The sequence below is a fragment of the Lissotriton helveticus genome, chromosome 8 (genome assembly GCF_964261635.1).
Source record: "Lissotriton helveticus chromosome 8, aLisHel1.1, whole genome shotgun sequence".
NCBI classification, from domain to species: Eukaryota; Metazoa; Chordata; class Amphibia; order Caudata; family Salamandridae; genus Lissotriton; species Lissotriton helveticus.
The window spans coordinates 213,746,735-214,035,092 of NC_136069.1; the positions used below are offsets into that span (position 1 = coordinate 213,746,735).

General features: G+C 44.4%; 1 protein-coding gene across 2 annotated transcripts; it reads right to left on the bottom strand.

Annotated features, from left to right (window-relative positions):
* Positions 1-19,474: 19,474 nt before the first annotated feature.
* On the bottom strand, positions 19,475-207,208 carry IFNAR2 (interferon alpha and beta receptor subunit 2). Of its 2 annotated transcripts, XR_013599798.1 has the most exons (9): positions 207,091-207,191; positions 126,042-126,144; positions 103,883-104,012; positions 89,068-89,249; positions 87,290-87,468; positions 69,637-69,805; positions 35,271-35,392; positions 22,454-23,811; positions 19,475-22,244 (listed from the first exon to the last, which is right to left on the bottom strand). XR_013599798.1 is itself a non-coding variant. In XM_078656955.1 (8 exons), the coding sequence occupies exons 2-8, from the start codon at positions 126,088-126,090 to the stop codon at positions 23,131-23,133; spliced, it is 1,512 nt and encodes a 503-aa protein (XP_078513081.1). In that variant the 5' UTR covers positions 126,091-126,144; positions 207,091-207,208; the 3' UTR covers positions 19,475-23,130. The 2 variants fall into 2 exon arrangements, 1 of the variants encoding a protein (XP_078513081.1); XM_078656955.1 differs by having other exon boundaries at positions 19,475-23,811; positions 207,091-207,208.
* Between the last annotated feature and the right edge of the window lie 81,150 nt (positions 207,209-288,358).

Consider the following 288,358-nt stretch of genomic DNA (forward strand, 5'->3'; position numbering starts at 1 on the left):
TCTGCACTTGGCTGGCTTTCCACCTTCTTAGCCAAACTGTCTTTTCAAGTTTTTTCAGCTAGAGCCACTTCTAAAACTCACTCCTCTTCTTATGGGGTACCCTAGGGCTCCATCTTAAGTCATCTTCTATTCAACCTGTATGTTAAACCTCTGGCGACAATAGCAGAGGAGGCGGGGCTGTGCCTTTTCTCTTATGCTGATGATGCCCAGATAATTTTTTCCCTTTCCACAGAAAAGATGTCTGGATCCTCTGTTCGTCAGACTGGCCTGAAGAACATTGCATCATGGATGCAAGCCAATCTTCTTAAATTAAATGGTGAAAAAACAGAGGTCCCTATTCTGGGTAAAAATAAAAATATTTGGGGTCCCCAGCATTGGCCGTGTGAAATGGGTGATCTTCCTCAACCTTCTGAGTATGCTCGCAATTTGGGAGTTCTTATTGACGACAAACTCTCTATGAAGCAACAGGCAGTAAAGGTGTCAGCCACCTGTTTCACAATCTTAAAATGGCTGAAAGAAATTATTTGGATGCTTTCTGTTTCCACTCAGAAAACTGTAGTCCAGGCACTTGTGGCATCTAGAATGGACTATGGAAACATCCTTTATGTGGGATCAATAAGGATGTCACACGGAAACTTCAGGTGGTGCAAAACTCTGCTGCCAGGCTACTCTGCCAGCTCTCAAAAACCTCAGCCACTTCCAGTGCCTTGCGCAGTCTTCATTGGCTTAAAGTTGAAAACCGTGTAAAGTTGAAGGCCATGAGTTACATGCATAAAATTAAAACCGGCTCTGCTCCTAAATATTTGCAAACTTTAGTTCATTCCTACCAGCCCTCTCGTCTACTTCGTTCAGCCACGCAGCCCAGAACGAAATTGAAAAGAATGGGAGGTCGTTAATTTGCCTGCCTTGGTCCATCAATATGGAATTCTCTTCCCACTGCAATTCGTAATGAACCTTCATATATGAATTTTCGTAAACTTTTAAAAACCTGGTTATTTAACCAATAATTTATCTTAATGTATTTTTTTTTCTTTTTCCTCTACTTTTGTCCTCTGTCAGGTCTAGCGCTGGGAAACCCTTGTTGGGTAGCTGTGCGCTGTATAAAATTAATTGAACATAACTTATGTATTAGGAATCATTGCTTTATTCCTCCTTCTACTCTAAGAGGAAAACTCATTCAAATTGCACATAAATGGCATCTCGGTATCACTGCCACTTGCAAAAAAACTAAGGGAAAATTATTGGTGGCCCTCCATGAATTCGCAACTGTCGTTATTTTTCGAATTGTGTCCACAATGTATTGTTTCCGACAAGCATTGGAGAACCACACAAGATCCCCTTTGTCCAGTTCCCTTACCTGAAAATCCTTGGTCGGAGGTTGCATTGGATTTTTCAGGTCCTTTCAATCTCTTGTCCTCCTGTTTTAGGTTTTTATTGGTTCTTATTGATTATTATTCTAAATGGATTTATTTTTCATTTGTTCAATCTGCCACTACTCAATCTGTTTTACAGTTTCCTAGAAACGTTTTTTCTCTAGAAGGTGCTCCAAAGGACCTTGTGAATGACAATGGCACTCATTTATTTTCTGCTTCCATGAAAAGCTTCCTCCATGATTGTGACATTAAACATATTCAAGTTCCTTTGTATAGTCCTTCAACTAACGGATTAGTGGAAGGAGCTAACCGCTTCTTAAAAGAAGGCGTTCGAACAGCTCTTTCGTCGGGGTTGAATTTTAATCTATACCTCAAAGATAAGGTTAATGCTTACCACAGGTCTCCTCATTCCGCAACTGGTTTCACTCCTTTTGAGATGTTAAGCGGTAAAGAATGTTGATCTAAACTTTTACCATCTTGGCTTGAACAGCAATCTGTTTCTACTGACAACATTGTTAGCTCAGTTTCTCTAATGCTTAGCACTGGGTCTTTGGCACAAAATAAACAGAAACAATATTATGACAATCTTAAACATGTTCATCACAAGGATTTTCTTGTAGGATCATGGGTTCTTATCAGAAAACCTACCATGGTTAAGAAAGGAGAGTCTTCTTTCACTCTTCCCTTTTAAAGTTGAGAAAACTTGTCACAGTGCTCGTTTGTTGCGGGCAGGTCGCGTGCGGGATTCAAACAGAAGGCAGTTGAGGCCTAAAAGAAAGAAAGGCCTTTGAAAGTATGACACGCACCTTGAGGCTTGTGGGTCCCGTCGGAGTTGTTCAGTAGTGTCCTCGAAAGTGTCATATGACACAGCAATATTAAAAATAAAAATTAAACACCAGTAGAAAATTATTGCTTACCCCACTCCTGGTACCAAAAATGTAGCGTAGGGGTAGCGAAGAAATGAGGAGCTGCTGAAATATTTCCTGGAGAGTGTAGCTTTATTTCAGGAGAACAGGATACAAAGTATACAGGACCCACAGCAGGGAGTACTGCATGGCAAAGGGCTCAGGAAAGGAGAGGAACGAAGAGAGGGAAAGAACGCAGGAATATAAGGGGAAGATAAATAGGAAGAAAACGTAAAGAAGCAAAAGAAAAGCAAGGTGAGAATATTAGAACAGGCCAGAGATGGGAATTCACTTACCAGTTCTGTTTTGGCAGTGGGCTCAGGTGAGAGGTCGCTCACTGAAGACTTGGACTGTTATTGCAGACTACTGCCATATACCAAACTATTTTTTTTCAATGCCATGCAGTTGCCTATTCATATTGTTATGAAGGTCAGGTTGTATTTATTGTTTTGCCATGCTACAAAGATTATTTTCTGAGGTTGCCTGCGATTGGTGTACTTGTGCAAGTGTTTCTTATTTTCCCTGGTGTGTCTGTGGATGCAATTGGTCCTCATGTGAGATTCTTATTTTCCATTATGTGTCTATGGATGAGATTGGTCCTCAAGTGAGATCATAATAAAAGAGAATGTTTTTGTGTTGCTGAGTTAATGTGCTCCATCCTTCCTAAGGGGTAAGGATGAAGGGGCAGTGCATTGTGTAAGCCCAAGGTCTTCACCCTTCCTAAGGGGTACAGGGTGTAGGGCAGTGGTTACTCCCATGGTTACCAACCTTCCTAAGGGGTAAAGGGTGTAGGGCAGTGCTTAAGCCCAAGGTTACCACCCTTCTTAAGGGTAGGGCCATTTGTTTAGTACTAGACCCATCCTTAGATTTCTCCCACACTCCCTCCTTGGGATGAGTTGCAGGGCAATGCTAGCAGACACCTAAATGTGTTCTTGGCTGTGTATGTGGTGTAATAAGGAAGTGGGAGCAGACAAATCAAAACAAGAAAAAGCCCCAGCTAAAGGGTCTCCTGCCCATATAGAATCCAATCACTATGGAAAAAGCATGTATAAGTTTATTAAGAACTGGGTAAAATTCACAGTTGAGTATGGACGAAGGTAGCTTCTGATATAGAATGTCTGAATACACTTAGGAGACAACTGAAATAACCTTAAAGTGAACTGACTGATCAAGGGTTGGCTTTCCTAAAATGGTACTAGGAAGCCAATAAACACAAAAACAATAAACATAAATAGAGTTCTCAGATGTGGGGACTGAAAGACATGAAAAGCTGAGATACCGAAGGAGCCACTTTATTTTATTTATTTATTTGATTTATATAGCGCGTAATCACCCCGGGGTCTCTAAGCGCTTTGCCAGGTGTATGCCAAACAAATTCTACAGCCGATTATCACATTACAGCACACCCCATGCTTGCTGAAAAAGCACTGTTTTTAATTTTTTCCGAAAAGGCAGCAAGTTGGATTCCTTGCGCAGTTCGGTTGGTAAACTATTCCAGACCGTTGGTCTTGATGTACAGAGGTATGGCTTCTGCCCCTACAGCTCTGCCTGAGGTTTCTTGAAGAAGGGGAGATGCAGAGGGAGTGCTGTTGCCAGCACCTGGCAGGCAGGTTCCCCAAATGCGAATACAGCGGATAACGGTTCAAGCATCAGAGTGCAAAACAATGGTGCTGCAAGCACCAGATGAGAGGCTCACTCTACAACATCCCTATCCCCTCCCCCTTCTCAAATGCAATCTCATTTAAAACCCAACTGCTCTAAAGCAGGGCACTGCAACAGTATGCCTCGAAGCCTCACTATACCTTGGGAGAGGCAAGCTATAGGGTGAAGAGCAAGGGAGCTTGAAAGAAATCCCTGAAATTTTCAACATAATCTCTCCAAGTCAGTGAAGACTCTCACAATTTCTCAATTCCCTGGTCAGATGCCCTTTCACCCTTGAGAGAGTACCTAGGGCTCAGGACGGGGGCTGGGCCGCCATCATGTCCTCTGGCCTGACAAGATCTCTTAACCATTTCTTGCTTTTTTGCCAAGGTACTAGCAAACCCTTACAATTTGTCAAGAATTTGAAACTATGTTTAATAAACCAAACTGCGTGATTTAAATCAACTGCCACACATAATCATGCCAGAGGATCTAAGAAACTGATTGCTTGAGCAGGTCAACTGGCCATGCCAAGTTCTTGCAGATGAGCCTTTTCTCATTGTTAGTAGAGATGCTTTCGAAAATGCTACTGTTGAGGTACATCCACTTACAACTGATTTTGCCAAAGATTCGTTTTTGTAATCAGAAGAGAGTACAGACTACTGCTAATTGTCATAATTGTGTAAAGGATATGTTTGAGTTGTACTCTGTTATCACTCAGGCTGCAAAAAATGCTAAAGAAGCTGTTGAGTCTGCTTTTGTAAGGTGGCTGCTATAATAAGTAAAAGAGCATCTCCGCACAATCTGCATTGGCTGGCAAACTTAGGGGCATATCAGCAAGGGCTTTGTTTCCGCTTTTTTGGCTTTAAAAGCCAAAAAAGCGGAGATAAAACTATTGCCCTGTCAACAACAGGGTGTTAACATGCAAAATCGCATGCTAGCACCCTTTTTTGGGTCTCGCTGGCAATGCATCCGCAAGGATGCATTTGTCCAGCTGGAGACGTATAGTGATCAGTCTGGGGGGGGAAGGAGGACAAGAGGGTGCACAAGCTTTTCTTCCTGGATTCGTGTGCGCGAACGCGCACGTTCCGTCCTGCGCCGCCCTCCCATACTCCCAGCCTAACGCGCATGCATGCACATAGACAGACACACACACACACACACGCGCGCACACGCACTTACACTTACACAGACACGCAGGCACCCAGACAGGCAACCCCCTCCTCCTCCCCCACAGTCACACACGCATAAACACAGACTCCAAGACGCACGCACGCTCACACACATACACAGCCCGCCGCCGCGCGCGCGCACACACATGGCCCCCCCGCCCATGCAGGCCAGCCACAAAGCGAAGCCCCACTCACCGGCAGCAGGACTCTTCCTCCCTTCTTCGGCACCGGGGCGCAGGGTAGGCTCCTGCCTGCTCCGGTGCTGCAAACAATCGCGGCTCTTCCGGCTCTTCCGTGGGAGGCGGGGTAGGCTCCCGCCCTCCTACTTCCTGTTTCCGGTTGTCCCGCCCGGCCTGCCTGACTTCCTGGTCGCAGGCCGGCGGCGTTGCGCGGTTGCGCTTCTCGGATGCCATGTAAGTTATGTAAATACAAAACATATTGCATTACAAATGCTATAGGTATCACGTTTGCGAAAGTTATAACTATTGGCATTGTAAATGACAAAGCTATTAATTTAGCTATTTAAAAAAAAAAACACATAAATAAAAACGTTGCCATTTACAATACCAATAGCTCAAACTTTCCTAATGCGAGACCCATTGCATTGCAAATGCTTGTCTCTCATGAAATGCAAAGTGGGTGTTCCTTCGGAAAATAACTGGAGAAAGGTTGCTAACCGACATTTCTCCAATTATCAATCGGCATGCTAACAATCACAGCGATAAGAAAAGTAGCGCTAACCGCGGTTATCTCTACTTTTCTTACGCCTGCTTTTAGTTTGACTTAGACATGATATCCAATGGAAGGTGGATATCATGGTTAAGTATGCCATGCCCTATCAACAACGTAGCGCCAAACGTTGTGCGATTATGGCTGGAATCCCAGTGAAAATTGCACATTTGGCAGCTAACTCGGGTATTTTTATCGCTCTGGAGAGAAGCGTGCCTGATAGCGCGCTATCTCCGCGATAAAAACAAGCGATACCCGGCGATAATTATCCTAGCTCTAAGTGCGCTTAGCGATAATTATCGCCGGGTGTTGATGATATGCCCCTAAGAACCTTTCTGAATTAATTACTATTGCAAATCGCTGTATTACCATTCATTACAGGGAAGAGTCTAATGAATCAAAATTTATATTTTTGCGAATTCAATCCAACAAGTTGTGATTCCTGTAGATTAAAGTGGGCTTTTTATGTGCTGTCATTAATGGAAAGCCCACTTCCTGCTTTACAGATACTGCTGCTAGTCAATCTGCTCTCCCTCAAGACTGTTGATGCAGGTGGCATCTCTAATACACGTGCATGGCACTACGATGATGGTCCTGTATCCATTTCTCTATGTTTAATCATTGCCCAATATGTTTCCCTCCTAAGCCCCTCCTCACCCGCTAACCTACTAAGGAGGTATTTATCATACTAATTCAATGTTATCCTCGTCTGCACCAGTGGCAGCGTTTATTCAAATGTTCCAAAAGACAACAACAAAGAATTAGCTGTTTCATGTGAAAATAACAGTTCTAATGAAATTGAACAACTGCAAAATCCTTAACACAATCAGTCTGTCATAAATTTGATCAAGTCTCATGTCTAATCTAGGGTCTGAACATTCTAATGTCCGAAGGACCTGTTAAGAGCAAGAGGAATACAATGAAAATACTTCCTTAGATGCCTCCCTATCCATTACACCCAGAGGAGGAGGCTGGAATTTGAAGTGTTATTGGTGCAAGAAATCTTAGTACCTACATATTTATTTGCTCTCAATGCTGCTGTGGGGCTTCCGCCATGCCTGGCAGCTGCTGTCCAGCTGGATGAAGCCCCAGAGAACATTTCTCTGGACTCAACTTTCGCTGTTGCAGTGCTTTATGTCATTAGCTGCTTCGTTATTGGCTACTAAAACACAACAACTCTATATGTTAAGACTGTGAAACCCTTCTGTTTTCTGCATCTCATGTGATCCGGATGATGTTTCGTGTGAAACCTTGTTTTTTTATTCCCTACTCCTTGTTGTGAGGAATCTTGTGATTGTCTTTTCATTACTGAACACCTAACCAGACCCCGTATTGCCCTCAATGATGCACCTTGGCTCAACTGAGATCTAGTGTAATTTGTTAATACTTCATATTTGATTAACGGAAAGGACAGACTTGGGGTATGCATGTTATATAAAGTCATTGAACGTCAATCAAAGAACATTTATAAAGCGCACAGCTACTTCATCAAGCGTCTTGTCGTTGAAAAGCGGAGACTGATCACTGAAACAAGTAAAATGCAATATGGGCTAATCTTTATCAAAGAGAAAGGATTTCAGATTCTTCTTAAAGGTTGAAACAGAAGTGGCTCTATGGAGCTTAACTGGGAGTGTATTCCATGGTTTAGATATCTAAACTATAAAGAATGTTTCTCCCTGTCTGGCTTTGGATAATTTTGGGACTTGCAAAAATAAAAAAATATTTTTCGACCTAAGTGATTGACATTGCTTGTATGTGTGAAGTCTCTTTCTTAAATAGGCGGGCCCTCCCTTAAAAGGCCCTAAACGCAGGAGTAAAGGTTTTGAATTGGATTCGCTCTCTGACAGGCAGTCAATGAAGTTGTTTCAGATGAGGTAATATAGATGCCGGTACGGAACTATTCGGATCAGTCTACCTGCTGCATTTCGGACCATTTGAAGTCTTTGAATTAGGCAGAAGGAAGACCCAGATATAGACTATTTGCATAGTCCAAATGGGAGGTTACCAGCGAGTGGACCACTGTCTTATGTGTATACTCCGGGATCAAATGCAGAACCTTCTTTAGCGATTTGAGTTTGGCAAAGCCGATTTATGACACTTGTGTAATTTGGGTGGAAAAAAAGAGAGGCTCGAGCCAGATACTATTCCAGGTTTCTAGCTGTGGAAACATGGATTGGGGATAGATTCCTTTCCTCAGGTCACCAAAGACTAGGAGGAGGTGGGCTGTATGAACTAAAGAAAAGAACTTTAGTTTTGTCAGAATTTAAGAAAATTTGCATCCATCCAGCCAGCTACTCCCTTCAAACATTCTTTGACCTTATTGAAGGCAGAGTCTGAGTGTCGCTGGAAGAACAATAGTAGTTGGGTATCGTCTGCATAAGACACCCCCTGGACTCAATCAGCTTGTCCAGCGTTGCAAGATACAGATTGAACAAAGTAGGACTCAGAGCTGAGCCCAGAGGGACTCCAAATAGAAGAAGCATAGAATGGGATGGTAAAGGAAGAAGAAAAAACAGCTGAGATATATTGTCCACAAACTACTTTAGCCAAGAGAAGTTGTGCCCTTTATGCCAGCCACACTAAGTCTATTCAGATGAGTGGAAGTGAGACAGTATCAAATGTTGCTGATAGATCCAACATAATCACCATAGCAGACCGACTACAGTCCAGATGTTCTTTATTATATTCAGTCACTTCCAACACCGCAGTTTCAGTACTCATACCTTGTCGGAGGCTAGATTGTTAATCATGCAACCGGCCATTCAATTCTAGAAAGGAGGAAAGCTGGCCATTTACCAATTTCTCCAAGATTTTGGCTGCTGCTGGTTAAAGGGAAATGAGCCTAAACTTACTCAAAGTAGCTGGATCTGCCATATGCTTCTTAAGTAAAGGCTGGAGAATAGCTTGTTCCAGTCAGAAGGAAAACGGCCAGACTCTAGAAAGGGTTTTCAGTATTGTATTGAACACCGGATTGTTGGTAGAGGCAATTAATTTTAAGATCCGAAGTGGAGAAGGATCTGCTGGGAATCCCGATTTACAATTCTTGAGTCTTTTCAGCGAAGCTACCTCTGCAATTGTAGGATGACTTTGTTCTTCACCCGAGTATGCCAGCACCACCAGCGTTTTTCTGGTAGGAAAGGTAGCATAAATGTTCTGATTTTTATTGACAAAAAGAGATGATAAATCATCACAAAGTTCGCAAAAAAGACTGAGGTTACTCAGTCAGTCAAACAAGCTTTATTCGACGATTGTCATAAAAGCATTTCAGTTAAAAAAATTTTTTTTAAAAATCATTAGATAGAATAAGGATAAAATATATACAGATACATAAAAAACACTAAATTATATCACATGAAATTTCATCAAGTTTAAATACATCAAGTAATTACAAAAGGTAGTCATTCAGTGACTTATCCCTTTACACTCTTATTTCTGATGGCCCACGACCATCCTAAAAATTTCGCCACAGCTATATATATTAAGGGGCTTGGGTTTGTGCAAATAATTCTAACAGCCACTATTCCACTCCTGGTGCCCAGCAGCTTAGTCATGGGTCGCAACCAGACTCTGCGCGGGGCAGAGTATGCAGGGCATCCAAAGAGTAGATGACTAACTGTTTCTTTGGGATCCGGGCAAGATGGACATGAGGCGTTTCCACCAGTAGACCACCTGGATGTAAATGCTCTGACAGGGATACTGCCGAGTCTCAGTTGGAAATAGAGCTTTCTATCCAGTGGCTTAGTTATGTCGTCCCAGAATGGCTCAAATAGGGTCTCATCCTTGAACTCCATAAACACCCCGGTTAGTGAGAGTGGAGGAGTGGTCCTAAACAATTTGGAGGATATCATTCCCCAGTACAAGCCCTTTATTGCCTTCTTTGAAGGAAATATAGCATTGGTGGGATCCTCCCATGCCTCCACCAGACCCAGTTCTCTGAGAATCGCTCCAATTCCAGAGAGCCATTTTACCTGATGAAAAACATCACTTTTAATAACGTCCAGGAATCCCCTGGCGAATATTTTTAGTTCCGGCGTTACCCATAGTCGCCTCCAGTATAATACTGGGCGAAGCTTTGCAATAATCTCGATTGGTTTCATGCCTAGGTCCTGAAAAACTGGGCCCATAGGGGTACTCTGTGGTAGCATGGTAAGGTTACGTAGGAACCTATTTTCAGAACCTGTTAACTTACTTAGGTTTCCATGCCCCCATATTTCTACTCCGTAGAGTGCTGCGCTCACAGCCTTTGTGTTGTAGACCATAATTGCAGGGGCCACTGGTTTTGTCAGGGACTTGGCATGTTTGCTGTTTAGTGCTCCTGCTAATTGCCTATGTTTCAGTGTTGCGAGGTCTATCTGTTCGTTCCATCGCAGATCGTGCTGGATGGTTACGCCCAGATATAAAAATGATTTAACTTGTTCCAGGGGCAAGTCACTCATCAATATTTTTCCTCTAAATGATCTATGTTGATTAAAAGACATAAACTTGGATTTTAAAACGTTAATTTCCAGCACGTTGTTGGTACAGAAGGCTTCAAAGATCCCAAGCGCTTTTTGCAAACCACTTGGGGTCTTGGAAATAATAAGACAGTCGTCGGCGAACATTAAAATTGGTACTTTGGCGCCTGCTAAAATTGGGGCATCAACATTTTCCTTAATCAAGGCCTTTGCCACATTGTTAATAGAGAGAGAGAAAAGGGTCGGGGCTAGCACGCAACCTTGGCGCACTCCCCTCTCTACTGGAAACCGGTTTGTGACACTTCCAGGAGGGCCCCATCTTATCTGGGCATAGTTGTGCTCGTGCAATTTAACAATCAAGGAAAGAAGGGTAGGAGGCATTCCCATGTCTTTCAATACGAGCCACAAATTTGTACGCGGGACAAGATCAAAGGCTGCCCTCAAATCAATGAAGGCAGCATATAAGCTACCCCCCCCCCCCCCAAGTTGAACAACCTTCTAATAGAGCATGGCAACGTGTAGGACTTGATCGACTGTACTTATACAGGCTCTGAATCCTGCTTGGAGGTGGGACAAGATATTCATCTCACACTCCCACTCATGTACTTTATTTAATACCAGTCTTCCGTAGATCTTCTGAATGGTGTCTATTAGACTGATTGAGCGATAATTACCTGGGAGTGACTTGTCACCCTTTTTGAAGACAGGAATTATTTCTGCCCCGTTCCAGGATTCAGGTATTGGTGATCCTTTGGCTATCATATTTGCCAGTAATAGTATACACTTTCCCCAAGGTTCTCTGTCGTTTAGGAAGATATCTGCTGGGACACCATCTATTCCTGGCGCTCTACCAGGTATAATAGAATCCAAAGCATGTTGGATGTCTCGAATAGTAAACACATCTTCCACCCATGGGGTGTATATAATCCCATCTCTTTGTTCTGAGGGCAGTTCCAGCCCTTTGGCATATTGGGGCCTAAAATGAGCCACCCAGTCGTCATGGGCGGCCCAGTTTTGGGGCTTTTCTGGGTGGCCTTCGGATCCCCATTTCAACAAATCCCGGAATTGCTTGGAGTTCTTGGCTGAGCTGGTCTCCTTAAGCTCCCTCCACTTTTTTTGATCCCAAGCGCGCTTGGATTTTTGGATGGCAATTTTATACACACTCCTGGCGAGACGAACACTGGCACTAGATCCATTTCTGATAGCCTGCCCTAGATCCAGTCGTGCCTTTCTACATTCTTTATTATACCAACTAGGAGACTTGTTAGCTAATGTTTTATTTGGGATGTTTATTTTAACAAATAAGCCTTTTATTTGAGAAAACAGGGTTTCGTGCACCTTGTTGGCACTATCTCTCTCTAAGACTGAGGCTCTGGCATTGGCACAGGCGCTCAGTTCCCTGGTAGCTTGTTCTAGATATTTTCAAATAAACTCAATGTTTGACTGGCTTTGGGCAACTTTGGCCCACTTCAAAGGACGCATATCGTTTGCGAGGAGGACAGCTTGATGGCTTTCATCACTCGGTCCCTCTGTTGCCACGGGCACTTCCCAATAAGAAAGAATCATGCATATGGGATTGTGATCACTCTCAAGGCGGTCAACAACCATCATATCCTTTAGATGGTTCCACAACTCAAGATGAACTAGTATGTAATCAATTCTACTTTCTATGTTGCCACTCTTGAATGTGTCAGCACCCACCCTATCTTTAGGGGTTCTGCCATTGGCCGCCCTTAGTCCTTTATTTAGGCAGATAGAGTTGATCTGGATCACCAGATCAGTCCACCTCTTCACTGGGTCCAGTTCAAGCTTAGGAACCCCCCACTGACTGTCCTGCTCCTCAACAAAATAGGAATCATCATTTGACAAGGGTTCAAAATCTACATTAAAATCTCCTGCAACAATCAAACGTGAATGAGAGGCTGAGGTTACTATTTACCACCTCAGGAGTGAGAGAAGAATGGACAATTTTTGGTACCTCATGTGAAGTGTTGGAAGCTGCCTAGAATCAAGAGGGAAAATCCTCTCTCTCCGTTTTGCAGGAAGATTTGCAGACATTTTTTAGAGCTTCTTTATATTGATCCTTAGCCTTCAGACAACAGGATTTCCTCCAATGTCGCTCAAGGTTTTTACACCGGCTCTTCCCTCAACATGGGAAAGAACCAAAAGGCTGACGGATTGGAACTTTTTGTCACCAGACATTTTAATGGAGCCAGAGTCAAGGGCGTTCATAACTGGGTCGCCCATGACGACTGGGTGGTGTTCATTTATTACAATTGGTTACATTTGTGTTAAGGACTCCTGCAAGACAGGGTGTAGAAGATTGTAGCTTTAAGGAGAGGGATACCTCCTCAATCTTATGCCATAGAGAGAGAAGGGGGTTTATCTACATTATACTGATTCAGAGGCCAATGTACTTCATTCAATGTCTTTCAACTGCCCATTCTGCTCAGGTACCTGAATTGATCACTTTTACTTGGGCAGCCTTCTGGCGACAAAGAGAATCATTCAGATATTAACTGAGTATAACTTCGAAGTGTGCACAACCTTACGATTCTCTGGATACAGCGTGAATTCTGCACTTCAGCAGAAGCACAGTTTAAAAATGGTTCAAATGTGGAAGATATGCATGATGTTCTCCAATTAACGTAGAAAAATGCCTTTTTTAAACACATAGCATTCTATGCAAGATGAAGTGTCTGGAGCAAACATGTCAAACTCAAAGGCTAACACGAGCCAAATAAACAAGGTTAAGTTTATGTGGGTCGCAAAAAAAACACCTTACATTTTCATAGAAATATAGGTTTACTTAGAAAAGTACAGAATAAAAAAAGAACAACAATAAATTTAATGTTTTCTTCCTGACACTTGGCATCTCTTTTCTACTACTTTCTTTCCTACTTCGGGGAAAATCTTGTTCGCAGTAATCACTTTCAAAACCGACTCAAGGTAAATGTCAGTAATTCTGGATCTTACAGGAGACCTAATAGCTCGCACTGATAAGTACTTTCAAACATAGAAATAATTTCATTTGCGAATTTTTCAGTATTTTGAAACCTGACTGGCAAATATTTGTAAAATTCAGGCACGCCAACTTCACTGAATTTTGCCTTCAAATCTGAATTGCACTGGAGCTCAATTACCACCATTTGCATATAATTAGGTACTGATCCTATATTTATAGAGAAAAACAAAGAAAACCTGTATTACAAAGATTTACCATCTACAAACCTTGTTTCAAATTCAGTTCTAAGGCTTAAAAACTTTTTTTGCGTAGTTTTGATACTATGCAGTTTCACCTAAACTTGATTTGTTCATGTTGCATGTCGGAAAGTGCGTTAGCTCTTAATTTTTCAACTACTTTTCCCAAAGAACTAGCTTACATTTTAATGATCTAACTGGTCATGCAAGTTTGTAATGATCTGATCTTTTCCTTGCAGTTTTAAATTTAAATCGTATAAGTGTTTGTATCAACCATGAAGGATAAATCCTGCAACCACACTGGATCAGAAAACAAGATTGTCTTGATATTCAGTTATTAAAAACTGACATTTTTCTTCTTTCAAGTCCCAAAATTGTTTAAGAACCGTGGAGCAGGGTAGCAAACGCACCCCGTATAGTAGGACAAACCAGAAAATTAGCTTTCTAATTCACCTAAGAAAGAAGAGAACAGTCGCTGATTAAAGCCTGGAGATCTTATGAAATTGATACGTTTTTTGATGGATGTCGATATATTTTCTATTTGTATTACCTTTGTGCACAATACTTCTTGATGTATAATGCAATGCATATGATGAATCTTGGACCTGTCATAAATTTCACTTTGTTTTTTCGCTGTAATTCCACAAAACCGTTGTTTTTTTTGGTCATTGAAGGAGTTCCATCTGAAGCTACAGAAGTTAAGTTTGACAGAGGTAGATTGTTATTTTGCAGTAGTTCATAAACACAATTAAATATATCTTGTCCTGTTGTAGTGCCACGCATTGGTACTAGTTCCAATAATTCCTTAAAAATATTGAACTTCGTGTTGCAAACACGAAGATACACAGCTAATTGAGCTACTCCCCCCAATGTCCGTTCTCTTGTCACAAGCAATGGAAAAAGCTCAGAAACTGGATGATTTTTCACTTAATTGCCGGCCAAATCAGTAACTCTGCAACTGTATTTGGAGACAAAAAGATTACCAGCAATTTTTGTAGCTTTAATTAAACATTCCTTGGTAAAATCACCATCGGTGAAAGGTTTCCAGTGTTTAGCTACCAACTCCGAGAAGACATAGCTTGGATGCACCACCGCTTCACTTTCTTGTGATACATGAACTGTTGTTGTTTTCAGTCCCAACTTGAGCTCTTTGAACTCTCAACCCTTGTCTTCTTAATCCTTTGTAATGATCATATTTTGATTTATGTTGTTCATAGTGACGTTTAATGTTATATAACTTTGGTACACTAATAGCATTATTACATATCAAGCAGATTATTTTCTTTTACTTCACAGCAAAAATACTCAAATTCCCACTTTTCTTGGAAATTTCGATGTTCGTCAGCAATTTTTCGTTTAGTTTTACTACCACTTGGTTTCGATAAATACATACTGAATAGAAAGGGCTGAAATAAATGAGTAATCCATAACACAAAATAATAAAACATTTTAATAAAATTCTATATTTTTTCTTGAACATTAACTTATCGGACACAGAATAACTGCACACATTAGTAAATGTAACTTAAATAAACCTATTTTTCTTGTTCTACAAAAGCGAAATATTCCCTGTTAGGCGCACCAATCAAATCAGTACAATACTAATGGCGCGGTAGGTATTATTATCGTCTGATAAAATATTCGCAGCTAGTACTAGTGGGGAGTAATGGTGCGCCTGCGCATAAGATCACTACATAGATGCAACACGACAATAGTAATCGGTCAGTGGCGAAAGTTGTGGTTCGTTAATAATAATCATGTATAATTCATTCATCGCTTCCACTCTTTCTTCTCTCCTCCACTCTTTATTTTTCCCCCACTTTCTTTCTTCCTTGAATTAGTTTTATCTGGTAGGTCCCACTTAGGCAGCTCCTATTGCGCCGCTTCTCTTACCTGCTGTCCACTGGCGGGAGAGCTTCTGCTCTCCCGCCTCCTCTGATTTTCAAGTTCAGGCTCCCTCTCCTCCCTCAAGTGCAAAAACAACAGTTGATGGACAGAATGCAGAACAATTTCATACATTCACCCCAGTACAGAGATCTGGGCCTAAATCCATCGTTTTTTTGCTCACCATGCCATTCCAGTTTGAACCCAGCCATATGGAAATCAGTCTTGACCCTGTTCCCCATGGGAACAGTACAGCCTGAACTGCCAATCCAGGTCCTCCCTGGACTGGAAACGAGCATCCTAGGACCGGTTTCGGGCTTTCAGCCCTCATCAGCCAGGATAGCTTGATTCCAGTGGCATGGAGAGCACGGGACTTACGTCTGAGCATACCCGTCCCGCTCGGGGTGACAAATGCAAAAACAACATTTGATGGACAGAATGCAGAACAATGTCATACATTCACCCCAGTACAGAGATCTGGGCCTAACTCCATCGTTTTTTTGCTCACCAGGCCATTCCAGCTTGAACCCAGCCATATGCAAATCAGTCTTGACCATGCCTTGGCAGTTCGGGCTGGACTGTTCCCATGAGGCACAGGGTCAAGACTGATTTGCATATGGCCAGGTCTAAACTGGGGTGGCATGGTGAGCAAAAAAATGATGGATTTAACCCAGGTCTCTTGACTGGGGGTGAATATTTTGATTTGTTCTGCATTCCATCCATCAATTGTGTGTCTTTTGCTTTCTCGCCCTAAGTGCGCCAGGTATGCCCAGACGTGGGTCCTGGGCTCACTGTGCCACTGGAATCAAGCTATCCTGGCTGAAAATATTTGTAATTTCTTTTTTAACAGGCGCAGCAAGCAAGTCAGTACAAGACTAATAGCGTGGTAGGTATTATTGTCTGCCAAAATATTCTCTACTAGTATTAGTGGGGGGAAATGGTCCACCTGCGCGTAAGGTCACTACGTAGATGCAACAGGACTATAGTAATCGGTCATTGGGGAACGTTGCGGTTCGTTATTAATATTTATGTATAATGCATTCATTGCTTCCTCTCTTTCTACTCTACTCCCCTCCTAATTTTTCACCCACTTAATTTCTCTTTCTTGAATTAGTTTTATCTGGTAGGTCCCACTTAGGCGGCTTCTATTGTGCTGCTTCTCTTACCGACTGTCCATTGACAGGTAAGCTTCCACTCTCCCGCCTCCTCTGACATTCAAGTTCAGGCTCCCGCTCCTCTCCCCTCTCCTCCCTCCTCTCCTCCCTAAAGGCAGCAAGGCAAGATCCCGCTCTCCTCAGTGACAACACCAGCAATCTCCCCTCCTCCTTGCATCAGCTCTCTCCTTTCCCACTCCTCCCACTCCCCTCAGTGAAACAGACGCCAGCACAAAATAAAATATATTTTTTTAGCTTGAGTATAATGTGCACCCCCTTTTTTAGCAGGGTAAAAAAATGTGAATTATACGCGAGATTTTACAGTATTTGGAAATTGTAAAAATTAAGCTAAGAAATGTTTATTGAAACATTTGTTACATACCGTTATATTGGCTGGGCCGCAGAGATATTCGTTGTGGGTTGTGAGTTTGACATGCTTGGTCTAGACTAGAGGCTTTCCCTTTGCTGCAAAGCAAGGAGCACTGTCCCCTAATTATGAATCTACTGTTATGTAGCCCAAATTGTTTAATATATCATGGTAATCTTAATTTTTTTTTTGCCAGATCAGAAGATAGCACCCCACGCGTTAAGAACACTTGGCTAAAACAGGATCGTAAACGCAACTCAAATAGCATGTAGAAGGACAAACTAGGGAAAATGTTGGGCCTTGAAAACGCTTCTCCCCAATATTGCCTGACTATACCATGGTATTGCCCACATTTACAGAAATGGCACGATTTGTGTCAAAGGTACTCCCTAGTTTGCACTCTTTTCCCCAAAGTTGCCTAACAGTAGTCCCACTCCTGTGCCACTTGCCAGGACCACAGTATTAGGAAGGGAATCAAAACCAACTATGCTGTCCATTCACCACTGTGGGGCCCCTTTGGCCACATTGAAATTGAGTTCATAAACATGGTTTGATGTTGGACATATATGTATGTTTTGGTTTTAGTATGTATTTTTATAGGATGGATTGAAGCTGAAACAGGTGCGTGAGCTGATGCACTTTCTGTAGTTGAGAAATTGCTTAAGGGTTTCATACGCAGGTTGAGGTGTCCCTTCAGATTGGAAGTGACAAGTGCATCCATTTTGTGTCCTCTTTAGTTTAGGAGCTGTGTGCCAGGCTTTAGGAATTAGCAACAAGTCTATTGTCTACACCTGCCCAAATACTCTGGCAAGGGTGAACGTTTCAATGTAACCCTGAAGAATAAGACAGCTAAGATATGTAGTAAACAGAGCTTAAAGTGACCTGACAAATTACCTTTGGCACTCTGGTCAATTCTGGCTAACCAAAATCAAAAGACTAAACTGAGCACTTATGAAAGTGTCATGGAGAGACCTTTGTTGCTGCAGTCCAACCCCCATGTCTCCAGCTTTACTTAACTAACACCTAAATGTTGATGTGATTCTGCAACACTGGTGATTTCCTGTCTTTACAGCTTCTGTTCTCGGGTATTAGCTGTACTTCCTTCCCTCTTGTCTTGGCGATGATGTCTGTCATAATCTGCATCCGGGAGAATGGGTCTATATTGAAGTTCACTTGCGAATATCAGCACCCCTGCCTCACTTGCGAGGCCCCTTTCAAGTCCAGAGCATCGCAAACACTACTGTACAGTCTCACGGGCTACCCACCGGGATCACCTGAACTGCAAACAGACTGCTGAACCCATCTGTGACCCCGGCAGTGGGGAGTCTCCCTACTACATGATTCCCTGATAAGTCTGAAATATCTCTTTGATGCAAGCCTTGCTTGGCTCTACACAAGGCTGTATGTAAAGGGGCCAAGCTGCAGGTATGGCAGAATTAAAGGCACTGTGCTTGCGGCCCCCCCTCCCAAACCGGCGGTCGCTCTAGCGTGGTAGTACTTTTATATATTTTCTGAAATAATTAATTTTTTTAATGCTCATTTTCAGACTTCGATTGCTGGGTGTATATCATGAAGAAGCTGCTTCTAAAGTGTTTAAAGCCTTTCACTGGGGAAAAATGCAGCAAGTGAAGGAGTTCACCCCCTGGTGGTTGGAGCATCTTGTGTGCTGGTTCTAGAGAGAGTAACACCTTCTGTAGCTTTGTGCACACACTTCCCACTGAGAGCAGTATTTCAAACTTTAAAATGCTGACCTTCTTAAGTGAGCACTTTTGATTCTCCGACGTATTATGGCTGCCATTGTAGATAAGACTCAATACTAACGGCTCCTGTTAAAGTCAAGATCTTTATAAGCTTTGAATGGCATTGCAAGCCTTCTTCCTTTTCATGGTATTTTTGTTGTCACATTGTTTAACAACTGTATGATAGATTTGCTATGCAAAGCATTTTATCTGGGGACTAAGCTGCTACTCACACTTTCTTACCATGTGTGATGAAAGACTCGCAATGAAACACGCTTCTTTCCCAGGAGTTCCTTATGGGAGCTCAGTCCCGTGTAATATCAAAATTATGAATTCTCTCCTCAACCTGCCAGGGACAATTTCTTTAAAATCGGTTGCAAGGATTATTTATCCGCAGGATCTCTATCAGTTACACTTACATTTAACTCTCTCAATTAAGTGTGCGAAAATGAAAGATGGGAGCATCTAAATCAATTAAAATCATACATGCCAACGTTTGCAGTGCAGAAAGAGAGAGATAAAAACATTATTGGGGATATGTTTTTCTTCATTGACTTGCATTGAAGTAGGGACAAATTTAGGAGGTTGGAAGCTAAATTAAAGCAGCTCCAAAATCAGGAATCTCCCGTATGAATTGGGTCTGTTGGCATGTATGGAAAATGGAACTACCACCTTAGGTAACTGCGGTGAATGAGGGACGCAGTACTATCAGAGGATTCTTGCAATCCACATGTCTACAATACTATAAAAGAATACATCTTTATTGTTGTGGGAAAAAGAACATTACAGCAGACAACATTTGAAAACGTCTCTTAAAAGTAGAATCATTATGAATTGAACAAACTGCAAACCAGCCACAACAAAAGAATACATTTTATTTACAATAAAAAAACCATACTTGTTACTATGCAAACAGTAGTATACAAAATGTAATACTTGTTTTTGAGAAATGTAAAAAAAATGACTCGGTTTTTCAGGACTGATACATTAAGAATACTAATTAGCTATGTGGCATTAAAAAACATGTGTGCAAGCAAACCTGGTAAAATAACAGATATTGGCTAAGTAGTGGGCACCATCGAATCTGAAATGAAATGACCTTTTAAAGAAAGATTTGAGAGATTTAAGGAACGCTGCTCCACTAATCTCATTCACAAAACTCTTGCTGATTATTTTTGCATCATTAACATTTTGCTTACCCAAGTATAAATTTGCCACCGCTCTTTACCTGCTTTACTTATGGTCTAATAATGTTACACTTGCCAAACAGTAGAATCTGGCTTTATACCCTAATTTTAGTTGTTACAATGAGTGCTGTAAATGTTCCTACCCACCGTAACACTGATGTATTCTTTTCACCTTTTCATTTGTAACTATACTCCCTTGATCAATTCACTCAAACAAGAAACCAAATTCTTTATAGGCACAACATACAAGGAACTTGTTAACTCAGACCTAACAGATAACTCTAACCTAATGAAAGATGTGCCCTTTCTCAAAAGTTTTTCGATTGAATTTAGTTGCTTCGCAAATGTGTCCTCGGGTGGTTGACTCCTGGACTGATATGGAGGTGATGACTGTATGGATGAGCTTACAATGGTGGGGTGTTAATAAATCACTGTCCAGATCCTTCACCTTGCATAGGGGTACGAGGCAGGGGAACCCACTGTCACCCATGATAATTGCGCTTGTGCTCGGGCCTTGTCAATTTGGGTGCATCAAGACCTACTATTAAGGGTTTTAGTGGGAGGGAGATTGGGAAAAACGCATCTCCCTCTACGTTGATGATATACTACTCTTAGCCACATAACTCCACCACACGGTCGACAGAATACTACATGTCTTCCAGCTGTTCGGCGACTATTCCTGTTACCAGATCAACTTGGATAAGTCCCTTATGTTTCCCCTTACGGGAGGCACCCATATCCTGTCATCGAGGTGCATAGCCCCAATAGTTCATGATGGTTTCCAATACCTAGGCATCAATGTCACACAGGGCGCTGGGCAAATCTCCGAGGAATTTTTTCCCTCAATTGGATGTCTGAAGAGTGATGTTACACACTGGTAGTCGCTCCCGGTGTCCTTGATGGGCAGGGCTGTCCTCTTCAAGATGTGACTCTTCCCCGCCTACTCTATGTTTTCCAGAACGCCACATACAAGATACCTTCTGATTTCTTCAAGAAAGTTGACTGTGAACTGCAACAACTTTTGTGGGATGGAGGTAGTTCTAGAATTGTGCTCAGCAAGCTCCTAGATGGATATATGAGGGGGGCTTTTAGATCCAGATATACAGAAGTACTACTGGGCCGCCCAAGTGATAACAATCAACAACTGGGTATTTGGGGACAATGTGGGTTCAGCATACTGCATGGATCGTGAAGCCATGGGCAGCTGGAGTTACCCATCGCTACACCATAGGAGTGGACAAAAAGGAGCACGCCCGACTCACACTCGGATAATGGTGATGGCATGGCAAGACGCCACTAGATTCCTGGGTTGGGAGGGCAGACTGACAAATAAGACTCCACTGTGGGACAGTGACGTACCGAGGAATTGAGGGCCTGAAAGGGCTCTCTAAATGGGCGATACTAGTGTTGAGCATCTTGGTGATGTGTGGAGAGGGCATGCTATTGTTACCTTTGAGGGAATGAGTATGAGATGGTAGTCAGAGTTTTAGATACCAAAAGTTGGGGCATGCACTGCAGCACCACTGGTGGGTGAACAATTGGCACACCACTAGAGAATTGCTTACTCTTGGATCCCATGCCAGATAAAGCCATCTCTCTGACCTATAGGAAGTTAATGAACAACACCCCTGACCCTTTGAAAGAGCTATGGGAGGCATGGGAGGGGGGCATTAGCCTTATTGAGAATGACGACTGGGTGGAGGCAATACAGAGCCCCAATGAGGTTGGCATATGGGCCAGTTTCCGTTTAATCCAGTTGTGGGTACTGTATAGATCGTATTACTTTAGATAACTCCTGCACTGAATGGGAAGATTTGACATGGCCCTCTGTGCCAGGGGATGCAGTATGGTGGGCTCTTTCTTCCACATATTGTGGGAATGTCCTGGAATCCAGCAATACTGGAGGGGGCTTGGGCAAGTTAGGGCAAGTTATGGCCCGGCTTCACAGGACTCTCAGTACCATTGGAAGCTAGGTGGTTACTTCTGAACATAATGGGTGAGGAAGCGTGGCCCAAATTTTAGAGGCTGTGGCTGGCGCTTCCTTGTCACTAGAGTAGCTAAGCGGAATATAGGGCTGGCTTGGGGAGCGGGTGGAACTCCACATATAACTGATTGGGAACTTGATGTGGACTTGTGTCATAGAGCAGAACATGTGGTGTATCAGAGTTGGGCTGCCAAAGGAAATGGGAGAGAATTTGTGACAATTGACATATAGAGGATAAGAGATAGTATCCGCTATATATGAGTGAAAGTGGGGTTGATTCAATTTTGGAAAAGTGGTGTCACTGTCCATGTGCATTTGAATTTTTTCGTATAATCCTTGTGGACACTGTTGAGACGAGTATCTTTGCAATATTGTTTGTGCAAATGTGCTTTTCAGCCTGTTTGTTGTACAATGAGCTACTATTTAACTTCTTCCATGCTGATGACGAGCTCAGCTCGTCATGCAGCACGGTGGCTCTGTGCTGATGACGAGCTGAGCTCGTCATGGCCTCCGCGGAACGCCCACGCGGGGATAATTCCCCCGCTGTGCTGGGCGTTCCATTGAGCGGGCGGGGCCATGACGAGCAGCACAGCGCCACCGTGCTGTATGACGAGCCGAGCTCGTCATCAGCACCGCGGCGTGCGCGCGGCCCACTGCTCCTGCGGCGATGGGGTTAATAAAAATAAAAAAAATAAGAAACAACAGTACGGTGCAGCCTGTCTGCTTAGATTGTTCACCCTCAGACTCTGCACAACAGCAGCGCGGGACCCACACAAGAGATGCACTGGAGAAACAGAATCAAACTGGGCACAGACAAAGGCAGCAACAGATGTCACAGTGGTGTAATTTTCAGAATCAATATAGCAGTACAATATCCTAGCAGTGTATGTTTAGGAACAAGAGGTTCTTACATTTGTCTGGAGTGGCTTTTAAGGGTGGCCTCATTTTTCACTGGTCATTGAGGAACTCTTTACCATGGCAAGCTTCCAAAGTCTCTTTATATACGTCTTGACTTTTATTCTTAAAAAATTAAAGAAGAATTCTCCTCGAGTCTGCCATATGGGATCACTCTTACCCTGCATTAGCAAGAGACAGTTCTATTACGCTGTGCCTTTGCTTACTGGTGGATCTGTGAAACCTGCAGGCTACGTATGATTGGTCCCAGCAGAGAGATCGGAATGGGTGCTAATGAAAGAGTTAGAGTGGCTCAGAAAGATACAAGCGAGGACAACATCATAATAGACAAATGGAAGACACATTTTAAACCGAGGTACTGAGATAACATATTAAACTGTAAACAGCTGTAACTTTTGTGAAAATTGTTTTTTGAGATCTTCAGCTCAATGCCTCATGTATTCAGAAACCTGGTTTTCTTCTTCTTCAGCATCATCACTTACATCTGTGTCCAGTGCATCATTAGAAAAACAATCCTCAAGAGCCTGAGATAATTCAGCCATTTGTACACCTAAGTTGTCTGCTAAAAAGTCAAAAGCAAGTAGAGGTGCACTAGAATCCTGTGAGCTTCCTGAACACTCCTGGACATCTTGAGAAGATGCTTGACTAGCCAAATTGTCTTTGCTTGGCTTCCCTGAAGTCCCTAGTGACACAGAAGCTAAATTGATATCGAAATTGTTACTGTTGTCCAACCGTGCAAAGGAACATTCCCCGCTCATTAAAGGAGTCGAGAGTTTGCTTGTTCCGCTCTCATCCTTGGCTGTGGATGGAAGCCCTTCAGATGCTCCCGCTTCAGTACATGGAGTTTCCTGGCTACTCATATCGACAACTGAGGAGCCTGTGAATGTCTGTGATGTGGTAATGTCTGAAGTGCTGGTATCAATAGGAAGAGTGTTTATATCAGGTCGGCATGCATAATCTTCATGTACATCTTCTCCATCACTTTCATCTTCATCGATGCTGCATTCTAAGACTTTTTTCTTTTTTGCTATCAACTGAATCTCCACAGGACACACTTGCTCAGGTAACATTTTGAAACATACGTTTTCTTTCTTGGAAATCTTGGTCTAATGAAGAGAAAAGCATAGGGTTAATAAAAACACAATTAACAAATAACAGGCACCCACAAGAGCATATTATGTTTGTGACTCTATAGAGAACAGTAAGTGGACATTTCACCTCGTGACACACAATGACACACTTTATACACAAGTGTGCTACACAACAATATCTTTCTTTTTGTTGTTTAGCCCCCTCCCCATTTTTCTGCATAGCTGTCTTTTATCAGTTTGCAACTCTTTTACGGTGCCTAAGAAAAGAGATGGCTTTTATGGGAGGACCGGGATGTGAGTACAGACTTTAGAGGTCCATGTCTTTCTATCTTTTTGTTTTTCTTGGGGTACCCCTGTCCGCCTGCATTTTTTTCTCTTAACAGCGGTGGCATCCATATCCCTGTATTCTGTCCCCGCTAGCCCATGGCATTTTGCTTCCTGCATCAGCCACGCCATTTACTGACATGGTGCAGTGCATTTAGTGAGAATTGTGCCATTTAGGTTCTGGCTCCAATCCTAAATATGAAAAGAACCGACCTGAATTAATAGGTATACCACCAAAGGCACCAAATACATGTTACTGTGCCCTAAACTGAACTTTTGCAATCATGGCACGATGAAATGTGTGAATAAATTAAGGAAGATGAATACTTTGAGAAGGAATTTCAGCCCAAGTGATACTATAATGTACCAAAAAAACAGATCTCATTTAGGAGTTTAGCCCCACTAGGTAAAGGTTTTTTTCTCCAAATGCGGCTCGTGCATTGCTGTCAGTACACAGTGCATGTAGCCAAGGTTCGTCATTTACAAAAGTTAAACAAATATGGTATTACCTATTTTATAAACTGCAACACAACATTTCCTAGCTACATTATTAATTGTGCTTCTTATAACTAGTAACTAGAGAATTGTTCTCCCCAAATGTGTTTAATGGAGCACAAAAGTACCAATCGGAGTTTAGATTGTAAGTGCATCATTTTGTCGAGACATTGAAGCCTATCAAACTGCGGGGGACACATAATGTCAAGGCGAAAAGGAGGAGGGAACAGAGTAAAAATTCTGTGAAAAAATCAAATCTACTGGAATTATGATCCACATACTGAAAATATTGTTCTCAATAGGGATCAAGACATTTTTGCAGTCTTTCACATCTCACCAACAGATGTAGCAATATCAGAAAAGTTAATACAACCTTATATTATACTTGATGAATGTGAACAGATAGTTTGAAATCCAAATTTGATCTCAAACTTATTACTTGTCAAAATGGCTTTGGTAAGTTTATTGTTTCAATAAATCACACATGCACGCGCACACACACGCGCGCACACACACACACACACACACACACGCACACGCACACACACGACTTAGTCTTTATGTTGTTCTCCATATTTAAAAATAACTCCCATCAACATTTAACCAAATCCCCTATGTTTATGAACATTTTGACCTACAGAGTAGATTTCTCTTTATACTAGGCGGGGATCTCCAGAGTGACACCAGAGATCTCCGGACTCTGCAGAGAATTCCACATACCAGTTATCTTACAATGAAAGCTTGCCTGAAGAGACTGTCGAATAAAAACAAAGTTTTATACAATCAGGATTGCATGGGGAATGAAGGGCACAGACCACCCTATCGGGAGCCAGGTACCGCCCAAAACAGGGACCACCAACTAGACTTTATTAATTTTATGTGTTTGGTTCTCAATTTTAATTTTGTTTAGCCTTTCATTTACCAGTAGTAGCACTCCACAGGTGAGCCTGTGGGTACTACAGGGGTTGCTGGGCCCCAGTTAGAAACCCAATTTAGTTTACCCATTTACTTTTTCTTTTTGCGCTCCGGTGGCGAGGCTGGTCATGTCCCCCTCCCTTAAAGGTGCGCCAAAGGCACACCCATCTGCGCGCATCTGCACCCATCCACGCCGGGAACGGGCCCAGGGCAAGGAACCCTTGATCTTTCCGAGGAGAAAAAGAGGCCTGAATCAAATATTCAGGTAAGAGTGCCCTTCATTCCCCATGAAACCCTGATTGTATAAAACTTTGTTTTTACTCGACAGTCCCTTCTGGCAGGCTTTCTAAGGCCACCGCCCATTGTATCTCCTTCCACTATAGGCTCTTCTCTGCCTCTTAGTAAAAAAGCCTCGTTTGAGATCACCCTTATTAATGCACGATCCTTACCGAAACATAAATATGAAATAGCACACGTTATCGACGATAAACTTGGTGTTCTCTGCATTACGGAAACGTGGGGGGGGGACGTGGTGACCAACCCTGATTTTGCGGTAGCAGTTACCCTGGGTTTCGAGCTGTTCAGACTGGATAGATCCAAAAAAGAGGTGGTGGCCTTGCTGTGATTTATCGCAGCTGAATAAATGCCCACTGCTCTGATATTCCTGCCACTGACTGTGAGGCTTTTCTTTTAAAATTATGATTCCATCATCAGGAGATGTTCACTGGCATGCTTATCTATTGGCCTCCTGGGCCAAAAAATACATTTCTGCTTAATTTTCAATCACTGATGGAATTTGGCCTCTAATCTGATATTTTCACCATACTTTGATACGTTAACTTCCAGCTAGAATCCACCACTGATAAGAATACTCAAGCTCTTCTAGAGATTGCGTTAGAGCTTAGACGTAAAAAACTTGTCAGTAATTCCACTCACTCAGCTGGTCACACCCTTGATGGACTTTTTTCAAATAATCCTGCCATCACTTTTCTTAAAACCTTTCCTCTCAGCTGGTCTGTTCAGCGAGCCATAATCTTCAAATACAAACTGCCTCTCACTGGACAGGCCTTTTCTAAGCCAGCTAAAACTGTCACAGGCAGGGCATGGCGACAATAACCCATCATCTAGCACAGAGTCAACCTGACATCTCTCCTGATGCTAATTCCTCAGCTTTTGCCTGTACTTCCTGGCTGGAATCTGCCTTCTCAAAACTAGCTCCACCAACTATGTCCCATAAACACAGAGGAGAACCTTCGCCCCCCCCCCTGGTTCTCCGGAGCTGTGAGACAGGAAAAACAAGCCTGTAGGAGGCAAGAACGACACTGGCGCAAATATCTCAATGATAATGATAAACAACTTTACAAAGTGGCACTAGCTAAGTATAAAATCCTTCTTATCAATGAAAAAAGTCTCTACTATACTCAAATGATTGAGAATGCATCTAAATCTAACCAAGAACTTTTTCAGGTGATTACGAGGCTTACCTTGGTCCTGAAAAATAACTCGACCATCCATAGTCAACATTTCTGCGACACTCTAGCCTTCACTTTTAAAAATAAGGCCAACCAAATGTTTAACATATTTGACAACTCGAAATCCAAAGATACTATTGAGTGGAGTCATCAGGAAGTGGTTGGCTACCTCCGCTTTTGGAATTTACATCCACCTCTCCTAATCAAGAAGTCACTTTCCTACTCTCAAAGCCAGCAGAGCCATGCTAACGAGACTGCAAGTAAGGAGGTATATATAAGAGGTCACTCTCACGAACTGACACTGCAAAAAACTTTAATGCAGATGGAGACAAAGTGAGAAGGACAGCGACCAGGGCACCTAGAAATCCTCCTTAAGACACTACAATAAGCAAATCAGAAACACGAAACGCTCTACGCTCACCGACCACATCAAAATCATCACCAGCTGTGCCAAGGAAATCTTTGCCATAGTGAAAAACGTCACCACTCCAGCAGCAAGATACACCAGCGTAACCCACTCTCAGTTGGCAGCCTCTAGGGTGAGAAGTAGGCTACGGGGATTGCTTGGTTGTGAAAGTATGCCCAGGGATGTTGTCTTCACATGCTTCAGTGTTGACTTCGCTCAGCAACATACCTTCAGCCAAACAAACTGTCTGTTGGTGAAATTACCTGACATAACTGCGTTGACCACTGACACTACTCTTCAAATTACATGGTATTCATTAACAACCTGGTGGTTTAATCTTTGGTCACATAATTTATTATTATTTATTTATAAAGTTTTATATAGCACGAACAAGATCCCGAAGGATATCAGAGCGCTTTACAATAAGTTGGTGGAGAGGACAAAATGAAATATACACAGCAATTGTGAGGGAAAAAAACACAATGATAAACAGTAAACAATGGTACACATTAAACACTTTGCAGCTGAAGAGTAGAAAGAAAGTACAATACCATTTAAAAAAATTGGTTTTCAAGTGAACACAAGAAACACAGCAAGATTTCCAGGCCACAACCTCAACCTCTTACAGTTGCACTGATGGAGCAAGGTGGCAAAACAACATTTTGTGTACCCCTTGTAAAGTCAATGTTCCATAACGTTAACATTTACTAATGGTGTGTTGTGGTGAAATAATCAACAACAGTATAAGATGCACACAAATGTACACGTGGGAATACTAATTTTGCCTGCATGAAGCAATATAATTAACTAATTTGTATTATAATTGTGATGTGAATTAATGCACAGCTTAAATACAAATAAACGCAGCATGAATGTGCTTATTGTACATGTTATTGTGCTAGAAAGTCGTCGGATGTGTAAGTATGAAACGCATTTATGTGGCTTACTTGCTAGGTAATAACTAATGGGGAAACATTAGTACGGTCGGAGGTAAACAGAAGGGCTTTAGTTCTATATTTAACATGAATTTGTGTTTGTTTCTATGATAGTTCCAAAAGTGGCCTCTGAGGCCTAGTGAAAACATGGCTGCTCTGGTAAACTGCAAGCAAGTGCCGGACTGCGCATGCGCGCCCAAAGCCTGCAAGTGAGAGTGAACTGCCTGTGCTCGGATGGGAAGTTCAAGGCTACTGTGCCCTGGAAGTCAGGACGATTGCCAAAACATGGACATACAAGTGTTCTGAACGTGACAAAGAACAGTAAAGTTGCTAGTCGAGTATGTGAGTAGGCCAAAGACTGTCCTAAACAATACCCTTTTATTAAATCGCTGATTCACCGTGAATATGATGTTGTAATGGTGAAGAGATGCTCACCCATCCCAAATTTGTCCAATCAGAACCAGAGTTGGTGATGTTAGATACTTTTTTAGATAGATTAAGTTAGGAAATTAGTGTATATAAACCCCTGATTTTGCTTAGAGAGGGTCGCTCTTCTGATTTAATCTCAAAGTGCTGTCGGATTGCAGATCGATTCCTGGATGTAAGATACTTTGATTTATTTCTTGTTTGCTTTGCAGGACTGAAGGATAAGATGAGGGCTTCAGTTAGGGATGTTAGGAGAGAATGAATTTGGAACTATCTATTCTTTGCTAAACTTATAACTGATTTATAAAATAAATGACTATTTTTCCGAGCTCTAAATAAAATGATTATTCTGAATTAAAGTACAAGATTTTTCTGAATAAAGAATTAATTAATGCCTAAATGTCAGACATACTAAAAGTTTGCTTTTAATAAAATTAGGAAAATGGAATATGAAAGCTGGTCTTGTAATTTTTCCTACGCCTGATTTTCTTTCTAGCAGATCCATTGCCACTATGGTGGTGTGTCTGAATAAAATTCATTGTTTGTTAAAACCATGGTAAATTGAATAAACTATAGATGTAAATAAATGACTAGTTAAATAGGCTTGGATACTCCGCCAATGTTGCAGCATGACTCCTTTGTGTTTCAACAATCCCTGAAGTCGAATTAAATGAGACAGAGAAAGTGTGCAGTGGTATGGGCCCCACTGGAGAATAAATGTGTGTCCGGAGGTTTCAGGGAAATGGTGAGGCTGATTTAAATTTTATTTTTGGAGTTCTGCTGTAGCAGCACCATGCAGACCACAGTTCAATCAGACACCCAGTGCAATCCATAATATTCCCTCCACTACTCCAGGTCCATTGGTGCTTTTGCAGAAAACCAGGGGCCACATATATAGGCTATTCCTGCTAAGTACACAAGTCTACTCAGACTCACCATTCTGGCAGGACAGGGGGACGTGGGGATGCTGATTTCCGTGATATGTCTCTCTTAGGAACCAACAAAGCCACCCCAATAAACACATGCTTCATTTAAGGGCAACCAAGTTCGTCCATCAATCCCAGTAGGGCAATCAGAGGGGTAAGCAGGAGGGTTTTGTCAAAAAGAAAACAAAGTTCACGTTCTATCCTGCTCCAATAATGGGCCTGGCTAGGGCAACACTACATCAAGTGGGAAAAAAAATCAGCCTCTAAAGCTGTGCAGTGAAAGCAGGTCGAGTGGGGCAACCTACCAGCCTGGTGTAACGGGACAGGAGTCATATTTGTAGTATGCAGATAATTATGTTGAACCAGGCACAAACGTATGGATATAGCTACCTCCCTGGGGGCCGAAAGGGCATTCCTCCAATACACTTCATGACACTCACCCAGCCAACTCCACCATATCTGTTTCAATTTAGAAGAACTGCGAGATGGCACCCCTCCCAAGCCACCCCGTCATCATCCGGACCTAAAGAGGGCAGCACTTGGGATTCAGTGTGTCAGGTGGAATGTTCGCAGCAAGAGAATGTCGCAACTGAAGATACTTGTGGAATTGGGTGTGGAAAAGCTGGAACCGGGAACTTAACTCCTGAAATTACAACAGGCGGGTCCCAGTCCAGACATCCCTCAAGTGGGTAATCCCGATCTTATCCCACTGAGATAATCTCTCCAGGGCCGATGTGTGGTGAAGACAAGTGCCCTGCCAAAGGGGATCCACGCGGTCAGCCTCTGATCACAACTTACAAGACGCACCGAAGTCCTCCAGGCCAAAAATAGCACCCTAGTAACCTATTGTAGGGATGGGGAACGCGGGTCCCCTTTGAGTACATACAGGACCCTACTAAGCCCCAGCACAGACAACTCGGCCCGATACACCGGATCACCCCACCCCCACTTCAGCCAGTCATTCAGGACGATCACATACCAAGCTAAATAGAAATAGAGATCAGCACATCCTAGCCCATCATCATAAGGCAACAGTCTGCAGTTAGAATGGTCAATTCGGGGACATCCACTCTTCCACAGGAAAGCACGGACCGTGGACTCTAAAATATAAAAACAGACCTTAGGGAGGGGAAAGTTCTGAAATACGTAAAGGAACCAAGGTAGCACCATCATTTTGAAGAGGGCAACTTGGCCCATCATGTGAAGCGGGAGATGCTGCCACTTCTGCAGGTCTTGCTTCACAGAAGCAAGGAAGGGGAACAGTTTAAGAGCCCACGCCAACTCTAGAAGATTAGAAACATGAACCCCCAGGTACTGAACGGAAAGGCGACGGACAGCAGTGTTCGTGTTCTATAAATGGGCAGTCGAGTCACTGGTAACAGTTAACAGAAGGGACTTAGAACGATTGACACAGAGCCCCGAGGCCTCCTCATAAAGCGCCGATATCTCCAAACATCTAGGACCGGAGGACTACGGATCCCCAACGAAAAGGAGCACATCATCAGCATACAGAGCTATATGCTCTTCAGGCTCAGAGTCCCATGCCCAGCCTCACATCCGCACGTCTCAACGGATAACACAGGCCAAAGATACCATAGCGAGGGTGAACAGAAAAGGGGAAAGAAGGCAGCCCTGCCGGGTACCCCTCTGGATCGAATAAGGAGTGGAAATTATCCCCTTCACCCGAACCTGTGCCAGTGGGAGGGAGTAAAGAAGGCTGATAAATCTACAGAAGTGAGGCCACAGACTGGCCTTTCCAGAAATGCATTGATAAAGTGCCAACTAACCAAATTAAAGGCCTTCTTAAAGTCAATCAAGAGTAGGACCGATGATGCTGCAGCCTGAGAAAGAGCCACCTTGACCCTTTGCATAAAATGACAGGTGCTATGCCCTGGCATCAAGCTGCATTGATCAGGATGAATCAAGTATGGCAGGTTGCACCGTACCCGGTTAGCCAACACTTTTGTGAATAGTTTAATATCAGTGCTACTGAGAGAAATTGGTCAGTACGCAGCACAAAGGTCAGAGGACTGACCTGGTTTAGGTATCACCACAATCATGGCCAGGTCCAGGGGAAAGGCGACAGCCTGCCAGATGATGAGCAATCAAAAGCTCACTGCACTACCGGTAATAGTCAACCAGAAGTCCATCCGGACTGGATGTTTTGCCCCGGGCCATATCAGACAGTGCCTCCCCAATGTCCTCGGCCGTAATGGCCTAATACAGGTCCTGGTCCAGGAAGTGGGGAATCGAAGGCAATGGAGTATCGGCTAATTGTGGCCGAGCTCGTTCCTGGGGAGTCTGTGGCCAATGGCCAAAGAGGGCCCTTTAGTAGTCCGCAAAAACACACAATATCTGAGGCAGCAGTCTGGATGTGACCCCTGGCATCCAAACTACGCAGCACCACTCTGGAGGCGACCTCCCTGCTTGCCAGCCAGTAAAGCAATTGCCACAACCTATCATCAAACTGGGACACTCTCCGAGTCGAGTCCTCGAGCATTGCCTGGCCTGCCCGAGTGAGAGCTGCCTTGCCGCCTCCCGGAGAGCAGCCAACCACATGAAGGTCGAGTGAGAGGATCGGAGTGTCCAGGGCAGTAGTCTGGGCACGCATATGCTTCTCCTGAACATAGATGAACCGTGGGCTTGCTAGCTGCTGAGAGTGTGCAGAGCGGCTGGACCAAGCCCTGATTGTCTCTGAAATACATTTGGAGTTCATCCTTCATGTGGGCGAGCAACCTTGGTCCATCAAATACAACGTACTAAGGCACCACATAGGACATAGTCCTGATACCGGGGTGCCCAGATGGACCATTAATGGGCAATGGTCGAGATGCCCTGAGGCAGGATTCCAGCAATGGTTCCAGCTGAAGGATGTCTGTGGCGGGCATCCAAAGAAGATCAATACGAGACCTGGTGTGGTGGGCCACCCATGAGTGTAAAAGGAACAAATGATGGACGGAATGCTGAACAACGGAAACATTCACCCCCAGTCATATTAAAGATCTGGGTTTTATCCATTGCTCTTTTGCTCACCATGCCACCCCAGTTTGGACCCAGCCATATGCAAATCGTTCTTTCTGCTACTCATAGGAACACTCCAGCCCGACCTGCCAAGCCAGGTCCTCCCTGGACCAAAAACAAGCATCCTGGGACCGGTTTCAGGGCATCACCCCTCATCAGCTTGAATCTAGTGAGGCAGTGAGCATGGGACCCACGTCTGGGCATACCCTTCCCAATTTGGGCGACAAAAGCAAAAGAACAACACAAATCTTTATGACTGGTGTTGACTGTTTGCATTGGTTAGTATCCCGTCCATCATTTGTTCCTTTTGCCACCCTAAGTGTGAATGGTATGCCCAAAAAACAAGGTTTTAGAATTGACGATTACCTTCAACTTCGCAGGAAAGAGGAGAATATAGGTGTCTTGAAGGGCTCGTAGCTTTTGTTTCAGCATATCAAAAAATCGCCTGTGCTGCTGGATTGCCCAGGCAAAATCATGATACTCAGGTTTTGATAGGAAAGATCTTGCCGGCGTCTGACCTTTAGTAGAACAACATCTCTATCACGAAAGTTGGGGACTCGTTCGGGCATACCGGTGGCCAGGGAGGGCACAGCGTAAGGGACCAATGGGCCATCTCCACCACAAACCTGGGCAGCAGGCACCCCTCTGGAATACAGGGGTGCAACCAGTCCACTAGAAACCACTCAGCATCCGGGGTCTCCACACTCATGAAACGCCACAACCCAGATTATTCCTGCGCCACCAATTTTCAGCATCTTCGGACCGGGTGTCCAGCGCTGTCGGTGAAATAAGGAGTTTCGAAATTTTTCCTCGGACGGGACCCAGTGCTCGTTTCAGTAACACGGTGGGCAATACTACGCAGGTTTTGACGCAGGATTGAGACATCCACGTTGACCTCAGTTTGGTCTCCACCATTTCCTCGACTTCTGGATGGCCTGATAGATAGCAGCACAATCGGGCTGAGCTGGGGGTACTATATTGACAAGGACCAGCTCCCTGCCCACCCGGCTGCCGTGGTGAGCGGGTTGATCTGAGTTTGAGCAGGTGCAGCAGGGGCAGGCTGGTCTTTACCCATATTGAACACAGGCCCCAGAAGTCAGTCAGATGAAGCACGGCCCGCTTGCCTGAGGACAGCACAAGCAGCCACGAATGGGGCCCTTACTGCGTGGAAACCAGGGCATGGGCCCCACCAGCCACTGCCCAAGTCACCAACTAGGGCCAACAATACCACCCTTGGAGGGAGAGGGGGTGAGAGGGGGCTATGCCGCAGTACGTCAGGGCGCAGCCGTCTGCCCCAGCATTCAACCCTGACCCAAACTCAAAAGTCCACAGCTTTTTGAGGGGCCCATGCCCAGTGTACATCTGCAGGTCCCCTTGGTCCAGGCCAGCAGAACTGGCAGAACCCCCTCTGGGCCCAAGTTGTTCTCATAAGGCGCAGCCCTTCGGTTCCTTCAGGGCTTAAAGTTACAACCAGGGGATACTGTCATCCACCCCACCAGGGGCAAGCTGCAGCCAACCACTACAGCAACAGCATCCCCCCCGGTCTCGCATAGCTCCCTGGCACGCATGTGACTCCTGCAGAGGAGGCCACCTGCACCCGGCTGAGCCGGGCCCCCAACAATTGAAGGCAAGTCCAGCAGTCGCCTCAACCGTGGCCCTTGAGGTTTCCCGGACTACAGGGCCCCAGCAGGAAATCCAGGCCTCCAACCCATCAGAGGGTGCACACCGCAGCGAGCATGAATGTCCAGGCTACTCGTGACCCAAGTCCCCGCAAGACATGCACGGGGCAAGTTACCTGCTCTCGGTGAGGGGCCGGCTTCTGCTTGCATGGCCACTCACAGCAGGCAGGGGCTCAACAGCAGAATGCGAGCACAGTGATGCATCCACGGCTTCCTCAATTTCAGTGCGGCCACCACACCCAGCACCACCATTGAGGAAACAATCCGACAGTTGCTGGATTGTCCGCGGATTCCCGAGATGGCCCCCACCTCCACAGGAGCTCTCAGAGCCATGCCACACCGGGCATAAGGAAAAGGATCTAGTTCAGAGGCACGGATTGCAGCAGATGAGCGAGGAGGTTGGGAACGACCCTAGCGTGTGGCCACCATTGTTGCTGTCGTGGCAGCGCCCCTGCCAAACTCGAAAAGGAGTGGTTCTTTTTAGAAACTCCAATATTCTTCTTTGTATAGTGTGGTGGCAATGGTATCAAGGATCTTGGTATTGCGGGTCTGATGTCATCCGATTCGAACCTGATGTATCTGCACAGTCACTTCTACTGTTCAGGATAACATTACATAACAGTAAATCTGTAAAATGTAACTTGAACATTATCCATTAGAGATACCCCAATCACTATGATCCTATATTTATCAACCAACCTAATTCCCCAAAAATAAAGAATGAAAACAAACACTGAGAATCCACTTAAAAGCACGATACAAAGTTAGTTCCAAATTCCATTTGAAATGGAGTAGTAGGGCAATAAAGTCAGATGTTACAAATTATACTTTTCATTAGGTTCCCTTACAAATATGCAGAACAGTGCATTACTCACCAGGGCTTTTGGCAAAGGGTTGTTATTGAGGCAGATAAAACCGGACAGAAACAATCCAGCAAGTAGGAGCAAGACTCCAATGGACAAACTTACTCCAAGTATCACTGCATGTACAGTAGAGCCTACAAATGAGGAGCAGATGGATATTAAATGCAGGAACAAATAACATTTTCTGACACAGAAGAATAGCCATTTTCATCAGAAACCAAATTGCTAAACAGTTTCAAACAGACCTTCCTGAGATGGATTCATGAGGTTGAACACGCAACTATGAAGACTCTACTTTACAAAAAAAAATACAATGGCTAAAGACAATACTTTGCCTCCTCAAACAATCTCAAGAATGTCAGTTCACAGATACTAGTCATGCTCTACTATACATTGATGCACATAGCCGGAGTGGAACGACATGCCAAGGAGTCTCAGTTCTCAAACTAAAGGGCTCACAATAACTGTACACATTTGACCCTAGCCCCATTTCAAACGACGTCTTGTACCATTTTGACACTATCTTTTTGTTGAAGTAGCATTTCACTCGGGTAACAATAATATGGTTTCAGACAATCTATTCACATATATCGGTTGACATTTCACTGTTTTTTAGTTCGCAAACAATACATCACAGTAATTACATCACAATTACCTTCATATCATAGTAGGTGACATCAGGTTTACTTTACTTAGTGTATATATATATAATTTGACAAAGCCCTATGGCGAAACGCGTCGTTGCTGTTAAGTTCCCGAAATAAATCTTTATTGGAACTACCCCCTGTGAGTGCTACATTCTTTATGGAGTAAGGATCCATGGATGTTCAGAAGCTTGGATATATATATATATATATATATATATATATATAACTATATCTATATTAATATAATAAAGAGAGAGCCCAAACCTTTGAGGCGGGTAATCTCAGGAACCACAGCACCAATCACAACACCCAATACAGCGTTGGAAAAGGCATTTGCAGCAGAAGGACATAGGCTATGCAGATGCCCACCATATACATTTAAAAGGTAAAAGAACCGTGCCAGCAAAGTAGTCCCTTGTGGGCGTGTCTGCGTTGTGCTGGGGGCGTGACAAACGCTGGGGGCGTGTGGTACGTTCCGCCCTTCATGCCATGTCTCATATTGTGTGCTAATCCCACCCTGCTCCCTTTACATACCCCTGCACCCCATAATCATAACCCACCCTTACTCCTTAAAATACCCCAACACCCTTAAACACTAACCCATCTTAACACTATAAATATACCCTGTACCCCAAAACCCAAACCTATCCCTAAACCCTAAAAATACCCCTGTACCCCAAAACCCAAACCTAGCCCTGAATCCTATAAATACCCCTGTACCTCAAAACCCAAACATACCCCTGTAGCCCTAAAAATACCCCTGTATCCCAAAACCCAAACCTAGCCCTGAACCCTAAAAATACCACTGTACCCGAAAACCACCCCTGAACCCTAAAATACCCTTGTACCCCAAAACCCAAACCTAGCCCTGAACCCTTAAAATACCCCTGTACCCCAAAACCCAAACCTACCCCTGAACCCTAAAAATACCCCTGTAGCCCAAACCCCAAACCTAGCCCTGAACCCTAAAAATAACTCTGTACCCCAAAACCCAAACCTACCCCTGAACCCTAAAATACCCCTGTACCCCAAAACCCAAACCTAGCCCTGAACCCTAAAAATACCCCTGTACCCCAAAACTCAAACGTAGCCCTGAGCCCTTAAAATACCCCTGTACCCCAAAACCCAAACCTACCCCTGAACCCTAAAAATACCCCTATACCCCAAAACCCCAAACTAGCCCTGAACCCTAAAAATACCCCTGTACCCCAAAACCCATATCTTCCCTAAACCCTACAACTACCCCTGTACCCCATTACCGTTATTTGCACTATTAACTGTTATGATGAATTAAAAAAAAAATGTATTTATATGATTTTAACAATAGGATCCGGCAATGGCTATTTTATTGTTAACATACGGTTTGCACTTTAAATAATGTTTTTCACTATTTTTGCACAGGACTATGAATGCTGCTTTGTTATAAATGTTTGCACTTTAAGGAATAAGCCAACCATTAGATACTGTCTAAAATCGATTGATATGAAAATCATGCAATTGGCAATTCAACCTATATAGGGTTAGCGGCCAAAGTTACGGGATTTATCCCTAACAAGGATTCAAATAAATGTATTTATACAGATAGGTCAATGACCAGAACTCCAGGCAATGCGATTTTAGGCTGCCACTCTAAATTTCACTAAGCTATGTATTTTTTTATAGTTTTTATACATGATATTGAATATTTATGTATTTTAAACTTTCAATTGCATATGTGAACATTTCCATTTTAGAGATTTATCTCTGCATCTTTAAAATGTAAAAACTTTGAGTATTAAATGACAGTATTTCTTCACTTTCGATGGTCACATGACCGGTAATGTGATGGTTGGGAGTGTCCACCTTTGAAAATTTTAAAATTAAACATGGTTACTGTGACCCGTATGTGAACAAGGGCTCGTGGGCCCGAAACGCGTCATTGCTGAAAATACCTGAATAAAACATGATCTTGCCAGATCCTGTGGTCCGTCTCCTTCCTCGCCTGTCTGTGTGGACCAGAGGTTGTTTGGAGAGAGAGATATATATATATATTTTTTTTCCCACCAAATCTTCTGAAAGAAGGACTTGCACTCAGAGTAAATACCAAAAAAGTTTTAATTCGCCGTGACGCGTTTCGTCAGTGAAACTGACTTCATCACACAATGTATTTCGGCATGGAAGGAAGTCTTTACATAGGAACTGTAGTACTGAGCTAGCTTTTACAAATGAAATAGAGAACATGCTACAAAGGTTCAGAGAAAGAGGATACCCAGAATGGGTTCTCCAAAAGGTTCAGAGAAAGAGGATACCCAGAATGGGTTCTCCAAAAGGCAGTTAGCAAATTGAACCTCATTGATCGTGCCAAAATCTTGACCAATGCAGATGAAACCGACACGAAAACTGATAAAACAAGTAGGGTTATTCTTACATATAATGAAAATCCAGGACAAATACAGAAGATACTGGCCAGTAATGAATATGCTACTTACCAGTATGCATCTGTTCTTGGCATGTAGGGCTGCTAACATTCATATCTTAGCATTAGATCGCCGCCTAGTGTTGGGCTCGGATGATCGCACATTGTTGTCCTGGAAGAGTCTTCGAAGTATCCTGAGATAGGTGGCTCCTCCCCTGGACTACAGTGCGCATGGGCATCGGCTCCATCCCCAGATTGTTTTTCGCCATTGTGGCAGAAGATGGAGTGAAAAGTGTAAAGGATGTCCATGCTAATGAATAAATACAATAGTATATCTGCAGCTGCGACAGGCACCGGGGAGGAGGGCGGGCGATATGAATGTTAGCAGCCCTACATGCCAAGAACAGATGCATACTGGTAAGTAGCATATTCAGTTCGAGGCATGTGGGCTGCTAAATTCATATCTTAGCATAGAATACATAGCAGTCCCTCCATCAGCGGCGGTTGCCCGTGCCAGCTGCAGAAACCTGAAAAAGTGTTTTGAGAACAGCCTGTCCTACAGCAGCTTGCTGCTTGGAATGCACATCAACACAGTAGTGTTTTGTAAAGGTATGTGGTGTAACCCACGTGGCTGCTCTGCAAATATCCTCTAAAGGAATGTTCCCTAGGAAAGCCATGGATGCCCCCAGTTTGCGTGTGGAGTGCGCTCTGGGGGGTATTGTTAAAGTGCGCTTGGCTTTTTGATAACATATCTGGATGCACTTAACAATCCATCTGGCTATCCCTGCCTTGGAAATCGGGTTGCCTTTGTGTTGTGGTGCGAAGGCAACAAAGAGTTGTTTTGTTTTTCTAAAGGGTTGTGTTCTGTCTATGTAGTACATCAACGCCCTCCGTACATCTAAGGTATGGAGCATTCTTTCCGCCACCGTTTGCGGGTTTTGAAAGAATGCTGGTAAGTCAATAGTTTGGTTTAGATGAAACTGTGACACCACCTTCGGAAGGAATTTGGGGTTAGTGCGTAGCACCACCCTATTTGGATGAATTTGAATGAATGGCTCTTGGATCGTGAGCGCCTGCAGCTCACTGACACGCCTCAGAGACGTAATAGCTACAAGGAAAGCTACTTTCCACGTAAGGAACTGGAGTTCACACGAGTGCAGTGGCTCAAATGGTGGTCCCATCAGTCTGGTGAGAACGACATTGAGGTTCCACACCGGAGCAGGCGGTGTTCTTGGGGGAATGACTCGTTTCAGACCTTCAAGGAAGGCTTTAATGGCGGGCACTCTGAAGACAGAGAGGTGCTGCCTGTTCTGGAGATAAGCCGCTATGGCGGATAGATGTATCCGAATGGAAGTGTACGCTAGATTGCACTTGTAAAGATGCAGCAGATAGCAGATGATGTTGGGGATAGATGCATCTAGCGGGTTGATGTCATTGGCTGTACAGTAAATGACAAAACGCTTCCACTTTGCAGCATAGCATGCTCTAGTAGTTGGTTTCCTCGCCTCCTTGATGATGTTCATGCATTCCGGAGGTAGGTTAAGGTATCCAAACTCTAGGACTTCAGGAGCCAGATCGCCAGGTTGAGCTGTTGCGGATCTGGATGCTGAATTTCTCCATGGTTCTGCGTCAAAAGACTGGGCGTGAGGCGCAGTCTTTGATGCGGCACCACTGAGAGTTCGAGGAACGTGGTGTACCAGGCCTGGCGCGCCCACGTTGGAGCAACTAGGATGAGAGTCATCTCGTGCTGCCTTAGCTTTCTTGCGACCAGCGGTATTAGAGGGGCTGGCGGAAAAGCGTACGCAAATTTGCCTGACCAGTTCATCCATATCGCATTCCCCTGCGACTGTGGGTGAGGGAACCTGGCGGCAAAGTGTTGGCATTTTGCGTTCTCTTTTGTGGCAAACAGGTCTATCTCCGGATGACCCCACTGCTGGAAGTACGGGTGGAGGACAGATGGGTGTAACTCCCACTCGTGCATTTGATGGCTGTACCTGCTGAGCAGATCCGCCATCTGATTGTCCTTTCCTGGGAGGTGTTCTGCCATGAGGAAAATGTTCCTCTGAATGGCCCACTTCCACATGCTCTGAGCCAGACGAGACAGCTGTGGCGAGTGGGTGCCTCCCTGCTTTTGAATGTAGTACATCGCGGTCATGTTGTCCGTCCGGACTAGCACGACTTTGTTGCACAGATGTACAATGAAGGACTTGAGCGCCATGAAGATTGCCATCAGTTCCAGATAGTTGATGTGCATCTTCTGTTGCTGCGTCGTCCATAGTCCCTGCACTGTGTAAGTGAGCACATGAGCTCCCCATCCCTGGAGAGATGCGTCCGTTGTCAGGACAATCTGCGGCACAGGCTCTTGGAACAGTCGGCCCTTGCAAAGGTTGTGTGGAGTCCACCAATGCAGAGAGTCGTATGCCCGACTGGTAACCAACACTAGGTCTGTCAATTGCCCACGAGCCTGTGTCCACTGATTCGCTAAGCACTCCTGGAGCGGGCGCATATGTAGCCGTGCGTGAGGGACTATGAAGATGCAGGAGGCCATCATGCCTATCAACTGCATGAACACTCTCGCTGGAAGCGAGTGTTGTGGCCTGAACCTTTGGATCAGAGCCTGCATGCTGTCTATCCTGACTTGGTTTGGCTGAGCCATGGCCGTCAGGGTGTTGATCGTAGCACCTAGGAACAGCCGGACATGTGCCGGCTGAAGATGCGATTTTGGGTAGTTCAGGGAGAAACCCAGATCGTGAAGAAGGTGAATTGTAGACGACATGTCTGCGGCGCACTGTTGCTCTGACTTGGCTTGCACGAGCCAGTCGTCTAGGTAGGGGTAGACATGGATGTTCTGCCTCCTGAGGTGCGCCGCTACTGTCGCCAGACACTTGGTGAACACCCTCGGGGCTGTGGTGACTCCGTAGGGTAGGACCTTGAACTGGTAGTGCCTGCCTTGAATAGTGAACCTGAGGTATTTCCTGTGTGACGGGTGTAGTGGAATGTGGAAATAAGCATCCTTGAGATCTAAGGTTGCTAAGAAATCTCCCTGGTTTAGCAATGGAAGAATCTGTTGCAGTGTAAGCATGTGGAAATGTTCTGACAGTATGTACAGGTTGAGGGGACGTAGATCTAGAATGGGTCTGAGAGATCCGTCCTTTTTTGGAATAAGGAAGTACAGGGAATAAACCCCCGTGCCTTCCTCTCCCACCGGCACGAGCTCGATTGCTCCCTTTTGCAGCATCACCACTACTTCCTGCTGCAATAAGAGCAAGTGCTCTGCGGACATAGGCCTTTGCCTTGGCGGGATGTTGGGTGGAGTGGACCTCAACTCTAGGCAATAACCATACTGGACTAGTTGTCGCACCCACCTGTCTGTGGTGATGTTTTTCCAGACTGGCAGGAACTGCTGTAGTCTCCCCCCGACAGGTGTTAGGTGGTCGGGGGGCAGTGACAGAGAGTCACTGTTTGCTTGGAGCAGAGGAGCGGGAGCTGTTGTTTCCTCTGCCGCGACCTCTGTTGCTGTTATTTCTGTAACCTCCCTTGTTCTGTTTCGTGAACGAGGATTGTGCCCCACCTTTAGAGAACTGGGATTGTTGACCCATTTGTCCTCTGGTGACTCCACGTGCACCTGAGCGACGAAAATTGCTGCCACGAAACTGTTGGGACTGCAGGGCCCCCATGGACTTAGCAGTTTCTGTGTCCTTCTTTATTTTCTCTAGGGTGGTGTCAACATCTGGACCAAACAGACTTTCAGGATTGACTGGCTGATTAAGGATTGTTGTCTGAATATCCGGTTTAAACCCTGAGATGCGGAGCCACGCTTGTCGTCTCAGCATAACGCTAGTGTTGATAGCTCTAGCAGCTGTGTCCGCAGCGTCAAGTGCACACTTGATGGCTGCGTTTGAGATTAGCTTTCCTTCCTCAATGAGCAGTTGGGTGGCTTCTTGTAACTGTGGAGGCAGGTGTTGTACAATCTGTTCTAGGGTGTCGTAGTGCGCCCTATCGTAACGCGCCAAGAGTGCCTGTGTATTGGCAATGCGCCAAAAGTTTGATGCCTGTGCAGCTACTCTTTTGCCCCCTGCCTCTAGCACTTTGGACTCCTTATCCGGGGGAGGAGCTTCACCCGTTGTCTGGGAGTTGGCACGTTTCCTGGCATTGGCGACCACAAGAGAGTCCAGTGGCAATTGTCCCCGGATGTATGCGGGGTCCGCAGGTGCAGGTCTGTACTTTTTTTCAATGCGAGGGTTGACCACTCTCGCTCTTGTAGGCTCCTTAAATATGTCCCCAGCATGCTTGAGGACTCCTTTAAGCATAGGCAGTGTCTTTACTGTCCTTTCAGAGACTGAAAAAGTGTCGAAAAGGAAGTCTTCCTCAACCGGGTCGGCATGCATGTCCACATCATGATTGGCTGCCGCCCTTTCGAGTAGTGCATGAAAACCTGCTGAATCCTCAGTCGGGGATGCACGTGCATTAAAAAGCTGCGGGTCCTGCCCCACACCCTGGGTGTTCTGGTCACCAGTGTCAACATATGAATCTGGTTGTGCATCAGGTTCATTGATAGGGAAATTGTACTGCTCGTCTTCATCATACCCCTCACCCGCAGAGTGTTCTGGGGAGGGAGTAGGGCTCCGTCTCGGAGGAGGCTGGATTGGTTCCGTGAGGCCTGAGGCGTCAAGGGGCACCCTCTTCTTCTTTAGTGGGATGACATAGGAGTCCACTGGCTCCGAAGTGATTTTCCTCTTATAGAGGGTCAGTTTGCCTGTGTCAGCGTCGATGAAATGCTCTGAATCGTCCTCTGATTCGAGTACCCGACGTGGAAGCGGGCCAGCCGGTGAAGAAATCACCTGTTTCGGTGCCGACTTGGTTGAAAAAGCTTTCGGCGCCTCCTTCGGCGGCAAAATAAAGAGAAGTTTCCCAGAAGGCTTCGCTGGAGTGTCCTTTTGCGGCTGCGGCGATGGCATCGGAGCCGACGGGGCAAAGGCCTTCTCCCTGATTCTTTGCAGTGATTCGGCTATGAGGGACGGCTCACTCACAGTTTGTTTCGGCGCTGACGAGGATGGTCTGATCTTTCCCTCGGATCCGACGTCCTTGTGGGCCTTGTGCGCTTTGGGCGCGGATCCTGTCTTAACCGCCTCCGATTCCTGTGTTCGGGGCGCAGACTTCTTTCCGTGTGCCTGCGTAGCCTCCTTGGAGCCGACTTTGGCGGGCTTGGACGGCGTCGTAGCCGCTGACCCGTGCCGACTATCTTTTTTGGAGGACCCCTCCTCTGGCGTCGGTTTCGATTTTGTAGCATCGGAATCGACGGACTTCTTCGACTTCTGCGGACCGGAGGTCGACGGAGTCGATGGGGTAGCGGGCACCGTCGTTTTCACCGGCACGGCAGCCATCTTAGGGACACTCGAGTCCTTAAGTTTCGGTTTCGTTTTCGGGTCGGCCATTTTAGGTGTTGTCGATCCCGATGGTTTCGGTTTCGAAACAGTCTGCTCAGCAAGTAAGTCCGTGGCCGGGCCCGAAGGCGGGGCTGTGGCTTGCGGCAACGGGTCTTGGGTAAGGCCGACAGGCGATCCCGTGTCCCGGTCGGTATCCTCGTAACCTTCGGGGCAGAGCTCGTCCCCCGAGCTGTCTGCCGCGGCCCCATAAATCTCATCGTCGTCTCCTACCTCGTCGACGTATTCAAGGCCTTGACCCGCGACTCCGTCGTCGTCTCCCGGATCCGCCTCGACCTCCGTCTCGGGTGGGGAGATTTGGAGATGATGACCCTGGTCGTCTTCGTCCTGGTCGCCGAAGATGTTCTCCGGATCCGGGGCCGCTTGTTTAGCTTCCATGCGCACCGCGCGCCGAAGCTTGAGAGTCTTCTTCGAGCGGAACTGTGCACACAACTTGCACTTGCCGTCGTCGTGGTCAGGCGAAAGGCATTTGTTACACACGGGGTGTAGATCGATGTGTGGGTACTTGGACCCACAGAGCGGGCAGTACTTAAACGGGCTCCGCTCCATGTCTGAAAAGGTTTGCAGTCGTGTCGCGATGAGAAGGCCTCAAAGTTCCGAGAGCGAAGAAAACTCCGCTTATTCCGGCTCCAAGAGACGGAAGACTCGAGACCGTGCGCAGACAATACCGACGCAAGAAAATCGAGGCCTTTTGGCCGCTAAAAGTTAGTTTTTCTTGGTTCCGACAGTAAGACGTCGAGACCACATCCGAACCCAATGGCGGAAAAAAACAATCTGGGGATGGAGCCGATGCCCATGCGCACTGTAGTCCAGGGGAGGAGCCACCTATCTCAGGATACTTCGAAGACTCTTCCAGGACAACAATGTGCGATCATCCGAGCCCAACACTAGGCGGCGATCTAATGCTAAGATATGAATTTAGCAGCCCACATGCCTCGAACGTGGGAAATACTTACCAGTGATCCCATAATTGGTCAGTCTCTTCATCATAGACCTAAAATACCGTACAGAAAAGGACACAATCTTAGGGACATCCTTGTCCGTAACGATATAACATCAAAAGCGACTGCTAATAATTTGAATCTAAAGGGTTTTTATCCTTGCGGCCACTGCAAGGCCTGCCAAAATAGCTGTTCGAGGAAAACAGTAGCTATCCCAGGATATAGTAAATCTAAAAACATTGAACAATTTCTAACATGCAGTACTGTATATTGTGTCTGTCTTGTTTTGCCCTTGTAAAATGTGGTATGTGGGTAGCACAGTATGCATGGCCAAAAAGAGAGTTTTGGAGCACATGTGTGCTATTAACAAGCAAGATCCAAACTACCCCATTGCTAGACATTTTGAGCTTTTTCATTCATCTAACAGTATGCTGTTGGGTTTCTTTGTGGTCGAACAAGTACACATCGGTCCAAGAGGAGGCAATAGAACTTTACTCCTATGGAAACGCGAGTCTAGATGGATCATGGAACTTGAGACAAAATACCCAAAGGGTCATAATTTGGACGAGGAACGAAGTATACATTTGTATAATGAGTAATATTGTGCCTATGAAAGAAATGTAACTGACTTTTAAGTACCTGTACGCTCCAGTATAGTTTCACTTTGGGTTTTTGGTGGGCTTTCAACTCTTACTGAGAACCTACTGCTATAACCGATTTCTAATCTGGCTGTTTGATTAAAGGAATTCAAATGTAATTTTAGATAGAGACTATGAGTAGATATGCTAATGTCACCATACCTTTTTAAATTGTGCAAATTCTTATATTCTTTCTCTTTTCACACAGTAGGATAGGAAAGGTCATCTCATCTATGATGCAGATTTTCTTCCATTCCGTCTACCTTAACCTTTTCTTCTACATGTCTTTGGGTCTCCACGTTAAGATAAGATTTAATCTTTACTATTTTCTTCTTGTATTGCACTTTATTTTTCTACTTTATGCTCTTTTTGGTCACAAGGAAGTCTTGAACTAGGACCAACTGTATCAATCTGGACACTCTGTTATATCAAATACAGTGTTTTACCACCACTATGGTGAAGAATATTTAAAACAAACAAACAGCATTAATGACTACAATGCTTGGGTTAATAGACATGCATCTTAGCACTATTGGCCAAGATATATGATATAATGGTACTACATTGCCTCTGTTTTACCATGTTTTGAATGTCAATTATACGGCACTAAGCCTCTAATACGAACAATAGAAAAATATACAGAGTTAGTGACGCGCCCCTTAGCTGACACTACCATATAGGATGTAGAATGTATACAAACTAGAATGGTAGAATGTTCGGCAATTGTGGCTGAATAAAGTTGATTGAAGTGGCGTAATCGCTTTATCAACGAATACTGAAAACCCTTTCACTACATCGCTTCCATGCACTATAATTACATAGATTATGCGATTTGTTTATTCGTAGTATATATCTGGGTCGTACCATTGTTGCTGAAGTTATTATAGCACATATGCGCGTTGGAGATTACGACAAGCAATGACGATAAAAAAACATGCTTATTTGTGCCTTAAAGCAGTGGTTTTATTTTATGCTATCGTGGGAAATGCAATTAGGTTTGCTGTCAACAAGTTGCAACCGTAATGAATTATATTGCACAAGTTAAGCCAATGACATGTACATTCTAATATGGCTGCCGTTGTAACATACTGTGTATAGACATTAACAGTACATAGTCCATTACCATGAAACTATGTAAAGACTTCCTTCCATGCCGAAATACATTGTGTGATGAAGTCAGTTTCACTGACGAAACGCGTCACGGCGAATTAAAACTTTTTGGGTATTTACTCTGAGTGCAAGTCCTTCTTTCAGAAGATTTGGTGGAATTTTTTTTTTTTACCGGGAGACCTGCCCGGTTTGACTTTGTCCCGCCTCATATATATATGACAACCAAATCCTTGTGAAGCAGCACAGCAGGGCAAAAACTCCACCCAGCGCCTCAAATCAGGAACGGACCGCAACAAAAGGTAGTTACTTAAAGTGCAGTTTTATTCTTCCACCAACAGTCTTATATATATATATATACACACACACACACATAAATATATATATATATTCAAAACCAAAGTCCAATAACGTACGCTCTCGGGAAAACAGGGCAGGACACCAATACTATAGTCCTAGTTTATTTACACAATGCGTTTCGGCAAGAAGCCTTCATCATGTGATCAAGGCTTCGTGCCGAAACGCGTTGTGTAAATAAACTTGGACTATAGTATTGGTGTCCTGCCCTGTTTTCCCGAGAGCGTACGTTATTGGACTTTGGTTTTGAGTATTAATTGAGGGTACGCTCTGCCGGCGTGTACGCCACCCTTCCTGGGTCCCAGCACTATATACACATATATATATATATATATATTATATAATATATATCAAATAGTTTTCTTACCTGTCGGTGTAGTTTTGCAGCTTGAAGATCTTTCTGGATTCACTATGCTGTGCATATTCCGCCATCTTGTGGTTGGAGTCGGAAAGTGCTTTGTATTTTTTTTTTTTTTGCTGTGGGAGGTTGCGAAACCTGATTCCTCCGGTGATGCTACAACCCCCATCGTGTGTGTGCAGGCTCTCAGATTATTTTTTCCCCTTCTGCCTTGCGATTTTGTCTTATTGCTTAATAAGTTTACTATATATATTGCCTAAGGGGCTGAGAGTGCAGGGACACTTGTCGATTTTCAAAAGGTGACTTTTTAATAAATATTATATACATATTGACATGTACACACCTGTTATTTATCTATTTATTTCTTTTTTGCATGTATGTGTCTACCTACGTATGCAAACATCCCTATGGATATATATCCTTGTATTACCACCTACTTCTCCAGCCTCATCTTTCTGGCGGAGGTGGGTGGGTTCGCTAGTGAATCCAGAAAGATCTTCAAGCTGCAAAACTACACCGACAGGTAAGAAAACTATTCGTTTTGCAGCGTGAATCTTTCTGGATTCACTATGCTGTGCATAGACTTTGTAGCAGTTTAGTTACGTTTGCGCCGGCTGGGTGGAAGATGAGCGTTGGTTGTTGAATATATGTTGAAGCACCTTGTATATGACTTGTGCTTCCTTGTTTATTTGTATATCCACACAGTAGTGCTTCGTGAACGTGTGCACTGAAGCCCATTTTGCCGCCAGGCATATGTCTTGAAAGGGTGTGTTAGCCAGGAAGGCTATTGTTGCACCCTTCTTCCTGGTAGAGTGGGCCCGTGCCCCTCCTGCTAGTTACTGGCCTACCGGTTTACCTAGTAGGTTTCCATACGGCTTTCCTTTGAGGAAAAGTACCCATATACGTACTACTTTGCGTATTAATCTGCATTTGTTTAATAATTTTACATGTGACCAGGAACGACCCCCTTGGATGTTTTATTCAAATGGTTAAACGTCCTAGGCCCATTCATCCTTGTGTAGGCTAACACCTGATTTCCTTGTTATATTCTGTGCGTGCTATTTTTAAAATGGTCCTTACCAACCACAAGCTTCCCTTTATTTATTTTTTTTATGCAATGGGCCTGTTTTACTCCCATAAGTAGATAAGGCTTAATGGTTTTTTGGGGTGCCTGGCTGATTTACGGGAGTACGTATTTCTTGTCTGATGCTCACCTTGGTAGCACAGACCACTGCAGGGGTATGCTGATGCCCTGTTGAAATTTGGTACCACCCTTCCATGGTTATGGTATTTTAGAACACGGGCGCTATTACCTGCTTATGCGTCCTGTTAATGTTCTTAGGAGAGAAAGAGGGTAGAGGAAGGAAAGGCCTTACCCTATTATCTGCCTTTGCTTGTACATATAAACGTACCTGATGCTAGATCAGCTATATATCTAATATATATATTTGATGCAGAGGCCCACATGTGTGCGCTTATCGTTTCCTTACGAAGTATACTCCACCCATGTGGTCTATCCAAATATTGATTTGTACAGGAGAAGTTGTCCTGGACTTAGTTTGGCCACTGGGTTCAAGGAAGGTGACGGCTCTTTGAGTGTATCGCGCACAGTGGGCCTTTTGGCTAACTACTTTCGAATGGTCTCGTAATTCTAATTAGGCTATTGCCTGGTGTTATTTGATATTGAGCTGCCTTGTGATTCCGTGCAAGGGAGAAACACTGTGACCTTTCACTGCAGACCATGTGTAGTTTCTATCATGTAGGCAGGAAGCCTGAAAGAACTGCACCCTGCTTGTGTTCATTCTGCCCTTATGGATGGTAATGGTAGTTGTAACGGAAACACGCCGTGGTAGGTGTGTGTTGAGTTTGCCCTTATACCTTGTGATGAGTAGGAGGTCCCCTCCGGTGGGCCACATGTGGGGTACGTGTTCCTACATAATCCCAGTCAACCTACTTTGCTATAGGATAGGCATATGCAATGTTTGAGGTATTGCTTTGATTGTGTTTGTGTTACTGTGTGTATGTGCAGCACGTGGTGGAAGGGTGTGCACCCCCCACTGTAGTTGGCCAATTTTATGGTCGCGGCGAACCGCAGTTGGCCGGCCATATGGGATACCTTTGGAAGTCTCGGTGAACTCCTTTGAAGAGCCCCCGGCTTCTTTATGGTGTTCAGAAAGGCCGCAGTGAACCTCAGTTGCTGGCTTTCTGATTGGAATCGATGGCCAACTCCCCTTGAAGAGCTGCCGGCATCCTTATGGTGTGAAGATCAGTCTCTGTGGTAGGAGAAGACTTCCACCTTTTTGGGCTCGCCACGCCCATGGTGTGTGTGAGGTGAGTGTGGTTGTGGTAAGCCCACCCCTCTGATGGTGATCAGCCCATTTAGTGAAGCTGAATCGGCTTTTGTTATTGAAGCAAAACCATGTTGTGCTGCAAGTACATATACATTGGTGAAATAAATGTTGTGTAGCGTGCGTAGATATGTACCTGTATGTTGGGGTTTGTAGTCTTGCTGAGTGAGACTCAATTGCCCCTTAGAAGTGACAGTGCGTTTAGAGTATGCATGGTGTCATATCTGCAGCACCGTCTGTTATAGGCCTTATGTATGTTGTATATTTTACACCGGCCTCAGTGAACCACCCATAACGTGCATGAGAGGATTGCAGTTGTGGTATGCCCCAGCATCTCGAGGCGATCAGTCCCCTTAGTGAAGGTGATTCTCCATTGATATTCTAGCCAACTTAATGTTGTGTTGCAAGTACATGTTGCGGTGGGGTAATGCTGTGCAGCGTTTGAAAACTATGTACTTGTCTTCTGGGGTTTGTAGTCCTGTTGTGTGAGACTCAATTCCCCATTATAACTATGCCTGTTGTGCTTAGTGACTGTGCATAGTGTTTATGTGACACACGCCAGTTTTAAAACATGGTTGTGCCGTCCCCTAGTGGTGAATAGAGGAGGGAGTAGGTATGTGTTTCAAATGTCTTGTGTGACAGTGTTCCAAAAGACATTGTATGTGCTCCCCCTAGAATAAAATGTTTCTATTTTTCAGCGTATTTGTATTTATGTATTTATCTTTTTCCCCGGTGCATGGTACCGGTAAAAAGGGGGGCGTATATGTATATATTAACACACATACATGGACTGTTTGCATATGTAATACTGTATTTTGCCTAATACGTGTATATATATATATATCCATACACACATATATATATATATATACACACATATATACACAGACGCATAAATACCCATATATACATATGCCTGAAAATTGCATATATAGAACTTCACCTGTACCTTAGTACTTGGTGTATCTTCCTCTTGATTGGCTGTATATTTACATGTATGCACCCCGCAGTAAAACATGTAGCTGTGTATTATATGCAATCATATTCATACACCCATACCTACCAATATAGCAGTATACACCCAATTGTATCCGTTTGATATAATGTACCTGGTCATTGGTATAGGAAGAATTTATCTCCTTTCAGCCTCCTATTTGCCACCTAAGAGTCTTAGGAGGCCTAGTAGGCCAAGTTACCCTACTGTGTTTATATCTCGTAGTAAGGGGTCCCTCCCTTGCATCGCCTGTTACAATACTATGCAGCCGGCTGATAAACATTGTTTGTGTTTGGCGCAGTAACTGACGAAGCATGATCTATGATCCTGCCCGCTTCCTTGTTATACATGTAGTGTATAAACCTTGTGAAGGTACTGCAGTAACCAGTAAAAGCTTAGGTAACAAGTAAAATTTAAAATTACCAGCAATGGAGGGGTCATACCATACATGATAGCGTAATAGCGCATTAGCTATCAATCACTCTTGTGCGATGTAATTTTAAAACCTGTGCATAAATATTGTACTTATATGTTGCACACGTTGTGCCGCAAATATAAGTTATTTTGCCTTTGTGAGCACATATTGCTGTGGATAGCGTCCATAGATCATTAGCTATCAATCACTATTTTGCGATCTAATTTAGAAAACTGTGCATAAATATTGTACCTGTATGTTGCACACGTTGTGCCGCAAAGATAGTTTTCTGCATTTGTGAACACCTAAATATTGTACTTATATGTTGTAAACGTTGTGCCGCAAGATCGTTTCCTGCATTTGTGAACACATATTGCTTTGGCTTATTGGGCCCTTTGTCTATGTGCATATGAGGCTTAAAGTACAAGGCCCCCTACTAATTTAGCTTTGCAGTGGCTCAGTAGGGAACTTAGCCATTGCGGGCATATTAGTACTTAGTGCTATTTTGCCAGCGCCTGCCTGTTTGTGCAAGAATGAGGCTTCCATTTATTGTATGCCCTATGCTTTATCGTAAATAATTGTTTCGTCGTCGCTGTGTTATGTTATCAGCGGCTGTTTGGCAGTGCAATGTTTGAGGCTTATGCACAGCATAGCTGTGAACCCTTGCTTTGTACTGCCTGCACGAAATGCTTTGTCGTGTATTTCTTGCGAAAGCTTTGCAGTGAATTATTATAGCCAGGTGCTTTAGTTACTGCTAAATGTTGCCCTATGGTATGAGGTATGGCATGTTCTTGGCTTTGCAGAGAAAAACACCTTTACCGCAAATTTCCCCTTTTGGAAGGAAATGAAGCGCTTTAATTCATTTAGACTTACTGAGAACCTAAAACCCCCTTCGAGGCCCAGTTAGCCAGGCCGTTCAGGAATGTGTCTTCCCGGAGATAAGGCCCTGATTTATGAGACCTTGGAGGTCGACGAAGGCCTCGTGCAGTCTCCAGGAACGGGCGAGTTTTATGGCCCTTACAGTGGAATGCTGGAAGCCTCCTTGATGCTATGTGTATCAGGGAGGGGGCAGGGGCTGTGCTGAGAATTGGGCTACGTGCATACCAAAAGGTTTGGCTTTGCCGCTAGTTAAACTCTGGGTGCTTTTTAGGTTTCGCCCTGGGCGTTGCAACTGCGTAGCAGTTGCTCCGCCCACGGCGAAATCTCATGATCCTGCATATGGGCTTTGGTTCAGCTTCTGTCTCCCATTGGCTAGCTCCATAAATGGAGGCTAGCCATTGGGAGACAGAGGCTGTCAATCACGCTTTCCCGAGAAAACGCGATTCGGGGGCGTTTCTCTGTCTTTTTTTAAGTCCCGCCCCTTTGTCCTGGGCCGCGCTGTCATTGGCTGCCGGCCCGGGACACCCCTGTGACGTCATTCCCCAGGCCGCGCTGTGATTGGCTGGCCGGCCCGGGACCTGACTTGTTTCTTGTTTTTACTTGTCTCTTCCCCTTTATCCAAATAGATGGATGTCTCGCTCTTTGTTGGGTGTAGTGTGCACTAGAACTCCAACTAGTGAGTAGAGGTGCATTCCATCAAACGAATCCTCTCACTGGTTTGTCAATCTGTCATCGAACACCTGTCATCGAAAACCCGGATGAGGTACCGTGCGAGGCTGGCATCATATACCTTGAGTTACGATTTACACTAAGCATAAATCATCGCATTCAAACATTGCCTATCTCTACTCCTGTATCAGAAGACGTGATGGGCCTGCAACACATTTCACATTTTCAACCTGCTTATCAAATTATTTGTTTGTGCGGCAATGAAAAGAGGTTTATGTACCTTAGGCTAAAAACCACTTAATTCTAGTAAGAGATTCGGGAAATGTTCCCCGTTACTACAAATATGTGACTTCTCTTTTTGCCGAAACGTCTAGGAAGGCCTAAGGGGGATTGAGGGCATTCTTCACAATAAACAAAAAGAATTAGTTCCCACAAATGGCAGGCCTGTAACCTAAATATGCCCCCGTCTACAGTTTCAACTGCAGCCACCGGGTGATCTTCAGTCAGGGAATAATTAAAAGGCTGGGAATTTTTGAATAAGACCTCCGTGTGCTTTATTTTAAGCAACATTTTTGGGTCCCGTTTGTTGTTCAGCGGAGGGCCATGTTAACGTTCCGTAGTGCCGTTTATCGTCTAAGGGAGGACATCGTGTGGTCAATTGGCCAGAGCTGCCTACTTTGGAACGGGGGAAGCAGGTTTGTGTCCCGCGTCGGCTCACAGTCCTGTAATTCACGGCAAGTCACTGAAACGCCCTGTTTACAAATAAAATAAATTTCAACAGCGCTCCAACTCTGTGTTCAGCAGGCTGGACTTTTTAAATACTCGAGCTAATGTAACCTCGTGTCATTTTTGTAAATGCTTAGTTTGCTTTTTTCTGAGCGGAAGCCAAACATACACTGGTTTTGTCGGCCCCAAAAAATCTATACATTAAGCAGAAAAAGTGAAAGCAGTTAATAATGCACTGATTGGAATTCACCGGTAGCTATTGTAAATGACAAACTTTTTATTTATGTGTTGGTTTTGAAAACAGATAAATAAAATGGCATTGTCATTTACAATGGCAATAGCTTAATCTCTCGCAAATGCGAGACCTATTTCATTTTCAATGCAATAGGTCACGTATTTACGCAAGTTTGTGCTATTTACATTGCAAATAATTCCCACTGCGCAGCACGCAGACCCGGTCTGTACCAAGGGTTTTATTTATGTAGCGGATGGAAACAGGTGGGGGGGGGCACGCCAACTATTTTACCCCCTCACACACATTACCAGTAACGACACTATGTGAACCTTTGCAGAGGGGCTGCCAACACAAACACCATGTTGCGTTTTCAGCAACTTTTAATTATGCAGGTGATTGTATGCCAAATCCTAAAGTATGCATAACAAAGCGCGGCCTCAGAATCATAATTCCTGACGAGATGTCAGCAGAGCACCAATACTGGTCTTTAAAAAAAAAAAGGCCATTACTAGTCAAATAGCATTTGTGTCGAGCCAAAATATGAAGGTTTCCAGGTAAAGAATGCAGTAGCTATGAGCAGTACACAATAGGAGTGAGCGTGAAATTTGAGAAACGGAGGCTTGTTGGCCTCATAATAAACTCATTTTGGAGGTCTGGTGGCACATCATTCCTGAAAACTGCTTGCTTTCTGTGCAGCTGCTGCTACCAATGAAACAACATAAAAGATTAACTGGGTAACTTAAGATGTGCCATTGTTCAAAGAGAGACCAATTAAATGGACAAGCATATACTTTTATGATAATACTTACTAGTGGCAAATGACATTACTAACGCGATCCTGCGTAATACTACCTGCATGTGTCTCAAATTGAGACCTATACTATGGGTACTAGGAGTTAAGAGGCTGGATTTAAGTGACACATTTATTTGTGAACATGATTGTTAAGAGGATCTTTGTGTACACATTATGGAGAGTAAGTATTGGTAATAAGCAAAGGTGGATTGTGTCGGGAACTATCGCACACCCCACTGACACAAATACGACAAGAAGCGGGGGGGGGGGGGGGAATCAGTCGTGTCCTAGGTCCTAGCTCTCTTACAGATCCTAAACACTGTCCCAATTATGTAAGCATATTGCACTATTTTATGTAGCGAGAGTTGTCTTTTTAGCCCATTGTAAGATTATCGAACCATTGCCATTAACACGGGTGCCTTCAGGTAAGGTGCTCTTGCAAACAACAACGGGAATTCCACCCCCTTAGAATGACATGGTACAGTGGCACCATTAACAACCCTTTAGGCTCCACCACGGAAATTGTTTTAGGGCTTAGGTCTGCCTCTCTCATCTACCACTTCCTGTCATATTCACAGCAAATATAAGCAACCTTCTATGTATGGCCCCTGCACACACACAGCAAGCACCATGAGAACCCACCGCGTCTTGGCAAAGCACAGCAAATACGTGCGCCAACAGCTTGTGTCGGTTTCTTGGTTACTTCTTATATTCAGAGTAGGGCTACAATAATAATTTCCTTCAGCCTGTGTACACCTCTGAGTGGATACGCCCCCTGCCCACCACCGCCCCCATGGAGAACCCAGATGTTTCCTCGTTGAAGGAGTCAGTGTGCTCGCCTAGACACGTAGAAGAGGTGCTTCTTGTGGTGTTGTCACGAGACTACGAGTCGGTGAGGTTGATAGCTTATCTGAGCAGGCGCAGGCAGCAGCATTCCCTCCTCACTGCCCAAATTGCGCAATATCCGAGGCTGGAAGGGCCTTGCCGGGGCGAAGAGAAGCACGGCAATCCCCTCAAGCCGCCATCAGACTACATGGCCACGGAACCTCGTCGCCCAGCCCTTTACCTCACGATCCCCGCACGTCCTGCTGGCTCCTCCGTTTCTCTTCCGGGAACCTCCAGTTGCTTCTTTCCAACGATCGAAATGGCGCGACTCCAGCGGGGACGAGCGTGAGTCCAAAAGAGCGCGTCACAGTAATGGGCATGCGTGCACTGTGGCGGGCAGCCCCGCCCATTACCGCACTTGTAAGCCAATGTGAGACGCTTCCGGGGAAGTAGAGGCGGAGCGCCAACCCAAGCTGTCCTGTTAACTGTGTGAAAGTTGTACCCCTGTTAAAAGCCGGTCTTAAACACGTTCTACTGGAATAGGAAGAGTGCTTTACGCTAATGGCCTCACAATAAAGGCTCCAATGTAAGCAGGTACGCACACACAGCTGCGCATACGGGCTGATTTTTGACATTTTCGACTGATTTCGGGTTGCACCACAACCCCATTTGTAATAAAAAAAACACAGCCAATACGACTAAAAATGAAATATAACAAGCATTTGCAATGCAATAGGTCTCGTATTAGGAAAGTTTGAGCTATTGGTATTGTAAATGACAAATTTGTTATTTAGGTATTGTTTTTGAAAATCGCAAAATTATTAGCTTTGTCATTTACCATGCCAATAGTTATAACTTTCACAAATGTGACACCTATAGCATTTGTAATGCAATATGTGTTGTATGTACGTGACTTACATGTATTGATATTACAAATAACAATGGTTTTTAATTTTTTTGAATAATTAATACTTAAATAAAAGTTATTGTAATTTATAATGGCAATAGCTTAAACTTTTGTAAATAACATTTGTGAAGATTATGTTCAGTGTATTTTATTGTGACGAAAATCCAAGAACATATGTCAAATATTAACATCTTTTTCTTACATTTGTAATAAAGCTTGAAACATTGAGATAACATATTTGAACCAGTTGTTGTTGAATGGTTGCACAGATTGATGCTGTGGTGGAGCTGAGTGATGTTGTATGCTATGCTATGTTTTGTTTTGCTATGCTATGTTTTGTTATGCTATGCAGTTTTGTTATGCTATGCTATGTTTTGTTATGCTATGCTATGTTTTGTTATGCTATGCTATGTTTTGTTATGCTATGCTATCCTTTGTTATGCTATGCTATGTTTTGCTCTGCTATGCTTTGTTATGTTTTGCTCTGCTATGCTTTGTTATGTTATGCTATGCTATGTTATGCTATGCTATGTTTTGTTGTGTTTTATTATGCTATGCTTTGTTTTGCTATGCTATGTTTTGTTATGCTATGCTATGTTTTGTTGTGTTGGTATGCTATGCTGTGTTTTGCTATGCTATTATGTTTTGTTCAGCCATGCTATGTTTTGTTTTGTTAAGCTATGCTGTTTTGTTGTGTTTTGCTATGCTATGTTTTGTTTTGCTATCCGAAGCTTGGTTTTGTTATGCTATGTTTAGTTTTGCTATCCTATGCTTTGTTACGCTATGCTATGTTTTGTTGTGTTTTGTTATGCTATGCCATGTTTTGTTGTGTTTTGCTAGGCTATGCTTTGTTATGCTATGCTATGTTTTGTTATGCTATGCTATGTTTTGCTCTGCTATGCTTTGTTCTGCTATGCTTTGTTCTGCTATGCTTTGTTATGCTATGTTTTGTTATGCTATGCTTTGTTATGCTATGTTTTGTTATGCTATGCTATGCTTTGTTGTGTTTTATTATGCTATGCTTTGTTTTGCTATGCTATGTTTTGTTATGCTATGCTATGTTTTGCTGTGTTTGGTATGCTATGCTGTGCTGTGTTTTGCTATGCTATTATATGTTTTGTTATGTTTTGTTATGCTATGCTATGTTTTGTTGTGTTTTGCTAGGCTATGCTTTGTTATGAGATGTTTTGTTATGCTATGCTTTGTTATGCTATGCTTTGTTTTGGTATGCTATGTTTTGTTATGCTATGCTTTGTTATGCTATGATATGTTTTGTTGTGTTTTGTTATGCTATGCTTTGTTATGCTATGCTATGTTTTCCTATCCTATGCTTTGTTTTGTTATGCTATGCTATGTTTTGTTATGCTATGCTGGTGAGGGTGAGTGAGGGTGGGTGGGTGAGGGTGAGTGAGTGAGGGTGGGTGAGTGAGTGAGTGAGGGTGGGTGGGTGAGTGAGTGAGGGTGAGTGTGTTAGAGCGAGGGTGAGAGGGTTGTGAGGTTGTGTATCCTATGCTTTTTTTGTTATGCCATGCTATGTTTTGTTATGCTATGCTGATGAGGGTGTATGAGGGTGAGTGAGGGTGAGTGAGGGTGAGTGAGGGTGTGTGAGGGTGAGTGAGGGTGAGTGAGGGTGTGTGAGGGTGTGTGAGGGTGTGTGAGGAGCGGGAGGGTGAGGGTGAGTGAGGGTGTGTGAGGGGGAGGGTGTGTGCCGGTGAGGGGGTGTGCGGGTGAGGGTGTGAGGGTGAGGGGGGTGAGGGTGTGAGGGTAAGGGTGTGTGAGGGTGTGAGAGGGTGTGTGAGCGTGTGAGAGGGGGTGTGAGGGTGAGGGTGTGAGGTTGAGTGAGGGTGTGTGAGGGTGAGGGTGAGCGGGTGTGGGTATGTACACAAAAATCAATAAAAATATGTTGAAATTAAAAAAATAAAAAACTGTGACGGTCTGAAGGCTGCCTAGGGATTCACCGTAACTCAAAAGCCTGCCACCGAGGGTCCCCTGTGGACTTTTACTATATGCCTTCTATAAACCGTTTTATGAATTATAAAGCTTGAAGTTATTAATGCATTATTAGATTGACCAAGTTTTAATACCTTCTCACTTGTGGCCAGGTTGATTTACCGTTCATAATTAAAACACAAATGTGGCTGTGAACCTCCAGCTAATGGGCCCGTCTCAGTGCAAATTACTTATTACTTTGATCAAAGCAGAGTGCTGCAAGTGCTTGGGTTACTGGCCAGTACATGCACAGTATGATCGATCGCGCCGCCATAGGTCTTGGGCTAGTACCGTGGGCCTTAAGCATGGGCAATGTTGTGTGGCTAATGCACGCCCCTCCTCCCAGTCTCCGGCTGGCCCTCTATGCGTTTGTAACGGTTCTAAAAGTGAACTGGATGGCGATTCCGGTGTGCTGGCAGCCCTATGATGTCAGCAGCTTCACGATCGAGTGCGACATCTGCAAGGACTGGTTCCACTGCAGAAGAAGACCTGGGCGAGCTAGGGGTTCGGGGAGGGCGCCGGGGCTCGTGATAAGACCCAGCGTAACTAACCTCCGCTTACCTGCCGGGATCGACGTTTGAGCAGGCCGCTCTGCATGTGCACACATGACACAACAGTGCTGTAGTGAATGTTTTGATTGGTGTTTTCGCTTCAAGGTGTTTCTTGTTCACACTGGTGGCTGATTTAAATTTCACATAACTGGATCTGTGCACCTATTTGCCCTCTCATTCTAACTTCTGAGTGCGAGTTGTACCAAAGAGTGAGTTATACTTGAGAATGTGGTCCTACATTACTCTTCTGTGAGTCATGTGATCCCACGACAGACCCGATCCCACCTGCGCAGGTGAGCTGCTGGCACACACTGGATAAAATGAATATCACATTGATTGGCAGAGCAGCTCGTCCACGCTGCTCGAACGCCTCCCTTAGCGAGCTTTAGTTCAGTGACTTACTGTCTTCTTGGAGTTTCTTGTTGCTCAAATGGGTGTGTTCTGATATCTATTTCCCTATTTGTTTCATTGGGAAAGTGTCACTCATAGTCGTTGAAATGTCACTGATAATTACACGGAAATTATGAAAATGTCACACAGCAATCTGAAACCATGCCAGCTATCCCTGTAGCATGGTTACCGGGGAATGTTACCTCGTCCCCATTAAGCCAGTGAATGGAATGTGAATAAAGCAGTTTTTGGACAGAACTAGCATATAAATATTTAAAAGGAGTGCATGACTGCTCGCCTTTCAAAATGTTTGGAGTGTTGCATTTCAGATTACCCCCTCCCGCGCCCTTTCCTTGTTATCACCACCACAAGTCGTCATCCACTCGAATATCTGGAGTTCGCGCTATCAGAACCCTCACACCACCGGGCATCCAGCGCACACCCACAGTGCTGTTCACCCCCCCTCACAGCGCTATGCTCAATAGCAGCCCTGGACACCCTGGCATCTTTGGAAGAACTGTGTACGCATTGTGTCACTGAACAAACACATGCACACTCAACACTGCACACTTTCAAGGCTGATGCAACGGTGTACACAATGTCACCTCTCCCACTGCACAACTGGACAGTCAGTGTACAGAAACGCCTTTAAATAAAACCCATTTGCACCTCGAAAACAAGTCCATCTCCTCCCGTTTCAGCTGGCTCTTGGAAGAGGCACAAAGGAGAGGGGATAAGGAAGGGGTAGGGCAGGAGGCTTTAGCAAGCGCGGCCACACGAAAGCTAAAAGTGAAAGTTTATTTCACTGCACTTGTGACTCCTCTCCCCCATAGCCACCTAACCTTACATTTAAGACCATACAGTGGAGTAACTGTTATATTTTAATGGCATTTCCCCATGTGCGTACCGGTAACCACCGGCTCAAATTATGCCCCTCTCCAGGTGCCTGCGTTACGCCCCTGGGTTAACAGAACCCCGAATGCCTGGAGTGTGGACACAAAAAACACTCAAATAAGTTGTAAAAGAAGAGACGCACGGTAAACAGCGTAAATTTATAGACCTCCTGCAGAGTAAATTGTGCTTGCTTTCTGGACTGCTCCCATGTGTTTGGATAGTGCAGTTGGAAAAAGCATTTGGTAATTTGTTGCAAAATAATGTTTTAATGCTCTGTGTCCTGTATTTTGATACTAGGCACCTCATAGTTGAATGGTTTTGGCATGGGCCTTTTCAGGATATGAACGTTAATGCATATTAACACACCCAAAACATTTACGCTTTGAGTAGCATATATTTTGTAGAAGAGGGAGTGGGAGGGAGATAGGGGGACCATTAAAAGGAAGCGGGTGAAGAGCAAATGAAGGGAGATAACGTTTACTGCAGAAACGTGTTTTGGGAGTTGGGAGGAGGGCTGTGTCTGCCTGCTGTTACAGTGGCGGCGCTGGTCTGCTTTCCTGTTAAGAGTTGTCACACCATTTTAATTTAAGCGCGGGGAAGTACCCGAGGACGTGATTAAATTCTTCTTAAAGTTGTGCCTTGTTAGAAATGACAAACAGGATGTTCAATGTTTTTAAGAATGTGCTTTTATATATTTCCCATAAAGTATGAGTTTTTTTCTTCATTTACCCATGTGCGTACCGGCAGATACTAGCTTAAATTAACCCCCCTGCAGGGGCCTACATTAGCCCCTGTGTTAAGCTGATGAAAGTTAAGTGTATGCCGGCCTAGAGAGTGTACCTTGGTGACACCATGGGTGTAGAAAAGAGTAAAACACTTGCAGAAATGTGTCCATTCTGAATGGATTCTAAGTACGTACGTGTATGACATTCAGCTCGTCCACAATGCTTCTTGCTATCACATGCCTTTTGTTTGCTACATTTTTAGCCAACCTTCAAATGGTACTGGTTTACACAATGTCTTTATTTTTGGTGCGCAGTGTTCCTTCCTTCGACATCATCCACCCTAAGGGCGTTGGTAAAAAGGAAAGGAGAAAGCGGTTCGTAAAGGCGAGGACGGGGCAGTAAAGGCAGCGTAGGCTGAAAAAAAGAGAGAGATGGGGGGGGGGGGAGACAGAGTGTGAAGGGAGCATGGGGCCGAGAGAAGGAGTGGGTAAGGGAGGAGAAGGTGTTGGAAGGGAAGAAGTAACAGGGAGAGAAGAGCCGATGAAGAGGGGAGAGCATGTGTGTTAGGAGGAGAGGGGGAGTGTAAAAGGTAAAGCATGTGGGAGATACCTTGGAGGGTAGGACATTGTTAAAGGGTGAGGAAGGTGGGAGGAAGCAAGCGAGTACGATGGATGGAAGGCTTGGGCTGTGTGTGAGGGGGTCGTCGAATGACAAGTCAGGGAGATGAGGCAGAGGGAGGAGATGGGAAGGGAAAGCCGGAAAGATGGGACTAAACAGGTAGAAATGTGAGAGGACGAAGAGGAGTCCGGCAGGTGAAGGAGCAGGGAAAGCGAGTGAAAGTGTGGAGAGCCTGCGTGAGAGGGTGTAGTGTTAGAGAGTAGGGAAGAGTAGAAGTGCAGACGTGGAGAGTGGAGGCGTGGGGGGTAGCAGTTTGTGGTACAGAGCAATTTGCGCAGTTAGTTAAGAATTAACAAGCTCTTGGCATTGCTGTGGGGGGGCGTGGCGGGAGCGCATTGCTCCAAATGGTGGGTTGTGACGTGGCTGTTGTTGTGCTGAAACAGTTTCACCGACCAGAGACTTGGAGACCAGAGTTCGAGCCTAGGCGTTGGCTCAACGTTAATCTCCTAAACTACTAATTTAAATACACAAATCACGGGAATCGACTAATTAAAAAAAAAAAAAAAATAGCAGCGATCTCGAAGTGTTGGGGTTAGGGGGAGACGAAGTTAACAAGCATTGGCCGTGAAAGAGACAGGCCTTGAAAGTGCGGCCTTGAGACTTGGTAAAAGCTTGCGAGAATGAGAACAAAACAAGGAGAGCGAGGGATAGAGAGGAGGCGGGGCGGGGAGCAGAGCCGGGGAAGTACATGCGAGTCATGGCCTGCAGCGGTGAATAAGTGACGGCTCAGGATCGGGGCCGGAGTGGTGCCGAAGGGTGTGAAGGATGGGGGTGGGCGGGGAGCGTAGGGATGGCTCAGGCTCGGGGCCGAAGTAATGACAAAGGGTGTGAAGGATGGGGGTGGGTGGGGAGCGTAGGGACGGCTCAGAGGCCTGAGGCAGAGCGCACCATATGGAGAGGGAGGGGGGTGGCAGTGCTGGGGAAGCCTTTGATGGGGCCTGGCGGCCGTGGAGAAATGCTGCTGGCTGTGGGAAGGCTGGGCTGGGCATGCTCGTCCACGAGGAGTCACGTGACTCTCTCGTGCACTGTCCAAAATCCGCTGAATCCGCCTGTTAGGAAAGGAATTTTTTGGATTGACAACAATAGGTTCGAGTAAACTCGACCTAATAAAAACAAGGCCAAGGGAGAGAGGGAGGGCGAGGACAGGGGAATGAATGGACAGGGGTGGGATGGGAGTGCGTGTAGGGATTCGGGGGCGTGTTTTTCGTGCTCTCCCCTTCCCATTGGCTGGAAGGTAAAATTCCAGCCAATGGGAAGAGGAGAGGGCGGGACTTAAAAAAAGACCCAGAAACGCCCCCGAATCGTGTTTTCACGGGGAAAGCGTGATTGACAGCCAATCTCTTCCAATGGCTAGCCTCCATTTATGGAGCTAGCCAATGGGAGACAGAGGCGGGACCAAAGCCCCATATGTAGGACATAAGATTTCGCCCTGGGCGGAGTTGCAACGGCCAGGGCGAAACCTAAAAAATACAAAGCACTTTTCGACTCCAACCACAAGATGGCGGAATATGCACAGCATAGTGAATCCAGAAAGATTCACGCTGCAAAAATATATATATATCATTGAACTTTTACAAATTTTTTAAGCCTTTTTATAAAGTAACACTTGTTTAAAGTCAATTGAAATTGCTTTAAATTAAATTCAATTTTTCTACCTAATATAATCTAAATGTAATTACCCATCCACAATCACAAAAAAGACACTGACGACTCCTAAATACAACCTAAATACAACCCATCCCTTAAACCTAAAGTTCCTGTAGTACCCCACAAACTCCCCATCTCTCACCCCTAAAAATTTCCTACTACCCCTAAACACCACCAAACCGTGAACACTAAAATTCCATTGCGACTCCTATCCACTACCTATCCCCAAGCTATTAAAAGTTAATACTACAACTGTAGCCTACCCATCCCTGATCCCTAACAATTACTTACTCTCTTTATACACTAACTATCCCATTGCCCTAATAACGCCTTACAACCCCTATAACTACCCATCTCTTAACCCTAAAACTCCTTACATTCCCTATACAATACCCATTCCTGAACCACAAAACTCATTACTACCCCTATACATTATCCACCCCTGAACCCTAAAAACTCATTACTGCAAACGACAACCCACCCTGAGTTCTAAAAACTCCCTACTACTTACTACTTAACACAACCCTTCCCTGAACCTAAAACCCTTTTACAATTAATCATATTTTTTACTCCAAGTATTAATTCCCTTAAATGTAAATATTCCAAATGAAATTACTTAAAACTTAAAATCCATTGAATTGAAATTTTAAAATACTATTACAATTGCATAGCCCTCAGAAACCTCCTCCTCACTAAACTGCCTCTCAATGGCACTCTGTTTCCCTTAGCCAGTCCATGGCTGCCGTTGCTGGGAATAGGATCAACGATATCGGTGTCCCGATCGGCAGTAGAAAACTGCTCTCCTCTCTCCCCAGTGCCTACTAAAGTCGTACGGCACAGCTTACTGTAGTCCTGAGGTCTTCCGACACCAGGCAACAGTTGAGCTTTATATATGGGCCGAGAAAAAGGGGTGGGGTAAAAAAAAAAAGTGCATTTCCCATCTTAATTCCCAAAGAGATTTTAGACACAACTACAGCGCAAACCACTGAACAGAATTATGCCAACTTTGGCAGAATGGTAGCTGTTGGTACAGAAAGCACGCTTTTGTTATTTGGTGTAAATCTGATCAGCAGTATTGGACATATTAAAGGAAATCCAATTTTTTATATCTGGAGGCATGCTTGCGAATCCGTGTGCCATCAGCAGTGCTGTGATTGGTTGGCCTCAACCTGTGTAGAAAGTTGAGGCCGCCAGTTTATAAAGCGGGACACTGTCTCGGGGAGGGAAATAAAGCTTAAACAGTGCAAAAGAGGTCAGGGTAGGTTTACCCAGACCCTATGGGTGTATTGTGGAGGTCGATTTCGGTCCCGGAGACCCCATCCCCTGGGGCCTAGCCTTAAACAAATAGGGGAGGGGGGGGTTACGCAGCCCGGGCCACTTTCGGCCCCGGGAACCTCATCCCCTGAGCCCAGGCTAAAAACATATGTGGGAGGGGACCAAGCAGCCCCCTCCTCGGGCTGATTTTGGCCCCGGGTGCCACACTCTCGGGTTGTAAAGGAGTGGGGGCGAGTGGCCCCCCTTAGCTGGGGCGAAGCAATATAACAATGGGGGATGGAGGCCCGGCCATCTCTCCTGGGTGCAATGGGACTGCTTGGGGGGCCTCAAGGCCCCCTGCCTCCTGCAGGAGCAAGCATTGCTCTTACAGACAGGGAGCTGCTGAAAGTCAGCTCCTTGTCAGTCATACCAATCTCTTCATCTGTTTCGCTGCCGCTTCACAGTGGGCAAGTAAACAGACGAAAGCTCTGCTCTCAGCAAGCAAGAGCATTCCTCCGCTCTTGCTTGCGAAGTGTTCGCTGTGACTTGGCGGGACATAGCAGGCCATGTATCCCTTTGTAGTTTATGGGCTGGCCCCGGGAAGGTGGTCCGAGGGGCCCTCCACTGCAAACAATTCAACCCCTGGGAGGTGGAGGACATGGATGGAGGAGGTCCGCAATTCCCCTGACTTATTTAGAATTAGCCCCTGGGAGGTGGCTTTCCCTGGAGCATGGGGGAGGGGTTATTCGCGCGGCTCCCACTTCAAAATATAAGCCCATGGTGGTGGTCCCTGGGGCAAAAAAATGCCCAAGGAGGGGGGTCTCATGTGCCCCCCTCCTTTAAATATAACGGAAGTCCGCTTGCCCCCAGGACCCGGTCCACCCGGGGGCTAAATAGTATAGAAGCGCGGGACCCCGTGCTTCTTTTTTCTTTGGCGACAGCCCCAGATCCAGCGCAACGTCCGCCGAAAAATTTAAAAAAATGCTTTGTATGAGGCAGAGGGGTCCCTGGGGGACCTGTCCAAGAGTCCTTCCCAACCCCCTTCTCTTTTTTTTCAACTTTTTTGGGGGGACTGAGCTGAAGTGGAGTACCAGGATGGCTGCCTACACTTTTCAGCACAGGGACTGTTGGATCCATGGAGGATCTGCGTATATATATATATATATATCTACAAAAAAAATTATTACTCAAAAACTACTGAGCGGATTTACCCCAAATAACAAAAAAAGGCTTCTTTCTGGACTAAGAGCTACCTTTCTGTCAAATATGGTGTAATTCCGTCCAGCGGTTCGTGCTGTAGTCGCGAATAAAATCTCTATGAGAAATAATATGGGAAAGACACTTTGTTTTACCCCCCTTTTTCTCTGCCCCCGCTTGACGGATCTCCCCAAAACTTTCAATGTGCAACCAGAATCACCGGGGCACTTTTTTGGGAACATTTTATGAAGATTCATTAATTGGTAACAGATCTAGAGAAGTAAAAAATGCTTTACCTAGGGAAACTAGGTCCCGACTAATAATACCTACAGACAACAGCCACTAGGATGGATGGATGGAGATTTTCTTTTTTACCAGAGTTTTATATAGCGCTTCACATAGCACCATTTGCATTAAATAGGGACACATTCATTTTTGTTAGGCACAGGGAGATTAAGTGATTTGCCCAGAATTACAGGATCTTCAGCGTCATTGCCCGAGGTCGACCGCCCTAGCTGTTAGGCCAACTCCTCTCTCATACATATATTTTGAAGCACTTTCCCAACTCCTCCCACTTCCCAGCCGGCAAAGAGAGGAGAGAGTCACAAATACCAAATTCTTCGTGGGAAAAATCACGTCTTAATTGATTCTTCACAGCTCTGACGCGTTTCGGATTACAAAGTATCCTTGTTCACATGCGGAAACGCAGTCCGCCTACTGTTTTTATACCCTTATTTTTTGTGTTTGTTTCCTTGGGATATTTCCCTTGGGATGTTTCCTTGGGATACTCTTGTGTCATGTGATCAGTAATAAACATAAAATCATACTGTTGGTGCATATGCTCTTTCTTTGTTTTTATACTAATTATTTTCAAAGTTGCTTAACGTATCAAAATCTGACACGGTTTGACCCGGCAGCACCTTGTTCACGAGTTGGGTTTTGGGGCACCGTCACTGTGTTATGTACACTAGAAAAAGAATGATACAGGATTTGATGTTGTTCCTTTAACAACATAGTTTGAAATACAACCCTGGGAGGCTCTCCTGATGAATCCAGCACCCCCTCACATGAGTGCATCGTTGACATATATATAGATATATGTATATACACACATACACCTACCTACCTACCAGTGATAGTAGGTTTTTATAGCTAGGATCAACTTTTCTCATGGCCGTTTTTGTTTTGCTAATTACTTTGGCCCCATTTGACGAATTTTCACAACTTTTTCAAAATATTGTCCAAGTTAGGCCTGCCTGCTTTTAAAATTAAGGAATGAGGGCCATGCTGCACTCCTCCTCAAGCCACTATGGGCTCTGGGGACTCCAACCCCGGGCCTTCTTTTTATTTATTTTTTAAAAAGGGGAGAGGGGTGCACATTCCCTCCCGGAGCCAATAGTAACCCCAGGGACCCCATTGCCCAGGGCAAAATCATATATTGTAATGGGAGGGGGGATAACCCCTCCCCCTTCCTTAGACACTATGGGTCCCGGGGACACCATCCCCCAGGGCCTTCTTTTTATTGTAAAGGGGAAGTGGATGCGCAGTCCCCCTCTACAAGACTATAGTGGCCCCCGGGACCCCATCCCCACAGGCCTTAGGTGCATCTGGGTGATTGCCCGGATGGACACCCACCAAACAGTATGTTGGGTGCCGCAGGGGGAGCCTTAGGGCCTCCACTGGGTCCCTACATGCACTCAACCTGGGTTCTGTGGGAGCCAGCATTGCTCCTGCCTGCCAGGAGCAGCTGTTTTTGATAGCTCTCACCAGGCAGGAGGAATCACATTTTCCCTGACCGCAAGAACATAGGCAGGGAAACAAAAGACTGCTTCCACCCGGCAGGAGAACATTTTAAGTTCCAGCAGAATGGGAGCAGACATGCCTTCCTTGCCCCGTCCCCTTTGATTTGAAATCAGCCCTGAGGTATGGGGTCCCTGGGGCGTCACAGGGGGAGGGGGGGTAGTGCGTGCTCCCCTTAAATCCCCCCCACCCCTCACCCCCCCATTTTTACAATTTAGGCCCCAAGGGATGGGGTTCCTGGATCCAATTAGAAGCTAGAGGAGGGGGCCACTCTTTAAAGTATTCAGCCCCAGAGGATTATTCCTTAATAATCGCAATTAAGTAATCGCAAAAGCCTACCTTGATGCATGTGCCCCTATGAGCCACATGCATCAAAAGAAAAACGGTTGCGGCCAGTATTTTTGCATTTGGGATGCAAATCATCCCAAATGCAAAAATCGCAATTTAAGTAATCGCTAAAATAGCGATTACTTAAATTGCGATTGCATTTAGGGAATCATAAATTGCAAATTCTCTAAATGCAATGCTTGATGCAATCGCAAATAGCTTGATGGTAATTTGCAAAAACTTTGAAAAATGCGCTAAAGTGCATTTTTCAAAGTTCCATGATACACACACACATGCCCTTGGGGCATGTGGGCGCGCAACATCTGCACACATGCATATTTTAGGGGTGCAACAGGGTGTCCTTTTGGTATCCTTGCACCCTTGAAATTGCATGCGCAATTTGCGGGTACCTATTGAGTACTCGCAATATGTATGAAAATAATGCTCCATATATTCTTAGGAACTAGTCAGCATGTTTCTTTCCTATCTAGTCCAAACCGCCATCAATGGCAATCCATCAGGACTTAGAAACTACCTCATGGAAGGGGAGAAGAGGTTCGGTTGATGCCTGGCCAAGCTGAAGGAATTCAGTAAGGACATTAATTTTTAACTCCATGGTAGGGAGATAGAAGGCCAAGCACGTCAGCAGCTTTACTAGTGACTGTAGCAAATGATGTACTTTCCTCAGTAGTTGGGTGAAGTATTCAATCCACTTGCCTCTTGCAGGTCTACATAAGAGTTATCCTCCTCATACGGTACAGCACACTTGCCCCCCATCACCTCCATGGTTGTCTCCATATGTCTGGCTCTGGACTGAATCAAAAAGTTGATGCAGGGTCTATGTGTGACTATGCAGTAATGATATAGTGTCTGTGCCAGAGGGACTGAGCATTGGCTGCACCTGAGATTGGGGCACAGCCTATGTAAAAACAAATTTGTCCCCGAGTCACATACTACAATATGCTGTGTATTTTCCTCTGACGCCAGATGCGTTGGTGCAAATGTCGGGGTCCAAGGGGCTGGCACAACTTTTGGCACAATACCCGAAGTCAACATGGATGTCAGTTCAAGGTACAAAGAAGAAGATAGGAGAGATCAGCTGGCACTAACTCGATTGGAGGCTCCTGTGGATCCTTGGGGCCTGAAGCTGCACCAGAGGAAGATGGAAGTGTGATTAAGATGCAGAGGAAGGCCGCTTTAATCCTCTGTGACATCAATACCAGACCCAGAAACTTGGGGTGAGTCAGGAGCAAGGTTGCAATTAGCTTCTTAGTGGAATGGGAGTGAGATTTTTGGAAGCACGGTTATGTCCTCAAATCCGTCCCTGGAGATCAAGAGTGGCAGGAAGGGACAGAGTCCTGCAGCTGGAATTTTGGGCACTGTCTTCGGAGCACTCTCAAGTTCAATTGGGAGCAGGGTTTGTATGGACTCTTGTCGTGTTTTGTCACGTAGAGCTTCACTTCACATTCTCAGATGGCTTTTGGATTCATCTGGGCACAGTTGCTGCAGGTCTTGGAGTCGTATGCTGCGCCCAAAACACCATAAGCACACCTTGTGGAGATATGTTACAGACATGTTTGCGACATTCTCTACAAGGTGTAAACCCTGTAGTTTTAGTAGGTAGCATGTTCCCTTTCACACTGGAAGAATTTAGGAGAACATATTTTTAAGTAAAAATTTTGCCACAGTATGAAAAAAACAGCGGAGCTCCAGATCCACATCTGAAGGTGTGGAAAGAAAGGAACGGATGTCAGTGTGCATAGGTGGCACTTATATATGCTGCACTTGCCAGTTCTGGTGTAGAACGGCACCACCTACAGGCGCGCAGGAGTCCTGCTTTTTTAGTTTTCGGATCCAGTCTAGAAGAAGAAGAAGAAGAAGGAGGCAGAGGAGGAGGAGGAGGAGGAGAAGGAGGAAAAGAAGGAGGAGGATGAGGAGGAGGAGGATAAGGAGTAGGAGGAGGAGTTTATCTGCCTTTGTTCAAGTGCTGATGTCTACTGTTATGGATCTCTTGGCTAAACAAGCTTACAGCAAGTCTAGTTTCCGATTGCTTTCAACAACTGTCATTCTGACTAGGGTTTTCAATTCTCTTACTTTATTTCTGTTGGTTTACAACATAATGAAACTCCCCAATGACATATGCCATCAAACCACAGGCCTCCCAAGTCTGTATTGTGATGCTTCAGCTTAGAAAAATAGTACACTTTTTTTAATTGTGTATGTATAATGAATATTAATGTCCACATACCTGTTGTACTGCTGCTGAAGTCTGTAACAATACACTTTAAGGGAGAAGATTTTCTTAATGTGCTGAGATTTGATGTAGCAGATGTTACAACCGATATGCAATAATTTGTATGTGGCAGGAGATTGTCAACAAAAGTTGTGAAATTTTCTTCATGTGCAACTCTTTTGATCTATATAAAAAAAGGAATATTTAACTTATAAAATCACTGTAAACTTCTGTATTGGTTAGTAAGTTCCACACACTGTTAATATATAGTATAACTACGAATTGAGCATTTGTGGAAACCAATGAAATTAAACTTACAAAATATGATATTGACTGCTATGCTCCTTGTACTACTACCATCCTCCAAACTATTGGGACGCTCCGTCTGTTACGGAGAGTGGAGCGGAGCACTTTTTGCCCGGTATGAAATTAAAACCAATCTAAAAGAAATATGCCCACAGTTCTTCCCTAAGGTCCATTCATTTTCTCGTTCTATGCTCATCTTGTTAACTGTGCTGACACCAGAGATTGTAAATTTGCCATCTGGAAGAAGGAGGGTTAAAGAATCAAGAGTAAACCTTGAGTAAAATCTAGGTACTTACTTGCAAATATAGCTCTCGCATTATTGGATTTTTTTTTTAACAGAGTTACCTGTATTTCTGAATCTTTCTCAGTGTTCGACTGGGAATCCTCCATAAATATGGTTAAAATTAACAATATTAATGCACCATTTTGAAAGCCATCTCTCACGCTGGAGCTGAATGTTTAATGTGAGCATAGTCATTTGACTTCTAATAATATGGGATTGATTAAAAGCCTTAAATAGCAAAGGGAAAACCTTGTTTACTTTCTCTAGTAGGGTGTATTTGCAGAACAGGTTTTTCAACTACAAATTAAAACTCCAAAACAAATAATGTTATGCACTACTCTGAATGCATTTCTTACTACCTCACCTATGATGTTAGAGATGACATCATTATTGATAAAATCATTGGTGACATCAAGGCACATCAGCATGTACATAATCAATGACATCATGATGGACTTCCTACTACTGAACAGAGGTAAAATGATGCATCTGCTCAGGGTAATGCCCAATATTGGACAGTGGGATTGGGGCCTGGGTGTAGGATTCGTACATTTTCCATCTGGCCAGACCTGGTGTTCAGCTTCTTCTGGTCAGGCTCTGTTGACAGCCTCCAATTTGCACAGCTGAAAGCTAGGTGCATTGTGCAAGAAGTGTTCTGCAGGGTTAGCTTTGGAGCTATTAAAATAAACTGAATTGAATTCCTGGTTGATCACTAAAAGCTATCTGTGGCAAAGAGGTGTTGTGCATGTCCATCTTTTACCACAAAAAGTATACAAAAAGTAATAGATGGAATGCTTGAATTAATTTCAGGCACTGGAAATTATTTGGGGCTGCATCCCAATGTATTGTTCTTTTGCACAACATGCCACCTCAGTTTGGATCTAGTCACATGCAAACCAGTATTGACCCTGCTCTACTGGGAACAGTCCAGCCCGAACTGCCAGGCCAGGCCCTCCCTGAACCAGAAGACAAGCAACCCAGGCCAGTTTTTGTCCTAGACTGGGCTCATCAGCCAGGTATAGCTTGATTGCAGTGGCATAGTGTGCAGGGGACCCCCATCTGGGCATACAGATTACACTTAGGGCGACACAAAGAAGTATACAAAAAGTTATTGATGGAATGCTTGAATGAATCTCAGCCACTGGTAATTACTTGGGCCATACATCATTCTTTTGCACATCATACCACCTCTTTGGACCCAGCAATAGGCAATTTAGCCGCCTAACGCCCATCCTGGACCGTCTAAGTAAGAGGGTGTCATCACGGACGTAGAGGAGAATGCAGGAGACCGAATCCCACAATACATGAGAAAAGCATCCCAAAACCCAAGCAGCATTAGGAGACTACAAAGCGGAGCAGGTGGCAGAAAAGAGATATGAACCAAGAGCATCTAGACTTTTAGATTCCCTGTCTGGAAGAACGTTAGGCAAAGCACCAATATCGGAGGAGGCTGTAACAGCTTGAACCACAAATCTGCACGGAATAGGCTGTAGGAAAAGGCAGAGAGGGTCTCCGGGTGTAGGATGGTTTCTAAGAACTATAGACCAGTCCACGGAGGACCTTCAAACAGGTTTAGCCTAAGTGCTCAAGAGAATATCAAAGAGGGCTTTACTGTAGAGGAACACAGGTTCAGTCCTCATCTGGCCCTGATGAAGCACCCCAAGTAGGGAATCAGTAGCCACCTCCACAGAAGGAAGCCGCAGCCCCAAAACCATGGCAACTCTCCGCAAAAGCTGAGATAGCCTCTGAAGTGAGCCTTGGAGGAGAAAATAAGCCTGAGGATGGGGGAGAATCAAGTCAACTAGCCTCACCACGGTCAGACACCCAATAAAACTCTGGACGAGGTTGAGGAATGTCAATTATGTTATCAACGACCTCACCAAAATACCAGTGTCCCAAGAGGAAAACAGCAAGGGGCTCCTCTGAAAGCAGAGGAAGGTAGCCCAAAAAGAACTGGTCCCCCAACTCCATTCCTGACGTCAAATAGGTGACACCTCGGCATCAGGGAGGAGAGCGAAAATAGAGGCGATTGGGACGGATCCAACACCGGTGTCACATTTGGGAACCCCGAAAAGCTGTGCACCGGTGCACATAGGGGTTTGATCACGGATTCGGAGGGCTTAACTGACACAAAGGGAGGCCCTGCCGGTTTGGAGTCAGTCACAGCTTCACCAACCTCCTTGAGGCCGAGGCACGCATCAGATGGAGGCTGAGAACCAAAAGTGATAGTATTCCCTCATCTGAACCATACAGATTCTCGCTCCAACCCTGAAATCAGAGGAATAGTAGGCATGTCAATGACACCGCTCGTACGTGGTAAAGTCGGGGAAGGCCGTGGTGCTGACCACCTACAATGTAACTTACCAGCCAACAGCGAGGACGAAGGAATTCGAGAGCTGGCCCTCGAGCGGTCTTCGGAGGGAGAAGAGAACCCTAACTGACGATGGATCTTCGTCCACCGTGCCACTAACAGGGTCAAGTTGGACTCCTGCAATGCTGACGACTGAAACTGAAGCCATGAGCCGTACTGTTCGAAATCAAGGTGCATGCCTAGTGCTACGCAAACAAATGATGGACAGAATGCTGAAAAGATCATATATTCACCTCCAGTCAGGAGGTTCTTTTGCCTACCATGCCACCCCACTTTAGACCCAGCCATATGCAAATCAGTCTTGACCCTGTTCCTTATGGGAACAGTCCAGCCCGAACTACCAAGCAAGGTCCTCCCTGGACAGGAAACAAGCATCCTGGGAACGGTTTCGGGGTATTACCCCTCATCAGCCAGACTAGCTTAAATCCAGTGGCACAGTGAGCAAGGGACCCATGTCTGGACATACCCATCCCACTTAGGTTAAAAACTACTACGCAAACAAACGATGGACGGAATGCTGAATAAATCATACATTCACCCCCATTCAAGAGATCTGGGTTAAATCCATCGGTCTTTTGCTCACAATGCCACCCCAGATAAGACGCAGCCTTATGCAAATTAGTCTTGACCCTGTTCCTATGCCTAGTCACCACATGCAAATATAATGAGGGTGAGCGTTGGACATTGTTGTCCACAGGACCCCGAAAATATCCAGAAAATGCACACAGTTTCGTCGATGTCAAGTTAAAAAAAAATGGCCAGAAGTAGGCTCTGCAGATCTGTGTGGAAGCACAGAAAAGAAGAAACTGACGTCAGCGCATCGGGGAAGGGCTTACGTGGACTCTGGTGGATGATCATCAAAGTAAAGGGAGGTTCCCCAAAGAAATATATATCAGGGAGGGGGAAATTCAGTCAGAAGAAGAGAGTCCCTGTTAGAGTGTGGCAGACTAGGATCGCTGGAGAAAAACTAAGGGGAGGTAAGAAAGTGTATCTTCTATTACAATTGGGTATATCACAAAACACCCTACCTGGCTCTATCAGGTATGCAATACACTACGACTCAGGAAGTAACTGACAATGATACATACAATTTATAAAAATACGAAAATTTTAATATAAACCTCCCAACTGGGTCACATTCTAAAACATAATTCAGACATTTTAAAATAGCATTTAGGATAGCAACAAATATAAAAAGTTACAGTCAAAAAACTTTAAAAAAGGTCGACGCGGCGTTTCGGTGTCACTTTATCTTGGCACCTTCATCAGGACATTAAGTCATTTGACTTCGTATCTATAAGTAAATAACAGTGTTTTAGTATACTGGTGTACTGCATGTTATACATATACTAATTGTTTACCTAATTATTATCTAGATTTTGCTGACACTCTACTCACACCTCCCCCGGTTAAAGAAACCTGTTTTCTCTTTTCTATTAGGATGACAAGATGGTACTACTAGTCATGGTATACTTAGGCTAAGTAGTTAAAGACTAATACTTTTGTAATTATACAGCGGCTATATGTACCTGTATCTTGGATTGAGGAAGCTTTTTCAATTGCTATCCACTTTGAAGCAAGTTTGATCAATGGTTGTGCCTGGTTATTTTATTCGTCCGGTTCTCTGATTCACACAAGGTCACTCTATGAGGAATAAATGAACCAAAATTGACCTATGCTATATCTCAGGTAACCAATTTCCCCGTAAGCAACCATCGAATCAGAACTGTTACCTTAATGATGGAACTTGTTTTTCTAAATATGCACGGAGAAACCACCGTTAGGGATCGAAGTAGATTTTTCGACAGCTTTGGTGATCTAAGTATAAAGAAGGGGATCACATATAATAGGACGCATATCTGTTCTACCCACTGATAGGACCTACAGGTCTCTTGACTTTAAATAATAGCCTATCGGTTGCAACTCACCAGCTATCTTGTAAATATCCTTTGTATATAGTCTTTAAATGTGGTTAGGACGAAATTTTCCCGCTGATCAGGATTGTGTTCAACCGTCAATTAATTGATGGCTGTGGATATAAATGGGAAAAACTGATTATATAGGTATTTTACTATATCCAGGTTAGTAATTAATAGCCCACTTCTTTATGTTAATATTTAGGCAGTATACATGGAGGTTGCATCCAGTCCCCATTTTATAAAAAAACCCACAGGTTCAGAGTTACTGTCAGAGTTACTGACAGACTCCACACTCTCCAGTCTTATATGGGGCTGTAGTTTAATTACCACCCATAGAAAGAGTCCTAGTTCTAGCTACAATTCTAAAGAGCAGACCCTTAAGATGACATACCTTTTCTTCTTTGGTCGGCCTCCCTGTTTCTCCGTGCTGTTTCCTTCATTTCAATGCGAGGTAAAACAGACGAGGAAAGGGACCGCGTTTTTATACTGACGCTTCCTGCCATGACCCGGAAGTCAGTTTTGTTTCGATTTCCGAGATTGGAAAAGATATGCTCAATGCCTTATTATTTATTATTCGGTCCATGTATTTTTGAAGGGCTATATAATACTATCTATCCCTCTTTGTATACCGTAGTATGCACAATCGCGCTCCGGTCGGGTGCTTCGTGCCGAAGACCCGGAAGTGATTGTCACTGTACCGGCAACTTCAATTCGTGATCTTTTCCCCGTTACATTAATACGGAATTGCAGAGAAATGTGTGCCTATTGTTGGCGACTCCTGGTTGTTGGGAATTATTTCCTTATTGTCTAGTTTGCATGCCCCGTTTTCTCAGACTCTGTGTACTATACAAACGTGGCGGCCATCTTGGTTTGGGACGCTACCTTCGTTCGTCATACAATGCAATCTAAGCATTTAGTAGTAATAATTTACTTCTTCCACTGTGTACAATTTATACATGGCATCAAATAGTTTATAAACAAAAAACTGTGAATTAGTAACACATCTACATACTGTCTTTAGAACCAATAGAAAAGCATTATATTCGTTATTATGAACAATTGTCATCAAGATGAACAATTTTACTTTATGCCAATTTAAATCATAAAGACCATTTAACTAAGGAAGAGAGCAAAAAGCAGGTAACAGATACATGTAGTAGGCTATATGTCTGATTATAGTAATAATGGCCGTCTGGCTGTCTGCATAGTCTTATATAAACGAATTTCATCACTACATATAATTTACCATTTGTTGAGGTAGATAACAAAAAGACAGATACATGAAGCTATATGTCTGATTATAGTAATAATGGTCATCAGGCTATCTACATAGTTTCTGCAAAATGAACTTCATCACTGGATATAGTTGTATACATACACCTTCTATTCTCATCCTTAATGTGGCCATTCTGATCTCAGGGCGCAAAATAGAGGGATGGTCTGATAGGGAATTAAGATAATAATCTCATGAAAACAGTCTTTCCCATTCCTCTCTATTGTTAAGACCTGTTCTAAAGGTGTTGAATAAGGACATATAGAACTGCTCCCTTTTCTTTCTTTTAATATTGTCATCACCTCCTCTGATACTATGGGTAATGGCTTCTACGCCTCCCCATTTCAGATCCTCTATTCTGTGATTGTGAGTAATCCAGTGTTCCACTAAGGGAGCTGTAAGTTTTCTAGTTCTAATAGCGGATTTATGCTCTGTAATCCTAGTTTTAACTTCTCTTGCTGTTTCGCCTATATATGCCTTGTCGCATGGGCATTTAATTATGTAGATCAAATTTTTAGTTTTACAATTAATAAAGCTTTTGATTCTATGATTGACTCCATTATAAGTGATTGTGTTGCCCTTCAACTGTGATGTGCAATTACAGCACATATTACATGTAAAATTTCCTGTAGGTAGTGGATTGTTGTCCATGGTACCTTGGGTTATACGACTATTTTCTTTAAAAGGTATGGACTAGGCAGTTTCTTATTGTTCTGTTCCTGCGAAAGCTGAACATTGGTTTTGGTATATTGACATTCTGTCTGTCGTTTAATAGTGACCAGTTGCGGTTGATAATGTTTTTAATTTGATTACTCACTGTACTGAAGTTGGTGACAAAAATTAATTTGTCTTTTGTATTGTCCTTTTTCTGTTTATCTTTTTCAAACAGTGCATTTCTATCATAATATTTGGCACGTTTGTATGCCTTTTTAATCAGGTTTTTGGGATAACCCCGATTCCTCAATTTACCCGATAGGACATCTGCATGTTTGTTAAAGTCATGCATATTAGAACAGTTTCGTCTTAAGACTAAGACGAAACTGTTCTAATATGCAGGAATATGAGGAATCGGGGTTATCCCAAAAACCTGATTTTGTCACCAACTTCAGTACAGTGAGTAATCAAATTAAAAACATTATCAACCGCAACTGGTCACTATTAAACGACAGACAGAATGTCAATATACCAAAACCAATGTTCAGCTTTCGCAGGAACAGAACAATAAGAAACTGCCTAGTCCATACCTTTAAAGAAAATAGTCGTATAACCCAAGGTACCATGGACAACAATCCACTACCTACAGGAAATTTTACATGTAATATGTGCTGTAATTGCACATCACAGTTGAAGGGCAACACAATCACTTATAATGGAGTCAATCATAGAATCAAAAGCTTTATTAATTGTAAAACTAAAAATTTGATCTACATAATTAAATGCCCATGCGACAAGGCATATATAGGCGAAACAGCAAGAGAAGTTAAAACTAGGATTACAGAGCATAAATCCGCTATTAGAACTAGAAAACTTACAGCTCCCTTAGTGGAACACTGGATTACTCACAATCACAGAATAGAGGATCTGAAATGGGGAGGCGTAGAAGCCATTACCCATAGTATCAGAGGAGGTGATGACAATATTAAAAGAAAGAAAAGGGAGCAGTTCTATATGTCCTTATTCAACACCTTTAGAACAGGTCTTAACAATAGAGAGGAATGGGAAAGACTGTTTTCATGAGATTATTATCTTAATTCCCTATCAGACCATCCCTCTATTTTGCGCCCTGAGATCAGAATGGCCACATTAAGGATGAGAATAGAAGGTGTATGTATACAACTATATCCAGTGATGAAGTTCATTTTGCAGAAACTATGTAGATAGCCTGATGACCATTATTACTATAATCAGACATATAGCTTCATGTATCTGTCTTTTTGTTATCTACCTCAACAAATGGTAAATTATATGTAGTGATGAAATTCGTTTATATAAGACTATGCAGACAGCCAGACGGCCATTATCACTATAATCAGACATAAAGCCTACTACATGTATCTGTTACCTGCTTTTTGCTCTCTTCCTTAGTTAAATGGTCTTTATGATTTAAATTGGCATAAAGTAAAATTGTTCATCTTGATGACAATTGTTCATAATAACGAATATAATGCTTTTCTATTGGTTCTAAAGACAGTATGTAGATGTGTTACTAATTCACATTTTTTTGTTTATAAACTATTTGATGCCATGTATAAATTGTACACAGTGGAAGAAGTAAATTATTACTACTAAATGCTTAGATTGCATTGTATGACGAACGAAGGTAGCGTCCCAAACCAAGATGGCCGCCACGTTTGTATAGTACACAGAGTCTGAGAAAACGGGGCATGCAAACTAGACAATAAGGAAATAATTCCCAACAACCAGGAGTCGCCAACAATAGGCACACATTTCTCTGCAATTCCGTATTAATGTAACGGGGAAAAGATCACGAATTGAAGTTGCCGGTACAGTGACAATCACTTCCGGGTCTTCGGCACGAAGCGCCCGACCGGAGCGCGATTGTGCATACTACGGTATACAAAGAGGGATAGATAGTATTATATAGCCCTTCAAAAATACATGGACCGAATAATAAATAATAAGGCATTGAGCATATCTTTTCCAATCTCGGAAATCGAAACAAAACTGACTTCCGGGTCATGGCAGGAAGCGTCAGTATAAAAACGCGGTCCCTTTCCTCGTCTGGTTTACCTCGCATTGAAATGAAGGAAACAGCACGGAGAAACAGGGAGGCCGACCAAAGAAGAAAAGGTATGTCATCTTAAGGGTCTGCTCTTTAGAATTGTAGCTAGAACTAGGACTCTTTCTATGGGTGGTAATTAAACTACAGCCCCATATAAGACTGGAGAGTGTGGAGTCTGTCAGTAACTCTGACAGTAACTCTGAACCTGTGGTTTTTTTTTATAAAATGGGGACTGGATGCAACCTCCATGTATACTGCCTAAATATTAACATAAAGAAGTGGGCTATTAATTACTAACCTGGATATAGTAAAATACCTATATAATCAGTTTTTCCCATTTATATCCACAGCCATCAATTAATTGACGGTTGAACACAATCCTGATCAGCGGGAAAATTTCGTCCTAACCACATTTAAAGACTATATACAAAGGATATTTACAAGATAGCTGGTGAGTTGCAACCGATAGGCTATTATTTAAAGTCAAGAGACCTGTAGGTCCTATCAGTGGGTAGAACAGATATGCGTCCTATTATATGTGATCCCCCTTCTTTATACTTAGATCACCAAAGCTGTCGAAAAATCTACTTCGATCCCTAACGGTGGTTTCTCCGTGCATATTTAGAAAAACAAGTTCCATCATTAAGGTAACAGTTCTGATTCGATGGTTGCTTACGGGGAAATTGGTTACCTGAGATATAGCATAGGTCAATTTTGGTTCATTTATTCCTCATAGAGTGACCTTGTGTGAATCAGAGAACCGGACGAATAAAAGAACCGGGCACAACCATTGATCAAACTTGCTTCAAAGTGGATAGCAATTGAAAAAGCTTCCTCAATCCAAGATACAGGTACATATAGCCGCTGTATAATTACAAAAGTATTAGTCTGTAACTACTTAGCCTAAGTATACCATGACTAGTAGTACCATCTTGTCATCCTAATAGAAAAGAGAAAACAGGTTTCTTTAACCGGGGGAGGTGTGAGTAGAGTGTCAGCAAAATCTAGATAATAATTAAGTAAACAATTAGTATATGTATAACATGCAGTACACCAGTATACTAAAACACTGTTATTTACTTATAGATACGAAGTCAAATGACTTAATGTCCTGATGAAGGTGCCAAGATAAAGTGACACCGAAACGCCGCGTCGACCTTTTTTAAAGTTTTTTGACTGTAACTTTTTATATTTGTTGCTATCCTAAATGCTATTTTAAAATGTCTGAATTATGTTTTAGAATGTGACCCAGTTGGGAGGTTTATATTAAAATTTTCGTATTTTTATAAATTGTATGTATCATTGTCAGTTACTTCCTGAGTCGTAGTGTATTGCATACCTGATAGAGCCAGGTAGGGTGTTTTGTGATATACCCAATTGTAATAGAAGATACACTTTCTTACCTCCCCTTAGTTTTTCTCCAGCGATCCTAGTCTGCCACACTCTAACAGGGACTCTTCCTCTGGTGGATGATGTCATTATGGAGTCGCTCAATGCCCTCGTGACTCTCTCTACTGACACACAGAGGTACCGCTGTGGAAAAGTTTCCAGATCCAGTCTGGCGCCTGGGGAAAACAAGCTATCAGATTGAGCCAGTACTACATACAATTAATCTATTCGTTATTTCAATTTTCCTGAGAATGATTGTTAAAATCACACATATTACATGCAACCAAAAAGCAAGTAGGGTTGGGCAGGATGAAAACGTGTATTACATATGCATCTACTATTCTGCTCTATTTGTGCAATTTCTCTTTAACTATCATAGACATTTTCAGAATCTTGGTAGAGGTTACATAGATTAGCAAGGGGGCCTCCTGAACACAACAGTTGATCATTTATGGAGTGTGTATTTTCAAGATGTTCTGAATACATTGTTCAATAACGTTAGACCAACTTGGTCCCCAGCAGTTAAGGTTCTTCTTCTGGTCACACATCAGATTAGAATTTTATAAAATTGAACAGTTCTTTTGTGAGTGAACTTGGTGCCACCTTTTAAAGACAGTAAAATTATTGGAGTTGGAATGAGTTAAAAAGTGGAAGTTAATTTATAGTCCTGGCGTTAAGATGATTACACGCTGCATTTTACCTGCTTTGTTGTATCACACTCTCGATTCTATTTAGCTGCCTTTATTCCAGCATTTTCTGAATGAAAGCAGGTAGAACTTTGAAACTGTCCAGTATTGCGATGATGTTAGTTATAGCAGGGATTTCACTACCCACATCTTAAAACAAAGCTACAGTCCAATACATCACCTCGGACTGCCTGCATATAATAAACCGGTCATATACAGCTGCCTTCCCTGACTGCCTCAAAATAGGAAAGGTTAACCCTCTTCTCAAAAAGTATCAGAAGATACTCAGTAGGGACTCAATTTCATACTAGTTGGGCAAGAGCATAGACAGCTTATTTAATAACCATCTAAGAGACCATATTGCAGAAACAAGCTACTAGATACTAACCACTCAAGCTTCAGAAAAAAATGCAGTACAGAAACCGCCACCATGGTCGACACCCACCAGGTTCTAGACAAATGAGACTCCTGTTATTATATTGTTTACAGGCCCTAGAGCAGTCTTCTATACTGTAGACCAGTGTTTCCCAAACTGGGTCCGCGGACCCCCAGGGGTCCGTGACACACTCCCAGGGGGTCCGTAGGCAGCCGTTTTAAAAGCACAGAAAAGTTTCTTGTGTAATTAGCAGCTTTCCAGCAACAATAAAAGTGTCAAGATAATGCCAGTGATTAATGTACCTGCTGGAGAGCGAGGTGAGTTTTGTTCAGTGGCAGCTTTGACTTAACTAATGTAGCACAGAGGGTTAATGTGCCTACTGCAAAGAACGTGCAACATGCATTTTAAAAAGCAGTATTTTATGTGCATAGGTTCGTGGTTACTGCTTTTGTCACAGAGATTATTTTGTACTGTGCACTTCATAAGTGGCAATCGTAATCTAGCAGAGGGACCTATAAATTGTTATCAAAGAGCTGCTTGAAAACTGCATGGTACCAGTTAGTAACTTATGTTTTTTCCCAGTTATTCATTATCCTGATGCTGCTAAAAAGATTTGTTTGGTTGGAAATACATTTTTTATGTTACTAGCCACTGTGTTATGTTCTGAATCCTGAGTTTGTGCTTTTCCAGACCAAGCACTCTTTAAAAATGCCTACCAGTATGAATGACATGTGAACCTTGTAGTCCCCTTTACCTTATGTAACATTTTGTATACACACTGATTTACATGTATGATTCAATGTCTCTATATGTGTGTGATGTAAAGTGCTCTGACATCCTACAATGGTATGAGAGATGCTATAAAACAAATGAAATACATGTGACAGAGGGGCTGTTCCTTCAATATAAAATACTAAGGGCCTGATGTACGATCCGTTTTTATATGCGCCAATGGGCTTGTGAACCCATTTGCACATGCAAAAACCTATTGGGCCATGTACATAGCCTATTTTGCGAGTCGCAATTTGTTTGTGACTCACTAAATAGGTTTTGCAACTTGCTATTTGGAAGGGGCATTCCCTTCCAAATAGTGAGTCTCAAACCCATGTACAAATGTTATTCTGTTGCAAAACACTTTCAATTACCAACTACTTCAAGTAGATGGTAATGCATTCACTAATGGGAAAGAGTCCCCAGGGGACCCCTTCCCCTTTGCAAATGCATGCAAAATTATTTTTTAAGGGCAGGCAGAGGTCCCAGGGACCTCTGCCTGCCCTTAAAAAATTAAACTAAAACGTTTCATTTTCTTTTTTTTTTTAAATGCATGGTAAACGGGCTGCATTATTTTAAAAACTGCTTTATTTGAAAGCAGTCCCAGACATGGTGGCCTTCTGAGCCCAGCAGGCCACCATCCCTGGGAGGGCGGGCATTCCCAATGGGCTTGCAAATTGCGAGAGGCTCGTTAATATTAATGAGCCCCGCGATTTGCGACCCCATTGAGAATCCCAAACAGGTTAAAACACACTGTTGTACATTTCATTTAGCGACTCACAATTTGCAACTCGCATTGTGTCGCCAATTGCGAGACGCTTAATGAAATGCTCGTACATCTGGCCCTAAAATCCTTAGTACTTTGAGTATTTGTTTTGTGTGCACATGTGTGTTTTTTTTAATTACTGTTTTAATATTTGAAATTTAACTCATACAAATTGCTTGGGGGTCCCCCGCTTCCAGTGGTGACTCAATGGGGGTCCTCAGGAGTCAAAAGTTTGGGAACCACTGCTGTAGACCATTCATGTCTAATAAAAATCATTTAGAATATGATGTAACATGAAGAAACGTCCAAAATGGGTTCCTAGACTACCTTTATACCAGAGCCGATATAGCCAGATAAGGCAAACACTTGTTCCTAATAATTCTGGCTCTGCATGGAGTACCCTAAGAATGTGCTCTGACCCCAACTTCAAAGCGGAACCACTAGATGAGAGCATATGAAGTCTAGGAACTATGAGAAGAAGGAAATTCCTTATGTATCTCGATGATATGACTTATATAATTCTCTAATGGTTTATGTTCAGGATTAGGCTCTTCAGAAAAAATCTTATGAAATTATTATTTTGCTTTTACTATGTATTGTAATTGTAATTGCATTTATATAGCACTTACAAACCCATAGGGGGCGTCTAAATGCCTTTTCGGTGAGTAGGACGCTACTCCGGAACCCATAAAGGATTAGTGGTGAATTGGTTTAGTGAAATATGAAAGTAATTTGAGAGGTGGATATATTAGTCAGTTATTTGAATTGAGAAGGATAGAGGAGGGATAGAAGAGGGAAAAAGGTTTCCATTTATATAGCGCTTGCTACCCCTGATGAGGTGTTGAAGTGCTTTTTCGGTGACTAGCAAGCTACTCTGGAACCCATAAAGGATTAGTGGTGAATTAGTATAGTGAAATATGAAGATTATCACAGAGCATAGTAAGGGGTATAATGCAGATCTAGACACGAGATTTATAAGTGTTTTCAGGTACAATGAAGGTATAGAAGACACAATATCCTGAAGGACATTCTGGCAGAGTATTTCAGCCAATGAAAAAAACTGTGAGGGACAGAAAAGATGATGGACCGATTAACAGATTAAATCTTTAATCTGTATCTTAAGAATTGCTGTTTCCTCGAAGGTACATACTGACGATTGTACCCAGGGGCAAATTAATTATCCCTCTATTGGAAATCTATCAGAGAAAGTGCCTCCCTTCTTTGACCTATGGTTTCAGGATAGGTGGATCTTGGGAATTCCTCACTCAACACCCTACTTTATCGACCACCAGGAGCTTGGTTTGGAATAAATGAAGGACCAGCTAAATCTTACCCCTCTATTATTATAGTGCTTAATCTGGCTGAATGTTGAGGCCGGTGTTAACTGTGCCATTATACCGGTTTGCCTTTTTTGCCATCATGGTCCCAATATCCCCTGGCTTAGATATATTAGAGACCACTCTTGCATTAGGTTGTCCATATATTTTTGAAAAACCTGTAAGCATTACCAAGAAGGACAGTGGTTGGATTAAGGACTGTTTTCTAACCCACAGAAGGGCACATTGATAAGGGAACGAAATAATGAAATCAACAGAGACTAACTAATGTACCCTCCAAATCACCGAAGCAGTAGCCCCTTATCTCTCCATCACACAGAATACCTGGGAACGGATATTATTAATGCGCTTTAGAACATGCTCTATTAGATGGCTTTTGTGCTGCCCTCAGTGTCAATTTGCACCTGCTGATATACAATTTTTTTCCCTACGATGAATCGTCACCTCAGACCTAATTGCACTTTGTATATTTTTGCAAGTTTTATGCACCTTTTACCGAAAGGTTTTTACTCCTTTTACGTAAGCACAAATTTAGTAGGTGCAGAGCTGCTTTGATTTTTCTCCAACAACTTGAATGTCCCCTCACTTGTAAAGGGTGGGCTCCCCCCCCCCACCCAAAAAAAGCACTTCGTTTTCGCAAATCTATGCTGTTTTAATGATTGATTTTGTGGACATTATCAATTGACTGTGATGTCTCTTATGTTCTTTTCAGTACTCCTTCAAACTGTTTTATAATGTTTTACTGCATTTTTGTCATGTGTCTTTTATGATCTATTTTCATTACATCATATAAAAATTAATTTGAATTCTATCTAAAAATGTATAATGTATGATTTGAAGTCTAGCGCTAGAGGCAATTCGCCCCGTCTGCATGCAGAATTCCCGTCATTGCTCTTCTGTGAGTGGTGTACCCAGCTCTAGTTCCCAACCAATGTGGGTGCATCCAGCTAGGATTGGTGCCTCGAGTTGAGCCGTATGATATAAGATGGAGACCAGATGTCTCTGGGTGGAGGTCTTAAGCAGCATATGAAGAGTGTCTAGTGTGGGTAGTTCCTGCGGGCTATGCCGTAACCAGATTTATAGGAATAGGCCAAGTAGAGTTAAATAATTGTTCGCTGGTAATAAAAGTGCCGTCAGAGTAGAGACCACCCCATGTGGAGACCCCGACCTTTTGAAGCATCTGCCTGCATGGTGTCACAGTTGAGTCCGAGGGAGCTGCCCATGTTCCCAAATGGGAAGAGGGAGGTATCAGGCCATATATCAAGCTACGTGTTGTAAAAAAGGGGTAGGCTTGTACCAATGTATCGATACAAAAGGGGATGATGGACGGAGCACTTGAGCAAATCAAACACTCACCCCCCAGTCAACTGATCTGGGTTTCATCCATCACAATTCTTTAGCTCACTCCGCCACCCCATTTCAGACATGGCCATATGCAAATCAGTCTGACCCTGTGCCTCATGGGAACAGTCCAGCCCGAACTGCCAAAGCCATGTCTTCCCTGGACCGGAAACAAGCATCCTAGTACCGGTTTCTGGCATTGTAGCCGTCATCAGCCAGGCTAGCTTGAATCCAGTGGCAAAGTGAGCAAGGGACTCACGTCTGAGCAAACCCTGACAACTTACGGTGAACAAAGTGATACAAAAGGGGATGATGGACTGTGCGCTTGAGCAAATCAAACACTCACCCCCAGTTAACTGATCTGGGTTTAATCCATACCCATTCTTTAGCTCACTCCGCCACCCCAGTTCAGACATGGCCATATGCAAATCAGTCTGACCCTGTGCCTCATGGGAACAGTCCAGCCCGAACTGCCAAAGCCATGTCTTCCCTGGACCGGAAACAAGCATCCTAGGACCGGTTTCTGGCATTTCAGCCGCCATCAGCCAGGCTAGCTTGAATCCAGTGGCAAAGTGAGCAAGGGACTCATGTCTGAGCATACCCTGCCAACTTACGGCGAACAAAGCGATACAAAAGGGGATGATGGACGGATCGCTTGAGCAAATCAAACACTCACCCAATGTATGGCGTAGTGCTCTTGGGCACACAAGTGGTAGAGCGCCATATCTGGTGCTTTGAAGCCCCCCAGAAAAGGGCTGTGTGAACATGTCCCAATGAAGAAGTGGCTGTTTCCTGGGATATTCCATTACAGCTAGTTCCCCAGCTATGAGGGCAATTTCCTATAGACCTAAAGGTTTCTTTTTTGTGATTAGAAACTCTTTAATTCACTGCCAGACACTGCCTGCCCCTTTTTTACACTCTTGGAGGTTTCTGCTTGATTTTCCTTTCTTGATGTCGGGTAATGCCTGTTGAGGAAAATTAAGTGCCAGTCCACATAAAAGAGTGCTGGGGGCCCCACCGGCTCAAATTATTCACTGCTCATATGGTCCAGAAAGATGATGGAAGGGTTGATGGGGATCTTGATTTTCAAGAGGAGGAAACGAAGCATTTAGCCAAGGTCCTGTGTGTTGTGCAACTATGGCACTAAGACAACACATTAGTGATCCTTGTATGAAAGTTACAAGGCTAGAACTGAACAAGGAAACTCAGCCTAGAATGGCCAACATAAGTCCTCCTACAGCCGTCCCAGCCAATTCATTTGAACGCTTTATTAATTGGTTTGTGTTAAAAAGAAGATTACAGTACTACTCCCAACAAATAGTGCTTGTGATATGGACAAATGTAAGCTTAGAAACGGTGGAGGCTCAAGGAGCTGGTAGCATGAAACGGGACAACATATGTGCATTACAATTTACTTGCTAGTGTGGTGAATTAGAAATTCATAATCTCCAGTCTTGTGCTTAGTGCTCATGTGGAGTTCACAAATTAAATACTGTGGGGGTTAGTGAAGGCAGCTACTCTATAGCTACTACTCTTTAAAAGGTGGCCTCAACATTTAATTTTTTTTAGGTGTTTCACTGATGACGAGTGACAAGATTGGAAGATAAAAAAAGCAACAGAGTAATCGAAGAAGGCGTAATACTAACACCTGGTTTAATGTTAATCATTTTAGCAATCTTAGCTAGACAAAATGTTAACTTACCAGGATAGTACCAGACTATGTGAAGGCAGCTTGTAAAGAGATTTATCTAGCTGGTGCATCAGTTGGTTTACTGATTTACCATCAGAAGCAGCATACAATGTTACAAGAACTAAACCAATAATGAAACTGCCTGCATACAGTGATGTGAAAAAAAAGAAAGTAGATCCTCTAATGATTCCATATTGTTTCATATCAATATACAGCTGACTTTCAACTAGCCATCTCCCAGTCTTAACAGTAGATTGGTGTGGCCTAGATGAACACCAGATGCATTTTAATATGTAGAACCATAGATTTGTAAGAGGGTTTACTTTCTTTCTCATGTCTCTGAAGCAGGTTTCACTCTTTAAAGCATTTAAAGGACCAAGTGTCAGACATTTACACCAAAAAGACATCACACGTTACCTCCTTCGGAAGTCCAGGTCCCTGCAACGTTATTGTATAATACAGCGAATTATACTCATCAATCAGAGATCTCATCTTGCTCTTGTCCTTAGACTTCAGGTATGATACAGGGGACTGGAGTGTGATGTTAATGCAGCCTTTACAAGCAGAAATGTGAACAGCTGGTGGACCCAAGAGTGCTGCATGAAGAAATGATTCACCATGTTAAATGTCTTGTTATAAATCACAATTTCAACATGTATAAATACGCAGCTACTTCTATGGAAAGCACGGTTTCAGACCAAAACAAAAAAACATTTTTACATTTCATCAGCCTTTGTGTTCATTTTACTTCATCAGTGAACATGGTTAAGCAGGTACACCCTTTTTGACTGTCAAGCTAAAATAGAAATAGAAATAGATAAAATGGAAAAAAGTACAAGTGTGCTTCCCATGGTACTGTACCCTTCTGAAAGAAGGTAACAATCTAACTAAAGATATCATGGTGAAACCCGCTCAAACAGATCTTTTGAAGGCAGTATTCTGGTGACACAAATTGACAAGAATGTACAATTTACAAGTACATATTTGTTGACTATAACACGTAGATGAAACACTCTGTGCTTTAAGAAACTAGAATCATCTATTTCACCTTTCAGACTGTATCATATTTTCCCAAGAAAGATTTTGTATTTTGAGGAGAACCTACAAATGTAATTGCTGGGATTTAGTAACCATGCCTGAATGGTCTTTCTCAGCTGTATCTCAATCTACTGGACTACGGATTCCAATCCTGTTCTGTTGCTAAACATTTTTTATGTAGAGCCCAAGCTGACCAATGTGTAAGACAGTAGCATGATTGGTTGTTAAACCTAATTAGTCTTTCTCTAAGTGTGTGACTCACATGTAGAAATAATAGCAACGACAAATGGCTCGAATCCCTTACTATAACAAATGAGAACCCCTTGCTGATGATGGACGGAGCATTTGAGCAAATCAAACACTCACCCCCAGTCAACTGATTTGGGTTTAATCCATCACCATTCTTTAACAAGCATCCTGGGACCGGTTTAATTTCATTTTCATTATCCTCATCATCCCCTTTTGTATTGCTTTGTTCGCCCTAAGTGTGGCAGGGTATGCTCAGACGTGAGTCCCTTGCTCACTTGGCCACTGGATTCAAGATAGCCTGGCTGATGAGGATTATGAATCCGAAACCGGTCCCAGGATGCTTGTTTCCGGTCCAGGGAAGACATGGCTTGGCAGTTCGGGCTGGACTGTTCCCATGAGGCACAGGGTCAGACTGATTTGCATATGGCCATGTCTGAACTGGGGTGGCTGAGTGAGCTAAAGAATGGTGATGGATTAAACCCAGATCAGTTGACTGGGGGTGAGTGTTTGATTTGCTCAAACGCTCTGTCCATCATCCCCTTTTGTATCGCTACGACTATCCTTCAGACCAATTACTGCCCTTGCGTGTGTTATCGACGGTGGGATCACCTTCCTTTGAAGCAGATTTCATATGAGGAAACATTGGTGACGTCTGGCAAGCGCAACTGATTATACTGGATACTGTACAAACCAATAGGAACTAATTGTGCGCGAGATACGTTTACTCTGTACAGGGCACACATTAATTGTTCAGACATTGTTTATTGTTTGCTAATGGAAACGATACACTGTGAACGGTGGGTTATACAAAGCAAATTAAGGCAGCAGGCATTAGGTCATCACAGCAGGTCCCACGAAGCACTAGAAAAATGCTAAATCACATCACAACTTGTGAAGAGAGAACTTACTCTGTGCACGTGGTCTCAATTCAACAGGTGCCTCCGAGTCCTGAGAGTCATTTCCCGTCGATGACAGGCACTGCACTTGCACTAAATAGGATCCCCAGGTATCTGTGAGTTCATTGGTCAGGTCACAACTCCGAGATGACGTGTTTGAGCAGTGCTCAGGAACGTGCCACTTTCGGTCTCCGCTACAAATGAAAAAGAAAAGTAAACACGTGCAGCGAGTTCACGGTTTTCATCCGCACTTGTTAAGGACACAAAACACCTAACAGCTTCCATTAACAACAAACGTATCATCAAATATGATAAACAGAATTTCAGTTATATTTTGAACATGCCAAGAAACCCAAAAAACAATGCAGTGCAATTTGTATTTTCAATGGGCACAAGGCACAAATCTAGCATTCACGAAGCTTACAGAAACGGCAAAGAAAAGCAAACTCATTTCTAGTGAGATAACAAAATAAACAGGCTTGTTCTTTCGATGACATGAAATAAAACCTTGTTCTCATTTACAAAAGGCTTGCGAATAAAAACGACAAAAATGAACAAATAAATAAATGTGCTCCTTGGGTTCACTCTCACATTTAGAACAAATTCATGAATTTTCACGAGTCACAAGCGTTTTGAGGCTAGCTGTTGCTACTAGGAGTACTCACCGGTGGAACAAGCATTGGCAAAGCCAAATTACCTTTCCTATGAGAGCCATTAATCGTCTTAAAGTGTTGTGCCTGCAGCTTTGATGAGCACAATATAGTCTGCCCCTTATTAAGAGAATCAAGGAAGCCCGATCCCTTTAACCCGAACCATTTGATCCCATTTATCTGCCTGCCTCTCGAGATCATCTAGCTGCAAGGTGAACAATTTGCTGTGGATCCGGCTCATAGTGCAACCTTCTTAGTCCCTCATCATATCCATAATGATATCTTTAGTTATCCCTTTTGGACCCCCAGTTTTCTTCACAAGGAAACTACGTATCTGTAGGTATTTAAAGAAGTCTTTCCTGTCGACCCGATAACTAGCTTGAATCTCAGTAAATGACTTAACTCCGGTTATAATGAACATATCCCCAATCGTCTCCACCCCTAAGTCCCTCCACCATTTCATTATTCTATCGTGAAAAACTAAAAGAAGGGACGGATTCATAAAAAGAGAGGTGTAATAATTTATTCTTCCTATTCCTATCTTTCTCTTCAACATCCCCTTTACCGGACACGCGGCCAAAAGAGTCTTAAGAACAATAGTTACTTACCTGTAATCTGTGGTTCTCAAGTATTGGTGTCTTTCATAGATTCACATGCCTGAATCATTCCCCGTCGTCGGAGTGGGAGTCCCACGGTATATAAAAAAGCAATAATATGCCTGTAATAACCAAAAACCTTGGTAAAGACCAACCAGGAAGTAAAGTAGCCCTAGCTATAGGAGCAAAAGCTCCCACACTCATGACTATCCTAGTCATTTTCTATAGACCAAACTGCAGCCAATCAGGCGACCAGAATGTTCTCCCCAGAGGCTCAGGCTCTCAGATTTTCTCACATAGGAGTGAAACCAACATAATTGCCTGAGGGAGCCTCTGAGGGGAGGTGGGCGGGTTGCATGTGAATCTATGAAAGACACCAATACTGGAGAACCACAGATTACAGGTAAGTAACTATTGTTCTTCTCCAGTATTTGGGGTGTCTTTCATAGATTCACATGCCTGAATCAGAATAGATCGCAGAACTCATAACATAATGCTCCTAGGCGCTAATTGTGACGTAGTATACATGCATAATGATAAAATGCAAAAGACATTGTAAAGTGTCTAAAAAGAGCATAGTGGAGGCGGGAGAACAGAGGCTCACCTTATTGGAAAAGATTGCGAAGAACTGCTCTTCCCACCGAAGCATCTGCATCACTTGCTAAGTCCAGACAGTAGTGCCTCGTAAAAGTGTGTCTGTTGGACCACGTTGCAGCTCTGCAGATTTGCAGAAGAGGCACACCAGCAAACAGAGCAGTGGAAGAGGAAACTGCCCTTGTAGAATGCGCTCTAGGTAAAGCCTGTAAGGGTCTTCCTGCCTGTTGATGACAGAGTCCAATTGTTGACGAGACCCATCTGGCGATAGTCTGTTTGGATACTGCACAGCCTTGGCGCAGTCTGCCATAGGTCACAAACAACTGATCTGTCTTGCGCACAGCTGCTGTTCTTGAAAGATAAAACTTGAGACATCTCCTGATGTCCAAGGAGTTTAAAGCTCGTTCAGCCGGTTATTGTGGATTTGGAAAAAATGTTTTGAGGATTAACGGCTCATTTAAATGAAAGTCCGAAGGGACCTTGGGCATGTACCTTGGATTGGTCCGCAGCACCACCGAATCAGAGGAAAATTGTAAAAAAGGCGGTTTAGACGTGAATGCTTGAATGTCACTGACCCTTCTGGTAGAGGTTAAAGCCAATAACAAGGAGACTTTCCAAGCAATAAACTTAAGGTCAACCTTATGGATCGGTTCAAAGGGGTGACGCATGAGCTGGGCTAGCACCACATTTAAATGCCAAACAGGAGGTGGTCGTCAAATCGGAGGAAACATACGAAATAGACCCTTGAAAAATTGCTGGATTATTCTTGAAGAAAACAGAGAGTTCGATCCGTCCTGACGGAATCGGGAAATGGCTGCTAGAAACACCTTCAGGGTTGAATGCGCCAAACCCGATCTAGCCAGCTGCAGGAAGAATGGCAATATTTGTTCTGGTCTAGCATGAATGGGATGCAGATCAACAGTCTGGCACCAGGCACAGAAATGCTTCCACTTGAGCGTGTAGGTCTTAATCGTTGATGGTGCTCTGGCGTTAGCTAGAACCTCTTGACAATCATGAGGAATGTCTAAGTGGGGGAATTCATTGTGCTGAGGAGCCATGCTGATAATTTCAGAGACACTGGATCCGGATGGTACACCTTGCCCCTCTGAATTGTCAGGAGATTCGGTATTCGAGGCAGTTGTATTGGCCTGCACTCCGAGAGGAGGAGAAGTTCGGTGAACCAATATTGCCGGGGCCACCTTGGAGCAATGAGGATTAGGCGACATGGTTGACTCTTCATCTTCCTGATGATCTTGGGAATTAACGGAATTGGCGGAAAAGCGTATGCAAATATTCGACACCAATTCATCGAAAGGGCATCCCGCACGAGTCTTTGTGGGGAATCCAGCTTGCAAAGCGTTGGCATTTCCGGTTCTGATCTGTTGCGAACAAATCCAAGTCGGGATGACCCCACTCTCGGAATATCTCCCATTCTCCCATTCTTCGTGATGGCTTCCGGAGGACCTGCTGAGCAAGTCCGCTAGGACATTGGCAACCCCTGGGACATGGACCGCCGACAGATTGATGTTGTGATCCAAGGCCCAATTCCAAATTTCCTGCGCCTGATGGGATAACTGGGCTGATTTTGTGCCTCCCTGCTTGTTCAGGTAATGTATGCTGGTTGTGTTGTCCGTTCGTATCAACACTGTAGAGCCCTCCAAGATCGCCTGAAAGGATTTCATGGCGAGAAAAATGTCTCTTAGTTCCAGCAGATTTATGTGCAATTTTTTCTGCTGCATGCTCCATTTGCCACTGACTGTCATCCCTTGGAGATGGGCGCCCAAGCCCTCCAGAGAAGCATCTGTGGTCACGATGAATCTGGGTCCTTCTGCCTGGAATGTACATCCCACCTGCAAGTTTCTTCCTTGCCCCCACCACTGGATGGAGTTTCTCATCCGAGGGGTTATTTTGATGACGTCCTCGAATGAGCCTGTTATTTGCACCCACTGACGACTGAGTTCCTCCTGTAAGGGTCTCATTCGCAGGCGACAGTTGGGGGTGAGAGGAATACAGGATGAGATCATCCCGAGGAAAGACTTGAACTTGCGAACAGAAACGCACTTTCTTGTTAGTAGTGCTGAGGCCATCATGTGAATCTTCACCTGCCTTTCTTTTGATATAAACACTTGGGCGAGTCTTGTGTCCAGCGTGGCTCCCAAGAAGGACTTCCTCTGCGATGGAGTCAGGTGAGACTTTTTGAAATTCACCGAAAAACCCAGGCTCTGGAATAGTGATAGACATCTCTGAACGTGAGTTTTTGCCAAGTCGATGGAACTGGCCTTGATAAGGCAGTCTTCAAAATAGGGATACATTTGAACTCCCTCTAATCTCAGGTGTGTGGCCACCGGGGCCAACATTTTTGTGAAAACTCTGGGGGCTGAACGTAGTCCAAAGGGGAGTACTTTGAACTGGAAGTCCCTGCCAGCCACTCTGAACCGTAAGAACTTCCGGTGTCTGAGAAAAATGGGCACATGTAAGTATGCGTCCTGAAGGTCGAGTGTTGCCATGTGATCCTCTACTGAGAGAAACTGGAGAATTTCTTGCAGCGTAAACATTCTGAAAGATAATTTTTTGAGGTACTTGTTGAGGGCACGCAGGTCGAGGATGGGGCGCCATTCCCCCGACTTCTTGCGGATCAGGAAAAATCTTGAATAAAATCCTGTTCCCCTCTGATGTTGAGGTACCTTTTCTATTGCTCCTTTCCGAATCATTGAGTGTATTTGGGAAAACAGCTCTTTGAGATGAGCTGGAGGTGGTCCTTTTGGGGGAGAATTTGGAGGGGCTTTGACGAATTAGAGAATGTGACCTCTGGAAACCACGTCCAGGACCCATCTGTCCGTGGTAATCTTGGACCAATTTGAATAGTATCGGGATATTCTTCCTCCAATTTGCTTCAGGCTGGGACAAAGTGGTGGCAGGATGTGTTTCTCACTTGCTCTTGTTGTTGTCTCTTCCTCGATAAGAGGGTTTTCCTCTTGATTGAGAGTTATTATTTCTCCTTTGGCCATATGTTTGTTGACGGTATGGCTGGTATCTTTGATTTCCTTGGGTGTTACTGTAGGAGCGTTGCTGTGAATAACCTCCTCTGTTAGAGAAATTGCCTCTTCCTCTTGCGCCACGAAAGGAAGACTTTCGAAATTGTAGTGAGACCAGCGACCGTGCCGTCTCTTTATGGCTTGCAAAGCCTCGTCAACATGTTGTCCAAAGAGGAACTCCCCATCATAGACCATGTCCATGATCTTGGTCTGGACCTCTAGACGAAAGGATGTAGCTTTTAACCAGCCTTGCCTCCGGAGAACAGCTGCCCCCGCCAGCTGTCTGAAGCCTGTTGCTGCCACGTCCATAGCAGCATCAATTATCTCAGATGAAACGCTCTCTCCCTCTAGTAGGATCTTTTTTGCTTCAGCTCTATCTGGTTCTGAAAGGCGATATGTCAGACCACATCTGCCTGTCATACCTCCCAAGTATTGCAAGTGAATTTGCGGCTCTGACTGGTTGCCACAATAGTTGACACCTTCTTCCCTATCGAGTCAAGACGTCTACCGTCTTTATCAGGGGGAGCAGAGACCTGTGCAGATGGATTCTTTGCTCTTCTTTGAGCTGCCTGTGTAACTACTGAATCCGTCTTAGCCTGACCAATAAGGCATGCCGGTGACGAAGTAGGTGCTTTATACTTCTTACCTACCCGAGGTAGTACTGCGGGTAGAGAATTTGGTGTAGCCATTATTTTCAGACCTTCCTTCCATATAAAGTCAATGATTGGAATAGACCAACTCGGTCTCTGCGGCAAATCCTTAAAATCATATAGGAAGCATTAGTCTTGTTTAGCTTCCATTGTCATGAGGAACCTTTTCGTAGCTCTTTCCATAATCTTGTGAAAACTGGCAATGTCCACTGGCGGAGAATCCGCCGTAGGCGGGCCCGCTGGAGAGGGGGTTTGCGCCTGATAGTCGTCCCACTCCGACGATACGGACTTGTCGTCCAATTCACCGTCTTCTCGTTCGTCTTCCGAAGAATTCTCACCCCCTGCTTGATGAGATGGTACTGGTGAAGAAGGTACTGTGGGTCGTGCTTCCTCAGTTGTCACTTGAGAAACTGATTCTTGCGGTTGTAAAGTTGCCGTAGATGTTCTTGGCCTAGGCGTAGAGACATGAGAATCACCCGATTCTGAAGGCGGAAACCTACGATAATAATCGCTCAACATATATTGGAGATTCTGGAATAAATCCATAGGCATTTGCATGTTAGGCGCAGACCCAGTCTCCTGACCAGAGTGTTCCTGGAAAAAATTCTTCCTCCTCCTGATCCAGATCTTGAACCTTTATGAGCAAGTCAGAAGAGCTCCTGGCCGCACGGAAAGTGTTGTCCTCATAGGGTTCCTCTTCTTCAGAATCCAGTAATTTATCTGGCAGCTTTAAAGGAGACAAAGCTGTGGAGGATGAACCACGCTTCTGTAAAAGCGAAGCAGTGGTAGCCGGTGATGGCAAAGGTATAGTGGATGTTTTAGCTGACCACACTTGCATTGCCATACAGGTTGACAGTGGAGGCGTCGACGGAGCCACCAGTGCTGATGTCAAGCCTGATTCCCCCTGTGTCGCCAGATCCGTCGTCGAGGATTTCGTCGACGGGATCATTTTCTTAGTCGACGGTAACTTCGTCGACAAGGATGTCGTCGACGGTAACTTCGTCGACGAGGGTGTCGTCGACAGTAACTTCGTCGACGAGGGTGTCGTCGACGAGGATGTCAAAGGTAAAGCCTTCTTCGTCGACGGCAGGATATTCGTCGACGGCTGAATCAACGACGAAGAACTCGTCGACGGTACCTTCAGGATTCCCGTCGACCGAGGAGCGTCGGCGATCGATGGAACTATCTTCGTCGACGGGATGGGTCTAATTTGTACCTGAACCAACGTCGACGGTGAGGAGGCTGAAGACATCACCATAGCTGATCTTGGTGAGGAAAAAGTCACTGTTGAAGTGGAAGAAGTGGCCACATGAAGAGATGGCAACGATGAGGCTGTACTTGACTCTGCTATGGCTAGAGGTGTAATCTGAGGTGAAATTTTTTGAGTAGCTGCTTTGGAAACTGTAGATTTCCCAGTCTTCCCTGAGGGCACAGATTTCACAGGTGGAGACACCTTCTTGGAAGTAGTAGGCAAGCCAGAATCCTGAGAGGATTGGGCCTTCTTCAACACTTTCGCCCTGGGAGAAGCCACCTCAACCTCAGTTTTCCTCTTCCTTGAGGAAACAGAAGACCCCGAGGCAATGCTCCCTACCTCTGAAACGGGGTTATCCTTGTCCTTTATCCTCTGAAGCCCCAGGAGAAGACGACCTTCTCTGTCCCTGAGAGTCTTTTGAGGGAAGGTTCTGCAGATTTTACATTCCTTCGCCTCATGATCCGGATACAGACAGTATATGCATTTTTTGTGAGGATCCTCCTTGAACAGCCTTAGCTTTCCACAGGAATCACAAGCCCTAAAGAGGGATTTAGAAGTAGACATCCTTTGAAGGTTAAAAAACCAACCAAAGTAAGAAGAAACTGAGCAGAGCTCAGGGAGACTCCCTTCACACGACGTGCGGTAGAAAATCTGAGAGCCTGAGCCTCTGGGGAGAACATTCTGGTGGGTGCTGTCGCCTGATTGGCTGCAGTTTGGTCTATACAAAATGACTAGTATAGTCATGAGTGTGGGAGCTTTTGGCTCCTATAGCTAGGGCTACTTTACTTCCTGGTTGGTTTTTACCAAGGTTTTTTGGTTATTACAGGCATATTATTGCTTTTTGGGTCTCGCTGGAAAAGCATCCGTAAGGATGCATCCAGCTGGAGACCAGTAGCGATCACTGTGGGAGGAATGACGGACCAGAGGGTGCACTAGCATTTCCTCTCCTGGATTCGTCTGCGCGAACGCGCACGTCGCGTCCGCGTCCCGCGCCGTATACATCGCAGACAGACACTCGCTCACACACACACCCCCTCCCCCACAGTCACACACACGCACTCCAAGACACATACACATACACATACACACACACACACACACACACAGACACACACACACACACACACACGCACACGCGCGCGCGCGCACACACACACATACACATACACATGCCGCCCCCCCCGCGCGCGCGTACATGCTTGCTTCCCCCCCCCCGCCCGCAGCTCAGCAACGCACTCACCGGCTCTCCTCAGCTGCAGGGCCCGGCAGCAGGACTCTTCTTCCCTCGTTAGGCACCGGGGCGCAGGGTAGGGTCCTGCCTGCTCCGGTGCACGGCTCCAATCGCGGCTCTTCCGTGGGAGGCGGGGTAGGCTCCCGCCCTCCTACTTCCTGTTTCCTGTTGTCGCGCCGGCCTGCCTGACTTCCTAGTCGCAGGCCGGCAGAGTAACGAGGATGTTTCGCGGTATTTATTTTTTATTTAATTATGCATTTTTTTATATAGCGCGGAAGTTACTTACATAAGGTAATAGTGACAATTGTGAGCAAACAAAATACATGAGGTAGTCAAAAGTGCATCAAAGGAAATGAAAGTGACAAGTGTGCAGTTATAAGAGAAAACAGAGTATGATTATTTACATATTGCATTTCAGATCGTTACCATTTGAGGTACAAGAAGCGAGCGCGCGTGTAGTTTGGCCAGATGCGGAAGCTGGGATTAGAACATCCCTGGCTACGGCTTCCAAAAATCGCCATTTGGACCACCGCACCGCACTTATTAATACCAGAACAAGACTCGATTTCTTGCCACACATCCTGACTGTAAGTGGTCCATTTTTGGTACAGTAAAATAATCGGTTAGTGGCTAGCGGTCATGCCATTGGGCGGATCACATTTTTTTGTGCATCAACTGGAATCAAGATCTATGCTGACCCAGAGCACATATGTAGCGCCGTGAACCGGCTTCAGTGCGCTACATGCTGGGCGCTAGCTGCTGTGAAGCGCTTTCTGCACACTCAGCGGAATCAGTTTCTGGACCCCAAATAACCCGCTGCCCGGCCGAGAGCTGCAGTAGCCGGCAGTGAAGGTAGCCGGGCCCCAAGCGTGGCCAGGCCCGGGAGAGAGAGGGCTGCGGCGGCGAAGAGGCCCCAGGAACGGACCCAGGGGCCAGCCTGAGAACCGCGGCTCTACAGCCGGCCTCCGCCGCCCTTGAAACGGAGCGGATTGATAACAGTTTTCTGATTTCGAAGCCACCCCTTGGAGGGCCTGCGCGGCATTTTTGTCTTTTTTGGTTATCAGAGTTAGGAAGGCAAATGCAATACTCGATGCAGCGCAGAACTCGGCGAAGAACAACGAAATTATTTGAAGATAAAAACAAACGTTGAATCAATTAAAAAAAACTGAGCATAAAGGAGACGGAGAAAAATGCGAAATAAAACGTCAAATGGCAAGAAGACGAAGACACTAAATCAAAAGAATGTGGAATGAAAGATTGGGCTGTAGAACCCCCACCAAACCACACCGTATTCCCTCACTGGCTCTCAGGATTAGACTCCAAGCCGTCCCCTGGTGTGTTCCGGAACAGCCCCCCCACCCCCCCCCGCCGTGCATGCAGGACATTTATTGCACGTCAGATATTTACCATTTTACAGGGAGAGAAAAGGAATGTAGTTTGGCCAAACCCATGTTTGCTCGCTACATTCCTTTGCTTGGTACATTCAAACACATTTTTTGATGGCCAACAGTTCTGCCACTGATTGCACGCAGGCCCACCGAAGAGGATTTTTCTGGGAACAGGTTTGGGATCCAATCTAAGACCCCTCCCTTTATGCAGCATCACTCCAGCTTCCACCTGCAGCCACTGTGAGTGCAGCAGCAAGGTGCGCCCTTCCCTTGCAGCCACTGCAAGCTCAGCACCAAAGCACGCCCTTCCCTTGCAGCCACTGCAAGCTCAGCACCAAGGCACGCCCTTCCCTTGCAGCCACTGCAAGCTCAGCACCAAGGCACGCCCTTCCCTTGCAGCCACTGCGAGCACAGCAACAAGGCGCGCCCTTCCCTTGAAGCCACAGCAAGCTCAGCACCAAGGCGCGCCCTTCCCTTGCAGCCACAGCAAGCTCAGCACCAAGGCGCGCCCTTCCCTTGCAGCCACTGCGAGCACAGCAGCAAGGCGCGCCCTTCCCTTGCAGCCACTGCGAGCGCAGCAGCAAGGCGCGCCCTTCCCTTGCAGCCACTGGAAGCTCTGCAACAAGGCACGCCCTTCCCTTGCAGCCACTGCGAGCACAGCAGCAAGGCGTGCCCTTCCCTTGCAGCCACTGCGAGCACAGCAGCAAGGCGTGCCCTTCCCTTGCAGCCACTGCGAGCGCAGCAGCAAGGCGCGGCCTTCCCTTGCAGCCACTGCGAGCGCAGCAGCAAGGCGCGGCCTTCCCTTGCAGCCACTGCGAGCGCAGCAGCAAGGCGCGCCCTTCCCTTGCAGCCACTGCAAGAGCAGCAGCAAGGTTCGCCCTTTCCTTGCAGATACATGCGCGCGCAGACAGACACTCGCTCACACACACACACCCCCTCCCCCACAGTCACACACACGAACTCCAAGACACATACACACTCACACACACACACACATGCACGCACGCACACACACACACATACACAGCCCGCCCCCCCCGCACGCGCGCGCGCGCACACATGCGCTGCCCCCCCCCAGCAACCCACTCACCGGCTTCCTTCGTGCGGCGGCTCTCAGCTGCAGGGCCCGGCAGCAGGACTCTTCTTCCCTCCTTCGGCACCAGGGCGCAGGGTAGGCTCCTGCCTGCTCCGGTGCTCCAAACACGGCTCCAATCGCGGCTCTTCCGTGGGAGGCGGGGTAGGCTTCCGCCCTCCTACTTCCTGTTTCCTGTTGTCGCGCCGGCCTGCCTGACTTCCTGGTCGCAGGCCGGCAGAGTAACGAGGATGTTTTATTTGCGGTATTTATTTATTTATGCATTTTTATATAGCGCGGACTTTACACGAAGGCAGTATTTATTTATTTACGTATTTATGCATTTTTATATAGCGCGGACTTTACCCGAAGGCGGTATTTATTTATTTATGTATTTATGCATTTTTATATAGCGCGGACTTTACCCGAAGGCGTCAGAGCGCTTCACATTAGGAACAGAAATGAAACATAATGAGAAACATTACAAAAGAACAGGTTGCAAAAACATACGTTACTTACATAAGGTAATAGTGACAATTGTGAGCAAACAAAATACATGAGGTAGTAAAAACTATAAGCAACCAAAAATACATGAGGTAGGACAAACTATAAGCAACCAAAAATACATGAGGTAGTAAACGTAATAGTGACAATCGTGAGCAAACAAAATACATGAGTAAAAATTGTGAGCAACCAAAATACATGAGGTAGTCAAAAGTGCACAAGAGGAAATGAAAGTGACAACTGTGCAGTTATAAGAGAAAACAGAGTATAATTAGAGGTATAGTCCTGCAATAAGTGCTAGACACTCAGGCTCAGGAACAAGCGTTACATGGGCAAGGTGGCACTTGTGCAAGTATCAAAGGCAAAGACATGAGAGGTAGCAGCCATGTGTTGCAAGGGCAGAGTGGTGTGTGCATGTTAGAAAAGGGCACCGAACACCAGTACATGGAAAATACTGCAAAAAGGCAGACCCTCCAATCACAGGCATACACTGGGAAGGCACTTCCATGGTCATGGAAAGTAGAAATTATCAGTAGTGGGAAGTCTTCCTCACAAATAGCAAGAGGACGTGAATTACTTTTGGAGGTGTCTCTGGAGGAGGAGAACTTTGAGGTCACTTTTGAAGGCCTGGGAGGAGGCGGTGGTCCGTAGCTTTTTTTTGTCCTCTCGCGGTTTGTAAATACAAAACATATTGCATTACAAATGCTATAGGTATCACATTTGCGAAAGTTATAACTATTGGCATTGTAAATGACGAAGCTATTAATTTAGCTATTTAAAAAAAAAGAAACATAAATAAAACCTTTGCCATTTACAATACCAATAGCTCAAACTTTCCTAATGCGAGACCTATTGCATTGCAAATGCTTGTTTATATACCGTGGGACTCTCACTCCGACGACGGGGAATGATTCAGGCATGTGAATCTATGAAAGACACCCCAAATACTGGAGAAACCTTACCTTCTTGTAATAGCTAGGCTCGTAGATCTTAAAAAATGTTTTTAGCCTCTTCCCCCTACCAATAACCCATAGATATCCGGTACCCTCCCCCAGCTCCGGGGATCAAAGGGGTTTCTCCCAACTAATTCACACATATATTGCAGGGCCGATGCTAGGTGGTATAATCTGAAATCAGAAACAGCCCATCCTGCTCTCTCCCTGGGTAGAGTTATAAATTTCAGGGTCCATCATGTCATCCCATATGCCCATATAAATCTATTGACCATCCCTCCAAACTTCTTAAACCATAATATCTCGAATACCAGAGGTATTGATCTAAACAAGAAAAGAACTTTGGGAAGAAAAATCATTTTAACAACATTCCAGCGGCTGACTAGTGACAAATGGTACTTCGTTTTTTCATTGTTACAGCATTTTCCAAATTGGAGAAACCTGCTTCCTTACACCTCTAATAAATATATATTTCCACATGTGCACTCAAGAAACGCACCAACTTCTGCCCTTGACAGAAGTAGTTCGCATGTGTTTCTGTAGGGGAGAACTTACCTGCAAAGGGGATATTAATACCTTCACTTATTTTGAATGTAGACCACTCAATCACCCCAAACCTGCCTCTAATAATAAATCTGCAAATGCACCGTACTGGACGAATTTTCAATAGATGCCCTCTGTGGGGGTATATTTCTGCAAGCCCCACCAATGTATAAGTACTTTTGGGCTCCTAAGAGAAACCATGCCTGTTGAGAGGTTTCCCGCATCTGAATCGTAGCTTGAGAAGAACCGTAAACTATATTTTCCATTCAGTTGGGAGAAGACTGCAAAATACTTGACATGGGTCACAAATGGAAAATTTAAACCCAAATCAACTTGTGAAAATCATGGATGTTGGGTGCTCTCTAAATAAGTACTCATTCCCAAGCATCATATCTATGAGTAAGACCCACTAAATATCAAGGTCTGCCAAATTCGAGCTACTGATTGCAACGCCTGAGAGGTTTAACACCACGCAGTGCCTATATAAACTCAAGGAGAAAAAGCAGCAGATGGAGTAGGTCAGCTAAGTACTGGTCTTTGGTATGAGCAGAGAGAGCAACTTTATAGAATGTCTGGATCACTAATAGAGTGACAGGAGGGTTCTCAGGTTGATCCAGTTGACCACGGACCACCTAGAACTCATTTAAGAAGAAAATAATCCTTTTGCTTTAAAGAACTCTCACCCACCGGAGGCACCCTTTGGTGGCATGCTTCATCATAGAGTTCCTTCCTGTTTCGTTGCAGAACGGGGCATGCTACAACCTATGAGATGCATGGGAGTGAGTGGGGGTAGGGTTACTCTTGGCAAATACATGCCTGGTAGCCCCAACATATTAATCTGGGTGCCAACCAGTATGACTAAAAACTGGAAAAGTTAGAAAGTCCTTGGCCTGTAATTACCCCAACTTCTTCTTACTGTCAACATGTTTCTGGCAATTATCTTCTCAAATGCTCGTGGATTTCGTCAGGAAACGATTACACTACCACAATCCACACGTATTCCTTAATACTGATGTAACAGATGAATTTACCATACATACTTGTTAAGCACACCTGAACCACTCACATGGTGTCCGTAAAAGGGGACACATTATAGCACTTAATTGAGCTCCATGGGTCCATGGAGAAGAGACATGCCTATTGTCACACAGACTCAGAGATCCCCGCCTGGCCTGCTCACCTAAAATACTTCTATCCGTGCCTGCATCTGCATCTCCTCTGTGTACCTATGGAGCACTATTAAATGCCTTAATATAAGCATGCCACCAAAGGGTAGAGAGCTCTTAAAAGCAAAAGGATTCTTTTCTCTTTAGGCTGACAGGAGGAGGTCATATTCGTCCAACTGAGTAGGGCTCTATAGTTTTTGTAAAGTTCTGTGTCAGAGGAGGGTTAGCCCATGCTCTACAGCACCTCTTCACGCCCCTTAATTTGTTTATGGAGCTCTTTAGCACTGTCACCATTATGGTGTCCTTCTCTTGAACACGGTGGGCAATCATTATAAGTCGGTCTCAATGAAAGGCGATGGTTAGAGAGGGGAGCGCAGAGGAACTTTGAGAGGAAGGGCAAGACAGTGATAGGCGAGGGAAGGTTGCCGACACAGGGGCAGCGAGTAAGGAGGACATTGCATGCATTAAGAGGCCAAGAAGTGGTAAAAGAAGAACAGGGAAGGTTAACTCATAGTACACAGCGAAGAGACAGGCAAGTAGGAAAGGGATTCACATGGGGTGGAGCTCACAATTGAAAGGCACCAGGAGCAAGGAGCGGAACAAAGGCGGGGTGGGCAGAGAGGCTAAACTAGGAGTGGCATCCAGTAGACTGCCTTAAAAAACACAGGAAGGAGTAGTATGAAGAGGTGTCTTGCACTTACTGATCTGTTTCATCCTGTGATGGAGACCTGCTCTGTACACCCACAAACACTGCAAATATGCCCTAGGTTTATCAAGCAGGTAATTCTACCAACAACGGCCCGCTTTATTTGTGAGAAACAATTCAAACACTGAAACCCATGAACATTTTGTTTCAGAAGTGCTTTCATTAATAAAGGAGCTGGGACCTTAAAAGGATTTTTTTAAATGTAAAAGACAATTATTATCACTGGGCATTCCACCTCTCTGATTGAATACTCCACAGTTATTTGAATGCAAGATTCAGTCAGGGGATATTTATCAGCTGAAAAGTTACTACTACAGAAACAAACAGAAGTGGTGACTTGTTATAGGCAGCAACTTGTCGATTTCGTGGGAGGGAGGGGGACAGGGAAACAACTATTACATGAGCAAATGCGCTGCCGATAAGAAAACAAAGAGCGTTCATTGCAGTTTACTGTGATGGAAGGCCGCTTTAAGTGCATTCAACATACAGGCTGTCAGTGTACTTCACTCTGTACACGGAAGGCGTGCAGGAAGGATTCCCTGGACTCCATGTCAAAACGTGCTGGAAATTCTCCGACCTCAAAGTGACGTTGCTTGGTGCTGGGAAAACGGCCAGGGCTGAAGGAAAACAAGGAAGACATCTTCGTCTCTGCTAATTTAGGACATTACAGGATAATTACGAGCATGCATTGCTATTTACTAAATTGCTTATCGGAACAGTCTTCAGTTACTGAAATGTAAATTAGCATCAAATACAGTCAAATGTGTATACAAATCAATGCACAAAATGAATTAGTCTCATAATGCATCTGGGGGGTCTGGTCACCGATTGGTGAAGCCATCTCCAAACCAGGTGATGAAATTCGCATTTTGGTTTTAAAGGTTTGTGTTCGTATGATGTGTGATCGCTGAAAAAGATCAGAGCAGCCAAGGGTTCACAGCTACTGTATTTAATCACGAACCTTGGGCTCTAGACAATCGTGCTACTCAATGTGAAGCACCTCCGCACCTCGTCAGGATTATTAGAACATAGGAATGTTGAGCGCTCCATTGAAGACAATGAGGTGCTCCAGGCTTCTAATGGCTGATAGAAGCCCGGAGCGTCCACACTCCAATGTTTATTTACAGCAACAGCTGTCAACCAAGGCCTCACTGAGCCCGACAGGATTTCAACCCCAACAGACTCTGTGAGTCCTTTGTTTTACAAATAAGAACATTCTGCCACCTAGGGATGGAATGTTCCAATAGACTTAGAGCCCTCTGTAGACGGCTCTACCGGCCATTAAAGGTCCGCTCCCATGTTAAAGGACCTCACCTTTTGCTCGGGCCTTTGACACTGGAATGGGCCTTTAACACCTTCAGCGCGGCGCAAATTTTCGCGCTGTGCTGAAGGTTCGAAAAACGGGCGTGGTCGTGACGGAACGATTCCGTCATCAGCACAGCTCACCCGACGCCGATGACGGAACCGTTCCGTCATTAGCGTCGAAGGGGTTAATGGCCGGTAGAGTCCGCTTTGGCGGGCTCTAAAGCTATATTAGAACATCGGAATGCTGAAACCTCGATTGAAGACAATGAAGTGACTCTGGGCTTATAATGGCTTGTATAAGCATTCTACTCCAACATTCCAATGTTGGTCCCTCGGTTTCCCTCTTTTTAACCCCTTCGATGCTGGTGACGGAACCATTCCGTCATCAGTCACGGTTGAGCTGTGCTGATGACGGAATGGTTCCATCACGACCACACCCACGATTGGAATGTTCAGCACAGCGCTGAAATTCCTGCCGCACGGAAGCGGTTAATTTATAACATTCTACCCATAGGGGGTGGAATGTCCTAATAGCCTTATAACGCTTCTGCCTCAGGCTATAAAGGTTCTTAAAGGCCAACAACCTTCCTTATAGGCCATTTGGGTTCAGGGTCTTAAGCAACTGGTACAGCCCTCAGCAGCAAACTATAGGGCTATAGTAAGTGCTAAATAAACACACATTTTTTAAAATTTATTTTTGTTTATTTGAGTTTTATATAGCACTGCCTAGACCCGGAGGTATCAGAGCGCTTTACATGAGGAAGTTACATAATACAAGACAAATCAATAATCCTGTGCTGCGCTCCGTGAGGCGCAAATTTACGGCTCATTAATGTAAATGGGAGGGATCACCTGGGTACCTCATAGCTCACAATAGCAAATGCTGGGTCAGAAGCATGCATGGGGCAACAGCCTTTTGTCTCTGCTTTCAAATCTGCAATATGTTGGCACTGCTCTGCTGCCCATTAAAGGATCAAGGGTCACAATGCCACATGAAGTGACCCATTGGCAATGCAACATCAAGAGAGCGTGCAGAGATGATCCACGGGGCCACAATCTGACATTCGCAGCAGACAGCTTACAGTTTGTAAATAGTTGCTGCCTGCTTCAGCAGTTTGCTACCATTCCAAGAAAGGGGATATATGCACAGTTCATGTCACCTTGTCCTTGCGAGTCACAAAGGTGCGATTCGCACCTGCTAAGTTCATTGCCTTTTTTAGCACTAATTGGCACTTTGCAAACACAGTCAGTTGGTACTTTTGTAAATCCAAAGTATACTTGATGTTACTCTATAGCAGCTTCGCATGCACTGCCATCCAGTTTAATTCTAAAGAATATGTACTTCCCTTTTTAAAGAGCAAAAAGAAAAAAAACGGTAAACAAAATGCAGATACCATAAAGCAGAATCCACCTACATTATTACAAAAACATCAAGCATGACCTTGGGCTCTGTGCCAACCTACTGTACGCACTCTGCTGCAAACCCAGCAGCTGCCACTCTTCAGACTTTTTCAAAGACACTTGATGGAAAGTCGTCATTTTAAGAATTAAGATGAAAAACAATGAATTTTTCTTTATTAATGCCAGCCAACAGAACAGAACAAAAATCCTTCACAGATCCCATAGATATGCTGCTTTCCTTACATAACCTCCACATCCATAGACCCTTTACAGAGCTGCCTGTTAAATTGTCTTAGGATAGCCTTCTCTGCTTCTAGGTGGACCAGAATACATTGTCTGTTGAGAGGTATGCAACTTGAAGGAGTCTATGATTTTGTTGGGACTGCCCTTTCACCACTTATTGGTTAAGTAATAGACCCTCTACTGAGGGGGTCTTTGGAATGTGCTTAGGTTATGCCTTATCAGCTTCTTGTTGGACCCTATATACTCTCTTCTGAGCTGTAGGAGATCTTACTTGGGTAACAGTAGTGAAGAGTCAATCAATTTCCTGGGAGTCCCCATTCACAACTTATGGGTAATCTTGCAGGCCACTCTAACAAAGGGGGCCCCTGACATCGAATGAAGGTAGAGAATAACAGGGGAACTAGTACAAATGTACTCATACAAAAATTCTCTACCTGTATAAATCAATAGGTGCTATACGCGCAGATATGTAAACACCCAAGAAGCTGACCTAGTGAAAAAGGCATGCTACAAGCGAAATATCACAACATATCAACATTTATTGGTGAACAATTCACATGAAAATTGATTAAATAAGCAATAAAAAGAAGATAAAGCACATCCCAGACTGCGTTCTCTCAACCGTTCAAACAACCAAACTCATACCCACACATATTTATACGTCCTGCATACTCAAAGCACCAAAAGCAAAACATTAATACATGGACCAGAGTAACCAACTAATGGTAACATTGATAATATTTAAAGACAACACAGGTCACTTTTCAGGATACTACAATTTGTGAAGTCAACCTTCAGATTCAGATCAACATATTGAGCCACTCTAGTCCATGTATTGATGTTGTGCTTTTGGTGATCACAATCTGACCAAAACTGGGCAACAAACTCTTGCTTTTTGGCAGTTACCATTTATTCTCCCTCCTAAACACTGACATTAAGATTCTAGCAAGCATTCTGGCTTCCCGACTCTTGCAGGTTATCCCAAGTCTGATACACGATATCCAGTTGGGATTTGTCCTGGGAAGATCTTCCCATAACTTCCTTTGCTCCCTAACCCATCTCCTGTGGCTCTCCAAAGACTCTCCAAGGCCATGATGGCCCTCTCTCTTTGACGCTGCTGGGGATATCTGTTCCAAGTCCTCCGCCAACTAGGCTTGGGGGATAACTTCATCACGAAAGTCCACTGGCTCTACACTGTGCCTACTACTCAAGTCAACTGCAGAAGGTTCTTGTCGGAAACGTTCCCAGTCTGTAGTAGAACTTTTCCCCGCACATCCCTGTTGTTCCTTTAGGCTATGCAACCTCTGGTGTAGGCTATCCCCCAATCTTACCAGATAGCAGGTATACCAATCACAGTAGGCAAAGCAGAGATCCTGCTGGGAGCGGAAGACATTCTGCTCATGCTCACAGACCTGGAAAGGAAACTCTCAGCCCTAATGTCCATCATAGACGCCTTCTTTGGGATCTCGAGCTGTAAAACCAATTGGGACAGGAGTTAAGCATTACCCATATCACGTAATGAGGAAGTCAGCCATTATTGGGATCTCATTTCGGTGTAAACAGTGATAGTTAGGCATCCTTACCAACAGGGGCCCGAAGGTAATAATCTTTGATACCCTAAACCTCCTCATTGCCAAAACAAATGTTGGCTATCTGGAAAGGCACCATCTCAATTTATCACCGTGGGGAAGATCGCAATCAGTAAAAATAGTGGAACCTCCCCTGCTTCATCTATGTCCTAGGAATTTTGCACCTCCTTGTTCGGGCCCCTATAAAATGAGCGATAGAAAAGGGTAAAAGATCCTTCACTTGAGGTGACATGAGGCCAAGATTATCCTTTTCCAAGCTGATAGGGCATAGAAGGAGCTGCGGACTGAGGCCGTCTTGTATAGAATATTATCATGCTCTGTACCTGGCACGGTTGTCTTACATGTGGGAGGTTGCTGAATCTCCTATCAGGGTTTGACTGCAACGAGATCGGACTCATAGTGACCCTGGTGTGGATATTCTTTACCTCCTCAAAACACCCTCTACACTGACGTCCAACCCCATGGTGCACGCAATAGTGAAGGTCTGTAACCACTCCCATAAGCGCTTGTACAGTGCCGCTCGTCTGCACCTAAAGGTAACCCTATGGAATAATATTGCCTTTCAGGTGGGTGGCCAATCACTAATGTGGAAAGAATGAGAAGCCCCTGGGCTATTGGCTAGGGATGACATTATCCAAGACAGTCCTTGCTACCTTATGGGAAGAGCTACTCGGACCCCACTCACAACTATGGCGTGAGTTGGAACTACTGCACTACCTTCCTAGTACCTTGGGGACTAGACCATGGAGTATGCCAGCCTCCCTATCCAACATAATTTAAACCAATGGGGAACCTACAGAGGAGTCATTTCAAGGTTCTACAATATGCTGGTTCAATATTTACACTATCACCCCTACTGTCCCTCCTCCGCACCTCCTGGCAGGATACTTTTCTGGTGCAGTACATAGAAGAGGAATGGAGACTGGTGGTAGAGAATTTAGTTACACAGGGGGTAGGTAAGGCGAGAATGAAATTCTGCCTCTTTTAAACGATCCAGAACAGGTATAAGACCCCTCAGAAACTTGCAGCTTCGGGTCTCCTCCACCACTCACAATATTGTACAGGTGCCCTGCCAACTGCTATACAACTCATATCCTGTGTGACTGCCCTGCTATCTCATACATATGGTCCGAAATAGGCAGCATTCTCAGTCTTGCAATAGGACTGCCCCGCGCACTATCATGAACGTTAATCATGCTTCACGATACACGTGACTTGCCTAACATCACGAATCATGAACGAAGTGTCCTGCGAAGGCAATAACCACGTCCAAATTCTGTGCCCTCAGCCACTGACGATCGCCACACCTGCCCACACACGACAACTGGTTGACTGAAGTGTACAGTGTGGTGTCTTATGAGCGCCTTGTTTATCGACTCCAGGATAAAGTCGGCCTGTTTGTTGACACTTGGTATTCCTTCCTGAGACCTGAGGAGAATACTCATGGACCACTTGATTCTAAATGACTACTCATGGCCACTTCTATGCCACACTGCGCCCTTTGGCGATTTCCTCTCTCTCATCCCTCCTTTTACAGCTTGCATCAGGCTATGAAGCCAAGCAAAACCTTAACCCTCCCGCCCCTGATGCCACATGTCCTCCCTCCACCCGCCGACCCCCCCCTCCACCGGGCCTCTTGCCTTGCCTCTGTGCATTTTCTTTGCTCGCTACCGACTCCAACTGATACTATTGTCTCAAGTACCCCTAATGGGCTACACTGAGAAGAAGCACCCATTTAACTGCACCTGCACAGATCCAGTATCTGTTACGTAATGGTACATTACAAAAAGACTAGGAAGAACACATGTACTTGGTCCATCTCCAGGGACAGAAGAAAGGAAGGGACGTCTATGGGAGCTAAAAAAGCGAAAGATTGAAGATGAGTGACAACATAAACAACTAATGGTATACTGTGGGTGGCAGATTGTAAGCCCAGTGAATTGTACATAATATGTCTCGTAGGACAGCACATGCGCTCGGTTGACGAGACCTAAAACAAACAATGGTAAAGCTAATATGTCTCACCTATGTTTTAGATAATTTAAAAATGCGCGAGGTGCACTCCAATACGTTATTTATTTAAACCTTCTTGTCAATTGGTGCAATGACTGTTCAGGGTTGTCACTCCTTGGTTGAACTGTAGGTACGACTAGCCAACAGGTTAGCCCAGTCATGCACTGTTCACTTGGTGTTGTCCCACACCTATTCAAGTTTTCAAATTAAATTGATTGATAAAACCATCACTTTTCATTCATTTTAATCTTTCTTAGTTTCATCGAAGTTCATGTTTCAAATCACATGTCAAACTAATCACAATCAATTTTTCAAACATTATATATACATTTTGAAATTGTTCTCATAACATTTCTTATATTTCAGTCAACATTTGTAGTGTAGTTCCTATTATCCCAATAGGCTCTGCGCATTGGAATAATATCTTCAATAGTATAGACATAGGACTGTGGTTAACTAGGTCTTCTACTGACGATATTAGACTTAAAGTTATGTGTGTGCCAGCTAGCTCAGAGTTCACTAGAAACTTTCTCGAATAGGCAAGGAGGAGTTTCACCTCCTTGGATAAACAAGAAGGGATTTAGTTTCTGACAACCATAGAACATGACAACTTTGCTCTCCCCTAATCAAGAGTATATCTCTAGAGTCGTGTGAAAACAAAAGAAAACGTATTTTACTCAGTCAATACGTGCATTCTTAGTTTCACCAGATTGTAGAGAAAAGGAAGAGACGGGCGTGTTCAATAAAAAGGTGTTATTCAAAGGTGTTCAACCGGACCATATATTTCATATTCAGTTTTGTCCCATGCTACCCCGCCCGGTATAGGATTGGCTGTGAAGTTGACAGAAGAAAGTTCTCTTTTCTCGACGTGTGAAGATGTGTGTGGTTTAAGGACCAAGTTGATATTCTGGCTTGCTGTGTCCATTTTAGCATATCTTCCTTCAATGAAATGTCCCAAGCATACTACCATGATGAGCCAAAGTATGAGGATAAATGCACCAAATGCCACCCAAATTTCAATCCATGGAGAAATCAGATAGGTTTCTTTTAGTTGATGAAAAAGTTTCTTTGCTTTGTCTTTAAAAGTTCTTTTCGTTGGATGATCGTCAGGTTCATTCAGATCTTCAGAAAAATCATCGAAGTTGATGAAGTAGCCGGATGCTGTTCTGTCAATTGTTTCAATTGCTTCTGGATTACTTTTTGTTTTTAGGATTTGATTTGTTTCATTAGCATAGTCCGTGGTTACATCACTGTCGAGTCGAGTTTCTTGATGTAAAGTTTTGATTTGGGTTTTAAGAGGTTCAAGTTCTATTGCTTTGTTGCATAGTCCTTGTTGATTCACTGTAGATTTTTCAAATGTGATTAGTCTTTCAGTTTGAACCTCTGTGGATGTAGCAAACTTTGGTGTTCTGCTACTTCTTGGGAGTCCACTTGGCCTACTACTTGTTATCGGCCACATGATTGTGGTTTAACCAGGTCGATGGATACAACTCGGTTCTCCTTTTTACCAGCAAGGGGCGGTAGTACTACTGATCTTGTCCCGTTGACAGACAAGACAGGAACTGCTTTTCTGTAAGAAGGCCCAAATTCCTTCTTTACCGCGATCTTCTCTCTGACCAGATCCCCGATTTTTGGAATCCAGACAGGCCTTGCTGAGACAGGTGGTTTCTCTTCAGTGGTTGTTGGCTGTTGTTTCAACTTTATGTTGCTCAGGTCTCTTCTTGTTTCATTTAAGTCCTGTAAAATAGCCAAGCGATCTTTGATATCAAAGCATTTTTCTTTAACCACTGAAGTCTGACTATCTAAGTCCTGGACTAACATTCTAGTCCCAAACAACAGTTCGTACGGACTGAGACCTCTCAGAGAATTTCTTGGCAGATTATTAAGACTACGTTGGACACTTATTAAATGTTTGACCCACCCAGCTCCCGAACCTAATACCTTTGCTGTTATAGATTGCTTTATGTCACGGTTTTTTCTTTCCACGATTCCATTTCCCTCAGGATGAAAGGGACAAGAGTACCGCAATGCAATGCCCATGCTGGTCATGGCCTCCTTATAAGCCCGAGAGCTAAAAGCAGGACCCTGGTCAGAATGCAGCATGCCAATTGCGTATGTGCCGCTAAAGACTCGCAAATCTTTTATAACAGTTCTGGCGTCAGCTGATCGCTGGGGCCCCATCCATATGAATCTCGTGCATGAATCTACTGCGACCATGATATATTTATAGTTACCATCCCTTTGTAAGGGACCGCAGTGGTCCAGGTAAACACACGCTAATGGTTTATCTGAGATTAGAAGGGGCGTCTGGGCTGCTCGTTTCACTGTTGATACTTTCATTTTTTGACATATTTCACATTCTAGAACATAGTTCCTAGTTTGTCTTCTCATTTTCAGCCACCAGTATCTCTGTTTTAATAATGATACTGTGGCTGAAACGCCAGCATGTACAGAAGCGAGCCCTTCGTGTGCCGCTATAATGAGTCCTAACCTATGTTCCATGTTTGGAATTGCCCTATCCCCCACTCCAGGGATTCGAGCAAATGGAACGTTATTCGCATCAGTTATGTATGAGTACTTTACTGGAAAGCCTTTAGGGAGTGTTTCTATCGCATCTTTTACTGTAGCGCTGACAGCCTGTAATATTTCGCTGTCTATTTTTGTTTTTGACCTGGTGATAGCAGCTACGGAAGCCGTCTGCACAGCTGCCTTTGCTGCTTCATCAGCCAATGAATTCCCTGCAACGTGAACGCCATCACGTTGATGACTCAGTGTATGTATCACGTGAGTTTTTGGTAGTTCTTTTTGTAAAAGAACTACTTGTTCCCAAAGCATTTTATGCTTGATTGTGCCACCTTTTGCATCTCTAAAACCGTTCTGAACCCAGATCTGCAAGTATTCATTGTAAGACTGAACGCAATAAAATGAATCGCACACTATGAGTGTGGGGAATTCTCGATCGGTATTTTCAAGCGCCATCTTGAATGCTAGTAGTTCAGCTCGCTGAGCTGTACAATCTCCTAGAGATTGTCTTTTAGTGACAAGTTGTCTAAATTTTCCTTCGTGCCAGCGACCTTTAACAATCGCGCACGCAGCACTGTAAGCTTGCTTACCCCCCACTGCGGGTTGTGCTGATCCGTCCGTATACATTATACAGCCGTAATGTTCTAGAGGCAGAATTTCTGTCGGCAGAGGACATTCAAATTCATATTGGAGAAATTCTTGTGTTTTTAAATTAGGATCAAATTCGTATACGACGTCTGTTGCAGCAAGGGAATTAGCCCATTGTTACCATCTCGGATGAAGTGCTTTAGCATTCGGAATGCTTGCCTTTGTTACCGCCTCCAGGGCTGGTATTGGTGTCACGATGATTATTAGTTTACCTTGTGCTAGGGCTCTTTCTTTTGCTACAGCAGTCTGTACCGCGGTAAGGATTTTGACCGTAGGGCTAAATTTCATTTCAGCTTTTGTGTACAGGTGTGATTTGTATGCTATTGGTACCTTTTCTCCCTCATTAGAGGTCAGGTATGTGAATCCGCATCTTCCTGGGATGACTCGAATCACAAGATTGCGTGTGTTGTCACGTGTTTGTAATTTTGTTTTAACTAACATGTCTGTTGGTAAAGATCTCAAAATTTCTGTGTGTTTTTGAGTCCAGTTGATTCTTTTTAAAATCTGGTTTTATTAAATCAGAGAGAGGTTTAACCCTCTCCGCGTAATTTATAATATACGTTCTTCCGAAATTCAGAAAACCTAGAATTGATTGTAAGTTTTTGAGTGTTCTAGGTGCTTGGATTACCGCACATTTCTCTAGGAAATTGTCAGCCAGGCTTTTGGCTACACTTGATAATTCATATCCCCAAAACAGGACAGTTAGATGGGCAATTCTTGATTTTTTAAAGTTGAATTTGTAACCCTCTTCTGCGAACCCAAGTATTATGGTGTTCACTCTTTTCAAGTGAGTATCCAAGTCATCATCTGTTAGATAGATGTCATCGACATAAGATAATGCCTCGTCATCATATATTTGTAGTAACTCTGTTACTCTTGCTGAGAATAATCCTGGGCTGTTCTTGAACCCCTGTGGTAAACGACAGAATTTTTTTGTGCGCCATTTATTGAAAACGCGGTCAAATATCTGCTTTCTGGTGCTCTATTTTGACAAAAGAATCCATTAGAGAGGTCTAATGTGGTTTTGTATTTTTTGCGCACTATGGTATTCATTAGTGCTGCACTGTGTGAGTTTTGCACTGCAAAAGTTTTGCAACATGAGTTCAAGTGTCTGTAGTCCAAAACAAGACGATATGAATTATCTGGTTTGGAGACAGGAAACAAAGGATTGTTCATTTGTGAGGTGCAATTTTCAATCACCCCCTGGTATTCAAGTTGATCTAGGATCTCTTTTACCTGTTTTTTAGCTTCTTGCTTAATTGGGTACTGCCTCTGTGCAGTAGGTTGTGATTTTAACTGGATTTTGTGAGGAGGAGAGTCCTCATCCCATATGATTTTTATATAATGCAGGAGCTTGGGCTACTGCCCACTTTCTTGCAAGTGTATACTTTTTATGTATTGGAATATGATTAGAGAAGGCAGGCATAATTATTTCTTCGCCATGAGGGCACTCCCTGACACACTCTGGTGGCCAGTCTTTTTCAGCTAGAAGGATGTCATAGCCTTTAGAGAGATTATCCCAAAACAGACCCCTTATCTTCCTAGTCTTATCCCCTTCTATACGCAATGTTATTTCATATATTTTATGAGGTTTGCTAACTCTGGTATCTGCAGTTTCCACCTGAATGTATTCATTCGTGTCCACTGTCTCCAGATGATTCATCAGGATCTTGCGAGCTATGCTCACTTCTGCTGCGCTGTCTAGCATTGTCTGAGCCCATTCTCCGTTTTTCAGCTGTGTCCTCAGTATTCTCGGCATGGTTGATTACTTTAATACTGGCTACCTTCTTCTTTGGAAATTGTAATTTTTTATTTTGATGAGCAGGTTCCTTGTATTTGGACTTGACGTGCTCTTCCCTGTGTTCTGATCGTCCTCTTCTTTCCGATTTCTGCGAGGAAGTCTGAAAAGATTGAGAGGGACGTGTATCAATATCTTGATATCTGTCAGGTTTCTTTATATTATCCCTATTTCTAAAGTTGTATTTTTTCACAGAGGGCTCCCTTTGGGGAGACTTGCGTCCTTGGTCCGGAGATCTTTCTCTCCGCCGAGGAGACCTTCCTCTGGTTTGGAATCTTTTTCTTTAGGGGTGGATTGTTTATTTCCATCCCAGCTCTTTTTTTGAGTGTTTAGATTATTTTTAATAAATACCTTTTCAGGATTTTCAATTAGTTAGGGTTTCACAGGTATTCCACCCAAACTATCTCTTCCTAGTTCTTCATAGGATTTTTCTATGATTCTGGCAATTTCAAATGGTTGGTCTGCTATATCTGTCTCTTTCAACCTCTGGCGGATCGCCACATTTGCTGCTTCTCCCTTTATATTGGCTAGTAATATTGCCGAGACCTGCTTGAAGTCTTTTAGTAATTTCATACCAAGAGTTAAAGCAGGTTCTGGACCGTATTCATCTTGAATTTGTTTTAGCACATCTGGTATTACTGACATGGATGGAACACCATGTGTTTTTGTGTAAACGGAAGCAAAGACTGTACCCCAAGTGTCACAGTCCTCCACATGTGGTGCGATTCCCATTGGAAGACAGATAGTCAGAATCCTGTGTTTCTCAACCGGGGTGGTATCCGGAAATACCGCCTCTATTTGAGTGATTTTTTGTGCTAACCAGAATGGGATTTGTTCCAGTTTTGCGGGTACTCTCCCTAGACAGGACTGTATGTTCTGTGGTGTGATTTTATTTGTGTTCCCCTGATGAGGGGTCAGCTGTGGCATTTTAATAGCTGGTTGGACTGTTGAAGTCCGCATTATATATTGGACTAATTGTCTGTGTATTTTAATTAGTTGTTTTAGCTGTGCTAAAAGATCTGGTGCAGACATTTCTTCAATGTCTGGATGTGGTGTGTATCCGGCTAGGACCGGCCACGTTGCTCCTGGTCTACCTAGTGGACCGAGCCTGGTGATGTGATTATTATGTTTTAGGGCGCCTTTAAACCAGAGCAGGTGCTCTTGGTATTTGAGTGATATCTCCACTTCCTCGAAAGGAGTGTAGATATCCGGTGGTTCCTATATCTTATAATAGTGGAACTCTTTTGTTACAGCGTTTGCTGCTGGAAAGTTTATCCATGAGTAGAATACCTCTGTCTGCCGATATTCGTGTGCCTCAATTACGAATATGACTGTACCACCTCTCGGTGTTAGTCCATTTTCTATAAGTTTTAAGGTTATAGTTTTTCTTATGTTGACCGGGATGAGTATTGCCTCCGGGTCTTGCTGTAGGAGACTATTGTCATCCGCTAGGAGTTGAGCTGCTATTCTAGCTGTCTCCCTTCCTTCTTCACTGTCTGACATTTTACCGTCAGGAAGGTTATTTTGTTTATTTGCAGATCAGGTTTCTATGGAAACAAAGATTAGATGCACAATATTTTGGAACAGTGTATCCTTCAACGTTGAATAAACCAAGAACCATACATAGGAGTCTCCTCCTACGAAGTTTGGCGGATTTACCTTTCACCCACTCCAGACGTCTTTGGAGTATTATGGGAAAAGGGGTCTGTGTGAAAAAGCACGACTGAGTTACTCTAATGTCTTACGTTAGATTTATCGCCTATCCAAACACGTTGGGCGCCATGTAGTGTAGTTCCTATTATCCCAATAGGCTCCACGCATTGGAATAATATCTTCAATAGTATAGACGTAGGACTGTGGTTAACTAGGTCTTCTACTGACGATATTAGACTTAAAGTTATGTGTGTGCCAGCTAGCTCAGAGTTCACTAGAAACGTTCTCGAATAGGCAAGGAGGAGTTTCACCTCCCTGGATAGACAAGAAGGGATTTAGTTTCTGACAACCATAGAACATGACAACTTTGCTCTCCCCTAATCAAGAGTATATCTCTAGAGTCGTGTGAAAACAAAAGACAACTTATTTTACTCAGTCAATACGTGCATTCTTAGTTTCACCAGATTGTAGAGAAAAGGAAGAGACGGGCGTGTTCAATAAAAAGGTGTTATTTATTGATCAGTCTCCTTTCTCATACAAGAGAAATGAATCGCTATTATTGCAATACTTATAGTTAAGTAAAGTGCATACAGTAAAAACAGAATTATAAAATAATACTGTAAAAGCATTGATATGGTTTCTTAGCCATATGATACTTAAAATGGATAAAAGTTATATACATATATATATATTGACTAATCGTACTCAACTGGTGCTTCTAGCTACGCCTACCCCGGTGTACCTGACCTAAGCCTAATACATGGGCGGGAGTAGATAAGTAGCAGTTTAAGTTAAGTTTGCTTTGCCAAGGATCTGATTCAAGAATTCTCTGTGAGGGGTTATTCAGTTCAGTACCTGGGATTTAGAAGGCTGGAGGGCTGGTATCTCAATCTCAGGACTTGATATCCGAGTTGCCCGCAAGGGCGGCTGGAAACGCCGGGGCTGGATTTCTCGGCAAGAGAAAAGGCAGCGTCTCTCTCTCAGCGCGTCAAAATGGAGGGGCAGCGTCCGTGGGCTTCCTGCATCTGCTGGGCTCCTCGGCAAGTATCGCTGCTCCAATCTCGTCACCACCGTGTGTTTGCTTAGGGCAATGTCGGTAATATTTATACCTGAAAGGTGCCGAGATTAACGTAAGGATGGACATAAATATGTCAATAAGGATGTCATAAGAACTGGTCGTTCGTACATTCTTTACTGGAGTTCGTGGTTAAATCAAAACAATAGCTGCGGGGGATTTCCCAGGTTGCTGGAGGTTTGATTTGTTTTGAGAACTTGGTATGCTTTCTATGGGGGCTGGGGGAATAGTGCTTGCCTAACGTGGTAGCATGCGCTATGACCTAATCAGAAAACGGGTTTCTGTGCCGTTGTATGGTCACTATTGATTTATTAACCGGACAAGGGTCAGAAACAGGAATATTGATACAGTTCCCATAGGAAATACATCACACATTAACATGTAGCACGCCCGATGCATTTCGGTACCCAGTCGGTACCTTCCTCAGGGGCAATTCATAATTGGGTTGATAATTATTGGATCTCGCCAGAGTGTACTTGAAAATCACGGTCATGTGTGCTGTATGTTTAGTCGGTGGGCTTTAAACCTGAAGATATGGCTGTTTTCGGGTATCTGATAATACTTTCTCCACGTTTATCGCAGTTCGCCGAACTCCGAGCATTCGAGTGAAGCGGAGCGTGTTTGAAATTCTCCAGATGTTAGCTGCTTGTGCGGCCACCCTCTTCCCAGAAGCTTCTAACACTTTAGACTCCTTGTCTGGAGGAGGAGCATCACCAGTAGTTTGGGAGTTGGCACGTTTACGAGCATTGGATACCACCAAAGAGTCCAACGGCAGCTGTCCCTTAATGTATGTAGGGTCCACAGGCGCCGGTCTATATTTTCTCTCAATTCGGGGGTTAACAACCCTTGCTCTTGTGGTCTCTTTAAAGATGTCTCCTGCGTGTTTGAGGACACCCTTCAACATTGGTAATGTTTTAACTGATTTGTCTGAAGTGGAGAAAGTGTCAAACAAGAAATCCTCCTCAATAGGGTCAGCATGCATGTCCACATCATGATTATGTGCTGCCCTCTCTATTAATGCGTTAAACGCCGTTGTATCCTCTGTTGGCGAAGTTTTAACAGGATAAGAGTATCAGGGATAGGTTGTGACTCCCCCTGGTCAATAGGGTCTGTCCAGGCTTGAGCCTAGTCATCCTGATCATTGTCCGCAGGGTAACTATATTGTTTATCATAGTCATACCCCATCTCCTCATTAGAGCGTGTGGGTGAGTAAGAAGTGTCCTGGCTATGGTACTGTACACTTTCAAAAAGGACAGGCGATGTGGAAGAATCCCTTTTCTTTTTTAGTGGAATTTTATAGGATTCCAGAGGATTTTCCGACCTTATTTTCCGTTGATAAATAGTAAGTGTGCCGGTGTCTGCGTCGATATAGAGCTTCGACTGATCACCATAGGAGGGCTCCTGGTACATAACGTCCGATTGTAGAGGATGACTCCGTTTCCCAAGTGACACAGTTTTGGGTTGTTCGATCCCTGTTTTCGGATCGATGGCTTTAGGCCGTGCTGTTGGGGGCAGGCCGAATTTTATCGGCGGCTTTGGGGCCGGCGTCGACATTGGTCCGACGGACTTCGCCCTGTCGTCGTGCTTTTGTCCGTGCGTCGACTTCTGTGCTTGTTGTGTTGGAGGTGCGCTCCTTTTCTTCATTCAACCTGCTCCTTCGAGGCGCCCTTGGATGGTGGCTCGAGGGCCTTGATGAGCTGTTGTTTTTCGACTCGGTGCCTCGGTTCGAGGGTCTTTCGAGACTAGAGTCCCTGGTTTGTGTCGCTGTCCTTCGACGCCGACCTCGTCGGTTCGACGTGCTTGGCTTTAACGATGGACTTTAGCGCTCCAATCTTCCGCTCGACACCTTCGTGGTGGACCTTGCAGGGTCGTCGACACTTTCCTTAGACGTCGATTCCGACGTGTTTGCACTCTTCGAACTGAATGCTGTCTTCAGCAGTTTCGGTTTCGTTTTTGCCTCGATAGCTTTCGGTTTCGCTTTCTGTAGGGCGACCGACGGCTCGTGTGAGATATTCTTAGCCGGGCCGAGACACGGGGCTATATAATGTTTGTCGTGATCTTGGCTAAGGCCTTTCGGCGATGCCTTGACCTGAGCCTTTGAAAGTTTTTGAGTGTCTTGTTTGGGCCCAGTACCCACTGCTGGGCCTGGTTCATCACTCGAGTCGTCATCGACGGCTCCGATGGGGGACACGTCGTCCCTTACCTCGTCGACGTTTTCATCTTCATCGACGTGTTCATCGTCGTCTTCGTAGTAGTTGGAGTCGTGCTCCGAACCTGGATCCGACGGTTGTTCTGGATCCTCAGTCTCGACGACCTCATCGTTGTCGTCGAAGATATTCACCGGGTCGGGCGCTGGCTTCGTCGTTGTTTGTCTCGCTGCACGTCGGAGCCTAAGCGTCTTCTTCGACCGGAACCGAGCACAAGCTAGACAGTTGTCCTCGTTGTGGTCTGGTGATAAGCACTTGTTGCACACCGGGTGTACATCGATGTGCGGGTATTTTGAGTTACAAAGGGGGCGTTTGAACGGGCTCCGTTCCATCGACGATCGGGCCTCTGGTGTCGAAAAGGCCACGCGGCTCTCTTCAACGTCTTGCTTCGAAAGAAACTGGAACTCGGCACCGATCGAAAGAACAATACCGACGACCCCGAAGGCCTTTTGGCCTTGTAGAAAAGTTTCCGAACTTGAGTAAAGAAAAGTACATCCGAACCCAATGGCGGAAAAAAACAATCTGAGGATGGAGAGGATGCCCATTCACACTGTAGTCCAGGGGAGGAGCCACCTATCTCGTGATACTTCGAAGACTCTTCCAGGACAACAATGTGCAATCATCCGGACCCAACACTAGGCGGCGATCTATGCATAAGATGTGAATTCAGCAGCCCACATGCCTCGAACCCTGCATTTTCCATATCCCCACATCCCTCTCCGCTTGTGTCTGAGGGATGCTTTGAGAAGGGATGCCTTTCTTTTCTGACCCTCTTCGGCCTTTCAAACAGTGTGTACAATGTGCATAAGCTTCCTCGCAACTTAATTTAGCTCTTACCTACACACGAGGCTCTGGAAGAACCTTAGGTAGCATCCATGTACATACCTCTGTAAGGGTAGACTGTATTGTACTCTCATTTACCCCCAATGATTTGCCCATTTCACCAACACCCCTTACAAACTAGCTTTCCAAATCCACACTGTTTCTGACAGACAAGTTCACTTGCATGTGACACGATCAAACAGACCTATTACCCTTGTGCCGCCCAAATTTAATAATTAAATAGATACTTACCAAGTTGAAATGGGAAGCACACATACATGAGCGGGCTTATGAAACACTTCGTGCAAGACCACCAAAGGAGGAAGTGCAGGAGCTTTAAAAATAAATGTGTTCCTGATAGCATCCCCCCACAACGACTGCTATTCTGGCACTGGCTTGGCCAACGTGCTTTAGCTCAGACACTTCTTGCCCAGTTCAACCTCACTGCATCATGATCTCAATTGCAGTCTCACCTCAATCTTAATTCAACCTCATGTTATGTAAAATGAACATAACCTCGCACTCTTCAACCTATGATCACCCTCAACCTCTCAACCTACTTTAATGTTACCAAAACTCAACCTTACCTCAGCCCCATCGTGTCCTTCCCTAAACTGCTCACCTTCTTGCCTCCGACCCATCACTTTAACTCTCCTCATTTGATTTCACCACTTCTCACCTTATCTCCTCACATTCATGCCTGTTAGGCTTAACAAATTTAGGCCTGTGTCTGTCAGGGATCACAATAAGGTCTGCTGTCTTTAGAGTCTCTGTTCTGCTTTCAAATTCTTTAAAAATACTTCACAGGTTATCTTACTCAATAGTTTGCGTTTCGGAGAACTGCAGCCCTTCACAGGATAATAACAATGTTTCAAAACCGCAACTTTAGTGGGGGAATTCTGTGAGAAAAGTCTCTTCATAAGGATTAGCAAACTCATATAAACCAGTTTCATAGGAGAATAAACAGTAGGGCACCTGGTAAACTGAATGACAATATCCTCTTACACATAGAGTGCTGTACACAAAAAATAATCACCTCTTTGCTTTCTATTTATATCGGAATCAAATTTATAATAGTTATATTTTAGGATTGAACACAACTTCCTCACTTTTCCCACCTAAATGTTTAAATTCTTTGTAAATATCAGTGCTTCAGCTGGTGTCTTCAGAACTACATGACTTCATACACTCCACACCATCACTACCTAAAGCACAGCTACTACGCCCCCTCAATCTTATGCTATTTACTCCATATGGTGCCAACAGCACCCTCTGGTACCATTCACAGCCCAATAAAGCTTTTTCTCCATCACACCAAATGACCTCTTGCACCCAGAGATAGGCGAGGCAGGTAGGAGTACATCCCTGTCATCTGCCCTGTTACCCAAACAGCACATTATCTTCCTTTTCCAGGCAACCTACACCAACACCACGATCTCAATTTACCTAATTACCACAAGTATCCTATCACATCCTATACGCTCGGCCTACTTAGGCCGACCTATATTCTTACCTGCATCACCACCTTTATACCACACAATGTGCTACAGAGCAGAATGACAGGAGCTGCAGAGTGCCTTTCCATTATAACGCGATTCAGGAGAGGAGCAGACATTCCTTCTATACACACACACAGTTGCCCCCCTCCCCCAACCCTTCTATAGACCCCTTTGCTAACGAACAAGTATAGACAACTGTTGGAAATGGTCCTTTTTAGACTGCTTTTGCTCAACTTTTTGCTTCTGTCCCTCCTGGTTTTCCACTGATCTATGTGCTAGCCTTAGTACTTTGAGTGATTTTGACACTGCCATTCAGTGCTAAAGCGCTGTGCTTGTCATATACATACTGGTGATTGGTGTATCCATGATTTGCTGATTTGAGTCAGCTTTAAGTCCCTTATCTAGGGGTAAGACATAAACCTACGACATGTAACTCAATGCTCCTCTGTGGGTCTGCAGCTTTCATTGTGCCATCCACGGAGGTAGCTCTTCAAACGTGCCACAGGTTTGCCTTGGTAGGGCTTGTGTGTGCAGGTTAAGGTTACTCATCTTGGCATTTAAAAGGCAACTTGCTAAGGGTCTGCATGTCTCTCGCTACATCAGAGTACTCCCATGGCACAGTATGCGCTGCCGGGAAGAAGTAGGGCGCGTGCACAGGTGCACTACATGCAATGGTAGTGAATGGCACTGGATAGTATGTTCGGTATGATAGGAACTGCTTCTCGCATTAGATTAACATGTGGACAGTAGGGAATGGCTATTGAGCAGTATTTCCTAAATGAGGAAGAGTAGCAGTATAGTGTTTGACATCAATGAGTTTGTGATGGCAAATTCTCCCCGGTAGTGCAAGTGGATCCAACATTACTAATATGGAAATATCACTTTGGGAAAGTGGGCATTTCAGTGCTCATGGCTCTGTGTGAATGTCAGCCTGTCTCCAATCCACACCTGGGTGCTGGAGGAATGGATACATCTATGCGTTCCTGATAGAAGGCCATAAACTAGAGCTCGAGGGAAACTGCAGACCGCTGACACTGAGGGGCCTTCCTGGGATTGATATGGGGGTGGCATTGGCACCTGCATTCCAAATTGCAGGGTCTAGGCTCCACTAAAGGTAGTGATCACGCCTCCCAGGGTAGGATGGCAGATAGGACAAAATTTAGAGAGGTCTTGTGCGTTTCAAAGGTGGCCTTTTGAACTGATCTCATCTTCAAAGGCCATTGCGGGTATAACTACTGGGGCTCTGTTCTCAGGAGTTGGAGACGCTTTTATGATTGGAACCATACTTTGCTGGTTCGCGCTGGGACACCGACAAGGGGACCACTGGGCAGGAGGGGCTACAACTGGATTATCCGCAGGCTTGTGGTGGCCTGGGGCTTGTCGTGCTCCAGGAAGGGGACAATAACTTGGTGGATTTTGCCTGGATGTTGCTGGCCTGCAGCTAACTGCTCACTGTCATGGCTCAGGTCCCTAAGCACTTTCTAATGGCAGGTTGGATGGCCTTCTGTCCACGAGATCCCATGGGCAGAAAAGCGGTCTCCATTTCCATGAGGTCTTAAGGACCACGCAGGGTGCAGCGGAAACGGGTGGAAGTGATCGTCGGTTGGAAAAAGGACCATTCCAATGTACGCCTCATTCACACTGTGCAGAACAGCGTGCTTGTAAAGGTTAGCGTCCCAAATGGGGTGCCGAAACGTGAGGCGTTTAAGGAGTGCAGGGGAAGCTTTCCGAGTCCGAGGCACCCATGCTTGCAACTGGAAACCTGTGCTAGCTCGCACTCCGGAGTGTGTGGTGTCTTAGGGGTGTTTGGGGACATCTGCCAAGTTTGCGGGACATGAGCTTGAAGCCTAGACTGTCTCCGACCTCCAGATTGGGAGGGCAGTGCCTGACATCGCGGCTTCCGTCCGAGGTCACTGGCTCCCTCTCCCCGGACCCACACCACAAGGTACTCTGTTGTTGAGAATACAGTGCCTAGGCGAGAGGGGTCTCATTGTGCCTTCTGTGCACCCACGGTAGGCTGCCTGGAGCAACTGGAGCTCGCACCTCCATCTGAGAGGAAACATTTCTCCAATTTGGAAGCATAGTAGCTTTTGGTGTTACAGTCTTTTTCCTAGGGAGGGGATAGTGATCACGCACTCGTGAAGGTGCTCCTGTGTGCCTGAGGACCTAATCTGGAGGGACAAAACAAAGTAACTGTTTTAATTCCGCTTTAGTTGGTCCCAACAATCTAATCAACGTGTTGCCACTGAGTGCAATGTGTATCGTAAGCTGGTGTAGTGTGAGTGGCTGAGGGGCTGGATCACAAAACCTGTGACTTCTTGACCATTGGAACTGTACGGGGTATGCAATATTGGGAATGTAGTATTTTATGCTAATGTGTTAGTGGGAAAGTGGAATGCCTCTTAACAGCCTGGATATATGTTTCTGTTGCTTCTGATGGGGGAGGGATTGCTTGGCTCGTGAACACCTTGGAGAAGTACGTGCATGGGTTTCTGTTGCTTTCGAGGATGACGGGAGAACAAGACAAGTAAATACTATGAATAGTACCTATATGTTCATGCCGTTCTGCTGCTAATGGTGTTCTATGATTGCATATAACTCATTTTGATTTCAATATGTGTGTAATACAAAGACCAGTGTTTTATATATATGGTGTGGAGTCTTTTTGTACAGTACTCAGTGTGCTGCGAGGATGGTGGTGTGCCAATACTTTACACTTTGACCCTGAGGATAAGGCAGAATGCTCTGTACCAAGCTACCCAAGGGTAAGCACAGGTTATCAGACAAATGTATCGTACTCATCCTACCTAGGATGGAGTTTGTCTAGCTTCGAGACGTCCTAGTCAGCCCGGATTTGTTGGGTCTAACAACAACAAAAGAGGATTAACAGGAGTAAGAAACTGGATATCTGGTGACAATTTGATGTTCCCAAACTCTAAGCATTGGGAAGGGAGGAGATACAAATCACAAAAACTAACACGGACATCATATCACTATGATAGTGAGCAAACAACATACAGGACTTCCAGCACCTCTTGTTGAGGGTGAAAAAAATTGAAAACCAGATTAGCAACCACACAATTGCAGACAAAATGCAAAGTGAACTGTCAACTGAAGAAAGTAACTGCAGACCCTCAAACGGGCTCTTGTCGAAAACTACTAATCTTTGGCCTCCAGTAAGGAAGTAAGCCTGACACTAACAGGTGTTATATGTTTATGGACACATGGATCCTGAATTTATCCACAGAATTTTCCATGAGATGAAGAAACGAGCAGAACACTTTCCTCCACGTACAGTGGTCAGAGGGAAATCCGGGGAAGGGTGGTTGTGGGTGGGCTTGCAATTGCCAGTGCCAAAGCTCTCATTCCTCCAAGCTCTCATTCCTCCCAACTCTCTCTACATCTCTTTGACTTGTAAATTAATGTATTAAGGAAGAGGAACAGGAATGGCTTGTGGGATATGGAGAGAAAGGCAAGCTGCATGGAGATGCAGACAGTGAGAAGGGGAGCTGCAGACATTATAATGAGAAGTAACATGCAGTGAGACAGGTATTTTGTTCTGTGGTACCATCTTTTAGTATCCAGATTAATGTTACTGTGCAGAATTATGACATATGCTTATCAAAAAAACGAACTTCGCTACTGTCTACTATATGTCATTTAGCGGGTCAGTCTGCAATTAACTTTTGGTACGCTAAAGAACTGCTCACACATTTACAAAGGGACACTCTTTAGCACACAGAGTTTAAGGCATTAGCTTAAGCTGTCATTTACAAAAAATATCTAATAAAGAAACTTGAATTACGGTTTCAACTACATCAATTGAACCTATGCGGATACTTTACTCAAAATTCAAATATAAGTACTCACCTAAAGTTATTAGATGGCCAAAAGAGACCAGCCATTTCAATGTTGACATCCCTACAGCAAAACATATCTTAATGATTTACAATCCATCGCTTACTCGTCATAACTGCAAAAAAAAAAAGAATAAGGATAACATTAACATTCTGCAAACCAGTAAAGAGTACCCCAAAGAGCACAATAAGGTTAGAGTGAAAAGAGGTATTATCTGCTACATTTACAATCCTTCAGAAACAGCATGTTCTAAAGAGGATCACGCTCTCCTAATCATGGAAAATCCCAACCCTATTTTTTTAAGCTTGAGTTTCCCCTGTAAAACATGCAAACCCGCTTTGACTGTCTGCTATGGTTTCACAGGTTTCTGTTTTGGAAGCTCGATTCAACCTGCGATCATGTATTCAGGGGAAAAAGTTAACTTTTCATTCCTATAAAATAATTATCACATACTTTCTGCTTCCATACAGTACAACATTGTATTGACTGAAATGTTCTCCATTCCAATGTAAACATGCTGCATGCATACATGTGCCCGACCGAAGCATAGTTGTAAGGCAGGGGAGACATTTTGGTCCAGGACTGCCAAATTCATACTACATTTTCAGGATAACAGCTGACAGTCTAAATGTTAGAAGGTGGTTCTGACACTCTGGACCGCCCGGATTATTCGCTTTTTGAGCACCTATTTGTTGAGCCTTTACTGTGGGAGAGCCTCATAAGTTGGGACTCACCCACAGTGAACTCATGATGAAAGCGACTGTATGTGGGTTTACTCGTGTCCCCCTAGCTTGACTATGCCGCTGCGCAGCAGCAGGAGTAAGGGGCATGGGGCTGGTTGCATGCAGACACATGTGTCCATGCGTTTGCACACGTGTACGGGCTGCGCAGGGGAGATTCCTGGCGTGCGCAGCCCAGGAACAGCTACAAAGTGAATGGTGTGGCAGGACTTATGCAGAATTGGGTGGTGACATGGAATAGGCTTTATACACTGGGAAGAAACATGACAGGGAAGGTCAGTGTGTTTTACTATTTTCACTTCATTATTCTCCTATGGGAATGTGGAGCCCATGGGCTAGATTAACTTTCCTAAGGCCTACAGATTCCAGACACGCACTAAAGTCCACTGTAACGGGTGTGAGAAGTATTCTGCAGAGTCCAAAGTCATATTTGTACTGCTTTTGGGTCATCCAGAAATGTTATATTTCTCCAAGTCAGCTCATAACCAGGGCCTGGCTGGGGGCTAACTCTGCCAGGCTGATTTAATAACCTTTCTCTACAAGCCGTGGCCTCAGAGGTCCAGCCCAGCACAACAAGCATTCCAAGGGAGAGGGTCACCATGCCAAGGAGAGAAGATGGATGGAGCTACAGGTTTATCCATCAGTAGTTGACACCTGGTGCCAGGCACTAGGCCCTCTGGAGGAAGGCAGCCTGAAGGGGAAGGGGCTCTAAGAGACCATGTGGCAGGAGACCCTGGACGCCGCCATTTTTAACAAACCTAGAGGCCTGGGCAGGAAGGAGGGAGCAGGGGCAGAGAAGTGAAGTGTCGCTGTGTGATAGGGCAAACAGACACTTCCTGCCAGCCCCCTCACCAACTTCTTAAAAGAACTTGCACAGGAAGAGGAGCTCTCTCTGGTGTATGGTCTGCTGAGGCAGAGGGTGCATGAGCTTGGCGCAATGGGCAGTTGAAAGGAGGAACCCCCTGACAGCCCCAAAATCCTGAACAGTGCCAGGAGAGGAGTCCAGGACCAGTGAGCAGAAGCCTGGGCCTCTGCGCAAGGAGAAGAGAGGCCCAGGAGGAGAGCCAGGTGAAAGGCAGGCACAGGGAGCCAGTGAAGACCGCTCACTGACGAGCGCACCTTCTTGGAGATAAGGAGGGCGAAGGAGAGTGCTCCCAGAGGCTGGGGAGCGACACCAGGAGCACGAAGAGGCAAGAATTGAGGAAATCGGCCGCCTGGGGGCCGAGATATGCCCCCCAGAAGGTAAGCGACATTTGACCTCTCAGGGGACCGACAACGAAGCGCGTGGGGCTCCGCCGCCGGTCTGAACTATGCCCCCGGGGTGGCTCAGTTCCCGGAGGCTGCCCCAGGTGAAGTAAAGTAGGGGAGCACTGGTGCGCTCCCCATGAAATTGCCCGAGAGGGGCCAGGAGCCCACCTTGGCCCCCGTTGACGTGGGAGGAAGTAAAGTCAGGGAGCGCCATCGCGCTCCCCGTGAAAGCGCCAAAGGGGGGGGGTCAGGAGCCCACCCTGGCCACCGGTGATGTTGGGGGGGAGGGGTGCGCCGTCGCGCCCCCCCCCCCCTTCCCGAAGAAAACAGATTGGGGTGCACCGTAGCGCTCCCCACGAATGTATCCTGGAGGGGGCACGGGATCCCAACTCCGGGCCCCACGGCACAAAACTAAGTTGGGGAGTGCTCCCCGTGAAGAAAGGCCCCTGGGGGCCCGGGACCCCATCCCCCGAAGTGAGGAGGAGGACGGGGGAGTGTCGTTGCACTCCCCCGCAGCTACAGGTAGGAGGGGGGAGTGCCGACGCACTCCCCCGAGGCCAGCCGGACAATCGCTGGCCTCTGTGTCTGCCCACCGGAGCACGCAGACCAGAACTGCAGTGCCGGCTCCTGCGGCAGCACACGAGGGTGCGGGGAGCCAGCGGAAGCCACCGGGGGTGGGCTCCCTGGATGGTTCCCCAACGTGGGGACCATGCGGGGGTTCCTGGTGGGACCGGGACCCTGGAAGAAAAAAAGGAGGTGCCAGGGGCCCGGGTGGGACCGGGCCCCAGAAAAGCGACATGAGCAGCCGGGGGTGGGCTCCCCGAACTGCCAGCACTTACCTGGGAGTCCGGGGACTGGGCCCCCCAACGAGCCTTGCGACGCGGGAGGGCCTGGGTGGAACCTGGCCCCCATGAAGGAATGCAGGTTGCGCGGCTCTCCCCAGCACTGTAGGAGAGCCACTGTTCTGGTATTCACTGCAAGGAACACGGAGCACCCCATAATGCCTTGCAAGGCATGGGGAATTCAACTGTTTTGGGCGTTTGGTTTCCCCCTGAGGAGAGGGGCCACCCCCATTGGCTGGAGAAGGGCAGGGTGAGCTGCAGGACGAACACAGCCTCCCCCAGCACAAAGAAGATTAGTCCCACCCCAAGTTTCTAGGGGTCTTGAAAAAATAACCCCTCAAGGGCTCAACACACCCATCAACAGCACCCAGTGGCTGGAACTTTTGTTCTTCAGCTGTGAGTGCCTTAGAGACAGCGCCGAAAGGGATGAAGAGCTGAGGTGGGGATGTCCTGAGAAAAGATATTCCCTGGAGGTGAAGAGGTGTACTTGCACCAGAAATGCAGTTACTACTGTTATTTCTTTTTTTATACGGTCTGAAAGTCACAGGTGTAATGTGAAGTACCTGTGTAAGGGGATGTCATAAGCAAAGTGGGGTTATGTTGCCAGACATTCCTGCTAGGGTGTCTGGCTGTATATGCGTAATCCTGTGAATCCATCTGTGTTGCCTTTTGGGGCTGTAATTGCAATGCATTCTAATGATCGACAAATGTGATGAGTACTGTCAATCTAAGGTGATGCCAAATGTTCTATTTAATGGGGCAGGGAGAGGAAGTAATGTGGGGGAACCTGGAAGGAAAACTGGAGAGGGTGCTGGGTACCTGAAAGCAACACAGGAGGGATTGCAAAAGCAACAGGGGGCTAGGGCTGCAGGGGACAGGACAACAACACAGGGGTTGGGAGAAAGCAACATGGAATGTGTGCGCATGGGGGAAGCAATGGGAAAAGGGACATGAGCGAGTATGGGAGGGAGGAGGCGAAAATAAGCACACGGTGACAAAGAGCAAAAGGGAGTGCAGTTAGAGAGACGTACACAAGGGAGAAAGTTTGAAAACACACGCACACTCATGCAGTGCTTAACACATGGAAACAAAGTAGAACCTTAGAAGCAAGCACTGACAAGCTAGGACACAAATAAGAAGCAGCCAAATGAGAGTGACAAGGAATGCCTACTAAGGGTAAACAATGAGCGGGCTCCAAACCCCTCTATGCTCCTAATAAGACACATTATATCTCACAGCAGACAGTGCATGCACCATCTAGTAGGCTTTACCTACAATGGGCTAAAAATGGGGAAAAACATAATTTGGGCACTACAGAGACAATGCGGTTATGTTAATAATCTATGACCACTTCTGTGATATCGGTTATAAGAAATTGCTATCTGAAAGTGTTCAAAGGTTACGGACACCGAAAATATGAATAGGTTTCAGACTGTGATCCCACAGCACTCGAGGCCCTTGTGTTGCACCAACCTCTGGGGGATGTGACTGAGGTACTCCATACGCTAGAGCTCTCGAGTTTCGGAGGCCACATGTATGTAGATCACTATTCAGGATTTAGTACTTACTTCTTTGTGGTCTGTGGTTTGTAATCATGATGTTATAAGTCTACGAGTCCCAGATTGAAAAGACCTACTCAGTAGTTCTGCACCCCATCTGTGTTTTGAATGTGGTGCAGGCAGAGATCACTGCACCGAGGCAGAGAACACTGTCCACAAGCCCCTCTCCTTCAAGTCTGCTTAAGCACAAGGGTCAGTGCATATGATGCTTGTGCAGCACACCGCTCATCTCGCTGTCCAAAGCCAATGCTTGCAATCCAGAAGACTTGGACAAAGGAGTCCCCTCGCATTGCAGGTCAGCAGGGGTGTAGCTATCAATAATGCAGCCTGTGCAGTGGACCTTGAGTGCAAAGTATTTTTCTCCATACGAATTTCGTTATCCCGGGTCACGCAAGTTTGATTTTCCCATAAACACAGGCATCGAAATTACCAGACTAGAGAATTGGATTGTACCAATGCATAACATTCTCTTCCCTGTTCCCCTCCCCCACCCTTTATCTCAATGGAACCTTCCGAACAGCTGTATGTGCTGTTAATTCTGTTATGATGCTATTTGGACCGTTGCTCTGACTGAAGAGTTGATGGTGTGACAGTAAACTTACCTATGTGGCATTGTATGAGCTTTGCACATATTTTATCAGTTTATAAAATGTATATACCTCCAGCATTAAGCTATGCCTGTGAAACAGTAGATGCACAGGAGAGGGATAAATTTGAGAAAGTAGAAGGTCTTATTTGGCGGCAAATTTGTAATCTCAATCGCGTCGCTCCGATAGCGGTGATTCGGCTCGAATTTGGTTTACTTTCCACCTATGTGCTCTCTATGGCTGCGTTCTTAAGATGGAGCAACGCACTATGGGATGGCTCTGAGAACCCTCTACGTGTAGCATTGTGCGAGGAACTTTTTGACACCTTGATGGGAAAGAGTGTTCTTTTTAGGAATTATCAAAACTGTTCGTTTTAAGATGGTCGGCATGAGGGCCCTTCCCAAACAAGTTTAAAAAACTAGAATAAAAAAACCGATCTACGATGTACCTTGTAAAAGAGACATTTAACTGCGTGCAGAGAACTGTAATAATTACTATATAGTAGGGAGTAGAATCTATAAAAAGCTACAGCCTTATGTTTTATGGAACCTCCAACACGGAGTACGTAGAACTATTTTGCTACTTAGGCTGGACTTACCCCCCTTAAGAATTGTAACAGGAGCTTGGGAGGGGCTTCCTAGGCATGAAAGACTCTGCCACCTATGTGGCTCTTGTGTCATGTCCTATTTGTTTGTATTATATATTACAACCTTTACACCGTAGATATGTAAGACCTTCTTTCCTAAAGTACATTATTGTCACAGGAGAGGCAGCCCGGAATTGCCTCCTGAACTAATATGTTTTAAACTGTTTTGCTTATTTAAACAATTTTAAAATATATTTTAGAATATTTGTTTACTGAGTACTTAAAAATTGGATATTAATAGTGCCATTGTGGTAGGTTTAGCTTGAATCGTAAAACTTTGCTTTTACTATGAGTTTTTAATCCTCAGGAATTAATTGTATTATTGCATATATATATTTTTGTAATTACTGCAAAAGCCCAACTGAAGTTTTGTAAGGATTTACTGATTTTAACTTGATTTGTTATGTTCCTGCACCTGCACTTTTTTGCTACTTACTATGCTGCTAGCTATTATGTACTGTACCTTGAATTGTAAATTCCTGCATTTACTATGAGTTTTTAATCCTTGGGCATGAATTGTATTATTGCATTATTGCATATAAACGTTTTTGTAATTACCACAAAAGTCTAATTGAAGTTTTCTAAGGATTCAATAGTTTTAATCTGACTTGTTATGTCCCTGCACACTTGAAACTTGAAAGGTCTCTGAACCGGATATTGCATATACGCTCTTCCCTTGTTTTACATGTAACAATGAATTTTATATTGTAAAAATTGAACATTTTCTGTTATGGGTGAGTTGTGACGATCTTGGATGTATATTTTCATGTGGAACTCTTCGGAGTCCCAAATCATAATAAATTGAATTGAATTGATCTTTGCAATACTGACAACCAGGGGTGTAACACAGGCCCCCGCAGATCCTGCGGTACGGAGGAGGGCACGCGCCCCAGGGGCCCCCTTCGCAGCTAGCAACTACTTACTTCACTGTGCAGTGCAACTACTGCACTGCTCTGGTGTTTAATGTACATCATCCTCCCCAGGAGGTGGTTCCGGTCGCTCCTACCGGCCAGGCTGGCTCAGCTGTGCTCTCACTGGGGCGTTTGCAACATTGTTCATTTTCCGCCCAAGCCAGAAAATGAAGTCATAACCTGGGCGCTGCGGAAGTTATGTTTGAAAGTTTAGTTTTTGAAGTCGCCAATACTCGCACCACCGCCTGTCCTCTCATCATGGTGCCCTGCTGTGACTGACCAGATCAGGCTACTTGGAGGCTCCTGATCGAGGCCGTTGGTCTACTAGTCACTCTGGAGACTGATGTCCTCCTGCCCGTGGACCCAATGTAGCTGCTACTATTATGCTGCAAAGGCAACTTAAACGGACACTCATGCACAGCGCTGGTGAAATACGAAGGCCAGCAACCACGCTGCCAGACAGTCAGCCACATTCATGTGGAATAGCTGGCACTGGAACAAAGCCTGGCCCCGGAAGACTCAGTCCATCAAGGTCAGGTGAGCTCCAATCATCTTAGATTTAATTGTATTATTATATCTATAGTGTGAACGCATGAGTCAAGCAGTTCACACCTCCTGCTGGTTTGTATCATAGTGCTCAGAGGGCTGCAGCTATGTCTCACTTACCAATTACTTTATGGCAATGTCAGTTTTGGTTAAGACTCATGTTAGTTAGGCACAATTACGTACCTTGCCAATTGATGGGCAGGGAATAGTCTACACGTAGTGTGCAGAGAATCCACTTGGCTAGGAAATAACAGTCTGTGCTTTAGAATAGCGATGTTGAAATTGAGCATAATTGCTTTCTGCACCAATATTAACAGCTGATTCTGAGGGATGCATAATTGTATAGGCCACATATCTGCAAAAGTAATTCGAACTACCTGGGCCGTCTTTTGGATGCATGGAACTAAGTCTACATGCAGCGCGCTGATTCACTTGCGCTCAAGAGGCGGCACGCAATTAAAAGAGGGAGGGGGAGGTTTTCTTGGAAGGAAGAGGATATAGTGTTTGCTTTTGGCTGCTCCATTTGTTATTTTTGGTGTGCCTTTTGCAAGTGCAGTGCTTTTCCAAAGAATACATGTTACTGTCACAGGTCCTCATGTGCGCTGACTTTCTTTGACTGTTTCAGGGCCTATTAGGTCTGCTGTGCAGCGTCAGGTTTTACTGTTATCTCCCTCATATAATTACCAAACCTTGCCCGCAGCTTCAATGAGGGAGTCTCTATCTTGGAAATCAGTAGTGTTATCGGGCAGCAGCTTTCGTTTTCCTAGAGACATCTACTAGGCCCCGAAGGATAGATCATATGACCAGTCAGTGTGTGGGCTAATTTCATTTGTATGGTCCTGGCTAGTGCACCCGGTATTACTGTTGATTTCCCTCTTAATGTAACAAAGATTACTTGCAGCAAGCCTAGATGCATGTAGTCTTTTCCATACATTGCAAAAAACAATAGAGTGTGTCTTGACAAGTTCAAAACTGCTTTGATTTGCAAATGTGGGCCAATTTAAATGTTCTAGTTTGCTAAATGGGGGGCACTTTTAGTCTGCTGCCCAAGTTTATTTTCTGTCCCAGTGACGCCTTGGAGTTGTAGTGCAGTTCCTATATTCCCAATAGGCTCTGCGCATTGGAATAATATAAACAGCAGTTTAGACGTAGGACTGAGGTCATCTAGGTCTCTACTGACTATATTAGACTTAATTAGTTTTGCCAGCTAGCTCAGAGGTCACTAGAAACTTTCTTGAATAAACAAGGAGGAGTTTAACTTCCCTGGATAGACAAGAAGGGATTAGCTTCTGACAACCATAAAACATGACAACTTTGCTCCCTCAGAATATGAGTGTATCTCTAGAGTCGTGTGAAAACAATAGACAGCTATTTCACTCAGTCAATTGTGCATACTTAGTTTCACCAGAGTGCAGAGAAATAGAGAGACAGGCGTTTTCAATAAAAGGTGTTCTTTATTGAGCAGTCGTCTTTCTCATGCAAGAGAAATGAATTGCCACAATTGCAGTACTTATAGTAAAGTAAAGTGCGTACAGTAAAAGGAGTATTATAAAATAATACTGTAAAAGCACTGATATGGTTACTTAGCCATATGATACTTTAAAATAGATAAAATATATACATACATAAATACATTGACTAACGTACTCAACTGGTGCTTCTAAATACGCCTACCCCGGTGTACCTGACCTAAGCCTAATACGCGGGAAGGAGTAAGTAAGTAGCCGTTTAAGTTAATTTGGTTTTGCCAAGAATCTGAATCAAGAATTCTCTTTAAGGGTTTAGTCAGCTCCGTACCTGGGTAATAGAAAGCAGGAGGTCAGGTATCTCTCTCTCAGGACTTGATATCCCAGCAACCCGCAAGGGTATCTGGAAACACCGGAGCTGGATTTCTCGGCAGGAGAAAAGACAGCGTCTCTCTCAGTGCGTCAAAAGGGAGGGGCGGCGTCCGTGGGCTCTCGCATCAGCTGGGCTGTCGGGCAAGTAGATAGCCGCTCTGCTCCAAACCACCGTGTGCTTGCTTAAGGCAACGTTGGTATAGTTATACCTGAAAGGTGCCGGGTTTGACGTAAGGTTGGACATGAGACGTCAATAAAGATGTCACTAAGAACTGGCCGTTCTTTCAGTGCTCGCAGGAGTTCTAGGACAAATCAAAACAGAAGCATGGGGATTTCCCAGGTTGCTGGAGGTTTGCTTTGTTTAAAGAACGAGTTGTACTCTCTAGGAGTCTGGGGAAGTAGCCTTGCTTAATTTGGACTGCATGGGCTACGACTAAATATGGATATGATTCTTAAGCCTTTATAAGGATATTATTTATTATAGCCATATAAGGGCATACATTAGGAATATCAAATTAGGGCCCTAGATAGAAATACAACACCCACTCCACAATCTAATGTCCCTCATTACTATAACTAAGCAATAGGAAACATAAAATGGTGCATGTGTTTTCCAACCCACCCCAAAATACATAATTTGCATTTGAAATGGTATATGGTAAATACACGAAAATGAGTATTGGTACTGTACGCTTTTCAAGCAGTGGTATCATTCAGTTAAAATGCATATATATAGATCAGCTGAATGAATTGCGAAAATTACACATGAAATGGCTCTGAATACAGAAAAGAAGGTCGAGACCATTCCATCACATATTAATACAAATGCTGTACATGTGCTAGAGGCTGAGGTAATATATTGTCTCTAGAGTTCCAAAAATAGAAGCTCTGTTCTCTAAGAATAGTTCTACTTTAAGCAGAGTACATGTGCCAGAAAAAGGTAAATATTTTGGAAGGGAAAAAAAAATAATTTCGCTTTCAGGGGAAAAAAAAAATAGTTCCAAATGTTTTCAGTAGCTTTTGTTTATCAAAGCTGAAGGCCGAATTCGGAGTTCAGGGAACGCTGTGTGCTTGTTGCTTAAAAAGTTATTCTTTCTGTTCAGGGTAGAACATCATTTCAGACAGACTCCCAAAAAATTGGTCTACGACATCAGGTGAAAGTTCGACCAAGTTTGAAAATGCCGAAACAGTGCATGTGTGAGAATGATTGCTATCATCGATGTCAGGATCAGCAATGCTCACAGAAGGTTGTACCTGCGTGATGCTGCTCTCATCTCGTACTCCACTGCCACATACTCGTAGTGGTGAAGTCTCAACGAATGCCGTCATCAGAATGGGTAGCCGCTGGGGACAACACGATGCATGAGCCGTTACAGGACCTAGCAAAGTATCTGTATCCATTGGTACTGCTGATGGTAGTGTAAGACAGACGTCCAACACGCATTCTTCTCCGCATAGCATACATCGAAGCACAGGTAAGATGCAATTTTGCCAGATAGGTCTGAATGAAAGAAACCAGGTCATATTCAGATCTCTTAGCCGGGCTAATCCGAGGACTTCTTAGTTATGCGGTCCCGATAGCGTATAGCTAGGATCGTTTCTTCCATCGTTGCTGGAGTCTTGTCTGCGACTTGGCTTGCCATATCGGCGTAGAAGGATCAAAAATAAAATTCCTGCCACGAGTCCCAAAAGTAGAGGTAGGCCGCCAAAGACAGAATGGACAAAATTGGGAAAAATGCCCAGAACTGTTTAGAAGGGTGTTAACAGTCCCGAAAAAAATTGTCTTAAATATATGTAAATGTAAATGTATGTGTCTTGTAAAGCGCACTGCTGCCCTGAGGCGTCGTGGCGCTGTAGACCGCTGGGGAACCCGTCCTGGCTATCCCTGTGAGATGGTCCCTACTGGGTATCTCCAAGGTGAAACCAAGCATCCCCGGCGAATGTGGGGGGCCGTTGTAGAGATGAGGCAAGCTAATGCCCAGAGTTGCCGAGTGTGATCCCTGGTTAGAGTAGGCACGAGGCGATAATTATCGAGTCCGCGGACCCTGGTCCACGACCCTGCCGCGTCGGGAATTGAACCCTGGTCCCGGGCCGTTCTCTGCTCCCTCTAACCAGTGAGCCACACCATTCCACTTTGTGTGATGCCACTGGTATCTGACATGTTTAGGATTTGGCTTAGCATTTCTACGAAATGCACGGGGCAATTTGTTGATAAAAGGGAATGTATCTCTGCCGTTGTCCTTGCAACTTGCAGATCATACGTTTCTCTGGACGAGGTCAAAGGCACAGTTGTCTGTAAAAGAACAGACTTCATTCTGCTTGAAGTATCAATGCGAATAGAAGAGATATTCAAATAAGGCCATATTGCCGCCTCCATGTCTGGAGTGCTGTTTGGATACAATACTTGCATACAGCAAGTGACCATGGAACTTACGCTCACGATATAGGCTTTCCCTGGCCCCATGCCACAACAGCTGTGGTCATTTACTAGAATATAGCTCCCGTTAGAAAGCTGTCTAAAGAATGGCTCTATCTGTGTTGCAGGAGTGCTGTGCAGGTGACATGAAAGGTTATTCGAAGACCCTTCGCAGGCCCCATGCAAGTTAATACCTTGACACAGAAGTGTACCGCTTAGTGATCTTTTACAATTGTTTCCACTAAGAAATACATCCTTTTTCTTTTCACTGTAACATGTGTGTGTATAAGGTAATTTCCATGTTGACTTGATGTACCCTTTACCCAACCTTTCATACTGGCCCGCTGGTATATACTCTTGGCAATATTTAAATTGGAAAGTTGTTATCGGAATTGTAATTATTCCGTGTATTATCCATTCAATGACAGGTCTTTGTGACATTGTCAATGGTAATCTCTCAAGTTTTTCAATGCTCAGAATCGTATAGTCTGCTCCTTTTCGTGCCAAACTGATTTGTTTATCAGTAAGGTTAAAGATAGAGAATAATGACGTTGTGTTGATTAAACGCCATGGCACGTAGCCTGAACGCAGATTTTGCAACATCCAGCCAAGCTGTACAATAGAACGTAATTGGGACTGACCGTGTTGTAACATTAGCAAGTCCTGCTCTATTATATCAATAGCAGATGATACAATACTGTCCAGTGAATATATTCTGGAGGACAGAGTCATTAACCCATTGTCCACAACAGAAAGTGTTTTTTCCAAATTAATACGATCAATTTCTCGTATTTTTTCTGCTGTTTCAATTTGCATTACTTTCCAAGCTTTGTTGTACGCAGCGTATATACCGGCCACTATGAAACGTTTTTGACGCTGTTTGCGTGGTCCCAATATGAAATCACGCAAGTCAGCACCGTCTTTAAGTAAAGTCAAGTGTTGCTTAATTTCTGCCAGTGTGGATTTTTGTAGCCATTCGAGGCATAGTTTCCCTACACTGTATGTTGTAACTATCCCTGGATGTTGTCTCTGGGAGTATCTAGGCTCTGGCCTGGTCATTTTGAACCCCTGTATTTTGTTCAGGAATCTATCTTGACAGTTATTTGTGTCTGTGGGCCAGATCAACCATTTTTTCCAATCAGGATGTGTTCTGTTTTGGTGTAAAATATGGGATACGTCTATCTCCATGTCTGTAGTGCTATTACTATCAGGTATGGGCTTTGGAATAGACGGTTTGTTTAAGTCTTGTATCTTAGCTATGCCAAGACAACTAGTCTGTTGAGTGGTGTCATTCAAGAATATTAGTTGTTCTGGGATCATGCAGGCTCTAAATAACGCTTCTAAACCTTGGACCTGCCATTCTTTTGTACCCCAGATGGTTTTTGTTTCAATGTTGTTTTTCCAGAATTCAAAACCAAATGTAATCATTTTTTCATAAAATGTTTCAGAATAGATCAATTTAGTATTTGTCAGCATTGTTTTCATTCCTGTCTTATTTAACATTTTAAAATAAAACGTTTCTGCATCACTTGTGTTAAACCCTGAGAAGTATGGGAATTTCTCATAAAATGTTTTTGAGCTGCTTTTAGGTGGAGTTGCACAATGTTCCCATTGATTATAATTAAAAACATTTCTAGGTTGAGCAGATTTATGCAAATAGTGATGACCAAAATGATTATAGCAATACATTTCTTCATAATTTGATGAACCCTGTAAATAATCATGTTCTGTAAATTTTGCTGCCATTACTAAATCTGACATCATATTATTAATATTTTCAAAGTCCCAATCATCAGAGAATGTACTTGGTTTTTCAAAGTCACTTAATGAAACCTTAAACTGGTGTGGATATTTCAAGAGCTCAATCGGGCCATAGATTTCATAATCCGTTTTGTCCCATGCTACCCCACCGGGTATTGGATTGGCTGTGACGTTCACTGATGATAGTTCTCTTTTCTCAATGTGAGATGATTTGTGAGGCTTTAGGACCAAGTTGATGTTCTGATTTGCTGTGTCCATTGTACTGTATTTTCCTTCAATGAATTTTCCCAAACAAAGAACCATGATGAGTCAAAGCAGGAGGAAAAGTACACCTAACACAATACAAAATTCAATCCATGGAGAAATCAGATAGGTTTCTTTGAGTTGATGAAAGAGTTCAGTTACTTTGTCTTTGAAAGTTTTTGTTGCTGAAGTTTCTTCATGTTCGCTTGGATCTTCAGAAAAGTTATCGAAATTGATGAAGTAGCCAGATGCAGTTCTGTCAATTGTTGGAATTGCTTCCGAATTTTCATTTGCTTTTGGATTTTTCTTTGTTTCACTAGCATAGTCTGAGGCTACATCGTTGTAGACTGGTGTTTCTTGACGAACTGTTGCAATTTGGGTTTCAAAAGGCATAAGTTCCATGGCTTTGTTGCATAGTCCTTTTTTATTCACTGCAGGTTTATCAAATGTGATTAGTCTCTCAGTTTGAACCTCTTGTATTGTAGCAAATTTTGGTACTCTGCTATTTCTTGGGAGTCCACTGGGCCTACTACTTATTATTGGCCACATGATTGTGGTTTTACCAGGTCGATGGATACAACTCGGTACTCCTTTTCACCAGCAAGGGGCGGTAGTACAACTGATCTTGTTCCGCTGACAGCTAAGACAGGTACTGCTTTTCTGTAAGAAGGCCCAAATTCCTTCTTCACCGCGATCTTCTCTCTGACCAGATCCCCAATCTTTGGAATCCAGACAGGTCTTGCTGGGACAGGTGGTTTTTCTTCAGTGGCTGTTGGCTGTTGCATTAACTTTATGTTGCTCAGGTTTCGTCTTGTTTCATTTAAGTCCTGTAAAACAGCCAAACGGTCTTTGATATCAAAGCATTTTTCTTCTACCACTGAAGTGTGACTATCAAGGTCCTGAATGTGCATTCTAGTACCGAACAATAGTTCGTACAGACTGAGACCTTTTAGAGAATTTCTTGGCAGATTATTAAGACTACGTTGGACACTTGTTAAATGTTGGACCCCACCCATCACCCGAACCTAATACCCTCGCCGTTATAGATTGCTTTATGTCCCGGTTTTTTCTTTCCACTACCGCATTTCCCTCAGGATGGAAGGGGCAAGAGTACCGCAATGCCCATGCTGGTCATGGCCTCCTTGTAAGCCCTAGAGCTAAACGCAGGACCCTGGTCAGAATGTAGCATGCCAATTGCGTATGTGCCGATAAGGACTCGCAAATCTTTGTATAACAGTTTCTGGCGTCAGCCGAGCGCTGGTGTCTGCATTTTAAGTGAATCTAATCTTAAACATTAATGGGACGCATTTCTCCTGCTGGATTTTTGCGTATAGATAGCCTTATGCTATCTAAAAGAAGGGTCCTGGCAATACTCCGGTCGGTTCACGACTGCAATCTCTGTTGCAGTTTGGACAGCCCATTGCAAAACTGTAATGTTGCAGGCTCATCCCCGGCCACCAGTATTCTGATTGTAATTCTTTCAGAGATACCTTGATCTCTTGGTGCCTTTGACCTTCACCCATGTGTGCGTCTGCTATTAATAAGACTCTCCTGTTCGTGTTTGGAATTACTCTGTCCCCCACTCCAGGGATTTGAGCAAAAGGAACGGAGTTTGCATCAATTATTCATGTATTATTGAGTGGATGGTTTACAGGTAATGCTGCATAGTCGCCATTTGAAGACGCTTTTACCGCCAGCATGGTTTCCCCGTCTATGTATTTTTCTGAACGCTTTTTTGTGGCTACGGAAGCCGGTTGAGCTGCTTCCGCTGTGGCTGTGTCAGCCAATGAATTCCCTGCAACTTGAACGCCATCACGTTGATGACTCAGTGTATGTATCACGTGAGTCTTTCGTAGTTCTTTCTGCAAAAGAACTACCTGTTCCCAAAGCTTCTTATGCTTTATTGTGGCACCTGTGTCATCTTTATAATCGTTTTGAACCCAGTTCTGCAAGTCATTATTGTAAGATCTGACGCAGTAATGCGAATCGCACACTATTAGTGTCGGGAATTCACGATCGGCATTTTCAAGCGCCATCTTTAAATACCTGATTTCAGCTCGCTGAGCTGAACAGTTTGAGTGATTCAGTTTTGGTGACTATTGGTCTGAATTTACCAAAGCGCCAGCGACCTTTAACAATCGCGCACGCCGCGTTGTAGGATTTTTCCTATACATCGTAGTGTTGTGCAAATCTGTCCATGTAGATTACACATGTGTATTTTTCGAGAGGCAGAATTTCGATTGGCAGAGGATATTCTTCTTCATATTCTAGATCTTTTAATTTTTTCATTTTAGGGTCAAAATAGTATTTCACGTCTTCTGCAGCAAGAGAATTTTCCCATTGTATCCAGTTTGGATCTAATGCCACAGCAGTCAAATTGCGTGGGCTTGTTAATGCCTCAAGGGTTGATTCTGCAGTTATCCTTCTGCCTTGGGCTTGGGCTCTTTCTTTTGCTACAGCAGTTTGAACCGCTATGAGAATTTTTTCAGTTGAACTGAATTTCATTTCAGCTTGTGTGTACAAGTGTGATTTGTAAGCTATTGGTACCGTTTCTCCCTCATTAGAGGTCAGGTACGTGAATCTGCATCTTCCTGGGATGACTCGGATTACAAGGTTGCGTATGTTTTCGCGAGTTTGTAATTTTGTTTTTGCTAACATTTCTGTTTGCAATGATCTCAAAATTTCTGTGTGTTTCTGAGTCCAATTAATTGGTTTGAAATCAGGTTTTATTAAATTATCCCTATTTCTGAGGTTGTATCTTTTCTCAAGGGGCTCCCTCCGGGGAGACTTGTTTCCTCGGTCTGGAGATCTTTCTCTCCGTTAAGGAGACCTTCCTCTGGACTGTAATCGTTTTTCTTTGGGAGTGGATTGTTTCTTACCATCCCAACTCTTTTTTGGAGTATTTAGATAATTTTTAATAAATGTTTTTTCAGGATTTTCAGTTAGTTGGGGTTTTACTGGTTTCCCACCCAAACTATCTCTACCTAGTTCTTCATAGGATTTTTCTATGATTCTGGCAAGTTCAAATGGTTGTTCTGCTATATCTGTTTCTTTTAATTTCTGGCGGATCGCCACAGATGCTGCTTCTCCTTTTATGTTGGCTAATAATATAGCCGAGACCTGCTTGAAGTCTTTCAGTAATTTCATACCCAGAGTTAAAGCAGGTTCTAGACCGTATTCGTTTTGAATCTGTCTTAGTACATCTGTTATTACCGCCATGGACGGAACACCATGCGTTTTTGTGTAGATGGAAGCAAAGACTGTGCCCCAAGTGTCACAGTATTCCACATGTGGTGCGATCCCCATTGGAAGACAGATAGTCAGAATTCTGTGTTTTTCATGAGCAGTAGTATTAGGAAATACTGCTTCAATTTGAGTTATTTTTTGTGCTAACCAGAATGGAATTTGTTCCCGTTTTGCGGGTATTTTACCAAGACATGATTGTATGTTCTGTGGTGTAATTGTTTTTGTGTTCCACTGATGAGGGGTCAGCTGTGGAATGTTAAAAGCTGGTTGGACTGTTGAAGTCCGCATTACATATTGGACTAATTGTCTATGTATTTTAATTAGTAACTTTAGCTGAGCTAAAGGTTCCCGGTCTGACATTTTATCAATGTCTGGATGTGGTGTGTATCTGGCTAGAACCGGCCACGTTGCTCCTGGTCTACCTAGTGGACCGAGCCTGGTGATGTGATTTCTATGTTTTAGGGCGCCTTTAAACCAGAGCAGGTGCTCTTGGTAATTTAATGGGATTTCAACCTCCTCGAAAGGAGTGTATTCATCCGAAGGTTCCTCTATTTTGTAATAGTGGAATTCGTGTGTTACAGCGTTTGCTGCTGGAAAGTTTATCCATGAATAGAATACCTCTGCCTGACGATATTCATGGGCCTCTACCACGAATATGACTGTACCACCTCTTGGTGTTAGTCCATTTTCTATAAGTTTTAGAGTTATAGTTTTTCTTACATTTACCGGAATGATTATAGCATTCGGGTCGTTGTCTTGGAGACTTGTGTCATCCGCTAGGAGTTGAGCTGCTATTCTAGCTGCCTCCCTTTAGTCTTCACTTTCCCCCATTTTACTGAAAGAAGTTTTGTTGCAGATCAAGTTTCAAGGAAACAAAGATTAGGTGCACAATATTTTGGAACACTGTATCCTTCAACGTTGACTAAACCAAAAAATATACATAGGAATCTCTTCCTACTAAGTTCCGGCGGATTTTAAACTTTTACCCACTCCAGACGTCTTTTGGAGTTTTTATGGGAAAAGGGTTCTGTGTGAAAAAGCACGACTGAGTTACTCTAACGTCTTGCGTTAGATGTATCGCCTTACCAAACGTTGGGCGCAATGTAGTGTAGTTCCTATATTCCCAATAGGCTCTGCGCATTGGAATAATATAAACAGCAGTTTAGACGTAGGACTGAGGTCATCTAGGTCTCTACTGACTATATTAGACTTAATTAGTTTTGCCAGCTAGCTCAGAGGTCACTAGAAACTTTCTTGAATAAACAAGGAGGAGTTTAACTTCCCTGGATAGACAAGAAGGGATTAGCTTCTGACAACCATAAAACATGACAACTTTGCTCCCTCAGAATATGAGTGTATCTCTAGAGTCGTGTGAAAACAATAGACAGCTATTTCACTCAGTCAATTCTGCATACTTAGTTTCACCAGAGTGCAGAGAAATAGAGAGACAGGCGTTTTCAATAAAAGGTGTTCTTTATTGAGCAGTCGTCTTTCTCATGCAAGAGAAATGAATTGCCACAATTGCAATACTTATAGTAAAGTAAAGTGCGTACAGTAAAAGGAGCATTATAAAATAATACTGTAAAAGCACTGATATGGTTTCTTAGCCATATGATACTTTAAAATAGATAAAATATATACATACATAAATACATTGACTAACGTACTCAACTGGTGCTTCTAAATACGCCTACCCCGGTGTACCTGACTTAAGCCTAATACGTGGGAAGGAGTAAGTAAGTAGCCGTTTAAGTTAATTTGGTTTTGCCAAGAACCTGAATCAAGAATTCTCTTTAAGGGTTTAGTCAGCTCCGTACCTGGGTAATAGAAAGCAGGAGGTCAGGTATCTCTCTCTCAGGACTTGATATCCCAGCAACCCGCAAGGGTATCTGGAAACACCGGAGCTGGATTTCTCGGCAGGAGAAAAGACAGCGTCTCTCTCAGTGCGTCAAAAGGGAGGGGCGGCGTCCGTGGGCTCTCGCATCAGCTGGGCTCTCGGGCAAGTAGATAGCCGCTCTGCTCCAAACCATTGTGTGTTTGCTTAAGGCAACGTTGGTATATTTATACCTGAAAGGTGCCGGGTTTGACGTAAGGTTGGACATAAGACGTCAATAAAGATGTCACTAAGAACTGGCCGTTCTTTCAGTGCTCGCAGGAGTTCTAGGACAAATCAAAACAGAAGCATGGGGATTTCCGAGGTTGCTGGAGGTTTGCTTTGTTTAAAGAACGCGTTGTACTCTCTAGGAGTCTGGGGAAGTAGCCTTGCTTAATTTGGACTGCATGGGCTACGACTAAATATCGATATGATTCTTAAGCCTTTATAAGGATATTATTTATTATAGCCATATAAGGGCATAAATTAGGAATATCAAATTAGGGTCCTAGATAGAAATACAACAGAGTGGGGGGTGTTTCTTTTCCAGTCTGACTGACAGAGACAAGTGAGCTCTCTGATAGCTCAGGACTGGGCCGTCTGCAGCTCTTCATCCTATATTACCCTACTACGCCATCATACTATTTTTTAGCCATATTGTACTGAGAGCCAGAGGCATGCTTTTCTTAATCTCAGTATATTTTCAGACGGACTGGCCTCCAAAATTTACTTGGTACCTGCTACATAGTGTTGATCTACTATTGATGTCTTGTCAGGCTAAGCTAGTGGCTCACAGCCCCCTGCAAACCTCCTACTAATGTATCCTGTATGACATGAAAGGCTTTGCCGCAATTGTTTTACAGTATGGTCATCTTATAAAGAGGTTGTAGGTTAGTGAGATTTCATTTCAGGAGCTTTCTTTTAGTTTCAAGATATCTTTAGAGGGAGACTACAATAGGGCACTCTATTCTGGATCCTCTCGCTTGCAACTTTCAGGTCCCACGAAATAGCCGTACGAGTATGGCATAGTGCGATATGGGCTGGAGGGATCGATTGACCCGCGCGATTCCGTTTTATGCTTCTGCGAAACTGGGTTGTCTGTGGAGAACGAAAGGATTCGAGAAATGGGATATGATTGGTATCAGTAAAGTGCGTGATCTCTGGGTTAAAGGCAGGGTAAAGACTTTCTCGGAACTACAGGCGGAATATCAGCTGGGTGATAGGGAATTCTTCCGCTATGTTCAAGTGCGCCACGCATTGAACTCGGTTTTCCCCGTGGGTAGTGACGTTCCGGAATCCTCCCCCCTCGAAGATCGTATATTAGATGGTCACGTGCCGGATAGCACTATTTCTTTGATTTACAAAAAGATAATCAATGATCGATCGAGCTTGCTCGAACACCTTAGGGAGACCTGGATTGCGGATGGTATTGAATTGGACGACGAGGACTGGCAATCTGAGATCTCCTCTCACAGGGAGGTCGCAATCCCGGCCCGCCTCCGCCTGGTTCAGCTTAAAATCCTCCATCGGATTTATGTTATCGCCCCCCGCCTGATCCATATGGGCTATTCGACGGATGGCTTATGTAGGCGTGGTTGTGGTCTGCTTGGCACCTTTCTCCACATAATTTGGGAATGTCCTGAGATGGTGCTTTTCTGGAACCGTATACATGAGGTGATGAATGAAGTAACAGGTGTTGTGATGTTGCCAGAGGCCCGACGATGTCTGTTGAATGTATGGAGACCAAATGACTATGATGTGTCGCAGCTACGATGGACGACTCTTGGTAATATGATTGCTAAGAGAGACATTGCACAGCTATGGGGGTCCCAGAGGCACCCCACAGTGACGGCCTGCAAAGAGAATATGGACTGGTGCATGTTTAGAGAGAAGACGGTGTATATGGCGAGAGGCAGACCCAGAAAATGGGGGAAAATTTGGAATCAATGGAACTCGTACCGGGGAGATATAGGTACGCCCCCTCTCACAGAGATCTCTAGTCCCTCCCAGTCTCCCTGACCCGACATTCCTGCTGTGGTGTGGTGTGATTTGTTTTTGAATTTGCATTTCCTGCCTCCGGCACCCTTACCTGTATACAACAACTCCTGTTATCATATTACTGTGTATCTCCCGTCCTCCTTGAGCACACGCCCGATTGATGTACTACTGTTATATTGCCGTGTCTGTTTTTTCTATGTTTTTATTATAATAAAAAGTTACAACAAAAAAAAAAAGATCTTTAGAGCTTCTCATTCTTCAAAATATTGTAATTTCTGATATTTAGCTCTTTCAATGCATTTCATTCCATAGTTTTAATGGAGAGAAAGTGTCACTCTAAGTCACATACATTTGGCAGCTGAATGTTACTCATAAATATATTGAAACCATTGAAATGTTACACATAAGCAATCGCAAAAGTTGGCAGCTATGACAGACTGTGCGCATCAGAAATGAAGAGGCTGAACATTGTGCAGTGGCTCAGAAAGGAATGTGTGCTGTTGTATAAATAAGAACCACGACCTTCAAGAAAACGATGTTGTGCACTGGTGCTTTGCTTACATTTTAAGATTTAAGAGTTTCTCGCTGCTCAAAGAGGTTTAATTGCTGATACTTGTTTGTTTCCCTCGTCTTCATTGCCTGATTTTGCTGACAAGACAGTGTCACTCATATTTGTTGAATGTCACTCATAATTTCACTAAAATGATGAAAATGTCACACATAAGCAATCTGAAAACTTGGAAGCTATGTTTATACTCTATTTTAGAAGGGCACTTTGCAAAAATTGACGGCACATAATTCAGGAAACAGTGACAATAAGATGTGCGATTTCCACTGGAGGCCGATTGTGCGCCGCCGCAGCTGCGCCGTCTTCACCCTTAAAGTGGAGCATACTACGGTGGGGCTGGTCATTCTCATGCGCATGCCACTTTGCGCAATTTAAAATGTGCTTGAGGTGTGAGGCGGATGAGAGGGACCGTGCGGCCCAGGATGGACTGGTGCGGCCTTATTTTAATTATTGCCAATACTAACCTTGGGTAATTGCCCAACCCATAATTTCATTGGTTTAAAAGGTTTTACCTTTTGTCTATAATGCAATGTTATCTTGTTTTTATTGTTTGTGTTTGGGCATGATCATTACCTGCTAGCTGCCACTAGCGCGCATTTAGATTGTCTTCTGTGCTCGGATTAAAACCAATGGAAGCTCGGCCACGGCATAGAAACTCATGGCTGCGCTCGTAGTTTGGCCTTCACCAGGTTTTAAATGTTTTTCATTGCGAGAGAAGGTTTTGGGGAGGAAATAAGGAAGTTAAAAGGAAACACATTGCGAGGCGTTTTCCTGTGGCTGGCAAAGTGTTTTTCCGTGGCTGATAGCTTACTTGGAGGGAGCCCATGCGACTACACCTCCTAGTAAAACGCTTAGAGAAGTAAAACCGCATTATCGGCACATACTTCAAACAGCAAATACAAATGGAAAGCATTTTTACAGGGCTTCTACATCTGCGTCAATAATCCCTGATTAGTAATTAGAGGACATGAAGTGCAGGAAGTCATTCTATGAATAAAGCAATACAAACTTGTTTACAGGTACTATTTAGTATCACGAAGAAGTTATAATGTGCGAGGTGGCCTTTTTCCCCAAAATGCAGGTACAGCCCAGTGTGTGCTTTCAGGCATATGTCTTCCTGTACTGCTTCGCCTCATCTGGCCCGGTATAGTTAAGGTTCACATGCTGTGCTTAATTTGTAAACAATTAGGTGCCAGGGCCCTTGCCAGAAGGCTACTGCAACTTAAACTATCCACTATTGCTGCCAATGACAGTACCAAGACAACTACTAACCCTCACACTTTTGCAGGTATTACAATTCCCTGCCCCGAAAGCTCGAAGAATGGCTTGCGTGGTAGTTATTAATCTTTGTTAACATATATTGAATTAATGGCGGGCTGCTGTTGTGGATATCTCTATTTCAGCCACCTGCTCTGCCATGGGACAGGCGGTCATACGTGCAGGTGCTGACAATTTAGTTCTGGTACTGAGCACCGGAAACCACAGGCTCATATTAAGCATTGGATTCGATAATTCGTTTTTCACAGGAGAATGGACATTAAAGGGCTCATTATCAGTTGCTTATATTTATTCAGTAGCGATAATTTAGAAACACATAGCATACCCTTGGAGTACAACAATGGTAATGGGGTGACAGCTCTGGCTGATGAGAAATCATGAAGCCAGTGATTTGATTAATTAGATTATCTGGGTAGAATTAATGTTCACATTTGACCGTTCCCCATTTGCTACATAGCATGGGAGGGGCAATTAGACAGAAAAGGGGCAAATTGCTTTCCTGCCGGAGTGTCATAAAGCACAGTGTCGTGGCGTAGAGTCATGGAGTGGTGTAGAGTTGAGTGGAGTGTCATGGAGTTGCATAGGGTGGACAGGCATAGTGTTGTGGATTGGAATAGAGGTAGAAGAGTGTCGTAGATTGGAAGGTTGCAGAGTGTATTAGAGTGTAATATAGTTGAGTATTGTAGAGTGAAGCAGAGTGTCATAGAGTGGTGTAGAGTGGAGTGGCATATAGTTTGTTGCATAAAGCGGAGTACAGTGTTATAGAGTAGAGTGGTGTGGAGCGGAGTAGTTTGTTGTAGAGTAGAGTGGCTTAGAGAGGAGTAGTGTAGTAGATTGAAATGGCATAGAGTGGAGTAGTGACGTAGAGTAGAGTGGCATGGAGTGTACTGGCGTAAAGTAGAGGAGTAGACTATAGTGTAGAATATAGTGGTGTAAAATGGCATGAAGCGGCATAGAGTGAGTAGCATAGATGGTCATAGAGTGGAGTAGTGTCGCAGAGTGGCATAGAGTGGATTAGAGCATCATATATTAGAGTGTTGTAGAATGGATTAGAGTGGCCTAAAATGAAGTGGTATAAAGTACAGTGGTGAAGAGTAGACTGGCACAGAGTGCAGTGACTTAAAGTGCATTGGTTTTGAGTAATTGGCATACAGTGAAGTAGCACAGAGTAGAGTGGTGTAGAGTGGTGCAGAACAGAGTGGAGTGGTGCAGAGTAGACTGCAGTGCGTAGAGTGTAATGGCGCAGATAGTGTCATGGAGTGACAGAGTTGAGAAGAGCTTCAAACAGTGGAGTGTTGCAGAGTGGAGTAAAGTGGCCTAGACTGAAGTGGCATTAAGTACAGTGGTGCAGGGTAGATTGGAATAGAGTGGATTGGTTTTGAGTAAAGTCGTATAGACTGCATCGACGCAGAGTGCATTGGTGCAGTGGCATAGAGTAGAGTGACGCAGATTAGAGCGGAGTGTTGCAGAGTGTAGAGTGCAGTGGCATAGAGTTGAGTGGCGTAGAATTCGGGTCATTAGCGCAGTAGTTGTAGCACCCAGCTGCAGCATGGGTGCACCAGTTGCCTCATATCAGTACTTCGACTAGGCCGCCTGCCTCATAAATTAAATGGTGCGCTTCTGAGCCTCCCAATAGTGAGGATGATGCTGGGTTGGTCCTCTTGCCCGTTTACCAGCCCAGCATCATCGTCGTCTTTGTAGTAGCACATTCTGATGACCAAGTTATAGATAGAGCTACACTACTATAGGCGCAGCAATTACATGGTATGTTACGTTATTTATGTTTATATACTGCATCTATTGAAAATATGGCCCACGGCCCAAATGACATGTCTGTGCTTAGTTAGATGTAAGCAAAATGTTCTATTTAATGTGTTGTGTTGGACGGTTGCGTGTGTTCCCTGCCATTGAAAAGTGCTCTTCAGGGCCAAATTGCAGCCAGTAAATAGTATATTGGCGCTATGTGGGGTGTATGCAAGGTCTGTCCAGTGCGTTCTGTTTGATGCTTGCGTGTGTTTTAAACTACTTACAATGCTCTAGGGAGCTGCGTGCCATCCAGCTATATGGTATTTCTGAGCTGTGTGTTATATAAGCTCTACCCAGTGTGCGCTAATACATGTCTGCGTGTGACGTACATTATCGAAAATTGTTGTTGGGGGAAGCAGTGCATCACAACACTCAGCTGTACGCTCGGAGGTGCACAGTCAACATACCCTTGTAAACTGGTTACCGAGGCTTAGTTTTTTCTGGTTCCAGTACCCCCTGCGCCCCCACTCTGCCTATTCCTTGCATTTGCAATTTACATTTACTGCTGTAGTGTGAGAATACATTTCATGAAAAGGAATATAAAGCAGGGTTGCCAAAAGAAAAATGCCAGCCATGTGTTTAAAGTGCCTGGAAAGACCTCGTCTTTGCACTAAATAGGGTTATAAATAAAAAAGTATGTAATGTGACTTTTCTGACTTTGTTCCCTTTAATTATAAGTCATGGATCTCATTATTCAGGCAGCCCTAGAACACAGTAAAAGTGCTTTCTATTTATATTTGCTGTTCGAAGTATGCTTCGAAGTATGCACAGATAAGTGCTGAAAATACAGCTTTAGGTGACTGCTTATTTTTGTCGGTGGGGCAAAGTGGTAGGTGGTGGGCCGGGCCGCCAGGGGTTCTGCTCCATGTGCTTTGCAGGGGGGCCCCCTCAAGTTTCGTTACGCTACTGCTGACAAAGAGTGGTTGTGAGGGGACAGTGACACCATCACCCCCTATTTGAGGTGCTCAGTCGCAAGCTTGCAGTTCTCATCTCATGCGGAAGAGTACAAGAAAACAAGGACCCAGCAGCGCTAGGCTGTCCTTGGAGGACTAACAGGCTGATGCAAGTACCGCTAAAGGATTTCTTCATCCGCTGTAAGTCACTGTGTGGCCGGCTTTGGCAAGAAACTGCCTGCGAAGTCATGAGTAGCTGTTCATCTTCACAATACGTTTTTACCAAGCTCCATCTACCTCTGTTAGGTTAACTATTTGCAAGTGGCTTCGCAGCAGGTGGAAATCAGCAGAGTTAATGGCAGTTGAAGTGGGGAGCATCCCCGAGTGGTGAACGCCGTCTACGCACGGTGCAACTCGAGGAACTTGGGATGGCGCGCTGGTAGCATAACTATTGTGCAAGCATTGTGGTAAACAACCTTTACAACGCAACTTTTACCACGCAGTGCCTTTACGACGCAACTTTTACAACGCAAACCATTATAACGCATTGCGCTGGGGGGGCGCTCTAGGATAGGGAATAGGTTTAATTTACTGTCCAACACCTTCCCTACTATCCACCGGGACTGGAGTTGGAATAGTAAATTAAACTATTCACTATCCAGCGCCCCAAAGCACTATGCGTTGTAATGGTATGCGTTGTAAAACTCGCGTTGTAAAAGCATGCGATGTAAAAGCATGCGTTGTAATGTCATACATCCAGCATTGTGCATGTCCGGGACTTACTTGCTGCATGGCGTTATTGAAGTTAATTTGGGGATTCTATTACAAGACCGGAGGCTCGAATATGACAAAACGTCTTCACTTATAGCTCTAGCAACAAAGTGAAACACAACATAACAAGGAAAAAAAAATTATAAGTAAAAGCATGAAGGAGGTCAACGGTCTAGATCGGCTGTGACCTCATGTGAGATCCACCAATCAGTGAACAGTCTCTGGTATAATTATCCCTGATGAGCAGCAACAACCGTCCTCTTCTCTGCTGCTCTAGCAGAGATAAGTATACTTTTATTTTAATTTATGTGACCATATATTGTTAATTGACATTCTGTTGTAAATCTTGTATTCAACTGTCAGACTGAACTGTGCGCTTTTTCCTTCTTGAGTAAATATCCTTAGCGCCAAGCACGTAAACTTTCAGGCACCTGCCTTTAACTCTCAGGGGCACTGCATGACTCAGCTCTCCTTTCAGCTTTCACATAACATAACATAACAGGTGTATTTGTAAAGCGCACGATTACCCGAAGGTGTCTTGGCGCTGAATAACAGATGTTTATTATTACCCAACTCAATGGTACTCATTTTATCGACCTCAAATGGATGAAAGGCTGAGTGGACCCGCCGGGATTTCAACCTGTGACCATGAGGTCGAACACAGGCACCTGCAGTGGCTGCTTTAGTCCACTGAGCCACCAGACCCGGCTTCACACACGGGATGGTGAGCACTGCGCACCTGCTTCAACCGGCAGAGTGATTGTGCTTCATTCAGTCTTTCACCTCCCTATTTCCAGTTGTGCTGAAAGTGCTCAGGTTTATAGCTCCTGTTATACAAATAAGATACTTCTGACAACTCTGCCTGCCTCATTAGCCTGGAAGACAGTGCTAACCGGCATCTGAATTCTCTCTTTGTGACAATTTCTACATTTCTGAAGGGGGCCATTTCTGGAGCAATTGCAAGAATGCAGTGATCTGCCTCAGAGCAGTTTTTCTTTTCTTATTCCTTTACCTTAGAACACAAAGAATGTAATAATTCTTCCCTATATTGTTCAGCCTTTCTACACCAATCCTTTTAAATATTGTTCATATTTAGTTAATTAATAGTTTTTTTTTTTATAAACAATTCAGGGGGATCAGCTAGAATTTTTATTCACTCCAATCCAATTGGTCCCTCCTCGTCCAATAAAGTTCAGATCCCAAGAAACTGGTCTAATATCTCAGGAAGTTATGGATTTGTTATCCAAGCGAGCAATACAAGAAATCCCATCCCTTTACCAGGAGTTCCTCAGCAATCTCCTCCTAGTAAAGACAGCAGACGAAGGGTTTCGACCAGTAATAAACCTCAGATCCCTGAACAGTTTTTTTTTGTACAGACATTTCAAAAAGGAGGTGATACTTTGCCTACGAGACTCTCCTCAACAGAACGGTTGGATGATCAAACTAGATCTCAAGGAAGCTTATCGATATGGAACCATTCACCAGTTACATTCTCGTTACCTACAATTCATTTGGCAAGGCCGCAAATTCCATTTCCTCTCACTACCTTTCGGCCTGTCTTCAGCGGCCTAGTGTTTCTTCGAACTCCTGAAGCCAGTGGTAGCCTAGTTACGTCTTCACAGAGTACTATTCATTATATATCTGGACAATATGTTAATAATGGACAACTCCAGGAAATTACTACAAACTCAAACAATGTGGGCAGTATCTCTCCTCCAGAATCTAGTGTTTGTAATAAATCAAAAGAAATCAATTCTAATTCCGTCTTAGACAATTCAGTTTTTAGTTTTTTTAACAGATTACAAGAAATAAGATCTTTCTGTCTCCAAAGAAGACCAAAGTAATCAATAAAGAGATTTTTTGTGTTCTAAAACTAAACAAACATTCTCTTGGCAGGCTGCCAAGAATTGTGGGCTTTCTTTCAGCATCCATTCAAGCAATTTTTCCTGCTCCTCTTCATTATCAAGTACTCTAATGCCTCAAGGCTCGTCATCGTCAAAGGGGCGTTCCTTACTCAGCGTTAGTTTCCAAAGGCATAGGAGTTGGAGAGGTGGCTCGCCCAGATGGAGGCCTGGAATGGAAGATAGATTTTTGGTCAGGCCCCTAATTTCACGTTAGAATCAGATGCCAGCAGATCAGGTTGGGGAGCACAATGTGAAAATGTTATAAAAGAAGGAAAATGGTCCTCAGAAGAAATGCAATATCATATTAACTGCTTAAAGCTGCTTGCAGTTCCTTTGCTGTAAAAAGCCTAACTTTGTCAAGAGTAAATTGCTGAATCCTTCTGCAGATTCACAATATCTCTGTGGTATGTTACATAAAAAAAACTGGGCGAAGTAAAGTCCAAGGATCTGGCAGATCTTGCCAAAGATTTCTGCCACTATTGTCTAGAGAAAGGAATTTCCCTCGAAGAAGAATACTTTCCAGGACTTTCCAATTCAGTGGCGGATTGGGGTTCCAGATTCCTAGTATACAACAGCAATTGGTCCCTTCATCCCCAGGTTTTCCACAAGATTCTCCATCTTTGTGGCCCCCTAAAAGTAGATCTATTTGCATCTCTCCTCAACCACAAGCTTCCTCAATTCTTCAGCTAGAGACCAGATCCGGTGGCAGAAGTGGTGGGAGCTTTTCTCCAACCCTGGCACTCTCTTCAAGCATACGCTGTTCCTCCTTTTTTAAATGATCCTTCTATTGCTCCTTCACGTCACGAGAGACCGGGCCACAATAATATTAGTAACTTCCCTTCTGGCCCTCGCAAGTGTGGTTCCCTCAACTTTAGAACTCTCTATGGACTTTAAAAGAATAATTCCCAAGCTTCCCAAGTTACTCTTGAACCCTCAAGGCCATCCTCACGATTTGATCATCAAAGGACATTTGCATTTGATGACCTAGAAGATTTCAGGTCAGCCAAGCATGTCTCAGGTCTTCGGTCAGACGCAGTGTCAGTTATCAACGATTCCTGGGCTCTTTTCACTCAATCCGGTTATAAACACGCCTGGGCATCCTGATGTGAGGATAGAGAGGTTAATTCCATAGCTGCATCTTCAGTAGACGTATTCAATTTTCTTATTACCCTGTTTGTGGCTGGGAAAGACTATAGAAAATCAATTCTTACCGCTCAGCTATTTCTACTAGACATGTCCCCATGAAAGGAGAACCAGCAGGTAAACATTTTTTAGTATGTAGAGCTCGAAAAATCTATCAGAATCAAAGACTCCCCCAGAACCGAAATATTCATTTCTTTGGGATGTAAAGGTTTATTCTTTCTTGGCCTCATAATGAATTTTTCTTTGAAACAATTGTCTGCATAATTAACAATGCTCGTGTGTTTGTTATCTTTCAGATGAGTTACTGATGTTAAGGTACTTTATGTTGATAATAAATCATGTTCTCCACGGGGGATAACATTTTATCTTACTAGACGTCCAAAGACAAATCCATCCTCAATGTTTTACCCTGCTTTCCATGAATGTAAGAAGTTGTGTGTGGTCTCTTGCGTTCGTTGATATGAATCTCAAACTCCTTATTTCAGCACTTCAGCATTATCCCAACTGCTGATGTCTTTCATTAACCTTATGCCGCCATGTCTCTTTCTAATTTGGCCAGGTGGATTACATGGATCATGACAGAGGCAGGCTAGACATTACCTTGTTTGGCGCCCATTTCGTCAAAGGAGCTATGGCATATAAAGGCTTTATTTCAGCAGGAGTCTGGAAGATATCCTTAAAGCAGCAGACTGTCAGAGAGAGTCCAGCTTCCGAACATTCTATTTTAAACCAATGGATCATGTTTCTTCTAATGTTATTGCGCAGCTTTACCCTTGTTATAATCAAGACTCTGGTCTTGGAATAGAATGTAAATCTCCCCCACTGACGTGGCAGGAGGTTTGGATTCTATTAAAGACATGGAGGTGAAGCTTATCTCACCCTACCCTCCCCATAAGTTAACAATACTTTTTCTTCCGGCTTGAATGCGGTTGGCAGATCCCACGCGGTCATAGACGTTGGCTTTTGCGGATGGATACCTTTCAACATTGGAATGTTTCAAGTTTTATCTTTTATGTTTCAAGTCAAGACATTGCAAAAATGGACTGTTTGGATTGCGCTGCTGTCATGGCAAGTGATGACGGTTGCCACTCAGCAGGGATAATTATACCAGAGACTGTTCACTGACTGGTGGATCGCACATGATGTCGTCGCAGCAGATCTAGACATTGGACTTCCTTCATGCTTTTGCTTGTAATGGTTTCTTCCATGTTATTTTGGGTTTCTCTTTGCTGCTAAACCTATAAGAATAGAAGTTTAGTCATAATCTTCACCTCTGTGTCTTTAATAGAACTCTGACCTCCTGTCACGTTAGTGGAGGAGAGCTACATTCTGGGACAGCACATATTGAACGCAGCTGTTTGATCATGTGTGTGTGGAGTCTGTGAATCCTGCCCCTGAACTCATCGCTCCAGGGTCGTACAGATCCCCACATTCTATATCGAGTGTCGGCACAACTCATATGGTGCGCCCAGACTCCAATATAAATATTTCATTCTTGGGCCGCTAAAAGTATTTTTTTCGCACACACAATGCGAATTCCTTGGAAGCAGGCTATTCCAATTTCCCTTCTTCAAGGAAGCTCTCTGAGTAATCCTTTTGCTGCACATGCTCAGTATTGAAGTTTTACTAGTTTATGATCTTCGCTTCTTTTTGTTATGTTATACATAGTTTTCCTTTTATATTGTTGATAAGGAGATGTGTTGTAATTACCTGACTGCAGGATCCCCTTATCTCAATGGAACCTTCCTAACAGCTCTAAGTGCTGTCAATTCTGTTATGATGCTATTTGGCCCGTTGCTCTGACTGAAGAGCTGGTGGTGTGACAAACTTACTAAGAACCACGTGACATTGTATGATCTTTGTGAGTTTGACTGCCAGAATGCATTGATAAAAATTGAGCTACTCCTTTGAGGTCTTCGTTTATATAGCATTATTTCTGGGTACCTAGTTATTTGTTAAAATAAAATACTTTTATAAAAGGAGGTCTGGTCTTGAAGCCCAGATGAGAGCCCCTCTGTGCACAAGCCCTTTAACCATCTGCAGTCGTGTTCAATAAACTTGCATTCTTCGTGATAATAAAAGTAAAGTGAACCAGCTGTATGACTTCATAGTGATTCACCTGGAAGTAGCCCAAATACGCTTATAGTAATGGGGCTCTTTTGTTTCAAACCTTTGGATCTGGAAGTGGCTTTGCAGCACAGGCTATGCGTCGCAGCTGAGTGGCTTTGTGACATTCTCAGCCAAAACTTGTTAGTCAGAAGTACTGTTCTTAGTGTCATCGCTGAGCCCAATTTTGCGTTGTTGGTGAAAGCGAAGCAGGGAAGATGTATGCTTCAGGGAGTGTGCAGTCAGTTCCTGCAGTGCGAGAGCTGTGATCTGTGCATTCAGCTCAAGGAAATATTGATGTGTGCTTTCTCCATACTTTGAGATTAACCTGTTGCAACACAAAGAATGCCTACTGCATGGTAAACGTAGAATAACCCGAGAGGTAAATTGTATTGTAATTGCATTTATATAGCGCTTACTATCCCTGACGAGGCGTCAAAACGATTTTTCGGCAAGTAGCACGCTACTCGGGAACCCATAAAGGATTGGTTGTGAATTAGTATAGTGAAAATATGAAAGTAATTTGAGTAGTGGATATGTTAGTCAGTTATTTAAATTGAGAAGGATAGTGGAGGGATAGAAGAGGGAAAATGGTTTGAATTTATATAGCGCATGCTACCCCTGATGGGCGTTTAAGCGCATTAGTGGGGAATTAGTATAGTGAAAATATGAATGTAATTTGAGTGGTTGTGTATTTTAAAAACACAATTTACCATAAAATGTTGGTCTGGCAAGAAGGAGAGAGAGAAACATGACGGTGAGGAGTGAAAATGCACAATAGAACCCACCCATGCTGCCCTCATGAAAAAAATAAAGAGTAACAGAAGCAAAGTGAGGAGGCAAAGCACCATGGGGAGGGCTGGGTGGAGGAGGAAGCAACACAGAGGGTACAGGGAGGAAAGGGGGAGAAACACATGGACAAGTGCAACAGGGAGGGGCGCGGCGAGAAGCACTCGGGCAAACAGAAAGAAGTACACAAGGGTGACAGTTTAAAAACACATGCCCACTCATGGAAAGCTTCATACAAAGAAAACAAGCATTTGCAAATGCAATACGTCTCGCATTTACGCGAGTTTGAGCTATTGGCATTGTAAATGACAATGCCTTTTATTTAATTTTTTGGTTTTTAAAACATAAATAAATGGCATTGTCATTTATAATGCCAATAGCTTGAACTCGCGAAAATGCGAGTTCTATCACATTGCAAATGTTTTTTTCCTTCTTCATGGGGGGTGGAAATAGCAGTGCTGCGTGTTTGGCATGCCCCCCAGAGAACAATCACCTGCTCGGCTGCTGCCAAGCCACAAAGGGGGTTTCTCGGGAAGCCAGTTCCGTGCAACCAAGGCTCATTGTCTCTTGCCCGCTCTCAAGCTACACCACGTTATTCCAGAAGATTTGAAATTCAGAAGCAGGAATGTTGAGATGAGTTTACGGCTTAGTTATGCAAATCTCCAGGAAGGGTTTGCACTCATCGCTGTACCCTTCTGATAGAATTGAAAGGCGGCTGCCTTACCTTACCTTCCCTTACGCGCACCCCATACATGCGCAAATCAGTTTCGCAGCAGAAAGCAGCGGCCGCTGCAGGTAAGAGCGGTGGGGCGGTAGGGCCAGGTGAAGGGGGATTTCGAGAGACGACCACAAGGGAAAATTAAATAAATATTAAATTTTTCCTCGTGGTTGTCTCTCTGAATCCCACCTCACCTGGCACCACCGCCCCTCCGCTCTTACCTGCAGAATCCGCGGCTGGAAAGCAGTCTCTTTCTGTACATCCATCATTCCCACTCGAAAAGGCTAAATGCATTAAAATGCGTAACAAAACTCATTAAAGGAACAGGAGCCAAGAAAACTCAATCTCACCAGTGAACGCGATGATGGCTAATAACATCCCATCTCAGCTTGAGTGCCGAGATCGGGTAAGTCAGTCTGCTGGTGCAGCTATAACGTTGTGCCCACCCACCCCCCTGCTCGGGCCTAACAAAAGTGGCCTGCACTATGAATAAAATAAATAAATAAGTGCATCCTCTATAGTTAAAGCGGACGTGCTATAATTTAAATAAATACATTACGAAAGCGGCCGGCGTTATTAAGTAAATCAATAAATAAGCGCAGCTGCTATAGGTAATGCGGATGCGATGTAATTTAAATATATACATGAGGCGGAATTCTGTGGTGTGGATTGGATGTATGTGGTGTGTTGTGCAATTGTGTTTTTGATTTGAAAAACGTGGCGTGGAATGGAAATGTGTAGAACTGAATTGTGTGGCGTGGAAGTGTGTGGCGCTGAGTGAAGTAATGCGGACTGCAATGCAATAGGTCTGTCATTTGCGAGATATTGAGCTATTGGCATTGTAAATGACATTGCCTTTCATTTATGCGTTTAAAAAAATGCAATGAAAGGCATCTTCATTTACAATACCAATAGGTTAACATTTTGAAAATGCCAGACCTATTGCACTGCAAATGCTTTTTTTTTTTTTAAGGCGGCAGGTCTGAAACAATGTCATATATGGAGTATGCTGTAACCAACGAAAACACTTTATCAGCATAACACAATGTCCGATAATTTCCTAGATGTTCGATGCTTGAACAAAATTTGAAAATACTTCCCGCCCAAGAAAACAGCATTTTGCAATTCTTATTTATTTAGGGGTCACTGCAGCTACTTAGCCATACAAACTGTGAGTATCTTTACTAGTGTGTCACTCATTCACATCTCATTTCCAAGCACAAACGCAGCATATTTCCTGCCGCACAAGTGTACAATGCCTACTACCTCCCAGGAATTGACTCTTGATAAAAAAAAAACACTATACAAGTGGTAGGACATAGCCTAGGCCACTGGAAGGGCCAAAATATGCATAAGGGTTGATTAAATTATGCGGAAAGAAAAAGCAATTTATGCCGTGTAATGCAGCATATTTTTTTTTAAGTATTACCTAATTTTTCGGTTTTAGCAGATTATGCGGCAAATAATGGACTATGTGGCAAATACGGCAAATCTTTCATCATGCAAAAATCGCTGTGGCTGCACAATCGGATAATTCCTGGGGCCCTTGACATAGCCTCTAGGCTTGACCTAACAAACAGCTGAGTAAAGGGGCCTGTTGACACCAAGGCGGGGCTTCTAGGGTGGGCTTGTGATGCAAATTCAGACACTTTGCCAAAGACAAACCTTCACTCTTACAGATCTCTCCAAAACTGATGATGGGGCCACCCACATCTCAAGCCCTTCCGCCACCCCAAGGCAGTAGTCACCTCACACCTAACTGCAAATGGAAGACAGAACCATCTCGGAGCCAGCCTGCCCGGGCATGCATTGTACCAGGCGCAGCAGAACAGCTAATCACAAGAACATCATTGCCACATGATCACCTGTTCCCGGTGCAGATGTCTGAGATACCATTCATCCTGTGTAGTGATGCAGTGAGCTCAAATAGGGTGTGCTATACGAAGCAATATATGAGTGCTCTTTCTTCCCTGCAGGTACACGCCGACGTTGCAGGAATTACACGTGTATCGTCTATAGTAATGCATGGAGACAGGGCGATGCTGTGCAAGGATAATGTAACCTAGGAGAGATGCCACCTAGGATGGCACGCAGAAGTACAATGCAATAGGGCAAATTGTCCAGAGAGTTTTTACATGCTGTTAGAACAGGATGATTTTATGTATTTTACACAGTGACACTTGTCTTGGATGAATATATTGCCTGAGCACGTTGTATTCTGTGCAGTGATACATTGCAAGAAGAGAACAGAAACGCACAGGAGCATACGTGATTGCTTGGCTCCTGATCAGGGACCACGCATGCTGTGAAGGTCTAACCACATAATGACGGGCAGTTTACATGTAACTCCATGAACGATCTGGCTGCAAGCTTACGAAAAAACATAAACTTTGTGTCTGTCTCACTATTTCTTCATAACCCACACTATTAGGCACTAACTGGCACATGCATCAAAAATGGCATTTGCGATGCCTTATTAGTGAAAAATAAGGATTCGCTAATAAGGAATTGCAAAAGCCTATGCATGTAGGAATCACTAAAAAAAAAAATAGCGATTCCTACAGATTCCTTAATTGCGACTCGCAAATTGCGACTCGCAATTAAGGAATGGCTTTCCATTCATTCCTATGGGCCTACAGGCCCATAGAAATGAATGGGAATTGCATGTGCAATTTGCAAGTGCCCATTAGGTACTCGCAAATTGCGCATGGAATTTCAAGGGTGCAAGGGAGTCAAAAGGACACCCTGTTGCACCCCTGAAATTGTAATGTGCACCCATGTTGCGCACACATATGCCTCAAGGGCATTTGTTTGTGTAACTTGGAAAAATGCACTTTAGTGCATTTTTCAAAGTTTTTGCAAATTACTGACCTGTTTTATTTTTGGTAATATGCGACCCCTGATCGCAAAATCACTATTCTAAATTGCTTCTAGCATTGCATTTAAGGAATCGCAATTTGCGATTCCTTAAATGCAATCCCAATTTGCGATTTTTGCATTTGGGTTGATGCATCCCAAATGCAAGAATACTGGTCGCAAAGGGGCAGATTCTGAGAATAGGCTTCTTTGCAACCGGTTTTTAGTTTGATGCACTTCTGTGGTCCTCAAGCACGAAATGCAAAAAAGAAAGACAACACGATCACACACCGTACACAGCGTGGCTTGCTGCCAATAACAAGCACTTAAGTGCCCCACATAGGGGTTGTAAACGCTATATATATGCTGGAATACAATACGGCCACCAAAGTGGGTAATATCTCTCTTATTTACAGCACTTAGAAATGGGTGTTAAATAAAAAAAGGTGTTTATTAGCATGTCATAAAACAAATTGACCGCTGTACTTTTCCAAACCTCTGAATATGTCCCATAATCTAATTCCCCAGACCTAATCTCCTTCAGGTGAACAGAGGTGCCGCCAACAATCCTCAAAGCACAATGCCGCGCAGATATTTCTTGCGTAATAACAAAAACAAATTCTAAACTTAAATCCACACTTATTTTGTGAAAGGAAACGTCCCCGTGCATAGGAAGCAACTGGACGTTACCCAATCTTGTGCTGTGCGTGGAGGAATCTGAAGCGGTATATAATGTAGGTGCCGTCTTAGGGTGCAAAGGTTCGCAAACAGAAGCAGTGTCGCGAGGGAGTGCATGAGGACGCAGGACCCCGGGGCTCCCTAAGGTCCCGCCCTCATTCATACAATCTGAGTTCTATCTATGCAAAACGTCAGGGGAGTTTGCAAACCACCCTGCGTAGTAAAGAAAAAATCTCCCGTTGAGCTGCTTTAGATCGTGCGCTCAGTCACTACTGTGCTGTGGTATATTCGTTACCTCACAAGCAGCAGGTCCCTGGTGACCTTCTCCGAATTGGGCAGGAAGTGGTGAGTACAACACACAAACATTTACAATGCAATAGGTCTAGCATTTACGCGAGACCTATTGCATTGTAAATGGCTGGCATCACGGATAACGGGAGGGAGGGAGAGAGGGCGGGCGGGAGGGAGAGAGGGCGGGCGGGAGGGAGAAGACACGGCTAACAGGAGGGAGGACAGGGGGATTTTGAAGTCATGGACAATGGGAGGGAGGGCGGGCGGGGGAAGAATGCAGGAACAACAGTAGACGGGGGGGGGGGGTTAAAGAAGCACCAACGCATGTCATGCCTGTGGAGGAGAACCTCATTAAAGAAAATAGTGCTCACAGTGTAAAATATCACCTACCGTTTAACAACTGAAGTAAAGGGGCCAGTCGCCATGGGAAGTGACAAATGAAGAGGAGGCGGTACTAAAAAGCCTATTTACCAATCAGAAGCCAGCATTTAGGACAGACAATGACACAAGCCAATGGCAAATATGGGTGGAGAGTGGGCGGGGCTTCTATTCACTACACCACCACAACAAGTCTCGCAAAGCAGCTAATGCGGGCTGGCTCTAGGCTCGGCCTAAATAGTAGTGATTGAAATGCAAGCATTGAAAGTAGCGATACCAGCCAATGAAATAGACAGTACAGAGGCCATGGGAGGGACTGATCCAGCGGGCTATAGAAAATATATCATAAACTACGCTACCCAACTTCATAACTTATAAACAGAATTCTAAACTAAATATGGACCCATTTATAAACCTGATATATTTTGGGCCTACTGAATCAGGTGGTCAGAATAAATCTATATACACATTATCTACAAACTATATACACATTTATACATTTGCAGAAAGAATATTGTCATTAGAATAAAACCCAACCATTTAAATGACCACCATAGGCGACGTGATCTAGCTAATAGTAACCTACACTTCTGAATAACCAAGACCAGCTTGTTTGTCAAAAGTAAGATTTTATTTACTAAATTATGGTATATAAGTTGAAAGTTTTATAAATGAAGTTTATTAGCAATAATGCAAGCATGATTATAATGAAATATGAGAAAATTACTATTTAAGCAATTGAAACAATTTTAAAGAAAATATATAAAGTTTAGCATTTCTAAAACCTAATTCCCTAACTAAGCTAAATAGATAGAAATTAAAGTAAAGTTCTTTGAGGATTCTTACGTGCTCCACGCAAAGTCCAGTAGCACATCACCCTCATCGGAAAGTCAGAAAGCAGCAGCCAGCCCAACCCTAAGGGCTTGACTTTTTATACCTTTCTACGCTAACTAAACTAGCAAAGGAAAGTTTTCAGAAATCTTCGACGTCCCATTGGCTGAGAGTGACAAGTGACATGTCACCCGTTTCTCAAAAAGTTCCACTAAATCATGTCTTCATAAAGACCATTGTCTCTTCCACGTGAAGCCAGAAGCTTCCTGCGTTTGCAACTATGTATTAAGTCATCCTCGCAGCTTCCATAGACTTTCATTACACTTCCGCGGATGCCAAGTTAAGGACTGACAAAATGTTCACTTTCGACCTTGGCCATGTCCGACAGAATGATGTCAGCTCATCAGTTTTTGCTTTGTGAATGCAGCTTCAATAAACGTTTTAATTCAGAATGGGCGTCTCGTGACTTTCTGCAGAATTATATGTCAGCTCTTTTTCTGCGGTTCAAATGACTAGGCCCAAAAGCAGGCAACTTATGTTTTCTAGTATAAAACAAACACAAGAAAAGTATTAATGTAAGAAATAAAGTAGATTCTGTATCCACCCCATGGTTTACTAATTAATTAACCCACCCGATCAATCAAAATGTTACCTAGCCATTGCAAACAAATAAAGCAGCGTTTATATTTACCAGTCTCCGTTTTTCCATGAGACCCATATGCACCTAGAATAGTAGAAATGACATCACACAGACAAGGAAAAGCAAAACAAGCACATGCTTATTTTAAGTTTGCAGCAATTAGTAATGACAAAAACGAAAACAATAAATTATTTTATTATTTTGTACGAACAAAAAGATGCAACATTTATGCACGTTTATGAGCACACATGTTAGTCCCCCCACGTGTAAAGTTTAATCTAAGTTGTATTAGCACGACATATCACAAATCATTAATAATTTTATTCATGTTATGGAAATGTGACTTTGCGAGTTTAAACAAAATTTTGTTTTCTATCTCGCTCCATCAACTCCCTCATCTGGTGATTAACAAATCACCACACCAGCACTCAAAATTTTGGTAAATTAAATTTTTAAGAAATCGATTCAAATTCATTTGTATCAGTAAACCTAAAAGTCTGTTTCTGCATAATCTTTGCAATTAACATGACGCTCTCTATGTAACTCCTGCAACTCGATCTCCCTTTCCTCTTCTTTTCTGAGTTTATAGATTCTTTTCTTTTCTTTCAACTGTTTCTTTCTTTTATGTAACAAACAACCTAATTTGGTCAAAATAAAAATGAATACTATTATAATCAAAGGTGCCAGAATCTTGCCAAGAATTGAACTTCCGATATTATGAAACCAGTTTTTAATTGCTTGAAACCTTTTTGAAAGTTTCCCTGTAAAATCTTCTTCTTCTAAAGGAATTATCTCTGAATGCATTTGTGTAATATTCTTAATATACATTTCAATATTCTTACTTTCATCAGGTATATATGTACAGCAATGTTGGACATGTAAAATGCCACAGACTCCTCCCTCTTTTGCTAAGAGTATGTCTAAAGCAAGACGATCTTGAATTACCATGGATCTAATTGCAATAACTTCAACATTCACTAATTGAAACCCATCAGCAGTGTCAGTTGATAATCTATCAACTATAGTGGACAATTTTCTGATTCTCCCTGCATTTAGGGTTATACCAACAAAAGGTATTACAGCTTGAAAAATATCTCCCAGAACTTCGGTAAAAGTTTCTCTTTTAACTCTATTTACATAATTATGAATTTTAAACAATCCTTCTGAATCTCTGTCAACATGAAACACTTTAGGAAAAACAATTCCCACATAACAAGTTCCATACCAATGGTCTGGAAGGTTGTAGTAGGCTTTGTCACCACAAACAAAATAAATCCCAGGAAAGATAGGATCTTTTCCACCTTTAAATCCCCAACCTCCCATAATCTGATAAGTATCTTCACAGTTACTTGCACCTACAAAATAATTATCAAAAAGTGTATTATCTCTTCTAATGCAAAGCTTTCCACTAACTGGTTTGTCTATGTGAATTGCAATATTTTCAAGCATTTTGCCATTTAATTTCTCATCCTCTTTTTGCCAGAAGGCTGACTTAGTCTGCTTGACTAATTCATTTCTCTTATAAATTGCTCTTCTCTCCTCAACCATATTCAAAAATTTCTTTCCTTCAGCACTTAATTTACATGTTAGATTATTCTTGTAAGCATACTCATATGTGAGTTCGTTAGTAACAAGGAAATATTCTCTCATTTGTTTTGCTTTCTTATGCTTATTTAAAGCATTATCAATCTTAACATTAGCAAAAATTTCATCATAATTTGAATAGTAATATTCTAAACGACCAGTTTGATAAAATATACTAGTTAATACACTACATGTTACAGCATAAGTGAGAGGAAGCATATTATATGTTACTCCCTCAGAAACAGAAGCAGGTAACTTAACACAGACATAGCAGTCTTTTGCATCCATTACCTTTACATATTCACTCAATAGCTTTGTGAATGTATTACTTGAAAAATCACCTATTGATTTATCTTGATGAATGTTAGGCTGATGATCGATAACTTTTGCAGATGTACTATGTTTAGTTTGGCTAACCAGAGCTTTGCTTGTTATGTTAACTTTGTGTAATTCTCTATTCATTTCTAAAGGGATAATCACAGCTAGTACCAACCAGAGCAGAACTAAAATGAGCAGACACACCAGAGTCATCTTACAGCATCTTTTAAAAACAGAACACTTTGAAGTGCTCTCCTTAACATAAGGCATTTTTAGGTTAGTTTTAGCCTCAAAAATAAAAATAAATTTTAAAATTTATATACACCCCCCTTTTAAAATATATTTTTCTTTTATAACCCTAAACAAGATTTCTTCGACCTTATGTCATACATAAGTTTTCTTCTACTAAACAGTTTTTCTTCGACCTTGTGTCAACTAACAGATTTTCTTCAGCCTTTTGCCAATTTAATAATTCTGTACTTCAATCATTGTCACTAATTTCTTGGATTTCGTTTTCTTCTTCACTACTATCATATATGTCAATAACAGGTGGAATTACTAAGTAAGTCCACTCAGGAGACTTGTATTTCTGGTTTGGTCTTATTATTCTCTTCCCTTTTCTCGATATCACTTCAATTTTTCTTCCAACTCCAACTTCTTTTCCTGGACTCTTTTGACTACTTATTTCCTCTACTTGTTCTATTGGCTTTTTGATTAATCTGACTCTCAATCTTCCACCTGGCCAGTAGTCTGCTTTTCTCACGTACTTCTTCTTTGGTTCAGAATTATTTGATTCTGACTTCCAAGTCCTTTTCTTTCTGTTTTCACTTCCACCTTCCACGTCACTTTCTTCAGTTTCGTAGTCTGAAATTTCAATTGACTCAGGAACTTCTCTATTCGGCAATTTCACTCCTTCAGGAACTTCACTTTGTCTTCCATCACTGGTACTCGGTAATTCGTTCTCCTCCTCTTCCTCAATTACCTCTAACTTCCCAGATTTCGGATTTTTGTTCCTTACTTCAGAGTTTGTTCTCTGCCTTTCGATACTCTCCTGGTCTGAAACTTCTTTTGGTTCAGCTTCTTTGTCTTCAATAGAGACAACCGAATCCTCAGTTATCTTTCCTTTTAACAGATTCTCTTCACCTTCAGAATCTATTTCAATTATTTCTAAGTCTTTTCTTGTCAGATTTCCATTCACTGGCACAGTTTCCAGATGTCGACTTTCTTGTCGATCTTCAGAATCTGGAATTACTTCACCTTCTGTTCTGTCTTCTGCTTCAGAATCAGAATCATCTGTGGTATCACTTTCAACATCAGAACTCTCAGGAGTTGGTACTGGAATAGTATGACTTGGATGTATCCAACGCTTCAATCCTCTGCACTTTACAGCATTAGTAGTGACCAAGATTATCTGCCTAGGTTTCTGCCATCTAGGAGCTAGACAATTCCTTCTCCGATGTACTTTCGTTCTGACCCAATCGCCAGGTCTCAGATCATGAGTCAAAACTTTTTCATTTGATTGAGCTTCAGTTCCCACCTGATTAGACACAGAAGTTACCATATCAGATAACCTTTTACAGTAATCCAAAATTGCACTGTCATTTATGCTCAACAGTTTACCTACAGGTACAAAAGCTTGCCTCATAACTCTTCCCATTAAAATTTCATGAGGACTCAAACCTGTCTTTTTATCTGGTGTACTTCTTAATGACATCAAAACAAGTGGAAGAGCATCAGTCCACTTAACACCTGTTTCAAGACACATTTTTCCAATTCTGTTTTTGATTGTTCCATTTATTTGTTCAACTACACCTGATGCCTCTGGTCTGTATGCACAGTGTATTTTCTGCTCAATGCTCAAAGCTTCACAAATTAACTTCATTAGTTTGTTATCAAAATGGCTTCCTCCATCACTCTCAATAGTGACTGGAAAACCGTACCTTGGGATGATTTCTCTGAGCAATAGTTTTGCTACTGTAATTGAATCACAATGTCGTGTAGGGAAAGCCTCTACCCATCTTGAGAATAAGCATACAATTACAAGCACATATTTCAAACAGTTGTGTAAAGGCATTTCAATGAAATCCATTTGTAACCTGGTAAAGGGACCACCCTCTCGACCAATTATTCCTGTCCCCACCACTGATTTTCTGTTTGGATTCATTTGTTGGCATGACAAACACCTTTGACAAAAAGATTCAGCAATGGTTCTAAATTTGGTATTGAACCATGTTTCTCTAAAAAGTCTGACCATAGAATCTCTTCCTAGATGTGCAGGACCATGATATAATCTGGCCATGTCAGCAATCAAGCAATTTGGTAAGACTACTCTGCCATCTTTGTAAACCCACACTCCATCTTCTTCACGTGGTCTACAATCTGATCTTAACCATAGGTCTTTTTCTTCATCATCTGCTTCGTTTTGTAATTCTCTAATCTCATGCCATGTTTCTACAACAGTTGTTAGCATTAATGAATTTGAATCAGTTTCTTTACTCCTCTCCCGATTGTATGAATAATTTTTCCTTGCGCAGTACTTTGCTGTTTCATCTGCGAAGGCATTTCCCTTGGAAATATAATCAGTTCCTCTAGTGTGCGCTGCACATTTGACAATGGCAATTTCTTTTGGCAATTGTATTGCTTCAATTAATCTTCTAATGAAAACTGCATTTTTAATTGGTGATCCTGTTGATGTCATGTATCCTCTCTGTGACCAGAGTTGTCCATAATCATGCACAACTCCGTACCCATACTGACTATCAGTAATGATGGTAACTCTTATATCCTTTGATATTTCACATGCACGAATTAAAGCAATCAATTCAGCCACTTGTGCTGAACGAACTCCTTCAAGACATGATGCTTCTTCAACATCTACAACTGTACAAACTGAGTATGAAGCTTTCAAGACACCTCCTTCGGATCTTAAGCATGAGCCATCTACAAAGTAGACAAAATCCGATTCAGACAAAGGTCTGTCTTTGATGTCTTTTCTTGGTTTAGTGCAGAATTCCATGACATCTAAACATTCATGTTCTGTCTCAATGTCATCAACAATTTCAGAATCAGGCAGTAATGTAGAAGGATTCAGATTCAAACATCTTGAAATCGAAACATTATCTGCTCCCAGTATGATTTTCTCATACTTCGTCAATCTGCTACTTGTTAAATGTTGAGTCTTACCTCTTGTCAGTAATATTTCAACTGAATGAGGCACAAAAACTTTCACAGGAAATCCCATAATGATTCCTTCACTTTGTTCGAGGCTGATACTTGTAGCTGCAACTGCTTTCAAACAACCTGGTAATGCTTTTGCAATTGGATCAAGAACTGCAGAGAAGTATGCAATAGGTTTCTTTAAATTTCCATGTCTCTGTATTAATACAGATAATGCACATCCTTCTCTCTCACTGCAATACAGTTCAAAATCTTTCTCATAATTTGGCATACCTAAAGCAGGAGCTTGGCATAAACTCTTTTTCAGGTTCTCAAAAGATTCCATCTCAGCATCATTGAGAATAATTGGATCTTTTACATCTGACTTTGTCAATCTTTGTAGTGGTTTTGCAATTACTGAAAATCCACTTATCCATTGTCGACAGTAACCTACCATTCCCAGGAACATTCTGACCTGTCTTTGTGTTCTTGGCGGTAACATTGCTTGAATCATTTTTATTCTCTCTATTGTTACTTGTCTTTTTCCTTTTGCAATTCTGTGACCAAGATATTTTACTTCTTGTTTGCAAAACTGTAGTTTTGCTGGGGACACTTTATGTCCTTCTTCTGCAAGGCGATTTAACAGAATTATTGTGTCTGTTACACAATTTTCTCTTGTCTTTGCAGCTATTAACAAATCATCAATATACTGCACCAACGTAGACCTACCTGGTAAGTCTAAATCTTCTAATGATCTTTTTAACAATTCATTAAAGATTGAAGGACTTTCTGTATAGCCCTGAGGGATTCTTGTCCATCCAAGGGTCTTACCTTGGAATCTGAAAGCAAAGATTTCATAACTGTCTGGATGTAAGGGAACAGTAAAGAATGCATTGCAAAGGTCAATGACTGTGTACCATTCAGCATCATGTGGAATCTGAAATAGAATTACTGCTGGATTTGGAACCACAGGACAACATGGAATGACAATTTGATTAACCTTTCTCAAATCTTGTACGATCCTAAATGTTCCGTTAGACTTTTTAACTCCCATAATTGGTGAATTACAAGAGCTACTCTTCATTTCCTTTAATACACCTTGCTTGATTAATTTTTCAATTATAGGTGTAATACCTTCAATTGTTTCTGTTTTCATTTTATATTGTGGAGTGTTTGGAAATTCTATTCCCTGTTTCAATGCAATTTTTACAGGATCTACGTTTTTCATTAGACCCATCTCATTCCCAGTAAAATCCCATATTTCAGATTTCACTGTTTCTTTTAGCTCTTCAGGTAAATCCTTTTCTTCAAATGCAGGAAACAATTTTGTTTCTTCTGCTTCCATCATCATCATTGTCATCCTGTATAAACCATCTTCCTCCATAGTTTGTAACTCAACTCCATCAGGAGAACAATATATTCTGCAATTCATTTTACATAGGATGTCTCTGCCTAATAGATTTACTGGACTACTATTACAAACCACAAATCTGTGTTTGTCTCTGTAATTTCCAATTTCAACTGGTATTGGATCAGTTAAGTCTGTTTTAATTTGCTGATTACTTACTCCCACAACTTGGATGGTATCCCCAGAGAGAGGTAGGTTTTCAATTTCCACTGATCTAACAGTAGAACGGGTAGCACCAGTGTCCACTAGAAAAGTGATGTCTACATCATTAACTTTCCCATTTACATAAGGACCAGACTGGTCAACCTCAAGAGTGGCTCCAACAACACACTCTTCCTCCTCTCTCGGGCACCGTCAGCAATAATCATCAGAATCACTGTCTTGACTTTCTGCTAATAAAAATTGTTGTGAAGCATTTTGCATTTGAACCCTTTGCTGCTTTTGCTGTTTTTGTGGTTTTATTACCTGTTCACTTCCCTGAAATCCCACGTTTGGATTATATTTTTGAACTCCCCCACAATTCGGAAAAGGTGGTTGTGGCAATTGGTCTTGACGATTATTCACCTGTTGTTGTTGCTGTTGTTGTAACTGTCGCTGAATGTTAAATTCGTTTAACCCCTGTTGCATCTGTAGCTGTTGCTGCAGGTTAACACCATTCGGCATCTGTGGATTCAATAAGGGATTCTTTAAGTTTTTAGGAGGATGAGGACACTCGTCCCTCCAATGTCCAATTTCGCCACAATTAAAACAAGGTAATCTTTGTTTCAGCTCTTCTATCTTTGGGCTAAATTTCTTTGGGAAATTATTACCTTTAAACTTTCCTTGTATCTGGTTTGTATTTCCAGTTTGAACAAAATTAGTGTTTTTATTTCCCATGCTGGCAATCTGTTGCTCAGCCACCTTTACCTGAGCCCACATGGCTTTCTCCTTCAGCTTCTTCTGTTTTACTTCTATTTCATCGCTACAATATTTTGCTTTTCTTAGAATATCATCTACAGATAGTGATTGCCATCCGACAATATTAGTTCTGATCATTTCTCCAATTTCAGGTTTTAGTCCATAAACAAATCTATAGATAAAATGACTCATGTCTTTTTCATCTAATTTTTCATAACCACTGTATTGTTTAAAGATTAACAATAGTCTTTCATAAAAAGAATGAACTGATTCTTTTGTTTCCTGTTCTGTTCTTTCTATTTTAACCCAATCAACTTCTTTGGGTGGAATTTTATTTTTCATCCAAACAATTACTTTCTCATAAAAATCCATTACAAGTGGATTTGGAGCACCTGTTTCTTTGATTCGTTCAGGTTCTGCTTTTGGCCAACTAATCGATATTTTGCATTCTGTCCAAAGATCAGATGGAACTACAATGTCAAAAAATCCATCTAAATCAATCCACAGAACTTTTGACACTTTGATAAATCTATCAACTTGTCTGTACCACTCGACTGGTTTTTCCCTCAATTTTGGAAAGTCATTTGTAAATAACAGAATGTCCTGTCTCGACCACGGGATATGAACATATCCTCCACCTGCAACTTCTCTCATTGGAAATTGTTTTGACAATTTATCCAATCTTTCATCTTCCTTCTTTTTCGTCCATTTTACTCTCCATTTATTCAGTTCTCCTAGCTTTTTGATATAGACAATCAAATCTTTAATGTGAACTATTCTTCCCATTGAGTTCAAACTCTCAATGTCACTTTCTGAAAAGTCTAATCTGTAATGTTTTGCAAAATTCCTTTGTTTACTCACATCGATTTCAAGTTCTGCAGCTAGATCCTCTAATTGATCATATTTATTTTTCGTTTTCCACTGAATGCTTTTGCAAATGAATAGTAGTTCATCATCCCGATAGTAATTTAAACTATCTGGGCCAATTGTTCCAATTATTAATTCTTCGATATTCGCTTTTAATTTGGCCACATCAAGTTTTGGTGTGGTTACCCTGACTTCAGGACTCCCTATATCTGACATAGCACCCATTGGTGTTTTTGGAGATAAATCCTCATTAAAAGTTAAATCAGGCATTCTTGATTTAGAAGTGTTTAATTCCGTTAAATCTGAATAAAATTTTTCAGCAGCCTTTTGAGTTTCTGTATTTAAAGGAATAGTTAATCCATTTTTGTTTGTATTCTTTTGATCAAATACAGGCTGAACAGGACCAATTGTTACTGGAACTGTGACAGCTTCCATGCCTTTTGTCATTCTTTTAATTAATTCTTCTTTAGATCTTAAATATTCATTATAATCAACATCTTCAACATTTCTTGTCTCTCTTGCATAATCTTTTGGAGGTTCCCTTGCTCTTGGAGTCATTGTAAAATGTCTACCTTCATTTCGAGCATTCTCGAATTCTGATCTTCTAGGAGTTTCAGTGATTTCACAATTATTTGGATAAAGTTTAGGAGCTTCACTAATTGGAGGTGCACTCGGTGAAGTTTCAGTAGAAACCACCGGAGTAGACCATGATCTAGGAGGTCTCAAAGGCTGATTAGGCTGATTCTTTCTAGTAGTTGTATATATTTCTTCCATAACTGCATCCTCAGATTCACTTTCCATAGATTTCCCTGTAGGAGAACCCATTACCATTTCATGAATTAAATACAATCCTTCACTCATGTTTCCCTGTCTCCACATTCGCAATCTATCTTCATGAGTTTCTCTTTTCCAAGATGGATTTTTAGAAGGTCTTTTAATTCCACTTGCTTCTCTTTGTAACTGATACATCTCGTCTTCCCACTCAACTAAAGCTTCAAATTGAGTTGGTCTCGGTTTTGGAACAAGAGCATTCATTTTCTCTCGTAAATTTCTTAAAACTCTTACATTAAATGAACCATCATCAGGCCAAGCTAAAACACCGTCGTTTTTAGTATAGCGTTTCCAACTGTCGAACCATAAGACAGTATGATATCCGTATTCACCTTCCATATACGCTGCAGGTGTTTTATACTTATGAAGTAGTTTACCACCTCGCGTTTCGATTTTCTTGTCAGGTGAAAATAAATTTTTGAATTTCTGAAATAATGTTGTCTTTTTCTCAACATGTTTAAAATGATAACTCATTTTTAAAAGTTAAATTTAATTCACAAAATCGTTCGTAAAATATTTCCGGGATGTTCCGCAAAACAACCAATCCGTGCGCGAAACACACCAACAAGCCAATGACAGTTGAGCTACGTCACTTTTCTGCTCAACCAATAAATTTGGAGATTTTCCGACGGACCAATCAGCTCACAGGCCGTCAGAGACTTAAGAGCCAATCAGAATACAGCTTGTGACGTAGGTCACCCAATCCCAGCGCGGCTCTGTGACGTACACAGCAGCTGCGGTTTCTCGCTTCTCACTCCTGGCGCTTACCCCTCCTTCACAAAATCTTTTCACAGCGCCATTTTAAGGACACTTTTCAGTGTAAATTAATTCTTAACAATGACTATAAAGACAACATCTGTTCGTTTCACTATTTAGGATAGTTTACATACATTCAAGTATCCACACTTCGGAATAGACGGCGCTATTCACACTAAGGATAATATTCAATTGTCAGTAGAGTAACCTTACCCCACCCTTCTAACACGTATAATTATGAACTCGCTTTGCTCTGAACCCACCGCGAAGTGAAAGTTCTAAGAGTTCCACTTGAACATAAAATACAATTCAAACTCGCACTTTTACACGGAAAATTCCCTAATTTCAAACACACATGAAATCCGTACAGGACTCTCACCTGTTTATAGAAATCATGCACCGTTAGCAAAATAACGACGTTATCCGTACAGGGCTCTCACCTGTTTATAGATATGAAACATGTACCCGTACAGGACTCTAACCTGTTCATAGATAATCATGCACCGACGTTAATTTTACCCTTCACTCAAGCTCGGATATAACTAATACTCTTATCACAGTGAGTTTTATGGAAGGCGCTTTGTCCCTATTCTCATGCTGCTTTGATTTCTTAGAAAACCCTCACTATACAAGATTCAGACCTAGCCCTAAAACTGTGCTGCTCGGCGACAACACTATGGTACACGGCGATACCTCTTGTGATACTCGACGATATCACTACAAACAGAACAGATGACTTGCGTGACTAATTTCTCGCCACACAATCTATACCGGTATAGCTTACAGATAGCACGAAAAACGAACTTAACATGTGTTAAAACATCGATCCTATTTCCATACCATTACGTAACCCTTAGCAACCAACATATTACCTTGGTTACCTCTTAGCAACCATCAATTTCTGCTACCAGAGAATTGATCCAGCGGGCTATAGAAAATATATCATAAACTACGCTACCCAACTTCATAACTTATAAACAGAATTCTAAACTAAATATGGACCCATTTATAAACCTGATATATTTTGGGCCTACTGAATCAGGTGGTCAGAATAAATCTATATACACATTATCTACAAACTATATACACATTTATACATTTGCAGAAAGAATATTGTCATTAGAATAAAACCCAACCATTTAAATGACCACCATAGGCGACGTGATCTAGCTAATAGTAACCTACACTTCTGAATAACCAAGACCAGCTTGTTTGTCAAAAGTAAGATTTTATTTACTAAATTATGGTATATAAGTTGAAAGTTTTATAAATGAAGTTTATTAGCAATAATGCAAGCATGATTATAATGAAATATGAGAAAATTACTATTTAAGCAATTGAAACAATTTTAAAGAAAATATATAAAGTTTAGCATTTCTAAAACCTAATTCCCTAACTAAGCTAAATAGATAGAAATTAAAGTAAAGTTCTTTGAGGATTCTTACGTGCTCCACGCAAAGTCCAGTAGCACATCACCCTCATCGGAAAGTCAGAAAGCAGCAGCCAGCCCAACCCTAAGGGCTTGACTTTTTATACCTTTCTACGCTAACTAAACTAGCAAAGGAAAGTTTTCAGAAATCTTCGACGTCCCATTGGCTGAGAGTGACAAGTGACATGTCACCCGTTTCTCAAAAAGTTCCACTAAATCATGTCTTCATAAAGACCATTGTCTCTTCCACGTGAAGCCAGAAGCTTCCTGCGTTTGCAACTATGTATTAAGTCATCCTCGCAGCTTCCATAGACTTTCATTACACTTCCGCGGATGCCAAGTTAAGGACTGACAAAATGTTCACTTTCGACCTTGGCCATGTCCGACAGAATGATGTCAGCTCATCAGTTTTTGCTTTGTGAATGCAGCTTCAATAAACGTTTTAATTCAGAATGGGCGTCTCGTGACTTTCTGCAGAATTATATGTCAGCTCTTTTTCTGCGGTTCAAATGACTAGGCCCAAAAGCAGGCAACTTATGTTTTCTAGTATAAAACAAACACAAGAAAATTATTAATGTAAGAAATAAAGTAGATTCTGTATCCACCCCATGGTTTACTAATTAATTAACCCACCCGATCAATCAAAATGTTACCTAGCCATTGCAAACAAATAAAGCAGCGTTTATATTTACCAGTCTCCGTTTTTCCATGAGACCCATATGCACCTAGAATAGTAGAAATGACATCACACAGACAAGGAAAAGCAAAACAAGCACATGCTTATTTTAAGTTTGCAGCAATTAGTAATGACAAAAACGAAAACAATAAATTATTTTATTATTTTGTACGAACAAAAAGATGCAACATTTATGCACGTTTATGAGCACACATGTTAGTCCCCCCACGTGTAAAGTTTAATCTAAGTTGTATTAGCACGACATATCACAAATCATTAATAATTGTATTCATGTTATGGAAATGTGACTTTGCGAGTTTAAACAAAATTTTGTTTTCTATCTCGCTCCATCAGGACATACAAGACTAACAAGCTGGGATAAGAAAAGAAAGCAGACACAATAGAGTAGAAAGGATTTACTTGATAAGCTACATTGCCTCTATCTGCCTTGTTCTCAACCTAGTCATTTTCCTATGAGCAATGTCACTCAATCACAGGACAGGAAACAAAACAGGAAATGTAAGCAGTCTCCAACCACCCTCAGCTGGGTATATAATAGAGTACAATTCCCTCAGCACTTCCTGTTTTGTTTCCAGTCATGAAGATAGGATCCTAATCTTTGCAGGGCATAGACTTCCAACAGTGTAGAGGATGGTTGTTTCTCCCTCGCTCAAATGGAGAGTTGCAATGGAGCCCCGAGCACTAATGGTGGTGGAAAGCGTGTTAAGCTGGCAGAATCGCACTACTGCATACTTCACTCTGTGCCTTTATTGAATCACGAGTTATAATTGATTTTTGTTAAAACATAGGCCAATGTTCTGTCAGGCTCCGGTGCTCCATGAATTCAATAGCACCAAAGGATTTTGGTAGCCTTCCACGATCGGGAGTATACAATTGTTTGTGAAAAAGCATTGGGTCACTTATAGCATTCATACTCATGTGCTGCAGCTCCAAGATTCTCTTCTGCGTTGTGGCACTGTCGTTGGTTAATCTTTCTTTACTTTATTTTCCATCAGACATTGCAAGTAAGTGCTTCATAGGGCTTGTGTGTGTGTGGGGATTCTTGCAGGCTGATTTGAGTTGTTGTTTTGGCAACTATCAGCTCATTTCTTACAACTATGGTGAAACCCTTGCAGAAAGAGAGTCATCCGTCTCTTCCTCTCCATCATCTTTGGGCAGATGAGATTCTCCTTCTCCTCCAAGAAAAAGTCAGAATCTGCTACTGAAGGTGACAAATGAGGGAACTAATTTTAGAGACTCTTGTTTCCCTAAAGAAGAAAAAGAAAGATTTGGATGACAGTACTGTTCATGAGACTATTTATTCTGACGTCTCAGACTCAGATTTGAAGGATGATTCTTCTCCTCCCCCTTTAGATCATACAAGGAAATATACGTCAAAAGAACTTCTGAAAGATTTGTTGTCACATATCAAGGACAATATGGGTTTCCCTATATAGGAGGTTGCAGGTTCATCTAAGGACACAGTTCCAAGACGGTTCAAGGAACCTGTAGGTGCTGGGGTTCCAATTCATCAATGTGTGCTTGATGTTCTTAACAAATTGAAAGATCTCGACAAGAACAATATTCTCAGGTACATGACCAAGTTAGATCCTCTGGAAAGGATGGAGGAGAAGCTTCGGATTCTGTCTATCTGGATTCAGTAGTGGCTAGTTTAGTGGGCAGATCCTCAATGACAGAGAAAAATCTTTTAAAGGAACATGCAGAAAAAAAAGGTGGACGCAACTTTGAAAAAAGTGTATGTGCATGAAGGATTACATTTGGTTCTTCGCTCCGGTATATATGGAACCTCTATAGCCCAGTCACTGCTCTCAGATTTTAAAGAACTTTTTAAATCCAGGCAAGAAGGTTCTCAGTGCCCCAAGCTTCTAGCAACTATGTGAAAACAAGTTGAGTTTCTTTCAATATTGTGTTTGATGCGGTCAGGGCTTCTGCATTAGCATGTGGGGCGAATTGAAGGATTGGAATACTGATTTAGTGCAACGATCCAATGCCTTACGAATGCCGTTCAGGGGATCCAGACTGTGTGGAATAGAATTGGAGTAAAAATTGCATACAATTTTTAAGGAGTGGAAACACTCTTCTTCTTTTCGAAAACATCAGCCTATAGCTTTCTTTCAGTTTAATTTAGAAGCTCTTCCAAGAATCATCCCTCCGAGTCAGCCCAAATCCTATCTGGTGAAGTTGGATCTGATGGATGCTTACTTCATGTCCTGATGTTCAAACCTCACCAAAGGTTCCTGAAGTTTTGTGTTCTAGGACAATGGCAGTACAGGGTCCTCCATTTGGTCGCTGATCATCACCAAGAGTCTTTTCAAAGGTGATAGAAGCTGTGGTTGTTTATTAATACCTTTGGGGATCTCAAACTTTCCTTACATGGACGATTGATTGAATCAAGCTCCTATTTTGAAGTAATGAACCATCATTTATTATTGACCATTGTTACTCTAAATCAACATGGCTTTCTTCTGAATCTTCAGAATAATCAACTACACCCCTCTCAGGATCATGTGTTTATTCAAAAAGATTCAACATTCTCCTGGGCAAAGCCTGCCTTCGAGGCGAGAGGATTGTTCGTCTTCAAAACCTTCTGAAAACCCTGTTACGGAGCAAGAAGGTAACGTTGTTCAAATGGATGATGCTCCAAGAGCACATGGTGGCGTCTGTGTTCACTGTTCAGTGGGCATGATTACTTCTGAGACCACGGCTCTGCCACTTGGCTACGCATGGGGCTCTGCTATCGAAAAATAGGAAACGATGATCCCATTGACTTCAGATATCAGAATGGAACTTCAGTGGTGTTTCAACAGCATGGTGTTGCACCCAGATTCTCCTCTCATTCCAAAAATAGATACAAGCACCTTATGCTTGGGTGCTATGTTGGGGGATCTGTCAGTCCAAGCATAATGGCCTTGAATGGAAGTTTTGCTATCTTCGAACTAGAAAGAGCTGACAGCAGTATTCGGGGTTCTTCAACATTTCAAGCCATAGCTGAGCCACGCCAATGTGTCAGTAAGATCAAACAACATGGGGTCGGTGGCATATATCAATTATCAGGGCAGCACTCATTCTCATTCTCTAATTAAGGTGGCCTGCTCTCTAGCCATGCGGGTACAGCTGCAGTGGCTGTCCTTATCAGCTGTCCATATCAAGGATCTGGACAATAGAGAGGCAGATCTCTTGAGTGATATATTTCCCTCATACCAGACCCTGACCCTGTCCAAATCAACCTATAAGGAGATCTGCAGGATGTTTGGGGAACCTTACATGGATTGGTTTGCTTCCAGGACCAATGCTCTTCTCCTGTGGTTTTTGCTCCATATTTCGGGAGTGAGGCGCTTGGGGAGTAACCCTTCAACCTCCTCGAATTGTGCTCTGTCTCCCTCTCCTCTGATGTGTTGGAGTCCTCTTCATCTCACCTTTGCGGTTTGGAGGTTGGGAGGCTGAATCTTCAGAAGCAAGGTTTGCCTCCACATATAATTAAGCTGGTCTACAAGAGCGTGAACTCCTTCTGCTTATTCCAAAAATTGGAAAACTTTTGATGAGTGCTGTGAAAACAGAAAACTCTTCTCTCTGCCGTGCTTTGTTCCCTCTATTATTAAGGTTTTTTTTGGATGGCATCACCGAAAACTTCTCAGTCCACTCTGAAATCTCCGTGGTATGCCATCAACGCTTTTCATAACAATAATCTACGTTTTTAAAGAAGCAGAGCATTTGGTGTCTGGAATGCTTAAACGTTTTTTAATTTCTAGGCGTGTTTCCTGCTGTTTAGTTCCTGCTTCAGCTATATCTCTGGGTTTTAGCTATCACCCCTACTAGAAGGTTCGGGGAACGGTCTGCTTTACTTGTCCTCGTTTCTTGACTTTTTTGGACTATGCAGTGGTACTTAAATTAGATTCTGCTTTTCTTCCTAAGATCGATTCTTCATTTCACTCCTCTCAGGAGCTTCTTTGTCCTTCTTTCTTTCCTTCTACTTCCTCTGAAGAAGAACAGATGTTGAGGTTTCAGGATGTTAAGCGTGCTCTGGCCATTCATCTTGACAGATCCAGTGGATACAGAACGACTGACTGTCATTTTTGGCCAACACAGAAGGGGTAAAAAGGCATCCAAGATAACTTCTGAGTCGATGGATAAAAGAGTCTATTGTTCTAGCCTATTCCACTTGTGATCTACCTCTACCTTCTTGATTGCAGGGACACACTTGGATGCTATGGCATGTCCAACGACTTCATGTAATTTCCATTGAAATGAATGGGCACTCCATGACGAGTTACCCTTGTCATTAGCATCCAAGTGGTTAATTAACTAGAGGGGTCACAGTCTCTTGAGCAGAGTTAGTAGGTTTTATGATGGAAGAAATATGCCAAGCAGGAACATGGGTTTCAGAGCATACCTTTATAAAACACTACAGGTTAAGGAAAAAGCGAAGAACTCACAAGAATGTTGGTGAAGGAGTACAATCAGTTATCTTCTAACTGAGATTTGCATTTCCCCTTCATTTATGATCATGATGTCAGCAAACAAATTATATCTTGAACAGTACAATCTATACTTTATTCTTTCTCAAGACCTTGTTCCTTAGCTATGGTTCACCACATAGGTAAATGACTGTGTCAAGGAGCTGGGACCCAGAGATAATGGCCCTATTACCTAGACGTATTCTTCCTTTCCCTTAGTTCGACTTTTTCTTGACCCAGTCATTATACATGATGTCCAGGCCTTTGATAAAGAGGCTTTGGATTACAAGAAGTGCTGAGGGAATACTACTATATTATAGTTAAGCTTGCTAATGTTTTTAGTGATGTTGTACAGCTGTGCATCATAGTGCTTTTTTATTGTAGGGTGGGAGATGGGAAGGAGGCAAAACATACAATGGAGGGAGTGAGGAGGTGGAAGCACACAGATGTAGCTAGACAATGGAGGTATGAAAGGGGCGGCTGGGATTAAGTACATGGACAACAGAGATATTGAGGGAGCTGCTGGGGGTCATGCAGACAAACGGAGGGAGAGAGGGAGAGGGTGGGGACAAACAAATAGACAACAGAGCAGGAGAGGGCGAGGGTACGAGCAAGCAGAGGGACAGCAGAAAGTTGGGGCACACTGATAGACAACGGTGAGTGGGAGGGGCTTATTTACAGCATCCCTCCAGAGCTCTTCGTTAGGAACACCTGACTCCAGTTGGAGCCTAGAAGTGGAGACTGTAATATCCTCCGGCGGGGTAGCGTTTCAGTCTACCCACACCTGGAGGGGACGCAGGAGCACTGGCGCATTACACCATGCGTGATTATAAAATAAAGAGGCGTGGCCATGCTCCAGCAGTCGGGACCAGGCTGCGAAAGTAAAAACAGCGTTGAGTCCTTATTTCTGACCCCCGCGGCGCTCGGTAATTACCGCGCCGCGAGCATTATCACACTGGCGGCGAGGCGGTGACTGGCTCACACCGAGGTCTGTGCACAGCTGCTGATCCTGAGTGGCTAGTGCTGTATGTGAAGGCTCTGAAGCCACATTGTTTCCCAGTCTGCGGCCTACCATTGCAGCGCTGCAGCCACGCGAAGAGCCAGAGGGCTAGCTGCATCGTGCCTGCCTGCTGATACTGTGTGCAGGCCTACATCCACAGGCAAGTCCAGCCAGTCGAGCTCCATTCTGGCTGCATTTCACAAAAAATGGTCCACACCACAAACACCCTAGGAGCAAGGCATGCAGTGATAGTTCGTGCATGTGAATGTGCCTGAGAGGAACCAAGGTGCACAGTGCATCCATACAGTTCCACTCCACACAGTTCCACTCCACACAATTCAACTCCACACATTTCCATTCCACACCACATAATTCAACTCAATAACACAATTGCACAACACACCACATATATTCAATCCACACAACAGAATTCCACATCATGCCACAAAATTCAACAGCACACCACATAATTAAACTCCACTACATACCACTCCAAAAAACAAAACACCATTTCACATAATTACACTCCATGCCACAAAATTCCAGCACACTCAATACCACATAATTCCTATCCACATAATTCCACTGCACACCATGCCACATAATTGCACTACACAATTCCACGCCACACAATTTCACCACTAACAATTCCAATGCAAACCACATAATTCCACTCCACACCATACACATCCACTCCACTCCATAACACATGGGTAAAAGACATTGGCATTTACAATAGCTCTAACTCTCTCAAAAGTGAGACCTATTGGCTTTTCCAATGCTTGTTACTCATCAGGATTCAGGAAAGACATTTTGGGATACATGACACACGTACTGGCCATTAAACAGCCGGAACTCTCGCCTTTGACTTTCCTTAGCCAATAACTAATCTCAAAAGCAAGCCAATTGTGTCCAGTCCCTTACGGAAAAAGAATCTGCAAACACCAGAGTTCTCATTCATTGGTCTTTCTAACTCAAAAGCAGGACGTCTTTGTAAATGAGCTTCTGGGGCTGTGCTATGTAAAGGGTGCACTGCTCTGGTCTCTGTCCCAGCCCCTATAACAGGGTGTGCCAGGTGCAGACTTAGTCAGTGCGCCTCAAGGCAGCTGTTAACTTGAGCCTGAGTCGTGGGCAGTGCATCAATGGGAGGGGCTATTTGAAGCAGTCGGCCTGTCTGTCACGTTGAAGGCAGGAACACAGCTTGCATTTGAAAGAGGGAAAGGGCACTAGTATTTTTTAATCCATCTGGAATGGATACATGCAGATCTACCCGAGGTCAATATGAGGCCATGGTCAGAGATACACTACTGAGGCATCCAGTAAGTGTTCTAATGGGCCCATCAGAAAGAGATATATGCCAAGATCATGGCAGTGCTATTATGCTACCAGTGGGCAATGTATGGTGCCAGCCACAAACCCTAGAGGCACTGCTAAGTCACTACTGAATGGTCCACTAGGTTTACCCAGGACCAACAGTATAATCTACTACTAATTAATACTACTGAATAATATATCAAGTCTACTCCTGTGCGCCAGAAGCACTAGCCCAGACGCAATGTAAAGCCACAGTAAAATACAATAAAGGCGAGGACAGGGTAAAAGAGACATCATGGTTGGAGGTCTCTGTGTGCTTTGAGTGAAGCCTGAATTTGAGAACTAATCTTCTGACTGACCCATTGTCAAAATGTCCGTCTTTTTTCAAAATGTTTCCTCTTTTGAGCGAATTTCTAACATTTTTAGGATTCTCAAATAATACGAGGAGCACTCCTGGGTCGTTTGGGCAGTTACAAGTTCCGAGGAGTGAAGAAAAGGTTATATAATATGAACATGCTTTCCACAGGAGTACTAATGAAATGTTTTCTGCATTCCTGGTTATTTATTACATGTGAAAGTATTTACAGATGTGTAAATATAAGGCAATAGTGCAAATGCCAATCAGAACCTCTGTTTTCATCAGAAGGCAAATATTTCACTCCATCGGGAGGAAGCCCTTCACATTCCCACCCGATACATGATTTACTTCAGCTGTGAGTAAATCCCTTTACTTACAAATTTGAGCCAATGAAATATGATATTTCTGTTGTAATGGTTGAGCAACAGCTTTCTAGTTAAGAAAAAATCAAAGACTACTTGTCTACATGCCTATTATACGGACTTACAAACAAAATAACCACCTACATCAGTCACCCCAGAAGCACACAGCAGCAGTACCTTACAGAATCGATGGGTCACACATAAATGGCACTCTGAACTCAGCCCTAACACATCCCATCACCTTGCAACCCACCCATTTCAAGGCAATCAGGCCCGATCAAAGGACCTTCAATGTGCTCAACAACCAGATGTACGACCATTTGATTTTGCGAGTCTCTAAATGCGTTTGTTTGTGACTCGCAAAATCAAAAGTACTAATGTGTCCGGGACACATTTAGCGATTCCCAAATGGGTCGCAAATGGACCTGCCTCTCCAATATTCAAGAGGCAGGTCGCAATTTGCCATTGGGAATGGCCACAATCATAGACAGGGATAATGGGCAGCTGGGGGTCAGGGGTCAGCAAACCATCATTTCTGTGATTGGTCTTTAAATAAACAAATTTTTCTTTGTAATGCAGCCCATTTTCCTTAACCCTTTCTTTGCCGATGACGTAATGGTTAAGTCCTCGGCACAGCAGTAAAAAATTCCTCTGCTATAAACAGAATCTCCCCTTTCCCATGGTATCGTTCCCTAGTGGATCCCCGCAAAAGGGCGATCACCAAGCAGGGGTCCACCTACCATGGAGAGGGAGCAGCCCCTTGGGCAAGGGCATTAGCTCCCCCCATAAAACTTTGGGTACATTCAGTCTTTCTGCCCTCCCACCCCAAGTGGGGCAGAAAGCACACTAGACCCCAGGGATTCTTTACTTTTTTTTTTAAAAAACTTAGGTTTGGGGGCTGCCCTAAATGGGCTTCATAATTCCCCCATCCCTCAAAAATTTGGCACAATTTTTCTGTCCCTCCTGGGGTGCAGATGGAGGCAATAGCCCCCCAAAGCCCACTAGGGATGTTTTTCTTTTTTTTTTAAAGAAGGTTGGGGGTTGCCCACAATGGGCATGCCAATGCCCCACCGCCAACACAAAAGGGAGAGTGTTTTGCCCCCCCCCAAGAGGAAGATGGGGGTTATCACCCCGGATCTGCCCCTTAGGGGGAGGGGGACACCAGGTAATTTTGTGTGTGAAAACATAGGGGTGGGGCTGCCCTAAATGGGCATTATAATGCCCCCACCCCTCCCACACAAATTGGGAGTCTTTCTCTCCCCCTGGGGGGGGGGGGGGGGGGGGGGGTAGATGAAGGCAATAGTTCCCCGAACTGCACCCCTTAGGGGGCTGAAAGCCCACTAGCACCAGGGAAGGTAGTATTCTTTTATAAAAGAGGAGTGAGGGCATTTTTATTGGATAACCCAGGGGAATGCTGGGTGGTAGGAAGTGTGTGCTGGCACAGTGATCCCAGACAGAAATGTAAGGAACATTTTATTTTGTTAGCTAAATTTGAGGTTTGGAGAGGATTCTGGGTAGGAAAACGACAGGAGATCCACACAAGCCATACCTCCATGGACTCCCCGGGTGTCTAGTTTTCAGAAATGTCTGGGTTTAGTAGGTTTCCATAGATGTTCGCGTAGCCCAGGACCAAAAACGCCGGTGGCTCCCTTGCAAAACCAGGAGATATATATAATTTTGATGTCTCCACAATACGTTGTGGGCTCTTCCCTGTCGCAGGTACTTGGCCCACCCACACAAGTGAGGTACCTATTTAATTGGAAGACCTGGGGGAATGCTGGGTGATAGGAAATTTGTGTCTGCCTGGTGATCCCACAACTTTACCTCACAGAAATGTTTCTTTTTTAAGCTAAATTTTAGGTTTCCAGGGGATTCTTAGTAAGAAATCATAGGGGGATCCATGCAAACTACACTTCCCTGGACTCCCTTGGGTGTCTAGTTTTCAGAAATGTCTGGGTTTGGTAGGTTTCCCTAGATGGCCATAGAGTATGGGACCAAAAACGTGGGTGACTCCCTTGTAAAACCAAGTTGTTTTGTAAATAATTTTAATGGCTCCACAATAGGTTTTGGGCAATTTCCTGTTGCAGGCACTAGGCCTACCCACACAAGTGCGGAACCATTTTTATTTGCAGACTTGGGGTAATGCTGGGTGGGTGGAAGTTTGTGGCTTCCTGCAGATTCCAGAAATTTCCATGACAGAAATGTGAGGAAAATTTGTTTTTTGGGCAAAGTTAGAGGTTTGCAATGGATTCCGGGTTACAGAACCTGGTGAGAGCCACACAAGTCATCCCCCCCTCCTGGTTTCCCTTGGGTGTCTAGTTTTCAGAAATATACAGGTTTACTAAGTTTCTCTAGGTGCCAGATGAGCTGGGGTCCAAAATCCACAGCTAGGTACATGGCAAAAATAGGGTCGCTTTTCACTAGGAAAATGTGATGTGTCCACGTTATGTTTTGGGCCATTTCCTGTCACGGGCACCAAGCCTACCCACCAAGTGTTATTACTAATTGTCTTTCTATGCATTTCTGTCTTCCAAATGTAAGAAAGTGTTCAAAAAAGGAGTCATTTTGAACAATGCCCTCTAATTCATATGCTAATATGAGTACCCACAAATTCAGATGCACAAATAACCACTACTTCTAAACTCTATATCTTGTTCCAATTTTACAAATACATAGGATTCCTTGATAACAAATTTTCGCTCTTTATATTTTTCCAAATGAATTGCTGTACAGCCAGTATACAATAAAAAAACATTGCAAAGTGCAACTCAGTTAATGGGTCTGGGTACCTCAGGTTCTTGGTGAACCTACAAGCCTCATATAACCCCGCAACCAGAAGGGTCCTGGGGACGTAACGGTATGTAGCTTTTAAAAATATACCATAGTTCGAAGAAGTTACACTTGAAAATGTAGGCACAAATGGCTGTTTCTTTCAACTAAATTTCAAAATTCTTTTATTTCAATTGTTACTTTCCATTGGAAAACCTTGAAGGCTGTACACAAATGACCCCTTGCTGAATTCAGAATTTTGTTTACCTTTCAGAAATGTCTAGCTTTTTGGAATCCATTATTGGTTTCACACCCATTTCTACCACTAACTGGAAGGAGGTTGAAAGCACAAAAAATAGGAAAAATAGGCTGTGTCCCAGAAAAATGCCAAAACTGTGTAGGAAATTTTGGTTTTCTGACAAAAGTCTTTCTGTTCCGGAAAGCTGGGAAGATGCCGATTTTAGCACCACAACCCCTTGCTACCATTTGCAGGAAAGGAACCAGGTGCTTTCTTCTGCAGCACTTTTATCCAATTTTTGAGAAAAAAAAAAAAAAAAAATTTGCTGTATTTTGCCTAATGTCTCATTCCCCTCCAGGGAAATCCACAAACCCCTGGTACCTTTAAAATACTCAGGATGTTGGAAGAAAAGGACGCAAATTTGGCATGGATGCCTTATGTGAACAAAACGTTAAGGGGCCTAAGCGCGAACTACCAAACATAGCCAAAAAAGGGTGTGGCATGGGGAGGCAGGTCAGCGAATGGGTTAAATAAAAACGGCTGGAATACAAACATAAAAATGCAAGGCTTTCCTTTAATTTTTTAAGAGTAGGCAGTAGTCCGCGGTGTCACTCGCATTCAGAGAGGAAAAGGGGTCCCTTAAGGACCCCTTCCCGTTTGCGAATGGGATACTGCCTCCTCTAAGGAAGCTGCAAATTGTGAATGTTTTGCGACCACATGCTGGTCACAAAGCATTCACAAATACCAGTGCTACTTGGTATTAGGAAGGGACACCCTGAACAATCCCCTTCCCGATACCGAATTGCAAAAGCAAAGTGCACTTTGATAACTAGTAACCAAGTCGCATTGCCTTTTGTACATGGCAAAATAGATTTTACCGGTCGCAAAGGATCTGATGGGCTGTTTGCGACCAGGAAAATGCTCGCACATCTGGCCCCGAGTTCATACACCTTTTAAATGAGGAAATTGTGATGTATGTTTTTAAAGAATATTAAAAATATTATACCAAGTTGGAATCTTGAGGCAGTATTCAACTGACAAAGTGTAAGGGGTTAGGGGAGCACCTCACTCGGAAGAGTCTCAGTCAGCTAGATCAATGAGACCCACACCCACACCTTAATAATAGTCTGAGTGAATGAAATCAGACTTTTTAAATCACATTTTGCTCTTCCTTTCCAAATCATCCTATTGGTGTTATTTTAGAAAGTGAACCCAGCGATATCAAGGACAAATATTTAGTCATCTTACAGAAACCACGGTCGGTCTAATTTTTGATCAGAGGTTTATTTTTAGTTTATTAGACAAACTTCAGTTTCACTTATGCTTGCAAGGGGTGTAGTTTAGAAATGAAAACTCGGCACCGTTTCAACTTTCCTCCTGAGATTTGGTAAGGTTCTGACTTGTTCACAATATGCGAAAAGTAAAGCGTTAAAAGGCATAACACATTTAAGAAAAAAATACTTGAAACTAAGTCTACAGAATGTGAAAACGTCATCTTCTTGGTCTCGAATTGTCTCGATTGCTGCCTAATATACCGGCCCTTCACCCATTACTGTGTATAAACAAATCAGATTAAACAAATCGATAACAGTAAAACAAAAAAGCCAAATTTAGTATTAGAGATGTTGTTTTGTCACAAAACTGGACGTGTGCAGACACACTTCGACTCAAGTTAGCTGGCAATTTCTCCGCGGATGGCAGACATACAAACAACATATAGGAATCCGTTACGATATTACAAAGAACAATTGTAAACATAGATGTACAATGCAGTTGAAAACATAAGGGCTCTGTCAATCTGTATCGACAAATGAATCAATAATTCAGAATTTCATAATAGTTGTCATCTGTCATAAAGGTAGCTCCCTGCTCTGCTTCGACAAAGTCCTGTCTGCAGAAGTAACTCGTTTTACCAATGGAACAGCAAGCACCCAGACGATTGCCAAATTTTCGCTAGGGAAGGTTATTTGCTTGATCTGTTTTTTAATTACTCAGAATGAATTAATGGCCCAACACATCTTTTTGATACCCCAGTACCTGCGTATTCTCTCGCCGAGTAAGTCTGCTCTTGCCTAAGAGATTTTCAAAATTAGGCCGTCTTTTCTCTCACACCTATATTGATACTGTATAGAGGTGGGCGAGCCAACACATTAACAGGAAGAGGGGAGCCGAAGCCGAGCTAAGAGTCTGCCCTGTAAATGTTTACTATGTAAATTATACAACGAACATCACTTAAAATATGATAAAGGCTCTTCAATTTGTTTTTTTAAAGTATGTGATGATGAAAAAAAATGTTTTGGTGAAAAAATATTTTCCTAAGATCACACAGTTTAAGAGACAAATCCGCTTTTTATTCAAGTTTTTCTGGTTTCACTTTGTGCACATCTGCCACTAAACGAATATCTATTTGTCTTTTCTAATGCTAAGGCTTTGTTTCTACCTGCGTGTGCATTTTTCTACAGTTTTTATATAGCACGATCTCAACTCCAAGCATCAGTTACATTACGGAAGGTCACGGTTCAATGTTTGTAGAAACAGGGAGATTAATTGATTTATATAACACAAAAATAAGAGGGGGGGGGAGAGGATCTGGGAGCTATGAAGATCCAGTGTCCATGCTCCCTAAATTCGATATCTATCATCAGGAGGACAAAGTTCCTACGAGCAGGTGCAAAAAGTCACCAAGCCCTTTCAAAAGAGAAAACAGAGTGAAAGAATTCCTAGATTGGAGTCCCACTCAGGAAACTGGAAGACCACTCTTTGTCCTCTGTTGCCCTCACACACCCGAAGGGTGTCATGCTTCATCATCAGGCGGTTGCTCCTCGTAGGGCCCTCGCTGCAATTCCCTACGGGCCCCCCGAAGGGTCACTTTGACGGAGATCTTTTAAGGACCGCCGGATGGTGCATGTGGGTGTGTGGGAGGGGGGGAGTGGGTTATTAATGGAGGGTAAATAGAGTGCGTGCTAGTTAGTGAAAAAATATATATGTAAAGGGTCATCATGCAGCACATTTTATTTGATGTACCCTTAGCAAGATTTGGACTGCTAAAAAAGTTGTAACCCTGGAGGCACACTATGCCCAATGGTCATGGGTCATAGGTCAACATGTTTGGCGCCTCTTTCGCCTGTAAGAGGTCGGTGGCACTTCATCAGGACCAAATTATTCAAATTAAGTGCACGTGAAAGTTGGTGAAACATAATAAAATACCCTCAATGTCGATCTGAGCAACAACCTGTGCCTCCCTCAGTGTGGTCACAGGTTAGTGATGAAAAAGAACTCCTGGTCAATATCTAGGAAAAAGAAAAAGAAGACAGCAGATGGACTCCCAACGGCAGCGCACACCACTTTAATAGGTAACAGGAACTCGTGTTGCAGTAATTTCCTTTTCCGGGATACAGGCTCGCAACAGTCAACTGCGCATGCGTGAGGCATTAATGGTAGTACGCGTGCGTGTATCAAAGAAACTGAACCCTTCTGCCCCAATCCGGGCATCCCGTTACTATCTAGAATCAAGTCACTAAATCGTGATACCAAAATGCAACATTATCGCCATGTCTCCCACGCGCAACAGAAGTTGCAGCCTATGTATTTGGAAATTATCCCGAAGCATATTACTTGTATTTACAACTTACGTTCGTGAGCCAACCCCGAGCATGCAAGGTGAAAGTACACTCTCAAATCAAACCAGTGTTTATAATGACATAAATAATGTGTATAATTTAATTTCTAAAGCCCCAGCCCTATCAGGTTCGCTATGCCATATAGTGCAAAGTGAGGGGTTGTTTGGAAAGGTGGTGCCAAACGTTATAGCACTCTTACAGTGCCCATATCATGGTTCTAAAGATTCGCATAACCAAAGAAAAGGAAACTGAAAGTAAATGATCCCACAGCTACACTGCCGTACTAAATATATATAACACAAAAATAAGAAGGGGGGGGATCTGGGAGCTATGAAGGTCCAGTGTCCATGCTCCCGAAATTCGATATCTAGCATCAGAAGGACAAAGTTCCTACGGGCAGGTGCAAAAAGTCACAAAGCCCTTTCAAAAGAGAAAACAGAGTGAAAGAATTCCTAGATTGGAGACCCAATCAGGAAACTGGAAGACCACTCTTTGTTCTCTGTTGCCATCACACACCCTGAAGGGTGTCATGCTTCATCATCGGGCGGTTGCTCCTCGTAGGGCCAGCGCTGCAATTCCCTCCGGGCCCCCCAAAGGGTCACTTTGACAGAGATCTTTCAAGGACCACCAGATGGTGCATGTGGGTGTGTGGGGGGGAGTGGGTTATTAATGGAGGGTAAATAGAGTGCATGCTAGTTAGTGAAAAAAAATATATAAAGGGTCATCATGCAGCACATTTTATTTGATGTACCCGTAGCAAGATTTGGACTGCTAAAAAAGTTGTAACCCTGGAGGCACACTATGCCCAATGGTCATGGGTCATAGGTCAACATGTTTGGCGCCTCTTTCGCCTGTAATAGGTCGGTGGGGCTTCATCAGGACCAAATTATTAAAATTAAGTGCACGTGAAAGTTGGTAAAACATAATAAAATACCCTCAATGTCGATCTGGGCAACAACCTGTGGCCCCCTCAGTGTGGTCACACGTCAATGATGAAAAATAACTCCAGGTTAATATCTGGGAAAAAGAAAAAGAAGACAGCAGAAGGGATGTGTATCAGTAAAACTTGATACAACATATTTGTGCCACAATCGTGTGCACATCTAACCCACGTCAGGGCAGGAAGACTAATCCATAATTTACAGGAGGGCCCCACAACCGTACATGGCATCTCACACAATTGCTCAACTCACAGCAACCATATAATTGGCATGAAAAGAGTGGTGTCTGAGTTCCCATATATTGGGCTAGTGAATTGCAGCGCCAGCCCTACGAGGAGCAATCGCCCGATGATGAAGCATGACACCCTTCGGGGTGTGTGAGGGCAACAGAGGACAAAGAGTGGTCTTCCAGTTTCCTGAGTGGGTCTCCAATCTAGGAATTCTTTCACTCTGTTTTCTCTTTTGCACCTGCCTGTAGGAACTTTGTCCTCCTGATGCTAGATTAATTGATATGCCACAAATCACAGAACCAGACGCCGGGACTCAACCACGGTTCCTTAGTACCAAAGCAGACAGCTCTGGCAGTAAGGTCACAACCAGAGTACAGGAAGGTAGGCAGGCAGGCAATCGTCACTTGCAAGCTTGGCTCATTACGGGCTTGTGGTTCCAACCAGGGGCGCAATCAGACCCGAACTTCAAGGGGGGGTTAAGACCCCCAGCCAGGGCTGGCCCTAACACTGGTCGCACACGGTTCAACAGTCTTTTTTGGCACCCCTTCCCCATTTTCACCTTCTCCATGAATTCCCTCCCTATCACTCAACAATGCACCTCATTTCTCTATAGCCCCTTTCTGACAAACATTTAATTTTTTCATAGGGCTACCCATAGTTTACTCACACTCAGTTCTGTGATCTGCATGGTACACGTTGTTTGCAGCAGGCACATTAACCCTCAGCGCTGTGTGGGTGACGGGATTGCCCATGTGAGTGCACGATAAGTGATGCAACAGTGTGCAAGTAAGGTGAGAGGAGTGACTGCAGGGCGAGTGAGGTGACCATATGAATTTGGGTGAGGATGTAAGTGCAGAGTGGGACGAATGAATGTAAGGTTAGTGATGGGCTTGTTTGAGTGAGATTGCAGAGTGAGCAGTGAGGGGGACAGGCGAGTGAAGTGTCACATGAGTGCAAGGTGAGTAGTGTGTTTGTTTGACTGCATGGTGAGGTACAGGGTGAACAGCGCAAGTGCATTGTGAGTGCAGAGTGATCACTGTAAGTGCAGAGTGAGCATGTGGTCATGTGAACGCAGGGTAAGTGGAGGGAGATTGGCATGAGTTCATGGCAAGTGGAGTAAGTGCAGTGTGGTCACTGTGTGTGCACGGTGAGCGGGTGAATAGTGCAAGTGCATGGCGATCAGTGTGAGTACATTGTGATCGCTGTGAGTTCAGGGTGATTGTGAAAGTGAAGGGCGAGAGTGAGTTGTCTGAATGCAGGGTGCATTCCAAGACATTTGAAGTAACTAAGCATGTTATTGAGGACTGGCATAGGGTTTCAGTTATAAGTTAAGCTATTGCTATTATGGCATTATTCAGGGTCCAGAGATTGAGAGGGGAGGAAATAAATATTGTGCTCATCCTGCAACAAACTTCCAGTCTTATGATTAGGGTTGCCAGCTCATTATATTGATGTCCCAGACGGTACAAAAATAATAACTCACCTAAAGCCTATTTTCAGCACTTATCTGTGCATACTTGGAACAGCAAATATAAATTGAAAGCATTTTTAATTGTTTTCTAGGACTGCCTGAATGATCTATAACTGATAATTAAAGAGACAAAAGACAGAAAAGTCACATTAAAAATGAATACATACTATTTTATTAATAACCCTATTTAGTGTCAAAGTGAGGTCTTTACAGGCTCTTCAAACAACAAATGTCTGGAATTCTTCTTTTGGTAACCCTACTTTATATTTCTTTTCATGAAATGTATTCTCACACAATGGAAATGCATTCTCACACTACAGCAGTAAAAGTACAAATGTAAGGAATAGGCAGGCAGAGTGGGGACCCTGGGGGTACTGGAACGAGAAAAAAAAGCCTTCTTAACCAGTTCAGTAAGACAAGTAAATATTCAAATGGTCTTTAAAGACCTGAGAAAACTCGGGCGTGCTGGAGATAAGACTCCAGATATTGCCCAGCCGAGCCCACAGCAGCTCGGGCTGCAGCAGCCCAGGCTGAGACACATGTCGGGGGGTACGGGGGGACTGAAGCCCTTTCAGCCCTATGGGCTTTCAGTTTCTCCCTCACCTCTAACCAGTGCTTTCAATTGGCTACTTCTTGCCGGTATGGGCACTTCTCAGTGTCCTCCCTTTGAGTACCTGAACATCTGCAAGTGCTAGGAGGGTACCCGTACTCCTACTAGCAGCTGGGCAGGGCCGGCATTGGGCATGGGTGAGCTGGGCCCAGGCCCGGGTACCAATATTCCGAGGGGCGCAGCAGGGAGCTGCCTAACAATGTTATGTAAACAGCAGCTCATCCATCCCACTTGTTCTCAATCGGGTCTTGTTAAAGACTTCTTAATCATCCCTTAATGTACCTCAGCGTAATTGTTGGCAGCCCATCAACCCCCTGCACTCCTACGAAGGGCGAAGCTAGACGAGCGCACCTTTAGGGCCCGGCCCCTCGGCCCACGCAACGCCATTGGTCAGTGTAGGTGGCCGGCTGCCCTATGGGCGGCCGGCCGGAGGAAGTGCTTCCGGGGCGGGGGGTGACGCATGTCCGGAGGGGGCGTGGGGCAGAGGCCGTGACCTATTTAGGTCAGGAACGCAGGGAACTAGGCTTCTTCCTTCGCCAGCACCGGACCTGCTCTCACCCTGCTGGACCTCATTCCCCTCACCTTAGCTTAAGCTTTTAACTTTAGCTTAAATTTTTAACTTTAGCCCTCGGGTTACGAACTTAGGGGGAGACTGGTGGCGCGTCTTCGCACCACGCGGTAGCGGAGAGCAGCGTCCATAGAAGAAGCCTACTGGAGGGGGAAGCGCGATACCGGACCACGTGGCGGCGAGGAAGCAGCAGCGTCCTCCTGGGGGGAGCCAGCTCGACAGGTAAGGTGTCGGGGTCCCGGGGAGCTGTGGGCAGCCATGGGGGCGGTGAGGGGCTGTTTTTGAGAAGCCTTTCCTGTGGCCCGCGGCTGCCTGCAGTGTCCCGCGTCTCCGTTGGTGCGCATCGGGCACCGGCATCTTCACTTCCGACCTGGGGGCACACACTGATTACTTCACTGTTTGTCAAAGGCATATTTGGCCTGGGGCAATGTTACTACATCTGCAAGATTGGGGTCAGTTCAGGGAGACATCCTAAGCATGTGGGTAAAGTCGGGTGATCGTCCTGACATTAAAGTTCACCGCGCCTCCTTTTACGGATTTTGTGGCAAAGTATTTAATAAGCATTACAGTCAGCAGGACTGGCGGCTATCATGCACAGCAATTTTAACAATCTCGTTAAAGTTATTGAGAGTACATCATCGCCACAGGGCATAATAGTGAGCGCATGGCCCTCCGACCCCATATTATGCCAGCGGATGTAGTCTAAGATGGAGGTGCAGGGATAGCTTTATGAGTAGGTGTCCTCCTCATTGCTTGAACTCAGGAAAGCACGTAGGACTTTCGTGACAATCAGGCTACTTTTGTACAAAGGGGTGCTAACGAAACAGCAATTTATAAAGTACAAGAAAAGAGCATGGTTTAAGGGACTTAGAAAATGTAGCTCTTTGCACCCGGTCTACTCTTGCTTCGTGGCAATCACGAGTGTTGCTGCGTGGTGTTCACTCTCCTTCATTTCCTCCGGGACGCATATTGTCTCCTTGCCTCTGTGACATAACGCGTCTTTGAAGTTAGCTTTGGATCGGGCATCGTAGAACACATTAATAATAATGTATATGTGCATTATGGTCAATTGAAGGTATTCTCTGTGTGCTTGTCTCTGTCTAGTGTTTTCTAAAAGGGTTCGTCACTCGTGCATCAGCGGTGTGCATTCACTTGTCCTTGGTTCGTACTCTTTGAATGTCAAACTTTAACCCTTTCTGGATACACACTGCATGCTGCTACTGCAGATTGAGGCTTTTCAAGCTACTCGAATCCTCTGATATGTTTGGTTTAGTCCTTAGTTTTGCCTTAACATGTTTTAATGATGTACTTGGCCGGTTTGTTTCTGAAAAGCAAAGGAAAGGCTGAAACCGATTAGCAGCCCAAGAGCATTCCTACAGCTTTTGCAATATGGTCCACACTGTTTACAATTACCTCTAACTTGAATTCATTCTGTTTATATCCGAATGCCATTTTTGAATTCGAACTTTGGCTACCAAAAAGGGAATTCAGCCTTTATTATTAGTATTTTGTTTTATTGTTCATGTTCCGGACCTGGTTACATCGCACGGCTGTAAAGCTCTGCTAAGCCCCCCCTTTTAGTTTGGGCACGCTTTAAACTCAGAGTAAGGGCTTAGGGGTGATCGATGGCAGCGGCTTAAGCTGTCTAGCCAATGTGGAGCCTTTTGATAATACGTGGAATGATCCACCGCATGCTATGGTTTATAAGGCTGGGAAGCGTCTCTGTCTTGGTGTGGTGGCCATTTTGGGGTGGCCCTGTGTAATACTCCGGGGTGGCTATTCGTGGTGTGGACAAAAAATACAATAAAAAGGTGAAAGCATCTGAGTTCGGGAGGATGCTTTCTGTAACGTGCTGGATTACAGATCTGCATGTACGGTTGCTGCTCCTCTCATAACTTGAAACTGGTTCCTGTTTTTTATTGCATCCTTCATCTCCAATTCTCTATCCCCCTGTACCGAGACTCAACATGCTGTCACTCGTTTCTTCTGGTAGTTGGGGAATTCACTCCACGCAGTATGGAGAGCTATCTAGCGTGTCATACTGGAGTAAACCTAAATCAAATTAAATATCGGAACGTGGGGTGTGCAGACACATGGTGCAGTGATTTGATGAAGGTTGAACATAATACATGCTGAATATGTAGGGTAGCGTTGATCGCCTCTGAAATAGAGCACCTTCCTCGTCTTTGTGACACCCCCCTATTAAATGACAGCCTGCGATACAATTGGATGGTTTTTTGGGCTAGAGATCATCAACTTGGGCTGTATTTATTACCAAAAAACCATGATTTCTCACATTTACAGGATTGTCATACAAAGTCCTTTCCCGAATCCAGTGTGAACTAGTCTCTCTACCATCCCAGAGGGCCAGCGACTGTTGTAGTAAAGAGAAGGCACTGAAGGCTCATAAAGGCAATATAAGTGACTAATCTGACCACCCAGTATAGGTACAACGTTTTTGAAATACTGTAAACCCCCTCTTTTCAGGTCCGCATGGAACCGTTATCCTAGGTGCATCGTTCATTATGAGATGCCAAAGTGTCCCTGCCAACTATGAATTCACCTTGGCACAGACCAGCATGGTTCTCCTACCATCTGGCTTCCCTTGCAGACTTCAATATGAATTGACAAGCAATTCTTTGTATATGCACAAACATGTCAATACCTGCTTGGGAAAGGATTCACCTCTTCAGGGAGAAGTAAACCAGGCTCCGTTGTTGTAACCATGGTGATGCACCGATGTCTAGGTGTTCTCAGAGGCCCCCGCATTATTCTGTTCTAGCACTTTTCATATTCGTTAAGGCACTGAGCAGAGGCACTGCCACACCACACCTACCTTGGAACTATGTGGGACCATGCTATTAGGGCATCTCTTGAACATCTAGGGAAACAGGACAACTGGGCAATTAACAATTCCAACAAGTTACTGCGACAATGCTACACCAAATCATTACATTCCAAGTGAAGAATAAAGAGCACCAGAGGCAGAAGACCCCTTCGTGCCATTTTATCAACGACTGCCCTCAGATTCTTGATGGGTACGTGTCATTGGCCGTACCACCTCTTGTTAAAGCCCGCATTTACGGCTCACTCAGCGAAGTTACTCAGTAAGGGTGGTCCATCACCATCATTTCTTACTGAGACATTGCATCTGGATGCACAGGCAACCGGGAGGTATGAGAGGAAAACACACTGATTACTCAGCTGCCAAGGTTTACGCCATGTTGAGGCAAACATACCATTTGAAACAATCCAATTCCCCCCTCTTAATCCTCAGAACGATCGAATCATCAAAACCAGAACAGCAGCTGATGTGGCTGCGCTTATGCAGAATGAATGCAGGTTAAAAATTGGCTGTAGATCTCCACTGCCTCCAAGACCAACTTCAGCACTTTTGTGAAATGAAACCTGGAGAGAAGAACTCTGCATGGAGAAATAGTGTCTTTGCCAAGTCCAAAAGTCTAACCTCGAATTAATCCTTAACTGCTTGTAACCCGCAGCAGTGGTCACAAGGGATCAGTTGAAAAATTCGGTGTTCACCCTTGTTCTTCATGAGCAATCTTGGACAATGACTTCTTGCCAACAACTCCGTGCTATCCTCAGTCCCCATTTACTTATTTATTTGTTTATATAGCGCTAGAATCGACCCCCGGAGGGGTATCTCTGCGCTTAGACAGACTGAGAGACGAGGCAATGGTTCTTAGCAGTTAACAAATACCAAACAAAAAGGTTTTGAGCAATTTTCTGAATATCAAATGTTCAGAGCACTGTCTAAGGGAGAGAGGGAGCTCATTCCAAAGACGAGGGCCAAGATAGGAGAGAGCTTTCCCTCCTAGTCTTATCTGCTTTTTATCTAATTACTAGCTCCACCACTCTGAAAGTCCCTAATAAATTCAATGCCGAGAGCCCTGTCATGATGGTCCCTAGGTTGCCAATATCAATATGTAGCATATTATCTGCTTTAACCTCCTTCAAGCCTTTGTCAGTTTCAGCCCTCTTAATGAGAAATGAGATAGCTAAATCCGTCTGCCTTATCAACTTCGCAAGAAATCGCAGCACCAACAAGTGCCGCCGTGCATAGGCAGCCGATTTGCCTCCAGACTTCAGTAATGTGAGGAAAACCACTGAGGATGAGGAGAATGGGTTACGGGTGGTCGGCTGGTTTCGCCTTCATATCACGCCTTCATATCAAGCCTGGGTGGCTGTTAAATGATGTTTGCAATTTGGTCACGACTGTGCCTGACTTTTCCATTTCTCTCCTGTGCATTAGGGTGCCCTGCCAAGGTGGTAGAGTACTGGGGCACTCTTACCTGACGGTCTGAACTCGGCCAAGAACCTGGAATGTCTTGGTGAGGCGGCACAAGGACGAATGGGCCGGGTGGTGCTCAGCGAAGGGCCGCCCGCGTCACATTCCACACCAGATGGTTTCCGGTGAGTTGATGTATTACAAGTATGGACCCGGAGAGTGGCCAAGAGCCTAGAATGTCCGGGCATGCCCGGGACGATGGAATCCGGGCTAGAATTTTGAATGTCAGTGAGACGTCTCAATGGGGAGTTGGCAAAGTAGTGCTCAGAGAAGGGTCGCTTGCTGCACCGCCCGCACAAGATGATTTCAGGGGCCGCAATGTTTCACCATGATGGAGTGCATTTATCTGAAACTGGGTCGGATACATGGATCAAAGGGATATGGTCCTTTGTGCTGATCTTGTCTGAAGGGGGGAAGGGCGACGGACCTGTGGGCCCTGGTCTCCCTTGTGGCAGAAAAGAGACATTGGACCATTGATATAGACTTACAAAATGGACGGGAGTCCGCCATGCGCACTCCCTAGGCCAGCACTGAGGAGAGAGAAGGTAAGTTCTCCGCAGGGGGATGGAGGCCACCGGTTGGGGGAGGCTAGGGCGACAGGTACGAGCCTCCTGGGCAGCCTGGTGGACGCGAGGTGGGGCCCTGGAAATGGCGGACAAGGACCCGAGGGCTGGGGCCCATCGCTCAGGGGCGGAGGTGGGTTGCACCTTGCGTGGGCATCTCAACCTGGGGAGATGCGAACCAGAGGGCCCCTTGGTGCTGGGGGAAAGAAGAATATTTTAAGAACAAATGCAGTTTGAATAATGAATAATGCAAATTGATAATATGCTTCAATAAGAAGTGTTATTAATATTTTGATGATGTGTTTTAATAATCATGTTTTGTCATGTTTATGAGTGTTGTCATTAAACATGGCCTTTTTACACCCACCTTATCACAAAATCTTGATTAATTGGTGGGTAACCCATTCTCCTCATCCTCAGTGGTTTTCCTCACATTACTGAAGTCTGGAGGTAAATCGGCTGCCTATGCACGGCGGCACTTGTTGGTGCTGCGATTTCTAGCAAAGTTGATAAGGCAGAGGGATTTAGCTATCTCATTTCTCATTAAGAGGGCTGAAACTGACAAAGGCTGGAAGGAGGTTAAAGCAGATAATATGCTACATATTGATATTGGCAACCTAGGGACCATCATGGCAGGGCTCTCGGCATGGACTTTTTAGGGACTTTCAGAGTGGTGGAGCTAGTAATTAGATAAAAAGCAGATAAGACTAGGAGGGAAAGCTCTCTCCTATCTTGGCCCTCGTCTTTGGAATGAGCTCCCTCTCTCCCTTAGACAGTGCTCTGAACATTTGATATTCGGAAAATTGCTCAAAACCTTTTTGTTTGGTAATTGTTAACTGCTAAGAACCATTGCCTCGTCTCTCAGTCTGTATAAGCGCAGAGGTACCCCTCCGGGGGTCGATTCTAGCGCTATATAAACAAATAAATAAGTAAATGGGGACTGAGGATAGCACGGAGTTGTTGGCAAGAAGTCATTGTCCAAGATTGCTCATGAAGAACAAGGGTGAACACCGAATTTTTCAACTGATCCCTTGTGACCACTGCTGCGGGTTACAAGCAGTTAAGGATTAATTCGAGGTTAGACTTTTGGAATTGGCAAAGACACTATTTCTCCATGCAGAGTTCTTCTCTCCAGGTTTCATTTCACAAAAGTGCTGAAGTTGGTCTTGGAGGCAGTGGAGATCTACAGAAAATGTTAACCTGCATTCATTCTGCATAAGCGCAGCCACATCAGCTGCTGTTCTGGTTTTGATGATTCGATCGTTCAGAGGATTAAGAGGGGGCAATTGGATTGTTTCAAATGGTATGTTTGCCTCAACATGGCGTAAACCTTGGCAGCTGAGTAATCAGTGTGTTTTCCTCTCATACCTCCCGGTTGTCTGTGCATCCAGGTGCCATGTCTCAGCAAGAAATTATGGTGATGGACCACTCTCACCAAGTAACTTCGCTGAGTGAGCCAGAAATGCTGGCTTTAACAAGATGTGTTACGGCCAATGACGCGTACACATCAAGAATCTGAGGGCAGTCGTTGATAAAATGGCACCAAGGGGTCTTCTGCCTCTGGTGCTCTTTATTCTTCACTTGGAATGTAATAATTTGGTGTAGCATTGTCGCAGTAACTTGTTGGAATTGTTAATTGCCCAGTTGTCATGTTTCCCTAGATGTTCAAGAGATGCACTAATAGCATGGTCCCCCATAGTTCCAAGGTAGGTGTGGTGTGGCAGTGCCTCTGCTCAATGCCTTAACGAATATGAAAAGTGCTAGAACAGAATAATGCGGGGGCCTCTGAGAACACCTAAACATCGGTGCATCACCATGGTTACAACAACGGAGCACGGTTTACTTCTCCCTGAAGAGATGAATCCTTTCCCAAGCAGGTATTGACATGTTTGTGTATATACAAAGAATTGCTTGTCAATTCATAATGAAGTCTGCAAGGGAAGCCAGATGGTAGGAGAACCATGCTGGTCGTGCCAAGGTGAATTCATGGTTGGCAGGGACACTTTGGCATCTCATAATGAATGATGCACCTAAGATAAAGGTTCTATGCGGACCTGAAAAGAGGGGGTTTACAGTATTTTTAAAACGTTGTACCTATACTGGGTGGTCGGATTAGTCACTTATATTGCCTTTATGAGCCTTCAATGCCTTCTCATTACTACAACAGTCGCTGGCCCTCTGGGATGGTAGAGAGACTAGTTCACACTGGATTCGGGCAAGGACTTTGTATGACAATCCTGTAAATGTGAGAAATCATGGTATTTTGGTAATAAATACAGCCCAAGATGATGTTCTCTAGCCCAAAAAACCATCCAATTGTATCACAGGCTGTCATTTAATAGGGGGTGTGTCACAAAGACGAGGAAGGTGCTCTATTTCAGAGGCGATCAACGCGACCCTACATATTCAGCATGTATTATGTTCAACCTTCATCAAATCACTGCAGCATGTGTCTGCACACCCCACGTTCCGATATTTAATTTGATTTAGGTTTACTCCAGTATGATACGCTAGGTAGCCCTCCATACTGCGTGGAGTGAATTCCCCAACTACCAGAAGAAACGAGTGACAGTATGTTGAGTCTCGGTACAGGTGGATAGAGAATTGGAGATGAAGGATGCAATAAAAAACAGGAACCAGTTTCAAGTTATGAGAGGAGCAGCAACCGTACATGCAGATCTGTAATCCAGCACGTTACAGAAAGCATCCTCCCGAACTCCGATGCTTTCACCTTTTTATTGTATTTTCATGTCCACACCACAAATAGCCACCCCGGAGTATTACACAGGGCCACCCCAAAAATGGCCACCACACCAAGACAGACGCTTCCCAGCCTTATAAACCATAGCATGCGGTGGATCATTCCACGTATTATCAAAAGGCTCCACATTGGCTAGACAGCTTAAGCCGCTGCCATCGATCACCCCTCAACCCTTACTCTGAGTTTAAAGCGTGCCCAGACTAAAAGGGGGGGCTTAGCAGAGCTTTACAGCCAGGCGATGTAACCAGGTCAGAAACATGAACAATAAAACAAAATACTAATAATAAAGGCTGAATTCCCTTTTTGGTAGCCAAAGTTCAAATTTAAAAATTGCATTCGTATATAAACAGAATGAATTCAAGTTAGAAGTAATTGTGAACAGTGTGGACCATATTGCAAAAGCTGTAGGAATGCTCTTGGGCTGTTAATCGGTTTCAGCCTTTCCCTTGCTTTTCAGAAACAAACTGGCCAAGTACATCATTAAAACATGTTAAGGCAAAACTAAGGACTAAACCAGACATATCAGAGGATTCGAGTAGCTTGAAAAGCCTCAATCTGCAGTAGCAGCATGCAGTGTGTATCCAGAAAGGGTTAAATTTGACATTCAAAGAGTACGAACCAAGGACAAGTGAATGCACACGGCTGATGCACGAGTGACGAACCCTTTTAGAAAACACTAGACAGAGACAAGCACACAGAGAATACCTTTAGTTGACCATAATGCACATATACATTATTATTAATGTGTTCCACGATGCCCGATCCAAAGCTAAATTCAAAGACGCGTTATGTCACAGAGGCAAGGAGACAATATGCGTCCCGGAGGAACTGAAGGAGAGTGAACACCGCGCAGCAACACTCGTAATTGCCACGAAGCAAGACCAGACCGGGTGCAAAGAGCTAAATTTTCTAAGTCCCTTAAACCATGCTCTTTTCTTGTACTTTATAAATTGCTGTTTCGTTAGCACCCCTTTGTACAAAAGTAGCCTGATTGTCACGAAAGTCCTACGTGCTTTCCTGAGTTCAAGCAATGAGGAGGACACCTACTCATAAAGTTATCCCTGCACATCCATCTTAGACTACATCCGCTGGCATAATATGGGGTCGGAGGGCCATGCGCTCACTATTATGCCCTGTGGCGATGATGTACTCTCAATAACTTTAATGAGATTGTTAAAATTGCTGTGCATGATAGCCGCCAGTCCTGCTGACTGTAATACTTATTAAATACTTTGCCACTAAATCCGTAAAAGGAGGCGCGGTGAACTTTAATGTCAGGACGATCACCCGACTTTACCCACATGCTTAGGATGTCTCCCTGAACTGACCCCAATCTTGCAGATGTAGTAACATTGCCCCAGGCCAAATATGCCTTTGACGAACAGTGAAGTAATCAGTGTGTGCCCCCAGGTCGGAAGTGAAGATGCCGGTGCCCGATGGGCACCAACAGAGAGGCGGGACACTGCAGGCAGCCGCGGGCCACAGGAAAGGCTTCTCAAAAACAGCCCCTCACCGCCCCCACGGCTGCCCACAGCTCCCCGGGACCCCGACACCTTACCTGTCGAGCTGGCTCCCCCCAGGAGGACGCTGCTGCTTCCTCGCCGCCACGTGGTCCGGGATCGCGCTTCCCCCTCCAGTAGGCTTCTTCTATGGACGCTGCTCTCCGCTGCTGCGTGGTGCAAAGACGCGCCACCAGTCTCCCCCTAAGTTCGTAACCCGAGGGCTAAAGTTAAAAATTTAAGCTAAAGTTAAAAGCTTAAGCTAAGGCGAGGGGAATGAGGTCCAGCAGGGTGAGAGCAGGTCCGGTGCTGGCGAAGGAAGTGGCCGAGTTCCCTGCGTTCCTGACCTAAATAGGTCACGGCCTTTGCCCCACGCCCCTACCGGACATGTGTCACCCCCCGCCCCGGCCGGCCACCTACACTGACCAATGACGTTGCGTGGGCCGGGGGGCCGGGCCCTAAAGGCGCACTCGTCTAGCCTCGCCCTTTGTATTAAGCGGACTTGCTGGAGCTAAGAAGTTTATGGTCTGGTACTACCATAGTGTGGACTGAGTTCATGCTGAGGAGAGCCTAGCGGGGGAAACAAAACCTGGGGCTAATAACAGGGCAAGTGGGAAAGGGAATAGGGATCTCAAGAGGTTTTGCAAGGCAGATGGGCTTGATTTCCTCGAGAATGGGGATATCAAATATGAAACAGTGGAGTTTATTCCGGTGCATCTGTAAATGTATGGGAATGAGTTGTACTTGATGCAGGTGAGAAACGTGTTGACAGGAATTATCCAGCTACCCGTGGGGATGTAGATTGCTTTCTAAACTAAAAAAAGGGTGCCGGGAGGGGGGGGGGAGAAATTTTTTTTTTCTGGTGACAGATGGTTACACAAGTTGAAAGTTATTGCAACAAACGTTGGTCATGTTCAGACCCACTCAAGGATTCGGGGGGAGGGGCTGTTTCTGAATGTGAATAAGATGGCAACAGAAGTCTATGCACGATAGTTTGATGCGGGGAGTTTAAATGAGGAGAGTTGTGAAGAGTTACTTAGGGGAAGGAGAGGTGAATGGATAGCTATTAAGATGTATAGTGAGGCTGGGATTTGATGGTTAGTATGTAAGGCGTAGAGCCAAGGTTTTATGTATAAAGCTTTTACCCTTGTTTCATTAAAGCGGCCCTTTTCCACACTATCAGGTTGCTGGTTGGTCTTGGATGCGCCATCCTGCCCGAATCAGCAGCGTCCAGTGAGTACTATTTTGCAAAATCATTTTGCCAGCTCGCTAAATCTGCTACTTACCTTTTCGCCTTTCTGGGCTAGGAGCCCTTTGTGCCCCACTCCAGTGACTGTCTCTTCCTGTCCCAAGATTACCTTCCTTAGTGCTCTGGTCTCAACGCTTATGTTGCTCTTGAAGCGTGTGACATCCATATTTCTAGCACTGACTGGTCAAGAACTTTCACGCCTCAACTCCCCACCGTACCCCTTTTCCATTTCACTAAGATTTGCCATGTCATCCTGATCTCTGTGCCCTTGCCCTATACAGGAGCCCTGTTCCCTCTATCCACCACTCAGAGAACTAGGGAGACCCTATCCAACGTCCCAATACCCAAGTCTTAGAATCAGTCAGCTCTGTCTTTGTAAACCAGACCTCCTGGCCCCCACCCTGCTGGCTTGTGTTGCTTGTAGTTACATTACAGAAAAACCATTCTCTCTCTCACGCTGATTTACTAGACCCTCTCCAGCATGGCTCGGTGGCAGCTCCGTATCCCACCGCCAATTTCTTTACTGATACCAGTGCTACTGGAATAGCCACTTTCAATCCTGCCCTGCCCAGTGTGGCTCAGCGTTGGCTCCAACTTTCACAGACATCCCTTGACTCCTACCATTTCACTACTGCTGCTAATCCCTGTCGATCTTAACCTCTTGCAGTGACTTCTATAGACAAATTATTTTTCTGCTACAACTGTATGTGGGCGGGGTATGTGGCGTAAGGGCCAGAGCTGCTGACCCTGGAACATGGGAACTGGGTTCGAGTGTTGTCATCGGCTCAACATCCTTTGATTCTGGGAAAATCACTAAATGTCCCTGTGCCTACAAAACATGAATATGTAAATATACATAGTAAAGTAAACAACATACAAACATGTTTAGTTAAGATTAGTAAATATATATCTTTATATACTTTCCCTCAAAATGTTGAGGCAGTCAATATTTTGGTCAAGGCTCTTTTGAAGGTTCATGTTAAAATGTTGATATTCTGGCACAAAACTCATGTTATCATCTTGCAATGACTGCATATATCCGACTAGTAAGACTGGTGGGTGGACCAGCACAACACAGCATCTTACATCACATCTCTAGGAACAGTAAGATGACACTGGGTGGGCACTTTGCTAAGCTGGTGGAGACCAGGATGCAAAAAGAGGGTGGAGAAGACAAGACTGAGCTGCTGCCTGTCGATCTATTGACCAAGAAGAGGTGGATAGCCTATGTGAAATGGAGGAGGAGAGGGTTGGGGAAGTTGACACAAGAGCAGAAGGAAGGGGTTTGCAGTAGAGTTGAGAGAGAAGCTTGAAGAGGAACCTTTGGTGAGCTTAGAGAAGGAGGCAAGGAGTCCGTGGTATGAAGGGAGACGAAAGCAGCCATGGAGTCTGTGGTGAGGCAGTGAAGGATGGAAGCAGATGTGGGCAGGGAATAGATGGGGCAAAGCTTGGCACCTATAGAATGACAATCGAGAAGGGGGCACAGAGACGCTGGAGGAGTAAAGGAGAGGGGGACAAAGCCTATATTGTGAAGCTCGAAGGCAAGGACACTAAAGCGTACGGTGGAAGGGGTATGTGAGAGGAAAGGAAGCAGGCTTGGAGCTCATGGCAAGAGAACAGTGCATGAGGTCATACGTTTGCATGGCTCTCACTGCTGCAGTACAACTGAACGTTTTCAATAATTCCACAAGCCTGTCCCTAGTAGTGCATTGCACACTTTAGAAGAATGGCCCCTTGCTCGTAAACATTTCCACAGAAGCGACAACCTCTAGCTGACCACATCTGATTCCGATCTGTAAGAAGTACAGGGTAAAAATGGGCCACGGCCACCTAGACAACATTGAAATACAAAATTAAATCCAGCACAGTAACACCACTGTTCAAGGTACTACAAAGGGGCTTGGAACAAAGCTCTCGTTCAGAGTTATGCACTCGAGAACTGGGACACAACTAAAAAGGGCAAACTGCATGTGACTTTTTTTGTTGTAAACAATGCCATAACTCTAAGATCCATAATGTGTAACGTCATGGTCCTGGTGTTGCTGATTTGTTTAAAGTTTTATTCTTAGAATAAGAGAGAGAACACAGGCGGGGTAACTTCTGGTCCTATAAACCTCCCCATACAATCAAACCCTGCAGGCTTCCACTTCTAAATTCTTGCACAAACTGGAAGCGTAATAGCATAAACGTTAAACACAACACATGTCAATTTCTAAACAGATGAAACACAACAACGTATTGGTATGAAAACGAATGCATTTACCCTACAAATGTTTATCAAATCTTCTAGGAAGTTCTTTAGTGCGAACAGTCTTTCTGAAGAGCTCTCCATTTACCACAATCTCGGTTCTTTACTTACTGTTCACAAGTATTGCTACGCCGTCATCTGCCATTGCAAGACTACAGTTTTGGGTCACACTTCGTAAGAGCTGGATTAATGAAATATTGGAATGTTTTATTCTTGGAAGCAGAGTACAACGATTAATGAGGGCCAGGGGCGGCGATGCCTCTCTTTCAGTAAACTCGTCAGATATTCACTACAAAATTCGGCCATGGATCGGAAGAAATCATTGCCCAAAATTGTAAACATAACGGTACGACTTGTTACAACTAACCGCGTGTCCAGTTAACTGGCTTTTCTCGTACTACCTACATTCAACACCCCACGATTCATGCGCGAGATTCCGGAAGTGCCCCTTACCTCCAGTCCATGGACAGATGGTAAATGTACGACGAAGCCGGACCTGCTTTCTCCTGAAATCATTTTCAATACGAGAAAGAAAACAGAAAGCTGATTTCACAATAATTGACAGGGAGGGGCGGTCCCCCGAGGAGGCCCAGGGCGGTGCTTCCTAGTAAACCTGTAATTCGTTACAAACATGACCCGCCCCGAAAAAAAGGCACACCCATTCCAGACAACGAGACACCGCCCACACTTTTACACCGGAAAAGAGAGTCGCGTGCACCGGAAAATGTTCTGCGCTCCAGCCTTGTATGAGTCGGCACCGTTTTAGTTCGATGGTTTTACCCGTCTTATATTTCTGTTGGTACACGTTAGCAAAATCATCAAAAGCTGGTATTTTTCTTCTTATTGGTGCATACCTAAATCAGCAACTATTGGCAGAAAACGCTTTAAAATGTCCTAGAGCTGTTGTAATGATTCATAGTTCAAGTTAAGGAAGTCAGCAGATTCATGTTAAAAAAACAAGCATTGGCAAAGCACTGCTGTCACTTAAACAAAAGCCATGGGTTTTGGCAATGTCTTTTAGCAGTGTTGTATACATCAACGTTGTTGTGCAGGATGGCTGAAGAAGTTAGAAAAATAAAGCACAATGACGTGGCCAGCACCCTACTTTTCTGATATACAGCACAGCCACACTGCTGTACATTCTTCCCGTAACACTCTTGTTTTGGTTTCAAAAAAGTCTTTAGAATTGTTTTTTTTTTACATGAGATTATTTTTAGCCTCTGAGGGACATTGTTACTTATTGTGCTTTGTGGCAATGCCCATAACTTGATTATTTTGGGATCGCATATGAGTACGTTGTTTTAGTGCAGTCGTGGCTTGCATGCCTCACGGGTGGAGGCGGTGGGCGCGCGTTGGGAGGGACGGGCGAGTGGTCGAAAGGGAAGGAGGGTCGTGCAGGTGGGGGTTAAATAATAAAAAAAATGAAACTTACCTTTCCCGGGTCCCGCGTCTTCACTGCTGGTCTGCTCCTGCGTCCGCAGGAACATGTAGCAGGCAGCCTCCCTCCCCTAAACCAATCACAATGCTGCTAAGCCAATCACCACTCTGCAATGGCAGCGTTGCAAATGGTCGGGACGCCGACCACTCAGGTGTCTATGGGGAGGCTATTTTCTCCATGTAGGCTGCATGCAGCCCACATGGAGAAAAGAGTGCACATGACTGGTTTGAAGGACGACCAAAAAGTCAGGGCCCGCAGCATTGGGCAAGCCACCCCTCCCCTGCCCTCAAGCAGAACCAAACCCACCCACCCCCAACCAAACCCAGTGCGAGAAGCAGAAATATAAAATGGTATTTATAATACCATATGTTTTTTTATAACTCTTTTTATTGATGTCAAAACAGCAGCAATTCAAACATCATAGCTTTCACTCATTCCATTACTCGCAACATTACAGTACACGAAAATGTTCTTTGTAGACCACCTTACAACCAACACAGGAGTCTCTCATTTTTCATGCATAGGGGAAGGGAGAAGAGAGGGCGGAGTGCAAATGTTACCTCTATACACATTCCATTTGCCCCAAATCTGTGTCCATTTCTTCGGGCATCCAGAGCTGTATACATAGTTTTTTCTCTTAACATGCACCAATCCTTGTCCTTTTTCCATGCATTTACTGTTAGTGTCTCCTTTGTCCCCCACAATCTTGCGATATTTCTTTTGAAGACCATAAGACCCAAAGACGCCCACGTTTTTTCTTTACCATTTAAGTCTGTAGGTTCCCAAATATACAGCAAACATCTTATGACCTCTAGATCCAGACTTATTCCCAATGTCTCTGTGATGCTTTGGAGCACTCCTATCCAGTATTCTTTGATCTGGCTACACTCCCATATTATATGTATAAACTTGCCCTCTCCCCCACACCGCCGCCCACAACTCTGGTCTTCTCTACAGCCCATCTTGACCTAGGTCGCACCTGTAAGGTATATTCTGTGTAATATCTATAGCTGGATGAGTTTGAGCCTAGAAGACATTGCCACCTCCTTGGGGGAGGCCAGTTTGTCTTCCATTCATCGTCCTCCAGTTCTAGTATCTCAGTTTCCCACTTCTTACGGAGTTGTATGAGGAGGTTAGGTGTATCGTTAATTAACTTTTGGTATGTCAGGGAGAATGCTTTTTTAGGCATATATTTATTGAGAATTCTGTCTTCCAGCAGGGAAGACTCCAGATGTATAACTCCCTTTGGGATATGTGCTTGCAGGATGTGTCATACTTGTAAATATCTGAACTGTTCTGTGTTGGATATTTCAAATTCTTGCTGCAAATGCGAGAAGGGGATTATTTCCCCTCCTTTCCACAGGTCCCCCACCCGAGATATTCCTATTATGTCCCATTTATCAAAGCCCTTTGTCTTTCTCAGTGGACCCAGTTATTCCAAAACCCACAGCGGGGTGGCTTGTGTGATCTTTTTTGTCCATCCCATGCTCCTATTGTACATATGGCAGACCTGAACCGCGTGTCACGTGAGCCCTGTCAATTGTTGTTTTGCAGGCCTGGAATTCAATGCCCCATTATAACTCCCTCCCGGTAGAAGCCATTTGTTCATTCCTTACCCCGAGTCATCCCTGGGCCGTTAAATGCAATGCTGAATTGCTGCTAACTGCGCCGCCCAGTATTATTTCTTGACATCTGGGAGCCCTATACCCCCGTCATACCAGCTTCGCACAAGTTTTTGGAAAGCTATACAGGGCGGTTTACTCATCCACAGTAGCTCCTTCTGTTCCTTTTCTATGGCCTTGAAATAGGTGGCTGGGACTGGGGAGGGTGAGTTATGTAAGACATATAAGAAGCACGGGAGAGACATCATTTTAAATAGTGCAGCTCTACCCAGCAGTGACAAAGGGAGAGATTTCCAATGCGCGACATCATTCTTAAGTCGTTGCAACAGTGGTAGGAGGTTATTGGTATAATACAGCCTTGGATCCCTAGTGATATAGATGCCGGGGGTGGAAACTTCACTCCAATTAATCGAATACCCTGAGTGTTTACCAAAATTAGTGAATCTATTGAGGACCCTATTTAATGACATTCTGGGGGCTAGCAGATACAACAGTATATTGTCAGTATGGAGGAAGATGCGATCCTCCCAATCTGCTGACCATCTCAGGCCTCTTATGATGAGGTCCTTTCGGATCCATGCAGCAAGGGGCTCCAACGTTAATGCAAAAAGCAACGGGACAGATGGCAACCCTGCCTCGTCCTTCTTCGGAGAGGAATGGTCAAGGATTTTTTGTTGTTTACTACCACCTGCGCTAACGGTTAGTGTTTAGGAGTCGTATTCAACCCGTGAAATTAGGGCTGAATCCCATTTTTCCCAGGACCGCAAGGAGGCAGGGCCACTCAATCGTATCGAATCCCATGGTGGCATCCAAGAATACCACCACTGCATTTTCTCTCAATTTGTCTAATCTTCCCATTACTCCATGTAATTGAGGGAGGTTTAAGGACGTGTTTCTAGTAGGCATAAAGCCTGATTAGACGGGGTGCACCAGGGTTGATATAACGTGGATCAGGCGTGTGGCCAGCAATTTTGCGAGAATTTTAACCTCTGCGTTGAGCAGTGAAATGGGTCGATACGAGGAACATATGTTTTTAGGTTTTCCATCTTTGTGAATTACCACCAGGGTGGCAAATCTCTGGTCCTTGGCTAATTTCCTCATACATATCTTTGGGATAAGGGGCGATTTTATTGGGCGATAGTTTATATAGTTTAATTGGTAGGCCGTTGGGACCCATTGCCTTACCTGATTGAAGGCTTCTGATGGCTAGTGCCCCTTCTTCCCTAGTTAAGTCACTCACTAATAGTGCCCTATCCTCTGTTGATAGATTCAGGAGTGCTATGTCTGACGGTAGGGTTATAATACCATGTTATGTTTCTGCTTCTCGCACTGCGAGAAAGCAGTGGGGCGCACACTCCTCCACCCACATGGAGGAACCACCCCTGTTTTAGTGGTTTTCCCTACTTGACACTTTTTCTGTGGTTTTTGAAGGAGCTCTTCAAACCATATTGAAATGTCCTTTGATGGCCCACATTTACTAAATGGCAGGCAGAACAACTCAGTGTGAAAAACTGCAATGTTGTTTTTTTGAGAACAGTAAAAAAATTGTGGGGCACCTTATTTACATAGAGTGACGCATTGATGATGTCATTAACCATGCTTGCACAATCAATGCAATGTTAGTGTGACACTAACGCCCTAATTACGATGTCGGACAGACTTGAGTCCGCCCGAGTTTGTTTTGGTGTGGGAACCGACCGACCATAGGTCGGCGGTTCGGAACACCTTATGATGTGACCGCACATGATGCGGTCGCAAATTCCCATTTCTCTATGGGAGTTTGCGTAACCCTGCAAGACCCCTCCTAAGTCGCTTTCCATGTGCTTTTTTTTAAAGTAAGAGGCAAGTCAGTTGTCAGGTGTAGCCTATATGTAGCCCAGATTCTTATTGTAAATGGAACAACTTCCTTGGCTATTAAATGAAACACAAGAGAAGTTTTTGTGAAGTGTACTTCCTAAACATGCGTATTTGAAGGCACGCTCATGTGATCCACCTCTACAACCACAGTAACGCTGACTCCACTGCCCTCCTTGACAACCTCGCCACCACCCCCACATACAAGACAGGACACACCCTCAACCCCATCTTCACAGGAGGGAACAACATCTGGTTCAGCCACACCTCGCAGCCCCTCTGGACAGACCACCACTGCGTACACTTCTCTGTCAACACCACCACCGCTCACAAGCCCATGCCATGCCCACCATGAAGGAATTGGATCAAGGTCTCAGAGCAGCACCTCAGCTCCACCCTCATCCACGATCCCCCCCTCTGCCACGACTGACGCCAATGCTGCAGCCAAGGAACTAGACGGCTGGATCACTAACTGCGCAGACAAGCTTTCACACCTCTGCAACCACAACAGACAGCGTCCCCAGAAGGCCACTTGGTTCACCACCGACCTCCAAGAATGCCAGATGGCTCGTAAAATGATGGAGAAACAGCAAAACCACCAAAAACAAGACCGCCTACAAGAACGCCATGACTGAAAACCACCAACTCATAAGATCCACCAAGAGGACCTTCATCCGGAGCAAAACCCTCACCAACTCCAGCAACTCGAAGGAACTTTTCAACATCACCCACAATTCACCAAACCCCTCAGCAAAGCCACGGATGTCACACCCTCCCAGGACCTCTGCAATAAGCTCGGCTCCTACTTACACCTGAAAATCAAGACCCTCTATGACAACTTCAGCGAACAGATTCCATAAACCACCATCCCCTCCAGCGATGACAGCCAGCCTCCCATCACCATCTGGACCCCGGTCACCACAGAAGATACCACCACGACCATGAAGGGCACCCACTCAGGAGTTCCCACGGACCGCTGACTGCCTCACATCTTCCACATAGCCGCCGCCGCCATAGCACCCGAGCTACGCCGCACCATCAACATCACCCATGAATCCGGCATTTTCCCCGATGACTGGAAGCCGGCAGAGGTCAAGCCCCTCCTCAACAAACCCTCTGCTGACCCTACGCACCTGAAGAACTACCGTCCCATCTCTCTCCTTCTCTTCGCAGCCAAGGTCACTGAGAAAATCATCAACGCCCAGCTAACCACCTTCATCGAAGAGAACGCCATTCTCAACTCTTCCCAGTCTGGATTCTGCAGCAACCACAGCACCAAGACCGCCCTCTTTGCCGCCTCCAACGACATCCACAATGTCCTCGACTTGGGCCACACCGCATCCCACATCCTGCTAGACCTCTCTGCAGCCTTTGACACTGTCTCCCACCGCACTCTTGCAGCCAGACACCACCACGCCGGCATACGGGGACCTGCCCTCAACTGGATCCTCTCCTTTCGTGCCGGCAGAACCCAGAGGAGAGGACTCCCACCCTTCCTCTCCGAACCCCCAGAAATCAACTGCAGAATACCCCAAGGATCATCGCTCAGTCCCACGCTCTTCAACATCTACATGGCCCCCCTCGCTGCCATCGTCAGACTAAGAGGAAGGGGTCCCAGTGTATGAAGGAGAAAGATTACATACAATTAAATAGAATTAATCAACAACAACATATTTAGATCCACAGAGTTTAATTCACACTGGGATGCAGTATATCAAATATACATTATGCAAAGAACAGTCAACTGTATTTAAAGTCATACAGTGCCCCAGGGAGGGAGAGGGGGGACGTGATAGTGAGAAGTTGGGGAAGTGATAGGATTAGGTGACAGTAAAATCAATCCTTTATGCATTTATTCATGCTATAAATGGTGTAGCAACAACTTGCAGAACGCATAGCAACATTATTTAGATGAAGGGCATACGACACAGGGTACAGTGTATATACAGAATGTTGGCGTGTAGTTGCCACCATTAAAACAAACAGTCGACGTTTCGACCCTCTTGTGGTTGCAGGATCGTTTAACCTTGCTGTGGGGTCTTCATCAGGACCGTGGGGGGGGGCAAAGGACCAAAAGTAGCGTCCAGTTGGTCTCGAAATTCGTGATCACAGGGAAAACTCGGGTGGGTTTGTACTGCATCAAATGCTAGCGATTGTATCGGACTCAAGGGTCGGTGAATTGGGACATCCTGTAGTTCAAAGATGAGTTCGGTGAAACTGGGTTCAAAAGCGGGCCGCGTACGGAGCTTTTGAACCCAGTTTCACCGAACTCATCTTTGAACTACAGGATGTCCCAATTCACCGACCCTTGAGTCCGATACAATCGCTAGCATTTGATGCAGTACAAACCCACCCGAGTTTTCCCTGTGATCACGAATTTCGAGACCAACTGGACGCTACTTTTGGTCCTTTGCCCCCCCCCACGGTCCTGATGAAGACCCCACAGCAAGGTTAAACGATCCTGCAACCACAAGAAGGTCGAAACGTCGACTGTTTGTTTTAATGGTGGCAACTACACGCCAACATTCTGTATATACACTGTACCCTGTGTCGTATGCCCTTCATCTAAATAATGTTGCTATGCGTTCTGCAAGTTGTTGCTACACCATTTATAGCATGAATAAATGCATAAAGGATTGATTTTACTGTCACCTAATCCTATCACTTCCCCAACTTCTCACTATCACGTCCCCCCTCTCCCTCCCTGGGGCACTGTATGACTTTAAATACAGTTGACTGTTCTTTGCATAATGTATATTTGATATACTGCATCCCAGTGTGAATTAAACTCTGTGGATCTAAATATGTTGTTGTTGATTAATTCTATTTAATTGTATGTAATCTTTCTCCTTCATACACTGGGACCCCTTCCTCTTAGTCTCAATCTAACCCAGGTCCCAGTGACTGCTTATGGGTTCTACCCCCTTGTCTACAAATGCCATCGTCAGACAGCATGGACTCAGCATAGTATCTTATGCCAACGACACCCTGCTCATCCTCTCCCTCATGAAGACCCCTGAAGACACCAGACTCAGCTCCACGAAGGAATGAAAGACGTTGTAGCCTGGATGAGCAGCAGCTGCCTAAAGTTCAACTCGGAGAAGACTGAGGTCCTCATCCTTAGACCCTCACCCACCCCTTGGGAAAACACCTGGTGGCCCCCCACCCTCGGAAACCCACCCACCCTCACCGACCACGCCATCCTTGACTCCTCCCTCACCATAACTCGCCAGATCAATGCCGTTGCCTCCACCTGCTTCAACTCCCTCCGCAAGACCTCCAAGTGTATACCACCCGAAGCCAGAAAGACCGTCACCCACACACTCATAACGAGCAGACTCGATTACGGAAACGCCCTCTTCGCCGGAATCAACTAATCCCTGCTACATAAACTCGAGACCATCCAGAACAGCGCTGCCAGACTCGTCCTCGGGGTGAAAATTGCAAAAAACACAGTTGATGGACAGAATGTAGAACAATGTCATACATTCACCCCAGTACAAGGATCTGGGCCTAAATCCATCGTTTTTTTGCACTCCACACCACCCTGGGTTAGACACTGGCTATATGCAAATCAGCTCTGACCCTGTGCCTCATGGGAACAGTCCAGTCCGAACTACCAAGCCATGTCTTTCCCAGACCGGAATCAAGCATCCAAGGACCGGTTTCTGGCTATCAGCCTTCATCAGCCTGGATAGCTTGACTCCAGTGGTGTGGAGAGCCTGGGACTCACGTCTGAGCATACCCAGCACCCTCGGGGTGAAAATTGCAAAAAACACAGTTGATGGACAGAATGTAGAACGATGTCATACATTCACCCCAGTACAAGGATCTGGGCCTAAATCCATCGTTTTTTTGCACTCCACACCACCCTGGGTTAGACACTGGCTATATGCAAATCAGCTCTGACCCTGTGCCTCATGGGAACAGTCCAGTCCGAACTACCAAGCCATGTCTTTCCCAGACCGGAATCAAGCATCCAAGGACCGGTTTCTGGCTATCAGCCTTCATCAGCCTGGATAGCTTGACTCCAGTGGTGTGGAGAGCCTGGGACTCACGTCTGAGCATACCCAGCACCCTCGGGGTGAAAATTGCAAAAAACACAGTTGATGGACAGAATGTAGAACAATGTCATACATTCACCCCAGTACAAGGATCTGGGCCTAAATCCATCGTTTTTTTGCACTCCACACCACCCTGGGTTAGACACTGGCTATATGCAAATCAGCTCTGACCCTGTGCCTCATGGGAACAGTCCAGTCCGAACTACCAAGCCATGTCTTTCCCAGACCGGAATCAAGCATCCAAGGACAGGTTTCTGGCTATCAGCCTGGATAGCTTGACTCCAGTGGTGTGGAGAGCCTGGGACTCACGTCTGAGCATACCCAGCACCCTCGGGGTGAAAATTGCAAAAAACACAGTTGATGGACAGAATGTAGAACAATGTCATACATTCACCCCAGTACAAGGATCTGGGCCTAAATCCATCGTTTTTTGCACTCCACACCACCCTGGGTTAGACACTGGCTATATGCAAATCAGCTCTGACCCTGTGCCTCATGGGAACAGTCCAGTCCGAACTACCAAGCCATGTCTTTCCCAGACCGGAATCAAGCATCCAAGGACCGGTTTCTGGCTATCAGCCTTCATCAGCCTGGATAGCTTGACTCCAGTGGTGTGGAGAGCCTGGGACTCACGTCTGAGCATACCCAGCACCCTCGGGGTGAAAATTGCAAAAAACACAGTTGATGGACAGAATGTAGAACAATGTCATACATTCACCCCAGTACAAGGATCTGGGCCTAAATCCATCGTTTTTTTGCACTCCACACCACCCTGGGTTAGACACTGGCTATATGCAAATCAGCTCTGACCCTGTGCCTCATGGGAACAGTCCAGTCCGAACTACCAAGCCATGTCTTTCCCAGACCGGAATCAAGCATCCAAGGACCGGTTTCTGGCTATCAGCCTTCATCAGCCTGGATAGCTTGACTCCAGTGGTGTGGAGAGCCTGGGACTCACGTCTGAGCATACCCAGCACCCTCGGGGTGAAAATTGCAAAAAACACAGTTGATGGACAGAATGTAGAACAATGTCATACATTCACCCCAGTACAAGGATCTGGGCCTAAATCCATCGTTTTTTTGCACTCCACACCACCCTGGGTTAGACACTGGCTATATGCAAATCAGCTCTGACCCTGTGCCTCATGGGAACAGTCCAGTCCGAACTACCAAGCCATGGCTTTCCCAGACCGGAATCAAGCATCCAAGGACCGGTTTCTGGCTATCAGCCTTCATCAGCCTGGATAGCTTGACTCCAGTGGTGTGGAGAGCCTGGGACTCACGTCTGAGCATACCCAGCACCCTCGGGGTGAAAATTGCAAAAAACACAGTTGATGGACAGAATGTAGAACAATGTCATACATTCACCCCAGTACAAGGATCTGGGCCTAAATCCATCGTTTTTTTGCACTCCACACCACCCTGGGTTAGACACTGGCTATATGCAAATCAGCTCTGACCCTGTGCCTCATGGGAACAGTCCAGTCCGAACTACCAAGCCATGTCTTTCCCAGACCGGAATCAAGCATCCAAGGACCGGTTTCTGGCTATCAGCCTTCATCAGCCTGGATAGCTTGACTCCAGTGGTGTGGAGAGCCTGGGACTCACGTCTGAGCATACCCAGCACCCTCGGGGTGAAAATTGCAAAAAACACAGTTGATGGACAGAATGTAGAACAATGTCATACATTCACCCCAGTACAAGGATCTGGGCCTAAATCCATTGTTTTTTTGCACTCCACACCACCCTGGGTTAGACACTGGCTATATGCAAATCAGCTCTGACCCTGTGCCTCATGGGAACAGTCCAGTCCGAACTACCAAGCCATGTCTTTCCCAGACCGGAATCAAGCATCCAAGGACCGGTTTCTGGCTATCAGCCTTCATCAGCCTGGATAGCTTGACTCCAGTGGTGTGGAGAGCCTGGGACTCACGTCTGAGCATACCCAGCACCCTCGGGGTGAAAATTGCAAAAAACACAGTTGATGGACAGAATGTAGAACAATGTCATACATTCACCCCAGTACAATGATCTGGGCCTAAATCCATCGTTTTTTTGCACTCCACACCACCCTGGGTTAGACACTGGCTATATGCAAATCAGCTCTGACCCTGTGCCTCATGGGAACAGTCCAGTCCGAACTACCAAGCCATGGCTTTCCCAGACCGGAATCAAGCTTCCAAGGACCGGTTTCTGGCTATCAGCCTTCATCAGCCTGGATAGCTTGACTCCAGTGGTGTGGAGAGCCTGGGACTCACGTCTGAGCATACCCAGCACCCTCGGGGTGAAAATTGCAAAAAACACAGTTGATGGACAGAATGTAGAACAATGTCATACATTCACCCCAGTACAAGGATCTGGGCCTAAATCCATCGTTTTTTTGCACTCCACACCACCCTGGGTTAGACACTGGCTATATGCAAATCAGCTCTGACCCTGTGCCTCATGGGAACAGTCCAGTCCGAACTACCAAGCCATGTCTTTCCCAGACCGGAATCAAGCCTCCAAGGACCGGTTTCTGGCTATCAGCCTTCATCAGCCTGGATAGCTTGACTCCAGTGGTGTGGAGAGCCTGGGACTCACGTCTGAGCATACCCAGCACCCTCGGGGTGAAAATTGCAAAAAACACAGTTGATGGACAGAATGTAGAACAATGTCATACATTCACCCCAGTACAAGGATCTGGGCCTAAATCCATCGTTTTTTTGCACTCCACACCACACTCGGCACCACACAACATGAGCACATGACCCCTGCGAGACTTCCACTGGCTCCCCGCCGAGAAAAGAGTAACCTTAAAACTACTCACCCACGCCTACAAATTACTACACAACCTCGGACCCAAATACCTCAACAAAAGTGTCTTTTCCACGTACCCAAAAGAAACCTCCGCTCAGCCAACCTCGCCCTAGCCCAATGCATCCCCAAAACCAGAGCAAGTGGAAGAGCCTTCTCCTACATCGCTGCCAAGGCCTGGAACGAGCTACCTGTCAACATTGGACGTTCCCCTACTCTGCACACCTTCAGGAAGAGCCTCAAGACGCGGCTTTTTGGATAATCCAGAGCTGCACCCCTCCCCCACCCTCACCACCCCAGCGCCTTGAGAACCTCGCGGGTGAGTAGCACGCTTTAAAATTCCCTTATTGATTAATTGATTGAAAAAGGAGGCTCTGTGGAATAAAGTATTTGTCACCTGTCACACAATTTGGTCCCGCAGGGAAGCCAGAATTGATCCCAGATTTTCCATTTGCATAGTGTGTAACTCAGCCACTAGATGACTATCTCTTTCTCACCTTGAAGCCTAATGCTTTGTCCTTAAGTTTTGTAGGATAAGATGGTGTTTTGTCCAGCGGGTTGCTTGCATCGGAGACTCTCACTTTTCAGGTCGACCTGGAGATGGGGACCAAACAGGACAGCAGGGCCACCCTCGATGATGGCCTTTCTGAAGCTGACGTCCCGCGTCAGTAAGTCGGTTTTGGCCGTGTTGGTCAATAGGTGACCAACACTTTCTCACTTACAAAGGTAGGGCCCTTTATTTCCCAATTTTTCTGCCACCTCTTTTAATCTCCGAATCAACCAGGAAGATCACATTAAATATATTGCGGGATCTGGTTGGCAGTTGATCTTATTTTCACGCTTTCACTAATCTTCTCACATTATAGGACACAACATTCTCTGTCCTACTGTGCTTATCCGGCGTATTTATTAAACAATCTCTGGTAAAGTGCCCTCTCGCTGGGCCTGCCAGGCTTTGCAGCGCCGGCATGGAAAGGAGCATAGCCCAATGAGGAAGCATGTCACCGTCGGGTGAGTGAGGGCAACTATTCTTAAAAGCACATGCTTCATAGGGTGCCTGCGTTCAGTTAGAGATAATATCTCTGGGACTAAACTTGAGTGACTTATGTTCCATTAACTAGGCCACCGTGCCTATCCGGCAACAGATGGTGGCAGCTGATATATAGCCATAGAGTTCTGGGTTTTATACCTGCCCCCGAGTGGAAAAACTGCATACTGGCTCTCACTATGTAACCAGTGTAATGTATCACAGCTGCCCCCCAGACCTTTTTTAGTGAAGGAGGTTTGTGTGAGTTAGAGCTTGGAAACACAATAGCTAAGATACCCCAGTTAGGTGTATCTCTATGGTTATGTCCCTGCAAAGGTTGTGGGGTACTTCACAAATTTAGGGCATTCTGCAATCTCCCATTCCCTGCATCAAACCCTGCAGTGACCTCTCCCCCCTCCTTCGTAGCCATCGAAAAGCCAAATGTATGTGTCTGTTTTGTATTAATAACACTTTCAGGTAGTTCACGAAAATCAAGTCTAAAAATGAGGTCTTTTGCAGGTCACTGAACTCACAGTAGTGTCTGGCTTTAGTGGTTTCTGGAGCAATGGCCTTGCCACAAAGATTGCCTAGATGGTCTTGAGTCCCATAGGCCTTGAGCAACTGGCTTAAGGAACCCTTCAAAAGAGGAACACTTTAAAACTTTATGGACAGTGCTGCTCGAGCTCTGCTGACCCCTGGTTGAACTGTGCTCTGACCGGTATTTTACACCTATTTTAATGAGTACGCATCTCCGATACCCTATAAACACATTTATTCGGTGTTTAGCTCCTTTTGCTTCCACCAAATGGATAGGAGGAGAATGAGACGAAGAAGGGCGACCAGTTGGATTGGTAGGCTAGTGTTTTCTCACTCAACCACAAGTCTTCTGCACGAAGGTCCAAAACAACATTCCTTCCCCATTGACTTTAGATAAACATGAGCCTGGTCACAGGTGCAGCTGTGGTCCTGGGACAGGATGTATGCAGAGTGACTTCCTTTATTTAAATCATTTATGCATCACCCATGTGGAAAAATGATAAGCACCTATTTTAACTAACACTTTATACATGTATTTTTTTTTTACAGAGTTTTATATAGCGCGAACTTGACCCGAATCGGGTATCAGAGCGCTTTACATATCGCCTGTTGCATTACATGGGGACACATTCATTTTTGTTAGGCACGGGGAGATTAAGTGATTTGCCCAGAATCACAGGATGTTCAGCGTCATTGTCGAGACTCGAACCCAGTTCCCCAGATTCGAGGTCGACTTCCCTAGCCATTAATAGATGTGTTGACACACATTTGTACTTGCTTTGTTCCTTGCTGCTAAGTAACACTTTAAAATAATAGGTGTTATTCTTACTCAACTCAGTGGTACTCATTTTATCACCCAAAGGGGTAAAAAGCCATGTTGCCCACAATGCCAGTTAAACACGCGACCTTTTATTGCTTACAGATTGACACAGTATGAACATTACCTATTGAACAATCTTAGCTCAGTTTTTAATGTGTTTTCTGAAATGCACTATAAACCTAATTTAGTGTTTGATGGATGGGCAGGCAGTAAGTAATGCTGCTTCCACAGCGGAGAGAACATCCCCACCATCAAGTTGGATGGCCATTTTTAGGCTTCCCCTATAAAAGGCGTGTGTCAGAGATACCTGTGCGACCATGGTCTTCAAAACCTCACATGTCAGTAATGATGGGATGGTCACCATGTCACACTTCTGCAAAACATCAGGGAAAGCACTACGCCTGTTGCAACAACTATATACCACAGCCAAACCCTAAGGCACAGCTTTTGCTGCCTAGTGAAGGTATCCCCGTCACAGTACAAGTGTTGCAAGAATGGCCAGTAGAAGAGCATCTCACTTTATTGTTAAGGAGCTAGAGTTAATCGTCAATGAGACTGAGGGTAGAACCCCTAGATGTCTGGTGCCCTGTAGCAGACTACAAGCTATTGTAAAGGTACAACAGAACAGTGGACTGTGAAAAAAAGATATAAAAAAGAGGAAATGACCTCTGTCGGCGAATGTGTGGCATTGTTGCAAAGAACAGACAGCATGTAATGGGAGACAGAGGAAGCTCTACTGACCATTTTTTTTTGTTGTTGCTTGAAATTGTTGATTTAATTGCCATTTATTCATAATCACAATTAAACCCCACTCGAAACTGGCATTGTTGATGCTACAATGAAAAGTGGAGTGGTCCAAAAGGGCGTGGTGATGGACGGAGCATCTGAACCAATCAAACACTCACACCCAGTCAACAGATCTGGGTTTAATCCACCACCGTTCTTTAGCCCACTCTGCCACCCCAGTTCAGACATGGCCATATGCAAATCAGTCTGACCCTGTGCCTCATGGGAACAGTCAAGCCCGAACTGCCAAGCCATGCCTTCCCTGGACCGGAAACAAGCTTCCGAGGACCGGTTTCTGGCATTCCAGCCGTCTTCAGCCCGGCTTGCTTGAATCCAGTGGCAAAATGAACAAGGGACTCACGTCTGAGCAAAGCACTGATCTGAGATTTTTCACTATCACACTGGATACAATCTGATCACTTTTCCTTGAATTATCTTCCCCTTCCTTTACCCTTCTCACCTTTTTCAATTTATTTTTATTTATTTTTATTAACTTTTTCTTTAACAACAAGTGGCATAGATACATTATCGTTTTAAACATGAGAAAAGGGTTAGAGCACACATTGAATCAGTTACAGAATCATGAAGGCTATAATAGGCTAGTTGTAGGTGGGTGCGTCAATTTAAGGATTTCTTTTTTCATTGCAGGTGGCCACACTTATGTAGTTGTTGTGTAAAAACAGTCGATTACATAAAATATTCAGGGCAGACCTGGTCTTCAAGTTTCATCTTGCCCGGGAGCCATCTGGAGCCTGACACCCAGACACCAAAGCAGTGAAGAGAAACTAAAGCACATAGTTTTTCACTTCTTAAGAGGAGCTACTGCAGCCAAGTTTTTTTCCTTGTTCACCTCCCGGTGTAAGAGATGTGATTCCGCTTTAAGCATGCACAATTTATCTGTCTGTGTTAGTAATTGAACAAGTAATGATTTAAATGCCACATACTAATTTTCTTTTACGTAATTCTTTCATAGCGCTATTCATCGCAGTGTAGGGCGTCAGAGTGCTTTACATCACACACTGAGGCACAATAAATCACACAAGTGTGTGTGTAAATCAATGTGCAGGAAACACTACAGAATACGAGGAGGGTTATAAGGTATTGAAATTGCTCATCATCCATACTTGTAGACATTATATGTTAAGAGTGAATGGTTGGGAGAAACACAACATCAGGACAGAAAATGTAACACAGTGTTTGAGGTTGTCTGTACTGATGGAGCAAGGTTTCACACGTAAAGCGACTTGCTTAAATTCAGCCCTCTCGAAAATAATATTAATGTACTTACTAACATGTTTTCGTTATATTAATATATCATTTCATAACATTTCTAGTATCTAAGGGAAGCTTTTCAATGTGCTTTTACTAACTATAATACGCTTGCATTAAAATGTCTGCCGCTATGAGGGATTTTCTACTGTGCATGCATCTGTCACACTCACGTGACATGACGTAGTACTTCACTTGGTGGGAAAACTTTTGCTTCTGCACACTAGAACTAAATATGGCTACTATGTGTCTAACGTGCAAGAAGCTTGCATTGCTGCTTTTGCTAAGCTGTTCGTTCTGCTTAAAGCCTAATGCAATAGTTAAAAATAAAAAAATGGGAATAGTATAGAGACAAGTGGTATACCTTACATTCATTTATTTCCATGTTCTAAAACTGTTTCTTTTCTATTTTCACATGTATTGCTTTTTGGGCCTGAAATGTGTTTCTGAACTCCATCTTTGGAGGAACTGCACCTGCGCAAAGAAAAACTCAAGTTATCGAAGCTATGGCATTGAACCAGTGCCAGAATTGGACATGAACTGTGAAAACTATGGAAAGCTGAACTCTCAACTCTGCCAGAGGAAGCTGAATTGAACAAATTGTTAAAATATTTTGTTATATTGATACATTCACTGCCGGGTGGAATAAAAGTGCATGGGAAAATAAAGTTATGGGAGGAAACGTACTTTAACTATGACATGCAAGTTACCTCATATCAATATGGTGTGATGACCTCTCCTCGTCTTTTGACCAATAAAATTGTGGGATTCACACATTTGCAACATTTGGGGGGTGGTACACTGCCCTGGAAAATGGTATAAATAGGGTAGGCTTAGCTAGTTAGACTGTCCGACTTGTCCGAATAGCTGACCAGTCACTGACCCAACGCACTCAATAGGTGATCGGGAGCAGAGGTGCTGGCGAAGCACTCTGTCAGAAGATTCGATAACCCAATCGGGGTTTTGGAAGGAGTTCGATAACCCAATCGGGGTTCTGGCTGTTAGCTGCAGAGATGGTTTACAACTCTGGCGTTTGAACTTTGGCTGTGGGTGCCGGTCATAACCTGTGGTGGTCCTGTCCTGATTCAATTTGGTCCGTACCTGTCCTGATTCTGGTCTGCACCTGTTCTTACCTGCTGGCACCTGCACTATGGGGTTCTGTCCTATGACCCAGCCCGTGGCCAGGGTTGGTCTTCACACCATTCTAGGTAACTATAATAAATGTGGGTTTCTCTTTGCACTGTTTTCCTTTTTCTACCTTTCCTATGTTTCAAATGCTTAAACAAAAAGTTTTCTTTTCTGCTTGAATCATAACTCTTGATGATTGATCATGTGTTTCCGATTAATGCATTTTTGAACATTGATATTTAAAAATTTACATAGATAGAGTTTTAAACTTTTCCCGAGTCTGCGGTCATTCAATGAGTGCAAATGTTATTCTCTTGCTAACTCCCTTGATCCCTTGGGACTTTAGGTAACAGTGATTTGGATTGGTAAGTCAAATGGTACAGGTCCTGAATGGTTAAACAAAACTTGATTGAGTGTAGGTTTACCTGTTCATTGTGTATATAGTTTATGGGCCCAGGTGAGTATGGTAAAAGGAGCAGGTGAGCTTGCGCTCTATCAGTACTAACAAGACATTATTACTTACCAAATGAAGCCTTCTTTGCAATCTTAACATTCTAACAGATAGAGAAAAAAGCAATAAGGATCCAGACCCATAACTTACGGTTTGCATGCAGCTCCTTGATGCTGGTAATCAGATCACTGTGCTTTATAGGAAAGCTTGTAACTAATGAATTGGAAGTAACAAAATCATCTCAATGTCAGAAGCACACATATATATAAAACACAAATCTGTAATCTGCATGTTACACAGGCCCGGACTGGCCGTTGCGGGCACCGGGCAATCCCCCGGTGCGCCCCAAGGGTGGGGGCCGTTTTTGTTACCGGCCCGTTTTAGCAGCATAGCTGCAAAATCGTCCGTGTAACAAAATTGTCCGAAACCGGCCCTGGCAAAGAGCTCGGTCGCACCCCCAGGGGGCCGGCCTAGCACTTTGCCAGGGCCGGTTTTGGTTCTCAGTCCGTCCCTGACGTTACACGATGTGAATTGCAGTAGGCACATAAATCCTCTATGTTACTTTATGAATCAACACTGTGACTGGACAAAATACAGAACTCTCCCAGAACTGCCTCACCTACCAGAGTTATTTTACCGCTATTATAATCCCCTCATAACTGCTAGAGACACAACAATGTCTGCAGCAGGTGTCTTAACACTAAGATATTTTTGAATGGGGCCACTTTGTGACCACTTAAATAATCTAGAAAAGATTTACTGTCACTTATGCTCCAGTTGCCAATTTCTTTGCAGCAGACTATTTAAACATAAATGTATAAATTGCCTGTCAGACTCTGCTTTTAAGGCCTGCCACTCATGACTTCTCCTCCTTTCCTCTGCCAGTGTGTGTGTGCACATGTGTGTGTGTGTGTTGTACACATATTTTTGGGATTGAAACAGAAATGCCCTTGTATTTTTCACATTCCCTCAACCCATTCACATGTTCCAAAGCATTTGCAGAAGTGAAAGTATCATAGAGAGAACATTTCTTTCCCAAAATAAAACGGCTGACATGCCAACTTAACAGCTTCCAAAATTAGATTTTCTCTGTGGTGCTACACGTTTTGTTAAGTATTGGGAGACTCTCTTGACTCAGTAGTTGCTCTTAATATGATCCAGGCCAGCAATGCTGGTTAAAAATGTCTTTATCTTGCTTCTTGTGACATTGTATTTGTAGTACATGTAGTAATTTGTGAAACCCCCTAAATAAGTACATTGAATGAATACATTTGTTACGCATGGCTCTTACTGAGAGCCATTAGATGGAATGTTACATTCTAAATGTGATAATTCACTGCTGTGATGTAGCAACTGTGGGTTACAGATTTCGCTACATCATAAAGGAATTCCAGGCTGCTCTGACTGGGTTCTGAGACAGCTGTCAGAGCAGCACTGAAGGAGAGGGAAGGGAAGGCACAAAGCGTGGCATATATACATATATATATATATAATATATATATATATATTTATATATTTATATATATATATATATGATGAAATAGTATGTAGGATTAATCCTACTTAACTGTAGTGGGCTGCATGTTCATTTATCCGCACACAATCCCTGTATCAATTCCCACATTTTTTTAAAGTATCACCTCACGGATAATTCATATAGTTCGATTTTTATTAATTGTTGCACTAAGGCACGTTTTAGTATTTTCATAGCACTTGTTTATATGTAGCATTTTAGACGACTTGATTTTGATGTCTAATTTTTTGCAGCATGGTACATGAGTTACTGCGGAACTTTTAGCATCTGACATGCATGGGTTTAAAATGAACATAGTAAATGTGGGGATTCAAGTAAACCAACATTGGGAGATGCCTTATTTGCATAATCTGTATAAAATGTATATATTCCCCAGCCATTTTTATCAATGCATCAACAAGAGGCTTTTTACTTATTTGTATATACAAGTCCGAGGTTGTTTTACATCTTGTATTTAAACATATCATTGCAATCAATTTAATTGTAAAACAGCATAAGAAAAGTTACATTATGCAAAAACAAAATAACTGTTTGTCTTGCTGCTAACATGAATTAGAAGGCCTCAAGTTTGGTAGTGTTCTTCGGTGTTAAGAATGCTTGTACCCCCAAGAAATTCTGGAAAATGTGGACTCCCTGGATAGAGTATTATGGTCGCGAGATACAGGAATCGCAAATGATAGCTCAGTCCAAAGATATCTAGGGCGCGGGAGATGGGGTAGGGGTAAACTGAGGGATGAGAAAACGGGGAATGCCATGTTCATGCTTTCTGTTTTGATGTTCACCCTGTTGCTACCGATGTATAAGCAGGGCATTAAGACCCTGGTTCGCGTGTCTGAGTCTATCAAGTGTATTAATGCTGACCTATTGGAAACTGTTAATGAAAAAAAAAGAATGCTTGTATCAAAGGGCCGTCAGAAGGACAATTCCTGGGAAGAAAACATGGCGGCCGCTAGCTAAACATGGCGCGCTCGTCCTGGACGGAGTCTCCAGCCGGTATGCCCGCAGAGATTAATTAAGCGAATCGGTGACGCTTACCAGCCCTGAGCAGACGCCGGGCAGCTTGTGAGTGTCTGCGGCGGTGTTTTGTGGCGGTTCTGTGCAGCGGATCGGACCAGGAGGTGGGCGGCAGTGTGTGTTACCGTCAGCGGAGCCTCGGAGCCGCTGCAGCCGAGGCGGCTGATGTGTTTGGGGCGGGCCCTTCCCACTGCCCCCTACCGTTGGAGAGACGCAGCCGTGGAGCTGCGGAGAAGCCGGAGTGTTTTTGCTAGGAGAGCAACCCCGCCTGCAGCCACTACACAGGGCGGTAAGGGGGATCAGCTGGGGGGAGGCCTGTCAAAGGGAGAGGCAAAACATGTTTTGAAGTCCAGCTTTCCTGCATCACAGGACTCGATTTTTGTAGGAGTGTTTCAATCAGTGCACCAACCAAACTTGTTTTGCTTTAAGGGTAACCTGTGTGCTACCCAAGCCCGGACTAACAGTAAAACCCTGCTACAGGGAGAGAACCTGGAAGAGAACAAGGGGACCATCGCTGGAACCCTGGGAAAACGGAAGGCAAAGGGAAAAGGGAAGGGGTGCAAAAAACTCAATGACCTAGGAGACATTGAACAACTGTTAACACCTGTTAGAAGTCCAGAAGAACAAACTACCACAGGGTTAGAAACAGAAGTTGCCCCAGGATCAACACAACCCCACACCCCAATAACATCAGGAAGGGGCAGGAGAAAACAGCAGCTGTACATCAGCCCGAAGGAACTACCCCATAAGGAGAGTCGCAATAAGGTTACCTCCAAAAGCCCTAAGGCCCCCCGGATTACACCCTCACTAAAATCCTATTTTAAAGCCCTGCCTCAGGTCCTTAATATATCTCAAGAACCTCTAGAGCCGAACAAAACGCAAAAAGCACTTGCCCCCATCGACGCATTTTGCTCCACACCTGCACCTATATTTAGCAAACTTGGGGTGATAGCCGAGGCTATGAGAACGGGGGAACAGGGGGACCTGGGGGAGCTGACTGGGGATGTAACTATCGGCGACACAGCAAATCAGGTTACAACCATGTCAAACACGAAGCCTCCTGATAGCCATCAAATAGTCACCCCAGTCAAGACAGTCGAGACAGTAAAAATAGTGGAAGACCATTATACATGTGCAGGAGGTGTAGAAGGAAAAGACGAAGGAGACACCCTTCAACACTTACTCCTTAGCGTGAGAAACGAGATCAGGAATGGATTTGAGGAGTCAAAAAAAGCTTTGAAGAATCGAGGATAAATCAATCAGAGATCCGCACGATGTGTGAGAATCTGGAGAGCAAAGTAGACGGGCTTTCTCTGAGAACGGGGAACCTAGAAGACACAGTAGGTGAACTCCAAGCTAAACTGAACTACGCCGAAACTAAGATCCAGACTCTGCGAAGAGAGGGGGACGCAGTTAAAGAGAGTCTCTTGAAAATTTCTCGAGGAGGAACAACTTGAGGCTCCTAAAAATTCCGGAAGGAAAAGAAGGAGGAGAGATTAAGAACTTCGTGGCAAACATACTTAAACACTCTCTCAGTCTAGAAGAGTCCGTGACAGAGTTGGCATCAGATATACAGAGGGTGCACCGCGACCCCTTTCGCCTCAACCCAAATAGAACCAGACCGAGAAAGATCTTGGTAAACTTCCTGACGTACGCACTAAAAGAAAAAAATCTGAATCTAGCACTCAAAAACAAGACTCTGAAAACTGCAGACTTCCATTTTGAAGTTAGATCAGACCTATCCAAGACCACACTGGACAGGCAGTGGGAACTAGGTCAGAGAATAGAGAAGTTTAAGGAACTGGGAGCCACAGCACAGATGAGATTCCCCGCCTTTCTGAAGATAATGTACAATAATAAGATGTACAATATCAAGACACCTCTCGAGGCTGATGAGCTAATAGCCTCCATTAGCCAGTCCGCAAAGATCCCAGCACACCTACCAGCAGCCATCAAATAAAGAGTTGTTAAGGGACAGTAATAGATCCAAGGAGAAAAAGGGGAAGTAAATAATTTAGTAAAAAAAAAAAAGGGGGGGAGGGAGTAAATAGATTCCGGGAAAATCAAACCAACAAAAAACTAAATAAATTAAACAGAATCAGACATAAAAAATTGGCACAAGAAAAAAAAAAAATGAGACAAAAAAATTAAAATAAATAAATAAACAAAAATTTAGAAAGCAAACTATCAACAAGGGAAAGCCAATCTTAGGAATGTAATACCCCCTTCTACCCTTTGTTAGACTAACTTCTGGCAAAAAAAAAAACGCATACAAGTCTAACTCTTCCTCAGCAATCCAATGAGGACTAGCAGAATAAGATACTCACCATAGCTAATACAAAAACAAGCAAACAAGCAAAATCTAAAATCTAAATGCACACAAAACATCAGCTTTTTGACCGATAAAGCCATAATAAGGGCAACGGACTGGAGCACGTCGGAGGACGACAATCTGGCAAGACACCCAGCCAGAGTAAGTGGGGGGGGGGGTTTCCAGGGGTGGGGGGGGGTGAAATCACAAAAAGCAAAAAGTTCTCATACGCCAAAAGTCAAATTCCTAAAAAACTTGGATTCGAAGGCGCGAAACAATGAATGCTCTGTCAAAACAGAAATTGGTGGGCAGAAAACATGCAAAACAAAAAAAAAAAAGAGTAGTGGGACAGTGGTGGGAAACATTTAAATGATGGATATAGGAATCTTATCCTGGAACGTCAATGGTCTGCGAGTAAGGGCCAGAAGACAAAAAATCTTTCAATACCTCAAAGATTCACCCGCGCAGATCATGGCGATCCAGGAGCCTCATTTAAACAAACAAGAGATCACGGACATCTTCAAAAAATTAAAATGGGTAGATAAATTTATAAGTACCGACCACAACGCCAGCATTCGAGGGACTGCCATTATTTTTAAGAAAGGATTAAGGACCAATATCACGGACTGGAAAACAGATGCAAGTGGTAAATGGTTGATAATTAATGTCCAACTGCATTCAAGGCCTCTCACCATTGTTAACTATTATGGCCCCAATCAAGACGATCCTTCATACTTAAATGTAATACAGAATCACTTGATAACTTGTTCAGACCCTATAATATGGATGGGAGATTTTAATCTAGTATTAGATCCAAAGTTGGATAAGTCTCCCAGTTCTAGGGCAGTAGTACATAGCAAAATGAGAGATACGCTTAGAAGCTGCATGTCAAACTTGGGGCTAATTGACCTATGGAGACAAAGAGCTGGGAAAACTTTGGGGGTTTCCTTTCACAACTATGAGTACAGGCACAAATCGCGAATCGATTATGCCCTCTTTAGCTTCTCCCTCAAAGACCAGATTAAAAATTTGACATACTCACCTTTGCACCTGTCAGATCTCTCAGCCATCATCTTCACACTAAAACTGGAGCAGAGACCGGCCCACACATCATGGTCCTTTGATCGGACTATACTTTTAGAGGAAGAGGAAAGAGACTATTTTATATGCGAAACGGCCTCTTTTCTGGAGTGGAATATGGGCTCTGCCTCTTTGGTAAATGTATGGGAGGCCTGGAAAGCCTATATAAGGGGTTGTATTACCAACAGGGCCTCTTATAGGAAAAAGAAATACAGAAATGAGATCTCAAAAATAGAGCAAGAACTGACTCAATTGGACTTGGCAGACCAAGCCCCCTCAGTCAACCAAGAGAAGAAAAAAGATTTAAAAGAAAAATTAGACAACCTACTTCAGGAAAGACTGAATAAACAATGGCAGGCAAGTAAGCTCTCGCACTTTGAGTACGGCGAATCTGCCGGGAAACTTCTAGCCTGGAAAATAAAAATGGACCAGTCTAGAAACCACATAAAAGAAGTGAGAGTGACAGGGGAAACGATCAATAGGACAACTGACCTCGCCATCGGCGAAGCCTTCAGTGATTTCTTTCAAAATATCTATACGGAAGCGACTGTGGCTAAACCTGAGGAAAGCTTCCAATGGTTGGACAAAGTAACACTCCCAAAATTAAATAGGCTCCAAAGGGAAAATCTTGACAAGGAAATAACAGAAACAGAAGTGGAGAATGTCATCAAACACCTAAAACAGGGTAAGGCCGCAGGGCCAGATGGTCTCCCAGGGGAATTATATCGGTTACTTAACTCCACCCTTACACCTGTCTTAACGTCCCTATTTAATAGTATACTAATCAGAGGGGAGACACCACCCAGTTCTTGGGGAGAAGCAAACATAGCCTTAATACCAAAAGCAGGGAAAGACCCAGTCGAGTGTGGTTCATATCGTCCAATCTCGCTACTCAACAACGACTATAAGATCTTCGCGTCAGTATTGGCTGCACGATTGGGTAGCGAGATTGGATCAATTATCCACAAAGATCAAAAGGGGTTTATTTTAGGGCGACAACTGGCCGACTTAACGTATGATTTAGTGGGAGCCGCCGACATCGCCTCAACCTTCTCTCTACCCCTTGCAATCATGACACTTGATGCCACAAAAGCTTTTGATAGGGTCAACTGGTCATATCTTAATACAGCAATGGAGAAATTTCAACTTGGTCCCAAATTTTGTAGAGTGATAGGCCTATTATATAACAACCCTAGTGCTTGCTTACTAGTTAATGGCTCATGAACAAACCCTTTCAAAATTAGTAGAGGGACAAGGCAGGGGTGCCCCCTCTCCCCCCTCCTTTTCAATCTGTACGTAGAACCATTTGCCCAATCTATAAGGGAGGACATCAACATCCCACACTTCTCCTTTGCGGGGTGGGAGAAGAAAGTCGGGCTATATGCCGATGATATTCTCATCTACACAACGGACCCGGCCTTGGCATTCCCAACGATCATAAAGAAGGCGGAGGAATTTGGGAAATTCTCCGGATATGAAATAAATGCCGGGAAGACTGAAATTATAGCCTGGAACATCACAAATCTCCATCTCCAGGTAAAAGCCTCAATAAGATACCTAGGAATAACAGTCACCAAAGATTTAAACCTTCTGGCCCAAAACAACTTAGATCGAATTTTCCGTGAGACTAAAGCTTTGATGAAATCCTGGTCTTTTCTCCCGCTTACCATCTTTGGGAGAACCAGTTTAGTTAAAATGAGCATCCTCCCAAAGTATACTTTTGTTTTTAATACCATCCCACTAACTTTCGAGACTAAACAACTTGCAAAATGTCAACAAAACATCAATTCATTCATATGGGGTTTTAAGTCAAGCAGACTGGCATGGAAGAAATTGAGAAGAAGAAGGGAAAAGGGGGGGCTTGCCTTGCCAGACCTGGAATACTTTGCTTGGGCGTTCCATCTGACCCACTCCAGGATGCTACTAAAGATCCCTCTGGACAATGCAAATGGCAACATGTTTAAGGCAATGCTAATAGGTTCCGACCTTCCGCTGAACGGCTTCTTATTCAAGTTCGGCCACCAAAAATTCTTCAAGAAAATCAGGCTAAAGTCATTATTAGGCCCCATCAAAGAATGGACTCAAATTAAGTCTAAAACCGGGGTAGGGTACCTCTCTAACTATGCACCGATCTGGGAATTACCCGGGCTCCCATTACAACATTCTAAGACGCTAAAAAAGGTACTTACGGATGCTGGGTTAACACGATGGGGCGAGCTAGTGGTAGAAGGATCCCTAATAGACTGGGACTTATTTAAAACCAGAGTAACAATTCCACTTTCCTGGATAGTATATACACAGTTAGCCAGCTGGCTCCGAACCCATACAAAAAAAAAAACGATACTGGGCCATCAGAGTTCACTAGAAAACAACCTAGTGGAGAAACCCGCCGGAAAGAAGGAAGTCGCACTTTATTATTGGAACATCATTGAAGATGGAGAGCGCGAGCTCAATCTTCCGGCAAAACTGTGGGGAGGTGAGGGAGATCTCCAAGTGGAGGATATATGAATAGATTCTTTCACCCTCCTGTACAAAATCATAAAACCAGCATGGCTGCGGAGAAACCACTTCTTTACACTACATCGGGCATACTACTCCCCTAAAAAACTTTCAAAATTCCAACCTGGGAAATGTTGTAGCAAATGCTCCCTCCCTGCAGCCTCAGACCTACACATGTTTTGGGAGTGTCCGGGTATCACTGCTTATTGGAATGAAATTAAAGTATCACTCGAATCAATTCTCAAAATTCATATCACCCTGTCATGGTCTTTAATCATCTTTGGCCTAGATCAAAATATCAAGGGATTAGAACGGGAATTTCTATTTTTTACTATTTTATTGGCCAGAAGGGAAATTTGTAAGAACTGGGTCAGTATGAATTCTCCGACACATGCAGAATGGTTGTCTTCACTGTATACAACATCGAATGTAGACCTAGCCAGAACATGCAGCCCCCTTTCCGTGAGATTTTGGGATTTCTTGATCGAGTGGAGACGGATCAGTTAGTTGACCCGGGTATTTTTTTTTTTCCCGGGCCCAATGATTAGGCCAAAATCTCCTTGTCCGATGGGAGGCACCCCACGCCGTACAGTTGACGGACTAGCTGCCTACAAAAGGCTCGATCGGAGAGTACTCGTGCAGGGCTCTTTCTCTATATGAGGTACCTTATCAGCCCTCTAGTACATACAGGGCGGACATTCATCAGCCCCCCAGAGTTACAGAGGAGATTGGGTCTCGTGGCTAGAGCGCCCTTCGAACGAATATGTGGCTAATGAGGACACAAAAAAAAAAAAGAAAAAAAAAAGGCCCGTCAGAAGCGTTTGTAACCAGTCTGTTCTGTACCCCAGTCATGTTTATTTGAGCTATTTATGGTATTTGTTAAGTGCCTGCCTTCACCCAAGGTACTTCGCACTTTTAACTTCTGGACTGCCTTAGAAAGAAAGCACCGGTAAGCTTAACCCTACTTGCATATCAGGAAATAGCCATGTTTCCAGGGCCTTCGGAACTTAAAAAGAGAAGAAATAGCCCATAAAGCTGCTGGAAGCACATCCAAATGTTTTGCAGCAACTACTGAAATTCCTGTGGCACCAATAGTAGCACAGTTAAATTTGACAGGTTAGTGAGTGCAGAAAATGCTTTAATTGATATGCTTGAAACCATTGATTATTTAAAGTGGAGGGCCATATGAACAAGACAAAGAGATTTTAAAAGCCCACCTTGTTTTATAGGTAACCAAAGTGTCGCCAAGCCAAGTTATATAGAGTTTTTTGGTTTAAAAAAGAGTAAGGGTGGCACATTCTGGACTAGCTGCAGTATTTGTATTGCTTTGTCAAGACAGGCCACATTGCAGCAGTCCAGTCACACAGTCAAGTCAAAGTCAATTTTTTTTTATTGATTTGGTACTCAACTGAGGACCACAATTTATATAACGACAATTTTCTATACAAATCAATATAATGACAAAAAGGGTTTTAAAAATTTGTAAAAGTTATAACAAACAAATTCGTTGGGAGGGTGTTTACATGCAAGTACCAGTTCTTTTACAGTAACTATTTTACAATTGCGATATATAGGGTCTAGATATCTTGACCGTGCTGTTACTACATTTGCAAATGGGCATATGGATAAAAGATGCTCTACGGTCTGGTTTCCCCATGACAGTGGGAACATGACGGGGATCTGCCCGGAGACCATCTACAGGTAAAAGTCACACAGCAATAATGGCGTTTAAAATCTGAATCTTGTGTGTGGAGGGAAACACCGGAATGATACATTTTAGGGTAGGAAGTTGAATATGACAAGAACTGACCACTGCTTTCATCTGATCGACTAGAGTAAAGTGTTCAGTGCTGTTAGAAATTGCGTTGTTATTTGACTTGAGTATGAGCCCTGGTCAAGCAAAACTCACAATCCTAGTCAGTGTAAGATGCAGGCAAATTCTAAATTAACCTGTGCTCACCCTCTGGTAGCTTGGTACAGAGCAGTTAGGCTAAACGTGGAGTCAATGTGTACAGTATTTTTGCAATAGTTCAGACAGTAAAACAATGAAAACACCACACAAAAAGATCCCACAACAGGTTTAGAAAAACAGAGTAGACTTTCATAAATAAAACAAGACCAAAATGACAAAAATCCAATTGGTAGAACTGGAGGTATCAAATGTTAAGGTTTATAGTGAAAAAATAGTGGCAAAAAGCACAAAAGGCTATAGAGGAATATCTGGTCAAGCCAGACCAGGACAAAGTCTCAAGTTCACACCGACTGTGATGGAGCGCAGGCCAGCTACAGGAACCCAGTTGGTCTGCTGAACAAAGTATTTAAAATGTAACGGGAAACATCACTTACAACGCAACTTTTACCACGCGATGCTTTTACATCGCAACTTTCACAACGCAAACCATTACAACGCATTGCGCTGGGGGGCGCTCTAGGATAGGGAATATATTTAATTTACTGTCCAACACCTTCCCTACTATCCACGGGGACTGGAGTTGGAATAGTAAATTAAATAATTCACTATCCAGCGCCCCAAAGCACTATGCGTTGTAATGGTATGCGTTGTAAAACTTGCGATGTAAAAGCATGCGTGGTAAAAGCATGCGTTGTAACGTCGTACATCCAAATGTAACATTCCATCTAATGGCTCTCAGAGCATTGCATGGATCCGTGTGGAAGAGGCGATGCTTCGGTTGTGAGATGCGACAAGGCTGTGGTGTGAGGTCCTGATTCATCGATGTCGAAGATCCTGTAGACGGGGCCTGCGATGTGAAGTCCATTGTTGAGGATGTGAGGCACAGCAGAGGCGATGCATCGATTCTGATAAGCGGTGATGCTGCGATACCGAGTTTCGGCTTCATTGCCGAGGCTGCCATCAACAAGGGATGCGTGGAGCTTGCACCGGGAAAAGCGTTGTGCAGCGACAGTTCTGAACGTGATGCGTTGATCCTAGATGCGGGAGGCTGCAGCGATGCAAGTCTTTTGTGACTGGTCCAGTTCAGGCAACAGCGGTGATGTAACGGTTCTGCTCGTGGGTGCCCCTCTCAGCCGAGGAGATGTGTCAGTTCTGCTCGGGGATGCGTCCCCAACAGAGAAGATGCTTCGGTTCCGCAGGCAAGCATCTTAGGCCCACTTCCATTGGTCCGGGACATGGTTGATTCCCCTTGACAGGGTAGAGCCACAGATGGCAGAGTCCAGGTGCAGGGGTTCTACGGTCAAGAGAAGCAGGTCCAGTACTCCTCACCCAGGCAGGAGGGCAGCAGGCCAACAGGTCAGCACTGTAAAGCAAAGGAGGTGTCCAGCAAAGCAGCAGTCCATTAGAGTGTCAGTCCTTCAGCTGCACAGGTGTCCTTCTTCTTCCTGCGAGAGTATCCACAGGTCCAGAAGTGTACTCAGTGGCGGATGGTGACTTTTGTAAGTGGTGAGGCGTAAAAGTGGCTGTCGATGGAGTGGCCGTAGCACCGATCCCAACACTTCACTTCATATTCTAAACGTCTTACCTGCCTGCGAGACGGTAATGTCACTGACGTGGGTTTCAAAGAGATTAATACATTTTTTGGGGGGCAGCAAGCTTGAGTACCTGATGACATCAGACCAGAGCTCCTGGCCTAATGCCACAAAAAGGTTGTAGGGGGCAGAACCGGACACCCCATGACAGTGGGCCCTAGTAGTATTTCACCAGGGATACATAGGCCCAAGGATCTGAGCATCACAGCCTAGAATGAAGCATTGGGGGATGGTACAGTTGCACCCACTACTACTGAGGAAGCCACGTTCGAAGGGGTGTCCATAGGGGTGCTGAGGAGGCCGTTATTTGGCACTAAGAAGTTGAACTTGTTGGGCCCTAGTCTGACACCTTCAGTAGTTTATAAAGTGAGATATGCATCACAGTGCAATGTTCTAGCAACCTTTGCCCACATGTAACCACTTCCATAGGCATTTAAAGAAAAATCGAAATCAAGTCATTATTAACAACGTCATTCATTACCTTTTCAGGATTGTGCATATTAGCGTGTCTCTCGACAGCAGCAGTGCTCTTATTTTCACTCCCTCACAGCTCGCACAGTGTTCAGCTGTGCAGTGCAAAAGGAGGGAGCAGGCTGCGAGGGAGAGACTTTCACAGGCATATGGGCAATAACGGTCTGGCTTCAAAACAAAGCCACACGGTGATTTGTCATGTTGTGTAATTCTCCTGCCCCCGCTTTGCCGTTTGAGCCCTGTCCGTCGCCCCTGTGTATTTATGGTTCAGTCTGATGTAGTGTTTCCAACTAATTGCTGGCTGGTCGGGTTACTTGCTATTATTCTCTTTTCCTTTGTAGATTTCTTTTGTCTCCTATATTTTTCTGGGTGACATTACTGACTTGGTGTTTGATGCAGGTTACAGTCATTTCTTTCCCGTGTTTGGTCAAGTGGCTGTTAATCTCGCTGGCACTCCAAAGCATACACACCAAGAAGACCCACTCGCAGCAATCAAGAGAGCCGATCATGGCAGCTTCAGCTGCAAAGTACAAACTCACTGGCCACGTGTTGCAGTTACTGTACTGCCAAACATGGTGTTAGTATGTGCTCAATGACTACCATTGATTGGCCAGCCTTTTCACGGCAGTACTCTAATAGAGGGAGGGCTGCAATTCCAAGACATACTGTTTAAAAAAAGCTATAGTGCTACCCACACCACCAAAAGATAAGCAAAGTATGCGCTCGCAATTTTATTGGTTTTGCCGTGACTGAGAGTCGTACTGCTGCTACCTTAAGAAGGATGCACCAAACCAAACAACAGCAGACCACCCCCTCCCCGAAATGACAGGCGGAAAGTCCTGGTGGCCTCGCCCAAAATGCTCACGAACCGCCACAAAAGAAAAAAACTGCTTTTCAATATTTAATATTGATTTAAATATGAGAACTGCTCCAATACAACCCCAGACTAGGGTGACCAACTGGCATGGCTACAAATTCAGGACGGTGAGTGTAAAAATTCAGGACTAAGGGTCAAAATTCAGGACAAAAATTCAGGACAGAAGGTCAAAATTCAGGACAAAAATTCGCAACAAAGGGTACGTTTTACAGACACATCAGAGGAGGTCGCTCAATAGTATATAAGTACATAAATAGACAACCACCATAAGTACAAGTCAAAATAAGTTCATATTAAGTTGTGATAATCTTGGACTTCACGGTTTCCTCTGTATGCCTGCAGCTTTGAGCATCTGTGCAGGTATTGTTATGGTATTTCATATGATCATAATTTATTTATATGGTTACTGCACTGGGTTATCCATTTTGATATTTTGTTTACATCTCATGGTCCCGAGAAGGCATGTTTGGTGAGAGAAGTGGTCGGGAAGATCTGCTCAGCTAGACTTTGTTACCAGCATCTCATATTTGAGTGCCATTGTAAGATGGAAAGCAGCATGCATAGAATGTAGCTAATTGGGACATGCAGTGCTGGACAAGAGAGCAGTTCTCTGAGTGGCCTGCTTTATGTGTCAGATCGCTTCAGGTATTCCATGACTGCTTAGCAGGTGATGACTGGTTGTGGTGTAACGGCCTGAGCTGCTGACTTGGGAGCCGGTGAGACCCAGGTTCGAGTCTTGGCAGCGATGGCAATATCCTGTGATTTGGGGAAATCACTTAATCTCCCCATGCCTATAATGCAGCGCCTTGAGACCCTCACAGGTGATCTGCTGTGCTTTACAAATCATGGGTTATGGGGCTGGTACAGTACTCAGTGATGGAAAAGATCCATAGCGGACACGTCTTGTGTCTTTGACAGTTACGTTTTGCTTCAGCCCAGTTGAGTTATCACCTCTCACCTAATGCTACTGGCTAGTTAGGTGTATCCTTCCACCTTCACTTGCACTGAAATTCATGAGGGACTACTTTACAGCTATTACCCTCTCTTTCTGATGCTGTTGGCTGCGTTTCGTGGATCTCGCTCTAATATGCTAATGCTGCAATCAATAAATGCATTGAACCTGGACCTTTTGTCTTTGCCAATACTTGTTTCAAATTCGAAAGCTACCTTCTTCGTTGTGCTGATCAGCTGCTTTCTTACTGTTGAAGTCAGGCCTTACCTGTCTCTTCTTTTTTCTGGAATAAAGCAAGGGGAAAATGTGTGAATATTCATTAGAGGGAGGTGCGTGGTGTCTCCAAATGTCCTTCTAGGATTGCCAACTAGCTAAAGATGAGAATGCAGATGGGAAAAAGCTGCCATAAAGGAACTGTGGATAACTTCCTTTGTGAAAAGGGGATCCACTTTGGTGCTTGTGGAAATGAATTCACAGAATGAAAGGAGTCCGAGAAGTGACCGCTTGTAAAATGTTTCACTTGCAGGATGACTAGTCACCTGTTACAGTCAGATCACACAGTGAGGTTCCAATCAGGAAGTTGGCTGTTGGTGGCTTGCAGGAAAAGACCTTTACCTTCCTAGTCTGAGGATAAAATAATACTACATTTTTTGAAACTCAAACCGGTGTGTGCCACTTCTTCAATTTGGCAATGAGCGCCACCAGCAACATCTGGACCAACACCAAGGTGAAGAGATAGAGGAAACCACTCCACACCTTGCGAATGAGGAAAGGAGTCGACCTATTGTTGCGTCTGAACTAAGTAAGGCACTTCTCATTTTTGGCAAAGTGATTCTGAAAGAAACACCTGTAGCGGTTTTTAATAATTAATTGACTGAGCAAATGTTTATGTTTATTTTTGATCAGGCCATCACGTGCAACTAACACACTGCACAGAACTCACCATATAAAACTGTAACATTGCTAAGCAACCAGTGTGACTGTTTGTCCCTGTGCCTCGTTCAGTGCACACCCAAAAACTTTCATCACTGCCATCGATGTGCACATGTCTCACTCACGTGTACAAGTGTGACTCGCATTAGTTCCATACTGAATGAAGTTCTTCCTGCTTGGCAAATCTGGAAGCAACGCGTTCCCTGCTTAGTGCACATGAGTGACTTCACACTAGCGTGACTAGTGTGTATGATGACCCCCATGTAATTCCTCTTGTTTATCAAATCTGGAAGTAAACATTTGACTAAAACCCCTCATCACAATGCCATTGTGTGTTTCGTTGATAAACTGCTAGAAAAAACTTGACATTCTGCAGAAGAGACTATGAGCGAAAACAATTATAATTGAAAGAAGCGATAGCAATTGTAAATACTGTTGAAGAATCAAGTGCCTGCATGAAGGAATTGGAAATAAAAGAAGTTTATGGAATTGAGGCAGACTGACTTTTATGTAGGATGACCCCCATGTAATTCCTCTTGTTTATCAAATCTGGAAGTAAACATTTGACTAAAACCCCTCATCACAATGCCATTGTGTGTTTCGATGATAAACTGCTAGAAAAAACTTGACATTCTGCAGAAGAGACTATGAGCGAAAACAATTATAATTGAAAGAAGCGATAGCAATTGTAAATACTGTTGAAGAATCAAGTGCCTGCATGAAGGAATTGGAAATAAAAGAAGTTTATGGAATTGAGGCAGACTGACTTTTATGTAGGATGGGGAGGAGAGAGTTGTAAGCCTTCAGTACTCGATCATGTCTGATTACTCACCTGAAACTCTGATGTCAATAAGCAAATACTGAGGGATAGGCTTGAGATTAGACTTGGCTTGTCACCATCTTGAATTTCAAGTCGAAGGGCCTGATTACGATTGTGGCGGACAGGGTTATTAGGTCACAAACGTGATGATATCCCGTCCGCCAAATTACAATTCCATCATATCCTTTGGAACTCGTTATATAGCGGACGGTGTATCCCAGCTTCCAAGTTTGTAATCAGCCCTAAGTCCTTTTCCTAACACCCCATAGACAAATAATAACTCACTATCTAGTTTTCTTCTAGTAAACTCACTTGCATGTTTGTCCTGTAGCATATAATGCACTTGTGCAACCTCATGCACTGATGCATCAGAGTTTCTTATGGTTTTCAATATAATCTGCTTACAGGAAACATGGGCCTCTGACATAATTGAACTTCTTGAGCTCCAAGCGCTATCAAAAATTGCAGAAAGTGTTAGGAAAGGGCGCCTAGAGAGGCTTAATGCTTGCTGCTTCAACCAGCTTACACAGTTCTGTTAATTCACATGCTTTCAAATCCATAAAGCAAAATTGTCCATATATTTTAAAGAAAGAACCTTTCAGAAAAATGTAAACCTTCCTATATAGTCTTTCAATCCTGCCAAGTGATACAGGCCCAGTATGCTTGAACACATTTGCCAGTGATTTCACAAACACCCTTGGGGAAAAATCCCCAACCTCCTGATCTCTTCCCAAGGAGAGGGCAGTTGGAATTATTTGATCTTGGACCCACTCATTTTGGGGCCCCACTCTCCTGTTACAACCTGTTTTGAAATAATAAAAAAAACACATAAATAATAAAACAAAGCCTCACCTGTTCCTTCTTACTACAGATACCGCAACAGCTCTAAGTGATACGAAATGTTGTGTTTTCACTTTCACTAGAGTACTTGTCATCCAAATTGCGAGGTGTTTCTTGGATCACAAACGAAAAGGCTGTCCCAAATGCTCCAAACAAACCATTGAGGAACCGGAATTGATTTTCGGTTCCATGAACCATATAGTCGTTGTTTGTAAATTAGCATGATGCATCTAGAATAATTATTAAGAGCACGCAAATACTGATATACACATGAGAAGCAGTAATTTAGGAATTAACATACACCGCATTGCACGTATTTGTAATTGCTTGACCCGACCGACGCCATTTTGTGGCCTCACTCGAGTCTTGCATTAGCAAGCCCTATCCTTGTATTTCACCGAAGCCGTTCCCCTGAGAAACAGCCCAACTGTTGCAAACTGCTGTCTCTGCTCGTTAGGCCTGTCAAGGTTATAGGTAGAAGGAGGAGGCTGGATAAGCACATTCCGAGGGGTGTGGTACGGACTCTCTCGAAGTCAGCAGAAGGGAGTCACCCTCACAAGGTTGCTATAATGAGATGAGCTAAACCAAGAGCGCTTTGTCTTTCATATATGGTCTTTTCCTCTGCACCAACCTGTACCAACTTGTATTTTTCCATCTTGGGTAACGGTTTTGAACTGTAACAGTATATATGTGATGTTCTGACAATGTGCCAGCAGTCTTCTTGGCGGACCTTGTGGGTTTAGGTCGCAAGGAGCTCCTCTGGCAGAGTTTGTTTGTTATAATAAACGATTGGACCTTCTACACTGCCATCCGACTGATTATTGGTAAATTCGCATTGGGCTGGTTGTAAGTATGACTCTTAGTGGGTTGTAAGAATAATTTCGGTACTTCAGTTGGCGACTCCGCCGGGACTCCGCGATGGGTTCGTCCCTCTGTAATCAGAGAAAGACACGGGACATTGAAAAGGGGTGATTTTGATCGAGGCGGGTGAAGAATAGACCAAAGAATTTGGGGTCTGCTCCGCTCTCCCGATCGAGAGAACCTCAGCTGCTAGTGACCCCACGCCGGAGTCCTTCGGGTGTAACCCGAGAACAAGCCACGTTGGCATTAACGGGGATTGGCAGTGAAGAACGTACAATCGGACCTGCGTGCACCAGGTGAGTGTCTTGTCTTGTCTTATTGTTGGATATCCTTTGGATTTTTGGATTTTGGATTTGAGCCTTGGCATTTGGTGACCTTTTGGTCGCGGAGAACTTTGGCAAAGGGGGTCTGACGGGGCAGCACTGAAACTGCACGTGTGGACGCCCCTGTTTTGAATTGTGAAAGTAACTAGAGAATGAGACCGGATGCCTGGGTGTGAACTACGGTTTTCACCAGGCCGGAGTGCCCTCGGGAACGGCAGTGGCTGAGATTGGGTAGCGCTCGGACAGATCTGGAGCGGCGCTTGAAAAAGCGGGCTTAGCCAGAATAGTCCGGGAGATGAACCATGAATGCCGTCGGATGGCCTGTAGGTCGGCCTCTTGTTTGCAAATATCTGTATTCTCTGTTTTGTCTTGTAAATTGAATATTTGTTTTTGTACTGTGGTTACGTGATTTGCGTCAGATTGAATTCGAATGAAAGACATGGCCATGTGTATGAGAGTGTTGTGATTAACAATCCTTGATTCTTTTTTCAGCTCAATTTAGGTAAAGAGGGGCAATGCCGTGCTTTAGTAAACTATGCTTTGGCTGTGTTCACCAAGAAAGCACAAGGTTGGATGAAAGCCAGCCAGCCCCTCCGGAGGGAACTCCCAGCCATGATATGTATTGCAAGCATGGGATAGGACCCCTCCTCTTTAATACCTTGTGGAACAAATACACCAAGGATAATGTAGAACTGCAGTGGCCAAAAAACGGGTCTTTTGATGAGAAAAAGATCCAGTATCTGCAAGAACGCCTATTTGCTAAACGCAGTAGACAGGCCATGTTTGATACCCTTAATAAATGGCAGAAAGAGGCAAAACGGAGACGCATCCGGTCTGAAAAACTTCTGAAAATACAGCAAGGGCAGACTGTAACTCAGAAAGCCATTGCTCACGACAAAAATAAGACAGAGCAGAATATTGAGTATGCAGACAGACAGTTTAGGTTGCAGGTAGATAAGAGTTACGTGACACGAAATGAGGTAGAAGATGAAATAGAGGATTTATTAGATAAAAGACCTCCTCCACCGTATGCACCGCAACGCATATACCCGGCTATACCCCTTCAGATGGCGGCTACACCCCAAGCCTCCGCACCGGAGGAACAGGTGCCTCTCACTTCCATGGGGACTACACGTGCCCCACCTACCTCAGTGAGAGACCTGGCTACCCTTATCCCTGATCCTAGACAATCCCCGGGAACGTCTCAAATGGCGTTGGCAACTCCAAGCCCATTTTGGACCTCTCAATCGGCACGTACAACACCCGGAGATCTGGAGCAAACACCGAGTGGGGAGTCGGGAGGTCTGAGCAGCAAACGATTATTCACTAGAGCGTCTGTAGGGTACGGTGAAAAGGAAGCAATAGCAGATCAGGCCGCCAAATGGATGCGGAACGATATATACACAGTGGCTGATATATGGAGCACTATTAAAGATTTGGAGCCGGTAATGCAGCAGCATGCCCTATATCAAATATCCTGCTACCTCATTGAGGCCTAGGAACTATGTTTCCAGGATGGAGCGGCCCCTCAGGTACTATATACCATCCAAGACTGGACTCATAAGTTTAATATGTATCCACAGGAGGTATACAAGAATGTTGACACCTTAGTGAAATATCGAGGCAGAATGTTCATAAAATGACCAAATTGGACTTCCCAGCATCCCATGCGAGAAGTGCACCCTATTTTTCATCCCGAAATTCCTGAAGCACGTGACAATACCAATCAAGTAATAAGGGCTCGAGTGGACGCTCAGTTCCAGGAGCAATGGGTGTACACTCCGTGGAAACGCAGCAAGGTTCTTGCCCTTAAATCCCAATTGCCTGACCCCCGCAAGAACCCCACCGCCTATTATAAGGAACTGACCGAAGCTGCGGCCTCGGCTGTGATGACCCTGGCAGATGTCGAGCTATTCTTTGGGTTACTAGTTCCCGTTGATATATGGTGCCAGGTGCATGATGCCGATCATGCTGAACTAGGGGGGACTTGGGACGAGTTGAGGGCTTGGGACCGAGATCGTAAGCCTGGGGATAAACCCAGAAATGAGATCACCTCCTTACCAGCAAAAATAATAGCATACATGCATACTCTGATTCCTCCATGGAAGGTTGACTGGGACAAACTGACGGCTTGTAGACAGAAAAAGGATGAAAGTGTGTCCGATTTCTTTACCAGGTTTGAAGGGGTCTTTATTGACTTTAGTGGGCAGGATCTGGCCACGGAAGGTGGAATTAGATTGTTCGTGAATAGATTTGTTACTAATTTAGCACCAGAAATATCTGCACGATTACAGGCCGCGGAAAGCACCTGGACTACCTCCACTCCCTCTGTGATTCTGAGTATGGCCCAATATTACGAGCATCGGGAGAACGAAAGCAAGAATAAAGTAGAGAAGAAGGCCAAAACGAGTGTTGCTTCAGCAAGTTGTCGGAGGACGGGGAGGGGAGAGAGGAGCCAGAGGGCCCACGTCCAGAGGGGCGGGTACAGGCAGGGGCGCAGGCAGGGCTCCGACTGTAGGGATAAACCAGTGCTCATATTGTAGAGAGGAGGGACACTGGAAAGCACAGTGTCTGTTGTTACTTGCCCAGAACGGCGCAACTCGAGGGCGAGGACAAGGACGAGGTGGCCCAGACCGGAGTGATATGCACAGAGAGGAGGCATCAGGCAAGTCCGAACGAAATCATTTTGATGGTCACCAAGGTAGACAATATTATCACGATGATTATGCATTCGAGGGCCAGGATGAGTATGTCCACCCATAGGACAGCCAGGGACAGAGTAGGGGCCAAAGGTCGATCCCAGTCAATCAACAAGGACCCTATGTGAGGGGGGAGTTGATGGGGACTTCTGAGAATTTCCTAATTGACACTGGGGCAATGAATAGTTCAGTTGCTCGATCATTGGTTCCAGGGGCGACTCTGTCCGGGCAAAATAATGTATCCGTGGGATTTTCAGGAGTCCCAGTAGTCAGTCCCATCTCTAAACCACTCCCCTTCACGATCGGTCCCGCTACTGTTGAATCACCTTTTCTGTTAACTTCGCATTGTGGTGAGAATTTGTTGGGTTTAGATATGCTAAAAAAATTAAATGCAAAAATATACTGCTCCCCTGATGGAGTTTATTTGACGATACAACCCCATACTGACTGCATGAAACAATGTTTTGCTAAAAATGAGCCTCGTCCTCCTGAGTTTAAAGACATTCCTGCTGCTCTATGGGCAACGGGGGATGCAGACATGGGTAAATTGGACATCCCACCGGTCCATATCACGTTAAAAACTGGCGCTAAATTACCACGCAAACCGCAGTATAAGATCTCACCAGCCGGAGAACGGGCTTTACTTTCAATTATCCAAGATCTCATTGACAAAGGGGTGGTGGAAGAGACAGCTGCTAATGTTTGTAACAGCCCGATTCTCCCTATTTTGAAGAAGAGTTCTGATTCTGACACACAGGGGCACGGTGATGCTTATCGTTTTGTGATTGACCTGAGAGCAGTTAATAAGATTGTCGTACCGCAGTATCCTGTGGCAACGGACATCACCACTATCCTTACAATGATTCTGCCCACTGCTCAGTATGTTTCGGTCATAGACCTGAAGAATGCTTTCTTCAGTATCCCTATCCACCCCAATAGCAGACAGATCTTCGGATTCTCATTATCTGGCCGAAGCTTTAGATTCTGTCGTGCACCTCAAGGCTATGCTGAACGCCCGAGCATTTATAGTCAGGCCCTTAAGGCTCTGTTGGACGATCTAGCCCTACCCGGAGGCAATGTGCTCTTGCAATACGAAGATGATCTATTGATCGCCTCAGACACTGAAGAAGGCTGCAAGGATGCCACTGTTAAACTATTACACCATTTGGCAGCAAAGGGGAATAAGGTGTCTTTGTCTAAATTCCAATACTGTCGACAGGAGGTGACCTACCTAGGTAATCTACTGTCGAAGGAGGGTAGGTGATTGACCCCTGAACGCATTACCACCATCTCTAACATGTCTGCCCCTTGCACTCAGCGTGAAGTATGTGCTTTTCTTGGCATCACTTCTTACTGTCCCCAATGGATACCTAATTTTTCTCTCCTTGCTAAACCTTTGTTACATCTAACCACTAAGGACGTGCATGAACCCCTCCCCTGGACAGATGAATGTCAGCATTCCTTTGACTCTTTAAAAACTGCTCTATGTTCTGCTCCTGTCTTGGGTACTCCTGACTACTGTAAACCCTTTGTACTATATGTGCATGAGGTCGACGGTTGCTCGCTATCAGTGTTAACGCAGGAATTTGGTGGTAAGCAAAGACCTTGCGCTTATTTGTCAGCCACATTGGATAATGTCGCAAGAGCACTTCCTAGCTGCCTGAGGGCTACTGCAGCTGTCGCGGTGGCCATCCGGCAGTCGGAAGGACTCGTTCTAAATTCCAATTTGACAGTGATGGTGCCGCATGCTGTAGACACATTACTAAACAAAACTAAGACACAGCACCTTACGAGTGCGCGTCTCATTTGCTCCGCACATCACGATCACACGATGTGCCACGCTAAACCCAGCTACATTGCTACCACTCCCTACGAGTGAAACTACCAATGACATACATGATTGCATATTCCGAACTGAAGAAGAAACAAAAGGGAGGATTGACCTTACCGACATTCCTCTATCTGACCCCCAGGGGGAGTTATATGTGGATGGGTCATGTTTCAAATTAGCAGATGGAACAACAACAGCTGCATATGCAATTACGACTTTGAAAACAGTAGTTGAAACGTTTCGAGTGCCCCACCGGTCAGCCCAGGCGGCTGAACTAGTGGCGTTGTTACGAGCCTGTGAATTGAGTAGAGGACGCGAAGTTAATATCTACACAGACAGCCAATACGCCTTCGGCGTGGCCCATAGTTTTGGGCGGCTGTGGAGGGAACGGGGCTTCCTTACTTCTCATGGTCAGAAAATACAGAATGGCCCCCTGGTTTTGCGGTTATTAGATGCCCTCACTCTACCTAAGAAATTAGCCATAATAAAATGCAGTGCACATAAGGCAGTGGTGGATGAAGTAGGGGAAGGGAATGCTTTCGCAGACCAGGTGGCCAAACAGACAGCCCAATCTCCAATGTCGGCTATGTTTGTAATGTCTTCTGCAAGATGGGTGGAGGAATCTGAATTGTTCGATAACACGATGGAGAGTGTGAGAGTATTACAAAAGGAGGCCACCCCGACTGAATTAGAAAAATGGGAAAAGGAAGTGGGAAGGTTGGATGAGAATAATTGTTGGGTTGATTTGACAGAAAAACAGAGATGGTTACTGCCCAATGCATTGGTGCAGGCCGTTGTAACAATGGCCCACGGTCCTGCCCATGTAGGAGCTAAAGGAATTTGTGGCTTGTTAGACCCAGTATGGAATAACCCTAACATACAAAGGACGGCTGTCCGTTTGGTCCAATACTGTATGGTCTGTCTACAACACAATCCGGGGAAGGCAGAGAATGTTTACCCTTTGAAGTGCTCCAGATGGATTATATCCACATGGAACGCGTCAACAATTTGAAATATGTGTTGGTGGTGGTTTGTGCTTTTAGCAAATGGGTTGAGGCTTACCCCACTAAAGACAACACTGCCCTGGCTACAGCAAAGGCCCTTCTGAAGGAGTTTGTACCACGCGATGGTTTGCCCCGTTTGATCTGGTCGGACAATGGGGGGCATTTCCACGGGGCCCTTGTTAAGAATATTTGCAATGGATTACAGATAAGACAAAAGTTCCATGCAGCCCGACACCCTCAGTCAGTAGGGCTCGTGGAGAAATACAATGGGATTTTGAAACTGAAAATGGCACAAATTCAGGAGAGTACAGGTTTAAAATGGCCAGACACCTTCCCTTGGCCCTCATGTCATTGCAAGTTACCCCTCACTCTCGCTCTGGTCTTTCTCCTTATGAGATAACTTTTGGGCGACCAGCTAATATATGGGGGGTACCCAGACCACGGTCATTCTCTGATATCGAATATCCTATGTTGATCGATTACCTGTATACCTTGACTAAAGATCTCCGTTCTATTCATCAGCAGGTAGCATCTGTACTGCAGCCTCTGCCAGAAGGCCCCGGACACCGATTACAACCCGGCCAGTGGGTACTGGTCAAGAAGTTCGAACGAGACTCCAGCCTGGCTCCAAGGTGGTCCGAGCCGCACCAGATCTTGCTTGCAACCCGGACGGCGGTAAAGGTAGAAGGGAGGAAGCATTGGATACATGTCTCCCATCTGAAAAGGCTGCCGCTCCCGCTTCCTTATGATCAGCGATGCTCTGGGGGAATTTTGACCCAGGAAACAGAAAGTGCCACTGCATTTGTACCCTTTTCCGACGCCTGCGAGGTCGAACAAAGGCAGGAAGGGGGAGTGACGAGATCGGGTAAACCGGTCTCTGCTGAATCTGCAATCGCTTTGAATCCTGTCATTGATACCCCGGTGAGCGCAAGTTCTAATGAAGGAGAGCTACCTTCTGAGCAGTTTTCTGACCAGGAAGTTCCGGGTCATGTGCGATACAACCTACGGCCAAGAAAGCATCACGGCACCTCAGACTCTACTGCTAGGAGATAAGGAAAGACTTGATTGAATAAGACAGGGTTGCTAGAGTGCAGGTCTGAGGTGCTGAGCGAGACACTGGACTGAACTCGTTGAGAGCTGGAACTTTTTGTTACTGTGCTCTGTTCAGAAAGAAAGACTAACACTTGTGAACGGCCAGGTTGTACACCAGGAACCCTTTGACCACGACGTTTTCATTTTTATGAGATGAACGATAGGAGTCTGCCTGTGAGACTCTGACGGACACAGGGAGAAGAACCCTCTGGCAGAACGGACTGCTAGGCCCGAGTTTAGTTTTGGACTTTTAGCTAGGAATGTACCCTTTTGGTCATATTGTACTTGAAGAAGAACTTCCCATTGCACCACGATACTTGCCATTTTATGAACCAATGTTTTCTAAATGGACCACGCGGGTCAAAATTGCTTTTGTGTTGGTAATGACGATTATATTAGCTATTTTCATGAGTTTATTCATATATTTAGAATATAAATACCCTTTGCAAACTCTTCTACCTTCTACTGTTGCCCCACCTGAACATTTCATGTTTACCTTAGCACCCGACAAAGAACGACATCGCCAAACTTATGCTAAACATGTATTTGTAGAAATGCTTCATCAAACACACAGCGCTACCAACACCACCGACTGTTGGGTTTGTGGGCTCTTGCCATCTGTTATGCATAAACATGACCTGTTTCTTTCATTACCCTTGTCCTATTTGGGAAGTTGTGAAGCATGGTTTAAGATGTTTTCCGCTATGTACAATCATTATGTAGAGAATCCTAAACAGTACACCGAGAAGGATTATAACATGATCTTAGCATACATCGAAAAACATCAGGGATTTGATGCAGAGGGAAATGAGGGACAGGGATCACTGGATCCAGCAGCCTGTATGAATCTATATACTGAGAATGAGAATAGTACTTGGTTACAGGATGAACTCTATCTTTTTGCTAACTTTAATGATTCGCAGTATTTTCGACACTTTGTTGTCAGAAATGTTACCAGTGAACGCACTGTACCTATTCCCATTTTGAATACTTCTTCTGATTTCTGTGTACAGGGGATGGGGCACGTACAGGTTGGTGACAGTGTTTGTAACTATACTTATCGCATGAAGATATTTAGCAGCCCGCCATTGTTGACGCCACCAAATGTTTATTTTGTGTGCGGGGAAAATGCTTACACCTGGTTACCCCGAGGGTGGGCCGGCCAGTGTTATCTGTCCTTCTTGTACCCACCTGTATACATTGCACCAACAGACTATCATAGCACTCATCAACTCCATCCCGCTGGAACAGCACCCAATAGGCAGCGTAGACAGCTCATAGCAACAGAAGTCGATCAGACTGACACTTCCTTACAGCAGTTTACAGACTTTAGTAAGGGATTGGTCCCATTCTGGGGACCCATATTCAATAGCAGAGAAATTAGGCGGTTGTCCAGAATAGTGGAGAATGTCATTAATATCACTACAGACATCATGACCAATATGACGGTAGAGCTTCAGGCGACAAGACTTGTTTCGCTCCAGAACCGGATGGGTCTGGACGTTATCTTGGCTGATCGAGGGGGGGCATGTCGGGTGATTGGCAGCTCCTGCTGCGTGTATATTCCAGACTCTGCCCCCACTGTTCATTTGGCTATTCAAAAGCTACATCGCATAGCAGCTGAAATGCATACCGAAAACGGGTCCTGGTCACTGTCTGGGTGGTTCTGGGGACTTCTGACAACATGGGGTTGGAAATTATTGTTGATACTAGCTGGAGCAGCCGGGGTCATTTTCACCTGTTGCATCCTTGTACAATGTGGCCCGGCCTGTTGCTCCTATTGTGCCACCAGGGTGACGGCCATGTGCGTCCCCGCTCCTGTCCCCACCAAACTACAGATGCTCCAGCAGGAGGTACATGAACTAATGGCCATTGATGAGGAGGTTTTCCAAGACTAGGATTCCCTTTTGTTAGCTACATCACGCTAAAAGGAGGGTTTGAGGAACCGGAATTGATTATCGGTTCCACGAACCATATAGTCGTTGTTTGTAAATTAGCGTGATGCATCTAGAATAATTACTAAGAGCACGCAAATACTGATATACACACGAGAAGCAGTAATTTAGGAATTACCATACACCGCATTGCACGTATTTGTAATTGCTTGACCCGATCGACGCCATTTTGTGGCCTCACTCGAGTCTTGCATTAGCAAGCCCTATCCTTGTATTTCACCGAAGCCGTTCCCCTGAGAAACAGCCCAAATGTTGCAAACTGCTGTCTCTGCTCGTTAGGCCTGTCAAGGTTATAGGTAGAAGGAGGAGGCTGGATAAGCACATTCCGAGGGGTGTGGTACGGACTCTCTCGAAGTCAGCAGAAGGGAGTCACCCTCACAAGGTTGCTATAATGAGATGAGCTAAACCAAGAGCGCTTTGTCTTCCATATATAGTCTTTTCCTCTGCACCAACCTGTACCAACTTGTATTTTTCCATCTTGGGTAACGGTTTCGAACTGTAACAGTATATATGTGATGTTCTGACAATGTGCCAGCAGTCTTCTTGGCGGACCTCGTGTGGTTAGGTCGCAAGGAGCTCCTCTGGCAGAGTTTGTTTGTTATAATAAAGGATTGGACCTTCTACACTGCCATCCGACTGATTATTGGTAAATTGGCATTGGGCTGGTTGTAATTATGACTCTTAGTGGGTTGTAAGAATAATTTCGGTACTTCACCATGGTGGGGTTTGGCCCCAGCCCTACCAAAGCTTCTGACATGCTTGCCAACTCCTTGTAAACTCCTCCATCCAAGCTTCCAGGAATATTGTGTTTTATTGCTTGTATCCATTTAATAGGATGTATACATCCAACTCATTTTACAGCAAATATTTTGTTTTCAACTCAAAATGGGACTCAGCATGGTGTTTGTAATACAGGTATCGTAAGACCTTCTGACAGGACTGGTAGCCCGATGTACAGCTCTGAAGCCTGAGCCAATAAGACCTTCCCAACAGGAGGGGTTACTCTCGGGAGCCTATTAAATGTGCACCCAGAAGGATGGATTCCCTCTGTGAACCTTGCACCATAAATACGATCTGAGTAACCTGATAGGTTTCTTGCTGTCTAGTGCTTAACCTTCTGTGATTTGTCTAGTCTTCCTGATACCTGTTATGCCTGGTTAGTCACTTACCTGGTTTATGATTAGACCTTTTTATTCACTGACCTGGTTTATGGCTGATGGAAGCAGCTTGAGTCCCACCTCAGCCTCTCCACTCTGCTAACTCCACTGACTGAGATAAAAATACATATTGGCAGGAGAGTGTGGGAGGTGGAAGGGGATGTTTTATGGTTCACAAATGCGATTGATGGTTCACACTAAACAGGCACTTCAAGAAGGAATTCACACACGTTAATAGTACCCTGTACAATACGCTTAGTTGGACCACTTTTATAAGCAGATAAGCATTTATAAGTGTCCATAACAGAGCAGGTACATCAGAGGCAGCACATGAGAGGGGCTAAGTGCATCAACAGTCCATGGCAGAGAACAGAGCAGGTAGATCTGAGGCAGCACAGGAGAGGGGCTAAGTGCATCAACAGTCCATGGCAAGGCACAGGTACATCAGAGGCAGCACATGAGAGGGGCTAAGTGCATAAACAGTCCATGGCAAAGCACAGGTACATCAGAGGCAGCACATGAGAGGGCACAATGCAGTATCAGAACAATAACAGGGCAGTGCCCATAACAGAGCAGCTACATCAGAGGCAGCACATGAGGGGGCTAAGTGCATCAACAGTCCATGGCAGAGAACAGAGCAGGCACATCTGAGGCAGCACATGAGAGGGGCTAAGTGCATCAACAGTCCACGGCAGAGAACAGAGCAGGTACATCTGAGGCAGCACATGAGAGGGGCTAAGTGCATCAACAGTCCATGGCAAGGCACAGCTACATTAGAGGCAGCACATGAGAGGGGCTAAGTGCATCAACAGTCCATGACAAGGCACAGGTACATCAGAGGCAGCACATGAGAGGGCACAATGCAGTGTCAGAACAATAACAGGGCAGTGTCCATAACAGAGCAGGTACATCAGAGGCAGCACATGGGAGGGGCTAAGTGCATCAACAGTCCATGGCAGAGAACAGAGCAGGTACATCTGAGGCAGCACATGAGAGGGGCTAAGTGCATCAACAGTCCATGGCAAGGCACAGGTACATCAGAGGCAGCACCTGAGAGGGCACAATGCAGTATCAAAACAATAACAGGGCAGTGCCCATAACAGAGCAGGTACATCAGAGGCAGCACATGAGAGGGGCTAAGTTCATCAACAGTCCATGGCAAGGCGCAGGTACATCAGAGGCAGCACATGAGAGGGGCTAAGTGCATCAACAGTCCATGGCAGAGAACAGAGCAGGTACAAATGAGGGAGCACATGAGAGGGGCTAAGTGCATCAACAGTCCATGGCAAGGCACAGGTACATCAGAGGCAGCACCTGAGAGGGCACAATGCAGTATCAAAACAATAACAGGGCAGTGCCCATAACAGAGCAGGTACATCAGAGGCAGCACATGAGAGGGGCTAAGTGCATCAACAGTCCATGGCAAGGCACAGGTACATCAGAGGCAGCACATGAGAGGGCACAATGCAGTATCAGAACAATAACAGGGCAGTGTCCATAACAGAGCAGGTACATCAGAGGCAGCACATGAGAGGGCTCAATGCAGTATCAGAACAGCAACAGGGCAGTGTCCATAACAGAGCAGGTACATCAGAGGCAGCACATGAGAGGGCACAATGCAGTATCAGAACAGCAAGAGGGCAGTGTCCATAACAGAGCAGGTACATCAGAGGCAGCACGTGAGAGGGGCTAAGTGCATCAACAGTCCATGGCAGAGAACAGAGCAGGTACATCTGAGGCAGCACATGAGAGGGGCTAAGTGCATCAACAGTCCATGGCACAGAGCAGGTACATCAGAGGCAACACAAGTACGTGGGTCAAGCGCCCGGTCCCATGGGCATTAATAATGCAAGGGTGGTTACAATGGACAATCTAGACACCAAGTCAAATGACATGTGAGTGATGGGAGCTACACCTCACAGCACAGAATCTTGCGGACTGCTTGACCTAGTCGCCTCGGACACACTGCCAGCACCAGAAACAGGAGTGTGAGACACAGCCACAGCTCTAGTGACTGACACATGAGCCATAGACCCAGACACACTGCCAGCACCAGATACAGGAGTGTGACACACAGCCACAGATGTAGTGACTGACACATGAGCCATAGACCCAGACACACTGCCAGCACCAGATACAGGAGTGTGACACACAGCCACAGCTCTACTGACTAACACATGAGCCATAGACCCAGATACAGGAGTGTGAGACACAGCCACAGCTCTAGTGACTGAGACATGAGCCATAGACCCAGATACACTGCAAGGACATGTCCCTGTACAGTGACCAACAAATACCATGCCAGCATCTGAGACATGACAGTGGCGAACACACACAGTGCCAGTACCTGAAACAGGAGAGCGCACAACTGACACAGTGCTACTACATGAGGCATGACATCGAACAACAGACACAGTGCCACTATCTGACACATGAGAGTGAACTGCAGCTGACCCACTAGGACCACAGGGCTGTATGGGCCAGGAGGCAGGGTGGCTCTGGGAGCTGGGGACAGCTGTACTGGAGCGACATTGGGGTGGGCAGGTGTCACTGGTGTGTGTCTCCGTCTCTTTGGGATATGTAGGGGCACCCCGGACATGACTGGACTGGTAAGTGGTGTGGCCTGATCAGAAACATCACCCATCAAAGGTGTACATGTGCTGGTGGGGGTCTGCTCTCTGGGGACGTGCTGGACCCTGCTTGACGTTTTCTGTGGGCCTGCCTTCTGCACTCTGCATCATGTGTAATGGGGGATGCAACAACAGTGTACTCCTTCCTTTGCTTCTGCGGGGTGTGGATGGGAGTAGAGGTATGGGGGGATTCCACTGCAGACACATGTGTCTTACGTTCCTTCACGAACATCAGCCTCAGGGCCGGCAGGGGTGATGTATGCCTGTCCTTGATGGAGCTCGTGTCCATGGGAGAACCCTTGGCCCTGGGAGGTGCCTTGGCCGTAAGAGGTGTCCTGTCTCTGGAATGTGCCTGATCTGTGGGCGGTGCCCTGTCCCTGGGAGTTGGCTTGTCCTTTGTAGGGTCCCTGTCCAGTGTAGTGTACCTGTCCTTTGAAGCGACCTTGTCCTTGGGAGTGTCCCTGGCCTTGGGAGGTGCCCTTTCCTTTGTAGTGTCCTTGGGAGTGTCCCTGGCCTTGGGAGGTGCCCTTTCCTTTGTAGTGTCCTTGTCCTTGGGAGTGTCCCTGGCCTTGGAAGGTGCCCTTTCCTTTGTAGTGTCCTTGTCCTTGGGAGTGTCCCTTGCCTTGGGAGGTGCCCTTTCCTTTGTAGGGTGAACAACCTTTACAACGCAACTTTTACCACGCAGTGCCTTTACGACGCAACTTTTACAACGCAAACCATTACAACGCATTGCGCTGGGGGCGCTCTAGGATAGGGAATAGGTTTAATTTACTATCCAACACCTTCCCTACTATCCACGGGGACTGGAGTTGGAATAGTAAATTAAACAATTCACTATCCAGCGCCCCAAAGCACTATGCGGTGTAAAGGCATGCGTTGTAAAAACAGCATTGTAAAGGCATGCGATGTAAAAGCATGCGTTGTAATGTTATACATCCCCTTTGTAGTGTCCTTGTCCTTGGGAATGTCCCTGGCCTTGGGAGGTGCCCTTTCCTTTGTAGTGTCCTTGTCCTTGGGAGTGTACCTGGCCTTGGGAGGTGCCCTTTCCTTAGTAGTGTCCTTGTCCTTGGGAGTGTCCCTGGCCTTGAAAGGTGCCCTTTCCTTTGTAATGTCCTTGTCCTTGGGAGGTGCCCTTTCCTTTGTAGTGTCCTTGTCCTTGGGAGTGTCCCTGGCCTTGGGAGTACCTTTTGAGGGGTATGCCTGTGTTACATGTGAATCCCTGTCCCCCAACACCCCTTGAGGATCCTGTGTGTCAACTCCAGGGTAGCTGATGTCATGTTCGGTGAAAGATTTCCTTGTCCTAGGGGATGGTGTCTGTGCCCTCCGTGCCCTGCCTTGCTGCCTGTGGCTGCTTCTAGTGCAATACCCAGAAAATGAGGCCTGGTCTGAAATGTCACTCTCCCCTGAGACATCAAGTGGTGTGGATGGGGGAACTGAAGTAGAACCTTGTCCATTTGACTGTAGAATGGCTGCAGACACAGTGTTTGCTAATGACTGAACTGTTCTGTGGAGACCAGCAACATCGCCATGCATCCCCTCCATGAATGCTACCACCTGCCCCAACTTCCTATCATGGTCTTCGAATGCATTGATCATGTTGGTCTGCCCTACACACAGCTGTCGCAGCAGATCAACAGCCTCAGCACAAAGTGCACTTTGTGTCACAGGGGCAGGGGCAGCGGTGCCTGCACCGAAGGCAACTCTGCTCCCCCTACTCTGGCGAGCACGAGCAGTACTTGTTGCAGTTGGTGGCAGTGTGGGCCCTGTGTGCTGTGTACCGACTGAAAGTGTTGATTGCCCACTCCCTGTGTGTGACAACAGTGCTGACTCACCAACACTGTCTGAAGATGAGGACGATGGTGTCTCCACATGTGAGTCCTCAGGGACGGTTCTGTCCCCCTCTCCGGGGCTGCCCTCTTCAGTGTCAGTCTGCGTGTGTGTGATCTCGGATCCGGATGCATTGCCACCACTCATCTCAGTCGTCTGTGGGTCAGTGCCCTCGGCCAAATCTGAAAGAGAGAGAATAGATGTTTACCTAAGTGCCACACTCACGTACTGAAGGTTACAAAATCACAACTTTCCTTACAGTCGACTAACATGTAGCACCCATCCTGCACACAAACCACCCCTACCAGACATCCTCATGTCAAAGAGCCGGGGGTGCCTGTGAAACATGTACATCAAACAAACAGGGCAAGTGCATGCAGACCACCACACATGTCATGCCATGGGACCACAGACCTCAACGGCATGTCCTGGGACCCTCCACTACAAAGCAACTGGTATGTCCACCTGGCGGACATGGATGCTAACGCTCACTCCGCTAATGGCACCAACATGCAAATGCAGCAAAACATACGCACCACGGATGTCACTACTGTGTCTGAGCACCAATACATGCATGCACTCACAAGTCACAGACACATACAGTCTGCTTACCGCTAGTTTGCTGTTGATCCCCTCTCAGCCGGGCGGACAGGTCAGGATGCGTCACAGCTATTATACGGTGCATTAGAGGGGTCATGGTACGTCGTGCAAGCCGGGTTGATCTTGGAATCAGCCCCAGTGTCATCTCCGCCACATTCTTGCTGAGCCTGGATATGTCGCCCCAGCGCATGTGGCAGTGTGTGTGTCGTCTATTGCACACCCCCACTGTCCGTACATCACGTGCTATGGTCCTCCACACGCCCTTGCAAAGGTGCAGCTTGACCTACCATGATGGGACACAAGAGGGGAATGTCAGTGGACAGTTGGACATTCACAAACATAGTAGCAACATGTATCTTTCAGCAGCCATGCTCAGTACAACACATGTGAAGGTCCCACAGCACACCGCCAAGCTTGCAGAAGCCAGGAGTCAGTGACCACCTCATGCACACCAACATGTACCCCACTGCACTTACCACCTGTCCGGGCGCACCGTAGAGCCGTTCATAGTGGCTGAGCACACCGTCCACAAGGACATCCAGCTCCGCTGCGGTGAAGGGACGAGACCGGATCTCTCGCACTCTCTGCATGGCAAGATCCAGGACTGTGGCACAACAGCAGCAGTTGTTGGATAGCTCAGCAGCAGCAGGTCGAGGTGATGGGTGCAGGCAGCAGTTGTTGGATAGCTCAGCAGCAGCAGGTCGAGGTGATGGTTGCAGGCAGCAGTTGTTGGATAGCTCAGTAGCAGCAGGTCGAGGTGATGGTCGCAGGCAGCAGTTGTTGGATAGCTCAGCAGCAGCAAGTCGAGGTGATGGTCGCAGGCAGCAGTGGCTGGAAGCAGTGAATGTGTGCTGCAGAAATTCACACATTTATAGGGCCCTGAGCTCATATCAGTGGCACACGTCTGCAGCAATTGGTTTTCCCTGGATGCCTCATTCAAAATGAGCCAATGACTGGGCCTGGTGTGGTGGTGCACGGCTTCCGCTATTTTTGAATGCGCTTACGCGCCCCGCGTTACCTGTTTCCATTGGCTACATGTGCACGGACCGTCACGGTCACACACCGGCAACCGCATGTGCGCGCTACCGCGATAATGCATCATTTGAAATTAATCACTCACTGGCGTCTCTATGGCGGAGCACGCATTCCGCGGAGGCGGTGCAGGCTAACACATACATTTGAATATGCAAGTGGAAATGGCAGTTGGTACCCCCCCTTACAGTCACATTGCAGCACCGGGTGCTGGCGGTGGGTGAGCGCCCTGTGCATTGAGGTCACCCTGGCATGGATGGACCTGGCCGGTCACCCACCGCTGGCCATGGCCCGTCACCCCTTGCCAGCACCCGGCGGTGGGTGACCGGCCAGCACCCGGCGGTGGGTGACCGGCCATGGCCAGCGGTGGGTGACCGGCCAGGACCATCCATGCAAGGGCGACCTCAATGCACAGGGTGCTCACCCACCGCCAGCACCCGGCGGTGGGTGACCGGCCAGGGACAGCGGTGGGTGGCCGGCCAGGGCCATCCATGCCAAGGTGACCTCAATGCACAGGGCGCTCATCCACCGCCCGCACCCGGCTGTGGGTGACCGGCCAGGGGCGGCAGTGGGTGACCGGGCAGCACCCAGCGGTGGGTGACCGGGCAGCACCCGGTGGTGGGTGACCAGCCAGCACCCGGCGGTGGGTTACCGGCCATGGCCAGCGGTGGGTGACCGGCCAGGGCCATCCTTGCCAGGGTGACCTCAATGCACAGGGCGCTCACCCACCGCCAGCACCCGGCGGTGGGTGACCGGCCAGGGCCGGCAGTGGGTGACCGGGCAGCACCCGGTGGTGGGTGACCGGCAAGCACCCGGCGGTGGATGACCGGGCAGGGTCGGCGGTGGGTGACCGGCCAGGGCCGGCGGTCTGCGGTGGGTGCTGCAATGTGACTGTAAGGGGGGTACCAACTGCCATTTCCACTTGCATATTTAAATGTATGTGTTAGCCTGCACCGCCCCCGCGGAATGCGTGCTCCGCCATTGCGATGCCAGTGAGTGATGATTTTCAAAAGATGCACCGTCGCGGTAGTGCGCACATGCGTTTTGCGGGGTGTGACCGTGATGGTCCTTGACCATGCAGCATATGTCATGCACAATTGCAGTATCAAGGATCATCTTCTGTGTTGGGGGAAGGCGTACCCGGATGGCGTGTGTACACACACTGCATGTCTCCGCACACATGTAATGTTCATAGTTGTACATGTGTGTCAGGACATGTCCGGAATGCTTCAAGAATCATTATGTCAAGTCAATGGCCCGTGTCCACGTGTGTCATTCATGTCCATTTGTTGCATGTGTGGTCATACTATTGACCTTGCCAGTGGTTAACAAAGGCCAGTGATGTGCACCCAAGTTGCGTCAGATGTGCATGGCGATGTGTTGACGTCTTGGTTTTGCGGACACACGTTCCATTTGTACACATCTACACAGTACATCAAGGCTGTGTACCCACATTCAGAAGCTGTTGTGAGTGTGTGGTTTGTGTGTGCAAGTAGCAATGATGGGGGTATACATGCATTCTGTGTATGCGTATGTGTGTCGCCTGTTGTGTGCCCATGCATGTCATGTGAGGATGCCCAGCATTGTAGGTGGGGTCATGGGTGCATGAAGACAAGGAGGGTGTGTTCCATGTTCGTGTTGTGTGTGCACGTTCATGTGTGTCTGTGGGGACGCTTGTCCACACTTGTGCCCTCAGTCATGTGTTGTGGGTGAACATTGTGTGTGTAGTTAGCTGTAGTGCCTTGTATATCGGTCACGTCACACATACAGGTAAACAACGTTTACAACGACATTTTTACCACGCACTACCATTACAACGCAGGCATTACAACGCAAACCATTACAACGCATTGCGCTGGGGGGCACTCTAGGATAGGGAATAAGTTTAATTTTCCATCCAACACCTTCCCTAGTGTCCACGGGGACTGGAGTTGGAATAGAAAATTATACTTACCACTATCCAGCACCTCTAAGCGCTATGCGTTGTAAAGGTATGCGTTGTAAAAACCGCATTGTAAAGGTATGCGTGGTAAAAGTATGCGTTGTAACGTCATACATCCCACATACAATCAGTGTCTGAAACATGTATTATATGTATTGTGTTGGTCAAGATGTGATAGTGTGGCACAGCTATGCGGTGTTGGTCAATTGACATCTGCTACCATCTACTCCTACACAGGAGGGCTCCAAATGTACATTGACCATACACTGTGCTGGAGGACATGGTTAACGAGGAGGTGATCCGCAAATTCCGGCTTGACCGACGTAGATTGCAGGAGCTTGTAGCCCAATTGGCACCTCATCTGCAGCCACGCAGGCCATATCCAGGAGCTATTACACCCACAGCAAAGGTGATGGCGGCACTTCACTTCTTCGCAACAGGCACTTTCCAGTACACAGTTGGTCATGCCGGGGGGATGTCACAATCCATGTTCAGCATGGTACTGCGGGATGTTCTGAATGCCATGATGCATTACAAGGATGATTACATCCATTTCCCACGTGCGGCAAAGCTGGCTGCAGTGAAAGGTTACTTCTATGCCCTGGGCCAGATATCACACGTAGTGGGTTCCATTGATGGCACCGTCTCATTCCACCCCAGGCACCTGAACCTGTATATCGCAATCGGAAGCACTACAATTCGATCAACGTGCAAGTGGTGTGCCTGGCTGACAACATCATCTCCCATGGGTGTGCCAGATTTCCCGGGTCCGCACATGACTCCCACATCTTGCGGAGCAGCATTGTCCCCCAACTGATGGCTAATCTGCGTCCAGAACGTGCGTGGCTTGTAGGTGAGTGTGCTGTGAGGACTATTGTGTTGTATGTGTGTCATGGTGTTGCCACCAATCCTGGTAATGATGTGTGTGTCTGTCATCCCCCCACCTAGGCGACTCTGCGTACCCAAACCGGCCGTGGCTGCTAAGCTCCATACGGAATCCTACTACCCCTGTGAAATGTGTTATAATCAGGCCCATGGGAGGACACGTCGGGTGGTGGAACATACTTTTGGACTGCTGAAGTCTAGGTTTCGCTGCCTGGATAAAACCGGAGGGGCCCTGCCATACTCACCAGGCAAAGTATGCAAAATCGTGATTACCTGCTGCATGCTCCACAACCTGGCCTTGCGCAATAATATTGAACTGATCATGGACCCAGCAGACCAACAGGTTGCTCCGCCTCCCATCCAACCCATGTCCACTGATGAGGATAGTGGGGAGGAAGAAGGTGTGGACCAGAGGCGTCAGCTCATTGATCGCTACTTTCCTTGAATGTGAGTAACTACCTCTTGTGCTGCTGGTCAATGCGTGATGTATGCTTGCTGGTGATGTGTGGATGTGGTGTGTGAATGCTGCCTGTTCTGGTATGTTCTGTTCGCAAATGGGTGTGGGAGATGGTGTACATGCAAAGCTCCCTGATGTGTGTCCTGTGATCCCCTTAATTGGTGATGAGTGTGGTTTGTGGGATGTTGCAGTACAGTGTGTTGTGATGGGTGTGATTCACTTTCCTGACCAGTGCTTGTTGTTCTCTCATTATCCCTAGGTCACTCCCACAGAGGCATGATTCTCAAGAACATTGATCCCTGCACCTGGTAATGACAACTTATAAGACAAATATGTGATTAAAACATGGAGGTCACACAGCATTGAGTGTTTACGTGGTGTTTATTAACAGGTTGTGGATTGATGTTAGTGCATATTTACAAGTAGGTGTTGGGGGGGGAAGTGAGAGTTGAAGGTCATGGCAGATGAAAACACCGTGGGAACACCACATTGTGTGATGTACACCTAGTCCAACAGACGTGTGTCAATGCTTGGCATTGTGGGGCAAGATAGTTCACAGGGTCAATGGCAGGCTCAAGGAAGGGTGAAGTCAGTGGCGGCCCCTCTTCGAGCGGGTGGATGGTGCATTGCCACTGCTCTCAGCTGGATCCAGCCTCGGACGGCCCCTCTGTCTTGGAGCCGGAGCGGAGACAGCTGTGGGGGCAGGTTGGTCAGGGACCACCTCCCTGTCAGTGGCCTCAGGTGATGGTGGCAGTGGTGTTGGTGACCTGTCCCGCTGGGCACTTGGGTGAGGGGGAGGTGGTGTTTCGCGGGATAACCACTCCCTCCAAAGAGCAGTTTGCTGCCCCATGAGGTCAACAATGTGGCCAATGCGGGTGTCCATGGACCGCAACAGCTGGCAGCTCTGTAGTGAGTCTTGGTGGGCCCGATCCGCCTGTGCCAGCGACCGCTCATAGGAGGCATGGACTCTGGCGATGGCATCCAGGGTCTCGGTCCCAGGATGGGATGGGTCTCGTTCCCGACCTCGCCTAGCACCTGCACTCCTGTTTGTGAGCTGTGGCCTCACCTGTGTCCTCTCCCGTCCACTCTCCGTGCTAGCCCGAGATGTCGATGGCCCATCATCGGACGATGGGTCAGGCAGAGTGGCACAGGCAGGAGTGGTGGTGGTGGTGGTGGTAGCTGCACAGCTCACAATGGCAGGTGTTGGTGTTGTGACACTGGCCAAGGTTGTTGTGGTTGACAGTACTGGGCAATATGGTGGCGTGGAGATGGGGAGACAATACTTGGATATGTGTGGTCCGGTCCTGCTATTGGATGGTGCCCCTGTGAAGATGTCTATCTACCTGTAAGTTTGAAGGAGGAGATGCACTGGTCAGCAAATGGAGGGGCGGACTCCATCTTGCTCTGGGATGAGACATGGGGGCCTGTTGGGAGTTGTAGTGCTGGTCTCTCACACACCCCACCCACCTCTCTCACACCCCCCACCCACCACCACCCTCCCTGTCGACATGGGGGCCTGTTGGGAGTTGTAGTGCTGGTCTCTCACATCCCCGCCCCACCACCACCCTCCCTGTCGACATGGGGGCCTGTTGGGAGTTGTAGTGCTGGTCTCTCACACACCCCACCCACCTCTCTCACACACCCCACCCACCACCACCCTCCCTGTCGACATGGGGGCCTGTTGGGAGTTGTAGTGCTGGTCTCTCACACCCCCCACCCACCACCACCCTCCCTGTCCACATGGGGGCCTGTTGGGAGTTGAAGTGCTGGTCTCTCACACACCCCACCCACCTCTCTCACCCACCCCACCCACCACCACCCTCCCTGTAGACATGGGGGCCTGTTGGGAGTTGTGGTGCTGGCTGCTTTGACAACATGCAAGCCTGGGAATGTAGGAGGCAACATTTGTGTTTGGTCATGGTGTGTGCATTTGAGCCCAGGACTTCACATTTGGGTGACTATGTGGCCCACATGCATGGATTGGAGCCTGGGAGATGTGTCTTGGCAGTTGTGCAAGGCAGACCATGGCAGTGTGATAGTGGTCATTGGTTTATACTTACCAGCCTCTAGTCCATCTTCGATTCCTTCCAGGCTCTCAGGGTGCAGTAGGCCCAGCACCTTCTCCTCCCATTCTGCAAATGGTATAGGCTCCGGGGGAGTGCCGCCGCCAGTGTGGTGTGCCCGCAGGTGGTTCTTGGCCCTGATGCCTTTCACCCTTGCCTTGAGGTCGTGCCACCGCCTCTGGATCTCGTGTTTGGTGCGTGGCACGGTCCCTGACGCATTCACTCTGGTCACTATCCTGTCCCACATGTTTGTTTTGGTTGCCATGGTGGTCTGCTGGACTAGGGTACCGAACAGATGTGGTTCGACCCGGATGATTTCATCCACCATGACCTTCAACTCACTGTCTGTGAACTTGGGGTTTTTCTTGGGTGTCATGGTGTGTGATGTGCAAGGTGTTGGTGTGGTGGGGTGTGCAGGTGTGTGGTGTGTAGGGATGGTGTTGTGGGGGTTTGTGTGCAGGTTGTATGTGTGTTTGTGTGTGTCTGCTGTTTGTGGTATTCTGCCTCTTTCTTGCAGCTATGCTGTGATGCAAAGGATTGTGGTAATGGGAGGGATTCATTTTATACTCTGTGTGGTGGTTGTGTCCCAATGGTTGTTGCCAGTCAGGTGTTCTGCGGGTGTGGTGACTTGGGTGCATTTTTCAGTGCTTGGGGGGGTGTCATTGGGGTGTGTAGTTGTTGGGGGTGGGTGTTTCAGGTGGGTGTGTGTCCTGTTTAGTGTGTTTTCTATTTACTTCCGTCAGCCATTTTGGAATCGGTTTGATGGCAGAGATGTTGTTCGTTTGGTCCTTCCGCAGTCATGCTCAGTTTGTCGAAGCATTGTTTCCGCGGCGGTCGAGGGAGGTGGTGAATTCCGTTGGGATTGCGGCGTTATCCTAATCGTGCGGCCGGACCCTCCGCAGGTATTGCGGCGGTTGGGCCAGTTTCCGCGGTCATATACGTCCGCGGCGGAGGGTGTTTCTTTGGTACCGTCCGCTTACGGCGGTCTTTGGTGTGATCCGTCCGCCGCGGACGGTGTTTGATGTGATCCGTCCGCCGTGGTCGGTGTTTCTTGACAGAAATATCCTAATTGCAACCGCGCATTATCCGCGGTGCGGTCGGGAGTGTTTTTGCCGCAACCATGGCGGACGAGACAAGTTTCTGTCCGCCATCCTAATAGGCCTCTTAGTGTTTGATGGATGGGCAGGCAGTAAGTAATGCTGCTTCCACAGCGGAGAGAACATCCCCACCATCAAGTTGGATGACCATTTTTCGGCTTCCGCTATAAAAGGCGTGTGTCAGAGATACCTGTGCGACCATGGTCTTCAAAACCTCACATGTCAGTAATGATGGGATGGTCACCATGTCACACTTCTGCAAAACATCAGGGAAAGCACTACGCCTGTTGCAACAACTATATACCACAGCCAAACCCTAAGGCACAGCGTTTGCTGCCTAGTGAAGGTATCCCCGTCACAGTGCAAGTGTTGCAAGAATGGCCAGTAGAAGAGCATCTCACTTTATTGTTAAGGAGCTAGAGTTAATCGTCAATGAGACTGAGGGTAGAACCCTAGATGTCTGGTGCCCTGTAGCAGACTACAAGCTATTGTAAAGGTGCAACAGAACAGTGGACTGTGAAAAAAAGATATAAAAAAGAGGAAATGACCTCTGTCGGCGAATGTGTGGCATTGTTGCAAAGAACAGACAGCATGTAATGGGAGACAGAGGAAGCTCTACTGACCATTCATTTTTTTTTGTTGCTTGAAATTGTTGATTTAATTGCCATTTATTCATAATCACAATTAAACCCCACTCGAAACTGGCATTGTTGATGCTACAAAGAAAAGCAATGCACTGATCTGAGATTTTTCACTATCACACTGGATACAATCTGATCACTTTTCCTTAAATTATCTTCCCCTTCCTTAACCCTTCTCACCTTTTTCAATTTATTTTTATTATTTTTTCCTTTAACAACAAGTGGCATACATACATTATCGTTTGAAACAGGAGAAAAGGGTTAGAGCACACATTGAATCAGTTACCGAAGTAATCATGAAGGCTATAATAGGCTAGTTGTAGGTGGGTGCGTCAATTTAAGGATTTCTTTTTTCATTGCAGGTGGCCACACTTATGTAGTTGTTGTGTAAAAACAGTCGATTACATAAAATATTCAGGGCGGACCTGGTCTTCAAGTATCATCCTGCCTGGGAGCCATCTGGAGCCTGACACCCAGACACCAAAGCAGTGAAGAGAAACTAAAGCACATACGGTAGTTTATCACTTCTTAAGAGGAGCTACTGCAGCCAAGTTTTTTTCCTTGTTCACCTCCCGGTGTAAGAGATGTGCTTCCGCTTTAAGCATGCAAAATGTATCTGTCTGTATTAGTAATTGAACAAGTAATGATTTAAATGCCACCTACTAATTTTCTTTTACGTAATTCTTTCATAGCGCTATTCATCGCAGTGTAGGGCGTCAGAGTGCTTTACATCACACACTAGGGCACAATAAATCACACAATTGTGTAAATCAATGTGCAGGAAACACTACAAAATACAAGGAGGGTTATAAGGTATTGAAAGTGCACATCATCCATACTTGTAGACATTATATGTTAAGAGTGAATGGTTGGGAGAAACACAACATCTGGACAGAAAATGTAACACAGTGTTTGAGGTTGTCTGTACTGATGGAGCAAGGTAACACACGTAAAGCGACTTGCTTAAATTCAGCCCTTTCGAAAATAATATTAATGTACTTACTAACATGTTTTCGTTATAATAATATTGCATTTCATACCATTTCTATTATCTAAGGGGAGCTTTTCAATGTGCTTTTACTAACTATAATACGATTTCATTAAAATGGCTGCCGCTATGAGGGATTTTCTACTGCGCATGCGTCTATCACACTCACGTGACATGACGTAGTACTTCACTTGGTGGGAAAACTTTTGCTTCTGCACACTACAACTAAATATGGCTACTATGTGTCTAACGTGCAAGAAGCTTGCATTGCTGTTTTTGCTAAGCTGTTCGTTCTGCTTAAACCTTAATGCAATAGTTAAAAAAAATTGGGGGGAATAGTATAGAGACAAGTGGTATACAGTGCATTCATTTATTTCCATGTTCTAAAACTGTTTCTTTTCTATTTTCGCATGTATTGCTTTTTGGGCCTGAAATGTGTTTCTGAACTCCATCTTTGGAGGAACAGCACCTGCGCAAAGAAAAACTCAAGTTATCGAAGCTATGGCATTGAACCAGTGCCAGAATTGGACATGAACTGTGAAAACTATGGGAAGCTGACCTCTCAACTCTGCCAGAGGAAGCTGAATTGAAAAAATTGTTAAAACATTTTGTTATATTGATACATTCACTGCCGGGTGGAATAAAAGTGCATGGGAAAATAAAGTTATGGGAGGGAACGTACTTTAAATATGACATGCAAGTTACCTCATATCAATATGGTGTGATGACCTCTCCTCGTCTTTTGACCAATAAAATTGTAGGATTCACAAATTTGCAACATTTGGGGGGTGGTACACTGCCCTGGAAAATGGTATAACTAGGGTAGGCTTAGCTAGTTAGACTGTCCGACTTGACCGAATAGCTGACCTGTCACTGACCCAACGCACTCAATAGGTGATCGGGAGCAGAGGTGCTGGCGAAGCACTCTGTCAGAAGATTCGATAACCCAATCGGGGTTTTGGAAGGAGTTCGATAACCCAATCGGGGTTCTGGCTGTTAGCTGCAGAGATGGTTTACAACTCTGGCGTTTGAACTTTAGCTGTGGGTGCCGGTCTTAACCTGTGGTGGTCCTGTCCTGATTCAATTTGGTCCATACCTGTCCTGATTTTGGTCTGCACCTGTTCTTACCTGCTGGCATCTGCACTTTGGGGTTCTGTCCTATGACCCAGCCCGTGGCCAGGGTTGGTCTTCACACCATTCTAGGTAACTATAATTAATGTGGGTTTGTCTTTGCACTGTTTTCCTTTTTCTACCTTTCCAATGTTTCAAATGCTTAAACAAAAAGTTTTATTTTCTGCTTAAATCATAACTCTTGATGATTGATCATGTGTTTCCGATTAATGCAGTTTTGAACATTGATATTTAAAAATTTACATAGATAGAGTTTTAAACTTTTCCCGAGTCTGTGGTTATTCAATGAGTGCAAATGTTATTCTCTTGCTAACTCCCTTGATCCCTTGGGACTTTAGGTACCAGTGATTTGGATTGGTAAGTCAAATGGTACAGGTCCTGAATGGTTAAACAAAACTTGATTGAGTGTAGGTTTACCTGTTCATTGTGTATATAGTTTATGGGCCCAGGTGAGTATGGTAAAAGGAGCAGGTGAGCTTGCACTCTATCAGTACTAACAAGACATTATTACTTACCAAATGAAGCCTTCTTTGCAATCTTAACATTCTAACAGATAGAGAAAAAGCAGTAAGGATCCAGACCCATCACCTACGGTTTGCATGCAGCTCCTTGATGCTGGTAAACAGATCACTGTGCTTTATAGGAAAGCTTGTAACTAATGAATTGGAAGTAACAAAATCATCTCAATGTCAGAAGCACACATATATATAAAACACAAATCTGTAATCTGCATGTTACGCTGCGGGCACCGGGCAATCCCCCGGTGCGCCGCAAGGGTGGGGGCTGGTTTGGGGCCCTGGGGGGCATTTTTGTTACCGGGCCGTTTTAGCAGCATAGCTGCAAAATCGTCCGTGTAACAAAATCGGCCGAAACCGGCCCTGGCAAAGAGCTCGGTCGCACCCCCAGGGGGCCGGCCTAGCACTTTGCCAGGGCCGGTTTTGGTTCTCAGTCCGGCCCTGATGTTACACGATGTGAATTGTAGTAGGCACATAAATCCTCTATGTTACTTTATGAATCAACACTGTGACTGGACAAAATACAGAACTCTCCCAGAACTGCCTCACCTACCAGAGTTATCTTACCGCTATTATAATCCCCTCATAACTGCTAGAGACACAACAATGTCTGCAGCAGGTGTCTTAACACTAAGATATTTTTGAATGGGGCCACTTTGTGACCACTTAAATAATCTAGAAAAGATTTACTGTCACTTATGCTCCAGTTGCCAATTTCTTTGCAGCAGACTATTTAAACAAATGTATAAATTACCTGTCAGACTCTGCTTTTAAGGCCTGCCACTCATGACTTCTCCTCCTTTCCTCTGCCAGTGTGTGTGTGCACATGTGTGTGTGTGTGTGTTGTACATATATTTTTGGGATTGAAACAGAAATGCCCTTGTATTTTTCACATTCCCTCAACCCATTCACATGTTCAAAAGCATTTGCAGAAGTGAAAGCATCATAGAGAGAACATTTCTTTCCCAAAATAAAACGGCTGGCATGCCAACTTAACAGCTTCCAAAATTAGATTTTCTCTGTTGTGCTACACGTTTTGTTAAGTATAGGGAGACTCTCTTGACTCAGTAGTTGCTCTTAATATGATCCAGGCCAGAAATGCTGGTTAAAAATATCTTTATCTTGCTTCTTGTGACATTGTATTTGTAGTACATGTAATCATTTGTGAAATCCCTAAATAAGTACATTGAATGAATACATTTGTTACGCATGGCTCTTACTGAGAGCCATTAGATGGAATGTTACATTCTAAATGTGATAATTCACTGCTGTGATGTAGCAACTGTGGGTTACAGATTTCGCTACATCATAAAGGAATTCCAGGCTGCTCTGACTGGGTTCTGAGACAGCTGTCAGAGCAGCACTGAATGAAGGCTGCACAGTTTCTGAAGGAGAGGGAAGGGAAGGCACAAAGCGTGGCATATATATATATATTATGGTAGCTATTTCCGATACCAATGAAAGAAATATTTGTTGGTACTGGTTATACAATACATGTACTCAGTGCCCCTGTTGCTGTTATTTAGCATACGGTTGGGTTAGTAGTACACCAAATAAAATCGGTAAGACGTTTTAGGTTGATCATTGGCAATGAATGGGAATATTTATATTTTAAAACATTTTATGTATTTATATGTTTTACTATTATTCTAAATTACCAATGTACCTTTACCTGAATATGTGCAATATTACTTAGAGGCTGCTATATATTTATATATTTATATAAATGTAGAAATGAATTTTACTTTACCTCTATTGAAAGTCTTTTTAACGCATTATGTGTTAATTGTGTTAGTAACTTTACTATGTTTATTACGTAACAGCATTTGGCACTTTAAAAACGGTATGTCAGCTCCCATGACGGTGTTATGTGATCAAGGCTTCGTTAAGCCAAAACGCGTCATGGCAGATTGGTGTTGGGCTAAGAAATAAATAATTTGCACCATTTCCTGGGTCTCGCTTTGTCTGTTTGGCTGAGTTGCTGATTTTGGACATCCACATACTGCATATATATATATATATATATATATATATATATATGTATTCTGAAGATTGTCACTCCAAGGTAAAAAGACTTTCACCAAAGTATCCAGTAACAAAGAGTCGACCCAAAAGTGCTGGTGCAAGGTGATTTAATTACGTGAAGCCAGCGCTGCCGCCATTTTTTTTTTTGCTGGTGCAAGGTGATTTAATTACGTGGAGCCAGCGCTGCCGCCATGACGCGTTTCGCCTCCAGGGAGGCTTGATCACATGACAAGCTACACAAAAGTGAGCAGGGCATTTAAAGTGACAGTGCGATATTGTGTGCCATAAAAATGGAAAAAATACTATATAATATAACGCTGCATTAGTGCAATTCATCGAGAGTGCCAATAAGAACACATAATTATTACCCGATGGAATTTACACAATCAATAAAATCATATATACAGATTTCATAGATAAAGGAGCATATTTACAGGGCACCAAATGGTAGAAAACAACACAAGAAAATATATATACATGATAATTAATTCTATCTATGTACATTATGAACACCAGCTCATTGTTGTGTGTTGTGCCCAAATTTTCTGAAAGTAAAAAATGCTCATACGTTAATCAGCAGCATTGATCCAAAGCATCATGACACAAAGATCTAAATAGAGCCCAAGTGGGCGAGTCACAATATTTGCCAACAAACAGGAAAAGTGATGGTGCAAATTTTAGCATTAAAATGCAAATAGTTTAGCAAAAAAATCAAAATGTTCAATTCAGTACCATTAATACAAAAAACGAATAGCATAATAGTTTTCGTTTAAAAAAGAATGAATTCATCAATATATACAAATCGGAAACAGCATAAGGGGAACAATAATTGACTAATATATCCGGACAGGTCTTATGGGCATACCAATTAATCCTACAGACAGGTATAGAGATCTTCCCTGTCATTAAGGCCATTGGGATTTTTGGTATTGAGCTCCAAAATGTATCTAGTCTCAAGGAGACGGAGTTTGGCCTCACGGTCACCTCCCCTCCTTGACGCCTCGACACAATCGATTAGAAAAAATTGGAGTTTATCAGGAATGCCCAGATGTTTATCCTGAAAGTGCCTGGCAACCGGATAGTTATGATCATGCCCAGTTATTGCACGTATGTGCTGGAGTATCCGTTTGTGGGTGGGCAGTTTGGTACTACCCACATATTGAAGCCCACACGGACACTCCAGCACATAGATGGCATAATCAGTTTTGCAATTGAGCCACTTAGAGATAGCAATAGGATGTTCATGGAAGGGACTTTTGAAATGGGTCCTATTAATACCATAGCGGCTGGCTTTGCATTGGGGGCATACCTTGAAGCCTTTCTTTAGAGCTGCCCAAGTTGTAGAAGTCTTGGGCTCCAAAGTATTGCTGACCAGAACCTTGGACATAGAGGGGGATCTTCTGAAGGTTAATACTGGCTTAGTGTCAATTTTGTGACCAATTATAGGGTCACTAAGAACCAGATTCCAGTTGTTATTCATGATTTTACGCAGAGCCCCATTTTGACTATTAAATGTCAAGATAAGTCGTGGGGAACTAATTTGCCCATCCCCTTCCAAGGAAATCTCCAAATTGGTGTTATTGGTTTTGGGAATCAGTGCCTCCTGTCTGCTTACTAAGTTTGAACGTCTGATCGCTTTCATGATATTTTCAGTGGAGTAACCCCTCGCCAGGAAACGTATTTTACATGCCTCTTGTGCAGCCCACACATTCGGCATCCGTGCTGCAAATTCTCCTGATTCGGAGCATCTCCCCAAAAGGAATGCTCTTAATCAGGTGAGCCGGATGTTGACTATTGGAGTGCAGAATAGTATTTCCCGCACTGGGCTTCCTGTAGAGTCTCGTATTGAGGGTAGAATCCTTCACAAATATCTCAACATCCAAAAAGCAAATGGAATCAGAACTCAAATTTGCAGTAACATTAAGATTGACAGCATTCAAATTAATTAAATCAACAAAAGCCCTGGCACTATCATGGCTGCCCCTCCAAATTACAAAAACATCCTTAATGTAACGCAAATATAAAACAATGTTATTAGAAATGAAGTCATGATGTTGGCTGACTAGGACCTGCTCCTCCCATTGCCCAACGTGCAAGCACGCGTAGCTAGGTGAGAAGCAGGCCCCCATCGCCACACCTCTGACCTGATGATAAATTGCGCCATTGAAAATAAAGAAGTTCTGTTCGAGGCACATTTTAGTCATTTCCACTAGCATCTTGTTATGTGCCGTCGGTTGGAGTAAGTCTTTGTTGAGATAATAGTCCAAGGCCTTGAGTCCATCGCCATGTCGGATCGAAGTATATAGGGATGCAACATCCAAAGTCATAAGTACCATGTTATCTTCCCAAGCGAATTGTTCAATCTTGCTCAAAAAGTCAAAAGAATCCCTAACATAGGATTTGAGATTCTTGACATGGCTTTGTAAAAAGAAGTCTATGTATTTTGAAACATGTTCCAAAGAACTGTCTATAGCCGAAATGATGGGACGGCCAGGTGGTATGTCACTGTCTTTATGGATCTTGGGGAGCAAGTAGAAAGAGGGGATAACTGGATAATCCTTTTTGAGGTATTTGAACTCTTCATGTGTTAGTAGCCCTGCACTTCTCCATATTTGGAGCTTTTGATGTTGTTCAACCCAGGTGTTCTTGACAATCTGGATATTGCTTCTGCGGTAGCATGATACATCATTGAGTTGTAATTCCGCTTGTTGGAGATACATGTCTTTAGGCCAAAGGACCACATTTCCGCCCTTATCGGCCTGCTTCACAATGATGTTATGGTCCTGTTTAAGTTTCATAACTAGTTGTTTATAACATCGATTTTGTTTAGAAATTTGAAACTTCTTTTTGTTGGTTATGGTATATAGATATTTTATATCACGAACCACACTCTCCTGAAATGTATCCAAATTGTCGTGGACCATAATTGGTTGAAAGGTTGATTTGGGCTTAAAAGGTGTAGTCCGTTGTCCAGTTTGGTCTAATGGAACCTCCCTCAAAATCCCTGAAGAAGGTTGGTTTTGTAGGTCCCAAAGAGTATTGAAGGTAACCTGACTTTGACTGCTGTCAAAAGTGGGACTGGATGATATTTCAGATGGATTGATTCTCTTGGGGTGCTGTTCAAAAAACTTTTTAAGTTTAAGTTTTCGTATGAATCTATATACATCCATGCGAGTATCGGCATAATTCATGTTGCACGGAGGGCAATATGATAGTCCTAAATTAAGTACAGCAGTTTCAGCCGGAGTGAGTTTCAAGTTAGTGAGGTTGACTACTGTTTTGTTTTTCGTGTTTTCCTTTGGTTGCGTTTCCAATAGCCTTGTTTGCCAGGATTGCTGCCGTTTGAGGTGCTGGGTACGGCATTTCCGGCGTTGCCAGCGTTTGTGGTTTGCCCGCTGTTTTTTAGTGTGCGGGTTTTGTGTGATCGCAGAGTTTCTCGTCGATCCTAGCACAGGCAATCGACCTCCTGTGCCAAGGAGAGCTTGGTAAACCCCACAGTTGTCTCACGATTTTGGGTCTACTTCAGGATCACTCTCCACCGCTGAACTTAGGCTGGAGAAGGAGGTTGCTGGAAACAAAGTATCCTCCCTTGGTTGTTGGTTCGCCATATTGGAACGCGCTTTCGCCTTCACTGCGTCATATCTTTTCGCGAAAGTAAAAACTTGTCCATTTGCGTAGTAAATTCGGTCTCTCTCAAACTTGAAAGCCTTTCTTTTCTTTATTGTCTCTTCTTCTTTGGCCAATCGAGTCATCATATCGGCTCGCATTTTATTAATTGCATCTGTGACTTCTATTTTGGATATTTCATCCTCTAAAGCATCGATCTTAGTCTGTAACTTAATGCGGTCACTTTCAGCGTATTTTACTAACATACGCAAGTATACACTAGAGCAATCAAGGTTTGCTTCTGCCCATTCCGCTAGCATTGCCGGATCTGTGTCCTCGTAGCTGGGAGCAATGGTACTTCTTAATCCCCTGGGCACACGACCCACCTCCAAATAACGGGAGAGAGACCGGTGCTCCCACCACTTGGATGGCTCTGCTCGCATTAAGCGTTCCAGTCTTTTAAATAGGTCTCTTATAGTGGTTGTTCCCGTTTCCTGTATAGAAGGAATAGTACTGATAGACCCCCCAGCCAGTCAGTAATATATACAATTAAATAGTATGTAGGATTAATCCTACTTAACTGTAGTGGGCTGCATGTTCATTTATCCGCACACAATCCCTGTATCAATTCCCACATTTTTTAAAAGTATCACCTCACGGATAATTCATATGGTTCAATTTTTAATAATTGTTGCACTAAGGCACTTTTTAGTATTTTCATAGCATTTGTTTATATGTAGCATTTTAGACGACTTGATTTTGATGTCTATTTTTTGCAGCATGGTACATGAGTTACTACGGTACTTTTAGCATCTGACATGCATGGGTTTAAAATGAACATTGTAAAGATGCCTTATTTGCATAATCAGAAGTTCAAGATCGACAATGTGCTATCTACACCTGTGCCTGCAGATCTAGGTGTCCCACAAGGATCCTCCCTCTCCCCCACACTGTTCAACCTCGTCATGGAACCGCTTGCCACCTTGCTCCAAGCCTCCAATGTCCAATTCCATATGTACGCCGACGACACACAACTTTACCTAAAGCTACAATCCCCGGAAGATATCAAACATCTGAATTCCACACTTATTAACACTCAATCTTGGCTGGCCGATAATCACCTCAAACTAAATGCTCTGAAAACTGAGTTCCTACTCATCTCACCCCCGGCAAAAATTTCCACCACCCACACCTGGCTCAATAACCTAACAGCACTCAATGTCCAACCTACCATCGTGGACTCGGCGAAATCCCTAGGCATCACACTCGACGCCAAGCTCAACATGCAGCAACACGTTAGCAAAGCCACAAAAGGAGCTAATTTCCAAATCAACACACTGAGGAAAATTAAACCTTTCCTCCCTGCCGAAGACTTCCAAACTGCTGTACAAGCTTTAGTCATCCCTCGAATAGACTACGGAATTGTGGCCCTCAGCGGACTCCCGCTATCCACAACAGCACCCTTAAGAGCCTCCCTGAACGCTGCCGCGAGACTCATTACTGGCTCAAGAAAACACTCGCATATATCCCCAAAATCTCTAAAATGGCTGCCTTTTGAAGCCAGAATACAGCTAAAAATTGCAGTTATGACACACGCGGCCGTGCACCGCAATGCACCCAACTACCTCGCTCAAAAGTTATCTATATCAGGAGGTTCGAGATCCAATAGAAGTACAAAAAATCTACTCCTGAAACCTCGCAGATTCCGGAAAGAGAAAACATACAAGCGCTCCTTCTCAGGAATGGCACCCAGGATCTGGAATGCGCTCCCTCCTGAAACCAGGCTTATCTCCTCCACTGCACTCTTCAAGAAAGAGGTGAAAACCATCCTTCTGGCCAAGATCTCCTGAACCTTATAGGTTCTGGATCAGAGACTCTGCACTGCTCTGTATCACTGATCACCTTGTCTCCTGGCACTATACTTCTACTTGATGGGGGTCACTATTACGTTACTCTCTTAATACCGACCAATATACGATACACTCTGGTTTACCGATTCACTCTCCCGATGCCCCCACTCAGTGTTCTCTCTACACTAAGACACTGGTATAGGCCATCCACACACCCAAGGTGTACCTGAACACCTCTGTATTGGGATCAATGACTGGTGCCGTCTTATATTACTTGTTTACCTGTTTGTATATTGATATGTATTATGTATGGTATTATTATCCTACCACGTCAGTGACTATTATACTGCTTCCATTATGACTGGTGCCGTCTTATAGTACTTGTTTACCTGTTTGTATATTGATATGTATTATGTATGGTATTATTATCCTACCACGTCAGTGACTATTATACTGCTTCCATTATCTCTGTTCATTCCTACTGCCCCTACCCTGTCTTTGTGAAGCGCTCTGATATCTGTAAGGATCTTGTTCGCGCTATATAAAACTTTGAATAAATAAATAAATAAATAAATAAATCTGTATATATTCCCCAGCCATTTTTATCAATCCATCAACAAGAGGCTTTTTACTTAATTGTATATACAAGTCCGAGGTTGTTTTACATCTTGTATTTAAACATCATTGCAGCCAATTTAATTGTAAAACAGCATAAGAAAAGTTACATTATGCAAAAACGAAATAACTGTTTGTCTTGCTGCTAACATGAATTAGAAAACAGAACGATACTCTGTTTTCATTGTCGTCTTTTGCACTGTCACTTTAAAAAGGGAAAAAAATCAAAAACATGTCATGTGATCAAGGGCTGCAGAGCCCGAAACGCGTCATGGAGACATTTTTCCAATTAATAAATCTTCAATTGCACTAAGAAACGGGAGTCCGTTTCTCTTCTTGCAAGTTCCTGAGAATAAAGGTGATTTAAAAAAGTTTGACTATCGACACACACACACACACACACACACACACACACACACACACACACACACACACACACACACACACACACACACACACACACACACACACACACACACACACACACACACACACACACACACACACACACACACACACACACACACACACACACACACACACACACACACACACACACACACACACACACACACACACACACACACACACACACACACACACACACACACACACACACACACACACAGACACACACACACACACAGACACACACACACACACACACACACACACACTCTCTCTCTCTCTCTCTCTCTCTCTCTCTCTCTCTCTCTCTCTCTCTCTCTCTCTCTCTCTCTCTCTCTCTCTCTCTCTCTCTCTCTGAAAAAACCATAGGTTTCACGGGAGTTATAGTTAGTTGGACATTTCACACTACCTACATGAATCATTGCTTAATCTAAGTTTGATGAGCAAAACCCTTGCTGGGTGGACTCAAAATCACCCAGCAAGGCCTCAAGTTTGCTAGTGTTCTTCAGTGTTAAGAATGCTTGTATCTCCAAGAAGTTCTGTAAAATTTGGACTCCCTGGATACAGTATTATGGTCTCGAGATACAGGAATCGCAAATGATTGCTCAGTCCAAAGATATCTAGGGCGCGGGAGATGGGGTAGGGGTAAACTGAGAAATGAGGAAACGGGGAATGCCATGTTCATGCTTTCTGTTTTGATGTTCACCCTGTTGCTACCGATGTATAAGCAGGGCATTAAGACCCTGGTTCGCGTGTCTGAGGCTATCAAGTGTATTAATGCTGACCAATTGGAAACTGTTAAAAAAAAAAAGAATGCTTGTATCAAAGGGCCGTCAGAAGCGTTTGTAACCAGTCTGTTCTGTACCCCAGTCATGTTTATTTGAGCTATTTATGGTATTTGTTAAGTGCCTGCCTTCATCCAAGGTACTTCGCACTTTTAACTTCTGGACTGCCTTAGAAAGAAAGCACCGGTAAGCTTAACCCTACTTGCATATCAGGAAATAGCCATGTTTCCAGGGCCTTCCGGAACTTAAAAAGAGAAGAAATAGCCCATAAAGCTGCTGGAAGCACATCCAAATGTTTTGCAGCAACTACTGAAATTCCTGTGGCACCAATAGTAGCACAGTTAAATTTGACAGGCTAGTGAGTGCAGAAAATGCTTTAATTGATATGCTTGAAACCATTGATTATTTAAAGTGGAGGGCCATATGAACAAGACAAAGAGATTTTAAAAGCCCACCTTGTTTTATAGGTAACCAAAGGAAAGCCAAGCCACGTGATATAGAGTTTTTTGGTTTAAAAAAGAGTAAGGGTGGCACATTCTGGACTAGCTGCAGTATTTGTATTGTTTGTCAAGACAGGCCACATTGCAGCAGTCCAGTCACACAGCAATGGTGTTTAAAATCTGAATCTTGTGTGTGGAGGGAAAAAGCAGAATGATACATTTTAGGGCAGGAAGTTGAAGATGACAAGAACTGACCACTGCTTTCATCTGATCGACTAGTGTAAAGTGTTCAGTGCTGTTAGAAATTGCGTTGTTATTTGACTTGAGTATGAGCCCTGGTCAAGCAAAACTCACAATCCTAGTCAGTGTAAGATGCAGGCAAATTCTAAATTAACCTGTGCTCACCCTCTGGTAGCTTGGTACAGAGCAGTTAGGCTAAACGTGGAGCCAATGTGCACAGTATTTGTGCAATAGTTCAGACAGTAAAACAGTGAAAACACCACACAAAAAGATTCCACACCAGGTTTAGAAAAACAGAGTAGACTTTCATAAATAAAACAAGACCAAAATGTCAAAAATCCAATTGGTAGAACTGGAGGTATCAAATGTTAAGTTTTATAGTGAAAAAATAGTGGCTAAAAGCACAAAGGGCTATAGAGGGATATCTGGTCAAGGCAGACCAGGACAAAGTCTCAAGTTCAGACTGACTGTGATGGAGCGCAGGCCAGCTACAGGAACCCAGTTGGTCTGCTGAACATTGCATGGATCCGTGTCGAAGAGACAATGCTTTGGTTGTGAGATGCGACAAGACTGTGGTGTGAGGTCCTGATGCATCGATGTCGAAGATCCTGTAGACGGGGCCTGCGATGTGAAGTCCAGTGTTGAGGATGTGAGACATAGCAGAGGCGATGCATCGATTCTGATAAGCGGTGATGCTGCGATAACGAGTTCCGGCTTCATAGCCGAGGCTGCCATCGACAAGGGATGCGTGGAGCTTGCACCAGGAAAAGCGTTGTGCAGCAACAGTTCTGAACGTGATGCGTTGATCCTAGATGCGGGAGGCTGCAGCGATGCAAGTCTTTTGTGACTGGTCCATTTCAGGCAACAGCGGTGATGCAACAGTTCTACTCGTGGGTGCCCCACTCAGCCGAGGAGAGGTGTCAGTTCTGCTCGGGGATGCGTCGCCAACCGGGAATATGCTTCGGTTCCACAGGCAAGCACCTTAGGCCCACTTCCAATGGTCCGGGACAGGGGTGATTTCCCTTGACAGGGTAGAGGCACCAATGGCAGAAACCAGGTGCAGGGGTTGGAAGCCTGTTGTGTCCCTGAGACTTCAGATCAGGAGGCCAACCAACTAGCCCTTAAAGTCACTCTGGGTTCTGGGGTCAAGTGATGCAGGTCCAGTACTCCTCACCCAGGCAGGAGGGCAGCACAGTAAAGCAAAGGAGGTATCCAGCAAAGCACCAGCCCATCAGAGTGGCAGTTCTTCAGCAGCGCAGCAGTCCTTCTTCCTGGGAGAGTATCCACAGGTCCAGAAGTGTACTGTCTTGTGGTGTCTGAGGTTTAGTACTTATACCCAGTGGTGTCTTTTAAGTGATGGAGACTTCAAAGATAAGCCTTTGAAGTGCACAAATGTGCTGCTTATCAGCACTGGCTCCAGACTCACAACAGGGGGGTATGCAGCCCTTTGTATGGGGACAGGACACAGCCTATTCAGGTGTAAGTGAGGCTGGGCCTAGCTCCTCCCTCCCGTCCTGTCAGGATAGCTCACTCAGTCGGAGCTAAACTCCCGTTGCCTGTGGCTGTCTAGTGGGAATACACAAAGCCCAACAGCCAGCTACACCCAGTCATGTGATCAGAGACAGGCTGCCATCATCAAATGGCTAAAGCAAGAAAACGCCAGCTTTCTAAAAGTGGCATTTTCAGAATGGCAATCCTAAAATCCGACTTCACCATAAGGTTGGATTTTAAATTGTGATTTCAGAGACACCAGACTAGAATGGTTAATCTCTTCCTAATTGGGAATTACTTTTGTAATAAGGTAATCCCAATGTTAGTTATTCAATGGGAGAGATAGGCCTTGCAGTAGGGAAAAACTACGTTGATAGGACATATAAAACTTAAATGTAGATGTCCTGTCTTTTAAATACACCGCACCCTGCCCTCTGGGCTATCCAGGCACCACCTTATAGGAGCTATCCCTGGACAAGCACTCTGACCCTGTCCTGCCTAAAACCTTGAGGAAACCAGCCATCACTGATGTGGCCTGTCATTTCCTTCTTTCTCCATCCTTGGGCACAGCATACTTCTTCTCTTTATTAGTCTTCTTGGGGCCTGTATGCTGGACCTACTAAGCCCCCCTTCCCTCCCATTGAGACTTACACTACCTTAGGGGTGACATATGTCTAAAAAGGGAAGGTTTGGGCCTGGCAAAAGGCTTATTTTGCCAGGTCGACATGGCAGACCTGAGACATGGTTAAAGGGAGTACTAGAGTGGGAGGCACAATCAGTGCTGCAGGTCTACTAGTGGTACAAAAGGGGGTGGTGATGGACGGAGCATCTGAACCAATCAAACACTCACACCTAGTCAAAAGATCTGGGTTTAACTGGGCTGGACTGTTACCATGAGGCACAGGGTCAGACTGATTTGCATAAGGCCATGTCTGAACTGGGGTGGCAGAGTGGGCCAAAGAACAGTGATGGATTAAACCCAGATCTGTTGACTGGGTGTGAGTGCTTGATTGGTTCAGATGCTCCGTCCATCACCACCCCCTTTTGTACCGCTTTGTTCGCCATAAGTTGGCAGGGTATGCTCAGACGTGAGCCCCTTGCTCACTTTGCCACTGGATTCAAGCAAGCCTGGCTGAAGACGGCTGAAATGCCAGAAACCGGTCCTAGGAGCTTGTTTCTGGTCCAGGGAAGGCATGGCTTGGTAGTTCGGGCTGAACTGTTCCCATGAGGCGCAGGGTCAGACTGATTTGCATATGGCCATGTCTGAACTGGGGTGGCAGAGTGGGCCGAAGAACGGTGATGGATTAAACCCAGATCTGTTGACTGGGTGTGAGTGTTTGATTGGTTCAGATGCTCCGTCCATCACCACCCCCTTTTGTACCGCTTTGTTCGCCATAAGTTGGCAGGGTATGCTCAGACGTGAGTCCCTTGCTCACTTTGCTACTGGATTCAAGCAAGCCTGGCTGAAGACGGCTGAAATGCCAGAAACCGATCCTAGGAAGCTTGTTTCCGGTCCAGGGAAGGCATGGCTTGGCAGTTCGGGCAGGACTGTTCCCATGAGGCACAGGTTCAGACTAATTTGCATATGGCCATGTCTGAACTGGGGTGGCAGAGTGGGCCGAAGAATGGTGATGGATTAAACCCAAATCTGTTGACTGGGTGTGAGTGTTTGATTGGTTCAGATGCTCCGTCCATCACCACCCCCTTTTGTACCGCTTTGTTCGCCATAAGTTGGCAGGGTATGCTCAGACGTGAGTCCCTTGCTCACTTTGCCGCTGGATTCAAGCAAGCCTGGCTGAAGATGGCTGGAATGCCAGAAACCGGTCCTAGGAAGCTTGTTTCCGGTCCAGGGAAGGCATGGCTTGGCAGTTCGGGCTGGACTGTTCCCATGAGGCACAGGGTCAGACTGATTTGCATATGGCCATGTCTGAACTGGGGTGACAGAGTGGGCTGAAGAACGGTGATGGATTAAACCCAGATCTGTTGACTGGGTGTGAGTGTTTGATTGGTTCAGATGCTCCGTCCATCACCACCCCCTTTTGTACCGCTTTGTTCGCCATAAGTTGCCAGTGTATGCTCAGACGTTGAGTCCCTTGCTCACTTTGCCACTGGATTCAAGCAAGCCTGGCTGAAGACGGCTGAAAAGCCAGAAACCGGTCCTAGGAAGCTTGTTTCCGGTCCAGGGAAGGCATGGCTTGGCAGTTCTGGCAGGACTGTTCCCATGAGGCACAGGGTCAGACTGATTTGCATATGTCACATCTGGGCTGCAGCTTACACTGTACAGCTGAAAATGGTGCCACCCACACTACATAGCAATAAGCTCCACTTTAATGGGCTTGGATACTTTTTTATCTCTTGGAAAAATGGTTTCCCCATGTTCTTGTTTATGCTTTCAGGTCTGGATGGGATGCAGTACTGGGAACACTGTGCCCAGCACTGGACCAGAAGAGCATCTAATACTGAGGCCAGCACCTCTCTTGTCCTCCTATCACTTCACCCACTTTTGCACCACCACTGCCTCTAGCACTGCACCTATCTGTCAATTCACAATTACTAAATCCAGAACTGCCTCTAACAGTACATCAGTACTGCATCTACCACTGCACCAAATATTGCCCTTTCCGTTTCACCAATACTCAATCCAGCTCGACTGAAGAGCGAATAATGGACCACTGCATTTAACACAGATCCAAACACAGTACTTTGCAGCGCATCAACACTGCCCTTCAATACTGGCTCTAGCAACGCACCAGTACTACAACTGCCATTGTACCAAACACCGCTGCTCTGATGTACCAGCACAGCATCTGCCACTACATCCATCAGTGTACTGGAACTAGCACACCATTGATCAGTTTGTTTAATACCCAATGTCTGCCAGAGCAATAGCTGTGAGACTTGATAGCAAAAGGAGTTACATAGAAGGGTGACATTTCTAGTTAAGGTTAAATAGCTGCAGATGTGCACAAGGTCTGCTATCAAAATGCCAATGTTTTCAGTTTAGTGTATTATTTATGGTACATAGCTGCAAAGCACACTAAATGCAGACAGATATCAGTGTTAGTAAATATCTACCAACTAAATGTCAAAAATAACAATTGCAACTTTTTTTCACGCACCAAAATATAAATATGGATAAATACCAATAAGATAAGGAAAGATTAATATGGCTAAATGCAGATGGAAATGTAAAAAACGTCATGAAACCTGGGACCCTGGGAATAACGTCTATACTGCATCAGTATTACGAAGCAATACACTGAAGCCGCAGTCAAGCATTTGGAGCCTGTGCACGAATGGGCATTTAAGAGGACATATAATCCTGTTGCATGTGAGTGGAATGCATTAACATATGTCACTGTGCGTAGGTTTCTATACCAGAAACGTTCCCATCTCCTGTATTACACTGGATATGCAAAACAGGGAATATTACGATCTCCAAAATACATGATGATCTGTTGATAGCGTTATCAGTTTTTTTGGGGGGGGGTTTATCTTTCTATGACATGTCACCAAAGAAGTATTTTCCAGACCTTCGCAAATTTTTATGGAAAAATTTATAGATTTGCAACAATTAAAAAATGTGTACTAAATCTATAGACAAAGGCAGTGGTGGATTAGGCGCAGAATGCAGCCCTTGAAGATCTGTTTATATCAGCCCCTTGTGCATCCAATGAGCCAAGTGACAGAATCATACCATCTCCTGGAATATTATTGGGAGACAAATTATACACATGTCTACAAACAAATTATCCAAATTCCCTAAGGGATGTTTGCCAAGCTGGATAAACGATAATCCTTGGATCCACCTACCCTTAAGAGCACCCTCTAGTCCTCATCCCACTGGAGGTGCCCCGGTGTCCTATATGGCCAGTGCAACCTTTGACAAAGGCATTTTACACAACAGCGATGTGCCAAGTGCAAACATGCTCTAATGATTAATGAATAATGGTGAAAATATATACATGCGTTCAAGTTTTTCAAATGTTAGTTCACATGTCATCAGGCACCTATTATCAGGGAGAGTTCTACTGTAACCCTCTGGATTCCATGAAGGCTGGTTCAAGGTGCCCTTGTTTAAAGTGTACAAAGTCCATGGTCGGCATCGGTTCCCTGGAAAGTCTGAACATGAGAACAAAGTGGTACTAAAATCAAAGTGCAGCCACCGAGTTTTGAAATTGATCTGCACCACTATGTGGCTAGAAAATATTCTTATGTTGTTGTCTCCTCTTATTCTAACAGGGTTTAGATTATTTACAGAAGCACATTTCGACCTCTATTGGGTATATGTTTTTATGTATTAGATGTCTTTCATTTTCATTTCAAAACTTTATTGCGACCATTACGGTCATAAAAGCACAAAGGTTTATAAAGAAAAAACAAGTAAGCATTTTGATAGGAATAAAAGCAAACCGCCAGTAACAAGATTAGCCAAGACATACAACACATAATATCTGTGGTAAGACAGTTTTAAATTTGGATCACATTTTTTTGTTTTTAAAACAATAAATTAGAATAAAAAGTTTAAGAACGTTGTTAAGATAATTAAAAGGATGTTTAAAAACGCTCCAGGTATTCACAGGTTAATAATAGAATCACAGCACACTAAACTTTAATTTCCAAAGAGTACCTTCGTTTCAGCCACATTGCCTGCAAGAATTTCAAAACTGCAACCACATAGACCGGGTCCATGGCAGATTTAAGGATTCTAAAAAAGGCTTGATAATCGCTAATGCCCAGGTTCCTACATAGTTGGATTATCCATTTGTACCTGACCTGTTTATAAGCAGGACAGAAAAAAAGAAAATGAAATTCTGTTTCTCTGCCACCCGACATCCGGGGCAGAGAAGGCAGGCCCCCGCAGTCCACTTATTAGTTGTTGCAATTAGTGGTAGAGTCCCATATCTAAATTGGAGAAATAACCTCCTTGAAGGCACATGGTTTACTATATCTAGAACCTGTTCAAAATGATATTGGGTTTTAAAATTCATGAACCCATACTTCAAAGTAGAACTACTGGTTGCTTGAATTAAACTATCCAAATTGAATTGACTAATTTCTTTGGATAAGATTTTTTTTGTAGTGGCTATGCATGACTCTTCCGGGAAGTCCCAGAGATCCTCCCTGCCCATGGAACGAAAGGATTCCTTTACAAATGACAACCAAGGAATCCTGCTCACAACCCCATTAGTCACTAGTATAGCCTTGAGTTCCTGCCGATAGGGGCTCAACTCTGCCGTGCTCCATAGCCGTCGCCAATACAGCAGGGGACGGCTCGAGATTAAGTCCGCCACCGGGAGGATACCAAGGTCCATCTTAAGGGGTGTCAATGGGGTGTTTCTTGGGAGGGCCACGATACCTCTAGGGAAGTTATTTTCAGTGGTGGTCAGATTGGCTAATTTGCTGTGTCCCCAGAGTTCTGCGCCATACATAGAGGCGGGGCGGACTTGAATCGTGTAAATTTCAAGTGGCGGGCTAATAGCTTTAGAAACGCAGCCTTTCTGGACCTTCCATAAGGCCCTATTGCCTGCGTGATCTTCAAGTTGGCCCTATTGATTTTGGGGCCCCAGGCCATTTTGTCATTCAGTGTGATGCCTAGGTATTCAAAGATGTGAACTCTCTCCAGGAGAACACCATCCATTAGTGGGTGGGCATAGCAGGGGCGGTGGGTGACATTTGAAGTGGTAGGGCGCAAAGTGATTTGCATACAGCACCGTAGCGAGCGAGCGCAGCGAGCGACCCCGAACCCCAAAAGGGGGGTTTGGGGGTATTACCCCCCCCAAGAAAATTTTGAAAAAAAAGAAGAAAAATCGTGCATTTTCAAGCAAATTTGAGAAAGCAGGAAGGTTAATAAAGCAATTGTGAAAGTGCAGTTATTACATTAATAGATAGCATAACATAGGTAGCTGCTTATTCAGTATAACCGCAGAGCTTCATACATTCCGTCCTATTACGCTCAGAGGCTGAATTCAGACTATAAGACTTTCATGAAAATCTCAGCTCTAAGAGTAGAAGAAGTTGCACAGCAGTTGGGATCTCTGTGACAAAAGCAGTGACTCACTGACCTATTTACATCATATGCATTTTGTGATCTGCATCAGGTACATGTTTTTTGCAGCAGGCATGTTAACCTTCTGCGCTGCCGCCTGCTGCTATTTCACTACTGGGACCACAAACATAGGCTAGCTCTGCCGGACTATTCTTCAGATTCCACTACTATTCTGTTTATGCAGAGTCTAAGTACAGGCTGCAGAGCTGTCCCTCAGATTACAAACATTTTACAGACTATAGAGCAATTTTAAATGGCTTATTCCTGGATGAGCTGAATGTGAGAGGGCTCTCTGTCAAACTGACTGACTGCATTAAGGAAAACAACTCCACTTAATCTCTCCTTTCAGGCCATCCAGGTAACAGGTGGAGAGGTTAATGATGTCTTCCTGTAGCATCATTCCTTTTTGCGGCTGTAGAGGCATAGGATGGGAAGGACCTTTGTCCAAACCCCCCGCCTTACTCCATATTGCCACCATGCCTCACCTTCACCACCTTAAATCCAAGCACCATTTCCTTCCCAGAACTACTTCCACACACTCCATGTTCCAGTACTGTGGTGCATGTGGCACTCATTTGGAATCAGCCTCTGCCACCTCTGGGTGGACCTACAGTCCCTCTTCTGCGGTATCTCCAATGTGCCCTGGGTGTACCATTACAGCTCCTGAATTGCCCCACAGATCTACTACTGTGGTGTCTCTAGTTATTCATGGGATGTTTTGCCCAAAACCTCTGCCTTCCTCTTCCTCTCCCCCTCCTCACTAGCTTCTCTTGAGCCTCCAATGGGGCGGGGGAGGCCACATGTTTAGCCTCTTTTTTAAGCGTATCTGTGTCTCACATGTCAGCACCTCTGTCCTTCCTGGCCGGGCTGTATTTAGTAATCCTGTGGTGGTTTAACAAAGTCTCTCCACTGGTTAGGATTTTTGATGCAACTGAGTGGACTCCATGTACTCAGGGGCACCAACACTTTTAGCAAATGACAAGTTCCCTACTTTGGTACTGTTCATACTAAAGTTAGTAAGCCCCTGCATGCCTGGTGGTATTTATTTTCACACTTTCTGCTACACCCCAGGAATATGCACAGCAAAATGAGGCTCCTCATGATCCCACCATATTGTTCAAACCAGACACATCTAACCTAACACGTTCTATACAGGCCAAAGTATAAACAACACCCCTCCAACTACTCCAAAGGGCCTCCAGGAAAGTGATCCAAATCAGGGCACTTCATGACGTTGCCTAGGGTATGAAGTGGTAAATAAATAGTGTACCCAGAAAGTGTTTCAGCCCTTGCAAGGAGTATGGAAAGTGCTATTTAAATATGAATACAATACATGCAGAAGTGAATCAGGCTTAATCAAATTAACCACTGGATATTACTTACTAAAAACATATTCTGTGTAACTTGTTCTATATTTCTCAGTGCAATAGACTCAATAAACTTTGTTCACATTGCCAAAAGACATTTGCTTTTGCTAAATTGTTTTTTTAATGCATTTTGCTTGTTGAACTTTCCAGAGCACTCAACACGCATTGAAGGCCAGAATGCAAGATGTTGACAAAAATGATGTTGTCTGCATAGGTCAACTTGCTGACCTGAACCATGCTCAATTCATGGGGAAAACAAAGTATCTTCTTTAACTTAGACAGCAAATGCATACATTACAAAGGGTGGAGGCAAGTCTGATATACAGGCTTTTAATTTATCAAAGGATATAGCAATATGACTCAGCTGCATTTTAACTGATGTATTATTATTAAGACCCCAAATAAGGTAGAGCAATTTACTGTCAAATTTATAACTTGAGGAGACACTTTTGTAACGTGGAGACCCCGAATCAAAGCAAAAGCAGTCAGTGTAGTGGCACTGGGCCCAGTGCGGTGTACGGCCCACTTCACTTAAGTAGCTTCTGCTGTTTACTACAGCACAATGGGGGCAATGTCCTAGCTTGAATTAGGGCTCATGGAGCCCTTGCCACACCACTGCTTCTGTGTCATAACGTATGAGATGTGGACGAGTGTCTGTAGCTGGTGATATTGGAACATGGGGAATAATCCTTGGCTGGGATCAACATCCTGCGGTTCTTGGCAAATCACTCAGTGCCCCTGTGTGTAAAAGTGAAATAAAACGTGGTTCCATTGTAAAGACCTCTAACCTCGGACATGTTCGTGCTATAAAAAAACTGAAAAAAAATGTTCAGGATTTTTACCCGACTGTAATCCTGATTTAGATACAGGGTAAACAGCAGAGGTCTAAAATACTCCTCCAATATTCAGTGCTGCAAAAGAAATGCATTTAGATCCCAGGGCGACTTATTACCTTTAAAGAGGTACATTGTGGCACATAAAGAAATATTCAAATGACTAGGCTACCTTAAGAGCGAACAAAGTCATTGCAGACATTCCCATGCCATATCATTCCAGTAGGTTTCTCAGACAGAATTCATGATGTTAATATACGGAACATAGCCCATAATTTAATTACCCATCATCTAATCGCACCTTAGAACAATAGGCAAACACTATATCTCTCATTTTAGAAGTAGTCAATTAATTTGAACCATATTTTCTAGATTAATCCCTAATAACAATATTGAGCACAAAGCTCTGAAATGAGCATTGAACCAATGATGTTCTGGTAGGCAACCTGAGTTACAAGTGGACTTGGGAGCCAAGTACACACATTTATTGGTGGAGCTCAGTTCACATTATCCAATATGGAGCATACATTGGGAAACCCTGCATGTGTGTCAGGCTTATGGATTGTGATCTGTGAAATGTGATCTATTTTTAAGATTGAACTTCCCTTTAATTGTATTTCCAAATCTCTGCTTCCACCCCCCTATACACATACAT

Coding starts and splice junctions, on each gene's coding strand:
- IFNAR2 (XM_078656955.1), bottom strand. CDS start 126,090: ATGTCAACATTGAAATGGCTGGTCTCTTTTGGCCATCTAATAACTTTA. Junction 104,013..126,041: donor TGGCCATCTAATAACTTTAG/GTGAGTACTTAT, acceptor GTTTTCCTTCAG/CCCTGGCCGTTTTCCCAGCA. Junction 35,393..69,636: donor CTTCAGCAGCAGTACAACAG/GTATGTGGACAT, acceptor CCTCATTTGTAG/GCTCTACTGTACATGCAGTG.